This window comes from Vulpes lagopus, chromosome 4 (genome assembly GCF_018345385.1).
Source record: "Vulpes lagopus strain Blue_001 chromosome 4, ASM1834538v1, whole genome shotgun sequence".
Taxonomy (NCBI): domain Eukaryota; kingdom Metazoa; phylum Chordata; class Mammalia; order Carnivora; family Canidae; genus Vulpes; species Vulpes lagopus.
The window spans coordinates 13,286,411-13,539,824 of record NC_054827.1 but is presented as its reverse complement, the minus strand read 5'-3'; the positions used below and the strand labels follow the sequence as shown (position 1 = coordinate 13,539,824).

General features: G+C 42.8%; 1 protein-coding gene, 2 long non-coding RNA genes and 1 pseudogene across 8 annotated transcripts; 3 read left to right on the top strand and 1 right to left on the bottom strand.

Moving 5' to 3' along the window:
- The first annotated feature begins 46,193 nt into the window (after positions 1 to 46,193).
- On the top strand, positions 46,194 to 91,408 carry LOC121490006. Its single transcript, XR_005987480.1, has 5 exons — positions 46,194 to 46,407; positions 86,912 to 86,986; positions 88,927 to 88,996; positions 89,938 to 89,990; positions 90,462 to 91,408. It is a non-coding gene; the product is annotated as an uncharacterized LOC121490006 (long non-coding RNA).
- LOC121490005 lies at positions 73,561 to 74,859 on the top strand (annotated as a pseudogene).
- A 20,162-nt stretch (positions 91,409 to 111,570) lies between the features above and the next one.
- On the top strand, positions 111,571 to 190,919 carry IRF2 (interferon regulatory factor 2). 5 transcript variants are annotated; one of them, XM_041751861.1, is made up of 10 exons: positions 111,571 to 111,773; positions 126,571 to 126,755; positions 149,999 to 150,091; positions 158,655 to 158,754; positions 159,955 to 160,131; positions 160,458 to 160,504; positions 169,793 to 169,910; positions 180,565 to 180,729; positions 188,214 to 188,260; positions 189,574 to 190,919. In XM_041751861.1, exons 3-10 carry the CDS (start codon positions 150,005 to 150,007, stop codon positions 189,880 to 189,882), a joined length of 1,050 nt encoding a protein of 349 aa, XP_041607795.1. In that variant the 5' UTR covers positions 111,571 to 111,773; positions 126,571 to 126,755; positions 149,999 to 150,004; the 3' UTR covers positions 189,883 to 190,919. The 5 variants fall into 5 exon arrangements, with proteins under 5 accessions (XP_041607795.1, XP_041607794.1, XP_041607796.1 ...); XM_041751860.1 differs by lacking the exon at positions 126,571 to 126,755 and having other exon boundaries at positions 111,572 to 111,773; XM_041751862.1 differs by lacking the exons at positions 111,571 to 111,773; positions 126,571 to 126,755 and adding an exon at positions 111,891 to 112,084.
- Positions 190,920 to 215,352: 24,433 nt separating this feature from the next.
- Positions 215,353 to 241,595, bottom strand: LOC121489034. 2 transcript variants are annotated; one of them, XR_005987246.1, is made up of 4 exons: positions 241,525 to 241,595; positions 227,127 to 227,379; positions 226,632 to 226,724; positions 215,353 to 215,658 (listed from the first exon to the last, which is right to left on the bottom strand). It is a non-coding gene; the product is annotated as an uncharacterized LOC121489034 (long non-coding RNA). The 2 variants fall into 2 exon arrangements; XR_005987245.1 differs by lacking the exon at positions 215,353 to 215,658 and having other exon boundaries at positions 226,493 to 226,724.
- Between the last annotated feature and the right edge of the window lie 11,819 nt (positions 241,596 to 253,414).

The following is a 253,414-nucleotide window of genomic DNA, read 5'->3' as shown; positions in this document are numbered from 1 at the left end:
GTTTGTGTACTTGACTTTCTTCCTTGCCTCAACCTCGGTAGGTATTAGTTGAGGAATCGTAACATAATATTAGAACTTGAGCCATAGATAATTCTCAGTACCAGGTTTTTTCATTGAAGGAACAAACTAGAGTATGAGTTTCTTGATTGATTTTCTGCTTGTTCCATCCTTACCCTTTACAATATGATTACAGTTAATTATCACATAGTAAGCAGGCCAACAAATATCCACAAAATAATTTTCATTCCCAGATCTCTACCTTCTACTGCACTGATTTGAAAATACCTAACAGATACCATATGATTTCACTCATATGTGGAATTTAAGAAAAAACAAATGAACAAAGGGGGGGAGAAGACAAACCAAAAAAACAACTCTGAACTACAGAAGACAAACTGGTAGTTACCAGCGGGGAGGTGGGTAGGAGAAATGAGTGAAGGGGATGAGTACACTTATGATTAACACCGAGTAACATATAACATAACACTCTATATTAATTATCTTGGAATTAAGATTTAAAAAAAAAAAAGACCCGAAGAACTGAGATGTTTAGGAACCTTCAGAAAAGGCAAGCATCTCCCTTTCAAGAAAATGTTTTTGCTAAATTTATACTTGGTATAAAAGCTATTAAGGCGCTTGTCTGAGCTGAAAGAGTCCATTGTCTGATCTGCTCCTTATGCTTTTTGTCTTATGTGGAATCTGGGCAGCCCAGGTTGCTCAGCAGTTTAGCGTCACCTTCAGCGCAGGGTGTGATCCTGGAGACCCGGGACTGAGTCCCACATTGGGCTCCCTGCATGGAGCCTGCTTCTCCCTCTGCCTGTCTCTCTGCCTGTCTCTCTCTCTCTCTCTCTCTTGAATAAATAAATAAAATCTTAGAAAAAGAAAAAAAAAAAGAACTCATCACAGTACCTGTGGGCAGTGTAGGCAGTGATCATTCTCACTAGCTAAAAATAACTGGCCAGAGCAGAAGCAACCTGGTAAAGGTGGATGGACAGCAGAAGAAGCCATGGTGGGAGAGGGAAGAGGTGACCTGGGTTTGGAGGCTTAGAAGATGGTGAAGCCAGGGAGGAAATAAAATGTAATACTCTGTAACATATCCATATCTTATTCTAACAACCACCTAAATAAGTAAGTTTATAATATTTCCAGATCCTATTGTTCTTTATAGCATTTATTTCTAGACCTTCAAGTTTTCCAAGACCTTTTCCCTTATTATTTATTTATTTATTATTTATTTATTTTATTTATTTATAAAGTTTTATTTATTTGACAGAGAGAGAGAGATAGAGCACAAGCAAGCAGGTGGAGTGGCAGGCAGAGGGGGAGGGAGAAGCGGATTTCCTACTGAGCAGGGAGCTTGATGCAGGGCTCAATCCCAGGACCCCAAGATCATGACCTGAGCCAAAGGCAGATGCTCAACCAACTGAGCCACCCAGGTGCCCTGTCTTTATCATATTTAATTTTAAAAGCCTGATTCTGCTCAAAACTGTAGTATGTGTGTATCTGTATGTGTGTGTGTTTGTGTATTTGTTGTTGTTTGTTTCCAATTTTTAATCAGAACATGATATAGTCAAGAATACCATGTAGAAGGGCTCCTGGGTGGCTCAGTGGGTTAAGTGTCTGCCTTTGGCTCAGGTCATGATCTCAGGGTCCTGGGATCGAGCCCCATGTCAGGGTCCCTGCTCAGTGGGGAGTCTGCCTCTCCCTCTGCCCCTCACCCTCCTCCTTCCCCTGCTTGTGTTCTCTCTCACTCTCTCTCTCTCTCAAATAAATAAAATCTTTTAAAAAAATGAATACCATGTGGAAATAGTAGCTCCCTGTTTCCAGCCAACGCTGCTCTGTCTCTATTCTGAACATTTGCCTCCAGAACCAATGTTGCCAATGCAAATTCAGATGGAAAGGATTGAAAAATAAACTTTGCAAGCGGTGCCTGTTGAGAGTTTCTACAATTTAAAAATCTGTAAGAATGAATTGGACTGCTGCTGGGGTGAAGAGTAGAGGTAGTCTGTGGACTGAAATCTCCTTCTGCACCTGCACATTCTCACCCTGCCTTCCCCATCGCCTGCTCTCCTTTCCACCCTTCACAGCTCTCTGTCCCCTGCTATGGACTTGAGACTTTGGAGTGAGGAAAAAAAAAAGTCTGATTTGCCTGACGTGTGCATATCAGCTGTGGTTTGATTCAACACTCCTTGACCCAACCCAGACTGATAAAAATTTAATGACTTAAATATAACAAATTTGTTTTTAATGGACAAACTCCATTCTTCTATTTTACTTTCGTTTGGTACTTTCTCCCTACTGATCAACTTGTTAGCCTTCTGAAAATATTTTTTCAAAATCTTTAATGTGAGAAATTGAATATGAACTTTCTAGATATATCTCTCTGATGTTCAAACCAGTCAAATATTACTTATATTTCGTTTGAATTTCTAATACTAGTATATAAGCATACAAGATCAGAATCTGATTTACTCCTGTTCTCCCTCTATCCCATCATACATCCTTTCATTTACCCTCAAGCGTAGAGCAGAATGGAAAGATTAAGATGGTTGAACCCAAACTGGTAAACGTTTATCCAATGAGAACATAAAAAGAAAGGCTAGACTCAGAGCCACAATAAATCATATTCATCAATCATATTCATGCTCTTTACAAATTTAAAGCTCAAATCACTGATGGAAGCTTATTGTAAAAGTTTATCTGTGAGCCATAAGACCATCTACTTTATGTTGAAGTCCTGATGTAAATGTCCAGTCACTGCATTGATGGAGCTACCTTAGTTGGAGAGAGACATAATTTCAAATTGCAGCAATACATTCCAGGAAATGCGGGATCCCTGGGTGGCTCAATGGTTTAGTGCCTGCCTTCAGCCCAAAGCGTGATCCTGGAGTCCCAGGATAGAGTCCCATATCAGGTTCCCTGCATGGAGTCTGCTTCTCCCTCTGCCTGTGTCTCTGACTTTCTGTGTGTGTGTGTGTGTGTGTGTGTGTGTGTGTGTGTGTGTGTCTCATGAATAAATAAATAAAATCTTAAAAAAAAATTCCAGGAAATGTTGGGTTGACATGTGCCCTATCTCTGGTGATATTATGGTTGTTTGGCCACCCATTTTTCAGCATGTGAAACTTATAGCTAAGCTATGACTAAGAAATATTTTTCGCAGAACATAGTCACAGTTCATTTCAGTTCAGAATTCCCCGTCCCCACTCTGCCTCCCACATCTACCCCTCTTCTTTTGGGTTTCATGTAGTCAGGTTCTGTTGAGGTAATAACGAGCTGCATCTTCCCCAGTCTAAACTGCACACTTTGTCCTTCTCTAAATTGGGGGCAATAATATCTTCCTTCCAGGAGGAGTGGCATGAGAATTTATTAAAAGATAATGACAGAGCAGCTCCTGAGTGGCTCAGATGGTTAGAATCTACCATCTGAGACCTACTAAAATATGCACGTTTGACCTGATTTCTACTCAGGTCATGATCTCAGGGTTATGAGATGGAGCTCCATATCAAGCTCCGTGCTGGACATGGAGCCTGCTTGTGATTCTCTCTCTCTCTCTTCCCCTCCCATCTCCCCCCTCACCCACCCTGCTCCCATGCATGCTCTCTCTCTCTCTAAAAAAAAACAAAACAAACCAAAAAAAGATAATGACAGAGAAGTTGTCTGACAAAGCACAATAGAACCATGAATGATAGGCTATTTAGACATCCATGAGTTTGCTGTCATTGGAGATGTCCATATAACTAGGAAAAGTACTTTATTTACTTATCAACACCTATAGCTCTCAACTTTATGCCCCCACTATTCTAAGTGGTTTTAAGTATTAACCCCTGTGCTGCTTTTATTCACCTTACGAGACAGCCCAATTCACAAAGGAGGAAACTGAAATAACTTGATCAAAGGCCCAATGAAGTAAGAATCAGGGCCAGGATTTGAACCCAGGAGTCTAGCTTTAAGGTCTATCTGTTTAACCACCATGCTGAGCTACTTTCAGAGAGGTCGTGCATGACAACAGCTGCCCCACAAGCAGGTTCAGTCCTGAATATGCAGACCATCCCTGGGGAACTTAAAGTTTTTATTCAAAAAGTTTTTATTGAGTATTTATAATTTCCTTGCCAGGCACTGTGTTAGGGACCAGGATGATAAAGATAAAAGACGCATTTCGTGCCCCTGTGGAGTTTGTCAGGTTGGTGAAATAAACAGTGAGCACCTGATAAGAGGCTATTTCCCTTCCTTTCAAGTCAATAAGACAAGCTGAGTCAAAGAAAATTCTGGAATGTGTGAAGTCTAGTCCCTGCCTTCTCTCAGGTAGCCTTTTACTAGCCTCCTAATCTCTATCTGTCAAAAAAGAAAGCAAAAGGAACTTGGATGAGTCAATGGTTTAAAAACTCGAGTTGCTCCTCTCTGATCCTAGGGCAGGTCAACTGCTTGCTCTTGGTATAGCCTCCTTCCCCTAGACCACAGAGAGACAAGCCTATGCTAAGTCAGAATAGGTCAGCTTTTTAGGGACCACTCTTAACACCCATGTGGGACACGTGGCACACTTGTTCTGGGGGGAATGCTCATTTCTCACTGTATTTCACATGGTGAGTGAAACCAGCCATTTGTCTTCATTGCTAACAAACCAGGGCCTCAGAAGGACCGTCTTCATGTTGTGCTTTTAAAGGAAAATAGTAATAAAGGTCAAAGTAATACAGGAAACATTTATTATATATCTACTCTCAGGAAGTATATGGAAAAATAGCAAATGAATAAATGAGGGTTTAGAATGCAGATAGATGTTCAAAAAGACCTACTAAAATATGCACGTTTGACATCTTGTGTGGCATCATGAATCTCCTTCCAATGACATCCAATTAGATCTTGGGTTGTGGATGAGAAAGTCAAGCTGAGGAGTGAGAAGTGTGACTCCAGATCACAACCCTACGTGTGATCCCTCAGGCCTGATGTTAGCCAACTACAGAGGTTTTACCTGCCCTACCTTGTGGGGGAAAATTGACCTCCCCATAGCACACTTCATGCAAAGCCAGTGCACAGCGTCTGTACGCATCGCACTGAGTCTTTGGAGGGATCCTCAGGCCCTCCTTGCTGGCGATGCTTTTACATATATCTGCATTCCTAGCCCTAGCACCTCCATTTGGAGGCCTCCTTATTGGGGGGGCCCATCGTTGAGACATTTTTTCAGGCACCTTCTAGGTGCAGAAACCACCTTCTAGGCTTGCAGGGAAGGGGACCTTGAAAACACTCTCCTTCACTCTGACTTAGTATTTTCACTCTACTCTTCCCCCACCTCCTCTCTTCCACCTCCTCCACAGACCGGCAGGAGCCTTTTGTCTGCAGCTTCCTGTTTGTGCTGTCCCCATTCTAGCAGGGGATGAGTCCCTTTCCCAATTGGCCTCTTCTCCAGTAGGGGATGAGGCCATTCCCTCTTGCTTCTCCAGTAGGGGATGAGGCCATTCCCTCTTGCTTCTCCAGTAGGGAATGAGGCCATTTCCTAGTTGGCTTCTTGCTTCTCCAACCCAGTAAGCATTTAAAGGCTCCACTGTTACTTTCCCTTTGGCTTGTCTTCACTGATCACCTTGATACCGGTCTCCAGCTCAGCTCTTGCCAGACAGGATATTTTCCAGTTATAATCAAAAGATTAAGTATTTGGACTGAGGTGACTCAAATGCCTTGGGCAGCCTATGTAAGCCGACCCAACCTTAGCCTGCAATGCCTCAGGGCAAAGAAATCCAAGCCTACGGAGGATCAAACACAGTCAACTTTTCCAAGTAAGGCAACTGCTCAAGCTAGAGCCAATCAAGTCATTTCCTTGCCTTGCTTCTGTGTCTTTTCTATGAAAATCTTTCCCGCCCTAGGGGGCTCCTAACCACTTCTGGTTTGCTGCTGCCTCATTCAAATCCGTTTCTATTCAAATAAACTCTTAAAAAAATATATTAAGCCTCAGTTTATCTTTCAACAGATGTATCCTAGCAAAAGTAACCAAATAACCTTTAAGGAAAAGCTGACTCAACTGCTGCTTTCTCCATATTATCCTGGTGTCACTGCCACCCTGATAAATTCTTCGGTCACATTAGCTTCAGCTGAACCACATGGTTGCTCATCAACCAGGATGCTCTGTATGATCTTCAACCGAGGAAATTTGCTAGTGAACAAATAGTAGTGATGATCTTTTTCAAAGCACGTGTAAGGAGGGTCAAATTTTAAGCCCCTGAAAGTCAACTGCACCTCAGACCGCAGAGGAAGGTTATTTAGCTATTTCCTGAGTGCTGTTGGGACAAGCAGGGTATCAGTCAGGCTGCTTTTCCTACAGCTACTCTGATGGGGGGTGGGGTACTGTAGAAGCTTCTCTCTCAGGGTTCATGCAGGAAATGGGTAGTAGTCTTAAAAATGACTTTCTCCTACAGCTCAAACTAGCAGCTGATTAGATAGAAAGGCAAATATTCGAGGTGAGAGAGAAAGCTCTACTTTCTAATTCTTAGATAACTTTGACCTAGAATTGTGTATATTAAAAAAGCCAAGCTGCAGGGGTACCTGGGTGGCTCAGCCAGTTGAGCCTCTGACTCTTGGTTTTGGCTCAGGTCATGGTCTCAAGGTTTTGGGATCCAGCCCTGCCTGGGGCTCTGCACTTAGGCAGAGTCTACCTCAGATTTTCTCTCCCTCATCTTCCCTCTCTCTTTCTCTCTCTCAAATAAATAAAATCTTAAAAAAAAAAAAAAAAGCTGCAATAAACATGTGAGTTTGCCTTAAACCATCTTTAACCCCAAGTATAGGAATACTTAGAAAGTATAGGGTGGCAGGGCCCTTGACAAAAGACGAGATCACTCCTAGAGGTGAGCAGAGCAGGGAGAGATGCTATGATGATGATGATGTGTGTATGTGTGTGTGTGTGCCAACGTATGTACACACTTGCTTGGAGATTCAGTTCATTGGGACAGCCTCTATTTTGTGGGTATACAAATTAACTTTAGTACTCTTAATAAATCAAGTTACTTCAACCTCGATTCTACTTGGTAGTGGAAAGCTCATCAGTTTAGGGAAAACTAGATCTATTCAAAGTTAACTCAGCCAACTTAGGGCTCTCTCCTTGCCTGGGAGTTTGTGAAACATCATGCCACTGAGGTAGGAAGAGGTTGAAGGGTGGGAGGTATCCAGTCCTCCACTGTTGCAGGTGCCCAGTGGGTCCTACTTGGTGGTCCTCATCACTTCCGCTCTCTGGCATCCAACCAGATATCTGCATTCCCACTGAACTTCTGCTTTTATGGTTTACTCAGCTATTACTCTATGTCCTCGAATCCCTGAGGCCCCTGTAAGGGAAGAAAGATCATTTTCCCTCTAACCTTCTGAGTTCTTGGCTGAGACTTCTGTAATAAAAGTCAGATTTACAAGAGAAAGAAAGCCAGAAGTTTACTAACACATATATCTCATGTCTAAATGGAAGATACCCAGGGAAAAGTGGGTAATAACTCCCTGAGATGGCTTAAATACCATCTTCAGCTAACGACAAAAGAAAGTGAGATAGGCTGGTTATGGGGGAGGTTATCAGGAAAAACAAAGGTAAACAAGAGTTGGACTGTTATAGAGATTAAAGTCTGTGCCTCCTCCACCGATAAGTCTCTTATGATTAAGAGTCATCCTTCTTTTCTTGTATGCAGAGGGAGACTTCTGTACATATGGAGGTTTCCTTAATAAATGCAAATGTCTCCTGCAAAAGAGTAACTTCCATTCCATTTTCAGAGCCTCTCCTGTGTCTGCAGTTACTCAAAATAACCCTATGTCAAAGAGGCCTATTTTGGGATGGCATGTTTTGCACCCATCAAAGTCAACCGCACCTCAGACCGCAGAAGAAGCTTAGTTGGGTGTTTCCTGAGTGCTGTTGGGACAAGCATGGTGTCGGTGAGACTGCTTTTCCAATAGCTACTCTGATGGGGTGGGTGGTGGTTACTGTGGGAGCTTCTCTCTCAGGGTTCCAAGCAGGAAATGGGCAGGAACCCACACCAGTGAATCCTCCTCCTTTGGCATCCTCCTCCCTAGATCTCCTCCCTTTTCCAGCTTGGAGGACTTTGACCTAGTGGCAGGGGGCAAAGGAGGGAAGAAGTAGATCAGCCATCTCATTCTGTGTCAGCTTCAACTGTTGGATGTCAGAACTTGAGAATATAATGTCCTCTTTCTTCTGCTGTGACAATTCTCCTTGAGGCTGCAAAGATCCCACGTCTAACAGCCAAATGGACAGTGTGGGAATAGGGAGCATAAAAGAATAGGAGCAAGTGGGGATGTAGATGACGGGAATGCATCAGTTAATGTTTCCTAACATCATTTTGCCACATGTGCTTATATTCGTAGTTAGCTCTGTTATGCAGTTTCTCCACACCAGACACGTTACAAACATCACCTCCTGTAATTCTCATACGAATCTTATGAGGTGGGTGTCATTACCCTAATTTGTAACTGAGGAAATGAAAGCTCAGAGGTTGAACAACTTGCCTAAGGTCACACAGCGTGTGATGGTGGCACCTGAACATGAACTAGGTATTTTTTTGACTCTCAGTTCTTTGCTCTTTCTACTACTTACTTCTCCAAAAGACACATCAAGAACACAAGGCAAAGCATGCACTAGAATCTAGCAGAGAGCATCCATCTGTAAAACAGATTGTGAAAACACCTTATCCCTGCTTCTTAGAGCTTTGGCCTTTTCAGATCCTGAAGCAGCATATGTAAGGAGAGTCGGTCAGGCTGACAGAAGCTTAGAAAGGACTGGGCCCTTCCTTGGGAATGGCTGCAGGAAAGAGCAGAACAGATGATCTCAGATCCTTAAAAAGCAGTCTGAACAAATGGCAGAGACTCATTTTCCAGAACCTGCCCTCAAGATGGCCAAGAACTATACTTTATGGCATCATTTAAAGAAACCAAACTGAAGAAGGGTGAACAAGTCCCAGGATGGAGGTGGAGTGCTAAAGAGTTGGGGAGCCAGCTTGGGCTGAAAATTGGCAGATGCTTATTCATAGTTTTCTTTTTTTTACTTTTCTCCCTGATTTTCCCTCTAGCTCTATTCTTCTCTCACCTGTTACCATAAGATCCAGAAAGCAGCTGGTATCACTGGGGGATCTAAGCCAGGAGCATCTGTCCGTGACAGGTGTGTGTGAGTAGCAGCAAACATATATGAGTGAGAGGACCCATGAGGAAAGTTTGGGCTAGAAGGAGTTGCTTCAGGCAAGGAGTAAAACTGCATGAGCATGCCACAGTTGGGCACTTGCGAGGTGAGTGAAAATGTGGGCCTCAGGAGCTCAAAAACAGTTTTTGATGAGATGAGATAAGGAATAGGAAGCAACCCTGTAAAATGGAAAGCTCACTGACTTTGGAGTCATCAAGATCTGGTTAGGAATCCTGATCCCTGTGCTCATCAACTAAAGGACTTTGGGCATTCTTATTCATAAAACGATTCTCTAAAAAATCAAATAAAATAAAAGGATTCTAACAATATCATCCTTGCACAGTGGTTGTGAAGCACACAGCTGAGGACTGCATAGACAATCAGTTCTGTCCTATGTCAGGGCTCATGTACTTCCATCGAAAGGAACCTTTCCATACCAGGTTGGACTCTCTGCCCTGTTATGTCCAGGGCCCTTTGCTAGTGCTGTGAAATCTGGGGGCACAAAGCTGGGGGAGGATTAGTGTTCTCTGGTCCCTGCTCTGTATCTATTTTCTGCTGCTGCAGATCCCCTTACTACAAGCTTAGCATCTTTAAACAGCACACGTTTATTCTTTCATGGTTCCTATGGTCTGGAGTCTAGGCACAGTTTAGCTAGTTCTCTGTTCGGGGTCCTACCAGGCTGAAGTCAACATACCAGCTGGGCCATGTCCTTGTCTGAGTGTCTGACTAGCAAAGAAACCATTTCCAAGCTCGTTAAAGTGATCAGTGGAACTCAGTTCCTTGTACGGAAACTCTGTTTTCCTGCTAGCCATTGACCAGAAACCACAAGCGACCCTGGGGTCCTTGCCACGTGACTCCTTCCACAGGCAGTTTTGAACATGCTCTTTCCTTCTTCAAGGCCAGCAGGAGGATCTCTCTCACTTCAAACATCTCTTCCCTTTGGAGAAAGCCCAGATCCACTTTCGAGATGTGCACCTGCTCAGATCACTCTCACCCAGAATAATCTCCCTTTTGATTAATCCAAAGTCAACTGTTTAGAGGCCTCAACTACATCTGCAGAATCCCTTCATTTTGCCAGGTAACCCGTCCCAATCATAGGATGAAATCCCATTATATCCCAGATCTCATGCACACTCAAGCAGAGAGCATCATGGACACCAGGGGGCAGAAACTGGGAGAACATAGGAGAATCTTCCAGCAATGCCTGATTAGTTGTATCCCACTCCAAGGGAGGACTCAAGGCTCAGCCTTAACACAGGCTGAGTAGCACCTGGTGGACACTCCAGGGAATCTGCAGCCAATTCACTTAAATTCACAAGGTGATTTTTCTCCTTGCTGACAGTCTACAGAATCAGGGCGGACAGTTCAGATACCAGCCCCTAGAAGAATATTGTCCTTCGGGGGAAACGTTTTGCCCTGGGGGAAGCTTCTCTTACTTTCCATTCTGTCTGTCCTGCAGACATCTTAAGGTTATAATGGGCATCCCGAGGAATACAGTCCTGTAGCCTGAGATCTAATTTTAGAAATACTCGTAAACTAAATATGGGGAAACTAAGGCCCAAATAAGACCAAACTCATCTGGCTCCCTGCTCTGGGCCTCTTGCTTTGATGTCCTGATCAAAACGTCTACAGAAAAAAAAAAAAAAAAAAAAAAAAAGTCTACAGATTGGTTTGTGCTGCCTGTCAAAGGAGAGAAGTATCCACCAAGTAGGAAGGTTGTCTAATGAGTAGGTGACAATTAGAGAATTGAAAAAAATACTAGCCCATGATGAGTGGGTTGAGGGATTGTCCAAATAAAATTTAATTTCCTGCATGGTTATTACTGTAAAGAAAAGGAGATTGGTAAAAATTATTTCTGAATTAATTGAAATCGAACTAATGGAATTAATTGGGGGAATATTTCTTTTGCATAAAGTCTTTTTTTCTCATTTTCAATGAAAAAAAAAACAATTCTGTATTATCAGGTTCCATCAGGCAAACCACATTTTGAAAGTAGGTGACTTACAAATCTTCCAAGGTCTATTAGGATTAAAACAGCTACAAAATTATCGTGTTCATTACTTCCTACGAGATTACCAATAGCTGACTGATCTACTGGTCTCCACCACCCTAGACCCTCCAAATGATTTTTTTTTTTTACATCTCTTTCAGGCTAGGCTTCTTAATGACACCAGGCAGTGTTAGTTTTCCCTTCAAGAAGGAACTCCTATGCTGACAAATAGTGGGGTTAGCTTGAGAAAGAATCAAAATCCAGAATTCAAAAGTCAAATGGGGAGAGTGGTTCAGGTGTGTGTATGTGAGGGAAGACCCCAGAGTCTGACCTGACTCAACCCTTCAGTGCAAGGGAATTTAAATAAAGAGCTGGAATGGTGGGAGCATGGGCTAATTATAGTAAGAAATGCCACAGACTGAGACTAGAAGGAAGTGAAGTAATCAAAATTCTCACGTACTGCTGTTGTTAATGCAAAATTGGACAGCCACTTGTGAAATCAGTTTGACAGTTTCTTGTAAAGTTAAATTACTGTATGTTTACTGTGTGAGCCACTTATTCCACTCCCAGATGTTTACTCAAGAGGGATGGAAACTTTTGTCTACCAAAAGACTTGCACATGAATGCTCAAAGCACCTTCATTTATAATGACCTAAAATGGAAAGTACAAACGTCCATCAAGAGGTGAATGGATACACAAGTTGAGGAGTAGTGTACAATGTACCATGGAATAGTCATTATTAATAAAAAGAAACAAATACCAGTATACACAACATGGATAAATCTTAAAATAATCTTGATGAGTAAAAGAAGCTAGACAAAAGAGTACCTATTTATGATTCCATTTTAAAAATTAATATATATACATATACATTTTTTTTAGAGAGGGAAAAGAGGGGAAGGGCAGAGAGAGAATCCTAAGTAGGCCCCACACAGAACACAGAGCATGCTGTGGGGCTCGATCTTATAACCCTGAGATCATTACCTGAGTAGAAATCAAAAGTCAGACATTTAACTGCCTAAGCCACCCAGGTGCCCCTATGATTCCCTTTTTTTAAAAAAATATTTTATTTATTCAGGAGACAAGAGAGAGAGAGAGAGAGAGAGAGAGAGAGAGAGAGAGGCAGAGACACAGGCAAAGGGAGAAGCAGGCTCCATGCAGGGAGCCCGACGTGGGACTCGATCCCCGGTCTCCAGGATCATGCCCTGGGCTGAAGGTGATGCTAAACTGCTGAGCCACCCGGGCTGCCCAGATTCCATTTAAATAAAGGATTATAGCAGGCAGAACTTAAACTGTATTGAGAGAAATCATCTCAATACTTGCTCTAGGCAGGGATTATGGTTCTATCTATTAGGGCAATTTGGGGAGTAATGAGAATACATCTTAATGGTGGTGATGGCTACACAGGTGTATATATATTTGTTAAAATTCACCAAACTGTAGTCTTAAAATGAGTGCAGCCAATTGTATGTAAAACATTCATTATTGTATGAATATTAAACCACATAAAGTTGATTTTTAAACAATGACCCAGGCCCAGGGTTTCCACTGAAGAAAGCTCTGATCTAGATTAGATCACTCTGCATGTCTCGAGAGACATCTGAAATTCATGCTATGTTTCTTAATTCCAGTGGAATTCCTATGTCATTGATACAAAAACACTACAGGGACCAAGATGGAGTAGAAACATTTCTCCCTATTCCTCCTAATAGGTGTAGTCAAAAAGCCTGGACATTATCATGCAAATGTAAGACTTTGAAAGTGGACAGGAAAAGGAAGTCTGGGGAGCAAGCTCAGAACTCAGGAAATGATGTGAGAGTGAATTCCCTGGGTTTTGTTTTTGTCTCATATATCCTAGATCAAACAGTGAAAAAATTAGCTACCCATAAACACCAGGAGGTGCACACCAAAAAAAAAAGAAAAAAGCCTCCAAAGAAGCTTGCTCATTCTAGCCAAAGGACCAGGAAAGCAGATGCCTAGCAAGACAGAAAATGTTTAATTACCACTTTACTCAAGCCAAACCCTATAGAAACAGCCAAGGCCCCACCTCTACCTGGCCAACAGAGGCACCCCCAAGCAGCAGAACCTGATGCTCTTCCTTAAGTCGGTATGTTTTCTTCTAAAAACAATAACAACAACCACTTAGAAAACACAACACCCAAAAAACTGTTAACATTTGCAATGGCGCCGGCTATGCTTGGGGTAATTATGGCTAGTGGTGGTTATGATACCATTTAGGTGCCTCATTTCTGGAGGAGCTAAGATATCCAAATGGTCCTTATATCACTGCCTTATGTGACTATTATATTGCCGGATCTCTAATCCAAAATGCTATTCCTCAATCTCTGGCTGGACCATTGGTTTACAAAACATAACTAGTCTTCTCTGACAACCCTAAATTCAAGGAAGGAGATACTTAGCACACTGTCAGGGTGACTTTGTAACCAAACCATCTTTGGCACTTCCTAGATGGCCACTTGGTATTGTCAAAGTATTTCTTTCTACTCCCCACTAATTCAACTCATGGCCTGGCACACATGAACAAAGAAGGAATTCTAGGAATAATTAGATGTGAGTTACATGCTCCATAATTTTGCCAGTTTAGCTCAATAGTACTATAAGAACTGCCCCATTTTTTAGGCCTACAGTATGAGGAAAACTCTAAAGACAAAGAAGGCAACTCATCCTTTTCCTTGACAGATATTTATAATTATTCAGATAATCTATTCAAATAAAATGCTATCCTTATAAATGTATGCTTTAGTGTTTGTATATTTCCAGGATGGACAGAAGCAACTCATATACAAATATCTGTCAGCAAATGTTATAAAAGACCTTATTTCAATGCCTGAAATGCCTTGTCCATTAAGAGCAAGCGGGCATTTTACAGGATGTTGTAAACAGTTCATAAAGCTTTATAACACCAACATCGTCTCCACTACTCACATCATCCAGATCCAGATCCAACAGGAACAATAAAAATCTGAAAATTGCATATTGAAAAGAAAGTTGCCATAATATATGTTAAAAATGGCCCTGGCCATATGAACATGAAATCTACAGCTTATAAAAGACTAGCATTCTCCTCATATGAAGTATTAATTTGTAGGACTTTGGGTCTTCTCAGCACTTCTGACAGAACATTAACATTATTAGTTAAATGGCGCTATGTTAGATTATAACAATACATATGAGATGCAATGTTTCATTCAGAAGTAGGAGAGGCTCTACCAATTGACCCAGTTGATCATGAAATAACAATATTTTCACATTTGGGTACATCATTTTTAACATTGCTTAAACCTCACTGGAAGGGGTTTTATCGAGCGCCACTAGCTAATATGGCTGTCAAGTACTAAGTTCTTATGTCTTAAACCCCTACCTCCCACAACAAGCAAATGTCAGTCCCCCTCATTTTATAAATTTATGCTACAAATGTCTCTTTTTCTCCCTAGACACAAGGATGAGCAAACTACTCTCTACCATGTACCAAATCAATAGTGGCACCATGATGTGTCCCAAGGATGACCTGAGGCTACAAGGACAAATGACGGACCCACTACTTTAACCCATGCCTGCCAAGAAATAAATTCCAAGCTGTGTTCCTTTGTTGTTTGACAATCTTCCTGAACACTAAGTCCATCCCAATACGGTTGGAAAGACTGAAGAAAATCTCCAAGGAGGCATTTTTCTACCTACCTGTTGTCAACAAGAAGATAGGTCTAGTGCCCATTGCAAGTATCAGCAGCATACGACGGTGATCACACACCATGATGTTTGCTATTTTGCAGCATTGGTCCATCTGAACTTTCTGGTTAGGTCAATGAGTCATGACTAGGAGGTAAGGGGGATTCACTCTCAAAGACCAAGACTAACTCTCTCTGTTACCATGCCTTGACCTAGTTTACTGTCACTGTGGTTTTGTGTTCAGGAGCTAAAAGATACACTAACATTTTGTTTCTTTGTCATATTAATACACAAGCTACTTAAATACTTCTAAATGGTGGCTCTGCTCTTGTGTGCCACAAGGCACTAAGGGAAAATCCCTATAGGAAGAGTGTCTTTCACACGAGATACGAAGTGTGACAGTTAGACAGTAAAAGTTTAAAAAACAAAAACAAAACAAGCTCCCTAAATGTTATGGGTTGCACAACTAGGCAAACTTCACAAAGTTTGTACTTTCTTTTCCAATTCAGTGGAAAAATACAAAGATAGCTAGCAACTAACAGATTAATGTGATAGGCCATTGATGAATCTGTGTTGTTAGAAGCCAGCATTTTATCCTATCCTAGGCTACATTAAAAATCAGCCCAAACACTGGTAGAGTATAATGCCACCTTGTTTCTAGGTGACAGTTAAAATTAGAAAGGAAATAATACTTTACATGAAACATTAATACTTACAACATAGTGCAGAAGCTGAACCCTGAAAAGAATGTATTCTGAACTTTCTCACCTGGAAACTAATAGATAGCAAACACTATGTATTTAAGAGTAGACTTGGAAAAGAAATCTGAAGAACCAAATGTAAGATATTTTACAAAAAATTAAATTTGGGGCGCCTGATTGGATGGGTGGTTGAGTGTCTGCCTTCTGCTTGGGTCAGGATCCCAGGGTCCTGGGGTTGGACCCCATGTTGGGCTCCCTGCTCGGCAGAGACCCTGCTTCTCTCTCTCCCTCTGTTGCTCCCCCTGCTTGTGCTTGCTCTCTCTCTCTCTCTCTCTCTCTCTCTCTGCCAAATGAATAGGTAAAAATCTTTTTAAAAAGTTAAATGTAAAAAAAACATTGCTAAAGAGGCAACAAAGAGATCTGTAGAATAAGAAAATGACAAGAAGCCCTACATTCCATTTAAGATTCTGTTGTTTAAAAAAAAATAGTTTCGGGATCCCTGAGTGGCGCAGCGGTTTGGCGCCTGCCTTTGGCCCAGGGCGCGATCCTGGAAATCCGGGATCGAATCCCACGTCGGGCTCCCGGTGCATGGAGCCTGCTTCTCCCTCTGCCTATGTCTCTGCCTCTCTCTCTCCTCTCTCTGTGTGTGTGACTATCATAAATAAATAAAAATTTAAAAAAAAAGTTTCTGTTGTTTTACTTTTCTTTTTAAAATGATTTCAAGTACACAAAACACATTAATCATAATTCTTGGTTTAGGACATGTTGGTTCATAGTTCATCCTGGACTGTGCTTGGGCCTCTATATAAATATATTTGAATGTACTTGAATAATACAACGATCACCTGACACCCCACCACACAACTTAAGAATTAGAATTCTGACCCTCACATCTATAGGTGACTACTCTTCTCCTGTCTCTTCTCTGCTTTATAACCTCTAGTCCAGGGGTAACCACTATCCCAAATTTATGTTTATGATTCTGTTGCTTAAAAAAATATTTTCTCACATACATATGATTGAATAAATAACATTGTTTTTAAGTGTCTAACTTATTTATCCATTCTCCTGCAACTTTACCCATTCTCCCATCAATGAACATTTGGATTTATTTCTGGATTTTTGCTATTATGAATGGCACTGGGTATTATTATTATTATTGTTATTATTTTTAATGTCTTCTGCTCCACATGGGCAACAGTGTCTTTGTGGCTTATCATAGAGGGATTACTCTGCCATAAAATAAGAGAATGCTCAACTTTATGAGATAATCCAAATTATTTTCCAAAGCAGTGGTTCTAATTTAAACTCTCATCAAATTATAAATAGGTAATCTCTTGGTCCACAATCTCTCCAAATTTGGTATTGTCTGCTTAATAGTTGCCAATAGAATAGATGCAAAATGTCTTGTTCATTTTCCTGATTACTGAGGTTGGGCAAAATTTTATATGTTTATCAACCATATGTTTCCTCTTCTGTGAAATCCCTATTAATGTCTTTTGCCAATTTTCTACTGGGTTATCATTTTTTATCAATTCATAGAAGCTCCTTATACTGAATTGATATGATATTAACCTTTTTGTAAGTTTTATGTACCGCAAATATCTTCTTCCAATTTATAGTCTGTTTGCTTTTTGATGAAAGAAGTTCTTAATTTTACTACAATAAAAAATTCCATTCTCCTTTTATGGTTAAATGTCTTTTTGTATTTCATTCTCCCATATTTTCTACTAAACATTTTAAAGTTTTGCTTCTGACATTTAAGTCCTTGATCCATCTGGAATTAATTTTTGTAGATAAAGATAAAAATATAATTTTCTTTTTCCCTATATCAGTAACCATTTTTTTCTAGTCCTATTTATTGAAAAAGTCCCTCCTTTCCCTGCTGACCTGCCATGCTACCTATATCACATATCAAAGATCAAATAGGTAGAAGTCTGTTTGAAGACTATCTATTTTGCGTTATGAGAGTTTCATTGGTCAATTGGCTTATCTCTATGGCAATACCATGCTCCCTTAAGTGATGTGGCTTCATAGAAGTTCTGATATTTGGCAGGGTAAATTTCCCCTTTCTTCTTTAATAGTGTCTGAAATGTTCTTGGCTCTTTTAATTTTTTCTATTTTAAAATCTAATCTTCTCAAGGCTGCTTTTTCTTGGTGCTGCTTGGAACTAGTGTACTTAGCCTTGAGAATGCTGCTCTAGAACATTAATAATCTGAGGAATATAAAAATAAAATAAAATATTCTCTCTTCTCTTTGTATTGCAGAAAAGCAGGAACTCTCCTGAATCATCTAGTTAGATTTGATAAATTGGTACATTGAAAGCATTCACAGTAGTTTTAATTAATCTTGTATTAATTTCTGCTTAACGATAGAGTCTCTTAACATACCTAGACTTAAAAGGTTATTGCTACATTCTGTGAAACAGAACCTATAACCACTATAATTCTGCAATTCTAGCTCATTGTCTTACTTAAAAATCAGTTGATCAGTTTAGTAATATGCATATTGACATCAATATTAGTGAAGTTTCTTAGTTAATCTAGGAGAAATTTCACCTTTGTTTGCCAATGTGACTTATGCATAAGAGTAATAAATCTTTCAGCTCCTTTTTTTTTTTTCAATACAGTATGCACAGAAAATAATATTCTTAGAGCAGACAGGGGTAAATGGACAACAGTGCTTGTGGCCTGAGGTGAATGGCTCAGGGGCTCCAGGGCCCCAGGCCCCACCAAGCCTTCCTGATGGCTGAAAGCATCAGCCATCTCCATATACCTAGAACACATGGTGCCCCAGAACACAGATCAGGATGCTCTATGTTATTCAAATGAAGAGTTGACTTTATCTCATTTTAATTAAACCAATAAATAAGCATTTATGTATACTTAAAATCTGGTACAGTTCATGCCCCTTTACAAAGCAAGTTGCTTAAACTGAACCACAAGCAAATGCACGGTAAACATAAGTTGAGCACATCTGCTTTCTGTGAGATAGTGTTCCAAAATCTAATTTAAATCTAATTAGAAATGCCAATAAAAAGTTCAAACACTCAACTCATTAATTTCTACATTATTTTACTTTAATGTAGCTATTTCTTTTTGTGATTTTACTGCTTTTAAGACTGTTCATCTTAAAAAAATACAGCAGACTAATATGGCAAAAGACAAAGAAGATGGAAAAAAACCATTCTCAACCCCCTACCCTAGAAATAACCATCATTAAATATAGGAAATATTATAGCACCCACCTCTCTGGGAACATATACAGATAAATAGGAAGATATAAAGATGGGTGATGGAAGGATAGATAGACTAAAATAATTCTAAATAAATGGGATCATTATAATGCTAATTTTGAGTAAAAATTTTATATTTGCCTTTATTTTAATTTTAAAGCACTTTGGTACACACCAAATTGCTTGGTACACACACTATTAATATCTCTATGTTTTCTTGGTGGATTTTAAAACATAATTATATAATATGCTTCTTTATTTCTTTTAATTTTTTCTCTGAAGTCCACTTTATCTGTTATCTGGTGTCAATATTAGAATGTTGTATCTTCTTTCATCCTTTAACTTTCAACCTACATATGTTGTTATGGTTTTTTTTTTTTTTTAAGTTTATTTTTGATAGTCACAGAGAGAGAGAGAGGCAGAGACACAGGCAGAGGGAGAAGCAGGCTCCATGCACTGGGAGCCCGACGTGGGATTCGATCCCGGGTCTCCAGGATCGTGCCCTGGGCCAAAGGCAGGCACCAAACCGCTGTGCCACCCAGGGATCCCATGTTGTTATGTTTGAAGTGAGTTTCTTATGCACAGTTGAATTATGTTGAATAATGTTTTCTTTTCTTATTTTAAAATCTATTTTGCTGGCTAAAACTAAAAAGACAGGAAACAACAAATGTTGGAGAGGATGCAGAGAAAGGGGAATCCTCTTGCACTTTTGGTGGGAATGCAAACTGGTACAGCCAACCTGGAAAACAATGTAAAGGTTCCTCAAGAAGTTAAAAATAGAGCCACCCTATGACCCAGCAACTGCAGTACTGGGTATTTACCTCAAAGATACAGATGTAGTGAAACGACAGGACACGTGCACCCCAATGTTCATAGCAGCAATGTCCACAATAGCCAAACTGTGGAAGACACCGAGATGTCCTTCAACAGATAAATGGATAAAGAAGATGTGGTCTATAGATACAATGCAATATTACTCAGTCATCAGAAAGGACAAATACCGACCATTTACATTGATGTGGATGGAACTGGAGGGTATCATGCTGAGTGAAATAAGTCAGTAAGTTTTCAGTCATTATTTCTTTGTAAGTTTTTCTAGCTCCCTATTCTTTCTTCTTTCATTCTAGGACTTCGATGATATAAAAATAACTTTTGTTATTGTTCCTCAGGACCCTGAGGCCCTATTCCTTTTTTTCCCAATCTATTTTCTGTTGTTCAGGTTGAGTAATTTCTATTCACTGCTTTTAAGTGCCCTGCTTTTATCTTTGGTCATTTCCACTCTACTGTTGAGCCCATCTAGCCAGTTTTTTGTTGTTGTTTTTTTTTTTTTAATTTCAGTAGTTATATTTTCTTGAATTTAACAAAAAAATAGATAACTGAAGTAAATGTGAAATCAATCCTGGCCTTTAAAATAAAGGCATTCCCTCAGTCCCTTTCTCTTCAGTATGGGGCATATTAGCAGGGCCATTTAGAAATTATGGTGGGTTCTGAACCCTCATTTTTGGAGATACTCCTGTTCTTTATCATAGCAAACATATCAGATCACATATTTCACAGTAAAAATTTTCCTATAAAATATTTTTTAAAAATTTTAAAATAACAGCATTGAGATTTTATTTATTTTATTTTATTTTATTTTCATTTTCATTTTGAGACAATGGCAAACATTCTTGGAGATCCTTGTGGTTTTGTGGTCCTGGACTCTGCACCTGCACTGCCCAATGGCCCTAAACTCATTTTGTGGACGAGGGTGGGTCTGACATCTGGCAGAGCCTTGCCAAAGTTTTCTTTCTCTTTCATTAACCAGAATCTCCTTCTGAAGGTTATAGCCTAACATTATACCGTTTAGTTACTCTAGAGGAACTCTGCTGTTCCTCTTTGGGTAGTTTATATCCATTAGGTATTGAGGGAGGTAGAGCCTGTGATCTACTGCATTCAATCATCTTTACCTAAAAGCCTAACATTTTCTTAAAAAGCAGAAATTTCCATTTTGGTCCTTCCTGAGTGATATTTGTCCAAACCAAGAGCCTGTTAGTTTTTGATATTTTAGAACATGTCTGTCATTCCTTGGTTGTCATTTATTTAGGTAACATTTACCCCCAGACTATTAATTAAATGTAATTAAATTCTAATTAAATTAAATTAATCCTAAATTTTGTCCCAATTTAGTTTGTTACTTTCTTTGAAAATAGCTTGAAATTGCTTCTATCCTTTCAGCTAAGGTTGCTCAAATCTAAAACATTATTCCTTTTGTTCATCTAAGGATGAATGTATTTCAGCCTACTTTTTACTGAAATGTGTTAATATTCAGATAAATGCATATTGCCTGTTTTCCACTTTCCATTTTGCATGACAAAGACATCCAAAGCTCAGGTCACTGCATTCATTTTCTTTTCATAATACTGCTTGCTAAAATTTTTGCTGTTTGCTTCATTACCAACCATTTTCTATTTAATTTGTAATTTGGCATATTTTAAAAGTATGCCCTTTCTATTGGTTTATTCCGACAATCCTATAGTTGCCAGGTTATTTTTTCTTCCCTAGTATCTCTGATGTTTGATGCTCTTAATAATTTTATTGGAAAAAGCAAATTTATTGCTATAACAGAGCATGTCACACTGAATATAATGATTTGTTGGTTGTTCATTATGGGGAAAGAACTATGAGTTCCTCTAGCTAAAGCCCCTGTTTTATTCGTCTTTCTATTCCAAGGGCCTAGACAAATGCCTGAACAACACCTGGAATTTTTAGAACATTTTTCTATGGCCTTGTATCTGGAGGTCAAAATTTTGATTTTTCAGTACTTGTACATAAAAGTGTTTACTCGCAATTACAGAGATGATGTTCTCATTTCTGAAGGGAAAGAACAAATCTACAAGGTTATTGCATATTGATTATAAGGATTGGTTACTGTCTCTTCTTAGGTCTGTAAGCGTCTGTTTCCTGGATGCACTAACGCCAATGCTCACGCCTTGGGTGTCCCTTCTTACCTCCACCACTGGGGGTCAGCACAGATAATGAAATCAATCAGTTTACACTACAAGATCCCTCCACATCAGTTTAAAGTCCAAAATAACCCCTTAAAAACATTATTAAATAGCACATGGTGGCAATACGCAACCATTTAAGGTTTTAGAATTAATTTTACCAAAACTGTAGGCAAGCCCAATATATTACTTTAGGCTGTAATCCTATGGCAGAGTCTCACCCGGTAAGAGAAGGGTTATTCCTTTCAGTTCTAAGACTGATGGTTTACCTGGTTGATCCTCTGTCTGCCATCCACGCCATTTTTAGTTTTTAAATTGGAGAGGTAAATAGTAGATGGCCAACTTCACCTTTAGGCCATGAATAGCTCCCTCCCACAGGGGCCAATGTCTGGGCACTATGGTCTCTACTCAGAGCCTGGTAGTAAAAGCTGGTGCAGAACAAGATGGCTCCAGAGGCCAGGAGTAAGCTGGGCTTAGGACAAGAATAGGCTCCGTAAGAAGTGGTGTTTGTTGGTCTTGTCAAAAAGCTCCTTTCCAGGGGCTTCCAGGAACTGGGTACTGTGCCCTCTGTAGGAAGCCAGTCCTAAGGCCCTGGCTCTAGACAAGGCATCCAGGCAACAGAAAGCAGCCCCTAGCCTGGTCATGGCTGTGGATGATCTGTGACCCTATTTTCTGATGCTTAAATCTAGATAACAGTCAGACCAGAGGAATGTGTTTATGAATCTCATGTCAAAAATTTGAAGTGGGGACTGTCCAGAAAATTCTGGTATATGCAATCCTGTATAAAAGGGTTATTTGCACTTTATCTTGTTCGTTGTAATCTTTGATATCAACACTACTAACAGTTTTTTGCTTCTGGTCTACTTCCCTTCCTTATTCATTTTCCATAAGCAGCTGCCTCCATCCCGCCTCCCAACAGGCGATTGTCAATTTGAGAAAAATTTAGCCATGGGAGCAAGGCTTTATAAAAGGATGTTAGACATTCAAGTAAAGACCAAAGGGACCACTCCTCAAAGGAAAAAACCAACAACAAAAAAGTCTTTGAAAGGAGATTAGGTTATGATAAAAATGTGTTGGAGGATACTTTTTACCTTTAGACAAGTTCTTAAATGATTGTTGATGAAGGATTCCAGTGAGCCTGGGTTGATCATGTGGTTGTACTTGGAAGAGGCTGGTTCTTTTATTTCTTAGATGTGTCTCTTTATTCTGTTAAGTACCCAAAAGCTGAGCCTGAGGCATGGACTTAAGTGTGGGGAATTTATCTGGGAAGTGACTCCAGGAAGCTAGAGTGAGACAGCAGGGTGAGTGAGGCAAGGAAGGAGGAAAAGCCAAGATAAGGGTGTGTTTTGAGGCGGGTACTGTGAGCAGTGGGCTTGTTTTTATCAGGATCTCAAAAGAGGCTCAGGGAAAGCTGTCTAGATTTGTCTACCTGAAGAAATGGGAGGCCTGAGCACTTGCCCACCTGCTCATGTCCTGTAGAAGTTGAAGCTTCCTCTGTAACTCAGTGATATATCTCATCTGTGTTTATGCGTAGACTAACTCCTACAATGTTGGAGATGGTGTGGGGCAGAAAGGTGAGCTGGAGCTTGAAGTAGCTCAAGTGTGTGCTAGAAGCATAGGGAAGGTCTGTGCTTCCATGGAACTGTCCACAGTGGCTGAGCCTTAAATGAGAAGTGGGCTGAGATGATGTGACACAGTGTTGGGTTGAGCAGTTGACTTGGGCAAGAAGGCCCCTGCCTGGACCCTGTCGGTTAGGAGGTAGCTCTCTGGTCTTCCTTCCTACCTGGAGCTTGCCCCCTCTCTTTTAGACCACACTCTGGGTAGTCAGGCCCCTGTCCAAATGGCCCTGAGCCTGTGGGGCCCCTTCCCTGGGTCCATCTTCAAAAGACAGAGTGTGCTTGCCCAACAGATGCCCAAGGTACTGCTGTTGAAGGGAGTGGGGATGTGTGGCTGGAGCTTGAATGGGGGAGTCCAGATAGGGGGATGCAAAGCCCCTTATGTGAGGGACAGGACTCGGGTGAAAGGGAAGGGGACTTGCCCAGGGCTGGGGGCCAGCTTTCTCTCTGTATATTTGTTAAGATTCAAGATAGGAGAATAGAATGTGTATCACTTAACAATTTGTTAACTTGATTTATAACTCATAATTATCTAGACATAAGGCAAATGTGGGCTGAGAAATCAAGTTCCATCATGTTCCAATTCTTGTGGTCTTGAACTAAGAAAAAGGAGCCTTGGAAAACAGGCTTTATATGCTTGGATGATTTAATGGATCCCAAGTTCATTAGCTTCTGTAATGACTCATGGTTGTTACTAAAATATACTTTATATTTAAAAACTGGGGATATTATTTAGGTCATCAATTAGAAGGCACTAGACTCTAGACTCAGCATTTCTCTGAACCAAAGGATATGAGTGACTAAGAGCAGGGGAATTATAACCTGAGGGTTGAATCTCAGAGTATTACATGTAAAATTTTTCCTGTTGACTCAGTGCTGGCTGCAGGGGGGTGCAGGACAGCACCAGAACCAATGCATATCTGGGGTAGTAAGGAGTGTGGGAAGCAAAGTGGAGAGAAATGGACAAAGATGAATCTTACAAGAAGAGAAGGAATTTTAAAAGGAAAAAAAAGTGATTGTGTGGTTGAAGTCAAGGGGACTGCATAAACTGAATGACAAAGAAAAAGAACCAATTTAGTGATGCAGAAATCCATATCAGAAATTGGATCCATATGTTACACCATATACAGAAATCAACTCAAAATAGGTAAAACTTAAAACATAAGATCTGAAACTGTAAAACTCCAAGAGAAAACATAGGGAAAATCTTTACGACATTGGTGTTAACAATGATTTTTTGGATATGACAACCCCAAAAGCATGGGCAACAAAAGCAAATATAGACAAATACAACTATATCAAACTAAAAAGTTTCTACACAGCAAGGAAAACAATGACTGAGTAAAAAGGCAACCTACAGAATGGGAGAAAATATTTGCAAACCATACATCAGAGAAGGGGTTAATTTCCAAAATATTAAAGGAACTCGTACCACTCCATAACAACAACAACAACAACAACAACAACAACAACAAAAAAAACCCAAAACAAAAAACCATCCCAAGTAAGCCAATTTTAAATGGGCTAAAGACTTGAATAGACATTTCTCCAAAAATGACCCCCAGTGTATGAAAAGATGCTCAATGTCACTAATCATCAAAGCAAGTCAAAATCACAATGAGATATAATCTTATACCTATTAAGAAGGTGATTATAAGAAAAAAAAGAAGAAAATATAGCAAATGTTATTGGGGATATTGAGAAATTGGACCCCTTGTACATTGTTGATGGGAATGCAAAATGGTGCATCTGCTATGGAAAAGAGCAAGGAGTTTCTTTAAAAAATTAAAAATAGAATCACCATTTGATCCAGTCAATCCCACTCTGGATATTTACCCAAAGAATTAAAATCAGGACCTTAAAGAGATTTTAGCATTTCCATGTTCCTATTCACAATAGCCCAGATGTGGAAATAACCTAAATACTCAAAATAAATAAATGGATAAAGAAAATGTGGTATATCCATATGATTAAATATTATTCCATCTTTAAAAAGAAAGACATCTTGTAATATGTGACACAATGGATAAACCTTGAAAACATTATGCTAAATTTAATAAGCCAGTCACTAAGGGACAAATATTGCATGATACCACTTACATGAGGTTTTTAAAATAGTCAAACTCATAGACACAGAGAGTAGAAAGTAGAATGGTGGTTTCCAGAGGCTAGAAGGAAGGGAAATGAGGACTTGATAATAGGTGTAAAGTTTAAATTATATGAGGTGAACAAATTCCAGAGGTCTGCTATGCAACACTGTGTCTATAGATAAAATACGGTAAAGTACACTTAAAAATCTGTTAGGAAGGGCACCTTGGGGGCTCAGTTGGTTAAGTGTCTGCCTTCAGCTCAGGTCATGATCTGGAATCGAGCCCCTCATCAGGATCCCTGCTTCTCCCTCTTCCTCTGCTGCTTCCCTGCTCATGCCCGCTCTCTCTCTCTCAAATAAATAAATAAAATCTTTTTAAAAAATCTGTTAGGAGGGTAGATCTCAAGTTAAATGTGCTTACAATAATAGAATTTTTTTAAAAAGATTTTATTTTTAGGTAATCTCTACACCCAACGTGGAGCTTGAACTCACAACCTTGAGATCAATATCACATGCTCTTCTGACTGAGCCAGCCTGGTACCCTACAATAGAATTTTTAATAAATCACATCAATGTCATTTCTATTCACATCTCCAATGTCTGGTATTCTATTATATTTTTTTAAGATTTTATTTATTTATTATTTGAGAGAGAGAGTGTGCATGAGCAGGGGAGGAAGGGGCAGAGAAAGGTGGAGAAGCAGACTCCCCATTAAGCAGAGAGCCAAATGTGGGGCTCTGTCCCAGAATGCTGGGATCATGACCTGAGCTGAAGGCAGCCACTTAACTGACTGAGCCACCCAGGCTCCCCTTTCTGGTTCTTTGGAATAGCTGGATATGAAGTAGCAATCTTTGAGTCTATTATTATTATTATTATTATTATTATTATTATTATTGTCATTATTATCATTATTAAATAGTAGATGGTAATTATCAAGTGCTCACTATGTGACAAGCTCTCCTCAAGGGACTTTACATATATTATCTCCAACCATAAGTCTTAGGTATAATAATAATAATAATAGTCTTAGCCCCTTTTATAGATGAAGGAACCGAGGTATAGGGATCTAAGCAGCAATGGTCCAGCAGCAAATAAATGATGGAGCCCAGGTGGTTCTCTAGACTGGCACGTAGGGAAGCAAAATTGGCCACTTCAAAATGTGTCTCTTTGACATGTGGATGATTAAGCTGATTATTTTTTTTAAGTTTTTTTGTTTTGTTTTGTTTTTTAGATTTTACTTATTTATTCATGAGAGACACACACACAGAGAGAGAGAGAGAGGCAGAGACACAGGCAGAGAAAGAAGCAGGCTCCATGCAGGGAGCCCGAAGCAGAACTATCCAGGGACTCCAGGATCAAGCCCTGGGCCAAAGGCGGCGCCAAACTGCTGAGGCACCCAGGGATCCCCTAAGCTGATTATTTTTAAGAACAGAAGGATCAGGAGGAAACTTTGACCTTCCCTCAAACTGCTTAAAATGTTTTAGATAGAGGACCAGCTGGCTCCGGGAAGGAAGTTACCACCATAGATAACTACAGTATAATACAAACAAGGTATAGTAGACAGGGAGGAAACCAGCAAGGCCTATTTGGTTGTTTTATTTTTTGTATATTTTTTATTGGAGTTTGATTGGCCAACATATAGCATAACAGCAAGGCCTATTTGATCAAAGTCCTGTCCATGTCCCATTGTTTCTGGATGGCCTAACAAGCATTGGTTTACTAAACATTTGCTCTTTCCATTCTTTCTGTGAATTGCCTTCCTTCTCTGTAAAGCCTCAGACCCCTATCTACTTCTCCTTAGTCCAGAATGACATATATATACATATGCAATAAGCGACTATGCAGAAAAAATTATGAATTCATCTCTGAATTAGATCGCAGGTCCAGAGGTGGTTGTTATTTTTGAACTCCAGACTTTTGGAAAAGAGACGGCTTGAATTCTCTTTATCCTCTCTGCCCCTCCACCCCCACCCCTACCCCCACCCCCACCCCCATTATGGTTCACTAGGAAATAATGCAAGGTAGTCCATTATAACTTTTGAGATTGCTGGCGGGGAAGAGAAAAGATACTGATGAATGAGTAATGTCACACATAACAAGAGAATATTAACCTCGGGTTCCATACTTAGGTTGTGCAGAAGCACTATTTACCACAAGGATACATTTAGGAATACATTTTGTTCTTTTCCCAAGCTCCATGAACCACAATCTTCAGGAGTTTGACAAATCTTCCTGTGACTAGGACTTTTTGTTGCATTATATAGAAAGAAGCAGAATTGTTACTTCTTTTACAAATGTTAGTGCTTACTACCTTCTTCTACAAACCTCAGTAAAAAAAAAAAAAAAAAAAAAATATATATATATATATATATATATATATATATATAATTTTGCCTGTCTTTGGATATCTCCACAGACGTGGATTCCTCATATATATGTAATCAAATTTGATTTTCTCCTGTTAATCTGTCTCTGTCAATTTTTTTTTTTATTTATTTTATTTATTTATTTTTTTTTATTTATTTATGATAGTCACAGAGAGATAGAGAGAGAGGCAGAGACACAGGCAGAGGGAGAAAAAGGCTCCATGCACCGGGAGCCCGACGTGGGATTCGATCCCGGGTCTCCAGGATCGCGCCCTGGGCCAAAGGCAGGCGCCAAACCGCTGCGCCACCCAGGGATCCCTGTCTCTGTCAATTTAATTCTTAGACCAGTCGGAAGAACCTTGTAGAGTACAGGAAAAATTTTCCTACCCTAATAGGCACTGGAAAAATTTTCCTACCCTAATAGGCACTGGCTTCCAGTCACAATCATACTAGCTACACAGAAGTTTTGCCAGAAGAGAATAAATCTACAAGCCATAGATGTTCTATAACAGACTGATTTTAGTAAATTCCCATCATAAGTCTTCCCTGATATCACTTCAATAGCACAGAGAACACCTTTCATATCAAGGGTCCCAAGTCATCCCCGCTCAAGCTTTCCCACTGCCTCCACTTTTGCCCATGTGGTAGGATCGCTGCTGCCTCATGATCACACAGAGTGTGCCATCCCGCACTGGTGAAGTCAGCTCCTTCCTGGTGTCAGCTTTCTTGAGTGGACACAGGTCTGCTCTGCCAGTGAGCAAGGGGAGTCTGAGCAGAAGTCCCTTGTCGATCAGGCTGGAGACATAACTAGCAAGTAGGTCACATCAGGCTGGTTATCTTGTCCTCAGTGGAAATACTTCTCGTCTGCCTAGGAGACTGCAAAGTAATAAAGCCCTGCGAGATTCAGATCATCTAGAGACCTTCAGAGGCAAGCCATAATCACTTGACTTTCCTGCCACATCCTATCCAGGTGAAGTGGTGTGTTTGTGAAGCAGTAGAAAGTCTATGTACCTTGGGAGTAGCTTTCAATCCTCTGGGGGCAGCACAGGGATGGGGCAGTTTGCTCTTAGCACAAATGACTGGAAGATAAGCAGGGAAGGACCCTAAAAGGAAATAAGTCTTTGATTAAGTATCTTTCCAGAGTTGAAGTCTTGAGGAAGGCAAAGCATATGCCCAGGAGGAAATTCAGCTGATTCAACCCAAAGAGGAGGCCTTGCTCTTAACTGGGACCCTCAGGGGGCAAGACTTCTGTTAAATCTCCTGAGGAGTAGGTAGGAGCTTCGGCCCTAAACTTTCACACCTGGAGCAACTTGCCCTCATCAACAGAGGGTAAATTAACTTGAATGTAAGTTTGAATTTTTAAAAAGATTTTATTTATTTAACAGAGAGAGAGAATGAGAGAGTGTGTGCATGTGAGTGCTTGCACAAGGAGGGGGAGAAGCAGGCAGAGGGAGAGGGAGAAGCAGGCTCTCCACTAAGCAGGGAGCACAACTTGACTCCAGGCTTGATCCCAGGATTCTGGGATCATGACCTGAGCCAAAATCAATAGTCAGACACTTAACAGGCTGAGCCATCCAGCACCCCTAAGTTTGAATTTCTTAGGGGAGTGGGTTGTAAAGGGCAATAGTGATCCAGAGACCAAAGTGTCCTACAGTCTAAAACGAGCCTACAGAATCTTAAAGTTCACATTTTATTTTTATATTTTTAAAATATTTTATTTATTTATGAGAGAGAGAGAGAGAGAGAGACAAAGAGAGAGAGAGAATGAGAGAGAGGAGAAAGAGAGAGAGAGAGGCAGAGACACAGGCAGAGGGAGAAGCAGGCTCCATGCAGGGGGCCCAACCTGGGACCCCATCCCAGGTCTCCAGGATCACACCCTGGGCTGAAGGGGGCTCTAAACCGCTGAGACACCGGGGCTGCCCTAAAGTTCACATTTTAACATAAAATTTCAGGAAGAGGTCAAACCCCTCTCTCTGGGCAGAATAAGTAGGGGGTCTTCCACCAGTGTGCTTACTACCTTGTATCCTGCAGCAGAGTAAAGCTTCCACTTTTTCAGTTTTCTTCTTCTTCTTCTTCTTCTTCTTCTTATTATTATTTTTATTTATTTATTTATTTATGATAGACATAGAGAGAGAGAGAGAGAGAGGAAGAGACACAGGAGGAGGGAGAAGCAGGCTCCATGCCAGGAGCCGGACGCGGGACTTGATCCAGGGACTCCAGGATCGCGCCCTGGGCCAAAGGCAGGTGCTAAACCACTGAGCCACCCAGGGATCCCCCTTTTTCAGTTTTCTAAACAAAAGCCTTACTCATATTATTATCCCATATTATCCTACTTCATCTTACATCAAACTCATCTCCACACCCGTCTATTCGGTCTCAAAGGCTTCTGTGTACTGAACCCCACTCCTGCACTATTTGGGAATTCTAAAACAGACTCCTAGAGCTAATTGGTAAACTGCTGGCATACTGAGCCCTCTCCACTTGCATTTGGAACATTAATAATTACCTTAGTTTTCCATTCCATTTCTGAAATTATAATTGTTCTCCACCTCAAAATGCATTTACCTCTGACCAAATCTTAGCCATTAAAAGGATCTGGCCCAGTGGTACATATGAGGTAGAAGACGGGATATTTTTACAATTAAAAACTAAAAGTTTTCTGACACCCAAAACACAGGCAGCAAAAACAACAACAACAACAAAACAAAACAAAATTCAAAATAAATAAAAAAATAAAAATAAAAATAAATAAAAAAAAAAAACAAAATAAGTAACTTCTGTATATTGGGGTGCCTGGGTGGCTCAGTCAGTTAAGCATCTGACTCTTGATCTTGGCTCAGGTCGTGAATTGAAGCCCCACAATAAGCCCTACTTAAAACAAAAACAAAAACAAAAAACAAAAACAAAACCCCTTCCTATGCATCCTATGCATCAAAGGACATTATCAACAGAGTGAAAAAAGAATTTAGGAATGTGAGAAATTATTTGTAAATCATCTGTCTGATAAGGAATTAATATCTAAAATATATAAAGATCTTGTACAACTCAACAACAATCACCACCACCAAAAAACCAATTAGAAATGAGCAAAGCATTGAATAGCTGTTTTTCCAAAGAAAATATGCAAATGTCCAAGAAGCACATGAAAAGATGCTCAACATCACTAGCTACTAGAGAAATGCAAATTGAAACCATAAGGAAATACAACTTCACACCCATCAGGATAGCTATTATTAAAGAAACAAATAAACAAACAGAATATAACAAGTGTAGGAGGGGATGTGGTGAAATTGGAACTCTTATTACTGCTGGTAGAGATGTGAATTGGTATAGCCACTGTGGAAAATGGTTTGGCAGTCCCTCCAAAAAAACGGACGAATAAATGAATGAATGAGAGAAAGGAAGGAAGGAAGAAAGAGAGAGAGAGAGACATAGAATTATTGTATGAGCCAGCAATTTCACTTCTGAGTATATACTCAAAGGAATTGAAAGCAAAGACTCAAATGGATATTTGTAAAACTGTCTTCATAGCAGCATTATTCCTAATAGCCAAAAGGTGGAAGCACTGAAGTGTCCATTGATAGATGAATCGATTTTTTAAAATGTGGTATATATATACAATAGAATCTTATTTAGCCTTAAAAACAGAAGAAATTTTGATACATGCTACAATATGTATGAAACTTGACATTATGCCAAATGAAAGAAGCAAGACACAATAGGACAAATACTACATGATTCACTTATGTGAGGTTCCTAGAATAGCCAAATTCATAGAAACAGAAAGTAGAGTGATGTCTGGGGCAAAGGGGCTGCATAGGGATGGTAATAGGAGGTGTTTAATGGGTACAGAGTTTCATTTTGGGATAATGAAAAAGTTCTGTAGGTAGATGGTGGTGATAGTTACACTACAGTGTGAATTCACTTAATGGCACTGAAGTGTATACTTAAGAATGTCCCATTTTAATGGGACATGTTATATATATTTCACCACAGTAAAAAAAACTAAAATATTTTTAAAATCTTTAGAAATTTTTTTTTAAATCTTTAGAAATTAATTAAAATAGGGAATCCCTGGGTAGCTCAGCGATTTGGCACTGCTTTCAGCCCAGGGCCTGATCCTGGAGACCCAGGATCGAGTCCCGTGTCGGGCTCCCTGCATGGGGCCTGCTTCTCCCTCTGCCTGTGTCTCTGCCTCTCTCTCTCTCTGTGTCTTTCATGAATAAATAAATAAAATATTTTAAAAATTAATTAAAATAAAATAAAAATTGGGCAGCCCGGGTGGCTCAGCGGTTTAGTGCCACCTTCAGTCCAGGGCCTGGTCCTGGAGACCTGGGATCGAGTCCCACCTTGGGCTCCCTGCATAGAGCCTGGTTCTCCCTCTGTCTGTGTCTCTACCTCTTTCTTTCTCTCTCTCTCTCTCTCTCTCTCTGTGTGTGTGTGTTTCTCATGAATAAATTTAAAAAAATATTAAAAAATAATAAAATAAAAATTAATTAAAACCAAATTAAGTTTAAGAGTAAAATTAATTCCTCAGTCTCCATATCCATGCGCCAAGGATGCTATTTTTGCTACTTTTGATCAGCCTACTGACTGAGTACCCATCTGTGGCCTTTTGGCTTGTTCATCAACATAACTTTGGATGAGCATCATTGCTTCTAATTCTCTTCCTCTAGCCCACCAGCTACCTCCTACATCCTGCAGACAACACCTGCCAGCTATTAATTATTGCTCTGCCCCTCCCCCAATTTCCTCTGGTACCTGTGTTTTCGTACATCACCTTCTGCTGCTCTAGGCTCAGTCTCTGTGCAGTTGGACATGTTGGAATTGGTATCTATTGACCTGGATAAGCAAGAAACACAATTAAATGGATGTTTTCTCTTTGCAGATGATCCTGAATGGGAGAACCTTTGGGTGGCTCATTTATGTCCATTTATTCTTATTAGCATTGCAACAAATGCTTTGTGACTTAGGATTACAAAGAAAGGGAATTTTATCAATTTATTAGCTGAACTAGCATTACAGTAGCTTATGAAGAGTTTGCAATTGTTTGGATTTAAAGCACAGATAACATGACACACTAAATGAGAAAGAATGTTATTCTTAGCATGTGAGAATAGCTTTTTTATGATGACATCCCTAAAAATAAAATCGTTTTTTGCTTAAAAAAGTTCTTCTAGTTGCTGTCTTAAACTTTATGCCAAGAACAGAGATGCTATTCAGTAAAATGCAATTGCAGCTTTCTCAACAATAAGGTTAGCTAATTGTTACATGTTTTCTGGCGATGATTTTTTTTATTTGTAAATTTATAATGACAGCTATAAAAGTGATTGTCGTATTACTATAATTTACTTCTTTTAAAAAATATTTTTATTTATTTATTTAACGGGGGGGGGCAGTGCACAAGTAGGGGGAGTGGCAGGCAGAGGGAGAGGGAGAAGCAGGTTCCTCACTGAGCAGGGAGCCCAATGTGGGGCTCGATCCCAGGACCCTGGGATCACGACCTGAGCTGAAGGCAGATGTTTGACCAGCTGAGCCACCCAGGTGCCCCTATAATTTACTTTCTAACAAAATAATTTTTTATTTCTAAGTGTTAGAGGTATAATATTTCTGATAATATTAGAATTTAGTTTGTGCTCTATAGCGATACCAGTAAACTATATTCTTAGCAATATTTTTCAATGTTTCAGATTATTAACAAAATTACCTTTATTTTAAAACTATGGTATTAAAATATACCCTTAATAATACCATTGTAATGTTCAGGGCTATAAAACTTGGATCATGATGGTATAAACTTCTTTCTTTAAAAAGAAAAATTTTTATTTCTACCAGAACAGAGCCCTTCTTTGATTAGAACTGTGATTCCCAAATTGTGAGCAGAAGCACCTTGGGGTGACTTCAGAGGCAGTGTGGGTTATTAAGTTTTTGAGGGACACACAGCTGGACACCACAGCAGCTACTACTATTAAGTTGTTTAGACCTAACTGCTTAATAAACACAATTGTTAGGTGTTTCTTTTGGCCTCAGGGCAGCAGAAATCAGGGAAATTTGGGTATCTCTCGATTAGAAATATTAGTGGACATAAAATATCAGATAACTGAGAAGTACTTATTTTGTGTAACCCTGTCATTTTATACAAGAGAAAACTGAAATACAGTACAGTTAAAATCTGAAATCTGGTGGATCCTAAACACTCAGCTTCCTGGCTCTCTTGCCAGGGCTGTCAGTCAAAAGATCTGATGAACTGGACGTCAGCTGAGGCTTCCATTCTTCCGCTGCTTTGCTGCCTCGCTGCTTTCTTGCCTGCAGATCCAAGCTATGAAGCCCCAGCTTGGCCATCCACCAGCTGAATAGCTCAAGCCAAGTTCCCCTGAACCTTAGCTTCCTCATTTGCAAAATAAGTGGGATGATGATGATTGCTAATAATAGGTAAAACTGAGTCACTTCCAGAATCAGTAGCAATATCGTAATTGACCATACCTTGTAAACTGCTCACCGCTTAATCAATTGTTGGTTGTCACTCAATAGTATTTAAACGTCTGTGTTACACACAGAGGAGGAAAAAGAAAACCCAGATCACCTCTATGTTTAAGAGGCTTATCTCTCCAGGAGAAATAGAAATGATTATAATAGAAATTGATAAATGTTGTGATGGAGGTAATGAGCAAGTATAAGGCCAAGTAGGGGAGAAGGTCCCCCTGAAGGGAATGGGAAGTCCTAGCATAAGAGGCAGGGCTTCAGGTGTGACCGGAGGGTGAAGAGGCAGTGGGTGGGGCAGCAGAGCAGGTTCCCACCCGGCGCAGCCTGGACCAAGGAAGAGGTGAAGGATGAGACTGCCTTCTGGCTGGCAGAGCATTCCACAGGGCTGGCGGGAGGAGGACGGGGCACGGGAGATGAAATTTTACAGATGGGAGACTAGCTGTGTGCACTGGATCCGGGCCGTTCAGGGCCTGGTATTGCTTCCAAAGCAGGACACAGCACCCTGAAAACTAGCGCAGTGCGCAGCTCCTCCTCCCGACCTCCACCCCAGGAGGAGGCTCTGGAAAGCTCCCCGGTTTTGAAGCCGACAGCAATGCTTTGAGTTGTGGGTGTTTCCTTTTCCTCGAGGCCGTTTCATTCTGTCACACATACTGTCACGAAGTGAATGTCATCTTCCTGTCAAATTCACCAAGACGCTAAGGAAGCTTTGGTGACCGTGCCTGCCTGTCCTCAGCCAGGCCAACCAGGAGGCGCCCTTGCACCCTTCCTCGGGGGCGACGATGGAAAGAGGATCCTATTGTGGAATTCGTGATCCAGGGGACCTCAGCTTTTGTGCCCCTTCCCTCCCAGTGCGTCACACAGGTAGCCCCCTTACCTGTGTGTCTCGGGACCACGGTGGGACAAGCGGTGGCTCCATCACACCCCAGAATGGAGATGGAGACGTTTGGGGGGGCGCTCGCTTTGCTGAACATACCGGAGGCAGCTAAGGTCCTGCTTGCGGGGCACACTGACCTTGGAGGAGTCCGGCTCTTTCCTCCAGAGGCGGAAGGGCTCTGCGGAGGCCCCTGCCTCCTGGAAGCAGGTGCTCCGAGCTGAGGGCCGGTGCGCATGCGTCATTCGCGCACCGCCTCTCCTCCTGCGCCTTGGGTGACCTCCCGTGCCCCCGAGGAGGCCCAGGGCCTCCAACAAGACGTTTTGAGACGTAGAGACACCGGAGTCACATAGTTTTATTACAGCATATTGTTGTAATAGTTGTGTCTTATGATTAGCTGTTGTTAATCTCCAGCTGGGCCTAATGTAGAAGTTAAACTTTATTACAGGAGTGAGTGCACACGAAAAAACAGTGTGTGTGTGAGGCTCAGTACTATTATGCACGGTTTTAGGCATTTCCCTGAGGTCTCAGAATGTGTCGCCGATGGATAAGGGAGGGCGGGGGCGGGGGGGGTGGGGGGTGGGACTTCTGTACTTGTCCCAAGCTGGGCAAAGCCTGGCTTCCAGAGCCTGTCAAGACAGAGGACTCCACTGACTTTTTTCTTTTTTTAAAAAGATTTTATTTATTTATTCATAAGAACCACACAGAGAGAGGCAGAGACACAGGCAGAGGGAGAAGCAGGCTCCCTGTGGGGAACCCAATGTGGGACTCCATCCTGAGACCGCGGGGTCACGCCCTGAACCACAGGCAGATAGATGGTCAAACGCTGAGCCACCTAGGCGTCCCATTCACTGACTTTTTAAAGAGATGTTGTCCAAAAAATTAAAAAATTAATAAAAAAAAAATAAAGAGATGTTGTCTTTTTTCATCTTGATCTTTCACATTTGTTGCTTCCTCTCAACATTGCGCACATTCGCTTTGGTGAGGCGTGACTAAACCGTAGGTGGATTCAGGCCTCAAAATCCCTGCGAGGAGCCAGGGTTCAAACCGATCAGAGGTGGGGGATGTTCCCTAGGTTCAAGGCACCACACAGCGGAGCATGTGGGATACGTAGCACCTTGCTCCCTCCTATGCTGCTGTCCTAGGAGCCTCTGTAGCTGGACTCTGAGAACTGCACTGCTCAGCCCCCTGGATTAAGCACTTCTTGATCAGAGAGTCGCTGCCCTAGTTTAATTATTATTTACTCCCTGTTTATTATTATTATATGCCAGATGTTGCATTAAATATGTTAATCCTCATAATAGACCTTTGCATTAAGTTCTATCATCATTAAAAAAAAAAAGTTCTATCATCACCTTTGAATTAAGTTGTACAATCACCACCATTTTACAGATAAGGAAACTGAGGCTTGTAGAAGCTAGATAGTTTCTCCTCAGTCACGTAGGCTGTAAGCGACGGAGTCAGGATTTGAGCGCAGGCCTCGCTGACTCCAAAGCCTCAGGTCCTCACTGGAGGGATGGGAGCAAGAAGAGAGGTTCTGCAGGAAGATTCCAGTGTCCTGACACTCCTGTGTGTATCCAAGATCACTGTGTGTGTGTTTGTCTCTCTTGATCCAGGATATATTAGTAGTAAATGGTTTTAAACCTCCTGACAGCAACAGTCAGAATGTACATAGGAATTAGTTTCAACCCAGTAACTTGACCTATATTCCCTCATGTCGTCATTGATACTTGAAAGATTATCAGGTACTTTCACATTCATGATTGCACTTGCTTCTCTAGAACTGAAATAGGTTAATGTGCTTCTTGAAATCAACATACAGATTTAGAAAAATTAGGTGCACACAATGTAAGACAATGTCCATTGAGGATACTTCTGCGCTGAAAGTGTTTGGTCAAACCATCAAGTTATGTCCAATTCTTCTCTGATAGAACTCTCTATGACTTAGAGGAGACTATGTCTGCTGTTCAGGAATGTGCTGGAGCTGGCTTATACTGGCTCATGAGAACCAGCAGTGCATAGCCCTTCCAAACTCTGTGTTCAGTGAAGTCATATCAAATGGTCATGAAAGAAGTATAAATACCTGGCTGTTAGTTTCCTAGGGTTGCCTTAGCAAAGTACCACCAGGTACCATAATTGAGAGTTACCAATTACTATGTTAAGTATTAATTATTATGTAGCATTATTTTCTTAACCAATGTAAAGATGTAACTAATTGATATTATCTTTATAATATCAATCATATACATGTACTATATTCTCTCTCTGGAGACCAGAAGTCAAGGTGCCAATAGGGCTATGCTTCGTCTGACATTCTGGGTAGAATCTTCCTTGTGTCTTCTTAGTTTCTAGTAGTGGCCATCAGTCCTTGGCATTCCTTGGTTTGTAGATACAGCTCTTCAATCTCCACCTGTGTGGGCCCTGGCATTCTCCCTGCGTGTCTATCTGCATCTCTTCCCTTCTTCTTATAAGGCCATCAGTAATATCGGATTAAGTGCACACCCTGCTCCAGTATGGAGCATCTATGATGACTCAATTTCCAAATAAGGTCACATTTGGAGGTACTGAGGGTCAGGACTTCAGCATATATTTTGGGAGGACACAATTAAACCCATAACACCATGGAAATCAGAAAATGCTACAAATCTGGGTGGGTTTTTTTTTTTTTTAAGTTGGTTTCCAGCGTAGCAGTGTGTTGGTCTGTCACATGACATCAGGAGAGGGCCACTCAATAATATCACTTTTCCATGGGAATTTTCATTAGAAATCTCTTCATACTCCAAATAGACTATATTACCCTCCCTGGTAGAGTAAGGATTCAAGGTGGAAGCATGCTTGTTGGGATTTATCAGCCATTTCTTAGCCCTTTAAAAATTTCTTGTATGAATTTCTATTGTAAAAAAAATTGAAAAATGTAGAAAAGCAGGAAGAGAAGTTAAAAATAAATCATTCATAGCTTCATCAAGCAAAAAAAAAACTATCATTAATTCTTGATACATTTTCAAAATGTTTTTGGGACATTTTTTGCTATTTGTATTTCTCTTTTTCTGCCTAACCTGTTTGAATGCTTTGTTCTCTCTTCTGCATGCCTTTTATTTGATAAATTTTAAAGATGTATGAGTAATAATACCTGAAGGTGGCATTCCAGTTATAAAAATCACACTGTAATATTAAGCAAAATCTGTCTTGACTGTCACCCCCAATCCCAATCCTCTCTCTGGAGGTAGACACTGTTACAGGTCTTAAGCGAATTCTTCTAGACCTTTTAAAATACATTTTTTATGCATACACTTCTTGTTCATATAAGTGATATAGTTTTTTTTTCACAGACATAAACCATAGCACACTATGTACTTTATCACACAGCTTACTTCTCCCTTTCCTTCCTCCCACTAAATTGTCCTTGAGAATTTTTTGTGTCAGATTTCACTTGTTCTCTTTGATTGCTGCAATATATTTTTACTCTATAGATATGCTATAATTTGGTTTTCTCCTAATGCTGATTTATACGTTGTTTTCAATAGTTCCTTGTACATACCTCTTTGTGTACAAGTGCTACTCTAGGATAGATAATAAGAAGCAAAGTTCTGAGTTGAAGAATATTTAAAATTTTAATTGACAACTTTCCTTGAAAACAATACCAATACACCCTTCCACCAACAGTGTAAAAGAGGATCCATTTCTCCACATTCTAACCTATGTGGGATATTCTATTCTTCTAAAAGTTTGTCTAGGTCACTGGAAACTTGATCACAGCTTCTGCCCAGCTGGAGGAATTCATAGTTTTCAGTGATTTGAACTCAGCCTTTCCCTCCCTTGATACAGATAAGTGAGAGTTAACTACTACTATTTTACATATTTTGTAATTATTTACTATGTTGTATTATTTTCTTTTTTAAAAATATTTCATTTATTCACTTTAGAAAGAGAGAGAGAGAGAGAGCACGCGCGCACAAGTAGGGAGAAGAGCAGAGGGAGAGGGAAGCTGACTTTGTGCTGAGCCCGGAGCCCAATGTGGGGCTCAATCCCACAATCCTGAGATCATGACCTAAGCCAAAATCAAGAGTCGGATGCTTAATCAACTGAGCCATACAGGTGCTCTTTATTAATTATTTTCTTAAACCATATAATAATGTAACTAATTAAAATTATAAAGATAACATCAACACCACTAATGATGAACTATAAATAATTGAAGAAATAAAAATCACAAGTCAGTGGCTCTATGTGGCGCTCTATACTATTTTGTTAATATCTAAATTTCCAAAAATAATCCAACTTTGTCCTTCCTGAACTTCCTAGGTTTTATCCAATTTCTTTGATAACAACTTTATCCTTTAGCTCCAACTGTATATTCTTTGATTATAGGTTCAAATTCCCAAGTGGTCATCTTACCAGAAGCCATTTTTCCCTTTACCCAGGAAGAAGCTTATTAATTAGGTTAAAGCACAGTCCCAATAAGATGAATTTTTGCTGTTTCATTTAAGTAATAAGACTTCTCTCTTGTGATGTCTTTCTATTTAATGTCAAGAAATAAAAGATCTTCATGTCAAAATTTATTAAGATGTTTACGTCTGCACTGTAATCTTCAACCTCCCAACTTAAGAGAATTATCTGGAGATGTGACAAACGTTTTTGTAAGAAACTGTATCAGTTTATGAAATACATGATTAATATTTTTCTCTGAAGGTATAAATGGTGACATCAAATACATTTTCTTTTCTTCTTTGTTTTCAAAAAGTCATAAAACTGAGAACAGCTTTTGTTTTGGGGGATGAGTGTTATGATTAGTTACCTTATTTTTGCAAATGAGTGATGAAACAGTTTTTTTTTTTTTAGATTTTATTTATTTATTTTTGCAAGAGAGAGAGAGCATAGTGGGGGTAGGGAGGTCAGCAGGGGGAGAAGCAGACTCCCTGCTGAGCAGGGAACCCAATGTGGGCCTCCATCCCAGGATCCTGGGATCATGACCTGAGCCAATGGCAGATGCTCAACCAAGTGAACCACCCAGGTGCCCTGAAACAATTTATAATAATGTACATTGGGAGGCTGGCTAGCCCAATATCTGCAGGATAGGCCAGAGCTGGAGACCCAGGGAAGTCTAAAGGTAGTCTGCTGCCAGAATTTCCTCTTTCTTCAGAAAGGTTGGTCTTTTTTCTATTACGGCATTCAACTTATTAGATGAGGCTCACCCATCTAATAAGCAGATGAGGGGTGATCTGCTTTATTCAAAGTCTACTGATTTAAATGTTAATCTGAAAAATACCTTTGCAGAAACATCTAGAATAATCTTTGACCAATATCTGGTTATCATGGCCTAGTTAAATTGGACACATAAAATAAACCATCAGAGATGGCTTCACTGGGGAAAAGTAATGCAAATTCTACACCAAGTTTCTTCACGAAAATAGGAGAAGAGAGAAGATGTCCTAATTCTTTTTATAAGAATAACATTACCCTGATGCCAAAACTAGAACAAGGCTTTACAAAAAAAGAAATCTATAGACCAATATCTCTCATGAACACAAACACAATAATCCTCTACAGAATATTAGCAAGTAAAATCCAGCAATTAATAAAAGGAATAATACATCATGACCAAATAGAGTTTATCCTGGGAATGTAAGGCCAGTCTGATATCTGAAAATCAAGCAATATGATTCACCATAACAAGGAACTGAAGAATAAAAACCACATGATCGTTTCAATAGATACAAAACAGCATTTGACAGAATTCAACACTGATTTATGATAAAAATTCTTAGAAGACAATAAATAGATTGGAAGATCCTTAAGCTGATAAAGGATATCTATAAAAAAAATCCTTAGCTAACATCATATTTAATGATAAAAAACTCAGTGCTTTCCCCTAATGTCATAGGAACAAATCAAGGATGTCCACTCTCATAACTTCTAATGCATAATGTACTGATGGCCCTAGCTATTGCAAAAAGGCAAGAAAAATAAAGCACATATACTGGAAAATAAGAAATAAAACTATTTCTATTGGCAGAGGACATGGTTGTCCGTGTTTAAAAAATCCAAAAGCCTTTAAAAATCTATGGGAAATAATAAATGAGTTAAGCAAAATCATGAGATGCAATGTTAACATATAAAAACCAGTAATATTTTTTTTACCAGTAATATTTTTATATACTAACAACAACAATTGGATATTAAAGTTTTTTAAAGTACCATTTACAATATTGCCAAAAACATGAGATACTTAAGTATGAATCTAACAAAATGTGCAAGATCCATATGCTGAAAACTATAAAATGAATGAAGAAAACCTAAATAAAAGGTGAGATATAAAATTTCAAGGAGAAGGAGAGGGATAAGGAGGGAAAGGAAGAGGAGGGGCGAGGGGGATTACAAAGAATTGGTTTATGCAATTGTGAGGGCTGGCTAAGCAAGTACCAACCCCGTGGGCAGTCAAGATGGAAGGTCACACAGGCTGGGACTAAAAAGATGTGGGTCAAAGCTATTATCCATAGGCAGAATTTCTTCTTTTTATTTTATTAACTTGAAGACTCAATTTTATTAAGAATCAATTTTTCTAAACTTATCTATAGATTCAACACAACCCCAATCAAAATCTCAGCAAATTTTTTTTGTGTGTGTGTAGAAATCAACATTTTCTAACATTTTTATGGAGAGTCAATGAATAAGAATGGTCAAAGCAAATCTGAAAAAGAAGAGAACATTGGAGAATTTACACTGTCTGATTTCAAGATTTATTGTAAAGCTTCACTGATCAATGGAACAAAACGGAATCCATGACGAGACCACACATAAATGGGCAGCTGATTTTCAACAAAGGAGAAACTATAGACTTTTTAACAAATGGTGCTGGAACATGTGAATATCAATATGCAAAAAAACTAAAACAAAAACAAAACCCTGATCCATACTTCATACCACACACAAAAATAATCCTCAAAATTGATCATAGACCTCAATGTAAAACCTTTAAAACTCTAAAACTTTCAGAAGATATGTGAGAAAAGCCTTGTAAATTCAATTAGATTTCTTAGAAATGGCAATCTGTTAAGATTGGTCCATAAAATAAAGATTTTAAAAATAGAACTTTATCAAAATTTTAAAGTTCTGCATTTTGAAAGACACTCTAGAGAAAATGATGAAAAGAGATACACAGGCTATGAGAATATTTGCAAAACATATACGATAAAGGAATTTATAAGGAACTCTCAAAACTCAATAATAAGACAAATAAGTCCGTGATGTGTATATATTTATATATCCATGAAAATGGGCAAAACATTTGAACAGACGCTTCATTTAAGAAGGGTTATGGGGGAACCTGGGTGGCTCAGTCAGTTGAGCATCTGACTCGGTTATGGCTCAGGTCATGGTCTTGGGGTCGTGAGATTGAGCTGTGCATCATGCTCTGTGCTGAGCACAGAATCTGCCTGAGATTTTTCCCCTCCCCTACTCTCTCAAAAAAATAAGTAAATAAAATCTTTAAAGAAAAAAGGAGGGTTACGAATGGCAAATAAACACATGAAAAAAATGTTTATCATCTTTAGTCATTGGGGCAATGCAAATTAAAACGATAATGAGGAATCAGTACATACTTTTAGAGTGGGGGTGGGGGAAGGACACCAGCAGGTGCTATCAAACAGAATGGTGGGAACACAAAATGGGACTGACACTTTGGAAACACTTTGGCAATTTCTTATAAAGCTAAACACTTTTAAATATGACATACCAAACCAATTCCTTTGTATTTACCTAAGAGAGATGAAAGCTAACCTTCACCCAAAAACCTGTATGCAAATGGCAATAGCAGTTTTGTGTATATTTGCCCCAAACTGGAAACAACACAAATCTCCTTCAGCTGATGAAGCCATGAACAAATTGCCATACATCTATGTATTGGTATACTACTTGGCAATAAAAAAAAAAAAAAAAGTCTACTGATATATACAACTATATGGTTGAATCTTTTTTTTTTTTTATAAGTTTTCCTTTTTTTTTTTAAAAGGGTTTTTTTTTTTAATTTTTTATGATAGTCATACAGAGAGAGAGGCAGAGACACAGGCAGAGGGAGAAGCAGGCTCCATGCACCAGGAGCCTGATGTGGGATTCGATCCCGGGTCTCCAGGATCACGCCCTGGGCCAAAGGCAGGCGCCAAACCGCTGCGCCACCCAGGGATCCCCTATATGGTTGAATCTTAAATGCATTTTACTGAGTCTCAAAGGGCTACATAATATACGATTTTATTTATATCACTGCTGTGAACTGAATGTTTTGTGTTTCCCACTCCAAGATTCCTATGTTGAAGGCCTACACCCAAATGCAATGGTATTTGTAGGTGGGGGCTTTGAGAGGAAGTTAGGTTTAAATGAGGTAAAAAAGATGCCCCTGGTTCCCCCAGTATGGGATTAATGTCTTTACAAAAATAGGAAGAGAGACCAGAACACTCTCTTCTCTATGTGAGGACACAGTGAGAAGGTAAACAGCCAGGCCAGGAAGCAGGCTCTCTCACAAGGAACAGAATCTGCTGGCACCTTGATTCTGGACTTCCCAGCCTCCAGAACTATGAGAAATAAATGTCTGTTGTTTAAACCACCCAGGCCATAATAATTTGTTATAGCAACCAGAGCAGACTAATGCAATCACAGTCTCAAAAAAGCGAAACCATAGGGACAGAAAACTGATAAGTGGTTGCCAGGGCTTCAGGTTGGAGCAGTTGTTTACAAAGGAGCATGAGGGAATATTTTGGGCAGGATGGCTCTGTTCTCTATCTTGATTTTGTTGGTGGATATATCACTACATATGCCTGTCAAAACTTATGAACTATACAATAAAAAGGGTGAATTTTATTATGTGTAAATTTTATCTCAATACAACTGATTCCTAAAAATGTTATGTATGACAGCAAGATACAGAGTCGATGCCTGAAAAAAAAAATTAAGAGAAAGAATAAACTGATTTAGATGGAAGTGGGAAGGGCCAAAAGATCTAGGCCAAATAATTAGAAATTCTGGAAGTAAACAGAAGTAGGAAAAGCTGGTTTCTGGTGAGGAGCCGTTTAGGAGAAAAAGGTTGAGGGCTTTCTGTGGCCTATAGGTGCAATATGTACACATACTCTGAGTACAGAGTACACAATACACAACACTGTTTGTTGCCGTAATCGCTAGAAACTTGAGGCAGCCTTAGGCAGATCTCATTAGAAATACAGTGTGGTCTACATTATCAAGGAAGTGTTGTTTAGTCTGTGACATACATAAAGATAGCGAAAAGTCACATAATAAAATTAAAAATAATTAAAATATACAAGCAATATAAAATAGAACATAAAGCTTAGAATATCAGGAGAGCATCAATATATAGACAATATATATTAACAACAATATATAGACATCATTATCAGAATGCAATCTAAAACTAAGAAAAATTATTCTACTATATAAATAATATATGTTTCTTTTAAAGAAGGAGAAAAAAGACCCACTTTCAAAACTTAAAAAATTCTGACAAAGTAAATATAAGTTAAAATAATAGATAACTATTTTAAGTCAATGGAGCTAACAATAATGAGGTTATGGCAACACAGCAAGAATGGGAGTCACAGGGAATTCACAATCAATTTTGACAGAGTGCAAAGAGCTTCAACTACATTGTAAAGCAACTTGGCAGAATCTTGTAAAGCTGAAAAATAGGTGTACTCCCGAGACCCGGCAACTGCAGTCACAGGTAAATGCCTGAGAGAAAGTCATGCACCTGTTTAAGAATGTACATAACAATATTGTTTGCAGGAGCAAAACATTTAAAACAGAGTAAATATCCCTTACCAGATTAGATGATTAAATTGTGTCATTGTCATATAATGGAACGGTACATAGACGTTAAAATGAATTATTTAGAACTACACGGATTGTGTTTGATGAATCTCAAAAACAGGATGCAGGGTAATGAGAAAAGCCAATGACAGAATGATATAAACAGCAAGTATGACACCATTATCTGAAAAACAAATACTAACAAACTTGTACGTTTACACACTGCAGAATGAATGTGCGTAGGTGCATTTGCCTGTGTGTGTACATGTGTGTGTATTTCTCTGCAGAGGAGAAAGGGCTCCATGAAGGGCATCTCTATTTGTAAAGTTTTTTTTTTCTCTCTTAGATGAAGGAAAAGAAAGAGGGGAGAAATAAAGGAATAAAGGAATAAATAAAGGAAGGGGGAAGGAAGGATACTGGATGTCTAAAACTTTGCTCTGTACAGTTTTTTCAAACTTGAAGTACCTTTTACCAGAAAGGAATACTTAGCCCCTGTAAACAACTCAGAAAACACATAAAAGTGTAAAAACAGGTAATTCCAAAGAAAAACAATCCTAACGTTTTGATGCATATCCTTCCAGAACTGTGCCATCCTTGCATTAGCCTGGGTATCAAATACATAATTTTTTTGTATCCTTTTTTACACAATTTCTGGGGGAAAAAAATGTTCTTCTGATTCGGGAAGTGGATACTGAGGTCCGTCCTCTCTCTGAGTGTTTGGTGGCGTCTTCCTCCCCTTGACCCCGCTGCATGTTCTCATCGTTGCACATTCCCATTTGCACGCAGACTGTGGGGCCCGCCCTGCGCCCCATTCTCTCCGCTTGGGGGCTACCATAATCCACGTCAGGTCTACAAGCTGAATGCAGGGCGACCCACACGGGTTCCCAAACCAAGCCCGCGGAGGGCACCTTCGCCGTCTGAAACGAGAAGTCCTCCAAGCGCAAGGTCTGATTTTCGGACGCCCTTCATGAGTGTGATTCATGGGAAAAAAAAAAAAAAAAAAAACTACAATCCCCGTGGGGCTTTGCTCCTGGGTGCCCCCTCCCCGCGCCGCCTCCACCCCTGCGCCTGCGCATCCTGAGCGCGGACTACAACTCCCAGGATGCAACCTGACGCTGCCCGCGCGGCCCTACTTCCTGCCCAGGCATTTCCTGGGTAACAGTCCTCGGCCAGTCAGGGAAGTTTCGGGTGGGCGGGGCCTGCGGGCCGCCTGGAAAAGCTTTGGGAGTAGCTTTTTTTTTTCTTTTTTTTTTTTCCCTCTGTCACAAAAACGCGGCGGGTGTGCAGCGCAGATACGGCTGCTGCCTGCCTTTATGGTGCGCCCAGACTTTGCTTTTCTGAACCGGGAGATGCGCCTTTGCAGCTCCCTTCAGGCAGGACCAGCGCAGGTGGTTGGCGGCCTTGCTGCTGCTCGTCTTCCCGGAAGGTAGTAAGCTCCCCCGGGCGGGGGCTTTGTGGTGTCCCCCGGTGAGGCTCTCGGGGCATCTGAGAGGCCGCACACCCGGTACCCTGGTGGTGGGTACGGCGAGCAGCGTCATCCCCAGGTCTCCCTCCACAGTGTCACCGGGAGCCAGGTGGAAGGACCTCAGATGGGAGGAAAGATGGGAGGAGTTTCCGTTTGCTGTGGACGAGGCGGAGGAGGTCGCTTGGGTGCGCACTGGCTGCACCCACCCTAGTAGCGGTGTGGCTTTGGGCAGGTTCTCTCTGACCTCTCCGCGCCTCAGTTTCCTCATCTGTAAACTGGGAGAATAATATTTACTACGTAGAGTTGTTCCAGTTAGGAAGAGTTGACGTATATAGGGCCTGGCGCGTAGTGAGCATTTTTTTTTAAAGATTTTATTTATTTATTCATGAGAGATACAGAGAGAGAGAGAGAGAGAGGCAGAGACACAGGCGGAGGGAGAAGCAGGCCCCATGCAGGGAGCCCGACGTGGGACTCGATCCCAGGTCTCCAGGATCGCACCCTGGGCTGAAGGTGGCGCTGAACCGCTGAGCCACCCCGGCTGCCCGTGTAGTGAGCATTTATTAAGAGGCAGCTGTTGTCATTCTGGTCATTATTCAGTATCAAAGTGTGGGTGTTAATAAGAATCCTTGAAATAGGGACGCCCAGGTGGCTCAGCGGTTGAGCACCTGCCTTGGGCTCAGGTCATGATCCCGCGGTCCTGGATTCGAATTCTGCAACAGGCTGCCTGCAGGGAGCCTGCTTCTCCCTCTGCCTGTGTCTCTGCCTCTCTCTGTGTGTCTCTCATGGATTAATAAAATCTTTAAAAAAAAAAAAACAATCATTGAAGTAGGGGTGCCCGAGTGGCTCAGTTTCTTAAGCATGTGCCTTGGGCCCAGGTCATGACCCTGGGTCCTGCATCGGGCTCTCTGATCAGCGAGGAGCCTTCTTTTCCCTCTCATCCCCCCCCCCCCCACATGCTCACTCTCTCTCATCCTTGCTCTCCTCTCTCTCTCTCTCTCAAATAAAATCTCAAAAAAAAAAAAAATCATTGAAGTAGACTAAAAGTAAAATGATCAGAATCAAAAAAGTTAAAAGCCTTGTGAGATTGGCATGCAAAAGTCAGAATTGATAGTTAATACACAAGTTTGGGCTCTGCAGGCAGTTTGGTTCAAGGTCTTTTTATTGAGTCGCCAAACAGAATGAAAATCTCTCATCCTCTACGTAGCCCAGAAAACAGATTGACACCAAACCTTTCAGTTTGCCCCCAAGCTGCCATTTTAAGTGCCAGGGCTAGTTGGCTCCAGGTCACAGGCCCCATTCATTTGTGTCCTACGGATACTTGAAAGAAAATGTGCACTCCTTGCTGCCGATGTTCTGCTCACCAGGATTCTTTTGTTTTCTCCTGAGGTTGTTGCTCTGGACAACAAAAGAGATGTTAGGTCCCAACAAAGCTTTATAAATACCCGGACCCAGCTCCACTATAATTATTGCCACATATAGCTAACAGGCATTTAAGAAAATATCCAAAGGAATGTACACTCATGTTGAACCCTGTCCATGTGTTGTGTCTGGCAATAGTGATACAAAACTGCATGTTTAGCTTAGTTTAGTTTTGGCCTCCTCTGATAAAACATCATAATTTTTTTTCCCTCGATATGTGTGCTAAGTGATTTTCAGAAAAAATACTAATTTTGAGAAAGATAGCGTGGACCTGGTCATTCTGTGACATCATGTCTGATTTTAACTTTTTGCAAGGCAACATTTCTAGTCATGAAGCAAAAGTAGATTTCGTGTAGAAGTCAGATGAAGGCCGGATGTTGGAGGTTTTTCTTCTGGCCTTGCCGTTTCCTGTAGTATCTGACTGCAGCTCGTTATGATGTTTCATGTTTATTTAAGGTGTGGGCAGAATGTGAAAAAAAAAAAAAGTTGGCTGCAGCATTTGAGCTATGTTTTTGCTGCTTGATTTCTGCTTTGTTCTGTTGTTATAAGAAATAGATGGAAGAGAAAGCCATGTTTCAGAATGATAGATGCTTTCAGCACTTCTTGTGTTGACCCAAGGCCAGTTATTTCTTCATGTAGATAGGACTGTACAAATTGGAGTAGCATTTTTTGAGTGTCCTCCAATTCAGGATGGCTGGACTTGGTTGAGTCACAGTGGTCACCTTGACCTCACTTCAAGATTACAAGATAACTTCATATCTAAATGCTAGGTGTGGTCATAAAAGGATCGCTGTTCTGTGCTCTGTTTCCCAAGTGGAAAAAAATATACACACCGATTTAAATAGAATTACTCTTTGCTCTCCTGTGTATTTTGTTGTAGGCATCTTGATAACAAAGAATTAAAACAGTACTTTCAGGTTTATTATTTTTTAACGAAGAGTAATTGAGTGTCAATGTAATTCAATGTCAAATGAAGACTAATTGATGTCCTATCCAAGACAATAGACTATCTTAATAAATCCTCCCCTAATAGGAATACTCTAGGATAAAATTGAGTAAGACTCCAGCACTTATTTGACTTTGTTTCGTTTTAATGGTGGGATGTGCACATCTGCATCCTCTCTGATCATCGAAGCATTCAGTGGAGTTGGAAGCCTCACTTCTGCTAGTGACACTGAAAGGCCTCCTGCCTTTCACTGCACAACCCCAGGGGGCACGGTTCACATCAAATCGTGTTTGTGTGTGTGTTTCCAAGAAGACACTTTATTTATTTCTATCATTCTTAAAAGATGGAAAGGAGGACAATGAAGGTTGGATTTATTCACTGTTCTTTCATTCCTGAGATATGACAGTCGTGGTCACTTTTTTATTAAATTGGGGTCAAGTTCCCAAGATTTCTGCCATTTTCCAGGGACACCCTCACCCCCGGCTCTGAGTTCTTGTTTTCACCAAACTTGCTCTTTCTCTCTCAGCCTCCATGGAGAGACTCTGTGCTTTATCTTGCCAGATTCTTACCAGACGTCTTATTCTCCAACTCTTGCCTCCTCCCATGTAGCATGGCTCCTCTTACCTTTCTCACTTATGTGGAGCTCCAGTTTTTATTTCTTGGGCCTCTTTTTCTTCAGGCTCTCCAAGGAAATTACATTTTTTTTTGACTGTGCAGTTCAACTTTTTATTTTAATAAAATCAGAATATGCACAGCACATGCAGTGCTAGTATCTAAACTAATACAATAAGCAATTACTAAAGCTACAGTGACTTGAAGTTCAATCTTTACATTCAGCAAGTTTAAATCCATTCTTATGTGATTTTTTGAAACGTTTATTTAACTGAAAATATTGCTTACTGATAAAACTTGCTTAAATGCTGCCGCTGAATGTACAAGTCACTGAATATGCCAATACAACAAAGATAACCACATGTTTGAGGATTGCAATGTGCCAGACATTCACTGAAAAAAAAATACACACAACTAAACAAAATTCACATAACAAACATCTGAGAATCTGGACACTTCTTATCAGTGTTTTTGAAGTGTATCATTAATATCTTAAGACAAGTGTATCAAAACCTTGGCATGATTTACATTCTTTGTCATATAGATTACATTCTTTGTCATATAGAGCAGTTTAGCCTTACATGCCCATCTCAGCTTTGGACTTTACCTTTGTGTATCCAAAATCATATTAATGTGACCTGCTAACCAAGAGTCTTGAATTAGGTCATCTACCCTTAGCACTGACAAAGGTTTGTTTGTTTTTTTAATTTAGATTCAATCAGCCAACATAAGAGTACATCATTAGTTTCAGGTGAAGAGTTCAGTAATTCATCAGTTGCATATAACACCCAAGTGCTCATCCCATTATGTGCCCTCCTTAATGCCCATCACCCAGTGACCACCCACCACCACTCCAGCAACTCTCAGTCTGTTTCCCAGAGTTAAGAATCTCTCATGGTTTTCCCCCTCTCTGATGACTTCCCATTCAGTTTTCCATCCCTTCCCCTATCGTCCTCTGTGCTGTTTCTTATATTCCACATGAGTGAAACCATATGATACTGGTCTTTCTCTGACTGACTTATTTTGCTCAGCATAATACCCTCCAGTTCCATCCACATGGATGTAAATGATAAGTATTCATCCTTTCTGATGGCTGAGTAATATTCCATTGTGTGTGTGTATATATACACACACACACCTTCTTTATCCGTTCATCTATTGATAGACATCTGGGCTCTTTTCATACTTTGGCTATTGTGGACATCATTGTTACTGTAAACTTTGGGGTGCAGATACATTTGTATCTTTGGGGTAAATACCTAGTAGTGCAACTGCTGGCTCATATAGTAGCTCTATTTTTAGCTTTTTGAGGACCTCCACACCACTTTCCAGCATGGTTGTACCAGCTTATATTCCTATCAAAATGTAAGAGAGTTCCCCTTTCATCACATCCTTGCCCACATTTGTTGTTCCTGTCTTGTTAATTTTAGCCATTCTGACTGGTGTGAGGTGGTATCGATTTGTATTTCCCTAATGCCAAGTAACGTGGAGCATTTTTTCACATAGTTGTTGGCCATTGCAGGTCTTCTTTGGAAAAGTATCTGTTCATGTCTTCTGCCCATTTCTTGACTGGATTGTTTTTTGGGTGTTGAGTTTGATAAGTTCTTTAGAGATCTTGGATGCTAGCCCTTTATCTGATATGTCATTTGCAAATATCTTCTCCTACTCCATAGGTTACCTTTTAGTTTTGTTGATTTGTTTCCTTTGCTGTGCAGAAGCTTTTTGTTTGATGAAGTCCCAATAGCTCATTTTTGCCTTTGTTTCCCTTACCTTTGGAGATATGTCTAGCAAGAAGTTGCTGTGGCTGAGGTCACAGAGGTTGCTGCCTGTGTTCTCCCCTAGGATTTTGATGGATTCCTGTCTCACATTTAGGTCTTTCATCCATTTTGAATTTATTTTTGTGTATGGTGTGAAGAAATGATCCCGTTTCATTCTTCTACATGTGGCTGTCCAATTTTCCCAGAACTGTTTATTGAAGAAACTGTCCTTTTTTCATTAGGTATTCTTTCCTGCTTTGTTGAAGATTAGTTGACCATAGATTTGAGAATCCCTTTCTGGATTCTCTATTCTATTCCATTGATCTATGTGTCTGTTTTTGTGCCAATACCATACTGTCTTGGTGATGATTACAGCATTGTAATCAAGAGCTTCAAGATTCAAGAGCTTGAAGTCCAGAATTGTGATGCCCCCAGCTTTGATTTTGTTTTTCAAAATTCCTTTGGCTATTCAAGCTCTTTTCTGGTTCCAAACAAATTTTAGGATTATTTGTTCCAGCTCTGGGAAGAATGTTGATGGCATTTTGATAAGGATTACTTTGAATGTGTAAATTGCTCTGGGTAGCATAGACATTTTAACAATATTTATTCTTCCAATCCATGATCATGGAATGTTTTTCCATTTCATTGTGTCTTCTTCAATTTCTTTCATTAGTGTTCTGTAGTTATTAGAGATCCAAAGATCCTTTACATCTTTGGTTAGGTTTATTCCTAAGTATCTTATGGTTTTTGATGTCATTGTAAATGGGATCAATTCTTTAATTTCTCCTTCTTCAGCCTCATTGTTAGTGTATAAAAATGCAAGTGATTTCTGTGCATTGATTTTATATCCTACCATGTTGCTATATTCCTGTATGAGTTCTAGCAATTTTGGGGGTACAATCTTTTGGGTTTTCCACATAAAGTATCATGTCATCTGTGAAGAGTGAGAATTTGACTTCTTTGCTGATTTGAATGCCTTTTGTTTCTTTTTGTTGTCTGATTGCTGAGGCTAGGACTTCTAGTACTATGTTAAACAACAGTGGTGAGAGTGGACATCCCTGTTGTAGTCCCAACTTTAGAGGAAAAGCTCTCAGTTTTTGCCCATTGAGAATATTTGCTGTGGACTTTTTGTAGATGGCTTTTATTATTTTAAGATATGCTCCCTCTAGCCCTACACTGTGGACAGTTTTAATCAAGAAAGGATGTGGTGTTTTCTAAATGCTTTTTCTGTATCAGTTGAGAAGATCATATAGTTCTTGTTCTTTCTTTTATTAGTGTAATGTATTATGTTGATCAATTTGTGAATATCGAACCACCCTTGCAGCCCAGGAATAAATCCCACTTGGTTGTGGTGAATAATCCTGTTAATGTACTATTGGCTAGTATCTTGATAAGAATTTTGTCACCCATGTTCATTAGGAATATTGGTTGTAATTCTCTTTTTTGATGGGGCGTTTGTCTGATATTGGGATCAAGGTAATGCTGGCCTCATAAAAAGACTTTGAAAGTTTTCCTTCCATTTCTGTTTTTTTGAAACAGCTTCAGAAGAATAGGTATTAGTTTTTCTTTAAACGTTTCATAGAATTCCCCTGGGAAGCCATCTGGCCCTGGACTCTTGTTCGTTAGGAGATTTTTGATTACTGATTCAATTTCCTTGCTGGTTATGGGTCTGTTCAGGTTTTCTATTCCTCCTGTTTCAGTTTTGGTAGTTTATAAGTTTCTAGGAATGTATCCATTTCTCCCAGCTTGCCTAATTTGTGGGCATATAGTTGCTCGTAATATGTTCTTAACATCTTTTTAATTCCTTGGTGTTGGTCACGATCTCTCCTCTTTCATTCATGATTTTATTAATTTGGGTTCTTTCTCTTTTCTCTTGGCCAAGGGTTTACTGATCTTATTAATTCCTTCAAAGAACCAGCTTGTAGTTTCATTGATGTGTTCTTTTGGTTTCTATCTCATTGATTTCTACTCTAATCCTTATTATTTCCCTTCTCCTGTTTGGTTTAGGCCTTTATTTGCTGTTTTTTCTCCAGTTACTTTAGGTGTAAGGTTATTTGAGACTTTTCTACTTTTTTAAAAAAACATTTACTTATTTGAGAGAGAGAGAGAGAGAGCACACAGAGGCAGAGGGAAAAGACTCTGTTGAGTAGGGAGCCTGATGTGGGGCTTGATCTCATGACCCTGAAATCATAACCTGAGCCAAAGGCAGATGCTTAATGACTGAGCCACCTAGGCACCCTAAGACTTTTCTAATTTTTTAAAAAAGGCTTGCATTGCTATGTACTTCCCTCTTAGGACTGCCTTTGCCATATCCCAAAGTTTTTGAACACTTGTGTTTTCATTTTTGTTTGTTTCCATGAATTTTTAGAATTCTTCTTTAATTTCCTGGTTGACCCATTCATTCTTTAGTAGGATGCTCTTTAACCTCCAAGTGTTTGAGTTCCTTCCAAATTCCTCTTGTGATTGAGTTCAAGTTTCAAAGCATGTGGTCTGAAAATATGCAGGGAATAATCCTAGTCTTTTGGTACTGGTTGAGACCTGATTTGTGACCCAGTATGTGATCTATTCTGGAGAATGATCCATGTACACTGAAGACTGTGTATTGTTGCTTTAGGATAGAATGCTCTGTATTTATCTGTGAAGTTCATCTGGTACAGTGTGTCATTCAAAGCCCTTGTTTCCTTGTTGATCTTCTGCTTAGAGGATCTATCCATTGCTGCGAGTGGGGTGTTGGAGTCCCTACTATTATTGTTTTATTATCAATGTGTTTCTTTAATTTTGTTATTAACTGGTTTATATAATTGGCTGCTCCCAAGTTAGAAGCATAAGTACAATTATTAAGTCTTCTTGTTGGATAAACCCTTTAAGTATGATATAGCGTCCTCTTCATCTCTTACTACAGTATTTGGTTTAAAATCTAATTGTCTGATATGAGGATTGCTACTCTAGCTTTCTTTTGATGTCCATTAGCATAATGAATCGTTCTCCACCCTTTTACTTTCAATCTGGATGTTTCTTTAAGTCCAAAATGAGTCTCTTGTATGCAGCATAAGGATGAGTCTTGCTTTTTTGTCCAATATGATACCCTGTGTGTTTTGAGTGGAACATTTAGCCCATTTACATTTAGGGTAACTATTGAAAGATACAAATTTAGTGCCATTGTAGCACCTGTAAATTCCCTGTTTCTGTGGATTGTCTCTGTTTCTTTCTAGTCTATGTTACTTTGGGCTCTCTCTTCACTTACAAGATCCCCTTTAATATTTCTTGCAGGGCTGGTTTAGTGGTCACAAATTCTTTTAGTTTCTGTTTGTCCTAAAAGCTCTTTATCTCTCCTTCCACTCTGATTGATAGCCTTGGTGGATAAAGTATTCTTGGCTGCATGTTTTCTCATTTAGTACTCTGAATATATCATGCCAGCCTTTTCTGGCCTGCCAGGTTTCTGTGGATAGGTCTGCTGCTAGTCTAATGTTCCTACCCCTATAGGCTAAGGAGTTCTTGTCTTGAGCTGCTTTCAGGATTTTCTCTTTATGCCTGAAATTTGTAAACTTCACTATTATATGTTGAGAAATTCTATTTTTATTGATTTTGAGGAGGATTCTCTCTGCCTCCTGGACTTAAATGCCTGTTTCCTTCCCCAGATTAGGGACATTCTCAGCTATGTTTTGCTCAAATATACCTTCTGCCCCCCCCCCTTTTATTCCCCTGGGACACCAATAGTTCTATATTTTTCACTTTATGGTATTGCTGATTTCTTGAAGTCTCCCCTCATGATCTATTAGTTGTTTTTTTTCTCTTTTCCTCAGCTTCCTTCATTTCCATCATCTTGTCTTCTATGTCACTGACTCTCTTTTCTGCCTTATATAGCCTAGTTGTTAGAGCATCCATTTTAGATTACATCTTGGCTAAAGCATATAAAATTTTTAAAAAGATTTTATTTATTTATTTGAGAGAGAAAAGGTGAGAGAGAAAGAGCATGAGCAGGAGGAGGGGCAGAGGGAAAAGCAGACTCCCTGCTTAGTGCAGAACCCAATGTGGGTCTTGATCCCGGAGCCCTAGAATCATGGCCTGAGCCAAAGGCAGATGGTTAACCAACTGAGCTACCCAGGCACTCCTAAATATTTTTAATTTTAGCCTACTTAGCTTTCATTTCTGCACTAACAGATTCTCTAGTGTCTTTTATGTTTTTTTCCAAGCCCAGCTATTAACTTTATAATTGTTGTCCTGAATTCCATCTCTGACATTTTACTTATATACATATTGATTAGATCTGTGGCAGAGGGTATTACTTCTGGTTCTTTCTTTTGTTGTGAATTTCTCCTTCTAGTCATTTTGCCCTGAAAAGAATGGGTGAACAAGAGAACAAAATAAAAAATACCAGCCATGACCCAAGCAAAATACACACTAGACAAATCTAAAGAGGTCAAAAACCAAAAAAGAAAGAAAAAGAAAAGGGAAAAAAGAGAGGTTATAATTTCCCAGGTGGACAAAACAGGGTGATCCACTTGGTCCTGGGTATATTTTGGACACTAAATCGCAAAATTGTAAAGAAAGAAAAAAAAAAGATATATATATATAATTAAATATAGTGAAAGGCAAAAATGAAGAATATATCTATAAAATGTAAATGTAAAAATGAAAGTTAAAAAAAGACTTAAAAACAAACAGTTGATAAAATAAGAAACTACCTGAAAAGGAAAGAGAAAAAAAGAATGGGAAAATTTAAACAGAAAGATGAAAGAATCATCAAGAATTCTAGATACTATTTTTCCCTAGCGCTGGATTTTTCCAGTCCTGTGTGGTCCGTAAACTTGCTGTTCCCCTGTTCTTCCAGCTGGTCTTCTGGGCGAGGCACTTGCTGCGCTGATTCTCAGGTGTCTTTGCCTGGGTGGAGATGCTCCACCCCTTGCCTAGGGGCTGGGCTTAATGTGAACTGTTTCCCGTTGCACTATGTGGCTTTTGTTCCCTGAAGGCTTTTTGGGATGGTTTAGAGGATGAAAATAAAAATGGTGGTGCCCCAATCTCCAGCCCCAGAGCTGAAGGATGGAGGCCCCCTCTTCATCTTTGGAGGCAGTCTTCACTTTTGTGTGTGCCAAACTCTGCAGACTCCTGTGATGGGCACCCATGCTGATCCTCTCCAGGAAGAGGAAGGGGGGTGTGTGTCCCTGTGGGCCTGCTGCTTACACAGCCCCTGTGCAGAGAGTGGTTATCTCATCATGTCGTGGGCCCTGGTTAATGGCAAACTGTGCTGAGAGCCCACTCCTGGACTTACTGGCTGTAGTCCTTTTACCCGTTCCTGTTTTGCACTCTGGGGTGATATCACTTCCTAGTAGCTGGCTTTTGGAGGCTCCCCCGCCCCACTGTTTATCTTCCAATATATCCCCCTCAGGTGCACTGATTCCCATCTACTACCTTGCAAAAAATGCTCACTTTTCTATTTGTAGAATTCCAGCAATTCTTTTCTTACATCTCAGGTTGAATTCATAGGTGTTCAGAATGATTTGATAGATATCAGGCTAAATTCAAAGGACCAGATAAAATGAGATCCCCTCCTCTTCCACCATCTTCCCTCCCACCCTCCTGACAAAGGTTTTATAGTTTTAAGTCTTTTCTTCCTTTTCTATTTTAAGTGAATGTGAGCCTTGTATTCTAACTAATATGAATTATTCCATGCTCTCACAGAAAGAAGAAGCAGTTAAAGTCATTTTTTATTTAAAATATTTTGTCACCCCGCTATGCACATTATTCTCTTCATTATTTCACTTAATAAGTAATGTGCATCTATTAGGTCCTAGACATGGAAAATAGGTATGAGGATACAACAAAGAACAAGAAGGGATAAGAAAAGTCCCTTCCCTCATGAACTTTACATTCTAGTGAGATACAGACACTAAGCAAGTGGACAAATTCCATAAGGACAGGTGATGATAAGTGCTGGGGAGGCAGATGATCTCAGGTAAAGAGCTAGGAAATGATGGTACCATTAGTTTAGCTAGGATGGCCCGGGAAGGTGTTACAGAGAAAGCGAGTAAGTTCTGGAATAAAGCGAGGAAGGGGGCCATGCTCACTTCTTGCAGAAGAATATTTCAAGCAAAGACATAGTAAGTCCAGGGGAGGAGGGCGGGGGGTGGGGGGGAATGGGTGACGGGCACTGAGGGGGACACTTGACGGGATGAGCACTGGGTGTTATTCTGTATGTTGGTAAATTGAACACCAATAAAAATTAATTTATTAAAAAAAATAAAATAAAATATAAACTGTGACAGGAAAAAAAAAAAAAGACATAGTAAGTCCAAAGTCCCTTAGCTGGATAGGGCCAAAGAGCAGCAGCTTGGGCAGAGCGGCTGGCACACATGAGAGATAGCAAGAATATGTGTGAAGACATTGCAGAGGAGCCCAGAGGCCAGGTCACATAGGGTCTCTCGCTGGGTAAGGACTTTGGATTTTATTTTAAGTGTGATGAAAAGTCATTGGAGAGTTTCATGTGGGTGAGCAACAAGATCTAGCTTTTATATATATATATATAGTTGAGACTATATTTCATATACAGTAAAATTTACTCTTTTAAAGTGTACAACTCGGTGGTTTTCATATATTCAGAGGACTGTGCAACCTTCACTGCTGTGTAATTCCAGAATATTTCGTGATCCCCAAAAGAAACATCTTAGGAGTACTCATTAGCAGCCACTGCCTCTTCTTCTTCCCAGTCCCTTTCAATGCCTAATGTACTTCTGTCTTTCTGGATTTACTGATTTTGAACATTTCAGATAAATGGCATTTTACAACATGTGGTATTTTGTGTGTCTTTCTTATTTACCATATTTTCTGGTTTGTTCATGTTGTAGAATCCATCAATTCTTCTTTCCTTTTTATAGCTGAATAACATTTTATTATATGGACATACCCTGTTTTGTTTGTTCATTTATTTGTTGATGGATACCTGGGTTGTTTCCACTTTTTGACTCTTATGAATAGAGCTGCTATGAGCATTTGTGTACAAATTTTTGTGTGTATATGTGTTTTTGTTTCTCCTAGATATGTAGCTAGGAGTGAAATTGCTGGATATGCAGTAACACCACACTTATCCTTCTGAAGAACTACATGACCATTTCCCCAGCAGTTGTACCAGCAGTATATGAGGGTTCCAATTTCTGTCTTTTGATGATAGCTATTTAGTAGTGTGTGTTAGGGGTATCCCGTTGTGGTGTTGATTTGTATTTCCCTAATAATCAATGAAATTGAGCATCTTTTCATGTGCTTATTAGTCATCTAAATATTTTCTTTGGAGAAATGTCTACTACAATACTTTTTCCATTTCTAAATTGAATTGTGTATTTTTATGTTCAGTTATAAGAGCTCTTTATATTTTCTCAGTACTAGACTTTTATCAGATATGTGATCTGCAGATTTTCCCCCCCATTTGTACTATCCAGGTTGTCTTTTATTATCTTGATGGTATCTACTGAAACACAAGAGTTTTTTATTTTGATTAAGTCCAATTATTTTTTCTTTGACTGTTAGTGCTTTAGGTATCCTATCTAAGGAGACATTGCCTACCCCAAGGACATGAAGATTTATATCTGTTTCCTTTTAATATGAGTTTTATAGTTTTAGCTCTTTACTTAGATCTTTGACCATTTTGAGTTAGTTTTTTTTTTTTTTTGAGTTAGTTTTTGTAAATGATGTGAGGTAGGGTTCAAATGCACTCTTATGTATGTAGATAGCCAGTTGTCCCAGAATAATTTGTTTAAAAGGCTATTTCCCCCATTGAATGATCTTACTATTGTTAAAAATCAGTTGACCATGGATGCATGGGTTTATTTCTGGATTCTTACTGTATATTCTTATTTTTTTTTAATTTTTATTTATTTATGATAGTCACAGAGAGAGAGAGGCAGAGACATAGGCAGAGGGAGAAGCAGGCTCCATGCACCGGGAGCCTCATGTGGGATTCGATCCCGGGTCTCCAGGATCGCGCCCTGGGCCAAAGGCAAGCGCCAAACCACTGCGCCACTCAGGGATCCCCTTACTGTATATTCTACTGAAATATATGTTTATCCTTGTACCAGTACCATACAAGCTTGAAAACTGTAGCATTGTAGTGGGTTTTGAAATTAGGAAATGTGAGTCTTTTCAAGATTTTTTTGGCTATTTAAAGTTTTTTTAAATCCCTATGAATTTTAGAACCAACTCATCAATTTCTGAAAAAAAAAAAAAAAACCTAAGTAGGATGACTTATGTTTTAAAAGTAATACAATGGCTTTACTGTAGAGAATATATTGTAGAGAAACCAGCTAAGAGGCTACTTTAGTAGTCTAGGTGAGGAAAATATTAGCTTGGAACCAGGTATTAGGCATAGAATTGGTAAGAAGTGGTTGAATTTTCAAGATATGATTCCCTGGTTTTGCAGATGAATTGGATATGGAGTGTGAACAAAAGAGAAAAATTAAGAGTGATTAAAGATTTTGACTGAGGTAATTAAGTGGACACTATTAACATTTACTGAGATGGGGACCCCTGAGAAAGAGTGGATTATGGGGCAAAAATTTGTTTTTGGACATGCTAAGTTTTAGATATTTATTAAAAATCTTTATGAAAATGTCTGGGATCCCTGGGTGGCGCAGCGGTTTGGTGCCTGCCTTTGGTCCAGGGTGCGATCCTGGAGACCTGGGATCGAATCCCACATCGGGCTCCCGGTGCATGGAGCCTGCTTCTCCCTCTGCCTGTGTCTCTGCCTCTCTCTCTCTCTCTGACTATCATAAAAAAAAAAATTAAAAAAAAATCTTTATGAAAATGTCAAGTAAAAAAACTATAAGTCTGAAAGAAATCAGAGTTGAAATAAAAGTGAATATATAGATGAAATTCAATGTCCTGGGACTGAATGAAATGAATGAATGAAGGAGTGCGAATAAACAAAGATAAGTCCTAAAGACTGATTGTGGGGTGCTCCAACCTTTAAAGGTGGGAAAATGGAAGAGGAGCCAACAAAAGAGAGGCTAATAGCAGCAAAACCAAAAGAGTATGTGTGTATCTCGAATATGAAAGGGGAATAAACGTGTTTCAAGATGGAGGGAGCAATTAACTGGTTACAAGCTGAGAGAGAGTGAAAGGAGGACAGAGAATCATGCTTTGGAGGTCAATGAAGAGCATGATTTCCACAATGCCTGTGACAAGAGATTGGAGTAGTTTTGAGAAAACCCAGGAAGGAATGAAATGGAAACAGAGAAGACTCTTTCAAGGAGTTTTTCTTTTTTCTTTCCTTTTTTTTTTTCTTAATTTGTTTTATTTATGGACATTTTCATGAACAAAAGTAGCAGGGATAGAGACTTTCACTTCCAGCAGAGATTGAGTAACAGGGACTGTATTTACTTTTCTGCATGAGACAATTTAAAAGTAGACAAAATACATGAAATAGCGGTTTGAAAGACTTTAGGCAACAAAAGACAGTTATCTCTGAGAGAGAAGAAACAAATGAGTGAGCCACATGACTGCTGCAGCTTACTGCCTTGAGAGAGTTTTGGGCCTCAGCACAGGAAGGGGACAGAGCCTGGTGGGGCCCTTGAATTGAGGATGTAGAACTGAGACTCTAGGGGGACTAAGGTGACTAGAGATCACAGAATAAAATACTATAGAGGAGAGAGCCACAGAGAGAGAATTTCAAAGATCTGCAGAAGGTCTTGCTTGATTATTAGCTGAATACTCACCAGCACATGGTCCCTTTAAAAGGATTAGTAGAAATAGTACCTGGTACTCACACAGTGCTGGGAATGATGTCTTTTCCCTCTGGCCAAAGTGGAATGGGAGATTCACATGGCATTTGCTACAGTACTTAGAAGCTTTTGCCTCAGTAATGAGACTTAATAAGCCACAGACAGTGCATTTTTGCCTAACTTATCTTAAAAGCAAGGTCCAATAAAGTCTAATCATTGCTAAGTAACATAAAATCATAAAATAAAACTTAAGAATCATTATAGGAATACAAAAATACCCAGCATCCTTCAAGAAAAAATATATAATGTCTGGTATTCAATAAAAAACAACCAGGCAAGAAAATGCTCCTCATAATAGGGAGATAAATCAGTTGGTCCAAAATCAGCCCAGAACTGACACAGATATTAGAATTAGCAAATACTTGAACATGATTATTCTGTCTCTATTGTATATGTTCAAATTTTAAATAGATATATGGAAGATATAAATATACCCAAATACTTATAATAGAGATGAAAACCACAGTATTACAGATGAAAAATATACAGGTTGGGATCAATAGCATATTAGACATTATAAAAGAAAAGATTAGTGAACTTGAAGACATAACAATAATGAAACACACTAATGAAAGGAAATAATAATAAAAAACAGTATCAGTGAACCGTGGAAGTTTCAAATGGCCTAATATATGTATAATTGGGAGAGAAAGCTGGACAGAAAAAATTTTGAAGAAATAATAAGCAAAATTTTTTTCAAGTTTAATAAAACCTGTAAACTCATAGTTTCAAAACACCCAACAAACCCAATTCAAGAAATATGATGAAAATCATATCAAAGCACATCATGTCCAGACAGCTCAAAACTACTGATAAAGAGATAATCTTAGAAACAGGTGGAGGGGTGGAGTAGAAAAGACATTTTACTTACAGTAGAACAAAGATAAGGATGACAGTAGATTTCTTGCCAGAAATAATGCAGGTGATAAGACAGTGGAGCAACATTTAAAAAATATTTAAAAAATTTTAAAAGACTGCTTCGAATTCTATACCTGGCAAAACTAACTTTGAAAGCTGAAAGGGTGATAAAGATTTTTTTTCAGATATACAAAAGCTGAAGGGATGCAACCAGTAGACTCACACTACAAGAAATAGTAAGGGTAGTCCTACAAAGAGAAGGAAAATGGTAATAGATGGAAAGGTGTATCTAAGCAAAGAAAGGAAGAGCATCAGAGATGGAAACTACATGGATAAAAATATAAGATTTTTAAAAGTATTTAAATCTTATTAAAATGTAATTGTTTAAACAAAAGTAATAACTATGTAATATAGGACTACAACATATGTAAAACTGAACCATGTGATACCAATAGCAAAAAGATTAGGAGGGGAAAAATGGAGGTATGTCATTTTTAGATTCTTATATGTACATACAGTGGTATAATTTCACTAGAAGACAGACTGTGGTTAGTTGTCTAAAGCAACCACAAAAATAACAAAACAAAGTTATAGCTAATAAAGTAACAAAGCAGATCAAATGAAATCATAAAAAATACTCAAACCAAGAGAAGGTAGAAGAAGGAGAGAGAAAACTGATGGGATAAATTGAAAACAAATAGAAAAATGTTAAATATGACCCTAACCACATCAGTAGTCACATTAAATGTTAATGATCTAAATTTAATGTAGAGATTTTGAATGGATAAAGTAGAATTTGCTTTTGGGCATGCTTATTTTGACCCAATTATATGCTACCTACAAGAATCACACTTCACAGGCACCTGGGTGGAGCAGTGGATTAAGCAACTGACTCTTGGTTTCAGCTCAGGTGGCGATCTCAGGGTCATAAGATTGGGCCCCACATTGGGCTCTGCACTCAGTGTGGAGTCTGCTTGAGATTCTCTCTCCCTCTCCCTCTGCACCTCACATTCATGCTTTCTCCCTCTCTCTCGCTCTCTCTCTCTCTCATAAGAAAGAAAGAATAACACTTCAAATGCAGATACAAATAGGTTAACAATAAAATAATGAAAAAATATTTACCATGTTAATACTAATCAGAAGACATAATAGCTTAAAAATTAAAAAAGAGAATGGCTATATTAATATCAGATAAAGTAGATTTCAGAGACCATGGAAAAAATGTCATTCTATAATGATTTATCAATATAAAGACATTCATCAAGACCTGAAAAGCTCTAAGTTTATAAGTAATTTAAACACTATCAATCAAATTAACCTCCTTTACAATCAGAATAGTTTGCCTGCATATGACACAATATACATTCTTCTAAAATGTACATGGAACATATACCAAAATGGACAATATCCTGGCCCATAAAATAACGCCAAATAAATTCGAAAGGATTCAATTCATACAATGTGTGTTCTCTGACAACCATAAAATTAAAGCAGAAATCAATGACAGAAAGATCACTGAAAAATCCTCAGATGTTTATAATCTAAATAACAAATGGTCAAAGAATAAATCACAAGGAAAATGAGAAAGTATTTTTAAAAATGAAAATAAAAAGGCATCATATAAAATGCACAGCATGACACTAGAATAGCACATAGGAAGAAGTTTCTTGAATTGAATGACTGTATTAGAAAGAAAGGTCTTAAGTTATCAACCTCACTTTCCACTTTAAATAACCAGAAAAAGAAGAGCAAGTTAAATTCAAAGTTGAATTAAAAAAAATTTTGGGACAAATCAATACAATAAAAAAACAACAACAGAGGAAGTCATTGGAAACAATACAACCGATATATTTTTAGCTAGAAGGATCAAGAAGAAAAAAGATGACACAAATTAATCAACATCAGGAACAGGGTAGTGGCATCACTACATTTTCTACTGATAAGAATGATAAGGAATATCATGGACAACTTTATGCCAGTAAATCCAACATGTAAGATGAAATGCACAGTTTTTTTGAGAGACACAACAAATTACAAAAGCCCAATCAGGAAGAGATATGCTAATTGCTCTATTTGAATTAAAGAATTTAGCATGTGATTAAAATAATTTTACGAAAAAACTTCAAGTCCAGATGACTTCATCAGTGAATTGTAGCAGACATTTAAGAAGGAAATAATACTAATTTACACAAATGCTTTCAGGATGCTGGAAAAGTAAAATTACTTTTCAGCCATCATTATTACTCTGACGCTGACACCAAAGATATTCTAGAAAAAAAAAATACAGAATAAGATTATTAAGATTTTTTAAACTATGATAATTTTAATAGAAATAGAAAAAAGTATTTGACAAAATCCCACATTCATTCATGATAAAAACTCTCAGCAAACTAGTCATAAAGGGGCCTTTACAAAATATCTATATTGGGACGCCTGGGTGGCTCAGCAGTTGAGCATCTGCCTTCTGCTCAGGGTGTGATCCTGGAATGCCTGGACGGAGTCCTGCATCTGGCTGGGCTCCCTGTATGGAGCCTGCTTCTCCCTCTGCCTGTGTCTCTGTCCCTGTCTCTCTCTCTCTCTCTGTGTCTCTCGTGAATAAATAAATAAAATCTTTTAAAAAAACATAAAAAAAACCAAATATCTATATTAACATCATACTTAATAGTGAAAGACTAAATGCTTTTCCTCTAAGATCAAGAACAAGACAAGGATGTTTGCTTTCATCAATTTTTATTCAGCCTTGTGCTAAAAGTTATAGAAACAAAACTGTGTTTATTTGCAGGTGATACACTTACCTATCTGGTCTTCATTTTAACTAATCCAACTTACCTTTGTAGTGCAAAGGCAGCCATATACAGAATATCACCAATGAGTATTTATGTGCTCCAGAAAAACCATACCTAAAAATCAAGCCATATTTGGCCCCATGGGTCATTGTTTCTTAACCCTTGGTCTATGTAGAAAATACCTTGGACTCTACAAAAATTTTCTAATACTAATGAGGTTAGGTTACAGGACACAAGACCAATACACCAAAAAAATTTTGTTTTTATATAATAACAATGGACAATCAGGGTAATTGCATATATTATTATTCAATTATACATCTGAAATATGTATTATACCCTACTAAAAATTGTGCATTATTAAAAGTACATATGACATAGATACAATTTACTGTTTCAATCATAGCTCAAAAAACATTTTTCGTTAAAAAAATAGCAAAAATAATGTGTAACATAAATCCTCACATCACTCTGCTTCAGTAATTTTCAGCATTCTTCTGTTCTCTTTCAAAGGCTTTTGCTGTCGAGGGGAACAGAGAAATGGGCTGTATCTAGAAGGGATTATGGGATAAAGAGAGGATTTTTGTTTTTTATTATGGTGGGATGTGCTACAGCATGTCTAGATGCAGATGAGAAGAGAGGACACACGGAGGCATAAGGAAGTGGAACCGAGCCCTGAGTGGGCAGGAAGGGCTGGGCTTGTGTCCTGTGCATAAGGGAGGCATGGGCCTCGGAGAAGCACACAGCTCCTCTGTGACAAACAAAGACGGATAGAACTTGCTTATTGTGCCACAGTGGCTCTTTGTTGGTGATAATGATAATATCAACAATTACAACAATGAGAACAGTTGGGAGGCCTTTGTATTCATTAATAAAATGAGTCACACACAAATTCAGCAGTACTTGAATTTCTTTGATGAAGTTTTCAACCAGCATACTGATGAGTGCCTTATAGGTACAGATTTCTAGAGGTCTCCAACTGAGAAAGAATAATTCCTGCAACCCCAATGTTCCCTTGAAGCAATGTTCACTTAGTCTAAATTGGAGTAATCCGTTGATAGGGGTGACGGAAAGTCTTCTGCCTGGGTATTCAGAGTAAAGTTATATTGCCACTCAAAGTTTGCAGTGTTAGTAGTATTTTTCATGAACAAAAACCTCTGTCCCCCACCCCCTGTTCCCTTGTCAATCCCATCACCATCAGTTTCATCACTTACTCATGCAGGAAAAAAATAGCTGTAGTTTCCATTTATTAAGTGGTAGCAGGTGCTGCTACCTCACCCCGTCTTCACAATAGCCCTGTGTAGTAGATAGTATTAGCTCCTGTTAGTCATTGTGGAAAATGAGGCTTATAGGGCTTAGGTCACGGTCTCAAGTCACATTTCAGAAGTATCAGGGCTGGAATTAAAATCCAAGTCCACGTGACTCCAAAGTCTCTACTCTGGATGAGAATTATATGTTATGCCACCTGCCTTTCTGAATGAAAAAGTTTCACTGGCGTAGATATATATGCATATTTCCCTCCAATTCTAATTTATTGTAAGGACCACATTTTGACATAATAGAGGAACTCAGAAGGATAAAAATAATTCACCGTTCCAACATCCTGTTGTAGCAACTGTTTCATTTTCCTCCATTTCCTTTTGATCTTTATCCATATGTACATGTTTTACATAGTTGTAGATAGAATTTTGTATTCTGATGATATGGTTAATATGATACCAGGCGTTTTCCTTGTTGCTATTTGGTCCTTAATGGATGCATAATACTCCGTTTTGCTAAACTGCCATGATTTAGTTAACCATTCCCCACAATGGACAAAGTTGTGTCCAGTTTTTTAGTTGTATAAATTATACTGCAGCAATTTGGTTCCCATCCCACCCCCCATCATTCCTAATTTTTTTTAAAGAATAAATTCCCAGGAGTGAGATTATAAAACAACAATTTGAACATGTTTATGGCTTTGATACTTTAAAAGAGAATCAAATTAGGAAAGTTTGTACCTTGATGATAGAAAACAGATATCCTAAACCGATTAACTACATGAATTATTGTTTAGGGGGACCAAATTGACAAGTGGGGAATGATTGCTCACGGGTACAGTGTTACTTTTTGGAGTGATGAAATGTTCTGGAATTAGATGGTGGTGATGGTTGCACAGCTTTGTGACTATACTACAGACACTGAATTGTAAATATACTTGAAAAAGGTGAATTGCATGTTATGTGAATTATATATCAATAAAGTCGTTATAAAAATTAAAAACAGGGCACCTGGGTAGCTCAGTTGGTTAAGTGTCTGTCTTCTGCTCAGGTCATGATCTCGGGGTCCTGATATCGAGTCTCATGTTGGGCTCCACGCTCAGCAGGGAGTCTGCTTCTTTCTCTCCCTCTCCCCCTCCCCACCCCACTTGTGCTCTTGCTCTCTCTCAAATAAAAAAAAAAAATCTTAAAAAAAATAAAGTGCCAAGAGAAAAAATATTAAAAAATAATTAAAAACAAAGTGTCTGATATTCCAAGTAAGGGTTTCAATGGTTGCTATCACTATTTCATGTTTGTTTTTATATTTGGAAGCAGTGCATCTCAAGAGTATCAGACTCCTGGGGTGACTCATGGCATCACCACTTAGCTGCCATGTGACCCCTGGCCAGTGCTGTATGAGTTGGGTCTTCCAGAAGACCATGCCGAGATGGAGTTTGGGGTACAGGGTATTTATTGAAGATCAGCACTTACCAAAGCAGGGCAGAAGCAGGGCTTGGTGGAAGGGGTAGGAATGACATGCAGGTCTGACAGCCTCAGTGAACTCTGCAGGAAGCTCTGGACTGTCAGTGTCCTCCACTGAGCTGAAATGGCCAGGCCTATACACACCGATCTTGTATGGAACCTGATGCACGTCACCAGGAACAGCAGGATCTCAGGCCAGGCATGCTCTGCATCTCTGACTAGCCCTAAGTGAACACACAGCAGAAGGCTACCCAGGTAAGCCACAGGACCAGGCAACTGGGAGGCCTATATCCATCCACAACACATGGCTCTGACCTCTTGCCTCAATTTCCTTACCTGTAAACTTGAGACAATAATGGTACTTAACTCTTAGGATTGTTAGAGAATTAAATGAGAAAATACACATGAAACACTTAGAACAGAGCTTGTCATATGTTAACTGGTCAGAAAATTCTAGATGTCACTATTTTATTTTTACTCTACTGAATAATAGAGTCAGTTTTGCCCAAACTAGCTGAAGAATTGTGATGCAGCATATATACTGAGAAGGCTCCGAAGGCTTATTTTGTTAAAAATTTATTTATTTGAGAGAGAGAGTGTGTGTGTGTGCATGAGCAGAGGGGAGGGGCAGAGAGAGAGAGAGAGAGAAAGAAAGAGAGAGGGGGAGAAGCAGACTCCCCACTGAGCAGGGAGCCAGACAACCAGGGGCTTGATCATAGGACCCTGGAATGAAGGTAGATTCTTAACCAACTGAGCCACCCAGATGCTCCTGAAGACTTCTTCTTCTTTTTTTTTTTATATATATAGACTCCACTTCTTAGAGCATTTTCATGTTGACAGCAAAATGGAGCAGAAGGTACAGCATTCTCATAGACCTCTGCCCCTCCCCGCTAGGCGGCCTCCCCCACTGTTCTCAAGACTTTTAAGAAAAGGAACATTATCTTTCTGTGGTGGCTTGTTCATATTTTGAGTCCAGAATGAGCAGGGCCTGCAAGGAATGAGCGGAATGAGGTTGTGAAAGCTTCCCTCCCCCAAATCTGTCTGTCTACTCCTGATTGACTTTTCTATCCCATTCGATCATTCTTTGTCATTAATACCTCCATTTTGTGAGCACTGGAAGATGCTTAGTAGATCCTTCCTGCTATGGCAACCAGCTGGGAGCAGAACCTCTTGTCAAGGAAATGACTTCTGATAAATAGATTAGGGTTATCGTTGTAGAATGGTCAGAGCTCCCCAGTGCAGGAACCTCGGGGCAGCGGGCCCAGTTGTTGGCCACAGCAGATCCTGTGCACTTGGGAGGAGGGCAGGATGAGCCCACGGGTGCCCTGCTTGCAGGGTTGCAAGAGAGGATCGGCAGAGAGGCAGATGCTCAGGAAGGGAGGTGGAAAGTAAAAATGAGCCTTTGCTTAGTCACAACTTGACCCTGGGTATGGTTCTCTTAGAGAGGAAAGACAGCCTAGACTTTTTACTTTCTGATTTTTGGGCCAATTTCAGTTTTATCCACATAGGATGGGAGAAATTTTCTAATTGTTAAAACAGCTTTGCTTTTTCCTCTTCTTCATCACAGAGTGAAATGGACTTTTTTGGGGGGAGGAATACATTCTGTGAATTTTAACACAGAGAAATTTAGGTAACCACCAACGCAATCAGGATACTGATTGTACTACCCCACAAACTTTCCTTTGTTATATCTTTGTAGTCACATTAGTCTCTGGCAGCTACTGATTGGTGCTTTATTACTATCATTTGAGACAGTTCTGCCTTTTTTTTTTTTTTTGAAGATTTTATTTATTTATTCATGATAGACACACACAGCAGAGAGAGAGGCAGAGACACAGGCAGAGGGAGAAGCAGGCTCCATGCAGGGAGCCACCCAGGGAGTCAGTCTTGGGACTCCTGCATCATGCCCTGGACCAAAGGCAGGCAGTAAACCGCTGAGCCACCCAGGGATCCCCAATTCTGCCTTTTAATAATCTAGTGTGTTATCTTCATGGAGTTTGCGAAGATTGTGGGCTTTTTTTTTTTTAATTTTTATTTATTTATGATAGTCACAGAGAGAGAGAGAGAGAGGCAGAGACACAGGCAGAGGGAGAAGCAGGCTCCATGCACCGGGAGCCTGATGTGGGATTCGATCCCGGGTCTCCAGGATCGCGCCCTGGGCCAAAGGCAAGCGCCAAACCACTGCGCCACCCAGGGATCCCGATTGTGGGCTTTTGATTAGGAGAGAAACACTACCTCCTCCGTCTTATTCATCTTTGTATCTCCAGTGCTTTGTGATTTGGGGGAGTTAACTTAATGAGGCTTGGAAAGAAAAGGTAACATACTTACAGTCTCCTCTCATCTTCTTCATCTTGGTAACTGAGTCCCACCTGACAGAGTAAAATTAAGAGGAGGGGAGGGTCCAGACTAAATGATATAATAAACATAAAATACTCAGAACAGTGCTTGACCTATGAGAAATGTCCCCTCCAAAATGCTAGCTGTTATTATTCTATTCCTCTACTAACAGTCCATGTTGCGAAGACTACACAAAAAACTGATGCAGCGTGTAAACTGAGAAAGCTCTGAAGACTTAAAAATAGACTTTATTTTATTTTAAGATTTTATTTATTTATTCATGAGAGATACAGAGAGAGAAAGAGAGGCAGAGACACAGGCAGAGGGAGAAGCAGACTCCACACTGTGAGCCCGATGTGGGACTCGATCCCAGGTCTGCAGGATCAGGCCCTGGACTGAAGGCAGCGCTAAACCACTGAGCCACCTGGGCTGCCCTAGACTTTATTTTTTAGAGCTGTTTCAGGTTCATAGCCAAATTGATTTATAGTGGAGAGGGCAGAAAGTTACTTGGGGGAAAGAATGGATTTGGCAGAGGAAATGGGAGAGGCAAAAAGGAAAAATAAAAGCCAGCGCAGGCTGTGTTTGAGCAGAGAGGTTTGTTTGGTTTTCTTTTGGGGTGGGGAGAGGCTGAAACATTGGCAAAGATGGGAGGTAGTTGCATGCTTTGATCAGTAGGGCTTTGGGCAGACTCATGCTAGATGAGAAGCATATTACAGACATTCTATTGTGTGTTATGGATGAAATCTTCTCTGGCCTTTTCAAAAGATGATATAAAGATTTGAGTTGCTTTTAAATTATTTGTGGATAGAATTTATCTTCTATTATTGAGGCAGGCCATGAAGCAACACAACAGTCTTTATTATTATGTTTTAATAATTATGTTATAATTATTGTGATATATATACATTCTATTTTTTAAAATATGATATATAGACACAGGCTTAATATATGTATACATGCACCGTTCAAGTTGCCTTATCAACACTAACTCATCTAACCCTCATCACAACCCAAAGAGATAGATATTATTATTATTCCATTTTACAGAGGAGGAAACGCAGATTTAGAAAGATTGAGTAACACACTTAGAGCTGTTAAGTGGATTTGAATATAGGCCTTTTTAAAAAATATTTACTTTAGACAGAGTGAGTGAGTGGGGGGAGGAGCAGAGAGAGAAGGAGACAAGCAGACTCTCTGCTGAGCAGGGAGATGGGATGCAGGGCTTTATCCCAGGGCCCTGAGTTCAAGATCTGAGCCGAAATAAAGAATTGGACACTTAACCGACTGAGCCATCCAGGCGCCCCTTGAATACAGGCTTTTTAAAGGCAGAAGCTATTCTTCTAACCATGATGCTATATTGCTGCTGCTCTGAGCCTCAAGTTTCTCATCTGTAAGATAGAGAATCATTCCTGACTCATAAAAGCACTCTGAGGATTAAATGAAATCATTATAAGCTACCTAAAGGGATTTATTTTTATTCTTTGATCCCAATTATCTGCTACCCTGCCTTGCACATAGGAGAGATTCAATAAAAGCTCTGCTATTTTATGACTAAGCATATTCCATGCTGACTCTAGGTTTTATGCAAGACAATTTTGAGTTCATAATCACTGTGCTTGCACTGGAGATACAAATATGAACAAAACAATCCTTGCCCTCAGGAGCTCATAATCCTGTGGGTTAAAAGCATACAAAGGCATCATCTCCATCGACACAGAGCACAAGTGCAGATGTGCGGTCTGCCTGAAAGCTGTTTGAAAGGATGATTTGGAGTTGAGAGGACAGGTGAGAAGAAAAGGAGAGGCACAGGAAGGCAAGACACAATTTGGAGAGTGGAAAACCACTGGTATTTGGTGTTTGTTACTGAGGCATAAAATGCTGGGCAATAAGTGGCAAGAAATGAAGTTGGAGAGATAAACACCTTGTGTTGCCACGTGGAAAAACCTGAACTTCACCTTGTTAGCCACTGTTTCCAAAACATCTTTTTTTCCCCACACTTTTCAAACTTTTTGCCTTATCCATGTTGTCTCTGTAATATTATATGTTTGAAATTAAAAGCAGCTCACTTTTTACTTAATTTTGCTGAGCATAATGTCCCTGAAATCTCAGTTTTGTTGCGCTAGTTTTCTTTTTCTAATGTACTTAACAGTAAGCACATTACAGTTAAAAATTTAGAAAACATTTATCCACGGATGACTTAAAGTCATCTCAGATACTACCAAGGGTATGTGTATTACACTTGTTCAAGTATGCAGTGGGGAGTTCTTGAGATTTTATTTTTAGTAGAGGAATGAGATAGTTAGATTTACTTTCTTTACAAAAAGCAGAAACTTAAAATGTTTACTCAGAAGAAAGATGAACAAATAGGTACTTCTCATTATAAAATGTCTTCTTTAAGATTTAGGGTTTAGATTTCCCTCTTTATAATCTGACTCTCAGGCAAAAACTACTTCTTTTAGGAAGGTTTAGTAGAGTATTTGTTTATTTTTATAAGCAAATACAAAACATTGTGGAAAACCATTTTATTAGTCTGTATAATTTTGTGATCATGTTGTCTCTTATTTTAAGAGTTTTCTTTTTCCCTTCATATTCTAATTCAATCTTGTTTTATCATCATGCTTCCATAGTAAAATCTACAAAGTATATTTGAAGAATCTAATTTCTAAAAAAAAAAAAAAATCTAATTTCTACCCTTTAACTCTAAGTAGTTCCCTCAATTCACTCTATAGTGAGCCATTTTGTTTATTAATTTATTAATTTTGTGGCTTATCCTTCCATTTAAAAAATTATAAGTTGTATGGTACCTTGCTTTTATCACACTTTTTTTCTGGGGATCACTACATGGCAATATAGAGAGATATTCTCATGCAGAGGGTAGTTTTGAGAAGAAGGGCATGGAATGCAGAAATTCATACAAGGTAAATTTTCTTATCATATATACTATAAATCAATAACAGAAAAATATCTAGAAAAACTTCAAATATTTGAATATTAATTAACAACCGTCTAAATAACTTATGATGAAGAGTGAATCACGAAGGACATGAGGACATATTATAATTTAATCAATTAAAATTATAACATAATTATAATATAAATGGTCGATATGATTTATATATCTATATATAAAATTTCTAGGCTATAGCTAAAACAGAGCTTACAGGGAAATCTATGGCATTAAAAGCTTATATTGGAAAGAAAATTATCAAATTATTAACCTAAGCTTGCACCTTAAGATAAAACCTATAAAACAAGAATAAACTAAATCCAAAGCAAGCAGAGGAAAATAAATAATAAAAATAAAAGCAGAAATCAATGTACTAGAAAACAGAGGAACAAATAGAGAAAATAAATAAGACAAAAAAACTGTTCCTTTGAAAAGATCAATAAAATTGATAAATCTCTAGCCAGACTGATAAAGAAGAACAACAAACATACAGATGAGCAATATTAGGAATCTTGAAAGAGGGGCATCACTACAAATCCTACAGATATGATAAGGATTTAGAAAAAGTATTGTGGTCAGCTTTATGCCAATAACTTTGATATGTATAATGAACACATTAAAAAAAAAAACATATTAAAGTTCACTCAAGAAGAAACAGCCTAAACAGCCTTCTATGAAAGAAATTGGATTTTTACTTAAAACCTTTCCACAATAAAATTCCACACCAGACAATTTCAGTGATGAATTTTACCAAATATTTAAGAAAGGAAGTGTGGAAGCAAGCCAAAATATGTTAACAAAAAGAAATAAAGCTATGATAAAACTAAAAAAAAAAAAAAAAAAAAAAAAAAATTCTTCCACGCAAATTCTTCCAGAAAATGGGCCAACATTGCACTCATGTCAAAATAAGAAAAAGACATATATAAAAAAAAAACCCTAGAAACTAATATTTTTCATCAACACAGATGCAAAGATCCTTAACAAAATATTAGGAAATATAATTCAGCAATATGTAAAAGGAACAATATATCATGACTAAGTAGGGTTTATCCAAGGAATGCAAGGCTTTTTTAGAAAGTTTATTTATTTTTTAGTAATCGGTACACCCAACATGGGGCTCAAACCCATAACCTCCAAGATCAAGAGTCATGCTCTTCTGATAGAGCTAGCCAGGTACCCCTGCAAGGCTCTTTAGATGGTTGAAAAATCAATCCATATAAATCAATGTGCCAAGAGATGGTAAAAGATAAGCCATATGATCATATGAATAGATGCAGAAAAAACATTCGACAACATTTAGCATCAATTCATAATAAAATAAAAAATAGGAGCTCTGCTGCTGCCGCTGCCACTGTCACTGCTACTGCCACCACCACCTGCGCTGCAACCATGCCACCCTACACCATCATCTACTTCCCTGTTCAAGGGTGCTGGGAGGCCGAGCACATGCTGCTGGCTGACCAGGGCCAGAGCTGGAAGGAGAAGGTGGTAACCATGGAAACCTGGATAAAGGGCTCACTCAAGGCCTCCTGTCTGTATGAGCAGCTCCCCAAGTTCCAGGATGGAGACCTCACCCTGTACCAGTCCAATGCCATCCTGCAACACCTGGGCAGCTCCCTTGGGCTCTACGGGAAGGACCAGCAGGAGTCGGCCTTGTAGTGAACGATGGTGTGGAGGATCTCCGCTGCAAATATGCCCTCCTCATCTACACTAACTATGAGGCAGGAAAGGAGGAGTATGTGAAGGCACTACCAGGTTACCTGAAGCCTTTTGAAACACTGTTGTCCCAGAATGAGGGGGGCCAGGCCTTCATCGTGGGCAACCAGATCTCCTTTGTGGACAACAACCTGCTGGACTTGCTGCTGATTCACCAGGTCCTGGCCCCCAGCTGCCTGGACTCCTTCCCCCTGCTCTCGGCCTATGTGGCGCGCCTCAGCGCCAGACTCAAACTCAAGGCATTCCTGGCATACCCCAAGCACGTGAACCACTCCATCAATGGCAACGGGAAGCAGTGAGAGCTTGTGGAATTCTGGGCGGGAAGCTGGGGGGCTGCCTGACTTCCTTTCTCCCTGACCAATAAAATTTTCAAGTGAGAAAAAATAAATGAATAAAATTAAAAATATTCTCAGGAAACAAGGAATAGATTATAACCTCCTTCATCTGATAAGGGGCACCTAAAGGTAACATTATCCTTAAGGGTCAAAGTCTCAGTGATTTACTCCCCCAAGTGAAGACAAACAATGATGTCAGTTCTCATTACTTCTAATTTTTTTTTTTTATTTTTATTTATTTATGATAGTCACAGAGAGAGAGAGAGAGAGGCAGAGACACAGGCAGAGGGAGAAGCAGGCTCCATGCACCGGGAGCCCGATGTGGGATTCGATCCCGGGTCTCCAGGATCGCGCCCTGGGCCAAAGGCAGGCGCCAAACCGCTGCGCCACCCAGGGATCCCAGTTCTCATTACTTCTGCTCAATATTTTTAGAGTGGGCTAAGTAAAGAAAATGATAGTAAGTGCATACCAGTTTGAAAGGGAGAAGACATAATGTCTTTGTTCACATGTTATAGGATCATTTGCATAGAAAATCCCAAATAATCTACAAAAACTTCTAGAATAAGTAAGTTTATCAGGGTCACAGGCAAGGTTATAAACAACTGGATATTTAAATAGAAAAATCATTTCCCATACTTTTAAATAAATGAAATACTCGGGAATAAATCTAACAAAAAAGTAAGACATACACAGAACACTACAAAATGTTGCTGAGATTAAAGAAGGCTTAAATAATGTTAGTGGGTTAGAAACTCAGTATTGCTAAGATGCCAATTCTGTCCAAATTGATCAATAGATCCAACACAATCCCAATAAAAATCCCAGCAAGCTTTTTGTCAAAATCAATAAGCTGATTTTATATCAGATGCAAAATACCTAGAGTAGCCAAAATGATTTAGTAAAGGAGGAATAGAGGACTTACACTACCTAATCGAGATGTATTATAAGTTACAGTATATAAGACAATGTGGTACTGGCATAATGATAAGATATAGATCAATGGAACAGAGTAAAGAGACCTGAAATAGACCCATATATATATATATGGTTGATTGATTTCAATAAGAATACTAACATAATTTAGTGGGGGAAAGGTAGTCTTTGCAAAGATGGTGTTCAAACTATTGGACATCCATAGGCAAATAAATAAACCTTGCCCCTTACCTTGTATCTTATGCAAGTTAACTCAAAATAGATCAGAGATCTAAATATAAGAACTAAAACTATAAAACATCCAGAAGAAAGCGTAGGAGAAATTTTTTTTTGTGATCCTGGCTTAGGCAAAGATTTCCTAGTAAGAAGGAAAAAGCAAGAATCATAAAAGAAAATAAATCAATAAATTGTACTAATCAGAATTGAGAACTAATCTGAATTAAGTGTTTTTGAAAGACGCTGTGAAGAAAATGAACAGTCCAGCCATAGATTTGGAGAAAATATTTGCAAACATGTATCTAATAAAGAACTTGTATATAAAACATAAAATGCTCAAAACTCCATAATCAAAAGATAAACTACTCAAAAAATGAGTTAAAGGGCAGCCTGGATGGCTCAGCGGTTTAGCACCCCCTTCAGCCCAGGGCATGATCCTGGAGACCCGGAATCGAGTCCCACGTCAGGCTCCCTGCATGGAGCCTGCTTCTCCCTCTGCCTGTGTCTCTGCCTCTGTGTGTGTGTGTCTCTCTTGAATAAATAAAATTTTTAAAAATAAATAAATAAATAAATAAATAAATAAATAGTTAAAGATACTTTACTAAAGAAGACAAATCGATAGCATATAAATACATTAAATAGATTATCAAGATCACTAGTCATTAGGGAAATGCAAATAGAAACCATAATGAGATACCACTATATACATACTAGCATGGCTAAAATTTGGAAGACTGGCAATACTAAGTTCTAATAAGAATGCAGGGCATGGGATCCCTGGGTGGCGCAGCGGTTTGGCGCCTGCCTTTGGCCCAGGGCGCTATCCTGGACACCCGGGATCGAATCCCACGTCGGGCTCCCGGTGCATGGAGCCTGCTTCTCCCTCTGCCTGTGTCTCTGCCTCTCTCTCTTACTGTGTGCCTATCATAAATAAAAAATAATAATAATAATAATAAAGTATATTTAAAAAAAAAAAAAAAAAGAATGCAGGGCATGCAAGATTATATAGCTTCTTCGGAGAACAGTTTTGAGAGATTCTCTTTCTTTTTTGTATATTTTTTATTGAAGTTTGATTTGCCAACATAAAGTATAACACCCAGTGCTCATCCCATCAAGTGCCCCCCTCAGTGCCCATCACCCAGTCACCCTGTCCCTCTGTCCCCCCGCCCACCTCCTCTTCCACTACCCCTGTTCATTTCCCAGAGTTAGGAGTCTAGTTTGAGAGATTCTTATAAAGTCAAACACACACATACATTTTCTATATGACCCACACCCCATTCCTATTATTTAACCAAGAGAAAGGAAGACATGTATTCATACAAACACTTACCTGTAAATATTTCTAGAAGCTTTATTCATAGTAGCCTCAAACTGGAAACAATTCAAATGTTCTTTATCTGGGAAATGGATAAGCCAACAGTGGTGTACCTATGCAAAGGAATATACTCAGCCATAAAAAAGATCAATCTATTCATACCCACAGCAACATGGATGAAATAAAAAGCTTTATGTTAAGTGAAGGTAGCCAGATGCCAAAGGTTATACATTATATTATTCCATTCATGTTACATTCTTTAAAAGGCAAAAAGATAGAGGGAAAAATCAGATTAATAATCGTCAAGGTCCAGAACCAAGGAAAAGGCTTGACTGGTAAAAGGTCCAGAAGAACTTTTTGGGGTGCTGGAATCAGCCATGTAATTTGTCAAGACTCACGAAACTGTACTGCAAAGGGTGAATTTTATTTTTATATGTTATACCTTTATACCTTTGACTTTAAAATAAATGTAAAAAAAAAAAAAAAGCTAACGGGGAAGAAAAGAACAAAGGCAGAGAGACATTAAGAGGACAGAAGAAGGGACAAAGCGTAAGCCAGGGCAGAGACTGTTAAGCTAAAGGCATAGGGTTTATAACCCCCCGGTCTTTGGAATTGGAAACACCTGAGCTTGAATAATGGCTTTGCCATTTATTAGTGTGCGAACTTAGGCAAGTTAGTTAACTTCTGTAGTCCTGTTAATTCATCTGTAAAATGAGGGTGATAATAGTACCCATCAGTGAATGCTTAGGACGATGTCTGCAGAAAAAAATCACGTATTTTTCGAGTAGAGCTTACAACGTTAAAGTGTTGTGATATGATCTTGTGATAGGATCTTGGAAATGAGGGGGTAGAGGGAGATAAGGCCGATGCATGGGTTTGGACTCAGGTGATTGACTGCCACCAGCTGACATACAGATCTGGAGGGCAGACAATGAGTCCAAGTTTAAACGAGATTGCAGAGCCGCTCTGACAGTCCTCTCGGTGAGCCTTCTGCTAAGAGCTGCATATAGGCATCCAGACCGCCGTGTAAAGTGAAAGGCTGTAGTCGGCGATCTTTCGGAGCAAAGAGATTTTTAAAAAAATCACAACATAGAAAATGCATTTTTAATTTGGGTTCGTGTTGAACATGTATCTAGGGGTTCATTTTATTGGGTGAATACCCACACCCACTATTGTTATCATAACTCCTTGTGTCTTTGTGCTGAAACACAGTAGGCACTCAACAAATGTTTGTTGAATGAATCTGTTGATTACTCTGACTACATATAGGCAGCTAAGACCTCTTTAAATTCATGGTGTCACATGGAAGGATGGCAGGAGATGGTGCTTGCTTGCTACTTGGAGACTTTGCATTGAACTGATGGTTTCCTTTTATCATTTCTTCCCCAAATTATCTCTTAAATGCAGCTGCAGTTCTGCTTTATGAACTCATTGCATTTTTTATTGCACTGGCAGTTGGAACCTTGCAGGAAAGACCAGAATCTTCTCTGAATTTAAAAAAAAAAAAAAGTTCCTTTTGTGACTTTGGCAACAGGTCCTGGAAGTGTCACAGGGAGAATAAGTTTGAGGATCACTACTTTATGGCCGAAAACTATTTTAGCTCATTGTTACCAGCTCAGTCTGCCTTGGGCACCAAAGTATTATGTTCCTAATCCTGCAGGAGCCTGCAAATTCAATTAAAATCTGGTGTGACTTCCTGAAAATCACCAGTTAGGATGACTGCATTCCCTTAATTGGGCAGGATAGCGCATGTCCTAAAACTTGCTGCTGTATCTTATTATTAGCTATTTCTTACCACCCACAGTCCAAGAAAAAAGTCCTTGTTCTGTGGTCATCGTTTCTTCTGTGGACCTTTCGCTCACACTGTGTTTTCTCGGTGTCTTGTGCATGGAGCAGGTTGCCTTTGAATGTCATGGTTATTGAGCAAATTTGAAAATAAGTGGGTTTGTAGGAGTCAGAGTGAGAAGTTAACGGACTGTAGGAGGCATGAGTCATAGCTGCTCTGAGCTTCAGAAACAGCTCAGCTTGGCCAGCTGTGGGCATTTGCTTCACCGTTTTAGCAAGTGAATCTATCCGTACTCCCCCAAAAGGGGTAGGACACGAATGGGTTGGGAAGTCCTGAGTAGGAAAGTCCACATTTAAAAACTGTCCCTTAGTATCTCAGTTTCACTCAAGGATAGTCTTTGAGGACTGGTCATGACCCTGAGCTCACCAAAGTGGAGGCAGGTGGAGGCAGGAATACAAAAAGTCTCACTTTTTCTGGTAGGGATGCACCAAAGGATCTGCTGATACTGCATATTCAAAACTAGGACATCCTTAATGCTCCATCCTTTTTCTCAATTCCGACATCAAAAAATTCACATGTACGTTTCTGCACCGTGCCCGCCAATGTGTTAGAAGGAAAAAGTTTGTAATGAAAAGAAGCTGAAAAAAGAGGCATAGCAACGTGGCTAGGTTCCATTTGTACCACAGTGATCGCACTAGAAAGAAGCTCAGACATGCCAGGATGCAGAGAGAAGAAAAGGCAAGCAGCTTCAGATTGGATCAACCACTCAGCATAACAAGGACATCTTTAAGAGGGAGTTGTCCCAAGAGACTCCTGGATCTCATGGCTCCCTGAAGAATGGCGTGGCCGTGATCTTGGTGAGGCTATGAAGTTAGGTAAAGAGCAGGGGAGTAGATGGAGGAATGTTCCTTTTCCCTTGCTCCATTGCCTTCCCTCTTTCCTGTGTCCTCTGTGTAACTTATGAGGATCCCAAATTGTCACCCCATTATGGTTGAAGGACTCTACTGTAAAAGGCCCTTCAGCTCTTGGGCAAATGCAATACGTTAAAGACACTCTACATATGCTTTTGAGTCACAGTTCTGAGTTAAGCTATTTGCTCTTGGGATCCCAGTGTCCAACTCTGGGAAACTCTGAAGGCTCTCACACCACTGTGTCAAAAAGCTGCTTGGCACTAAAGGAACATAGGTAAATACTAGCTAGCACTCATATGAGAAAACCCAGCAAGGTTGGCTTTATCAAGCCTACATCTGGTTTCCTGTGAACATTACAATATGACAAATCCCAAGGTCTCTTGTTCTGAATGAGAGCCTCAGGTTTGGGACAAGGAGAGAAGTCAGCTGTAGCATCTCTGTGCACCAAATCCTCGGGGGAAACCTTACATCCTAGTTCCCAAAGGTCATCTCAGTCAAGGACATCTTGGTTTGGTGAAAAGCAAATATTTTTCTGAAGGTTGCCACTTGCCACCTGGGTCCCATCTGGGAGGAGAAAAATTAAATTGATACCTATGACAACCCAGTGGCAAAAACAAGACCTTGACATTTTGTTTCTATTCTATTTTTATGACAGAAACAAAAGCAAGAAAGCAGGTTTCAATAGATAATAGAAGACTATGACAGTCATACCCGTTAGGTCTTTTTCTAATTCTAGAATCTATAACCATTACTCAAATATTCCTCCAGAACACAACTAAACACCATTATTTTAAACTTAATGTCATTGATATTTGGTGCAAGTATTTGGAATGTAACCAACTCTAGTGTGGTCAATCCTAAACATTTTTATTTCTAAGATTTCTTGTATTTATTTGGCACACGGGGGCAGAGAGAGAGTACAAGCAGGGGGAGGGGAAGAGGGAAAGGGAGAAACAGACTCCCCATGGAGCAGGGAGCCCAACGTGGGCTCCATCCCAGGGTTATTAGCTTAGCAATAATGTGGGGTCTAATGGCAGCTGGAATAGAAATGTGTGGATAGAAAAGGACACAGGATATGAGGTATATCTGCTGGGACCTCTCTCATCCCATGGGTTCCACTAATCTAGCTTGCCCGATCAGGTTGGGTTCAACTAATCTGGCTTGCCAGGAGGATACACCCTTCCCCCATCTGTGGGTGCCCCTCCCAGAATGGTGTTACAACCTTACAATCATGTATTTTTAGAATTTGAAGGAAAAACTTGAACTCAGATGGAAGAAATTTTATAAAGGAAATCCTCCCTAAAGTTATGGTGTTCACTAATTACCTCATTCAACCAACAACTTATTGTCTATCCGCAATGCATACTACTTGTTAGTCAGGCATTCACTTCCAGATGTTGACCATTCGATAACAGCACAGAAAAATCCACAAACTTTTCCCTCTCGTTTCGCCTGGAGGGAATGAGGGCTTTGTACTCTCCCGGCATGCAGGTGTTTCCTTATTCAGAAGGAAGGCTGAAGGCTGCTCCAAACAGAGAGCTTTGTCATCTCAAGAACAGCTTCTTTTAGAGCAACTCTACTAACTCGTTGTCCCTTTTTTCTCACATTCAAAACTGACTCTATAGGTCTGGGGCTTAATTGGAGAAACATTTAAATTCCACTGATAGGTGGCCCTTCACTGGTTCTTGGAAGTGGAAAATATTTTGCTTTGGTTTTGAAGTAGCTCCAGGGACAATGTACAACATTCAACCTCTTGCAGCGAGTGGTCAAGCAGCTGCAGGTTATTACAGGAGTTGGAGAATATTCTGTATTTAAAATGAACTCTCTACACCTTACAGCAGCTGCAAAAGCATCTATGCAGGAGGAGAAAATGGCTCCCATGAACAAGGGCCTTGGAAATGCTACACACCAGGACAAAGCCCTCCTGCTGTCAGGCAGGGTGAAATGTGCCTGCATCCCGCAATCATTCCATGTGAAATCTCTAATTAAATTTACTTATTTGGGTCTCCAAATTTTCTTCTCCAAGCAAGCACAAGGGGTTTGCTTGCCATCCGCCTACTCTTGCTTTTGAAAAAGCCGGTCACGTGATGAACCATAACTATTAATGAAGATACTCATTAGACAAAGTAATATATATTTAGAATATTCATCCCTGCTGAACTTTCCTGCATTAGCATCAAAATGGTTGGAAAGATAAAAAGCCATAAGAATTCCAGATAGGGCTTTAATCCTAAAGCATAGAAAACCCACTTAATTATATTTCCAGGCCACTCGAGGGCATATTTCTCTTGCCCTGCAAAAATATAATCCTGGTCCCTAAGAATCTTACACCTGACATTTCTCTTGATTTAATTAGATACAAGAAAGGAACAAAGCCACATTTAAATGAATGAACATGAATGCCTAATTATTTGTGTTGCAAATGACTGCATGTTTTCCTTACATTTGTGTGGCTTGCCAAGTCTTTCACAGTATTTTTAGCTATATTATCTTATTTGAATTTCACAGCGATCTTGTGAAGAAGACAGGTGACAAAAGGGACTGTCACCATTTTGCAGGTGAGGAAATTGAGGCCCCAAGAAGGCTCGGGGCTGAGGGCTGGCAGTGGAGCTGTGCACCGAAAGCAAGGATTTCATCTTTGCTGCTCTCCAGCAGGAAGTGGGGCAGTTTGTCAGCACAGCTAATGGTGGTGTGTGAGCACCGTGTATAAATATGGAGGGGGAAAGTGGCCAAACGATGAGGAAAGTGGACTAAGGGAGGGGGAGCGGTGAGAATAAGTGAAGACATACTAAAGTGTGTTTCAGAGAGGCAACATCAGCCCCATGTGCCACAGGGCGGGAAAATCCCAAGTGAGCAACTATAATGCATGTTAACCTCATGATTTCCCAAAATATGGTTTGTGAGAATTCTTTGGGTGGCACCCAACCTAGTCACTAGGCGTTGCTTCTAGCAGATTCTGAGGTCAGTGCGGGTGGGGGGGCGGCAACAAGACACAACTTTGAGATCAAGTTAACCTCTGGGACTAAGAGAGGATGTATCAATAGAGAGTGAGTGCAACCAGACTCAGGAAGGTCAGTAAATCATTGACTAAGGAAGTAGAGGTGCCCCACACTAACCAACGTTGCATCAGGACCTACCCCAGACCCAGCGTCCTGAGTGTTACTACCACGGGGGGAATGGGAATCGTTGTGTTTGCTCTCTGTAGGGAGGGACAGCTGTTAATAGGAGAGGCAGGGCTGAAAGACACACTCTCAAGCAAGGAGCCAGGCAGCTGAATTCAGCCGTGGGGCTTGGGGAGGGCAGGAGAAGTAAGAGGCTGTCAGGGATCCCCTCTCATGAGCAGGACTCACTGAGCCCGGGGTGCTGGGATTTCATGCTCCCCAGGTGAACTGGATGTCTGGAAGGGGCTGCTGGAGACAGAGAAGCCTTTGGGAAGACTTATTCCCCTTAATGAAGTAATAAATTGGTGTTCTGGTTTATATTTCAGGTCTTTGGGGATAGCTGGTGTGAGCCTGTCCTCCCCCCATGCAGCCAATTCCGGGGTTTCTGGAGCAGCAAAACAGAACCCTGATCTTTCAACGTGATGAGTGTGCCAAGGCCCTTTGCCCATTCTGAACTTCCTGCCTGGTAGCCAGCCAGTCTTCCTGGACCACAGCCCACTGATTTCCCTTTGTGACAGTGGACATGGTGCTTTTTTTTTTTTCTTTTGTGTTTTAAATGAGTAACTTACTTGTGGCATGCGGGGCAGGAATCTGGTTCAAGGGCAGTGGCTGCCTCATGCCGGCATTGGAAAGAATTCCAATTGTAGTCTTGGTGTTCTCAGTAGCCATGGCTTTGATATTTCCAACTAAGCACCCTCAGCCTAGGTTCCTCATTGATTTAGTGAAGGGATTTCATGAGATGCCTTTTGTAATTTGCCCAAGGTCACTTACTGATGGGTGACAAATGGGCCTTTAGTCCATTACCCTTCCACTACCTGAGTCTACTTCTTTCCATATAAATTGGGGAGTAAAGCCCAGGTTGGAGGAAGGGTTCCAAGAGGATAGTAAGTTGTTGGAAGTGGATTTCCCTTCTTCACTAGGTTGGAATCAGGGTAGATTATGCATACACTTGTTACCTACAAGAAGGCCTTGCCCATAAATGATCAACTCAACTACAACTCTCAACTTTCTCCATCTTGCTGGACACATACAGAAAATAATGATAGAAAATATTTGTAAAAAAAAAAAGAAAAAGAAAATATTTGTATATTGCCTGCTGGGGTAAATGCATGGGGCTGCACATGGCCACCCACAAGGATGAGGGAGTCAATATTTTGGCCCACCTGTACCCCTTCTGCTCAAGTGCACTGGTTGGAATGTTCCATCAAAAGCCATCTCAAACCAGGGTGTTATGAGAAGTAAAGCCAGATTCTGTTATCTTCTCTTAGGGTCTGTCTCAGATCAGTAGGATAATGTTTTCTCATTCAAGGGCTGTTGGTAGGGAAGAACATGCTGCTTTGGTTTGGTGTCTTTCTGTAAAATGGGGCCACACTCTACAGATTGTTAATTTCTACTGTCTTGCTTCTTTAGTTATGGCTTTTCTCTACCTCTGTCTTGGCTCTCGTCTTCTTTCAGCATGATCTATTTAATCGTATGGCATGCTTTGTTCCTTAAAGGATTACCATCCTAACAGAGGTCAGGAAGCCAACTTCTGTCATTCAACGTTCTATCAATGTCGTATGTACCGTTGAAAGCACAATCATCCAGAGAGAAATTTCTTCCTGAAATACGCTCAGAATTTTAGGCCTCGTCTTCAAGGCTCACGGTTTTGCATTATTATTATTAGATATATAACTGACTTGAATATTACAGTTCTGAGAGCAGAGGTGTAAGATCAGTATCCATTAGTCCAGTTAGGACTTTTTTTTTCCCCTCTTGTTCACTTTTTTGATCAAGTATAGATTACATACAGTAAAGTGCGAGCACATTTTTTGTACAACACCTTGGAGCTCCACACACATCTGTAGCCCTTGGCAGGACTTTTCTACTTCCTCACAAGCATTAGGCACTGTCTGTGGTCTACCGTCATTTTCCACTTCTCACCGCCTGAGCTTTATATCTTTCCCTCTATTTTTTGGAAAGCTGTGTCTATTTTTCCTATGTTTTTGTCATTTCCCTTTTATTTCCACTTTTTCTCTTCTTCTGATTTTTCTCTTTTCCCCTTAGGATTTATTCTGCATTTTCTACAACATTTCTTTAGATTTCTGTAGTGTGATAATTACAACAATTATACTTATTATTCTCTCTCACTTTCGCAAGGGGCTGCTAGGCTTCTGACCTCTGTAGGCTTATTATCCCCAAGTCATGACAGGCCCTCCTTCCTGCTCTGCTGGTCCCACACCTGAAGGGTGAGGCTTGAGGGTGGATCTTGCAGGCAATTCTTAATGTCACTGTCTGGGCTACGGGGTTTCCCATTCAATGAGGATCAAGATGAGAAGTGTGAGAATGACAGGGTGACAAGGCTTTGGCAATCAATATGTAGGGCTGGCTGTTCCAAGTGGGAGGTAGGAGAATAGATTTGGGGAAAGTCCAAGAGCTGATGACCAAGAAACTGGAACAGCTGTTTTTATGGTTCCTGTTCTAGTTACTTATTGCCATATAACAAACCACCCCAACTTGTGTGGCATAAAACAATAAAAAATATTTATTATTATATTTTTAAAAATTATTATTATCTTTTATAATTGTAGGGGCTGATTTGGCTTTGGTAGGCGGTTCTGGCTTGGGGTCTTCCATGTGCTTGAAGTCTGGTGGTGGCTGGGACTGGATTCTGAGGTTAACACTGGCTGTCAGCACTGAATTTCAGCTGGGGCAGCCATGAAACACTCATGTGTGGTTTCTGCATGTGCTGTGGACTTCCACACAGCATAGTGGTTGGGCTCCAACAGCACATGTCCACACAGCATGGTGTCTGGGCCCCAAAAGCCCATGTCCACACAGCATGGGAGCTGGGCCCCAACAGCACATGTCCACACAGCATGGTGGCTGGGCTTCAACAGCACATGTCCAAAGAAAGAGCCAGGAGCAAACTGCATTGCCTTTTATGATTGAGCTTTGGAAGTTACATAGCATCATTTCTGCCATACCGTATTAGTTGATGTAGTCACAAAGGTCCACCCAGATTCAAGGGGAAGAGATACAGACTTTACCTCTTAAGGAGAGATGATAAAAGATGTCAAAAGAGCACACAGGATGGGAGATACTCTGATGGTCATCTCTGGGTGATAAGGTCTGCCACAGTCTGCCCTCTGGCCACAATGACTCATACCCCTCCCACAGCAAAGTACACTCACCCCCTCCCCAAGAAGCCTGTCTCAATGCCTCATGGAATCAGGGCTGGTCCGAAGGAAAGAAAAACTGAGGATTTCCCTCATGACTCTCTCTTTCAGGCACAGACTCCCCTTCCTTTTTCTTTTTTAAGAAAGAGAGAGAGAGAGCCTGCCCAAGCAGGGCTAAGGAGCAGAGGGAGAGGGAGAGAGAATCCAAAGCAGACCCTGCTGAGCACAGAGTCCTACATGGGGCTCGATCTCATGACCCTGAGATCATGACCTGGGCCATAATCAAGAGTCAGACCCTCAACAGACTGAGCCATCCAGGTACCCCACCGTCTGTGTTCTTTTGATCAGGAAGAGAAGGTTTCTCTTGCATCTTTTTCTGTTTGTGCAACTTAAACCATTTCAAGTTTCAAGTTGTCATGAGTTTATGCCAAGAGATGTGGAAGGAAAGACACTCCAGACTTCTCACCACCTTATTGGTCTTTCTTGGAGTTTTGATCCCATTCCCCAACCCTCCTGCTATTATTATTATTACCTTTCAGAGTTCTCCTTAGTGCTTTATGTGTTCTATCTAGTGTTTTTAGATGTAACCAGTGGGAGAGACGCAATGGAATTTGCTTACTCCATCTTTACTGGAACCAGATCCAGAAGCCCTTTCTTAATTTTAGATTTGTTTGCCATCTGGAAATGAGAAACCATTTTGTTTTCAAACTCAGCAAGTCCTGTCACCTTTATATTTAACTGTTTGCTCTTGAGCTTATCTTTATAACTCTCTCATTTTATTGTAGGCAGCTGGAAGAGGCCAGGTGGCACTTTCAACACGATGCCTGGAAATTTCCTCGGCCAGATCACACAGTTCATTGGTACATTTTCTATTTTCCAAGTTACCATGGGTGTCAATGTTGCTAAACCTCCCTCAAGCCGCTACATAAAAATGTCTCCTTTCTTTCAGGTTTCTTTTCACGTATTATTTCTTTCAATAATATTTTCCTCGCATTTCTTCAAGTCTTTGCTGACAGACTTTTCAAGGCTGGTCCCCAAAGCCAGTGCACATGTTTTAGGTTTTTATTACAGCAGCAGCCACCCGAGTTCCAAAATCTGTATCAATTAAAGTTTGATTGGAGAAGCAAAACCACTTTGAGTGAAACAAGGAGTTTATTGTAGGGATTAGAATGTACATGATTATGGGAGCTGGTTAAGCAGTCTGTGCAATCTGTTGTCCCTGCCTCAAGACGTGGGTCTGAAGTCAGTAGGCGAGGCTTGCTTCAGGAGGGGAGGATGGATGCCAAGTGGAGCTGTGAGGAGAGGAGACACACGCTGGAACCTGCGCGGATGAGATGGGACCTCTATGTCCCACACTGCTCTGTAATGCCTCCTGTCCTCCTGATGTCCATGACGAAGCAGACCTGCAGGACAGCTGGTGCACTTCATCACGGAGTTATTCACAAACCTAACCAGGATTCAGGGATGCTGGAGAAGCAGAGAGCCCGCAGATGCATGGCGTTGTGTGCGAGCTGCCACAGTGCAGGCCTTCACCGACCTTGGCCCACAACCATGGCCACCACGTCACTTCCGCCTTCCAAAGGTTGCTCCCATTCTTGGGGAAATATAGTTCCAGCTTAGCTATATTGACATGGTACAAAGCCACCACAGTCCTGGTGGCCCTAGCTGGGGATTAAGTGTACAGCCCGAGAATGCACAGTGTTTGTGTGTAATGCCCACTCGAGCATTTGTGTGAATCCGGTGCCAAGAACTCACACAAAGGTAAGGAAAGCTAGTGCTTACAAATCAGTGCTACTAGGTAACCAACACATAAAAAGGACTAAGTGCCTACAATAAATTTTAATAAAATAATATTGAAATGATTATGGATGCTATTCCAGCATATTCCAAACTGATCAAGATATTAATAGGTCTCTGCATTAGTTTGCTAGGGCTACCACAACAAAGTACCACAGACTCAGTGGCTTCAACAACAGAAATGTATTTTCTCACAGCTCTGGAGGCTCGAAGCCTGAGACCAAGGTGTTGGTGAGGTTGGTTTCTTCTGAGGCCTCTCTCCTTGGCTTGTAACCACTTTCTTGCTGTGTGTTCAAATGATCATGTCTCTGGTCCTGCACCTGTTTGGTATCTCTCTCCCTCCGGATGTCCTCTTTTTATAAAGACACGAGTTGTTGTATTAGGGCCTGCTCTGATGACTCACCTTGAACTTAATTACTTCTCTAAAGGCCCTATCTCCAAGTACAGTCACATGTCACATTCTGAGGCACTGGAGGTTCAGGTTTCAACCTATGAATTAGAAAGCCCATAACATTTTCTATTTGTACAATAAAGTTTGATAAACGCTACATGCTAGATTTTCTCGGAAATTCACGAAGTACATTCGTAATGAAAGATTACGCAAAGCCCAATATCTATCTTTTACACACCCCATTGTTTTATACATTATTGGTAATCCTAAATTGTCTTTCATCTTCTATGCATTGACTGGTAGTATTGAGCTTCTACGCGGTGATCTTACCCGCTGGCCAGTGCCGGCAGTAAGGAAGGGAAGGTGGACGTGAGACGAAGGAGAGGACGCGAGGGGCGAGGGGATTGGCCTTTGATGGAACTCACTGCTCTGGAGGCTGGAAATCTGAGATCAGGTGTAGGCAAGGTTCGTTTCTTACATCTGTACCAAGGGGACCTTCCAGATTGCTAGAGGCCTGCAATTGCCTTGCTCACCTTCAGCTGCTAGCCAGGGTGGGCAACCTCTCACCTGGCCCAGCCTTTGCTCCTCACTTTGTTTTCCTGTTCTTTGCAGGTGAGAACCAGAGCAGAGCTGTGGTGTGACAGACAACTGGGCAAGGGTCCATCCAGGAAGGTGTGGGCAGGTGTGTGTGTGGGGTGGGTGATAGGGGTAACACTTCACACATGGAGGAGAGAGCCCCCCCCCCCCCCGCCATACCCTAGCCCTGACATCCCATGTCAACTATCGAAGCGTACCCCCTGCTCGGGCCTCTCCTGGGTGGTGGCCCCCTCTCTGCTTCTTACTCTTACCTCTCCATGCTCAGTTAGGCTTCTCGGGCTCAGGCTTTGGCTTTCCTTCCTGACTACCGTTAGGGTTGCTTCTCTAGGCCAGGGGCCCCACGTCGAACAATTCTTGTGGCACCAGCTTTGTCTGATTATCTCAGTCAGACCACAGATGCTTCAGTCTTCAGTGAAGTGAAGACTGTCACTGGTATGATGGCACCTGAGGAAGCAGATGGTTCTGTCCATTCTCATCCACTCTCTCGTGAGTGATCTCCTAGACCCCAGAGAAGACTTGTCAGCTTCTGGTGCAAGTTGCTTTATGTGCTTATCTCTACCAACAAGAACCCCAAGAGATAGAGCATATTGTCCCCAATTTCACAAATGAGGAAACTGGCTCCCAGAGAGCAGCTTCACATGGCTTAGAAAGCTCCGGAACGTTCACTTGGATCCACATCTCCTGACCCCAGGGACGGGGCCTTCACACAGGCTGTAGCAGATGTACAGGGTGATGCTAAAACCAGCTCATGGCCGGGCACTGTCCCCACTGTCTTTGGATTTATTGCATTTTCCTCTCTATTCCAAATCACACTTTTTCTGGATAGGCTCTGTCAGAATGCTCCGTGTGGGATTCGGTCCACTCAGTTACCCTGAAACACTGCCTGGGGCACGCTCCGTCCACCTCATTGCTTTGAGAAATATATTGTTTTTAAATGAAAACTGCCACATAAATGTGAGAGGAGGTACCACGTGTTTCTCTCCCCACTTGACCTTGATCTGTTATCTCTGTGGCTTTCTTTTTTAGAATCTCCCATCCTCATCTCTCCTTAGACAGGCTGCCCCTGCATCTTACTGAAGGTATGTGCTTTAAGTTGACAACCCCTAAGATCTTACATGTATCTTCTCTTTAACTATTTTCGAAAGTATTTATTTATTAGAGAGAGAGAGAGAGAGAATGAGTAGGAGGAGCAGAGGGAGAGAGAGAGAGAAAGTCTTAAGCAGACTCTGGGCTGAGCGTGGAGCCTGACGCAGGACTCGATCTCATGACCTGAGCCGAAACCAAGAGTTGGATGCTCAACAGACTGCACCACCAAAGCACCCCTTCTTTATCTATTTTAAGAACAAAATAATACATTTAAGAACATACCAATTGAATTAAAAAGTCTTAAAATCCACACAAAATTGTGGGAGTTGTCACAGTGGGATTTATTAAATAGAATATGGTGTTCTTGTTTTACGGTATTAAGAAAGGGCTCACGAAATACTTTCTATTCTTTAAGACTTGGTTTGCAAAGTAGTTTTATAAACATTTTCTCATTTGATCCTTAGGAATCTGAAAGAGGATTAGGCAAGTTGGTATTTACAGAAGAGGAAGCTTGCTCAGAGTGCGCCAGCGACTTGCGTGGTCCTGCAGCTGCTATGGAGAGAGGTCTCCTGATGGAAGATCCGTGCACTTTGACTACACCACAACCTCAGTGCGTTTACCTTTTATCCAGAGGGCTATGTCTTCTGTGCACCAGTGTGCTGTAATGATAGAAATCTCATCCTCCTTTGCATTCCCACATCCATAAATGACACCAAGAACTCTGGCCTGCGCACCTGCATTGTTGGCTATAACGGGACGGAGATGTGACTGAAATGGCTCGAGAAGAGTCTGAAGCCTCCTGTGTTCTGTCAAGTCTGGGGGATGGGACACACAATCTCTCCTCCAGCATCTTAGAACCCCGGGTGGGTCAGGCAAGGGACATCCATTCATGCAACTGCAGAGGGAATCACCAGGTCCGTGGAGTGGAGAGCCCCCCACCCCCCCCCACCTCCAAAAAGCTTCTTGTTCCCTTGCTGCTGCCAGACAGGAAAGGAAGACTCTGAAACCCAATCTCTCTATCCAGGGATCGGAGACTGACCCTTTCATAGGTGAGAGATACAATCTAACAGTACGTGACTTTCTGCTGGTTTTGCCCATGAGACCTTATGAGAACACAGCAGCCACACAGAGAGCTGGAGAACATTCCAGGAGGCGAGCACAGAGAATAGAAAGCCCTGAGGCACAAATGAACAGAGAGAGTCTTAGAAACAGAAAGACCAGTGTGATGCTTTTTGGGTCTCGCAAACTTTTCTTGCCAAGGACCACCTAGTAAATATCTTAAGCCTTTGTGAGCTGCTCAGTCTTCGCTGTAGCTACTTAGCTCTCTGTGGCACAAAAGCCGCCCTGGATAATAATACATACGCGAGTGAGCATGGCTGCGTTCCAATAAAACTTTATTTATGGACCTTGATATTTGAATTGCATATCATTTCCATGTGTCACCAAATCTTGTTCTTTTTCTGATTCTTTCCAACCTTTTAAAAATGTAAACACCACTCTTAGCTCAGGGGCTGCTCAAAAACAGGTGGTCTGCTGTTTGCCTGTGGCCTGCAGCGTGCTGACCCCTGAGCCAAAGCTTCATGAGTGAGTGGGAGAGAGAGTGGTCGTCCCAGAGGAACTGAGAGAGACCGCTAAGTAGGTGTGGGCCAGACTACATGCAGAGGTTTTGTAGGCCATTGAAGGGAGTGTGGATTTTATTCTAATTGCTGTGGGAAATGCCTAAAGGGGCTTAGGCAGGAAAGAGCCACGATCTATTTTAATCACACTCCGGTGCATCTGAGTCCAGAATGGGCTGTCAGGAAACCAATGTAGAAGCAGGGATACTAGTAAGGAGCCTGCTTCAGCAGACCAGGCGGAGATGATAAAATACTGAAGTGGAATTAGAGCCTCAACCTCAAAGGGAATGACCTATCAGGACGATAGGGTGTTTCAGCATCTAGCAGAGCACCTGGGAAGTAATAGCTACTCAGTAAATGTTAGTTCTATACACTTCCTTCCTTCTCTGGTGGCCCAAAACCTGGGAATAGGGGTTTGGTCTAAGTCTTTCGGAAAAATGGGTCATTCTATGAAAAATAGGTCAGATAATATCATTAAAGTGCATGTTTAAGTTTTGTTAAAGTCTGTGATAGGACACGTGTGTGTGTGTGTGTGGGGGGGGTGCTTGAGATGTGTACATCGCTATTTTTGTTGAGCCACATGAAATAGATAAAATGTTTCTACTGATTCAGGTTTATCAGGATCACCAGCCTTATTGTTGTTCTGAAAATGCATTTAATTTATTTAGTTGTCCTCATTAAAAGTATAAATATATCAAAAAGATTTTTTAAAGAATTATCCTTAGTTATATAGACAAAAACAACAACAACAACAACAACAACAAAGCAAAAACTAGTCTTTATGTGCTCTTGATCTTTCTGGCATTGAATGGGAATAGAGGTGTAAAAAACACCAATGTTGGAAATTTGTCCGATAGTGATAATTTATCAGCTTGGGAAGGGGATAAATCACCAGCATCCCGTATGGGACCACATAGGCCCATGAAGTTGAGAAAAGGTATGATAAAATGATATAATAAAGGTATGATAAAAGGTATGATAAAATTCTGACCAACCCAGAACCTGGGTGTTAAGTGAAATAATGTAGACAGTTGGAGGGTTAATGATCTTACATCTATTTGACTTTATGTACTTTGAAAGACAGGGGTAATTAATCAATAATTAGTAACTATATATACAATAGCAAAAGCATAAAAATGACCATTGTTCTTGGCCTCCAAAGGCTCTGGAGGAGAATCTTTCCTTGCCTCTTTTGGTTTCTGACTTGCACTCCTTGGCTTGTAGCACAATCCATGCAATCCCTCATTCTCTCTCTCTCTCTCTCTCTCTCTTCTGATGCTTTCTGCTCTGTGAGTGTGTCTTCTCCTCTTCTCTCTCTCATAAGGACACTTGTCTTTGGATTTAGGCCCACCAGAATAATCTCGAATAATCTTATTTCAGTTTCCTTAACTTTACCATGTCTGCAAAGGCCCAGGTTACAATAAATCATATTCATAGGTTCTGGGTGTCAGGACATGAACATGTCTTTTGGGGGTCAATATTTAACCCATTACAATGGTGGACTCTTGTCTTTTTATTTATTTTTATTTTATTTTTTATTTTTGACTCTGTCTTTTTAAAAAGACTTTAGGGGATCAGCAACATAATTCACCTACATACAATATGCAAGTTGATACATTGCCCTAGGATTATTTCCCAATTGATTCCAGTATGTAAATCTTGTCTTTTTAACTAAATTTTAAGTTTTATGTCCACTGCAGGGCTTTTTATTTCTTAAGCTTTGGATTATGTACACATTTTCATATTAACAAGAATGCTGCAATGAGTATCACAGGCCTTAGCTTATATCTACTAAGATAGCAATGCAGAAATCCAGAAATGCTCAGTTAAAGGGTATAGGAAGTTTACATTAAGATATATATTGTCAAGTTGCCCTCCAAAGAGGTTACACCAATTTTCTGTCCTAAAGCGTGTGTGAGAACATCTGTTTCCTTTGAACTTGCAGAAAACCATTTCTTATCAGGCCTGTTGATCTTTGCCAAAATCACTTATTAAAAATTCTTATTTTAAGGATCATTTATTTAATTATAGCTACAGTCAAATATCTTTAAAAGTGTCTGTTACCCATTTCTTCTATGAAATATCTATTTATGTACTTGCTCATTTTTCTATTGGAGTCTACTTTTTATAAGTAGACTTTGGAAGAAACCTTATTTATTTTCTATTTCATAGAAATTAGGAACTTGTTATATACGTTGCAAATATTTGCTTTCAGTTTGCTGTCTTATTATTTTGTTTATATTTTTTCATGTTGCATTTGAAAATATTTATATGTAGTTAAATTTATTAATCTTTTTCTTTGATGATTTCTAACATTTTGATTTTATTCACTCCAAGATATCTTATTCTTATTGTCTTACATGATTATTACAAAAAAAAAAAAACTTTAGTTTCCAATTTCTGGTTTTTAAAATATCAATTTATTTATTTATTTATTTTTTAATATCAGTGTATTTAAACAAACAAACAAAAAAACAAAGAACAGTTCACCTATGTCTTCCCCCCACCCCCGCCTTGCCTCTGGCAATCAGCAATTTGTTCTCTGTATCTATGAGCTTGTTTTGTTCTGTTTTAGACTCTACATATAAGGGAGAAAGATTATGCAGTATTTTTTCTTCTCTGACTTTGCCCAGGATAATGCCCTTGAGGTCTATCCATATATTTGCAAATGGCAGGATTTCATTCTCTTTTATGGATAAATAGTATTCTATTGTATATATACCATAATTTTCTTGTCTATTCATTCACTGATAGACACTTAGGTTGTTTTCATACCTTGGCTATTATAAATAATGGTGCAATGGACATGGAGGTGCACATTTCTTTTTGAATTAGTGTTTTAAGTTTTTTCAGATAAATTCCCAGAGGGGGGATTTCTGGATCATATGATAGTTCTATTTTTAATTTTTTGAGGAACCTCTATACTGTTTTCCATAGCAGCTGCACCATTTTACATTCCTAACAGTGCACAGGGGTTCCCTTTTCTCCACCTTTGCCAACGCTTGCTATCTCTTGTCTTTTTGATACTAGCAATCCTCATAGGTGTGACATAATATTTCATTGTGGTTTTGATTTGCATTTCTCTGATGATTAAAGATATAGACAGTTTTTTCAAGTGTCTGTTGGCTATCTGTGTATTTTCTTTGGAAAAATGTTTATTCAGATTTTTAGACCATTTTTAATTGGATTGTTTGATTTTATTTTCTTTTGAGTTGTAGGAGTTCTTTTTATATTTTGGATATTAGCTCGTTATGAGTCATGATTTGCAGTTATTTTCTCCCATTTCAATAGGTTGCCTTTTCATTTTGTTGATGGTTTCCTTTACTGTGCAGAAGTTTTTTGGTTGTAGTTCCACTTGTTTAATTATGCTTTTTGCTTTGTGCTGCTTTTAAAATTGAATTCCTCAATCTGATTATTAACTAGTACCATTCCATTGTCTTCTGGGTTTGCAAAATTCTGATGAGAAGTCTGCTGTCTTCTTTATTTTTGTTCTTTATATTTTTTCTTCTCTTGCTGCTTTTAAGATTTTTCCCTTTATCAGGAGTTTTCAAAATTTGATTATAATATGGCTTACTGTGTTGTTGCTTTTTTTTTTTTTTTTTTTCCTTAGGATTCACTGAGTTTCTTGCATTTGAGGGTTTCATCAAAATTTTTGGTCATTATTTCTGGCTTCCTTTCTCCTCATTTTCTGGGGCTTCAGTTATACATGAGTCAAATTTCTTTGCATTTTCCCAAAGATCATTCAGTCTCTGTTTACTTTTTCTTTTAGTCCCCCTTTTTTTTAGAGGGGAAAAAGAGAGAGAGTGCACACATGTGAACAGTGGGGGAGGGAGAGGGGGAGGAGGAGATAGAGAATCTCAAGCATACTCAGCACTGAGTGTGGAGACTGACGTGAGGTTTGATCTCACAATCTTGAGATTGTAACCTGAGCCGAAAGCACAACCTTGAGATTGTAAACTGAGCCATCCAGACATTCCTTTCAGTTCTTTTTTTTTTTTTTCTCATCTCAATGCTTTATTTTGATAGGTTGTACTGCTATGACTTCACATGCCTTGTCTCTTGTATCTAAATTCCTGTATCTAAAAATCTAAATCCAGTGAATTTTTTAAAACTTATTTTAGAGCATTTTTAGTCTCACAGAAAAATTGCAAAGAGAGTACAGAATGTTCCTATATATTTCTCATCCAGTTTCCCTTATTAACTTTTTACATTACTGTGGTACATTTGTTACAAATAATGAATCAACACTGATGCTTGTTAAGCATTAACTAAAGTCCATACTTTATTCACATTTCCTTAGTTTTTAACCAAAGTCCATCTGCCCACCTAGGATTTCATATAACATGTAGTTATTATGTCTCCCTAGTCTCCTCTGGGTTGTGAGTTTTTCAGACTTTCATTGTTTTTGATGATCTTGACAGTTTTGAGAGGGTGTCTTGTGGGATATCTGTCAGTTTGGGTTTGATGTTTTTCTCATGATTAGGCTTAATGTATACGCTTTTTATTGCTGTGGTAACAAATTACTCTGAACTTAGTGGCTTAGATAGCACAAATTTATTTCCTATGATTCTGTATGTCAGAAGTCTGACATGAGTCTCACTGGGCCAAAATTAAGGTATCAGTATGGCTGTGACCCTTTCTGGCAGCTCTGTGGATACTCTATGTCCTTATCTTTTGCACTCAGAGGCCATCTACAATTTCTTAGCTGGTGGTTTCTTCATCTATAAACCAAGCAGCTCTCTGACCCTTGCATCCCTCTGACACTTTTTTTTCACTGTCACATCTTTCTCTCTCTCTCCCTCTACTTACCACAGAGCCAGTAGAGGGTCTCCACTTCAAGGAGTCATACAATTAGATTGGGTCTAGCCAGGTAATCCAGGGTAATCTCTCCATCTCAAAGTCTGTATCCTTAATCTCATCTGCAAAGTCCCTTTTGCCATAGGTAACATATTCACAAGTTCTGGGTTTTGGAAGGTGAACATTTTGGGGGGCATTATTTTGCTTGCTACAATGTGGCAGGCAAAAGAAGGAAGATCACAGGGGTAAAGAGCAATTCTCATCACATCATATATTAAGGATATATGCTAACAACATGACTTATGACCAATGATGATAATTTTGATCACCAAGGAACCCCAATTTCTCCTGTTGGAGAATGGATTTGGATGCCAAGATCTGGGTGTAGGTTCATCTAGTTAAACTTTCTTTTCAGATGGTGTACTTTTTATCTTAGAAATTTCACTATTTGGTTCTTTTGGATATCTTCCATGTACTTCCTCATTAGGTTCATATTTTTGTTTAAGTATATGCTCACAATTATAATAGCTTAAAAAAATCCTTGTCTGCTTAGTTCTGTCATCTGTGGATTTTATTCATGCCTGTTCCTATTGCTCGATTCCTCCCCCGTTCCCACCTTGATTATGGGTCACATTTTCTTACTTCTTGGCATGTTTAGAGATTTTTTATTAGATTTTAGACACTGTGTATTTTATGTCATTGAATGTCTGGACTTTATTTGCTTTTTGTCTTACCTTAATGAGATTTTGGCCTTGAGCAAGTAGTTTTAGTTGAATATCAATTTTATCCCTCTAAGGCCTGTTTTTAAGCCTTGCTAAGACATACAGAAAGTAGCTTTTACTTGAAGGATTGGTCAGCCCTACCTGAGAAGCATAAACTTGTTGGATGATCAGTAAGTCCTCTTCATTCTGCCTGTTGGGGAAAGAATGTTCAATTCCAAGGTCTGTGTGAGCTCTGGGAATATTTAGTTTGCCAGCCATTCTTTGTCTAGCATTTTGTAATACTGGTTTCCGCATGCCTAGTTCAGTACTCAGCGAACACTAAAGGGAACCATACAAATTTCTGGACCCCTTTAACTCTTTTTGAGAGCCCTGCCTCACAAATCCCAACCCCTCAGCCTCTCTGACCTATCATATTTGTTTCCTGACTTCCTTTCCTGGTTCTGTTTGGGTCTGCTCATCACTGCAACCACAGTGTGGAAGTTGCTTCTCAAAGACAGCACAGTGCTGGCTTATTTATTTCATTTCTCTCAAGGATTCTAGTCAATGCCTGAAAACAGCTGTTTCATGTTTTCATCTAGGTTTCTAGTTGCTTACTGCAGGAGGTCAAGTATAGTCCTTGTTACCTTTTCATTGCCAAATTGTCCTTTCAGCTCTTGAAAAAGATTTATTTATTTATTTATTTATTTATTTATTTATTTATTTATTTGAGAGAGAATGAGAGAGAGAGGACAATTAGGGGAGAGGCAGAGGAAAAGGAGAAGCAGGCTCTCTGCTGAGTGGGGAGTCTTATGTGGGCTGGATCCCAGAACCTCAGGATCATGATCTGGGCCAAAGGCAGATGCTTAACTGACTGAGCTACCTTGGTGCCCCCTATTGTGATGATAATCTTGATAGAGATCCTCAGGTATCTTCCTTCACATATTGTGATGGACATTGGGGTGCCTTTCAAATTCGGAAAATCACATTCTTCAAAATGTCCTGAGGGATTTTCTTATGCTTTTGCTAATTTTGCTAATTCTAGATAATTTACCATTATCTAGAATTTCTACTAGATATTGGATATCTTGGATTGAGCATTTATTTTTCATGTTTTTCCTATTTTCCACTTCTCTGTTATTTTATTATACTTCGTGTGAGATTTATTTGACTTTATCTTCCAATTATTCTATAGAATTTTAAACATTCTGTCTTTATTTTTTTTTTAAGTTTATTTTATTTATTTATGATAGGCACACAGTGAGAGAGAGAGAGAGGCAGAGACACAGCCAGAGGGAGAAGCAGGCTCCATGGACCGGGAGCCTGACGTGGGATTCGATCCCGAGTCTCCAGGATCGTGCCCTGGGCCAAAGGCAGGCGCCAAACCGCTGCGCCACCCAGGGATCCCTGTCTTTAATTTCTAGGAACTTTTTCTTGTTCTTCAATGGTTCCCTTTATACCATTTTGTTCCTGTTTTATAGGTGCAATATCTTTTCTCATATCTCCAATGATGTTAATGAAAGTTGTTTAATTTTTTTAGTTTTCTTTTCTGCATCATTTTCGTTGCAGGAATTCTTTATTGTTTGTCTTCATTGTGGCTTTCTTAAGGCATTCACTCTTAAGATTAAGGCACCAAAAAGCCAATCTGACCAGAAGCTCTTTGGACACGAGCTTATTCACTGGTGGTCTTCACTGAGGCAAACTGTGAGGACCCAGTTAGTTTTCTACTGAGACTCTCCAAATATCACTGTTGGCTAGTATCTCCTCTGGGGTAGCATCCTCAGAAAGTAGTCTCCAAACTAAGAATATTTCTCTGGATGTTGGTGTTCTGAGTCTGAGCAGTGGAAGGTGGCTGGAGATTTCACTGTTTGGTATAAAGACTACCTCAATTCACTTACTTTGGAAGGAACTTCACCTCTGCCCATTTCAGTGTTTTGGGGGAAAAGAGAAGTCAATGAACTGCTTGGAACTAGATAAAGGTAGAGAACCAGATGGATCTAACTGTTCCTTAGATAGACTTAATTTAATACTACTGCCCCTGTCTAGTTTTTCCTATTCCTGTGTCCTTTCTGGGTCCTGTGTGGAAAATTAGCCCACTTCTCATAGATATCCCTCCAACTCCCTTTGCAGGTGTTCAGGTTTGACTTTCCTTCTCCTTGCTCAAGGAGCAGTCTTTGCTCCTTGATCTTTGTTATTCCTTTTTCCAACATGTTTCCATATATTGTGGGTACGGATATCACTTACCTTCCCAATGATGGATATACATTTCTGTTACCCGTTCTTCCTGAAATTTCTTGGCGAATTTTGACAGAAGGTGGTTGGGTGGGCACGTGTTTACTCTGCTATTCTGTACTCAAGAATCTCTCACATTTTTCTAGCAGAAAACATGACTCACCATATTCTGGATTCTTAGTATTCCTTTATTTTTGTTTAATTAAAGCCTAAACTTGGAGATAAATTGAATTTTAATCTAATTTGGGCTTTATATTGATTGACAGGAAGAAATAAAATGTAAAGCGAAAGGGTCATATGCACACACCATCAAACATCTGGATAAAATACTTGGTTAGTGCACAGGTGTTTTGCCTACATGATCACAAGCAAAATATCTAGACAATAGGTTTTAGTTTCCACCAGCTGTTTGGTATCATGGAATAGACACAGACCTGTAATCAAAGTCACTTGTGAGAGGAATGCTGCGTCGACAAGTTGAGACTACTCTTTCGCACATCCTGAACATGGCCATGAACAGGTTCACCACCATTATTGTATCAGCTGCCCACTGCTACATGCCCTAAGAGGATCCAAGAAATTCACATCTACAGACACTGATCTGGTGAGTATAACTTTTCTCTTTCATTCCTAAGGAATCAGTTAAAGTACCACAGGGAAATAGTTTTCAATCTATATAGTTTTAGAGGCTAAAGATCTGCCTTAGAGAGCTTAGTAAACACACATATTTCTTCCACATGTTGCATCTAGGAGTCTTTCTCCCCACCCCCATCTCCAATTTTTAATGGAAAAAGCTCGTTCCTGACTCTACCACTACATTTAATGTATAATTCAACAAAATTTCTTTGGCTTAAATACAGAACTACCTTGGACTATAGGACCAGATGAGTTTATTAGATGGGTGTTCTCTGTGGGATGAGAGGACATTTTAAAGTCTGAAAGCTTCTGGCAAGGCTTTTTAAAGCTGGCTATTAATTACACACACACACACACACACACATATTTTTAATTACTCTATTTTTAACCTATTCTTTAAGGTCAGCTCAAATCCTACTACCTCGGAGAAGTCTTCTGAGCTTTTCCTTTGGTAGTCCTGGCTATGCTTTGTTGTTTACTATCTAGAATAGTTCATTTTTGTGCTGCTGATATGTCATGTTGATATAATGAACCTCTATCTTCTGGTGAATAATTCTTCAGAATAAATACAGAGAAAACTAGACTAAGCTACCCACTTTTTCCAAGACCACTGAACTAGTGTCATGGACTTATAAGTAATATTGAGTAGAAATGTGTTTTCTTAAGATGCAGTTAGCAGGCTGGACTCCATTATCTGTTTGCTTCCTTCCTATGAGTATGTCCAGCTTGTCCAGGGGGAATAAGCCATGTTGGTTCTTTAAGATGGTGTTGAAAAACTCATCGGTATAAATCAGAGAACCCTTAATGGGAGTAGGGCTCATGCCGATAGGAGAACAGCATGCTTTATTCCCACATTTTTACACTTTAGGATAAAGTCTTCCTTTCCATTTAGGTAGGAGAGATATACAGAAAGGGCTAAGATGGGCCATTCCCACAGGGATAGGAGGTAGATCTCCAAGGGAACCGAAATGCCTGCCTGCTTAAAGGTGTCTCCATCGTGGATCTATTGGGTGCCTTTGGATTAAAGCATTTTTGCCAGAAGGTCCTTGAAGTAACAAAAACACAGTGAACAGTTGAGAAAAATCTACTTACAATTAATTATCCCAAGTAGCACACACACACACACCACACACACACCCCTAAAAAAATAGAAATCAAAGTGATTTTATTTATTTTTAAAAGATTTTATTTATTTATTCATGAAAGAGAGACAGAAGCAGACACATAGAGGGAGAAGCAGGCTCCTTGAGGGGAGACTGATGCGGGACTCTATCCCAGGACCCCGGGGATCACGTCTTGAGTCAAAGGCAGTTGCTCAACCACTGAGCCACCCAGGCGTCCCTCAGAGTGATTTTAATTTTTCTCTTTAATCTGCTCTGTATTTCCAGATTTTCATTTTAAAATTATATTTTTCTTAATACAAAATTAAATTAAAAAAATTAGTAACCCACTTGTCCTCAATCTGAGCAGTATTAACAACTTTGTATAATATATATATATATATATATATATATATATATATATATCTTTATTCTTTTCAATTCAATTCAAACACTTTTTTGGGAGAAGGGGGTCACTGTTGTCTTTGCAAAAATAAGATCATAATATGAACATTTCTTTGCATCTTCATTTTCATTCTTTGAAATACACCCTGGTCTCCTCTCTAAATCATCCGGAAGTCTTAATGTGTTCTTCTTTATTTGTGCTTAACATCCCATAGAATAGATCAACCACGGTTTGTTCAATCATTTAGTCACCGATAGACATTCAAATGCTTCCCAATTTTGTAACTACTGATATTCTATTATAGTCATCTAATACTTATATTAGAAAATATTATGTAAACCATAAAAAGAGAGATAACTAATATAGAGTCAAGAAATACACTGAGCCTGTTTGCTGAACAAACAGGTAAATAAATATACTAAAATATTACCGGGACTCCTGGATGGCTCAGAGGTTGGGCTGCTGCCTTTGGCTCAGGTCATGATCCTGGGGTTTCCGGATCGAGTCCCGCGTTGGGCTCCCTGCTTGGAGCCTGCTTCTCCCTCTGCCTGTATCTCTGCCTCTCTCTCTCTAGGTCTCTCATAAATAAATAAAATCTTAAAAAAAAAATATTACCTGGGAGTAGAGCCACCAATCACCTCTGTCTTGAAATAATCATTTCATTGTGAGCCCTGTCTCCCAATGTCACCTGCAAATGCCTTGAGGTCAAGAACCAGGCCTCTTTCCTCCTTGTCTCTTCCAAATAGAGGAAAACAGCCCTGCAGAGGGCAGGCAGTCCCAGACCCACACAATCCAATATGCTCTAACGATGTCTTTGGAAAACAGCTGTTAAGATTTCAGAATAAAAATTTCCCATGTGTACGGTGTCGTAAAACTGGATTCCCAGGTTAGCCCACAGATTCTTATTTTAACTCATACCGAAGGTAAACTATACACTTACATTGTTATAGTTTCTTCTATTTCTGTGATAAAATATGTTCTGAATTTCAAATGAGCATCTGCATGCATAGAACCTTCTTCTACTGTGTGTACGTGTATGTGTGTGCGCATGTGTGCACATGAGAGAGAGAGGTAAAGACTCTTTCCTTCACTCTCCTCAAATGAGATGTTTTCTCTCCCCTTCTGCTGATCTGGTTGTATGTGGAAACTGAGCAAGCAAAGTAGGAAATGTGATGACTAAATATGAAAGTGCCAGAAAGACGAAATGCAAAAAGGACAAATTTAACATAGAAGTTTGATATTTTTCTTAGAGTCCTCATTCATGTTTGAGATCTAAGAATTTGAATTTGATTGCTAAGAATATAGTAACTGAAATTTGCATATAAGTGAAATGAAAATTTATAATTAGAAAAGACTCTTTAGTTGTTATTCTTTTTCATTTTTTAAAAAAGATTTTATTTATTTATTCATGACAGACACGGACAGAGAGGGAGAAACATAGGCAGAGGGAGAAGCAGGCTTCCGGTGGGGAGCCTGATGCTAGATGCAATCCCAGGACCCCTGGATCACGACCAGAGCCAAAGGCAGATGCTCAACCACTGAGCCACCCATGTGCCCCAATTCTTATTTTTTCCAATAGCATATTTAAACCATGATGTGAAGTTAAGTGAAAGGTTATCTAAATATTAATGATCATGGGGTGTATCACTTATTAATAGCCATTTATCTGGATACACATTAATTTATAAGTTTGTTCTTGTATGTTCATTTGGAGAGTCAATATTTGAACTGTTAGGATAAAAACACAAATTTGTTTTAAAAGATCAATGTTTTGATGAAATAAAAGATTAGGAGAAACTACATGTCACTTGTAGGAAAAAAAATTATTTTCCATGCAACTTAAAGAGACATAGGTTTAAAAATTCTTAAAGAATATAGTGTAAGATGTAAGATATGTTAATCAATGCTTTCTTTTTTGAAGTTCTATGGAAAAAACTAGCTAAAGCTTACACAAATAGTTTCTATAATCATATATCAAGAAATACTTTTCTGAAATCACCTATAAAATGATTAAAGTTTTACATTAATAAAAGAAAAATCTATTTTCAAAATTGTTAACTTTTCAATAGGAAAAAAATTATCCATAGTTCCATCATCCAAAGACAGCCACTGTTCACGTTTTGATGTGGTTCTGTTTGGTCTCATTTACAAGACATCTTTGGGGGGTGGTCACATCATACATATAAAACTTTATTTTCCTTTCATCCTCAATGTGGTATAAATATTTCCTATCATACTTAACAAGTTAAACATAAGCAAAAATACCAACAAAAGGAAAAATGCGTATGTGGTAAAACATGTATAAGCAATGCAAAAGACAAACGGGTTGGGGGGCATGTTTCTCCAATTTCTCAATGAGGGAAAAAAGTCTGTCCAAACCTTAACTTTTATGTATGGCCTCAACTGCATACGTGAAAACAAGTAGTCATGATTCTTTGGTTCTGCATCACTGAAAAGATGAGAAGTTCCCATCAAGATGGGGTATAAAACAAGGCAAAATGGGAGACAACTGAGCAAGTCAAGTGCAAATGAGCTTATAATGGGGGTACCTCTAAGGTGGCCGGCTCTCTATGGATGATCCCAACTGCGTCCTGTCGCCTGGTGTCCGTATTTCTTTCTCTCCTTCAATCTTCAATGGTTTTCCACTTACAGTTGGTTATGTTTTCTTTTCTCTCTCCAATTATCTGAAAATGAAGTAAAACTAACAGCCAATTTTTGTGGCTGTTAGTTTTTAAATAAAAAAAAACTCTTTGAGGGGCACCTGGGTGGCTCAGTGGTTGAGCATCTGTCTTTGGCTCAGGTTGTGATCCCGGGGTCCTGGAATTGAGTCCCGTATCAGGCTCCCCATTGGGAGCCTGCTTCTCCTTCTGCCTGTGGCTCTTCTTCTTCTTCTCTCTCTGTGGCTCTCATGAATAAATAAATAAAATCTTTAAAAAAATTTTTTTAAGCAACAGCACCGTTTCCCTAAATGAAATTTTACTCAGAACCTCAATACATAACACAGAAAAAAGTCGACCTTTTTTTGGTTGTCAAGAGAGGAGTGATGCAGAAACCAGGATCCACAGCTTGAGGTTGAGAAAATACGTGATGGGCTGTTTAAGCCAATATTTGCTTTCAAATTACAAAACGTTCAGGGCAAACCATGAAGTTTTACTTATGCTGATTGTTCTGCCAACAAAAATTCAGTTTTGGGGAAACGATTTATTACACATGGAGTTTCTGAAAGAAAAAAATTTGAAAATTTTTAGAAATCAAAAAAACTGAAATAATTTGGAGCCACTGAACTTTGGAATGAACAGTGATTTTGTGGTGACACAATCTCTGAAAAGGATCACTGTTCACTCAAAAACAGTCTGAGGAAAATGCCTGGAATCTAGAATTGAGTATTTCTTCTCTTTTTCCTTCTTCTTTAAGGAAAATGTTTTTAGGGCTAAAAAGAATGAAGTAAAACCCGCCTTTCTGGAAGTGAAAATCAGAAAGTTAACAGGAAATAAATATTTTAACTGAGGAATTAAAAAATGAATATTAAAAAGACCAAACTGTTTCAGAATATCATACATGTATTGTATTTCCTCAGCAAATTCAACATGGAACCAACAGAGAGGACAATGAAGGAACAGTTGTAAATTCTCCTAAGAAACCAACAAATTAAGATGTCCTTGCATTGCCTCGTTGAGGTGACCCGTGGGAAATTTATAAGATGACCTTTTAAAACCATGGAACCTGTGGAAATCTTTCCATTGATCCCGTAATAAAACCCAAACTCCTAGATCTGGTGTCTGCTCAATTGGCCTATGCCTGGGTCCTGCTTACCCTCATTTTCAACTCCGAAGTCACATTTTCCCTCAGATTCCAGAATTCACCAGACCCTTTGGCTTCTTGGGGTTCTTGTTCTGACTCTTTCCTCTTCCCCCAGGGCTTTAGCACACAATTGGTACCTGTTATGCGTTGTGTTCCCCGCACCCCCCCAGCCCCCACCCCCCCCAGCCGCAAATTCACACACTGAAGTCCCAACTTTCAGTATCTCCCAATGAGACCTGATGCAGAAACAGTCTTTGCAGATGTCCTTGGTTAAGATGAGAGGATACTGGAGTAGGTGAGCCTCTAATCCACTGACTGGAGAAGTTTGGAGACAGGTGCACTCCACAGAGAACACCAGAAAAAAATGAAGGCAGAGATGAGATCACTGCAAGCCAAAGGATGCCCAAGGTTCCTGGCAAACCACCAGAAGCCAGGAGGCATGGAGCAAATCCCTCCCTCAGCCTCAGAAGGAACCAACCCTGGGACACCTTGATCTAGGACTATCAGCTCCCATAACTGTGGGACAGACAACACATTTCTGTTGGTTCAAGTGGCTGGGGGTTTGGGGCTCGCGGTGCTTTGTTACGTGGCGCTAGGAAACTGACGCAGTATCCTCTTGCTCTTCAAGCCTTGGCTTCCATGTCATTTTCTCCAAGGAACCTTCCTAGACCACCTAGATCAATCCCACCTAGGATTTTCAGTCAAAACTCTTATTTCCTTCAAAACACCAGCTCCAGGGAGGAGGGGGCCTGTCTTACTCTCACTGCCTTCACAGCACCTCTGAGTGTCTAGACCTTAGCAGCGCTCCACACTACAGAGATGCACACTGCTGCCAACTTGCATCAGAGGCAAAGGAGTTGTGTGCAGGAACTGTCACGCACATTTTGGATTTAGTGGAGCTGAAGTTTTTCCAGGAAGTCAGAGACTTAAAAAACGCTCTCAGTCCTTTGTTTCATGACACTCCTCTGTCTTTTTGACGGGCAAATTTCCAAACATTTCCAAACACAAGTGAAGGTGTGTGTCATTCAGAATGCTAGGAGGTTTGGGAAGAAAGAGAACACGCTGAATGTCATCGAGCTTCATATGTGGCAAGTGGGGAGCTTCCAGTGACTGGAAGCTGTAAACGAAAAATTCTTCAACTATCCAGATCCAGGGAATCGTGTGGTTTGCTTAATTTACGTTAAACCTTGAAATTTATTTCCTGTTTAAAATATTTTTTATACTTGAGACTATTAATAGCAATTCTTTCTAAAGAACCTCAAGACAGAACTGTGGATGCCTTTTCCATTTTTTTTTTTCTTTTGACACCTTTTCCTTCCGGCTTTAAAAATAAAAGTACTACTTTATAGTTTATCACCTTGGAGAAAGGATGAATATTTCAAAGCTATTTGGGATGGAACAGAGAAATTTTAGCAAAAAAATAGGAAGTTTTCAAAAATTGTAAACCTTCCTTTTAGACAAGAAAAATCTTTCTTCCCCTTTTCATGTCTCTCTCTCTCTCATACACACATACACAGATATCCTGACAATTTTATTTATTTACTTTAAAACGTTTTAAGTAATTTCCGCATCTAATGTGGGGCTTGAACTTACAACCCTGAGATCAAGTCATATACTCCACTGACTAAGCCAGCCAGGTGCCCCTCATCCTGACAATTTTATTTTATTTAATTAATTTAATTTAATTTTATTATTTATTTATTATTATTTATTTTACTTATTTTATTTGATTATTTTATTATTTTTTCCCACCACCACCCTCCAGCCTGGCAATTTTAAAGAATATTTTTTCCCCTGGGACACCTGGGTGTCTCAGTGGTTGAGCATCTGCCTTTGGCTCAGGTCATGATCCCGCGGTCCTGGATCGAGTCCCACGTCAGGCTCCCTGCATGGAGCCTGCTTCTCCCTCTGCCTGTCTCTGCTTCTCTGTGTGTGTGTGTGTTTCATGAATAAATAAAAAAAAAAAAAAAATCTTTTTTTTAAGTATATTTTTCCCCTTACTTCATTGGAACAGGACAAAATTAATATTTACTACTAAGGACTGGGCAATATACTGCTCAACTTAAATCCATGATTTTCAGAGAGTAACTGCAATAGAACTCATTTTAGAGTTTCTAGTAAAGTGGATGAACCATTACATGAGGAAATAGTCAAGAATTTCTCCAACTTGATAACTCTGATCCTTGATCTTTGAAGGCTTTCTCAATGTCATTACAGTATTACCATCTCAACTAAAATCTAACTTGGCTGTGTATTTATTCAACGTGTAATATTCTTTGGAGTTCAGAACTATAGTCTATGCCTCTGTGTTGGCCAACTGCTCCTCCAAGTGTGGAATACTCATTTTCTATGATTTTATAATCCCTTGAATTACAGCACCATGGAGGAGCGCCTCCGTGGCCAGGATGGAATGGTATCATTGATACAGTGGAGAGGATTGAGACATCAATTGATAGACGGATGAGGGGCTACTGATTTAATCAGAACTGTAAATACTCAACACTTTAGTGAGCGAGCCATCGGATTGCACATTCTTAATTTTAATGTGCATTTCTAAAGGCTGTGATTACAGATGGAGAGGATGGCTGGGAGACCGGGATGATGTCATGGAAATTAACATGCCAACTTATTAGACTGTGAGAAATCGTCTCAGGAGACAGAGATTTCCAATGGTTTTGGATCAGTGCTGTATTCCCGGTATTGACAAAAATTCGTGGGCACTTAATAAATGTTTGCTATTTGAATGTTAATTTTAGGAAATACTCTTGTTAGCAAAATAAACGAGAAGCCCATTTGAAAGGGGTTAACCTTGAACGTATCTTTAAATTTCTTCCTTAGTTGAAATCCTTCATGGAGATTCCGATCACCACATGTCCAACTAATCACTGCTCTTACTCAACTTCCTTGAAAAGAAATTAGTCCTAATGCATGCAGGTAGATCTTTCTTTAGAAGGTCCCATTCTGCAGGTGAAACATTAACATGCCTCACTCAGGAGATCACTCTGGTTTCATGTTATAAGACTGTCTGAACAATGGCAGGTGACCAGGTGTCTGGTCAGATTTCTATGGTATGGCAAAGGTTACTTTTTTCAGACTTTCAAAAAGGTTCTATTTTGCTATATTGATCCATTTCCCACAGAGATTTATGACTGTATATATCTCATTGAAGGGCTAAGAAATATTTCTTGACTGTGTATATGAATACCAGGTGGATTTGGGGGGCGTATTTACCCTTTTGGCCTGTAGTGATACGTCACCCAGGTCATAGGAACAGAGCGAAATTCATTCTGTGCTTTATGTGTTTCGGGGCCTGAAAAATTGGAAACAGTTCGCATGCCTCAGGGAGCTCCAGGGGGTGCTCAGGAAAGGCAGGAGTCAGTGACGTCTGCCAGCCTCCTGGTGGGTCCGCGAGGCGACAAATATACAAGGTTGTTGGGAAAGATGTGATGAGTTTAGTTTTAGACATGCATACTTTGTTGAACACCTAAGAGGTAATGCGTCCAGACCTCAGGAGCTACAGACTTTGGGGCTATCACCAAATAAAGCTAGCTGAAGCTTTGGGCATGAGTGAGAGCACTAAGAAGGCATGTGGAATGAGAAAATGGAAGGGTTTAAGATGGAATGTCTGGAAAACCCATAATTTAGGGGGCTGGCAGCAGGAGAGGAGCCAGCCAAGAAATAGAACAGGACACAGGGGAGTCACACGGACATCCTGGAAAATAGCACCGACGGGCCCTACTACAGGATATGGAAAGATTGCATCGGTGGCCCTGGAGGTGGCCCTTTCGAAAAACTAAAGAAGGAAATAAAAAATATCAACAGTCCAATTCCTGATTGGTGAGATTCCAGGTGGCTGATTTTCCTCTTTCAGCTTTGCTGCATTTTCTGCATTCCACACAATAAATATCGGTCACAATACATTAAACAATAAAAATACTCTGATGAAGTCTAAAATACTTCACGAGAAAAAAATAAGGGCAGGTAATGATTAATGGACAAGTATTTGAGTGCCCGTGTGCGGGGTACCACGCTAAGGGCAACACAACAGACCTCAGGATGGCTGTTTCACAAAATGGAATGGCAGCGTGTTTGACGAGGGAGGATTGTGGGGCCCAGCAGCACGAGATGAGGCTGCTCAAGGGCTTGGTGACAGATCATAATGGATTTTACAGGTTTTGTTAAATGATATGGACTTACTGGGGTGCCTGGGTGGCTCAGTCGGTTAAGTGATGCTTGATTTTGGCTCAGGTCATGATCTCGAGGTTGGGAGATCGAGCCTGCTTAAGATTCTCTCTCTCCCGCTACCCGCCTCCCCTCCAGCCTCCCCTCCACCGTACTCACTCTAGTTCTCTCTCTCTGTAAATAAATAAAGACTTTATTCTGAAGTCTCCGGAGAAGTTTTGGAAGGGAGTTAGGGTTGGAATCGTGCTTTTCTTGTAGTTCATTTTCTACTTAATTAGACATAGTGTGGCTGCTAGCCTGAAGGAACACGGTTGGAGGCAGGCTCAGCTGGTGAAGTGGAGACGGAGAAGGGCCCGGGTCCACACGTATCTGGGAGTGACATCAACAGGTCAGTCGGATGCCACTGATTGGGTGTATGTTGCGGGAAAGAAGACATCAAGGAGGACTACTAGGTTTTTAACTTGGGTCCCCAGGTGGTGGAGGGAGTGCCAACTGCCCTAAAGACTTTGTATATAATGACTCTACCACCTGGAGTGGGCAATGTTCTGTGAAATAAGAAAGCAAGCGGCTGTGTCGGATAGGATCATAGGAGGGGGGACAGAAAGCAATGTGTGCACGTGGGATCTAGTTCTGAGATCGCAGCCACAAAACAGAATCCTAAACGCTCAGCCGTCTCAGCACATACCCGCTCAGATACTTTTCTTCTTCCAATGCACAGAATTTGATACTTCTGTGGCAAAGAGGGATGCTGGGCTATGCTCTTAGAGACGTGTTCACGTGTAAATAGTTGGCCTCCGGAGAAGGGCCTCTCTTGGTTGGATAGATAAGTTTGGGAGGAGGCTGATTTTGCTGCATGTGGGGGGAAGAAACAGGTACAGTTAGAGGAGAACCGGTACCGTTACCTGGCAAAGGACCCCGCAGTGGTAGGTCCCAAATGAATTACATCAGTGTGAGCTAACACACCTCGAGGGCGACAGGCGCTGTACCTGGCCACCCGGGATCTATCATTTATCCCCATTCCACCGCATTAAAAACGGAGGCCTCAGGCCATGGCACTTGCCGGGGCATGCCCAGCTAATCAGTTAAAGAGGCCATATCGGAATCTGGCTGCCCGGGTCCCAGGATGAAGAAGCCTCTCTCCTGGACCAGCCACGATGAAGACGTCGCGAGGCAAAACTAACTCATCCCGCGGGGAGGAGTCACTCCTGTTGCCCCTGCGGCGGTCATGGGCCTGGAGGGTGCGGCCCTGGCTGGCTTGGGCAAGGCCTTCCTCATCCCCCCCCCGCGTCCCCCCTCCACCCACGCGGCGCCAGGTGGGGCCGGGGCCCGCAGCAGCCCTCCAAGGGGGACACCCTCAACTACTGATGAGGGTTCCAATCCGGTTAAGGTCGCAGGGCCTCGGCTGGCCCAGTTCTTGCAGTTGGTGTCTAAGTCACGCTGTCTGGCCGGGGCGCCCGAGCCCTCTCTCCCTCTGGGGCGGGCCCGCGACAAAGTGGGGTTTGTCCCCTCGGACCAGAGCGGTGGGGCCCGCCCCTGCCACCTGCCCCGCCGGCCGGTGGACGGCCAGCGCCCCCGGGCTCCCCGGCCCCCCCCTCCTCCGCCGGCTCCTCCTCCCTCCCAACCTTCAGGTAACCCCGAGGCTGGAGGCTCGGGTACCTGCCTTCCTCGCCCAGCGGCCGCTACAGCGGCGGGGCTGAAAGGAGGCCGGCGCCCCCCGCGCCCCCGCGCCCCCGCGCCCCCGCGCCCCCCGCGCCCCGAGGCTGAGCGCGGCCGGCGGGAGCGTCCCGGCGGCCGACGACAGACTCACGAGCAGCCGCTTGTTGCTCCCGCTGCCGCGACGTGGGGAAGCGAAAATGAAATGGACTTTTCCGAGAAATGATGAAAGCGGCGCCGGGCGCCAATGAGCGGCCGCGGCGAACTTCCGCACCTCCCGGCCCGGCCGCTCGCGCCCTCCCTCCGCCTCCACCTCCCGGTTGCACAAGCTCGAAACAAACACTGGGGAGGAAGGGCGGAGGGAGGAGGGCGGAGGGGGGAGGCGAGGGGGGAGCGCGCAGCGAGGGAGGGAGGGAGGGAGGGAGGCCGGCAGGGAGGAGGGCGGGGGGTGGGGGGATTTCCAGCCTCAGCGCTTCGCAGTTTCCTCTCCTTGTTTTGCTTTCGATCTGGACTGTTCTCAGGCAAGCTGGGGAGTAACTTTTAGTTTTGCTCCTGCGATTATTCAACTGACGGGCTTTCATTTCCATTTCACACTCCCTAGCAACACTTAAACCTTGCGGGATTGTATTGGTAGTGTGAAAAAGCACACTGAGAGGTAACATTTTTCAAATAATAGTTGTGACTGTGCGTGTGTGTTTTTCTCGAGGGCATGTTTGCTGAGCACTGGAGGGGACGCGTGTGTGTGCGTGTGTGTGTGTTGCGCGCGCGCGTGCTGATGGTTTGACACAGTCGCAGCCGGAAAATGCTGGGGGTTCATAAATATTAATACTGATTTTTGGAGGAGCAGTCGGCGCTCTGATGGATCGTCTGATGTTTAGGGGAAGCAGGTTCTGCTGCTGTTGCTGCTGCTGCTGGGGCTGCTGAGGCTGCTGGGGCTGCTGAGGCTGCAAGGAGGAGGAGGAGGAGGTAGAGAGGGAGGAGGAGGAGGAGGAGGAGGTCGGTGGAGGTTTAATTTCACTTTTGGATTTGCAGATGCGGAGAGGTGGCTCCATGGACACAGACCTGCTCTGTGTGATTCTGCGCCCCAGGTGTCGGGTGTGTGGGCGCAGGTCCGCCGGAGTCGGGCCTCCTTTTAAAACAAAATTCTCGTGTGCGTGTGGGTGTGGGTGCGTGTGCGTGTTTACAGACGCCGTCGCCGCCGGATCCGAAGGAGGGGAGCGGGGCTCGCGGTCTCCGGGCGGCCCCGCCGTGCGCCCCGCTGCCTGCGCCCCGCGCCCCGCGCCCCGGGCCCCGGGCCCCGGGCCGCGGCGAGGGGAAACTTGGTGGGGCGCCCCGCGGCGGGCCCGGGGCACGGTGGCGGGCGGCGGGCGGCGGGTGCCAGCGGGGCCTGGCCGGCGCGCCCGGCTGCCCGGGAGCTGGGCCGCCGCCGCCGCCGCCGCCGCCGCCGCGGGGGACGCCGCGCCCTCCTTCCCGCCGGCCGGCGCCCGGCCTGGCCCCGGGGCTTTGTCGCCGCGCTGGTCCCGGCGCGCGGGGGGCTCCGGCGGCGCGTCCCGGGAGGGCGCCGCGCCCAGGGGTCACCGCCCCGGCCGCGGCCTAGCGCCCGGCGCCGCCGGGTCCCCGCGGGCGCCCCCGGGCCGGCCTGGCGCGCTGGGCCCGACCCGCCTCGGCCGCGGCGCGGGCGCGGTGGGGGCGGGGAGCCTCCGGGGAGCGAGCGGCGCCCCGCTGGCAGGCGCGGGGGCGGGCGTCCCCCGGGGGTCCGCGGCGCGGGCGGGGCGGGGTGGGGACGCGAGTGCCCGCCCCGCGCCCTCCGACCCCGCTCTGGGCGCCGAGCGGCATTCGCCCGCCGGCCGAACGTGGTTGGTGCGCGGCCGCCACTTCCTCCCCGCCCCGCCGGCCCGGCCCGGCCACCGAGCGGGGCTCGCGGAGCCTCCGCAAGTTCGGGGGAGGAGGGGGGCTGCGGATGCGACCGGGTCCCCCCGCCAGGACGCGCCGGCCCCGGCCCCAGGTCCCGGTACGTTCGCCGCCCTTGCCCTGTTGCAGCGGGAGCGGGAGCGGGAGCGGGAGCGGGAGCTGCGCCCCCTGGCACGGGCAGGCCGGGGCGCACTCCTCGGCAGCCCCGGAGGACAGTCTCTGCAACTTGGGGACATTTTGCCCGCCCCGTCCCTCCCCCGCCTCCTCCCTCCGGTGCGGGCGGTGGGCAGCGCTCCGCGTGCAGGGTCACGGAATCCCAGGACGCGGAGTGTCTCCAAAGCTGGAAAAGTGCGGGCGCTCCTGCGCCTCCTGCGCCCCCCCCGACCCCCGGCCTCCCCTGTTGCAGTGGCTCGGTCTGCTTTTGATGAATGGCTGGGGAGGGTGGAGGATGGTTACATTTCCTGTTGTGGATTTTCAGGAATCACCGAGGCTGCTGTCGAGCCTGCAGTCACTTATCAGGGTTCAGACCGATGCACACTGCGTGGGGGGCTGGCGGGGGGCTAGGAGCCTGCACTCGGTGCTCTCAGGGCAGGTGCAGCGAGGGGCCGCTGGCCGGCGTGGTTCCAAGGGCGGGTGGGCTTGGATGCGCGCTCGCCTCCCAGCGCCTGGGGCCCATCCCTGCCCCACTTCGGGGCGCCCAGCAGATCCAGGATCCGCCAGTTTCCCCAGCGCCCCGTCCTTCCTTTTTTGGAGGGGGCAGCGGTAGAAGTAGGAACCTAGAACGTCCTGGAAAAACTCGACTTTTCTGAGGAGACTCCAGACATGGAATATTGAGAAATGAAACGGGCATGTCTACGGGGGTAACCTTGGAACATCTATTGATCGATAGACGGCAGAGTCCGCAATTTCGCTGCAATTAGTGAACGATTATAATTTATAACTCGGCCTGTTGTGTAAGAAGCAAGATTTTCGCCTCTTTAGATTCAGGAGTTCTGTGATGACTTGTAATCGCTTCCTAATATTAAACATTTATATACTTCGTCCTCAGGGAGTTGTCTTTTTTTTTTTTTTTTTTCCTTTTGATCTTCGAAAGTAAAAGGTAATTTTGCATATTTCAGACTTGACTTACCTGTAAAAATGTCACCGGCATCAAAAGTGAGAGTTTGTAGTTGAATTGGAAGCAAATTATGGCAAAGTAATGGTTGTCCTTAAGTACTGACAGCTCTATGAACTATGGCCCGGCTTTCCTGTGCCTTCTGGAAGACTTTATTAGGCAGATATTCCATATACCAAAGCCAGTTAATAAGGCTGTTAAGCTTACAACTAGTAGTGGAAGATTCGAGACTCTGGATACTTAAGTTTTGGTGTGCATCCATTGCTTCAGGTTTGCAAGGACCAACTGTACTTTTATTCTTAGGATTATCAGATACGAGCTTGGTTGTTTCTAGAACATTTTCACACAATTTCCTTTTGATAGCAGAACTCTAAATGGGGTATCTGGGACATGGTTCTGTTTTGTGCTATATACCAAAAAGGGTGTAAAGCAGAGGAAGGACTTTATTTATTCATTTAATAAATATTCTTGGGACATTGACTCTGCACCCAAACAGTGCTAGGCGCTGTGGGTTCTACTCGCAACAGGAAAACAACTTCCCTTACCCTCTGGGGAAATTGTATTGTGGTCGGTGAGCTGATAATAGGCAACCGAAAGATAAATAACAGTGATTACCTTCTGGGGTTACTTCTATGGAAGGTGATAATAATACTTAACTGCCTATCTGATAGGGTTGCTTTGGGGAACAGAGGACAGACTGTGTATGGGAGAAGGTTATAGAAGTTACAGCAGTCTACAAATGTGTACGGCATTAACTTTCAGAAATCTGTCATTATTATTAATGCGAAAAAGCCAGGAAATCAGGACTATGGATTGATCACTGACTTTCTCTTACAGAATTTTCAGCAAAAAGGGATTTACTTCTTCTGAGAGTATTATGGATAACGGCAAGGAATTAAATACAGAATAGCTATTTTATGTAAAGCATCAAAGAATTTAACAGTGAAATATAATATTGTCAGTGAATTTTTTCTGTCAGAAGTTGGATGGTATCCATGGAGACCAAATGATATGGAAATAACAGTGATACCAATATACTTTCTGTGTGTGTGTGTGCAAGGATATATATATCTATATATCTGTATATTTATATAAATAAATCTTCTCAGGCTCAGTGTCATTTAGTCTGAATTTTCTTACCATTGCTGCAGACTCTGTAATTCATTATCATTATTACAGATAAGCTCCTAGCTGATGTTAGTATTTTGCCATAGCAGCATTAAGGGGACTCGGTTCACTTTCATTTATTGACTGCTGTGTGTGCAGCACTGTGTATGTGAAAAAAATAGTGTATTTTTATAAAATATAACATTTAAAAGTACGTAAGGTACTATAGGCAAATAATGTAAAGTGCTGTGAAGTGTCAGTTTTATTAATAAAATCCGTTCTTTTTGTCTGTATGGGACACCAGGTTCTTCTCAGGTGGGATAGGAGGTCAGGACTTTCTGCCCTTTTGCCCTAGATCTGCCCTGCTTTTGTCCTGAGTGTGATCAATGTCTGGTGCATAATGTTTGCCCCAGGCAGGGTTAAAGGGTGTTTCTCAAGGAGGTGCCTGGCAGGAAAGGAAGTGAGGAAGGTTGAATGAATCTTGATTTTTTTTTTTCCAACAAAGATTGATAAATTATATATAGGTTCCAGATTTAAATGTGAAGCCAATACTTTGTATATACCAAGGGAAATACACAAGCAGCAAATTCAGCCCTCGGGCACCTGATGCCAAGCCATAGCTTGGGCTGCCTGCAGCAGGCCCCTAGTTGCCAGCATTTTACCTTCAAGCATCCTTTTTAAATGATCCTTCCCCCCACCACACACAAGCTCCATCTTTTTTTTTTTTTTTTTTAAACTCCATCTTTTGAAAGACTGTCCCTGAAATATATTATGTTTAGTTAGGAAGACTTCAATGCCTGTTTTTATTATTAGAATTGCATCAGACTTCTAGTCAGAACTCCTGATTGACCTGGGAGAAATAGCATCCTCAGGTCTGGTTGATCTCATTCCAGCCCAAAGTAGAGACACTTGACGTTTTGGACTCTGAGCAGCCCATTTTGGATAAACTCATAGTCTCCTTAGGCTTTCTGAGTTGGAAACTAGCCCAGGACTCCTGCTGGCCACAGTTAACTTTGGGAGCCAGGAATCCCAGGATATGAACCATTGTAGTCACCCAGGCGGTTATGTTATTGAATGAACACAAACACTGTACCTTTACATCATTAATTTATTAAATACTTGTTGACAACCAGCTATGTTCAAGGGGCATGAACTCAAGTGTCCAGAGGCCTGGAGTTGACTTTCAGCCCTTTCATTTACTCTCCCAATCACTTCTCCTCTTGGTACCTTGCTTTTCACATCTGTAAAATGGGGCTGCATCGTTCTGTTATGTATGGCGTATGGGGCTTATGTGGGTATCAAATCACCCCCCGGGGGGGGGGCCTTTGAGAAGCCATAAGGAACTTTTATATTTAACACTGTCTACAACCTTTCTCTCGATTCTTTGACCCTTTCACACAAAGAACTGCCACCCCCACCCCCATAGCAAGGCTCTGATCCCCACCAGGCATCCTGGATCCCCATTCCCCAGATGTGTGGGCCAGAGCAAAGGTGGAGAACCACTGAATCAAGGATCTCTTCTCAGGGCCAGATCTTTTATTTTTCCGTTGTCCCAGAGGCCATGCTATGCAGACCTGTTTTCCACATTTTAGTTTTCCACGTTTTAGATGGGGCTTTGGATAGGGAATCCTGCGGTCACTCTCAGTTGGCTCTGCTCGTGTTGACCTTGCTTGTCATACAAAACTGGTATTAGTGTTATGATTGTGCTGCTTTGGATTTTCCATTCTGAAGAGGCATGAAGGACTTTGTTTTATGTGTATGTCTCTTGGTCTAGGAAGGCCATAAAGAGTTATGGGTTTGTTTCTATTTCAGCTCCTAGTCCCCTCTATCAGTGTAGTATTCATTTTCAATAAACAAGAGAAAACTGGAGTCTAGCAAGAATGTCTCCTATGCCTCACACTCTATGTGCATGCCTCATTGTCCCTATTTTTATGAGAAACAAGGCTTGTGCGGTTCCTTCTGATGAAGGATTCTGAGCATGTGTATCTCCAGGGCAAGGCCAATGTAGTTCAACAAAATAATTTAGGATTTTGTGTGATAAAGTTCTGTCTAATTTTCATTAAACCAATATTTTGGGGAGTTAAGTACTTGCTGGTAATTTTCATAAATAATTTCTTTTCAGGCAAACTTAGCAATCTGTTGCTATTCTCACACACCCAGTGTGATCGAGGGAAAGACGAGCTTCCAATTTAATTTGTTCCTATTTAGCTTATAAATGTCAGGTTTGTGTGTAGGATCCAAAGAAATGTTTTATAGATAGAGTACACAGTCCTGGCCCCATCATCCTAGACTCCTACTGCCTTTTCCCATTTCTCGAGGTTGACATTTTGAGTGAGAAGGCACTGCATACAAATTGCTTTGTTTCCCAAGCAATATCTAATATGTTATTTTTTGAAGAGAGTTTTTTTTTTTTTTGTTCTCTTTACCCTAGAATTATTGAACAGGACAAGAAGAGTTAGAGTGGTGAGGAGAGTGTCCTAGCACCTGCATAGGGTGTTAGTGGGTGCCCGGATGGCTGGGATAGCAGTGGGAGGGCATTGGAAGGTGACACTTTTGGGGAGGGGTGAGATGATGAAACAAGAATATGGTGTAGGGTGGGATAGTGCCTCCTGAATTTTTGAGTGGGAGAGCGAGAAAAGAGGGAATCAGGCAGGTGGATTTTCTGTGTCATTACAGATATCACTGAAGGAGTTTCGGGGTGGCAAGGAGAAGGTCGGCAGTTAGTGGATAGTAACTCAAAGACAGGTTGAAATACCAGAGGACCCTCCCCATCCGACTTTGAAATTAATAATCCTTTTTATCCTTTGGGGGGTAAAGTCTGATGGGAAGACCGCTAGGCATCAGCCGGCTCTGGGCAAGTGAACAGGCCGTGGTGGGTAGTTACCACTTGGATGTGGTGCTGGAGCTGCGGTTGCAAGAATTCATCCCCCCCTCGAGACCTCAGACTCAGTCCACAGTTGCCTTTGGAGGCAACCATGGGCCCTGAGAGGAAGATCCCTGATGATACAAATTTTTAGAAATATTGGAACTGCCTTCTTAGGCCAAGGCTGGTCTTCCTAGCTGCTGTTTTATTTTTGTCAGACTGTAGGAGGTGACTGGGAACCAGGAAAACAGATTGGGCCCATCCCGTGTTTCCCTAAAGAACAGGTGGCACCAGTTAAGGCTGAACTCTAAATGCTGTTCCTGGGGACTGTAGGTCACTGACGTTGAAACTGAGCACTCGGTGTTGCAGTTGGGATTGTATGTTGAAATAAACCTTCTGGAATTCAATTTGGTGCTATAGACTTAAAGTCTTGAAAATGTTAAACTCTGTTCCAGTAATTCCACTTCTAGGAACGTACCCATATGAAGTAACCAGAGATGGGACAAAGATTTATGTGCGAGGATGTTTATTGAATTAGGTTTTGTAAGAGTGAAAATTTGGAAACAGTTGAAATACCCGCAGTGGGAACACGTTTACGTGAATTCTGGTACAGCCAGACGATGAGGATAGCTAGCTTATAAAATTCATGCTTTTGCATCTAATGATGGAAAAGTGCTTGTGATACATGTTAAGTGGAGAAAAAGAGGTCCTTAATTGTGACCTTATTTTGAAAATGTATGTGTGTTCATATATTTCCATTATTAAAGAAAAAGCTGGCAGAAAATATTTGGATGGTGGGATTGAGGCTGCTTGGCTCCCCCCACCCCGAAACACTTGTATTTTCCAAATTAATATAGCAGTACAGTTGCTTTTATAACCTAAAAATACCCTCAAGATGACTCTGAAGCGTCCCCTCTGACCTCATCTCTGATTAATGTAAGATGAGAACGTTGCTGAGGAGGGTGCTATACCTGGATGTGGCCATTCTTCTTCTTCTTCTTCTTCTTCTTCTTTTTTTTTAGTGGGCTCCACACCCAAGCATGGAGCTCAATGCAGGGCTTGAACTCGCAACCTTGAGATCAAGACCTGAGCTGAAATCAAGAGTCAGATGCTTAATGATTGAGCCACCCAGGCATGCTTGGATGTGGCCATTCTCGAGCTCTTTCCTGCCTTGATGTATGGAGCCAGGCTCTAGAATCTGGGCTTCCCCCCCAGCTGGTGCTAACAGATGCTCTTGTCCCAGTTCAGCTCTTGCCACTTCCTTGGTGATGGTGGGATATGCTGTCTTGTCAAACATTGTGTGGCAGGGTCACAGATGTTACCCCACTTGATCGGTACATCTTTATGTACGGGATTACCGCAGAAACAAGATACTGTGGTAGGAAAGAAGAATTTATCATCCATCATCACGGCCAGGTCAACAGCCTGAGTAATGTGGCGATGGTCACCCATTCCCAGACCCTCAGGAGACACTGTGAAAACAGGTGGAACGTGGGTGTGGGCAATACAATCTGTCGGTGAGGTCAGAGCAACCCAAGGGAGAAACAGAGAAGGAAAAAAATAAAACCCCACCTTTGCTCCTGTGACAGTGGATGGAAAGGATCCAGGGTTCTCATCCAGCCCTTGGGAATGTGAGGCTTTTTCTAGGGGTGTTCCTGAGACCTGGGCCTCATTCTTTTTGAACCGTCCATGTTGGAGACGGGTCTTCCTGGCACCCTGGGAACCAACCCAGGGCCCTGGTCCTGGCTGTAACCAGTTGGCCCTCTTGAGGGGAGAGGAGTAAAATTACCCTCTTGGATCAGAGCAGTTAATTTAGACAAATGGCCACCGATCCAATTCTCCTGGCATGCTGAAGAACAAAATGTTTCTAGGGGAAGTGAATGCTGACGTTCCCTCTCTTTATGTCCTAGACATTCTCTATATTGCATACATTTCTGGGTCTCGGGTGGGTCAGGTGTCTCACGGGAACCCTGAGAAATCTACAGAATTTTTATTTCCTCACACAACAGCCTTTATTGGAGACTGACTTAGTGTGACTCCATCAAGAATGTGGCCTAAGATTTTTCACAACTACAGAAACCTCCAGATACCTGACTTGTAACTGAAAAACAAAAAGTAGAATAGTTTTCATCCCTTTATAGATACTGGAGACATTTTTGGGTTGTTACGAGCTGGTATTGGTTATAACCATTACCAGTTCAGAAGAGGAGCACCAAAGCATGGCTTTAAAAAAAAAGTATTGATTAGGACAATACTGCCCAATAGAAATAGAACATAAGCCACAGGCATAATTTTTAATTTTCTAGTAGCCAACGTTAGGAATGTAAAAAGAAAGCAGGGAAATTAATTTTAATATTTTATTTAGCTCAGTATGTCCAAAATACTATCTTTGAACATGTGATTCATATGAAAGTATTAATGAGGTCATTTACGTTCTTTTTTCATACCGAATCTGCAAGATCTAATGTGTCTCTTATAATAGGACGTCTTATACCTATAGGACATCTGAATCCGCCTGGCCCTATTTCCAGAGTGTAGTGGCCACATGGGGCTGCCATGCAAGGTGTGGTGCAGAATGAGGACATGAAGCAAGGCGTGAAGAGAAGTATGGGGAAAAGTTATAATCCAATGACTAAAGCTAACACGACTGAGGGAAAGTAGATTTGAGCAGTCCTTTTGGTGATGCAATCATTCCGTGATAACTGCATGCACCTCCCTGCCTCCCCAAACAAACCCACTGATCTCTTCAGCCTGAGATAACAAAATGCTTTGAATTTCTTTAAAAGCAACCCCTTGTGTGTGCCATTCCTTTGATAATCAGCCTCAAACATCTTGAATCTTCTCTAGCCCCTTGACCTGTTCAGAAAACTGTTGATTCCTTGGGTTTTTCCATTTGTAACACCTATGTGGCAAGTTATTTGTGAGCAAGGATCCTGTTGTATTTCTTTGCATTCCCCACCAGTACTTGAAACGCAGTAAGAACTAGATAAACATTTGTTGATTTGATTTTTAGCCCCGAAGCAAAGGCTAGCTCAGAAGGCTGAATTCCAGTTTGCAATGGATGGCACAGGTCTGCTTTGTGTTAGAAAGCTAATGGTATAGGTACTGAGCACATTAACATTGAGATTTGTCGCTTTGCATTAGGATTTGTCACTTTGAATTAGGGGTTCAACATCCAGGAGGCGAAAACCCACTTTTTTCTTCTTCTCCTTTGTACGTAGGACTGTAAAACAATCTTACCAGCCCCTTTCTTTAACATTTAAGTTCCAATGAGCATACTGATACTTTGCTGAACATATAAATAAGCTATACTCACCGGTAAACTGAAGATAGGTGCTTGGGATCTGCGACTTTCTTCGTGGGTTAGTTATGACAATCACTTTATTATTAACACGCACTTAGCTATAACGGGTATTCAGTGGAATTCTTTTAAAATCAAGTACAGTATTTTACAGTTGCCTTCATTTGTCCCCTTTGACTATAATTGTTGGGGTGAAGCAACAGACTTCTCCACAGAGCCAAGGCAATTTATTTTTACTGAAGCCTACCTAAGAACTGCTTAGGTAGCTTTTCTCCGCGAGATTAAATACGACCTTCACTGAATCATGTTAGCAGGGCCAGCAGCTAGAAAAATAAAGACTAAACCAAACTTCAGCAAAGAAATTCCCAGCTGCTCAGTGGGTCAGAGCTTTCCTGATTGCTTTCTACCAATGAAAACACTGTAGATTAGTTTTAAGTGAATTCTAGTAGGTTTGGGGATTTGCAACTGACAGAAGAACAGGAAAGTATAATCTCACTTTAAAATAGTAATCCTGAAGGTAAATCTTTATTGACTCTTTTTGGGGAATGGTGGGGATTTTGTTCATATGGGAAAACTTAACTCATGTGCACCGTTTAGCTGACCTTGAAAGTTAAGTTCCCCAGGGTAGAATAGAATGGAGCAGAGAAGTCAGACATGTGGTTCTCACCCAAAGAGGACACTGTGGACTTGTGGGGTGTTCTGGGTACTCCCAGGGACCCACACAGATGGCCCTGCACCCCTTCCTTCTCTCCGTTATAAAATGAAAGTAGAAATGGGGGAGCCTGCAAAGGAGGCCCCCGTAGGGAGTGTGGATAGAAAACTGCAGGTTTCCACTGTTGGGTGTGGTCATGTTGGGTGATTCGAGAAGTCAGGGTGAATTTAAAATACTACAGGGGGGGATCTACCTCTCTGACAGGTGCTTTTCATACATTAAGACTGAAAAAATTTTTGAAAAAATTTCTTTAAGGTCAGGCTGCAGTTTGGGTTGAGATGAGTCATTCAGCTGGAACAGTCGACTATTTTGATCATTCATTCGTTCAGTTACGGATTTTTACAGGTATTTACTCGGTGCTAGCTCTATGTAGAGAGAGGTACAAAAAGGTGAAAAAGTGATAAGCTTGGATTTGAGTTAGCTAGGTAGAGGGTCTCCGCTCCTAGCTACAAGGATAGGACTGTCAGGATGTCACTACTTTTAACAGCTAGATGAAACTGAATCAAGCAGTTGAGCAACTAAGATCCCGCTTCTGGAAGTGCTGTTAGATATGTGTGAATCCCCTCTGCAGGTCTTCATGGGCCCCGTGGCGTTGTCTCAGAGCATAGGCAAAGCTACAGTGCTAATATGACACGTTTTTGGCCTGGGTGTATACATTTTAATTATTAAAAGACAGATTCTTTTCTTTTTCTTAAGACTTATTTATTTATATTTATTTATTTATTTATTTACTTATTTATTCCTGAGACACAGAGAGGCAGAGGGAGAAGCAGGCTCCCTACAGGGAACCTGATGCGGGACTCCATCCCAGGACCCCGGGATCACGCCCTGAGCGGAAGGCAGATGCTCAACCCCTGAGCCACCCTGGGGTCCCCTAAAAGATAAATTCTTAATAAATTATATAATAGGCATAAAACAGCATATTGCTTTGTCCTCACTGTTGTTTTTGTACGATTCTCCCACACTGAGTGTGGTGTGTAGAATTCAACTGTTGTAGCTTTTATCATTCAGGAAAAACCATGTGGGTAAGTCCTGATGGCTATCTCCTCTCTCTCCTTCCCGTTCACTCAAGGTAGGCACTGTGTCCAGCTGTGCTGCTAATAAATTTTACTGCTCTGATCCCTCCCCCCAGGTTGAGGCTCAGAGGATCCAGCCCTTTGCATGTCCGGGAGAGGCCTTCTCCTCACTTGGTTTGAGGTATCATCACCATGAACAGGAAATTGGCCCTTACTTCATTTTGAACATCCTCGTTTCCCCTCTTTTTCTCTCATTCTTTGTGTGTGTGCATGTGTACGTGTGCGTGCATGCATGGGTGTGTACACACGCATGCACACACGCATTTGGCTGGCAAATACTTCAAGTTGCCTGGAATCAAAGAATAACCATCATCCATGACGGGACTAAGGAAACAGTGGAGCAAGCAGTGAATTCATAAATGCCTGTCTCTTTTTTTTTTTTATTCTGGTAAAAGTTACATAACATAAAATTTACCGGGATAAACATCTTTAGGTGTATAATCTGGTGGCGTTGGGCATGTTTACCATGCTGTGCAACCATCACCACCATCCACCCCAGAACTTACTTCTCATCTCAAACGAAACCCTGTACCTAATCAGCTGTAACCCCACTGGCCCAAGCCCTGGCAACATTCTACTTCCTATGAATTTAATTACTCTCACTTCATATAAATGGAATCATACAGTATTTGTATCTTTGTATCTGTTTTTTTTTTCACCTCCCAGAATGCTTTCCATGTTCATCGGTGTTGTAGCAGGTTGCCAGAACTTCTTGTGTTTTAAGACCGAATAATATTCCCACATGTTGTTTGTCCATTCATCTGTTGATAGGTCACTTGGTTTATTATTACCATCCAGCTATTGTGACTAATGCTGCTATGATCGTTGGTGTAAAAAGCCTCAGTTTGAGTTCCTGCCTCCCATTCTTTCAATCCAGTGGGTCACACGGTAATTCCACGTTTTAAAACTACCAAACTTTTCCACAGTGGCTGTACCATGTTGCATCCTTCTAGTAATGCGTGAGGGTTCCAGTTTCTCCACATCCTGGCCACCATGTTTTCTGTTTTTCAGGGGTTTTTTTGTTTTGTTTTTTGATAGTAGGCCTCCTAAAGGCTGTGAAGTAGTATCTCATTGTGCTTTTCTTTTTTAAATGATTTTATTTATTTATTTATTTGAGAGACAGGGAGCTAGGGAGAGAAGGAATAGTGGGGAGGGGCAGAGAGAGAGGGAGAAGCAGGCTCCCTGCTCAGCCCCAGGCCCCTGGGATCATGACCTGAGCCAAAGGCAGACCCTTTACCGATGGCGCCAGGTAGGCGCCCCTCTCATTGTGCTTTTGATTTGCATTTCTATAATACCTGGTGATGGTGAGCATCTTTTCCTGTGCTTCTTGGCCATTTGTATATTGCCTTGGGAGAAATGTCTATTCAAATCTTTTCCCGTTTTTTTTTTTTTTTTTATTTGGTTGTTTGGGTGTTTTTGTTGCTGAGTTGTAGGGTTATGTCATTCTTTTTTGTGAATTCCAAGATGACATCCTAGATGGCCTGAAAAGCTAGCAAGGATCCCCTTCCCCCATTATAGTATGTGTAGCATGTGGCACAAAATCATTTAAAAACTTTTGTGATGTTGTAAAGCTGATAAAGCACACGTTGAGGAATTAAATGACGTTGCGTGAAGTAAATCAGGGTGCATTGGTAAACAGGAATTCAGATAAAAGTATTTAATCTTCTCATAGAATACTAGAATTGGGAGTTTCCTTAGAGATTATACTGCTTCTTCTGTTTTTTAGCTGGAGAAATCAAATGACCTGTCCAGGATCTTGTGACCAGATGAAGTACTCAGTATGCCTTGTTGAACTCTGTAGTAAAGAATTAAGTTTTTTTGTGTGTTGCATTTAGCATTTTAAAATTTCCAGGAAGAAAAAATGCAAAGCAGTCCTTGAATATGGTAATGAATTAATTGCAGTGGCTGCTCCTGTGGTGCTCATGAAAAAGACCCTCAGGTTCATCCCCATTGTGTTAGGATAAAAGTTGAGTAAAAGCAACCTTAAAATAACACTTGGGGCATGAGAATTTAAAGGTCATATATCCAGTCATGGTTTAATACTACTACTTGTGTGGATGAAAACAAATTTATTGCTGTAATAACAGATCTGTAAAGTAAAATGAAAGCATTTGTGTGTTTATTCTGAATTATCGACCAAATGAGGAGGCATTTATTTGTTCTCATGAGAGCAACAGGAGATGAGGAAATTCAGTGAAATATCACAAATGCACAGTAGCAAATTTATCGTTGGTTTGCTTTGATGTTGTGCTCAAATTTTTCACTTCATTCGATACTTTTGCAGAGTGGGTCTTTATTAAATCATACAGCCTGGCAAGATGACATATGGATTCTAACTGGGGATGGGTAGTGAAAAACTGGGAAGGAGATCCATAATGTCTCTGACTTAAGGTGGAGGAGGGAAATTAATGTTCCCTTCAGGTTTGGGGCCCAGGCTTTTTTTAAAAAGCCCTCAAAATTCACCTTAGGTACTATGAAAACAAATAGGATCATGATGAAATTAAGTTGAAGACTCCTTTCTGCAAGCACATAGTTTAAATGAAACTCTCAGGAGAGGGGCACCTGGATGGCTCAGTGGTTGAGCATCTGCCTTCAGCTCAGGTCATGATTCCGGGGTCCTGGGATCGAGTCCCACTTCAGGCTCCCCCCAGGGAGCCTGCTTTTCCCTCTGCCTATGTCTCTGCCCCTCTCTCTGTGTCTCTCAGGAATAAATACATAAAAATCTTTTTAAAAAAGGGGGGGAAGAAACTCTCAGGAGAATTAATGCCTTCAAAAGACATTTTTGAACCCGTGTGTGTGTGTGTGTGTGTGTGTGTGTGTGTGTGTGTGTGAAGCCTGGTGCTGTGGAGATGTAACGTTGACAATTTGATGTTCTCAAAGAGCTTATCATTTACTTAGAGAGACAGGCAGTAGATAACCATCTGTCATAACAAAGAGTGAAATGTGTACTTAATAAAAGCACAGCAAGCAAAAGGACCTGTGTCTTTGCCCAGAGAAATGGGGTGTGCTTCACCACAGATTTCCCACCTGCCAGCGGGAGGATGGTGGTGTCAGCTGGTGGCAAATGGAGGAGCGGGGCGGGGCGTCTGTGGTGGGAAAGTACAGCAAGAGCAAAGGCAGGCCGAGCCGAAGACCCCTTGTGCTCTTGGTGAGTGTAGAGTCGTCTGGTGTGGCAGGAGCAGATGGATCATGGGAGGGACAGGGTCAGCCCGGGTGAGCACAGCTACCTCAAGGCATGTGACCCTGTGTTTCCCAATAAGGAAGGACTTGGTTTTGAGCACAGAGCAAGTTTTCTGGGCGGGGGCGTGGGGTGGTGGTTGAGGAGGGAGCTGATTGAGGCTTTGGAATGTTTTCTCCCTACATCTTAGAAAGTGCTAGATAATAACTGCTGGCCAGCCGGGTCCGGAAGAGCTGTGAGGAGATGTAAGAGCACGTGCATTCGTCGTTCTGACGTGTGATGAGCGTTGCAGAAAGGACCGGATTGTGCTTTTGATGATAACCAGGCCTGCCTTTGAGGTGCTTTCATGTGTTCCTAAGAGCAAGTAATACACAGGTATGAAAACACATTTTTTAAAGATTGTATTTATTCATGAGAGATCCAGAGAGAGAGAGAGAGAGAGAGAGAGAGGCAGAGACACAGGCAGAGGGAGAAGCAGGCTCCATGCAAGGAATCTAATGTGGGATTCGATTCTGGGTCTCCGGGATCATGCCCTGGGCCGAAGGCAGACGCTCAACCGCTGAGCCACCCAGGTGTTCCAGAATATTTATTTGTGCTTTCTCTTGTTTGTTTTGATCTGGTTTATAAAGAGAGTGATGAACAGGTTTACAGTGGATGGTTGTCCTTAATACGGATGCGAGCATAACTTAGAGAACCATGAGAATGGTTGGCAGGGTGCCCCGAAACCATGTGTTAGCACAGCAGAAGTTTTCAGGCCAGGGTGTCCTGTTGGCTTAAAGAGTGATGGGGATCTCGCTCTCCCCTCGGGAGTGACACTGGCCGTTGGGTTAGGAGGCTCCTCCCTGCCCAGGCATGAGGTCAGCTTGCTCACATTCCCTGAGGTATGCCTATGGAAGGCCATGGAAGGGCTGGTTCATGGATCCTTAGGGTCAAGCCTAAGTAGTTTAGGGACTCGGGAAGCGCAGAGGAACCTGGTGAGGTGGGCTGCACCACGTTGAGCCTCCTTCCCATGTGCATTCCCTCAGCATGACTGAAGTCAAAATGGCACCCTCATCAGGGGTGGAGGCCGTGTTGGCCTGGTTGACTGGCTCCCTTGATAGCAGATCATGGGTATTTGCTGGGCTCTCCACTTCATTGTAGGGATAAAGTTTGAAGATCTTATTCAAAGGCCCTAGGTTTTTCTGGGTTTGATGACAATATATCCCATTCCACATCTATTATTAATGGCTGCCTTCTCGACTCCGCTGATACATTTTGGAGTACTGTCATGTGTTTCTCAGGGCTCAGCAAAATGACTTTCCCGTACCCAATACTCGATAAGTCTTGGTTGCGCTAAATTGTAATGATTGACCTAGTTCTCCGTTTGTGATTTCCTGTCCAGACATGGGCCCATCTGTGGTACCTTAGAGCTAATAGGACCCATGTGCTGTGTTGCCCAGTAAGGAATAGGACCAGATGGCAGGTGGAAAGCACATCAGCCATGTTTGCATGTGCCTTGGGGTGTATCGGGGTGTTTCGCCTGGTCAGTCAACAGGGACCTGTTAAGGTGCAACGACCAATGGCTCTCTGTTTATTAGCCAGCCTTGGATGAGCCTTCCAGCTGTTTCTCCGCCTCTTCTACCCTTTCCCTGGGGCACAGCTTCTCCCTCTTACTGATGGTTCAGACATACCTTGCATACCTCCTCTCTCTTGCCCTTTGCCATTCTTTCTTTTGTCTGGAATGTTTTTCCTTGCTTTTCACCTGGGGATCCCTTACCCCTCCACCCCACCCCACCCCCAATTCTTTGCAGTCTTCCAGAGTTAGCTCCTCTGGGCATTTACACAATACAGTAACACCCCCCTCCCCCCCCGAAATACCTTGGCAGCAGTGTTCACCTGTATACGACTCAGGTCACATTATTGTGAGGCTGATGCAGGGGTGTTGGGGGCGGGTGAGTGTGATGTGGAGAATGACCCGCGAACCAGTGGTGCTGAATGCCCCGTTTGGTTATCACGGGCTGGGGCAGATCCTGAAGTGCATCATCTCAGGTTCTCCCATCCTCAGTTGGTTTCTCTATGTTACCTTCAGGACAAGATACCTCATTTTGGAGTTGGTTGCTCATGTGCCTCGGCCCATCACTGCAGCGTCAGCTCTGAGGGTAGAGATCTTGGCCTCCTCTCCTTTGTATCCCGCCCCCTGCCCCAAAGTCTTGTCATTGTGCTTGGCACAGAGGGCTCTTTACAGTACCTGGCTCAGTAAGGCTTTTTTTTTTTTTTTTAATTTTTTTAATTTTTATTTTTTTCAGTAAGGCTTTTTGAATGAAAAGTTAAGTATCAGAAATTCATTAACATCCAAAGCTCAATTCCTCTGGGATTCATCGTGTCATGAAAAGAGTAAAATTGTTCTTTTTCGGGTTGCATGCTTTTTGTAATCATTCCCCCCACTCCTCCAGCTTGTTTATCACTGATTCATAGTAAGTTTTTTTCGTCACGTTCATGTCATCTGTTTTTCCCTCCCTGTCCCCTGCCCCCACTATGGGTTCTGCAGGAGGGATCCATCCACTTTCTTATCACTTGCTTGCAGCCCTCTTGGGAGCTTCCCTGGTATAATCTGAAATTGGCCCCTATACACTCCAGGCAGGCCGCTCCAGGTTGGCGGGTGGCAGTTTTAATAAGCAAAGGGAACTTGCATAGGAGGGTTGTCTTGGAGGCAGCAAGACGATCGGATCTCTGCACCTGCCCATCAAACCTTAGAAGTTTATATATAGAGGCCTTACCTCGGTTCAGTCACATAGACCATGCAGGTGTTCTCAACATCACATCACTATCTCACGGCTGTGTCCTTGGAAGGGCTTCTGGGAGTAGGAAAGGCAAGGAGAACTCCTATTCCAAGGGTAGGGGGACGAGGCAAGGAGCCTCACATTGCTGGGGTCCAGCTCCCAGTTCAGCTGGCGGTTCTTTCTTTTCCATGACCTTCTCCAACACTTATCAATAAATAATTACCACATACTGTTATTTGCAGGGCACTGTGCTTGATGCCTGGGGAGGTTTAAAGATGAATAGGAGGAGATTCCTGCTCACAGGGACTTTATACAGAGATGCCTGTTTTCAAGTACATGTCCAAGTTCATGTAGCTGTGAGCTTTGGGAACGAAGGATCCCATCGGTGGGATATGAAGTCCAGAGGGTGGGACAGGCTGAGTTGTGGCTCAGATTTTGTTCAGGGGGCCTTGCAGAGCTGCTGGAGGACTCTGCACCCGGTGATGTGATGGTTTGGAAGATTAACCCTATACAATGGTTTGGAAGATTAACCTGGCCGCCACCCTGCAGGGCAGAGACCACACTAGTGTTCTAGAAGATGGACCCTGACTACCCTCCTGCTCCTTGTGAGAGAATCTGCCTTTGTCCACTCTGGTATTAGATGGAGGCCTGGCTCCACATTTTAGATCTTCTTTGGGAAAGTCTTAGAGGAGACCGAAGCAGTCTTCCCATGGTCTCCTCCTTACGTAGCTCTTCCTCAGGGGAGTTCGGCCAAGTGCTGTAGTAGAGGATGTGGAGAAGTTACAGGTTGTGAGTGCTGAGGTTTGAATCCAGGTGTGCTTGACCCCCCAACCTGAGCTCTCCAACACGTTCTGCTGCAACAGGGAGAGAGAAGGACACCAGTGTGGCCCTGGAAGGGGTTGGCAGGTGCCTGTGTGGCACACTGACCTGCTCTGTTGTCCACACGTGTCTGACTTGCACCGTCTCCCCTACTTTCCTGGGCCAAGTTAAGGACCAAAGTGTCTTTTCCCGGCCTTCGTTCTGCTGAGTTAGACGGGTGGCTCCAGGGACACCAGCCTATTCAGGGAAGGAGGGACAGTCTTAAGTGAACTCTTCATTAACTCCCCAAAGAAGCCGTGCCTTTCAGCGTGCTTTACTTCTGTACTGCAAAGGCAGTGCTCAGAGGACATGCTGATTAAGGGAAAATTAGGGTCGCTTGTTTTCCTGTTTTCCATATGGAAAGAAGGTTTGAACATGCAGTATGAGCCTGAGTCCATATGCTTTGAAATCTGTCCATGATTCTTGCTTTGCTGAATTGCAGACTCCATGCCATCTAGGTACTGGGGTCTGGGCCCAAGCACACCCAGCAGTCACAGCGTGATTTCTGCGCTTTTAGGTCTTTATTGCCTCCTATGAATTCTTCTAGAAAATACTCGGAAAAGGTGATGGATTTAAAACTGCCCTTAGATTTTCATAATTTAGATGTATCTGGGGAGTCATTTATCCGTGCAGCTGCATACAACATTCTTATCTTTTTTTTTTTTTTGTAAGAAAGAATATTACCTTTGCATCTGTAACAGATTTCACAATGATTGTAGATTATTATTACTTTTTTTTTTTTTTAAGAAAAAAAATTGTTTCACACACAATTGTTTAAGCTGCTTGGGAAGCGTTCCTGGACATGACACAACTGGGTCAAAGGATGCTGTTGAAACTTTCTGGTCCCCGTGGCCACGCTGCTCTCTGGAGAGTTTGTACCTTTTTATACTATATAACCCACGTGAGATAGAAAGAGCTGTTCTAGATGTTTTACGTGTTTCCTCACCTAAGCCTTGCAAAGGCCTGTGAGAACAGATAGGGTGAGTAACCCGCCCAAGGTCACACAGCTCATAAGCAGACAGAGCCAGAGTTTGGAACGAGGCGGATCAACCAGATTCCATATCGCACACGGCTGCCTTTTCCGCTCTGTTAGCTCCGGGCGGCCGGTGGGAGAGAATGAACAGAGTCATCCTGTGATGAGTCCCTACGGTCTGGATATAATGTCCTTGACCCTCGTTCTTGGTGCATCGGATAGAATAGGTGCAGAATGGTTTTCCTGAACCCAGAGCCTTGGTCTGTACATTCCTAATGAAGCTGTGCAATTCCAAAGCAGTCATTTTTTAGGAAAGAAGCACCAGGCTTTTCCCCAGTTCTCCCTTCTGCAGGCTGCAGGCTAAAAAAAAGAAAAAAAAAAAAAGCCAGGGTGGGGGGGGTGTTGGTAGTGGGCAGCATTAAATCTTGTACCCATATGACTCCTCTTCTTGACTCTTTGTCATCACCTGGTTGCCAGCAGCACCTGATGGACAGTGTCAGGTGCGGGGAGGGGGTGGGGGGGGGCGGAAGGAAGGGGCTATAAAGTTTTGCTTAGGGACTTCAGATTTTAAACCCCTGTTTATCTTTGCTGCTGAATCTGGTGCAATAGATCTCTCTCTCTCTCTCTCTCTCTCTCTCTCTCTCTCTCACACACACACACACACACACACACCAACAAAAATGTTTTCAGCAGCGTAGCCCAGGGGTCACTCAGGGTCAAAATACTTCCTCTTTTAGAAAAAGCCCCAGACAGCTCACTTATCTTCTTGTTCCATCCTTGTTTGTGGGTGGTTTGTATCCTTCATTGTACCTCCCTGAGAACAGACACCAAATGAAACAGAAAGTGTCGGGAAATGCTACCATTCTGGCTCTGTGTTTTCTTTCTGACCTGCAACCCTAGGTGACCGGCGCTAAGGCTCCTGTTCCTGAAATGTTTCTGACTCAGGGAGGCGACTGTCAGACCTGGCAGCCTGTTCAAGTAAAGCTTGGGAAACACACCAGCTTTCTAGCATTTATGTTTGAGGACCCAGAGGGCACATGGAGATGAGTACTGACCTCTCCAGGTTGAAAGCCTATTTTTGGACACTTGGTTCTCATGATAACGGAGCTCAGTGGTGGGGAATCTGCTCTGGCAAGGACTAAGCCAGTGCTTCTTCTAGAATAGTGGTGATGACAGCGCCTACCCCCTAGGCTTGCTGTGAGGGTTAATGAGATAATGTATATAAAACATAGAGTTTAATACCAGGTGCATCATGGGTGCTCTTGTAAGTAGTCGTTGCCATCCATCCCTACCACCATCATTATCTAGTGAAGAATCAGATAGCTTTTTTTTTTTCTTGGAGGCAAGTTTTGACTTTTTATTTTATTTTTTTTAAGTGTTGACTTTTAAACTCATATATTTGTAAACAGTTCAAGTCAGTAAATGTCAACTGCTTTGACCCTTATAGTTGGAAGGTCTCTGGGGGCTCTTCACCTTGACCGTCATTAGCCTTAGTGTGTTTTCTTCCTTTACACTTCACATAGGAGAAATTGTGTGCCCCAGGACCTTTGAACTGAATTTCTGCCCATGTCCCACAGGATCTGAACCATGCAGCGTGCATTGCACTTCTCACGTCGCAATGATAGCTGTGCTCTTTCATTCAAAATTATATTAAGTAATTTAAAAAAATGGAACAGGTAAACTTTCCAGACAATTCTTTGAATAAATGTGCATTTGTGCCACTACAAGTATTTAGTCTTTCTGGTTCCCACGATGGTTTTGCCACAGAGCAGTAGGGCTTCTAGGAAATGGGAGGGGGGTTCCTGTACTCATCTCCATAGCTCATGCAGTTCTCACACATACTACACAAACCATAATAAAACCAATAAACTTGTTTTCACTTGATACGCATCAAAGTATTTTCTGTAATAGATTTAATTTTGGAAATGAAATATTTAAAATGTTATACGAGAAGGAACAATGTCACTACAGATGTCATTATAAGGGAAGCCTAGGGAAGATATTTGAAAGACATTTTGCATCTTAAGGTTTTTCTTATTTTATAAATAAATATTTTATATATTAGATAGGTAAAATGAAGATCTATCCATATTGCCAGCTAGATCTAACATAAAGGCAATAATCCTTTTTATTTATATATTTTAAAAAATTTTTAATAATCCTTTTTAAATGGCTACTTATGATTTCAGATTTTATAAAAATATTCAGCAGAAGTATTTCCCTACTTTTTAATGTGCAAAAGAAGTTTGCATTAAACTTTTCCATTTCGGGACTAAAACTGTGCTATTATTATTCACTAACTTAAGCGTAGTATGTGCCAGATTAATTTATAATGAAAGTACAGTTTAAGGAAGAAGATGATTTCCTTGTATAATATGGGAACACTAATATATTCCAAGGGTAGAAATAACTTGAGATTAATTACAGATCCCATATCTCTTATTTGCAATCCAAAAAGCTCTGAAAACTGAAAGTTTTTGTATCATGACTCATTTGGCAGTATGATCTGCCCTGAATTGGCGTGAAGCTCTTCGGAGCTTTTGCTAATCCCAATCAGTGTGAGTGTTCACGTTTTAACTGCAGAAATATTGCTGTGATGCATTAGGGGTCCTGCTCTGGATATTGCTGGGGGCATTCTTGTTCGTATGGTAGGTGCACCATATTGTCTCTCTAATATCCCCCCACTGGCTGCATTTTCAAACATACCTACCTGGTCCAAGGATTTTGAATAAAAGAGCAACTATCTCCCATAACCAGAACACCACCACATCCTGTTTTTTTTTCTTCCCCAGGGACAGTCCCTCTTCACCTCTGTGCACAGGCAAGGGATGACTATTATTAATAAGGCCCCATTCACACTTAGAAGTGTTCCATTTTGGACAATGGATGATTTTGGTCACCGTGCTGACCATCTCTGCGCTCTCGGTAATGGGCAACGTGGTGCTGATGGGCATCTGTATGTTTCTAGTGAGCTGCCCTCTATACAGGTTCCACATTATATCTTGAAACCCTAAGATGACTTAGAGCATTGTTTATAGGAAATGATTTTTTAAATGGTCTGCCCCTGTGCTTCCTTAGATGGGATTCCCCACAGCATTTATATATCCCTTTTTTATTATGGCAAATCATCGCTCCCCTTACTCTAATTCCTTGTGTATCCGCCTTCTTTGACTAGTTCGCAAGCCCATCTCTGTTCCCTCTGACATCATCACTGATGCCTGGCATACGTAGAAAGCCCATGGTTTATTTATTAAGCCTCAGCCCTTGCCATGCTCCAGGACCTGGGGACATAGAGGTGAGCCAGCAGAAATGCTCTTGGGCCTCATGGAGATGGTCTTCAGGGGGGGCAGACAGATGTGAGGGCCTGGCCTGGCCCCCCCCCAGAGACACTAAGGAGGCTCATCGAGGAAGTGGCCTTAGAGCTAGGAGGGGAAGAATGTGAGGTCAGGCAGTGAAAGGGGACAAGGTGCGGGGAGACCTTGGGGCAGACCCGCTGGCTGGAGTTTGGGGAGTGAGGGTAGTAGAGGGAGATGAAGCTGGAGCCAGTGCTTGTGGCACCCAAGGGGCCTGAAAGAGACTATCTGTCCTTTCCCGGGGCTGTTCTGGCTGCAGGGTAGCTACCAGATGGGGGACAGGGGTGCAGAGAGCACAGAAGGGCTGCCGGGCACCGGCCCCACTGAGGGCTGGGATTGCTCCCGACCCATGGGGTCGCACTTCCTATTCCCACCATGTGACAGTCGCTCTCTTGGAAAGGTGGGCTCCGCTCACAACTTAAGGCCACAGTGGTTCCTGAGATGTTCCTCCAGGTTAGAACAAGCAGAGCTGAAGGCTGTCCAGGCTCCCGGAATCCTGCAAGTTAAGGAATCGGCAGTGAGAAATGAGAAGCAAAGCCCTCAGTCCTCAGTCGGGTGGGCCTTTCTTGAGACCAGACCTTAAGACCCTTTTGTCCTTATTCCGGTGTTCAGATTGTCCCAGATTTGGCTAGACGGAGCCCCTTCGTGTGAGCTGCTGGGTCCTCTTGCTGGGTCCCCAGTGTTTTTTGGACACTTCTGTACTTTCTGACCCCCCCTAAAATGGCTCAGGCTTATCTTTGCTTTCCCTGCCCTAGACCTGCCACCAGCCATTTTCCCACAAAGCCCTGATTCCTTTTAGTGGAGAATGGTGTTTAGAAACTAAGATTTGGGATGTTTGGGTGGCTCAGGGGTTGAGTGTCTGCCTTTGGCTCAGGGCGTGATCCTGGGGTCCTGGGATCGAGTCCCACGTCTCCTGCATGGAGCCTGCTTCTCCCTCTGCTTATGTCTGCCTCTCTCTCTGTGTCTTTCATAAATAAATATTTAAAAATAGAAACGATGGAGTTTCAATTGAATATAATTTTATATATTCAATTATATATTTTATATATAATTTTATATATATTGAATAAATATTTAAAAATAGAAACGATGGAGTTTCTATTGAATATAATTTTATATATTCATTATATATTTTATATATAATTTATATATAATTAAATATATATGAAATTTTATATATATGAATTTTATATATAATTGAATATATATGAAATATAATATTTAAAAATCTTTTTAAAAAAACAAAAGGAAACTAAGATTCGGGCATGATGTGTACCCATCATCAGTGGCCTGTTGCTGTCCCCAGACCCTCATAGTGGGCAGGGAATCTGTGCACAGTACACATACATGTATTTTTACATCTGCATGTATTTCTGTATCGAGATAGATGATGAGCTATGAACTCAGTCCTTATTCTGTACCGAGGCCCAGGGTTATTCTAGATTTCTTTCTCTGTTTGAACTTCCTTCTCCAAAAGTGAGGAGCCTGGCTCTCATTATCTTTAATGTATTAATTCATTGACTCAGTTCCTCTATGTCTCCAATCTTCAGCCTCCCCACGGTGGTGAGGTTGCCCTCCCCACCTCATTCTTGGGGCTCCTGCACCCCAGATGGGATGGCTGCCCCTGGACAGGAGCCTAGCCACTCCACTTGTGCCCTGACATCCCACTCTTGGCTCCTGCCTCCCCCAGCATCTATCCTCACTGCCCCACATGGGCTGCAGTCCTCCCCATGCTAATTACCGCTGCTTTCTCCCACCCAAGGAGACACCCTCTTTATGCCGGCACCCCACACTAGCATGCTTCTGCTCTGCTCCCCAAATGTCTGCTATTTGCAGATTGTTAGGGCTGCCATCACAGAGTACCACAAACTGGGTGATCACAGGTCTGGAGGCTGGAAGTCTGAAATCTCAGGGTGTTGGCAGGGTTGGTTTCTTCTGGGGGCTCTAAGGGGGAATCTGCTCCATGCGGCTCTCCTCGTGTTGGCAGTGGCTGTAGTCCTTGGCGTCCCTTGGCTTCTAGATGTCTCCCCCGAATCCCGGTCTCTGTCTTCATATGGGCTTCTCTTATATATGTGTGTGTCCAGATTTCTGTCCTCTTATAAGGATACCACTCATGTTGGATTTAGGGTCCATCCTGACCAAGTATGACCTCATTTTAACTTGATTATATCTGAAAAGACCCTATTTCCAAATAAGGTTATATTCACAAGTTCTGGGTGGACCTGGCTTTTGGGGCAACACTGTGCAACACAGTACATCGGCTCTGTTCTGTTCTACCTAATGGGCTTTTGGACTAAATCCTCCATGAAGGGAGGGAGGGAGGAGGAAGGATAGAAGGAAACTCCATTGTTTCTAGAAGAATGTTCTTTATTGCCATATTATACTTACTCTGTGACCTGAAGTTAGAGCACTCTGCTGCCAGCAGGGCTGTTGGAAACCTCTGGACTTGGTGCGAACGCAGGCTGGCACTTGTTAGGATGTGACTGTACGATTCCTCAGGGGACTGTACCCCTCAAGACACCCTGTGCTATAATGTACAGTGAGCAGCTTTTTACTCACTGTTGAGCAAACCTCTTCACCTGGTCTGGTGCCACTGAGGTTGGGGTCCTCCCCTATCCCCTGGGTGCCCGGTTCCAGGCCAAAGAGCCGTGTGTTGGTGTGCGTTGTCAGTTCCGTGCCAGCCTCTGTGGGGGGCAGCTGGGGTGCGTGTGCAGGGTGAGCTCTGCACCCTGTGCCAGCACCCTGACTCAGCAGCTGTGGGGGCGCTGCCCAGGGCCCAGCGCATCCTAGAGGCCTGTTGCCCTGATAGTTGAAAAAAAATGATCTCCACACCTGGCTTCCCCCCCACACACACTTATTCATTTGTATTATATTCCGAACTGTATTAACTTATATATTACATATATGGAACATACAAAAATACGTAGGCTATATACTTACATATATTAGCTCTATATTAACGTATATTCTGGTCGATTTCCCATATAAATGAGATACTCTTCTAGAATCACAGTTTTTCATTATTTGAGTCAACCGCCTGTTCCTTAACCATCTCCCTCCTGTCTGGTGTTTGGATCAATTTATATTTTTTGCTGTTGTAAATCCTGCTCCATCAAATATCCTTGACCAAAAATTTGTGACTGTGGAAACTATTAATTATTCAAGATCCACTGTTGACCAGATAGTAGATGAGGCACTTTACACATCTGATTAATCCTACCACAGACTCTTAGGAAGTTATCCCCATTTGGCAGATGAGAACAGTGAGGCATAAGGAGCTGGGGTTCTGCTACCCTCTGCATTTGGTACCTGAAGCAGTGCCCTGGGAGTGGCCGGGGTTGCCAAGGGGAAATACTCCTAGACCTGTGTGGAGAAAGTGGAGGAGGCTACTAAGAGATTTTTGAGCTTTTAGGGCAACAGCAGGTTAGAATTCTCAGGGTCACAACTCCCCAGTCCTAGTCTCATATAGGACATGGTGATAAGGATGTGGGTCTAGCTCCTTGGGACACAGGAGCTTCCAAGGCTTTCCCTGGTCTCCACCCTGCTGGTTGGGTGACCATTCTGTCCCTGAGTCATGGAGCCTGTCAGCCCTGCATTGTGGCCACTGTGCTATTCAGTGACAAATAAGGATGGTGCTAGGCCCTGTGAGATCACAATTGCTTATTAGGAAGTTCCGGGTCAACTTAATTAGCTAAGTAAGAGTCAGGTGAGATCAATTAACATCCACCTATTTCTTGGGGCTGTTATATCCATATAAGCAGGATGACTGTTGTGGTCATAGTCACTGCATTAGTCAGGGAAAGCTTTTGGGGAAGGGTAGATTTGAAACTGGCCCTTAGTTGCAAGAGGGAGGTGAGTTGGTGCCGAGGGACGTACAGATGTGTGCAGGTTGGCGTGGCTGTTTGCAGGCTTGAGGTTCGGCACTCATTAGAGGTCCTGCTACTAAAAATGAGGGAGAAGCAAAATGCCCTCATGGCCCGTGCTTGCTCTTCATACACACTGGCGGGATGGAAATCGACAAACACCCCAAATGCTTACCATCTGAGTGTTTTTCAGTACCCTACACAAATGTTCGTGTGAAGTGTACATTGAGGTGATAGAGCAACAGCTGTCTATGGGTCTCATGTGTGCTCCTGAAATAGTTCTTGGGGCTCATCAAGAATCACTCATATGTGAAATTTAAGATCAACATAGGGGAAGGGAAGGAAAAGTAAAATAAGATAAAATCAGAGAGGGAGGCAAACCATCAGAGACTCAAGTCTAGGAAGTAAACTCGGGAGACGGAGGTAGGAGTTGGGGCCTCTGGGTGACAGGCATTAAGGAGGGCACATGATGGAATGAGCCCTGGGTGGAGGGCTGACCTCTACCTATGAAACTACTGATATACTATATGTTAATTAATTGATTTAAATTAAAAAAAAAAAGGAAAAGGGAAAAAAATAGGCTGGGCAGGGCACATTTTCTTCCACCCCCCTGCCCCCCAGGACCCAGATGGCCTGTGCTCTGGGCCAGGTGACCCTGCCTTATGGCAGAAGCAGAAACTAAAATCAAACAACTGTAAAATACCCCCAGTGACAAACAACAAACCTGGTTCTCTCCTGTTGCTTTCTTAAAGTGGAGATGCAGGTGGAGGGGTGAAAAGTAGAAAAATAGTTTTATTTGGGAGTGGGGAAATACTGTTGTCCTGGTACAAATGACAAAAATAAAGCTCTGGCTGGACAGGATATGCAGTATGTCTTGCTGATTCCACCAGCCAGGAAGGTACTGACAGGGGCAGGAAGTATGGAGTAGTGGGGGGTGTGCGGGGTATTGGAGGTTGGGAAGCTGCTTTTTCTTGCTTGCTTGCTTGCTTGCTTGCTTTCTTTCTTTCTATTTTTTTCTTTCTTCTTTCTTTCTTTTTCTTTTCTTTCGATTTTATTTATTTATTCATGAGAGACAAAGAGAGAGAAAGAGAGGCAGAGACACAGGCAGAGGGAGAAGGAGGCTTCATGCAGGGAGCCCGATATGGGACCCGATCCTGGATTCCAGGATCACAACCTGAGCCAAAGGCACCTGCTCAACCACTGAGCCACCCGGGCATCCCCAGGGAAGCTGCTTTCTATGCAGTGTCCTTGGAGCAGTGCTTGCTGGCCACCGGCCTCTCTCTGCCCTGGCTTGGAGCCCCGTCAGCCCAGGCTCCCAGTGTCAGACTGGGAGGTGCTGGGCCTTCCATGCCTCTTTATGTGGACCCCAATTTGACTTTGTGGTCAAAAGACCAAGTAAAGGCCTAAGACCTATTTTATTTATTTATCTATTTATTTATTTATTTATTTATTTATTTAAAGATTTTATTTATTTATTCATGAGAGAAACAGAGAGAGGCAGAGACATAGGCAGAGGGAGAAGCAGGCTCCCCGCAGGACTTGATCCCAGGACCCCGGGATCACTCCCTGAGCCGAAGGCAGATGCTCAACCACTGAGACACCCGGGTGCCCTGCCCCTTCTGTTTAAATGTGAACTCAACCACTCAGTAGCTCTGTGACCTTGGGCAAGTTACCAAGCTTACGTATCTCTGTCTCTTCATCTCTAAAATGGAGATATTTAGTAGCACCTACTTACAGGATTGTGGTAAATCAAGTGAACTAATACTTGAACAAGCTGAGAACTTGCTTGGCACTGTGGAGCATTTAATACTCATCAGCTATTCCTCATATCATTATCATGTAGCATGGGATCCTGGGTGCTCTGTACCCGCCCGCTGGTGGTGTTTTCAAGGGCTTGCAGGTCTGAACAGGGATAAGAATTTCTCACACAGAATCTCCCCTACTTACCAACAGGTTGCCTTCCAAAAGATGACTTGCAAAGCGAGTCTGGCCTTTTAAGACCAGGGTTTTCTCAAAACAAAGCCCCCAAAACAATCAAAAAAACAACTAAACAAGCAAAAAGAAAAAAAATCTAAAAATCACAAAAACAATAAAAAACACTAAAAAACCCAGGCTTTTCTCGAAATAGAATAGTTTCAATGTCAGGTGGCCTTTTCAAAAGCCCCACAAGGGTGTCCTATGCCGATATTTTGTTTCTTTACCAGACATCTGACCACTCACTATGATTTGGAAAAACTAGAACTGGCCTTGAAACTCTGTCCATCTTTGGGGGCAAACGGTTCCTCTTTCACACCAGCCACATTTCAGGTGTTCAGTAGCCACCTCTGGCTGGGGGCTCCGCTGTTGGGCTGTGCAGGTACAAGACGTGTCCAGAATTGCTGGATCGGGCTGGTCTATATTTATTGGGTGCCTCCTGGATGCAAAATGCAAGACCGCACAGATGTACATATTAACATACGTAGCAATGTTAACATAGGTGTGTCTGGCTTGGTGGGAACATAGGATGTATATTGGAGGCAGTATTTTAGGAATTCAAGGGAAGTTTTGAGATGGTCGAGATCGGCTTTGTGGCAGAGATGGCATTTGAACCAGCTGTGAAGGGGTGGCTGTCTGTTTCCAGGCTAGCCCTTTCTCCCCAGTGTAGCCCCCGTGATCTAATTGCCCACCCAACACTGGAGCCTGGAGGAGTTTGAGGAGGGGAAGGAGTCAGCAATTCAGAAAGAAGAGCCTGGCAGTGGCTTCTGCTTCTCTCTCTGAAGTGACAGGCCAGACGCTTTGCTGGGATTGCGCTTTGCTGGGATTGACGAGTGTGGAAGTGAGTTGGGCAGTGTGAGGATGGAAAGATCTGAGATCAGCAGTGGGAGCTGATGAGGGAGATGCAAAAAAAGATGTGCAGAAATTTGAAGGCTCGGGTGAGGTGATACACCAGCAATGTGTCATGGTAGAGTCAGGCCTGGGGGTTAGTGGGCCCAGGCATGGGTTTCCCACGTGAGGCAGCAGGAGGGAGGAAGTGAGACCCATTTGTAGTGGAGAAGGGCTAGAGCAGCTGTGTTGGGCGGAGAAGAGGGCGATGGGGTAGGTAGGCGCTCTGGGGACAGGGGACAGGGGAGCGGGGCTGGTTGGTCAGGGATGGATGGCAGGGCTCTGGGCCCCACGTCTGAAGAGCACATATCTGCCTCGACAGAGCATGTCCAGCATTTTTTCAAGGCCTGCCCTCTGGATGGAGAGAACTCCTGTTCTCTTTAGGCCGCATCGAGAACTGTTTCCTAGAATGACCGTTGGCTCGTCACAGTTATGGAAAACTGGTGATGTATTTTGGTGTCTTTCGAGCACCCATGTGGAGGCCCTAAGTCAGTTTCGGTTGTAGTGATGCAGTGCAAGTCCCTATCAGAGGCTAAATCACACTGTTTCAGGGACCAGAGTTAGTTTGTGGTCAGAGGCAGGGAAATTTTTGTAAAGTAGCTATGGTAATCTCTTCTAAAAGGATATAGAAAACACGTCCAATAAGAAAATTGTGGGTAGAAGGGGGAATATGCAAAACTATAATTTGGATGATTCTCAGTATGGGAAACTTGTTCCGTGGTATTTAAAGGCATTTTAGAATTTTAATTTCATATGTATTTATATTCTATTCATGATGAAATCTATTCGCCATGGGCGTCCTCGTTTTCCTATGACTCATTTGGAGATGTTTATCATACATAGAGGATCTGGAAGGCCATTGAGCTGGTGGTACTTACTGGATGGCAGTGATATCCACAGGTAGCTGCATATCCGAATTGCCCTGGGTTAATAAAAAGAATTCCTGGTTCCTAAGCCCTGGAAATTCTTACTCAGTGAGTCTTGATGGGACCAGGGAGTCTTTTTTTTTTTTTTAATTCCTCGGGTAATAATGTAGCAAGGCAGTTTGGGGGTGCTAGTATAGGTGGATGGAAAAATATAGAAAACTATAATTAGGGGTGGTGATACATGAGGGCAGCCAGTTCTGGCAGTCCTGCCCTCATCACTCAGAATTGAGCTTTTTTTTTTTTTTTTTTTTTTTAAGATTTTATTTATTTATTTGGGGAGGGGGGAGCACAATTGGTGGGGGTGGTGCAGAGGGAGAGGGAGCTGGACACGGGGTCTCGATCCCAGGACCCCAGGATCATGACCTGACCCGAAGGCAGAAGCTTAACTGACTGAGCCACCCAGGTGCCTCAAGGTCGAGCTCTTGAAAAATACACGTAGTAGGAGAATTCATGGTTGAGTTTCTTAAAACCTTGAGAAAAACTGGGCTAGAGACTTAAAATTATTTAATGAGCCTGATGTACATCTTTTCAAAGTTCAATAAAACAGTAAGTGCATGGAATGAGGATTGCATTAGTGATAACAGTGGATGTCACGCGGTTGATTTCCACTGCAAATTAACTCCCCAGAAGTTTAATAAAACTTTTTGAAATTGGTTTCGCATCGGTGCAGGTAACATGTATGCGGACAGGGATGTTTTCTCTGGCACTCATCTCAGTGTTAAAATTTTTTCCTGATTTCACGACTAGTAACCATTGATTTCATCCTCCAGGGCCCCACCAGAGTGTGCAGAGTGACGTGACTACTGTAGGCAGCGAAGTATTAAGTGCAGCCAATGGGGGCGGGTCTCAAACCCCCACCCTCAGACACAGGGCCCTGTTATCTGAGCTCTGAACATGTTGTTTCCATGCCCCACACTTGTTAAACTTCTCTCATGCTTTTCACTTCTGTCTTCCAGGAGTCCTTCCTGTTCTAAGGTTTGCTATATCCTTCTCTGCCAATTCCTACTTTACACCATGACCCCCCCCTCGCCCTGCCACCCACAGGCTCACACACATCTGTGCACACACCTGGGGAATGGTTTGGCTGAGTAAAATGCTTTTTTATACCCTTTTGACCATAGTACCAGGATAATATAATATAAAATTGAAAAAAAAAGCTTAATAAAACAATCTTACTCTCATTTGGGGGACTCCCATCGTTTGTATTCTACGTTCACATACATTAAGATTGAAGCACCGTAAATTGATTTCACGAGCCAGTGTTTTCCCAACACTGGAGGTTTTTGGTGTCCTCTTTGGAATCAGGTGGATCCGGATTTGAATCCCAGCTTTACCACTTAATGGTTCTCCAGCTTGGTAAGCAGCTTCATTTCCTTATCTGTAAAATGGAGATAAGATCCTGTACCTCATGTAGCTGGTTTGAAGATTAAATGAAATAACGCACAAAAAGCCCCTGGCCCAGTGTCTGATTCCTAGGAAGCGCTTGAGCGAGGTGTTGGGGCTGATGATGGCAAGGATTTTCAGTTTGCAACTCCAGCTTCCTCTCAATTCACATAATTTTGAACTGGAATTTTTAACTTTGGCCAAAAGGGTACAGAGGTCAGCGTGAGGAGTGGAGAACGTCATGCAAGCAGAGCTCACACTTGGGGAAAGATGCCCGCGTGTTCAGGAAGAGCCACTGCCTGGACCAGAGCAGTAGCTCATTGGCTCACCTCCTTGCCTGTGTTTGCCCCCGTGTGACTGCTGCCTGTGTCACCATAGTGCCACACAGCCGGTCTCCAGCGCACACCCAGTGGTTTCAGTAACCTCTACACAAGCTGGGCGATTTGGAGGGGTGGGGGGGATCATGAAGCCTTGGTCCCTTCTCTGGGGCCTTGGGGGACTTGGACATGGCTTTTTCTCTTCTTGAAGTCACCTTTTCAAGCTATGCTTTCCCTCCTCTCTAAGATGGGGATGACTATATTTAAGTGACAAGGGCCACAGTGTGGTTTAGCGACAATTTCTGGTAACCAACCAGCCTGCCCACCTGCGTGCGCACCTGCTCCCGTGCTCACCTTCTGCCCTGCTCCTGACTCTCACGAAGCTCCACCCACATAAGTCAGTTGCTCTGCCCACATCAGGAGACCCATCTTCCCAGGTTCCTGGCTCTGCCTTCACCTTTGCCTGGCTTCCTTGCCACCCCCTCTGCACCTGGACTATTCCTGCCCATCCTATAAAGTCTTCTTGTGCCGCTAAGCTTTCTTTTTTTTTTTTTTTTTCAGGGGCACTAAGCTTTCTCTTACGAACCCACCCAATGGTGATTTATGTATTCCTCACCAACTAGTTGATGCACTTGGCAATTAATCGTGTACTGCCTCTGCCGTCCCTGGTGCAGTCTTTTATTATAATTATAGTATTATTAGGTAGCTTTATAGGATTAATGTCTCATACCCCCAGTTCACTTATGAATTCCTTGAGGATAGTGATCCTGTCTCACACATCTCTGAATCCTCCGCATTGAGCAGAGCCCCCTGCAGTAACATGTGTTTATTTTTATTTTTTTTTTTTTAAGATTTTATTTATTTATTCTTGAGAGACCGTGAGAGAGGCAGAGATGTAGGCAGAGGGAGAAGCAGGCTCCATGCAGGGAGCCTGATGTGGGGCTCGATCCTGGGACTCCAGGATCACGCCCTGAGCCAAAGGCAGATGCTCAACCGCTGAGCCACCCAGGTGCCCCATAACATGTGTTTAATAAATATCTGTGGATAACACCGGATGACTGGGTCCTGCAGACAGGACCTGCTCTAGAAGCAGAGGGTCCGCTGGTTAGAGCACGAACAGAGCTACTAGTTGGAGCTAGCTTTTATTAGGAGGGCAGCTTTTCCATCAGTTGGTCAGAGGGGTGGGCATGGCTATGGAGGGAGGGCTACAAGGTGACAAGGCCCCTCGAAGGTTACTGATAAAACTAATAAATGTTGTCTCAGCTGCGGAAGAAATGGGATGGGACGCTGCTGTGGTCAGTGTTGGCGACAGACTCACTCCGAAGCTCTTTCTGCTGTCTTCTGTCTTCCATGGCTTCTGTTGAGTAGCAACTATAAGGCCTCTGGTCTTGTGGTTTTTGTTACTTGTACTTTGAAGGTGATGCCTGTCTTTTTTTCCCTCTAGCCATCTTTAAGATTTTTCGCTATGGTTTTGGTTTTCAGCACATGTACTATAGTGTGGTTTTATTTGTATTTATCTGTTTGGGGTTTGTAGTAAATTATTTAAATATGTGGTCACTGTCTGCAAATACCGCTCTTGCCTCATTCTTTCTCTTTGTGGAACTACAGACTGCCCATATTTTAGATCTTTTTACCTCTAAAATAAAAAATGCTATGGATTTTATGTTCTTTTTAATGTTTCCCACCCTTTTGTCTCTAAGTGCTTCATTCTGTTTATTTCCTTCCGACCTATCTTCTTTCTACTATTTCTTTATCGTGGTGTCTAATCTATTAGTAAACCCACCGTTTGAGTTATTAATTTTAATTATTTGCCCTTTAGCTCTAGAATTTCTTTTTTTACTTTCTAGTTCTCTGCCAACGTTGTCCATCTTGTCTTTTAGTTCCTTGAACATGTGAGGCATACTTGTGTTAAAGGCTGTGTCCAAAAACTTTTGGTATCTCTGTATCCCTTATGTCTGTTTAAGACCCATGTCTGAATCCCTGTGGGTCTGTTTTTGTTGTTCATATTTCATTGATTTTTTTTTTATTTCATTGCCTTTTATCCTTGTGTTCTCAGCTATATTGCTGGTCTATGAAAAACTCCAGAGATAATATAAATCCGAGGATAATGTTATCTTCCTCAAGATATGATTACATTTACTTCTGGGAGTTCCAGGTTATTTTAATTTGATCAGGGATTGAGGTGATTCAAAGCTCGACTTCAGTCTTTGAGGTTAGTCTATTTCCATTTAGTTTTATCCCAAACGAAGCTTGCTTGGGGGTGGTGGCGGGTGAGTGTGTGGACTCCCTATTCCTAGTTTAGGTCCTGATCTTCAATTCTTGTCCTCCTGGTCACCCGAATGTGTCAGAAGCTTTGCTCAGCTTCTGTGCCCTGCAGCCATCTATCCTGGAATTGGCAGATGCCTCCAGGCTAGGATAAGAGTGCTCCAAACATCAGGTTTACCTTCCTGGGTTTCTTTCTTCCCCCAGATCCTGCTCTCCTACTTGTTACTTCCCTGATCCTTTTAAACAGATTTTTTTAAAAATGTTTTGTATAGGTTTTCTTGTTATTCACCTTGGGAGTTAGGTCTGAATTACCTATTGTGTCATTACCAGAAGCGCACCACCCCCCTCATCTCAGCCAAGGATTTTATTATTAAATCCAGCAGGGATGTTTAGAAGTCTCTAGAACAGAACATTAACATGATTTAAGTGGTATTTTAGGAAATTTAATATGTCAGTGGTATGCAAAACAGACAGGAGTTGGGAAAGGCTCAGTAAGTAGAACAGTTAAAAGACCATCATAACTGAGTGCTTTCTAGACTAAGAAAAGAGCAGGTGTTAGGGTTTCTGAAGTTGGGCATTTCAGAGAGATCCGAGTGAGAGTCTTGGCTCTCCTACTTACTAGCAGATTGTCTTTAAGCAATTCCTTTACCTATCCTGTTGTCTATAACATGGAATACTAAAGTCCTTATTTTTTAGGGTTATAAGAATTACATGAAAAACTCAGAAAACTCTGGTTTTAATGGGTTGGCATATAGTATATGCTCAGTAAATGGTAACCATTGCTGTTACTATTCCAGGATCCAAAAATCAGTTATTTAGGTTAAAATTCAAGATTACTGTTACTGGCCGTGAACATGACCATACCATTGTCAACTTAATGGGGGACTGTTGCATACATTTATGCAGCATCACTGGTGCCAGTAATATTCTAAGTACCCTCCATGTACTGAACTGATTTAGAGGCTGATGTTACGGTTTTAAAGATGATCCCAACCTCACATCTCAAAGGTGTAATGATAGGTGATTTTAGAAAGTGCCTTTTGTCAAGCTTGAGGGTAGCTGCTTCATATTTTAGGTTTATAGAATTATAAGATTTTAGCATTTCACTTAAAAAAAAAAAAAAGATTTATTTTGGAGAGAATGTGTGCATACGCGCGAGCGGCAGGAGGGGCAGAGGGAGAGGGAGAGAAAATCTTCATGTAGACTCTCCACCGAATACAGAGCTGGACCGATGGATGGACGGATGGACGGACATGGGGCTCTATCCCTGCAGCCTGAGATCATGACCTGAGCTGAAATCAAGAGTTGGCCACTTAACTTACTGAACCACCCAGGCGCCTCAAGCATTTCACTTTTAAAAACAACCCAGTGTACAAGATCAGAAGCTTACAAAAAAGATAAAGCAGATGACGAGCCTTCCTGTTACAGGAGGATTCCTAGGGTCATAGCTCACTTGAGAAGTTATCTTTTTGAAACCTCTTATTTTCCTAGATGATCAAAGTGCAGACCAGAGGGTTTGAGTGACTAGCCCGAGGACACACACCAGTAATGGCAAGGTCAGGGCTGGAATACAAGTGCCTCGATTTCTGGCAGATTTTGGTTCTCTTGGCAAAAAATAGCACCTCTTTGTCTTTCTAACCATTTCTATGCCTTTCCCACGAGTCTCATGTGGCCCATCAGACCAGGGGTCTATGGGAACCTTGCCTTATAGCAGGAAGACCGATCTGTCCCCGTAAATTTCATCGACAGAGCTAGAAGACGCAGGCCAAGGAAGCATCTTTCCCTACTATCTGGTCTCTAGCCCTCTGTGACTATCCTCCCAGCCTTTTCATCTCTGGAAATCTAATTTATTTTTTGTGTCAAACTAAATGATGAATTTCTGGTGCTAGGGTCAATATAGAATTCCATCTTTGCTTTCTTCCGCAGAAGTCAGGATGTGCGTTCAACTTGTGATAGCCATGGGAAATCTGTGTCAGACGGCACCTGTTCTCTTCTGTGCCGTGTGGGGAGACCACTGGTAATTCATTACCTAGTTAGTGTGTGGGGCGTGCGGCCAGGCTGTAAAATCAAATATAAATAGAGGAAGTATCTTCATGTAAAAGGATTAGTTTTTTCTCTGTGTGACATCGGGGACGTCCTGGGTGTTTAAAATAAAACAAAATGTAGAACCTGGAATAAGAGAAGCCCTTTGTAAATGAGCCTGACCTACTCTGATAAGGCAATACTTGCTGTCTTTGTTTTTCCAAAAAAAAATCTGCTGATGATTAATGACAGTCCTGATTAAAGATTTAGACCATTTTTTACATGTGTGATTGGCTGGGTAAGCGATAGGCTGATGTTCGGTTGAGCTGTATCCTTGTTAGAAAGGCACAGCATGTAAACAAGCGATGGACTGACAGGCGATCTGGAACCTGACCTGCTGAGACTAAGGGAAGGGGTCTGCCTGCTAGGATGACCAGACTTTGCGGGAAGAGCACAGAAGAGGAGGTGGCTCATAATTAAAAATAAAAGGCAATTGAGAGCCTTGCTCCTCAGAGTCTGGTCCAAGGGCCTTGGAGCTTTATTAGAACTGCGGAATCCCAGGGCTCACCTAGACTTACCAAATCAAGATTTGTGTCCCCGTTCAAGTTGGTGAAGCCATGATCTGGATTTTGTAATCAGCCCTTCCCTTTACTGTTGACAAGATTAATCATATCATTCATTTGCATTAATTTCCGGTTCTCCTCCCTTCAGTCTGGGGATGATGACCAGAATCTCAGGCATGGTTTTCCAGGCCCCGCAGGGCCAGCCTGACTCTGTCACCTTGTCTGTTGCCGACTACTTTCTAGTATCATTCGGTACACAGGGCTCTTCATGTGGTGTGGTAATCTCTTCCTTCCTGTGTTCTGTTAGACTGGGAGTTTCTAGGTGCTAGAGGATGTCTCGCCCTTTCCTGGAATATTTTCAATAAGTGATCCTTGAATGAGTGGATGAATGCATGAGGGGATGAGATGAATTCAGAACCACTAAGAGCATCTGTGTTGGGGGCCCCTTTGGGCCTGTCCCTGAGCTTCCTATTACTTACCTCAAAGAATGATGGCCTGAAGCCTCCATGTGAGTGGTCAGGGCCAACCCACAATGGCAGCCTGGCTTGGCTGACCTTTTAGGGCTGGTCTGGATCTTGTTTAAACATCTCCTGGGTGGAAGGCAGCCTTTGGGCTTTGTAGGAATATAAAAAGACCTATGGGAGGTAGATTTCCTACCCTCAAAGAGCCTACTGTTTGGTTAGGAAGAGAGAGAGGTGTACACAGTGGAAAAGTTTATAGATGAGAGTTGGATAAGAATAAAGACAGCATAGAAAAGCTGCTCTAAAGCAATGTTTGATTCTCAAAAGAGCAATGTAAGATCTGTGAGAATTAGAGAAGTCCAGGAGGAAGATTTCTTCAGGCTGGAGTGGTCTGAGAAGGCCTGTGGAGAAGGAGAGAGCAGAAACTGAGTCTTGGAGGATGGGTAGGGATGGGCAAAGCATAGGGAGGGAGGAGCAGAGAGTGCAGTGTGAGCAGGGAGCCCGAGGCGAGACGTCTGCAACAGTGAGTGGATCTGAACTGGGAGAGATGTACCGGTTCTAGAATTGAGTTCTAGAATGGAATTAGACTCCTGAGGCCAAGGCTGTGGTCCCACATGGTTCTTGGACTGATACTTGCACTCTGGCATGAGCTAGGGAGGCACAGAGGAGAGACAAGTCCTCTGCAAGCTGGAAGAGAGAGTGACTGAGACTTTGATCAAGTCAACCCAAATTCATCGCAGTAGAATTTTCAGAGCTCATTTTTGGAGGAGGAAACAAGTAAAAGGAGGAAGATACAGCTAGGGGTTGAAAAGAGGATGATGTCACGCTGCCCATGGGGTTGATAGTGTGGAGGCTTGAATGGGCCTCATCTTTGCTTCTGAATCCCACATTAAATTTAAATTTACATGCAAATAGGATGAAGATAAGTGCTAGAGAGAGGTGTAGCACTTTACAGTTCAGACGGGACAGTCGCTAGCAAAATTGCCTGATACCATGTTTCTCTTCTGCAAAAGGGTACCATGCCGGTGGAAAGGATGCGGATGCGCCCGTGGCTGGAGGAACAGATAAACTCAAATACGATACCAGGGCTAAAGTGGCTTAACAAGGTAAGTGTGTTGGGTGCCTGTGTGTGTGTGTGTGTGTGTGTGTGTGTGAGAGAGAGAGAGAGAGAGAGAGAGAGAGAGAGGGAGGTCCTTACTAAAAGATATGCATGGAAACTGCCGAAAAGGAAACTTGCAGTCTTCGTATACAAAATCTTATGCTTATTAATGACAAAACCAGCCAACCAGAAATGATCTGTGTTATTCTTTAATGATTCTCACCCTCTTCCTTCTCTGAACTCCTCTCTTGCTTCTCCTGGCTTCTAGCATTGGAGGACATGGAAACATGTGGGTTTTGTGTTGGGAATGGAGTATACTGGGTTCCTCTCAGTATTCTTCTGAGTAAAGAAAACTTTTGTTTTGGGACTTAAAAAAAAAAAAGTTTTCTCTTTTTATTGTGAAACACTGTTTGTGTGCCTACAGGTCTTTAAAAAAGGGGATCCCTGGGTGGCGCAACAGTTTGGCGCCTGCCTTTGGCCCAGGGCACGATCCCGGAGACCCGGGATCGAATCCCACGTCGGGCTCCCGGTGCATGGAGCCTGCTTCTCCCTCTGCCTGTGTCTCTGCCTCTCTCTCTCTCTCTGTGACTATCATAAATAAATAAAAATTAAAAATAAAAAAATAAAAAAATGTTAAAAAAGTACGCCGTCCCTTACGACCCCCTGCCCCCCACATATGTACACACACACGTATATAAATCCTTCCTTTATCAGCCTCAGACTCTCGATCAAACTGATCCTACCTGTTAGGAGTGACTCAGGAAGAGAATGGATGTCAAAATAAAGAACACCTGAAAAAATAGATTTATCGCTTAGAAAAGCAGTGGACATACCGACATACCACGCCTTCTTTAAGAGGGCCCAAGGGAGAGGTTGCTCTCCCACTGCCAGGAATATTGCAGCTCTTTTGAGTAAATTTCCTTTTCCTCTTCTGCCTCCCCCTCATTGTAATCTTAAGGGCCTGATGAATAATTCAGCTGGTAGGGCTTTATCTTTGTATGGCGCTCCAGAGCTCAGAGCCTGATTGTGGCCCACTTCTAACAAGCGTGCGGGATACTGCTGCATTGCTCTGCTTGCTAAGATCACTCCCTGGCTCAAGCTTGTCTTTTCAGATATCTCTCAAGCCTTATTTCTTTCTCCCTCACCCACTTATTCTTTTTCCACTTATTTTAAATGTGACCGTATTGTATTTGAGTGCATCGGTTTCAGCGGGCCTTTTCTGAAGCAGGATGGAATAAATAGAAATAAGTAAACGATGTGCTCATTTCAGGTGAGCTGCCCTCTATCTGAAGGTCTTATGGCAAACAATTTCTTTTTCTAGGCTTGCTCTGTCCATAATGTTTCAGATTGGTATCCTGGAGGGGTTTTGTAATTAGCCTGCTCCAAAGAAACAAACAGGAAATCAGGTTGGGTCTTGGCCTGCATGGTTAGCAGAGCCACAGGTGGAGAAGGAAAGGGGGGACTGTCATCAAGGAGAATTGAAGAAACGTAAGGTGCTCAATAATGATAATAATAATAAAAACTAATGCTTGTTAATAATGCCAGGTACTCGTCTAAGCAAGACACATGCATCAACTCACGTAATCCCCACAATGGGGGAGATACTGTTATGTTTTCCATTCTACAGACCTGGAAGCCAAGGTATAGAGACACTAAGTAGGATTATGTTTTAAAGAACAAGATAACATTGCCTTTTATGACATTTAAACAGAAGTTCCTGATTTCTGAAGAGAAGTGATTTTTTTTTCTTCTTAAAAAATATATCCACTAAAAAAAATATATCTCCACTGATTTGGGCTGACTCGATGCAGGGGGTAGACTTACGGTGTTATCGTGTCCCCTGTACGAGTAGGCACTTGATATGGTGCGGTTAACTCTCCTCCTAGTAGGTTGGTTTGTGCTAATGTGCTAACCCCTGGAACCTGTGGATGTGTAATTACTTGGAAAAAAAGGGTCTTCGGAAGAAGTTAAGGATCTCAAGGTTATCCTGGCTTGTCCAGCTGGGCCAGTGGGATGACAAGCATCCGTAGAAGAGAAAGGAGAGCAGAGGCCACATGGAGACAGAGGTAGATTTTGCAGAGACACAGCCAAGGAAGCACCTGGAACCACCAGAGGCTGGACATGTCCAGGAAAGATGGTCTTTACAGCCTCTGAAAGGGAATGTGGCTCTGCGGACATCTAGATTTGAGATTTCTGGCCTGCACAACGGTGGCAGGATGGATTTCCGTGGCTGTAAGCTGCCCGGTTTGTGGCAGCTTGTTCCATAGCTCTGGGAAACTAATGCACCCTCTTAGGGTTGCTTCCTCACCGGGCCCCCCCATTAAGCCTTTTCTTCCCCCCCACTTTGTCCGTGTTTTTCTGACAGAGGACTGGAAAGTGAGCGGATTCCTTGGTGCGCAGCTGAGCACTAGGCCCCCTTGGGTGGCCCTCCCTGCTGAGCTTCGCTGAGCCGGCCCTTGGCCTGCGAGTTCTCTTCCCTGGTGAAGAGGGAGCAGAGACCCCTTTGCCACCCTGACAGGCCACTGTGCTGGCCCTCGGCAAGAGCAGGCCGTGACGCCTCGGCAACAGCAGTCAGGACGACGCTGGCACAGGAGCCCATGGGTGCCCGGGGGGCCGCTGCGGTGGGTGGCCGACTGGCCTGGGCAGGGTGCGCACGTGGCCGTGTTTGTGCGCTCGGGCAGGCCTGCCACGGCCGCTGTACCTACACCTCCTCAGGCCATCTTTCTAGAGGTTTCTGCTAACTTAGGCTTCGGCATTCATCTACTCACAGAAACATTTCACTTGAGACCTTACTTTTATTTCCTTCTTTAAGAAAAAAAAAGATTTTATTTATTTATTTGAAAGAGAGAGAGAGAGAGAGAGCACAGCCAGGGGGAAAGGGAGAAGCAGGCTCCCCGCTAAGCAGGGAGCCCCACACGGGGCTCAATCCCGGGACCCCGGGATCGTGACCTGAGCCGAAGGCAGATGCTCAACCGCTGAGCCAGCGGGCGCCCCCTCTTCTGTTCAGAAGCACTCTGACTGAGAATCCCCGCTGTGTGTTCAGTGGCTTGGGGTCATTGTAAAATCTCTTCTGCTGAGGACTGGTTATAACTCAGAAAACGGCACTGTCTATGGGGCTTTGTTACCCACTTACGCATTAGTTGTTCAGGACCGGTTGGTGGTGGTGGTGAAGGCCTCCGTGCTGGAAGGCCCCGGAGAGCAGGCCAGGGACGTCCTGATTGCTGCTGCTCGCTGGCTCGGTGCTAGGCCTCCTGCCTGACCCGTGGGCGGCTCTAGGTGAGCAATGTGTGTGCCCTCCAAGAGGACCAGTGCTGGGGACTGTGGCTTCCTTCTGTTAAGATAACTGGGCTTAAGCACATCGGGTTGGCGGGTGTCATGTTCCTTTCAAGTGGAGAGTCCATCATATCCGGGACATCTTAGTAAGAGACAAATAGGTGGCTAATGGATGCCTTAAATTTGTTTCCATTTCTTTTGCTTTTTTTAAGATTTTATTTATTTATTCATGAGAGGCAGAGAGAGAGAGAGAGAGAGGCAGAGACACAGGCAGAGGGAGAAGCAGGCTCCCTGCAGGGAGCCCCATGTGGGACTCAGATCCCGGGACTCCAGGATCACGCCCTGAGCCAAAGGCAGATGCTCAACCACTGAGCCACCCAGGCGTCCCTCATTTCTTATTCTTAATGCATCCTGAGGAGGATGGTGATGGCTTGTATCCTCTGAAGGAGCAAGGAGGATGTCTGGCAAAGCAGCATTATCACTAGCTCATGAAAAAGGCCTTGGCTTGGGCCTGTTACTTTTTATTATGAGTATTTGCAAACATACTCGCAGATTTGAATAGTCAAATGACTAGAAAGAATAGTATAGCAAATTCTTTTTTTTTTTTTAAGATTTTATTTATTTATTCATGAGAGACACAGAGAGAGAAAGAGAGAGGCAGAGACACAGGCAGAGGGAGAAGCAGGCTCCATGCCGGGAGCCCAACATGGGACTCGATCCCAGGACCCTGGGACCACACTCTAAGCTGAAGGCAAATGCTAAACCACTGAGTCACCTAGGCATCCTGCAAATTCTAATGTAGTTTTGTTTTTTTACTTTTATTTTTAAACATTTCATTCATTTATTTGAGAGAGACCGAGAGCACCATTGTGGAGAAGGGGTGGAGGGAGAAGCAGACTCCCCACTGAGCAGGGAGCCTGATGTGGGGCTCAGTCCCAGGACCCCGGGATCATGACCTGGGCCAAAAGAAGACACTTAACCGACTAAGCCACCCAGGCGCCCCTCTTGTGTAGTTTTCAAATTCACATCCAGTTTAAAAATTACTAACATTTAAAATATTTCTGTGTGTATATGTGTATGGCAGTTGAAAGCAACTCCCTGATACTACATGTCAGTAAGACTTAAGAGCATTTTCTGTGTATTCACAATAGGATCACCAATTGAATAAACCACTCATCATTAATCATAATTTTTCAATCTCATCCCTGCATCATCCATATTCGGAATGCCTTGTGTATTCCCCAAAAATATGTTTTTACAATTGATTTCTTCAGTCAGAATCCAGAGAACGCTATTCTGACTTGAAGTGTCTCCTGATTGCCTTGATTATGAACAGTGGCCCCTATTTATTTATTTATTTATTTATTTATTTATTTATTTATTTTCCTTCTTGGCATTGACTTGTCCAAGAGACCAGGTCAGTTCTGGACTGGTCCAAATGCTTGCTTGTGATTTCTCTGGGCCATTTCTTGAAGAAGGAAGGAGGCAGCCATGACCAGGTTCATGGTTTCTCTTACAGCTCTGGTTGATTCCCACTCAGTTATTTTTTTTTGAAGATTTATTTATTTATTTATTCATGAGAGATTCACAGAGAGAGAGAGAGAGAGGCAGAGACACAGGCAGAGGGAGAGGCAGGCTCCATGCAGGGAGCCCGAGGTGGGATTCGATCCCGGGTCACTAGATCAGGCCCTGGGCCGAAGGTGGCGCTAAACCGCTGAGCCACCCGGACTGCCCCGCCACTCAGTTATTGACATGCTCATTTCATGTGGGAGACCTGCCTAGACCCTGGAGCTGAGGCCTCTCCCCAAGTGTACGGTGTCACCAGGTAGCTTCATACCTTATCCTTCTGTTCACATTGAAAACAGGCTTGTGCTTGTGGAAATGTCAGGCAGGCTCAGCACAAGGTAAGGAGTCCAAACAAAAATAGAGTACGTTGGAACATCTTACAAGTATTAGGGGAGGGAAGAGGCAGAGGGAGTGAAGAGAACCGGTTTCCCTTTGGGGTCAACATACGTCTGTTCTGCATTACTCAAGATAATCTTAACTTCTCAACTCAAGCAGTGATTCTCTCCTTCCCTCATGTGGGCAGAGTCTTCTCTCTCTATAAACATGAGTAGAGTCTGGAACATGTTGTACTTCCATACACAGTGTGCACAGCCTGTGTGGAGGAGACGCTCAGGGCTTCTAATGGCACATACTGATGTCACAGAGGCTACACAGACCCAGAGCAACGCCGTCACCATCCCATAGGACACAGTGATCTATGACTGGAATGTTTATTGGTGAGAATCTCTTCCAGTTTTAAAATGAGCCTCATTTTCTTTATCTTTAGCATAGTGTTTTTTTAAAAAAAGATAAATGTGATATGTTTGTTAGTATTTTTGCAGTATGAAAAACTAGTTAAAAGTGACATGAGGTTTTTAAAAAATTTACCACTTTAACCATTTTTTAAATGTATAATTCAGCAGCATTGTCTACTCATAATGTTATATGCAAGCCTCACCACTATAATTCCAGAATTTTCATCACCCCAGAAAGAAACACTTGCCCATTAAGCAGTCACTTTGCATTGCAAAGTATTTTAAATCTTTTCGTTGTGCAAGGCATCCACTAATCTGCTCTCTATCTCTGTGGATTTGCCTTTTCTGCTCATTTCACATAAATGGGACCATTCAATATGTGGCCTTTTGTAGAAAGCTTCTTTCACTTAGCATAATGTTCAAGGCTCATTTGTGTTGTCGCACTTGTCAATGCCACATTCCTTTTTGTGGCCGAATAATATTCCATTTTGTGCATGTACAACATTTCCTTTATCCATTCATCGGTTGATGAACATTTGGGCTATTGTGAGTAGTGCTGTTATGAACATTCACATATAAATGTTTGTTTCGACATCTGTTTATAAGTCTTTGAATGAAATTACTGGGTCTTGTGGACACTCTGTGTTTAACTTTTTGAGGAATAGCCAAATGATTTCCACAGCGTCTACACCATTTGACATTCCCGCCAGCAGTGTAGGAAGGTTCCTCTTTCTCCACATCCTGACCACCAACTTATTATTTATTTACTTATATTACTTTATTCTGTCATCCTGGGGGGGTAGGAGATGGTATCTCATTATTGTTTTGAGATGCATTGGCCTGATGATTAGTGATTTGGGGTGTGTTCATGTGCTGCTGGCCATTTATTTATCTTCTTTCAAGAAAGGTCCATTCAGACCTTTTGCCCAGGAAAGAAGATCCATGGATCCATGGTGGATAATTGCTAGGTTTAGTCATTATGTTTGTGGGTTCGTGATTTGGGCATAGTTTCAGTGAGACTAGATTTGGTAGTTGTGTGCATCTGTGTGCACACACATGCAACTCCATGCATGCAGATGCTTAAAAAAATCTATTTATCAGAATCAACTTTGTGTTTAAGATAGATTTCAGATTGCATCACCTCCACAACTCTTTTGACCTACAGAAATGTGCAGCAGCAATTCTATAAAGGATCTGCATCTTTAGGCATAAACATTAGATTCTGGTTGCACTTTCAGGAGAACTTCCTTCACCAAAATACATTTATTTGGTTTTTTTTTTTTTTTTCATTTTCATGTGAACATCAAAAACTGCATTAAAAGACTGGGTTCTCTGATGTTTCATCTACATTAAAAAAATAAAATTAAAATAAAATAAAATAAAAAAATAAAATAAAATAAAATAAAATAAAATAAAATAAAATAAAATAAAATAAAATAAAATAAAATAATAAAATAAAATAAAATTTCACCCAGCCCTTGGCTGATCACTGCTCTTTGGAAATGGCTGACCTGAAACCATGCTATCTCCATGGATGGGGAGGGGTTTATGAGAAGTCTCTCACTTTCAGTTCTTTTTATTAACTGAGTTTTAAATACAACAGAATTTTCCCTTTTGACAGTTTTTGGGGAACTCTCAAATATTCTGAAGTATTTTTAGCTCAGGCTTTTATAGAGGCATTGAGTCCTTTTGGGGGTCAACTGGGACCCTTCCTGTCTTTCATTGTGTGAGACCAAAGTGGTGGAAAATCCCTACTGACATTTTTTTCCTTTCCCGGTGTATTGTGCAAGGATTCCCCATACCTAGAAACTACCAGAACTACCTCTAGGGCTTAAAAACACACAGTTTTTCTGGGCCTGGTTTCCACAGAATCCAAGACAACAGATGTGTTATAGGATGGGAAATCTCCGTCTGACTCCTGGGAGACAGCGTGTGATGTGACTAGGTGATTGAGTGTGGGGTACGTGACCTGGTTTTGAATTTGGACACTTGTTATGATAATTTCCTTAGCTGTATAATTTAATTCTCTTCCTCAGTTTCCTCAGCTGTAAAGCAGGAATTATTACGTATATGTAGCTCAGTAGGTGCTTGCAAAAAAAGGAAACTCAGACCATGTGAACAGGTGGGCAGTCAAATGTGAAGTGCCGTGGGAACTTAGTGACTGCTGGTCCTGTCAGGATTGCTGGTTAAAGAAGTTGCGCAAGTTGTTGCTTGAAGAAGTTGTTTCCAAAACGCTAGTGTCTAATCCCATGTTTGCCAGGGTTGGTATAAACTGAGTTACCTACCTCTCAAGGCTGTGAGAGAGATGGAAAGGGTCTACCGAAACATTTGTACCAAAAACCTTTTCTCTACGAGAAAAGTAGTAATCATGGCCACACATTCCATACATCTTTGTACTTCTTGCTGTTTCATGCAGGTTCTAACCCCTGAGTAGACACATTACACCGAATCTTCTATTTCTGTTGGCTGCACAGTAGTTTGAGGTATTTGATCTCTGGGGCCATGACCTCAGATAACCCCAATTTCCCTTTAGCAGCACAAATGGGTATAATTTTGGAAAGTTGCCTAAATTTTAATTTACCTAAGGCAACTGGAGTTCCTCTATAGCAAATGATGGAAATCAATGATGACAATAAGCGTTAGAAGTTTCGGTCGGTGGCCAGTCATCTGTGGTCCTTAAGGAGAAATGGCACACATAATGGAACACATTGGCATATCCCCAAATCAAGTCCTTGGACCTTGGCATGCATTCCTGTTCTGCCAGACTCCATACGACTCTGAATCTCTCCCCAGTAGGGCTGTCAAGATCTGGGGCCCAGTGAGGAGGCAGGTTTGGTTCCTAGTGGATTTTGCCATAGACACTCTGCACACCCAGTGTCCCTTAGTAGAGAATCTTACTGGCTAGGATGGAAAGACCTTCTGTAAAGATGGCTAAAACCCTATTGCCGCAGTCTCTTTTTTTTAATTCTTCCTTTTTATTTTATTTTATTTTTTTAGGAAAAGAAGATTTTCCAGATCCCTTGGATGCATGCAGCTAGACATGGGTGGGATGTGGAAAAAGATGCACCACTCTTTAGAAACTGGGCGATCCATACAGGTATTAAAACCGCATTGTGTATAGAGGTAGATGCTATTGTTGTTGTTGCTTTCATGCCTTTTTAAAAATACTTTATTTATCTATTTGAGAGAGAGAGAGAGTGCAGGAGTGGGGTGGGAGGGGCAGAGGGAGAAGCAGACTTCCCACTGAGCAGGAAGCCTGACTTTCAGGGCTTGATCCCAAGATCCCGAGATCATGACTTGAGCTGAAGGCAGACGCTTAACCGACTGAGCCACCCTGGTGCCCCAGTGCTTTCTTTTTTTAAAAAATTGAGATATAATGGACAAATAAAATTGTAAGATATTTAGAACATACCACGTGATGATTTGATTTATGCACTATGTAAAGATTCTCCCCATTAATTAACACATCCATTACCTCTCACATTTGACCTTTTATTTTTTATTTTTGGTGAAAACGTTGATGTTCTACTTTCAGCAAATTTCAATTCTACAATACAGTGTTAATAACTATTGTTGGGTTTTTTTTGCCTGCTGCATGTATATGGCTTATGGCCTCATGAAGACAGCTCTGAAAAACCTGTGGCGTGTCCCCAGGCACATCCCATCCAGGACACATGGGCCACAGACTCTATCACTCAGAAGTGATACTTTGCCCATCCTATAGCAACTTAGTCCTTAAATTTCCTGTAAATGTGGGATTCTGATTATGCTCTTCAGGTGTACGCCAGGGGAATATAGAACCTATTTGTTCTGGAGTGGTAAATTTGGTTGGAATTTATCTCTCCAAAAGGTAGTCAAGAATATATTTGTTTATAAGAAAATGTAAGTAGGGAGCTGTTTATAGGAATAGCCTTTTTACTAATATTTGAGAGTCAGATGAAAAAGAGGCACTCTAGTTACCTGGGCTTGTTGGCCTCCCCGACCTGCCAAGCTTTCTCTGTTAACTTACCTCAACTCCTATCTTCTATCATTATTAATTTTTTCTCATGCCAGGGTGACCAGTTTGTCCCAGTTTGCCCAGAGCTGTCAGGTTTTAAGACAAAAGTTCTCACATCCCAGGAATTCAGTCTTGGTCCCAGGCAAATCTGTAGTAGCCTGGAATTAAAAATGGGGTCTCTAAAAAAAAATGATGGGGTCTCTGCAGTACCTGGTCAGCAAGACTATGTTTCCAGAAACTTCTACCCTATATTATTTCCCCTGTTTTTCTTAACCTTCATTCTTTTGGCTATTTTGTTAGGAAAGCATCAACCGGGAGTAGATAAACCTGATCCAAAAACATGGAAGGCGAATTTTCGATGTGCCATGAACTCCTTGCCTGACATTGAGGAAGTCAAGGATAAAAGTATAAAGAAGGGAAACAATGCATTCAGAGTGTACCGGATGTTGCCCTTATCTGAGCGACCTTCTAAGAAAGGTAGATATTTACTGACTAGAATAATGGCCATGTAATATATATCGCCATACCTCCACGATTTCTGTATTTCCACATCTGTGGTAAGTCTGAGGTTAGAACACTTGTTCACACTGTGGATGATCGTCCCACCTCTGCCTGGCTGGGGCAAGTGACCATGAGGTCACCAGAGACGGTCAGAGAACCCTGTGGAATTTTGACCATGTGTAGATTAAAGCATATACGGAGTTCATTGAGAGTTCCAGAAAGAACTGAGGAGGTGGGGGGGAACGTTTCTCTGTACATTCCTCAGGAAGTGACCCCCAACTATTTTTTTGTTGTTGCCACAGGAAAGAAACCAAAGACAGAGAAAGAAGACAGAGTTAAGCACATCAAGGTAATCTTTGGTGGTTCAGATGAAAAAGCCAAAGTTGTGACTGTGTTAGTAATTCCTGTTCTGTCTCATAAAAACAAGTAACATGATCCCTGTGACGTATTTGATCTTTCTTCTTCGGCTGTTGTGTTTTCTGTGCTTTTCATGTCTCCTCTTTGGCCTGTCCCCTCGCGCAGACTCAGTACACCTATCCCCTGCTTAATCCGATCTCACTGAACAATTTATGAATGAAGTCCCCAGTTCACACTGAGCTGGCCTCAAGCCTCCATCTGGTCCCCACGACTGTTGCCAGCGGGGCCTGGAGCTCCAGGCGAGCTCCAATAGCCAGCTATCTGATCATATCGAGTACGTTTCCAGGCTATTCAGTAGATCTTAAGGCCTATTATGTATTATATACTTGTATTAAGACATATCACCTACCTGTTACGTTATCTATTCCATGACATGCCATTAGGCTGGGGGGTACCTTTGAACACCCTATTAGTGTAGTTCCCAGCCGATTTTCTCTGCTCCATTCCAGAACTGACTCTCACGACTCCCAAAGGTTTTCTGTAGGGGTGTGTGTGCACGTGTGCGTGCATGTGCATGTGAGCCTTTCAGGGGGCTGTGTAGTCTGGAATCCCCTGACGTGTGAGCATCTTTGTGCCTGGATTGGAAGGCCTTTGTTAAATAGCCAGAGCATAGCCAAATATCCATGCCAAATTGAGGATGAGCTTTAGTTGCTGAGCAACGAGGAGATACCACACTCCCAGGCCTACAGGCCATCAGAGAGAAGACTGCCTTAGGGTTCAGTGCACTCTGTTTGCAAAATGAAGAAACTGAGGTTCAAGGGAGCTGAGGGACGTGGGCCCAAGGGCTGTGGGACTCATGGCCAAAGTCGCATGGTCGTGTAGAACTGCACTTAAAGGTGACGCCAAGTATTCCGATTCCCAATCCAGAATCACTATCGGAGGGAAGAACCAAACCGTCCAGACAGCACAGTGTTTAAAAGCAAGCCAGTTAATCCAGATAGTCAGAAGAAATACAGAAATACTGACTTCTGATATAAAGTGAGACTTGTGGGGGTAGAGATAGTTTGAAGGGATGCTGAGATCAAGCGTTAAAGTTTCATATTCCTCTTCCCTTCCAAGTGGAAAACAAATATTTTCAGCAGAGTATTTCAGCAGTGATATGTCCAGTTTCACTCAAAATATCTACAGTTTGTGACTTATTTTAAATATAGCAGAGTACTGAGGCCTAACTGTCTCTTAACTTTTTATCATGGAAAATTTTATGCACACAGGATGAGACAACTGAGTAGAATTTGCTCTGTCACCATCACCCCAATTTCCACATTAACCAGCTCCTGGCTATTCTGTTTCAGGAGTAACTCCATCCACGTCCCTCCACCCCATAGGGATGACAGATATTTGGCCATTTTTGATTCACAAAAACCATTTTGTATGGTTCAGCACACTATTTTCAAGCAAATTCCACATCGTATCATTTTTTCCCCATAACTATTTCAGTGTACACCTTAAAATATGGACATTCTTTAAAAATAACACAGTATCACTATAGCATCTGAAGAATTAGTAAATCCTCAATTTTGTCAGATATCCAGTCAGTGTTCAGGTTCCCAAGTGTCATAAGTGATGTCATTTTTATACAGTCCTTTTACTTGAATGAAAATCCATCTAAGGTTCACACACTGTGACTTGGGGGTATGTCTCTTAACATTTTTTAAAAATCTATAAGTCTTTTCATTTATACATTTTTTTAAATCTGTAAGTCTCCCTTAACATCACTTTTTAAAAATTTTATTTTTCCTTGCAACTGAAATAAAAAACGAGTTATTAGTTGTATCAAGTTTCCCAGAGTTTGGATTTTTTTTTTCTGGGGCCTTCATTTTCATTAGTGTTGTTTAGTCAGAAAACTAAACTAACTTCCCCACAAATACGTGACTTGGAAGAATTTGCTACCATCTTAAGTATGACTATGTCATATTTACTACAACTTTCATAGCATCTAGCTCAATGTCTGGTACAGAAAAGATAATACATATTTGATCCACAAATAGATGCATAAATAAATAAAATGTGTGAGGCAGTAGTAGAGGTTTTACATTGCAATGCAGATTTAATGTCATAATGTCAGTTAAGAGACAGGGAAGAATGGAGTGACCGATGTTCACTTTCAGCAAACCTTGCTCAGACACATCTTCCATAGTCCATTGAATATCAGATGCCAGTAAGTATAAGACACACCATTATTTTAGGGAGGTCTAAGCAAGAAAAACTGCTTGCAATGAAACCATGGCCCATAATTGATTACAAGGCACATTCTATTTTAGGGCTGTGGACATTCGAGGAGATGTGCATTTTAGAATTGATGACACGGGTGTTCTCATAAGCAGAGGACATGGTAGTGTCTTCCATATGGCCAATCAGTGCAGCAAGTTGTGGAATGGACAGCCCTGGGTGAGGTTGGGCCATACTGGCCCAGGGAAACAAGTGAGAGTTTTCCTCTTCCAAAGAGCTGCATTGGTCAAGTTCCGTCCCAGCCAAGTGTATATTGTAAGGTCTTCCAGTGATGACAGTTTGGTGAATACCTAAGACCTATCCCTCACAGGGACATTGTTCCTTCAGCAGAAGACAGGCAATTCCATCAGAAATAAGCACAGCCCAACTTTTTTTTTTTTTTTAAGATCGTATTTATTTATTCATGAGAGACAGAGAGAGGCAGAGACATAGGCAGAGGGAGAAGCAGGTTCCCTGCGGGGAGCCCAATGCGGGACTGGATCATGACCTGAGCCAAAGGCAGATGCTCAACCACTGAGCCACCCCAGGTGCCCCTCACAGCCTAACTTTTGAATTGAAATCTGCTTGCATCTGTCCCAGTATAGCAGCAACACATAAATAAGGCCAATAGCCTTCCCAGGTTTTGTGGCTCCTGACAGCTAACACCATGGTGTTCACTGAATGTTGCTATAGAACATTCCCAAGTGAGCTCTACAAGTTGTGTGGAATTGTATAGTTGAAGGACTTTATCCTTAACGAGCTATTAATACATTACTTTTTGTTGTCACTACGTCTAAGCTCTGAGTTAATATGTCCTATGCAGAAGTGCAACAGGATTGATGAGACAGGTTTCTTCCACTGACCGCATTTGTCTTGCGTGTGGTAACTAGGGGTGAAGATTTGCTATTGAGGAAAGCTCCTCCCAGTCTTCATTGAGTTTGAGTTGAAGTTTTAACTAGCAAAGGATGTTTAGCACATGTGGGCTAAGTGTCAGGATTTTCCCTGGGTCACTCAGGCAGTTGTTCCCCTCAGCAAATAGCTTTCCCAAGACTGGGAAACTGAGACCCTACTGGCCACGTGGTAGGTGCAGGAACTCTGCCTCAGTGTTCTTTGATGTTCTTTTTAGGAGTAAATACGCTCTGAACTCACCCATTTATTACTTAAAGTAGGCCTTGCCTGTGTGGAGGTAACTGGCCATCTAAGGAAATAAGACTAAGATAGGCAACAGTGAACCATCCTATGTCGTGCATCATCGGTGCACGTATGTGTTTCCAAAAATGTCCCAGGGCCAAGATCAGTCAGGAGAGAAGGGGATAAACAGAGGGGGGTGGTAGCTGACATTTTTGAGCCTCTACCAAGTTCTGAGCTCTAATTATTATGTCATCTAGCTCTCCCTGGGGTGGCCAGGTCATCTTCTGTTTGCATATGAGGAGCTGGAGGCATGGCCGGGGTGGGAGCGGGGTGAGTAATTTCCCCAAGGTAGCAGTGCTTTACGAAGCTGGGATTTGAATCCAGGTCAATCCAGCTCCCAAACCCACCCTTGTTCACTCTACCTGGTGCCTCTTGGCATTTCAAGAGCTGTGGGACCCGAGCCTGGCTTTGGGGTGTGGGTGAAGCAAGATGGTAGTCAATCCCCAGCACCGGGAGCATCAGATGAAGGCCAGGAAGTTGGAGGTTGCTGTTTGGTCTTCGCTGGATGAGTCAGGAAACCCGCTTCATTAGAGCAGGAGTCTATGTGAGTTAACAGTGTGAAACAAAAGGCCGTGGGTGGGGAGGATTAGAAATTAATACTGCCCGCCTCCCAGGATTGTTTGCAGATGAAACATGAATGCTTTGAAACTATAAAGTGCTTCCAGATCAAAGCCTTGGTGCTGAGATGGGAAATCTATTCGAGGAGGGTCTCTAAAGTCACCTGGTAGAGAGAGAGCAGACCTGGTCTGTGTCAGTTCTGAATGCAGACCGCTGGGGAGAAGTTGCAGAGAAGCAGGTACTGGTTTCTAGCAGAACTTTCTAATCGAGCTGTTGGCTCTGATGGTGACTTGAGCTAGATTAAAAACAACAGGCTCCCTGTCACCGTCCAAAGGCCACCCATCGGGGCTGATACTGGAGGGATCCCTTCATCAGTTGGAAGAGGCCTTCCGTTTTTAAGCCTTAACCAGATAAAAACACAGAGTGGCAACCCACTTCAAAAACAGATAAAATCAGAGCTGGCCCGGATGGAGCAGGAGAGAGGGCTTGCCCTGCCTGCTTGGCACTGGTGCCTCCTTCCGCTCCCGGTGGCTCTTGAGGTTACGCTCAGGGCTCAGTCTGAAGACTGGGTGACAGAGTAACCTCTATGGATGAGGTTGCAAAATAAGGCTTGGTGTTGAACTCCTTGGGTAGGATCGGAGCGTGATGGAGTTGCTATGTAAGGGGGGGAGGTCTTTCTCCTGGCAGTAAGAAGGAATGGAGGGGAAGAAAAGAAGAGCAAGTGGAGGGCAAGTGAAGATGAAGATGGTGGCACGTGGAAAGAGAGGCGATGTTGGAGAGGATACGGAGGATGAAGACAGGAGTAGATCAAAGACGAAGCCCTGGGTCTTCACACCTCCCAGGAGCAAACATTGGGAGTGGAGCATGCTTTGTGGAGAAGTGGGGGGAGTTTAACTTGGAACATGTTGAGTTTGAGAGGACAGAGAGCTCTCTGAAACAAATGTCAGGTAGAGAGTGGGAGCTGATGGGCCCAGAGCTCCGGTAAGTGTGGGGGGCGCAGGTGTGTGGTCACATGCTCAGGAATGATACTGGAGGCCTTGACAGCAGGTGCCTGCTCCAAGGAGAAGCTGTATCAGACACACACAGAGACCCAAGGACAAGGCGAAGAGGAAAGGGAGCCAAGGAGAGAAGTCAAAGGGAGGTCACAATGAGAGTAGGAGGAGAATGGAGGCGGTCTAGTTCCAGGGAAGGAAGGGAGGATGGTGTCGTAGGACCTGGCAGGAGGCATCAACCTTTTTTACTAGCCGCCTCATGGTGTGGAGTGTGCAATCCCTCTGGGCTACTTTTATTTTTTTATTTTTGTTTTTCTAAGTAGGCTCCATGCTGGGCTTGAAGTCACGACACTGAGATCAAGACCTTGAGTTGAGATCTGAAGAGTCGAATGCTCAACCGACGGAGCCACCCAGGCACCCCACCCCTGGGCTACTTTACAAAGGCCAGCTGTCAGCCTGAAATTTTACTTAGTAGAGAGACCTAGAGATGTCCTTACATTTGGCTTCAAGGAGACTGGCTTTGCACAGATGAATTAGGGCACTGCTGGCGGTAGGGGCTGGGTTGCAGATGGAAAAGCTCACGCGGCCATTGCATTTGGCCTTAAGGAAAGTGACATCTAGATAAGGGGCTGTGGCTCAGGGATGAGATGGAATGGACTTGGAGCAGAGGGGGCTGAGTAGTCCTTGCTGTCCTCTGACTTGGGCCCATCCTCACGCCCATGCCGCAAGCGTAGCTTTAGAGACCAAACAAAGATGTGTTACGTTAGAGGTCTATAGAGAGTGGCTCCTGCCCTGGACCTCTTGTACCAGTTTGTGCCTTTGCCCCTAAACCCCTTAAACTGCAGACCAAACTTTAGATCCTATGCTGTGAAAAAAGGTTCTTGGGCATACATACTTGGCAGAGTGAATGCACCACGGAAGCAGAGTTAATGCACCGTACATACGTGGCAAAGTTAATGCACTAAGGCGTAGTCTCGGTTTGGTTTCCTCTGGGAGCAGGTTAGAAACCAAAACTAGTTGACTCATAAGTGAACCTACATCTAAGTAAGAAAGGGGCCAGAGAGAAGGAGGCTGGCCTAGGATTAATGAGGCCAGGCTACAGTAGAGCAAGGCAGGGGACGGGGCAGGGGTGGGCACTGTATGGGACCAGGGGATGCTAGACAGAGACCTCTGTGCACACGTTCCATACAGAACTGTGCACCCCTTCTTTCATTTGAGTTCCTTGCTTAAAGAAAAAGGTATATAGTTAGGTTTGACCGAGTACAGTGAAGATCCTCATCTTGCACCCTGAATAGAGAGAGATCTTTCGGAGAGATGCTGGCTACCTACCACTGCTCAGTTTACTATACTGTTCTTCCAGAGTGATAGGACCAACGAGATGGTTGACACTGAAGACTTCAGAAGCAACAGGGGATGGGAGGAGTGGGACAGGAGGAGTCAGACAGTGTCCGAAAGAGTCCGACTCAGTCTCCGATGGTAGAGAGTGTACCGTTCCGATAGAGAGGTAGCGCAGGACACGAGGTGGGGTTGGGGTGGAGACTACAACGGTGTCAAAAATAGTTCCTTCTGAATCTCCACTGGGATCAGTGCAGGGTTTATTAAGGCAGAAAGCTCCTGGAATAGGATCATGTGGCGTGACCAGAGACTGAGTTCAGTTCTTGCATCTCCTCAAGCTAAAAGTAGAGTGATCTTGGAAAATTAATTTAGTCTCTGAGTCATGTTTTCTCAAGTGTAAAGTGATAGAAGTATCACTTGCCGCTAATTAAACAGTAGATCATGTGAAACACTCTGAGGCCTTCAGTTGAGATCAGAATAATTTAGGTTTTTAAATACGTGCAAGTCTCGACTGCCTCATTACTTTTATAAGAAATCTAGAAGCAGAATGAGTAAGAAATAACTCGACAATGAAAGAAAGCCATACAGATTAGCGGTTCTTTTCATCATTCCTTCTTTTTTTTTTTTTTTTTTTTTTTTAACATTCCTTCTGATGCTCTGTACGTGGTTCCTTTGGGCTAATTGAAGGAAAGGAAGTGGCCAAGTGACATGTGGAGCACGATGAGGTGGAGGGGTGGGGAGACAGAGGAAGACGCCCCTGAGGAAGCAGCGAGAGTGGCAGGTGCCACGAGAAGGTGGAGAATTAGAATAACATGGGACTGTAACATTGGCGAGAGGGGTAATGTCGTCCTTCCTCCCTGTTGGATGTCAGAGTGTGGGGTTGAGCCCCAGTACCTGAGGACAGGTCACAGTATTTGAGAGAACAGTTTTATTGACCTGACTGAGGCTTGGATGATCGGAAGCATTTACTTGATAGTAAGTGCCAGGTCCCTATTAAATCTCACTTAATTATCACATCATCCCTGGGACGTGGGGCCCTCACTGTCCTTGGTTTACTGCTGTCTGTAGTGCCCTGGACAAGGCTGAAGAGGGTAAAATGAGTTCCTGTATCCAGCACAAGGTGACGGAGCCAGGCTCTGACCCCATGTCCTGCATGACTGTGAAGCTGGGCAGATAGCAGGCTGGTCATAGCAGCCCTGCAGGAGCCTGGAGCTGGAGGCCGAGGCTGGAGCTGGAGGCCGAGGCTGGAGCTGGAGGCCAGGGCTGGAGGCTGGGGCTAAGGGCTAGAGCTGGAGGCCGGGGCTGGCGGCTGGAGCTGGAGGCTGGAGCAGGAGGCCAGGGCTGGAGGCGGGGGCTGGAGCTGAAGGCCAAGGCTGGTGTGGTGGCCAGACCAGGCTCTGTCATGGGTGCAGGGGTGCAAGGAGGGGGGGAAGGTGGGAAGGGCAGATCCTTGTCAGAAGTTTGGCTGTAGACGAGGGGAAAGGATGAAGACTCAAGTCACAGGCAAGCGAGTTATCCCCAGGAAGGCCTCATACAAGGAGGTAGTGCAAGGCGCTGCAGGAGGAAGGGGTAAAGACGCTGCCCAGGGGTGGGGTCAGGGGCCTCCCCGTCCTGGGCCCGTCCTCTGCGTCCTATCGTGCCTCTGGTGAGCCATGCGGGGTGGGAGGTTCTCAGGACTGAGCTATGTAGTGAAGGGATGTCTTCCAAGTCACAGTTGTCATGATGGGAGTTTGCCAGGTTGGGATCATGACCTTCCCTAGGTGGCTTTCCCAAGATTTCGAGAGTGGGGCTGGGTGGGGGTGGGGGTTCACCATTGATTTCCAGGTAGCACATAAACCCATCAGAACAGGCATGCCTTAGAGGTGCCCCCCACTCTGGATTTTTCAAAGCACAAGCATCTGTACCTCTGATGATCTTCCACTCCCAGCTTGTTCTTTCTGCCCGCCCCTGCCCCCACTCTTCATTTTGGTTTCCCGAAGGACTTGTCCTGTGTGGCTTTCTTTTTTTTTTTTTTTTTTTTGTCTGATACAATTCCTCTCATAGATGCAAATGCAGTCTTACCCTGAGGAAGAGCTCTCTCATCAAAATGCTGGAAGTCAATATGCAGCTCAGGAATTGGCTCCCCCCAAAGTTGGTTGGCTCCCCCAGAGGTTGGAGGGTTCAGATGCACTTGAATAAGGCAGAAGCAAGAGCTACACTAAGGGGCAAGGAAGTCGTTGCATCGCTTCATCAGTAGGAACAAGTACCCTCCCGGGCTGCCTGGGACCTTCAGGCTCTCGGGAGGCCTCTGTGGGAAGCCATGGGTGTGGGGTTGCCCGGTTGGACTCCACTGGGGGAGGAGGCCTCCTGCACCATCTGGCCTGTGTCATCGGCCACCCACCCAGGGCCTGGTGCTCAAGTGGCCAAGGTGCAGGACAAACCTAATGGGAGAAGTCATTCAGAGAGTCCCCTGGGCTCCTGTTCTTGGCTCGGTGGTTGAGGCAGACATTTCCCTCAGAAATGGTTTCCAAAGAGATGGCATGATTCCTTCCAGAGAAAGCCAGGAGTTGCTCCTTTGGAGCACTCCCTCAGAGAAGAAGGATCTGGAAGAGAGGCTCACTCTACTTCCCACAGACAGTTCTGCAGCCCCACGCAGCCCCCAGACTATCGTCTACAGGTGTAAGCCTTTCATAAAAGCAAACCAGATGGGCTTGAACCATGTCCTTGAAGGAAAATGAAAGTAGGCAAATACCTGGCAGTGTACTCCCTGCAGAAATGCGCTGCTTTAGCTCCAGGCTGATTTAAATTAGTAGGGAATGTATTCAGGGGACGAGCATGACCCTAGCAGTTTAAAAAAAAAAAGAAAAAAGAAGTAGACAGAGGGTAGAATTTAAACTAAAAAAAAGGAGGGAGGGAAAGGAAGTGTTCTCAATTCTTTTTTCTTTTCTTCTTCCTAGCAAGAACCAGTTGAGTCATCTTTGGGGCTTAGTAATGGAGTAAGTGATCTTTCTCCTGAGTATGCCGTCCTGACTTCAGCTATAAAAAATGAAGTGGATAGTACGGTGAACATCATAGGTAAACTGTTTTGACATCTCATTTTTTTATACACACAAGCAGCCCCCTGGGATCTAAAATTTTGTAAAACGTGATTTGAAATAACATAGTCAGTGGGAGGAGGTCTTGGAACCATCTCAGAGGGCAGAGTTCCAGCCCCCAGATTTCAGGGCTGAAAAATAAAGGCCTTTGAGGATCCGATAAAGGAACTTTTGATGGGTCAGCCTCAAGAAAATAAGCCAAGAGTGACTTCCCAGGAGATTCCAGTATATGAAATGGGGTTTTTTTTCCCCCAGTGGCTCATGATTAGTGGTTCTCCATCTTTCAATAACTGGTCACGTGGACAAAAGCATTATTCTTTGAATTTGGGAACAAGGGGAGGGATGACTGTCCTCTTGAGTCCTCGTGGAACCTGCTCCGTGGCATACCTGCCGCAAAGAGTGGCGCTCCTCTTACACACGAAAGAACTGAGGCAGAGACATGTAGCCAGAGGGCACGCTTGGATTCCACAAAGATTCTTGAGCACCTTCTGTATACCAGACTCCGTGCTAGCAATAGGTTGGGGAACAGGACAGGCCCACACCCTAGTTCCCTGGAAGGAGAGACAGTTCACTAAGGCCATGGACAACTATGACACTAGCATTTGTGGAAAATGCTATGAAGAAGAGAACAAGAGAGACTATCTGGGGCCAGATTTAGATTGGAAGCTTCTCGAAGGAGTGGCATTTCCTCTGAGGTGGGTGGGTGAGGAGGGGGCCCCGGAACTGCCAGACGTGGACCCCAACATGGGAACCCACGAGGAAGACTAGGGAAGTCCAGGTGGTGGAGTGGGGTGAGCCTGGGGAGAGGGGGGCACGAGGGTGTGTCAGAGAGGGACGAAGGGCGGGGTCCTGGGGACTTTTCAGGCCATGGGAAGGACATTGGGTTTTATCTCCAAACTGCTGGAGGGGGCGTTTGAAAAAATTTTTTACTTCTTTTAAATTGAAGTTTCAGAGACAGTGACGTGCACAAATGTTTTGCATACATACACACTCGATGTACACACCATCCCTTGGAGGGATTTAGGCAGGAGGGTGACCCGAGTGGCTCTCCTCTCAACCAGATCGCACTGGGCCACAGCTGAGCGGCCGGATGGTGCAGGCCCCGGCGTTTGTAGACAGTCAGGGCTTCTGGTGCTGCTAAGAACCGGCGAGATCATGCAGAACGATGAGAGCAGACCTCCTGTCCAGGTGCCTTCATGTCTGGATCCTCGGCTGAGGACAGGAGGCTGCAGATCCTACGAATGTCAGTATCCCCCCTCCGCCTCTTCCTCTGGGTTTTGGAGTTTGGGAAGCAGCGGGATGTATGCAGGGGCTCCCTTGAACGCAAGTGCAGCATGAGGGAAGGATGGGAGCAGAGCAGGACAGATAACAGGCCCCACCCCCCGGCCACCAGTGCTCAGGTCCCACAGGCCCAGTGTTACCACTTCCCCTGGAGAATGAGGCCTTGCCTGACCAGTACTCCCTTAGCCTGGAGCTGCTTCAACCCCCCCTGGGTTCTCATCTGTCTTCCTCTTCCTAGCAGGCAGCCTCTGGAAAGCCTTGCCCGTGGAGCCCTTTAAAGAAAAAAAAAAAAGAAAGAAAATGTTTGCCAAGACTCCGGGCACTTTTTCTTAAGATTCAGCTATTTCGAGTGAGCTGGTTGGTTTTAAGCTCTCCTTCATTTACGAGGTGAATTCAGCCTCAGATAAAATGGCAAATACAGAGTTTTCTTTACTTTTTTTTTTTTTAAACATTTGGTGGAGTCTTTGGCATGTAAATTCTGTCAGGCTGATTGTTCTTTGCCCTTTGGTATGATTGGTGCTATGGGGGTTGGTGCTCATTTAATGAGTCCTTACTTCCAGGGCAAAGACGGATGCCCCAGTTTGGTTGGAAAACCACCTGCTGGATTAAATGAGTCTCTTCCTTGGCCTAATAATAAACTAATAGTGGATGGCAGTAAAAGGAATTTGAATATCTCTAATTAGTTGGTGGCCCTTACAAAGGTATGTAATAATATACCAAGTAGATCCATGCCAAGTATTTTATTTTTATCTTATTTTTTAAAAGACTTTATTTATTCATAAGAGATGCAGAGAGAGAGGCAGAGACATAGGCAGAGGGAGAAGCAGTCTCCCTATGGGTAGCCTGATAGGGACTCGATCCCAGGACCCCAGGATCACACCCTGAGCCAAAGGCAGACGCTCAACCCCTGAGCCAGGCGCCCCCATGCAAGTATTTTAAAGAACGGGGTCATTTGTGATCACAGTTAACAGTAGCACTGTCTCCAGTTTTAAACCCTTCACAGCACTCAGTCTCCACTCCCACGGTGACCATCCATCCATTAGCCATCCCCAGCCTCTGTGATTCGTGCACAGAGGTGAGAAACGCAGGGATTCCAACTCCAAGGCCACTGTGGAATTTGAGAGCAACTCTCTCAACCTTTTAAAAAATGCCTTATTTAAAAACAACACCATTTCTTGCTTTTAGTTCATTTGGTCCTGAACCCAGAGTTCATGCCAGTTCTGTGTTTGGGCCCAGAAGAAGAAGGCTTCCCGGCGTTTTCTTTCTGCTTTTCTAAGCACATGTTGATAAGATTTAATTTGGGAACTGAAACGAGTGTTTTCGATGATAGCAGTTTTTCACATTGTCTGGTAGGTTCTTAAGCGAGGGAAAGAGATGGAAAATCAATAAGCTAATACAGTGGAGGCCAGCCACCCAGCGCAGTTTTCTTCCAGACGGGGTGGAGGTCACTGTGAGCATAATCCAGTACAAAGCAGGGAACGTACCGTTGCCCTGGCACCGGGACTCTTGCTTGATTGCTGCTATGTTTTGCTTTTATTCTCACCACAAATTACAGCAGGAAGACACACACAGGCTTGCAGGCACACGCACACATGCGCACACTTGTGGCTGTCGGCGGGCCGGGCCCTGGTCTTGCCTTCGTGTCCTTGACAGCAGAAGGCCCTTTCTGATTCAGCCGGCTGTCCATACCCAAAAGGAGCACGGTGTCTCAGTCCTTAAGACTTGTCTCTTTTTCTGTTTTATTTTTTAAAAAATTTATATATATATATATATTTTTAATTATTACTGGGGTTCGATTTGCCAACACACAACACCCAGTGTTCACCCCGTCAAGTGTCTCTTAATGTTCGTCTCTCCTGTCTGATTAAATGCACAGGTTAGCACGCCCAAAGACCTGACCCTGCTTTCCTTTGAAAGGGTAGGGGCAAAAAAGAAACCCTTCAATTCTTATTTTTACTTTTCTTGAGCATTGAATTCTTTTTTGTGTGGGGTGACTTCTGGTTTTAGGAAGCGGAAGACGCCAGCAACATGTTGAATTGTTCTGACAATACCCCGCTGGCATCTTGCCCAGGTTAGCAGTGCTTTTTGCTGAGCTGTATTGAAATCATCTCCAGGCAGCGTAAAAAGTTTGCAGGTGCGGACGTTCTGTGTGACTTGCCTAGGCAGTACTTTATAACCCCATTGTGTTTCTTGATAAAAGGTAACCCCACCCTTCAATAAAGCAAAGATTGCTGTGAAACAGGGGGACTATTCATGACTCCACAGTAAATAAGCAATCCTTAGTGACTAGACGGATGGCAATTAGGAAATAAGGCAATTTGGATTTTGTCTGCCCAAGATGCACCTGATAGGATGTACTTTTGTGAGTAATTGCTTCCAAATTTGACTGTCTTGAAAAGTAAAGCTTGAGTAGCTCCTGTAGACAAGCTTAGGAACTCCGGTATCACCAGGGAGGACTGCAGCCGCAAGAGAAGAGAATCACGATGTAGAGACCACCTTTGGGTCCCCACGAGGGCCTCATGGTTATGACTCAAGGTTGGCAGCCTCTGGCACCAGAATTCATAATGATTTGCGGATGGCCAGAGGTGACGCTAGGCTGTAGAATTGTGTCTTCATCTTTTTTCCAGCCCCTTTGTTCACTGTTCTTTTCTGCTCTTTTTCCTGGTGCTTACAATGTAAGCAATGTTTTTACAAAACAAAACAAAAACTCCCATCTACAAGATCAATAATAGCTTGAGGTGGCTCTTTAGATGGAAGCCCCCCACCCCACCCCGTAAGGGGGGCAGTGAAGGCCTTCTGTGCTCTTTCTAGGTGGGCTGTGTGCCTCTTGCCCCCTTCGGGGAGGGCTGAGCTGTTCGCCCCTCAGGAGACAAAGCCTCCAATTTTACTAGAACTCCTAGAAAACTCTGAGCAATATGAAACTCCATGTGAGATGTAAAACCCAAATGTCACAATATACCCAGACCCAGAACCGATAGTGTACCTTATTTTTCCTTAGCAAACTGGACTTGGGAAAGCCTGGTCACAGAGGTGGAACTGCATGGGACTCTCTCAGTTACCATGTGCCGGCACAGTATCCTGGCAGTAGTTTGGTTATGGTGTTTTCAATCTTGAGAAGTCTTTCTTTGCCCACGAAACCTGCCATCTATTTATGGGGCTCTATATTTATCACCGTCTCCTCTCCCTTGCTACCTACTGTGTTTATAATTAACCATCAGCTCCTCCTGTCTTTCTTCGTATTTCTCAAATCCATCCCCTTCTTTCTTTTTCTGATACTACCCTCAGTCTCCTTCGCTCTTGCCAGGGCTCAGCTTCCATTCTGCCCCTGCCCCATTCATTCTCTATACAGAGAGATTTAAAAAAATGCCAATCTCAGCATTTCACTGTTACCCCCAGGATGAGGACCGGAGTCTCTCTCGGGTCCCCAGAATCCTGGTGACCTGGTCCCTGGTGACTCCTTTTATATTTGCTTTTGAACAAGAATTATTCTGAACATTTTGGCTTCCATGTGCCTATCCAGTGAGAAAGCGAGGTGGGCTATGTGTGTTGTCCTTGTGGAGCGGCTGTTAGGGCTTGTCCACACAGCCCAGAAGACATGGATGTTTGGCAGTTCTGCTGGCAGGTGTAAGCTGCTACCCCAAGAAGTCTCACCCACATCTCTGCTCCCAGACCATTGACCCTTGAGATACATTGATTAACTTGACCGAGATTTTACTGGAACAGGTGATTGGCTTCCCTTTACTTCCCTTTACGGTAGCATGTGGTACTGTTTTCTCTTGAGAGTGAAGAGTGGATACTGCCCCAGTCACACTCTTGCTTTGCCCTGACCTACATCATCAACCTGTTGATGTAGCTGGGGAGGTCTGGCCCGTGCAAGGACAGGAGTCCATTCTCTGAAATTATTAGCCCCATAGTGACCGTCTATCACTGTGGATCTTGGGCCTCTAACCCAAATCATGGCTGCATTTTATTTAAAACACATACACACGGAGTTTAGAAGTTAAAAGACATAGGTTCTAGACCTACCTCTGTGGTTTTTTTACTTACCACATGACCTTGAGCAAATTCCGTAGCCGTCTGAGACTGCGTTTCTTGAAATAGAAAATGGAAATAATAATGCTGATCCTGCCCACCTCACCAGGTTGTTGGGAGCACAAAATGAGTGTAATGGAAAAAAAAAATCACTGGATAGTGAGAAGGTGGTTAAATAGTATTATGATGATATTATCAAAAGTATATTAAAATATATTTGAGTAAGGAAAGTAGCCTCCATCTGTGCCACATTGTTAGCGCTAAGAGTAACAGATTCCATTCTTCAGATGAGATCAAGAAGAAATTTCTCTCCATGCTACCATGCTGATGGCCTGATTTTCTATGCCCACCGATAAGCTCTATGCTCAACCCTACAGCTACTTGGGTGACCTTGGCAGTCTATCTGGCCTCTCTGGGTTTCCACTTTCTTTAGCTGTAAAGTGGTAGGACCAACATGGCCCCCCCACCCCCTCCTCCACCAGAGACCCTTATTTTTGTTTCTAATAGTCTCTGATATTCCGAGCTTTCTGTGAGGCACAGGGGCAACTGCTTTCTCAGGTGAAGCCCTACGTTACGTCAGTAATTGTTAATAAAGTTAGAATGACCTTTTAAGGAACCAAACTGGTCATCAGTAAGCAGCCATGAATAATATTGTTGTAATTCTCAGCAACTAGGTCCAGATAAAATTACATTCCTGTGGGTGACTCTTTTCCTGATGGGCTGACCTGATGTGCTAGAGAAGCTTAGTGGATTCCTAGCTCCTCTAATCATTGGAGAATTTCCTTGGCACCCAAACAGAGCTGCTGAAAAGCAATGTCACTACTGCTGTTGTGAGCCCAGAGTTTCATTAAAGTGAGATTCTTAAGGTTTTATCCCCAGATGGGCTTAGAAAGCCAGGAGCAGCCAGGTGGGTACTTAATGAGCTCTTTTGATTGGAGAGGTGGTTCTGCGGAGAATTTGAGTTGCACCTCCGCATCTGGGAGTGTGGAATTTGACTTCTGGTTCTGTCACTTACTGGCCGTCTGACCTTGAATAAATATTTAACTCTCCGTGATGCCTTTCCTCGTGCCTAGAATGGGGACCATAATCGTACCTTCCTCATGGGGTTGTGGAGGCTTCCAGGTGGGAGGTCAGGGATGAGTGGGAGAGGCAAAGAGAAGTGCTCAGGAAGTGTTTGGTTTTGTTACTATTACTTATCAGTCAGGATACTTGGGCACCTAGCACGGTGCCGCTCCTGACTTGATTCGCCATAGCAGATTGCTAACAGTTTGCTGTGTGTGTGTCTCATGACTGTCAAGAGTCAGTGTTACTGTCTAGGTCGTCCCTTGGGGCAAAGGTTAGTCGTTCAGGGAGAGAGAGAGAACGAGCGACAGATCAATCAGTTGATTAGGGGTAGTGCCTAAAGCACATCCAGAGAGCATCTCAGATGTTGGGACTTCCTTGCTTCTCCTTTGGGCTTGCAGCTTGTGAGTTGGGCTCCCACCGATGTTGAGATGTTAATTGAAATAACAACAAAGTAACCCCTCTTCAGTGTATAGTTCTAGAATTCTGACAGAAGCACTCAGTTGTGTAACCACTGCTATCTTCAAGGCCTAGGACATTTTATCACCCCCTAACATTTCCTCACCTTACCCCCAGCTTCTGGCAACCACAGCCCACTCTGTCTTCATCACTTCCTCTAGGTTCTAAAAAGCCCACTTGCTACGAGTCTTGAAATTTGGTAGGAGACTCTCGTTGCCACATCCGGCATCTGCAAGTGGTCCTGATCTCCTATGGGACCCTGGCTCCAGTCCGTGAGCCTCGGTCTGTTTCATTCATCTGTGTGTTTAGCAGAGGTTCACTGAGCTGTTCTCAGGCGTGAGTCCTGAGCCTGTGCTAAGCCTTGGTACAGAAAGTTTTAATCCCGCTTCTCAACTCTCTCAGGAGCCACAATTTGGTTGGGAAGTGATGCGTACAAATAAAAAGTTAACTTGTGATATGGGGCAGAAAGTCAGGAAAGTGTCACGAGGTTGTGTCACATTGTAATTTTGGACAAGCAGCAGGGGCAAGTGGGTGAGAGGCAATCTGGAAGGAGAGGTCAGTCTGTTCTGGGGGTTGGGGTGAGGGGTGGTCAGGAAAAGGCTCTAGAAAGACAGAGGCCTTCTGAATACTGCCTGTTGCTCAGCCTCCCCTTCCCACCCAACCCACGCGTTACTGCCTCATTGAAGCCTTTGATTCCTCGAATTGGGGGAAAAAATACTCCACTTTCTCAACTCTTTTGGTGTGGACTCTCCCCGGCCCCCCTCCCTTCACAACTGTCCTAAACTTCACCTCCAGAGCATTGTGTGCTGGCCCACAGCCCTACCAGAGTCCTCACAAACCAGGCCCTCTGCCCCCTTAGTACTTGACAACAAGGCCTCCTACAGAGTAGGTGCACAATAAATCTTCTGTGAGTTGAATGAGTGAGTTGGGCATTATGGGGAAAGGCAGGGAGGGAGAGAATCCCAGATCAGAGCAAGGGGCTGTTACGATGGGAAGACACTTGAGCTGCTGCCATTGCATAAACGACCAGCTCGCTTGCTGTCTACTTGGAAGGACGGTGCAACCGAGAATTGAATTTTGGAGTTCTGGAAGTTAAAGTGGTTTTGATGTCAGACCTTGATTGCCCTACTGTGCAGGGTATCGCTCTTGGCCAGCCCCTCCTCAGACACACACGTGCATTCATGCGCGCCCCGTTTGGTTTCCATCTGCCCACTGCTTTTAGGACTTGGGAAAATCTTGTTTTCCTGCCGTTTTATCTTCCGTGGGAGAAGAGGCAGCAGAAACCTGAGAGAGGTCAATGTCGGTGCTCAGTCTGTGTCTGGTGAACTACATAATTGATGCTCTTCATGCTCAAATGGGACGGTCCAAAGGATAAAATAAGAATTTGGGAGTCTGCCTGCCATATATAGCCTGTCGTCCTTTTCTTTAATTTCATCCCCTCCAGGAGAACCTAAACAACATTCCATTTCCCTTCCTCTCTGAATGCCAGGGCTTTGTGGATGGTTATCACATCCCCACATCTCCTTCCCCCAGCCTCGCGGGTGCCTTTCCTCTCTTCGTTCCAGAACTCGAGAATTCTCACTCCCCTCTCAAGCCTTCTCTGAATAGAATCAGGTCATGTTCTCTCCACCTCGTGCTAGTCATTTCATCTCTCTCCAAAAAGCAATTAAAACCGGAACTCATTTATAAACAAAAATCCTGGAGCAATTAAAATACTGAGCAGTTAAAACAAGAACTTGTCCACAATGGCAGATTTCTCAGGAAGATTGGAATGTGGTTAGGCCTTTTTGCCTAACTTGATGGTCAAGAAAATGTGAGGGATGTGGGAGCGCTGCGCGTTATCTGGACTGTGTGCCTTCAGAGAGGTGAATCTACCTCTATGACTGGGCTGCTGCTTCTTCTTCTTCTTCTTCTTCTTCTTCTTCTTGTGACTGGGCTTCTTAATTGATGAAAGGATTAGGATGGCTTGCCTGTCGTTCTCATGGGTGGAAATGTTAGAAATCACTTACACAGGGGTGAGTAAAGCATTGACTATGATCGCCAAGTATTCTGAGGCCCTTGGGAAAACCTTATTACTCCATTGTTGTTTCCATTTGTTTATCAGTGCCAGTTTTTAGGGATATGTCATTTGGCTAATGGCCAACAGAAGTATAAGGTCAGTTCTGTTTGAAAGTAGGGGAGGGCCTCAGGGTCATTGAAATGACCCATGAGATACCACTACACACCTTTCAGAGTGGCCGAAGTAGAAAAATAGTGACCACACCAAAAGCTGGCAAGAATGACCATGAATTAGACCATCCACACATTGCTGGTGGGAATGTCAAACAGTATAGCCACGTCAAGCAACAGTTTGGCAGTTTCTTGTAAAATGGAACATGAAGTTCCCATGTGATCCAGCAGTTGTGCTCTTAGGCATTGATTGGTCCCAGAGAAATGGAAACTTAGGTTCATACAAAGCCTGTATGGCATGTGTGCCATGTCCCTCATGGCAGCCGTATTTGGAATAGCCTAAGACCAGAAACAACCCAGAAGTCCTTCAATGCATGAGTAGTTAAACAGACTGTGGTATATCCACACCATGGAATAGTACTCAGCAGCGGAAAGGAGCTGTGTAGACACAGCAGGTTGAATGAATCTCCAGGGAATTATACTGGGGGTGGGGGGGTGGGGAGCTAATCTCCCACGGTTACCATGTGAGCTCATTTATGAATGAAACATCCTTGAAATGACAAAAATTATAGAAGTGGGGAACAGATGAGTGGATGTCAGGGGTCAGAGATGGTGGGGAGGAGAGTGGGTATATAGGAGATGCTTGTGAGGATGGACCTGTTTTGTATTTTGTGCTGGCAAACACACGAAACTCTGTATGTGATAAAATTGCATAAAACTTAATTGCACATATGTAGACACACACACACGTAGATACACATCTACACACAGAGGAATACAGGTCGGAATGAAGAAATCTGAACAAGCAGTGTAGAGTTATCAGTGTCAATATCCTAATACTGTGCTAGAGTTTTCTGAGATGTAGCCATTAGAGGAGATTGGATAAAAGGCACACGGGACACAGGATCTCTCTATTATTTCTCCCAACTGTATGTGAATCTACAATGACCTCAAACTGAAAAGTTTAATTAAAAGCAAGTCGAGGCAGGATCCAGAACCAGGGTGGTGGGAATTCATCTTGTCAGCGTCCTGGGGAGCTGGTGGGGCTGGTCTGTGTTAGGCCGCTCTGTTCCGTCGTTCTGATATTTCCTCCAGTGGTCATGGTGCCCGGAGGGCAGGGAAGGGCTGGGAGCCCGAACAGAGCACCCTCAGCTGGAAATGATGCAGTGGAGTGGATTTGGGTGGTCCTTTCTCCTTAGTAAGATTTGATTATGTCTCTGTGGACCCAGACCTGGAAAACAGCACGGCAGCTTCCTTCCTTCGGTGGAAGAGCAGAGGACAGAAGTGGGTCAAGTTCAAAGCACTGTCTGTCTGGCCCTGGGGCTAGCTCTGGCTGCAGCCTTTGGTCCTGCAGGCTTGGCTATGACCGGATTGAGTTTGGGACATTGCCACGTGTAAGCACCATTGGCCGGCATGCTGGAAATAGCCCCGGGAGGCAGGATACTGGCAAGATGCTTCTCTGGAGACATAAACCCAAAGCTAAGGCTGTTCTTCAGTTTCACGGCAGATGACATGTGGCTGAGAATCTGATTCCTGATGATTCAACTCTGGGGAAAGCTTGTCTTCCTTGAGAGTGCGTGCTAGAGTCGTGAGTCAGGCATCAGGGCATGATGGCTGTCATCTCTTTGAAGTTGTAGGACAGTCACATCTGGACAGCAACATCGACGATCAAGAGATTGTCACTAATCCTCCGGACATTTGCCAAGTTGTAGAGGTGACCACCGAGAGTGACGAGCAGCCAGTCAGCATGAGTGAGCTCTACCCTCTGCAGATTTCCCCCGTGTCTTCCTACGCAGGTAAGAGGGTTGGAGGGAACCTCTGGAGCTGAGCAAGGATGGGTGTGGGGCAGTCCTTCGGGGGGCGGAGGGCACCTGCTTCACTTCTCCATCCTGGGGATTATTCTTGCTTTGTTTTCTCCACGAACATCTTCTTGGGTACTTTTGTTCTCAGAAGACACGACCACAGCATTTCTTTACTCGGATCACCCATAACTTTTTCGTGCATGACTAACAATATTTCTTGGGAGAAGTAGTTCGTCGAAGTCTATGTTATTGCATAAATTATAAGAAATCCGGAAGGGTGTTTCCAGTGGAATCTGAGTTTGACCAAGCTGGATCAAACCTCGAAGACCATCCCTTTCAGCTCCTACAGAATTTCTGGAAGGGAAGGCATGTGTTCTAGGGAACATAACATGGTCAGTGAGTGTTTGGTCAGGACTTGAACTCAACCTGGAGACCTCGAGCCACATTCCATCCCACCATGTTTACTTTTTCCCCTTCTTTTTCAGTTCAATACAGCTTCTAATCAGGCCAGGTGCCTGAGCCCAGATCTGATTCCCCGGGGGAGGACCCCATAACAACCCAAAAGTTGACTCAGACAATCCTAGGATCAGAACCAGATTCTGTTGTTTCTTCCATCCTTACGCAACAAAGTGGTGGCTCCTTCATCTGCCACCATTACATCGTCTTACACTGTCCCATGATCTCCGTTTCATTTTCTGCAGACTCGATAATTAGGAAATATAAATTCTGAGTCAATGTTATTGCTTGCGAACGTTAAAAATAGAAAGAAAAAAAGAGGCCCTATCAGGAGTCAGTACAGGCAGCTCTAATACACTTCCCAGGATCCTTTATGCGCTGCCAGACAGAGCGTCCTTCACTTAGGATGACGCTCTGGTGACTGGCACACAGTAGTAGAATTAGGTTGATTCAAATGACAGGTTCTTTGTGAATTGTCAGCCACTAACCGACCCTTCTCTTCGCCTGAACACCCGCTTTCTATCTCTTTAGCTTATTTTTTAACCTGTGGTTAAATGGACATAGCACAGAATTTGCCATTTTTGCATTTTTAAGTGCACATTTTGGTGGCAGGAATTGCATTTGCGTTGTGCAACATTCGCCGCCTCCCAGCTCCAGTACTTTCTCATCTTGCAAAACTAAAACTGTCCCCGGTCAACACCAGGTCCCCAGCCCCTGGCAGCCCCCCGCTCCACTTTCTGCCTCTGTGAACTAGGCCACTCTCCAAAACTGAGGAGAGTGGACTCACGCAGCATTTGTCCTTCTGTGATTGGCCGATTTCACATAAGGTCCTCAAGATCCTCACTTTCTTCTATGCCAGGAACGCGAAAGGGATGTGAGAGCAGACCTTGGCTACAGGAAGCTTATAATCTGTCAAACAGGATAAGCTTGTCATTAGTGGTTTACTCATCACGCTTTGAGCTCCTACACGTCAGAGTTCCGTTTCGGCCTTTGCCAGGCTCCAGGGATAAATAACTGCTGTGTGTTGTCTGTTTATTGTGCCCCAGGACCTGTGCTAACTGCTTGGAATCCACTGACTTTGCTTAATTATCAGGAGAAGAACCCTGTCAGCCTGGGTATCATCATTATTACATCTTTAAAAAAAAAAAAATTTAGGAACCTAAGGCCAGTTGTGGGCAAAGCAGTGTGTCCAGGGAAGAACAATTGGCAACACGGATAGACTCTGCCTACAGGTGGCTGGTGCCAAAAGCCTGTTCTTAACCCTCCCACTGTGGTGCTGTCCCGGACGATCCACGGGGCTGGCTCCGTGGTTGGGAACACATCCACGGCCCTGAGATCCACGGCCTACGATGGGGGATGTGGGGGGGTGCGGACAGAGCAGCCTGTTTATGCCTTAATTTTACAGTTGAGATGACACTAGGCTCCTTTGCTTATATTTACATAGCTATGGCTGAAAATGTGTGACTTTGTTCTACATCATGCTGCTGCGGGGCATGATGCCACCCCATGTGGGTTTGGGTGTTTTTTGTTTTGTGTTTTGTTTTTCAAGGGTTGGAGCTTTAGAATAGACTTTTCTGTTTATCTGTTGAAGACTTCCTGAAGCCTTCTCAAGGGTTCTGGAAAGACGTCTTTCTTGCTGGTCTGCCCTCAGTGGCGTTTTGCCTCTGCAGAAGAATCCCAGGAACAGCTGATCCATGCAGAGAGAAATGAAAATTTCATTACCCTTTTCAGGACATTTGCATAGATTTGAAAAGAAGGATCCCAGTTGCCAGGCTGGCAGGCAGCAGGAGCTTTGTTGGAGCCTGGCTGTTCAGTCTGGCCTTTCGTTCTCTCCCTTGTTTTCATTGTCTGAATTCTCCAGAACCTTTTGGAGTGAGGCTCACCGGTTGGAGCCAAGATGTTTCCTCACTGCTGCCTTTCCAGAACTTACAGACCCGAAATTTACCTGTTAGGAAAATTTAACGGAGTGGCTGGTTGAAGTCTTCTGGTCGAGGAATTTGATAACAGTCTGCCTCGAAAGGCAGCTTTTTTTGGTTGTAATTCACCCTTCTTACGTTATGTTCCCCGATAGGAGAGGCTGCTTGTCTGTTTTTTGTGATAAGCTTCCTTTGTTTGGACTGAAATTCAACTGAATTTCAACTTCCTCTCACCATTTCATTCACTTGCTTAGGAAACTGGTATTTGGAGGCTGTTGTTTTGTTATTTTTCTTTTTTCTTTCTTTTTTTTTTTTTTTTTTACCCTTCCTGATCATTGAAATATAATCCAGTAGTATTACAAAACCACATTCCGTTTTGCAAGTCTGTCTTCTCTATGGTTTAAATTTTGTGGTGAGCAAGAAAAGAGGTGGTTTCTTTGAGTGGAAGTACTTGCATTGGGTGTTTTAAGACAATATAAAATTCTCATTGGATTCTTAAAACTTTCATCCTGGAGAGAGATCTCCCGAGCCCAACCTGGGGAAACTCCAGTGGACAGTCATTTTATCTTTAAAAGTCTGCTATATAGTGGGCTCTTGCCTCTTGTAAGTATGGCACCAGGATTTTACTAGGTTATCGATGGTTTAGTAAGAGAAAACCATAGTAGTATTTTGTGGAGGGCTGGACAAGAGGATGGAGAAGAGAGCATAATACAAAGGATTAGGGATCCCTGGGGGGTTCAGTGGTTTGGCGCCTGCCTTCGGCCCAGGGTGTAATCCTGGAGTCCGGGGATCAAGTCTCACGTCGGGCTCCCTGCATGGAGCCTGCTTCTCCCTCTGCCTGTGTCTCTGCCTCTCTCTCTCTCTCTCTCTCTCTCTCTCTGTGTCTCTCGTGAATAAATGAATGAAATCTTGAAAAAAAAATACAAAGGATTAATTGGTTATGACTGAGAGTGGACTGACCAACAATTGGCAGTAAGACTTTGGGCCCTTATGGAAACCATAGCAGGCTTGCATTTTGTTGGGTGAGGCTAAGGTAGAAGTGCTTTGAAATGAAGAGGACTCTGATTTGAACCTTTTGACTGAGCTTTCCTAGTGAGTTGAGGAAAGGATCGAGGGAAAGAAATTCTTGTCAATCTTATTAATAAAACTTGTTGAACAAGAACCTTCCAGAAAATGTGCCCGGATGTCAGAATGCAAAAAGGCTTAATGTTTATTAAACATCCTGTTTCCCTCTCCAGAATGTTCCTGAGGTGGTTTGACAATAAAAACTGGGCTGAAGCGGTGTGTGAACGTAAGACTAGTGTCATCCTAGAACCACAGCTCTGGAAGAAGGATCTCTGAGATCAACCCGCCCAAGGGTTGATCCCCTTCCCTCTCACCAGTCACTTTCAGGGGAACTGGGACCACAGTGTTGAAAGGAGCTACTCACGTACCTGTTACTGCTCTGTAAATACTTTCCACTCAGTCATGCCGCGCTAGTGAAGCGACTCCAATTTTTTCTCATTCCATTGTATTCACAACCAATAAAAAACCCAAATCCAAACTCATCGAAAGGGAAAATGAAATAACAGTACAGGCTGATATGCAGCTGCAGTGAGTTCATTTGTGATATAAGAAGGGAACTTGAGAATGACAACAGTGAAGGAAAACCAAGGGGACAGAGGGACATGGGCCCGTGGACACCCAGCAAAGCACTGTGAACCAGTGACGTCGGGGAAGCCGTGAGAGCCGTGCTTACTCGGGAGAGGAGGGTCTTCGGGTCCTCAGGCCAGAGCTTCGGGCATCTCCTGCTCCTGGGTCACAGGCACACAGGGCCGTTCTTTTAAACAATAAAAACTAGAAATCTCAGCTTGCTAATAATGGAGAGTCTTTAGAGTTACTTCAGAAGCAGGTGATCTTATTTTAGAAGCCCTGCTCTCCACTAAGATTTGTGTTAGCTGAAAATTTCAGATCAGAACACGGATGGCTTTTCTTGTCTCAAACTGTTTCCTGAAGTTTTGAAAACTGGATGCTTTTAAGGGCAATGAACTTTCTTTCTTTTTTTTTTTTTTTTTTTTGTATATTTTTTTATTGGAGTTCGATTTGCCCAACATATAGCCTAACACCCAGTGCTCATCCCATCGGTGCCCCCCTCAGTGCCCATCACCCAGTCCCCCCGTCCCCCCACCTTGTTCATTTCCCAGGGTTGGGGGGTCTCTCATGAGAGCAGTGAATGTTCTGATCACGTTCATGGTCTCTGCAGAGGTCTTAACCAAGCAGTCTGCCCAGGGTCTGCGTCTTCTCGGCCCTCCCGTAGCTGGGGCTGGGGCTGTGCTGGAATCCCAGAACCCTGGTGTCCACTGCTCGTTTCCACATATTTCCAGCTCTCCTCCCCCCAACACATGTCTGTTGGCGTCTGTGTGTTTGTTTCTATTTGAAGGGAGACAGGAACAGAAGATGATGGCGTTTCTGGGAGGTAATTAGGATCAAAGGGGGTCTAGACATGTATGAAAGGAAGAGAAACCCTGGCTTTAGAGCACCGAGAAAGTTGAGCATAAAAATGGAAAGGGGATCTTGAAATTTCAGCCGGAGCAGCAGGAGTGCTCAGGAAGCAGAGCTGCTGTTGTGTTTCGGTGCCCAGAGCCCTGGAATCAGACGTGCAGTTTTGTTTTCTCTCCTCTCTGCTGACTCAGGCCACAACTTTGGCAGGTTTCTCAATATCTCTGTTCCTCATTCTTCTTGGGAGCGGCGATACTGATCCCTGCCTCCTTGGGATACTGAGCTAGCCCGAGGATTATGCGAGCAGGGTTTTTCACTTGTTTTGGGGTGGAAGCATTTCTTAGGCCTCCCGGTACTGTCAGCTTGTCTGGAGGGCTAGGGTCATCATCAGCCCAGGCAAAGCCTTCTCCGGGTGGCTGTTGCTCCAGCTGGGGGTGCTCTGGGGAAGTCTGCTCAGCCTGAGAAGAGGAGAAGCCAGGCCTGTGCTCTAGGGGCTCCTGGACAGTTCTGGGGGAGGATCGCTCATGCCCAGGGGATGTCACTGGAAAACAGTGGCTGACCTTGTGTGGAAAAAGGCTCCAGGGCAGGCCTCGTGTGGTCAGCATTCTCGCTTGCTTTGTTTAAGGGAGGAACCTGTGACTCAGTTTATCCATTTGTTATTTAACCTTTAATTCATAGAGATCCTGCTCTGGGGCTAGTGCTCCGAATGGTCAAAAGGGCTCCATGTGGGCTGGAGCCCTATGGTCCCAGCTTTGCCACTGGCCAGATATGAGACTGGAGGTCAGTCGCTCAGTAGGTTTGGGATGGAAAGAGGTAGAAGGTGCTGGAGCACACATGAGCCCTTCTAAGGGGGGTGATAGGAGCTGCTTCCCAGCTGAGGATCTCTGTGAGGCCTAACCAGACCTGCGTGCAAAGGTGCCGACACGGCCCCGGCCCAAGGCTCTCTCTTTTGTTCACTATCATGTTTTCTCTAGCCCTTGTCTATAAAGGAATGACCCAGACTCAGGGCTCTCTAAGAGGCAGTGTATTTCCCTACCCCTGGTGCTTTCATTTCTCAATGCCATCAACACTGAAGAGCTGCACACCATCAATTTTCTTAAAGAATTAAAAACTTTGTACTTAAAAAATTAGGTTTTTTTAAGTTAAAAAAAAAAAATCCTGCGTTCTATGTACAGGTGATGTGTAATCGCTGGCTATTAACTTTGACTCTGTTAATCTAGTGTGTTGTGCAAATCCAAGGTTGAGCAAGGCTGACGAGCTGAGGACAACGGTGTGCTATCATTTCTCGAGCCGTGGGCCGGGCCCTGTGCTAGGCCTTTTCCCACATATCCTCACACTGATTCATCACTTAACCCTCTTCGGAAGACATTCATGCTCCCATCTTACAGATGAGGAAATTGCACTTTGTGAAGTTAGGCAACCTGCTCCGCGTCTCCCAACGGGCAGACCGAATCAGGATGGTAACCGGATTAGTTGTCTGTTGCTGCGTAACAACAGAACCACAAACTCAGTGGCTTAAGACAACACACATGTATTATCCCAGCCCAGTTTCTGAGGGTCAGGAGTGCAGGCGTGGCTTAGCTGGGCTCTCTGCTCCGCACGTTGCCTGCGCAGCCCTGCTGATGTCCAGGTATGGTCCAGGGCTACTTGCTCATCCGGCATCGGGGTGGAATGGCTGGGAGGAGGTCTGCTTCTAAGCTCACGTGGTTTGGAGTGAAATGTAGTTTGGAGTGGAATGTCGCTCTTTGCAGGTTGTCAGACTGAAAGCCTCAGTTTCTTGCTGGCTGTTGGCTGGAAGCAGCTTTTAGGTTGTTTTTTGTTTGGTTGGCTTTTTGTCATGGAAACCTTCCCAACAGGGCTCCTTGTTTCCTCAAAGCCAACAAGGGAGAAAGTCTCCTCAGGAGACAGGATTCAGGCTTACTTAACATAGTCGCATACATCCATCCGTTGCTCACTGTGTTCTGTTGCTTCAAACCAAGTCGCAGGTCCCCCCCCCCCCTGCATTCCAGAGGAGGGAATCCCAACAAGCCAGGAAACAGCAGGAGAGGAGGATCATGGGAGCTGCCCTAGAATCTGTCCACCACAGCAACCCAGGTGGAGGGTGCAACTTTGTAAACCTAGGATAAAAGTATGAAAGGGATATGGGGTAAAGGAGGGCCCCGGAGTAAGCGGGGGTGCTCCAGGGAGGCTGGGACTGGGACTTAAATGGAACCAACCCGACAGGGATTGGAAGAAAGCACGAGTGGGGCGTGTGGATAGAGCAGCCCTGAGGGAAGGGGGTGAGGTGGACGCAGGAGCGAGCAGAGGTCCTGGGGAGCAGAGGGCAGATTGGCCCCAGTCCTGGGAGGTAGGGGCCATGAGAACACACAGCCTGGCCCTTGGAGAGCGAGCGACCCTCAACCGAAGGGCCAAAATCAGAGAAGGAGAAACCACTCTAGCATCTCCCGAGTACAACTGTCTGTTTGACCTTTTGCACAAAGAGGGTGAAGATCATGAGTTCACTGACCCATTTCTCTTTTGAACAACAACAAAAAAGAAGTGCTGATATATTTTTTTAAACACTGCCTGAGCCACACAACAGTTGGAGCGGCAGGAATGATGGCCCTGTGTTTTTCTCTCTGTGAACAGAAAGCGAAACTACCGATAGTGTGCCCAGTGACGAAGAGAGCGTCGAGGTAAGCATGGCGGCCGCCACCTGGCTCGGACAGGCGCTGCGGGCAAGCATTTTCCCACCAGCACTTCGGTTTCCTTGCTGCTCCTTAAGTTTCTCTACGTTTGATCACGAGTTCTACTGGAGGAGTTTGTGTATGGGTGTGGGGGTTTGTGTGTGTGTGTCGTAAAATATACACAACATGAAAATCACCGTACTTTTGGGTTTTGAATTATAAATTTAATCTCTGGGAACTGAACGGGAGGAAAGAGGAAGAGGTTGCTATTAGAAAAAGAGGCTATGACGGCAGGAAATAGAGACCGGAGTGGAGGCCAGGAATTGGAGGTGCTCACCACTCTCAACATCCTAGTTCACCAGCAGAAACAGCTGGTCCAAGTGGCCAAAAGCAGTGGCCGGAAGTAGGTGGCAGCAAGTGCTGAGCAAAAGCATCTCCATGTTTACCCGGAGTCCCCTTCCTCTGTGATCCGTGCCCAGAGCCTAGGTGTGCGTGCAGTCTGGATTCGCAGTCGCCTGCTCCCCATTCCCCTGCTCTAGGCTGGGCTCACACAATGGCAGGAAATGGCTGTAACCGCCTGCTTTGTGTCTGTGTTTGAGAGAGAGAGAGACTGACTGGCTAATGGGTGTTTCAAGTCGTGATTTTTCAGTGTAGGAAATACTTCAAGTGGAGTCCAGGAACTCTGAAAAGACAGGAAGTGTAGATGCTCACATACATTCCAACCCTGTTTCTTCAAGGTCAGAAATTCCAGCTCCTTCTTTGGAGTGTATCCACCCCTTCCTGCCGAGACCCTCTGTTTGCTTGGCATGCTGGAGCTCTACGCTGTACCCATTTGAACGCGGTGGAAGGGCATTCACCCTCCGAGTTCCTCATTTCCCTCTCTCTCGGAAAGCGCAGATTGACTCAAAAGATTGGATTGGGCCATGAGTGAGGAAGCAAGACTCTGTGACAAACCAGCCATGATGACCTAAGACCTACCTCATGATCAGGCTGGGGGGCCTGCAGGAGAGCGGAACCAGAAACCAAGTTCCTGCCTTGTTTTCCTGCCTTCATAGAACAGTTTTGGCCATTTTTTTCTGGGAGGTAGCGAATGGGAATTGATTTTAAAAAAAGGGAAGAGAAACCATTGCTTGGGATGTGCACAGCCGGGTGTGGGTCTCAGTTGAGGGATGTCAAGTCGCTAAGCTTCTGTTCATTCCATGCCTCCTAAGAACCTCAGTTAACACACTGACACATGGGAATAGTGGTGCATTTTTGTTTTTAAAGAGCCGTTTGATTGAAGGCCAAGAACAAACATGTATCTTGCTTCTTCTCTTTGAAAGGGACGACCCCACTGGAGGAAGAGGAACATTGAAGGCAAACAGTACCTCAGCAACATGGGGACTCGAAGCACCTACCTGCTGCCCAGCATGGCGACCTTCGTTACTTCCAACAAACCTGACCTCCAGGTCACCATCAAAGAGGAGAGCTGTCCGGTGCCTTACAACAGCTCGTGGCCCACTTTACCAGACCTCCCCCTCCCTCCCTCCGTGACCCCAGCGCCCAGCAGCAGTCGGCCAGACCGGGAGACTCGGGCCAGCGTCATCAAGAAAACATCAGATATCACCCAGGCCCGAGTCAAGAGCTGTTAAGCCTTTGACTTCCCCTGGTGGTTGTTGGGATTTCTTGGCTTTGTTTTGTTGTTTGTTTGTATTTTATTTTTCTCTCTGACACCCATTTTAGACAAATCTAAGGGAAAAAGCCTTGACAATAGAACATTGATTGCTGTGTCCAACTCCAGTACTGGAGCTTCTTTTTAACTCAGGACTCCAGCCCATTGGTAGACGTGTATCTCTAGAGCCTGCTGGATCTCCCAGGGCTGCTCCCTCAAGTTCAAGGACGTCATAGGACCAACACCCACACGGGCAGCGAGGTGCTGCATTGCCTGCGGTCAAGGCCAGCATGGTGGAGTGGATGCCTCAGAACGGATGAGAAAATGTGAACTAGCTGGAATTTTTTATTCTTGTGAATATGTACATAGGGCAGTACTAGCGACGTTGCAGTCTGCTTCTGCACCTTATCTTAAAGCACTTACAGATAGACCTTCTTCTTGTGATCTTGCTCTATTTCTCAACACATTCAGCGGCCCCCCTTCTGGACCCTTTGTCCCGCCTCCCGGCCCAGCCCATCCAGTTCATTTCCTCCTTTTCCTCCCCGCAGAGGCTGTGTTCCACATCCCTGAGGAGGAGAAGAAGAAAATGAGCTTCTCCACAGATGTCCCATTTTTTTAAGACTGCTTTAAAAAAAAAAAAAAGAAAGAAAGAAAAAGAAAATCTAATCTGCTGTGCTTGAATGCCACGCGGTACAAAGGAAAACTATCATGGAGATATTATGCAAATTCCCAGATTTGAAGACAAAAATATTCTAATTCTAACCAGAGCAAGCTTTTTTATTTTTTATACAGGGGAATATTTTATTCAAGGTAAAATTCTAAAGAAAATATAATTGTTTTTTATCTTTTCTACAGCAAATTTATAATTTTAAGATTCCTTTTCTTGTTTATCGGCAGTTGTTATTACATCCTTGTGGCACATTTTTTTTTTAATTTTGTAAAGGTGAAAAAGCTTTTATGAGCTCATGTAGCAATCAAATTATCCTGTGGATTGATAATAAATGAATATGATATATAGTTAAATTTTTAATGGGCATGATGCCTGACTTTGTCTGTGTCTATTTGAGAGGACCATCATGGGACACGGCTGGCAAAGGATCATTGCTTCTTGGGGACCCAAACTTACTCCCATTTCAACCATAAGAAACCCTGGAAGGTTCTTACCGTGAGGACAGAATGGCCCCCTCTTTCTAGTGCTCACCTTGAGCCAGGCGCTCGGCTGTGCGTTTTCCGTGAGCTCTCTACTTCACTCACTGAGGCTGTATCCCTGATAGGGACTTAGCTCCATTTCACATGGAAGAAATGGACGTTTCCAGTGAAAATGCCTTTACTCGAGGTCACATGGGTAGTAGGAGTCAAGAGCATGAGTTAAGCCCAAGTCTGGTGTGACTGTGGAGGGAGTCCAAAGCCACCCCACTATCTCCCTCTCTACTATGTGTCCATTCTACCCACTTCTGTGCTTTTCCTCTCCTCACCCATAGGCTCATATGTATGGCTAAAATTTTGTATTTATGTCACATACCAGGCCCACACGCAAGACGTTTTCAGTAATAGGAAATACATATTGGGTTCCTAGTCTACCTCAGTCTTCTTTCTGGGACCTGGGGCCTCCCAGAAGCTGTCCTCAGTACTTAGGGCCTGTCTTTTTGCATTGAAAGAACTCCAGACTCCGTCACCCATTTGTCATTTCAAGGTATATCCCTGACCTTGGAAAAGCCACCGCGCCAACCTTTCATGCATCCATGATGTCTATAAAATCAGAAAACTCAGACTTAACCTGCCTATCTACTTCCTCCAGGCGTTGTGGAAGAGATTGCTAAGTTAATATTTGAAAAAGTTCCTTCGGTGAAAGGACAGAGAGCTATTTTTATGCTTTTCTCCATGTGTGGCCGCAGACATAATTAGTGGTCATAAAATTATCCAGCTCTGAACAGAAATTAACTGAAGCATTTTACTGGTGGATGTGTTGGGTTGAAATGCCACATCTTGATGGTTGACTGCTTCTGTGAGGGGCACTTTGTTGACTGTGTGTTTACTTCAATTTCGTGGGAAAGCCTCACTTTCGTAGTGAAAGGAGTCCTGAAGAGGAAGGAGATGCTCCCAACCCCCTACGCACTATGCTCTCCAGTTAAGACCTACTCATCTTCCGAGTTCTAAACAAATGAGGCCAGTTTTTTGTGACTTCTATCTAAGTAGCCATCCTGTTTTAAATTGAATTGAAAAAATAATAAAAGAAAGTGGCCCTAAGTCACGTGGCCTGGCAGTCAGAGGGTTAAGGGTAGCTCCTGATCCCTGATCCCTTCCCTCTCCTGAAAATAGAGGAGCCAGCTCACACCTCACCCCTCCCCGCAGCTCTGCAGGCCCCAGACGCCATCCCCACTGGCATCTTCCACCCCCGTGGTTGTGAGCAGACTTACTTACAGAACCTTCCCAGGATTTGGAAATGTGCAACTGAGGTACTAAAAATAATCACCCGTTGCCAATAAGGCCCCAGAGGATGGGATCAAGTCTAAATTATTTCTGAGAAATTCTGTATTGGTTCTAAGTGTTACCAGTAGTGTAGGGAAACGAGCTAGTTATACAATGCCAAGGGTTGACGTGAGGAAGAAAGAAGATGAGATGGGGCATCTCAGGGACTCGAGCCTCAGACTTTGTCGGTTAGAGGAAGTACTGGGGACACGTGCTTCATTTGGGCAGCGTCTGTGTGAGCTGATATGCTTTTATGATGGCCTTGGGTGTGTGTATGTGTGTGGTGTGTGTGTGTAAGTAGCAAGTTCAGTGTGATAGCCTTTGGGACAATAATCTCTATTCTCTGCAGCTGGCACTCAGGTCTCTCCCCTGATAGGAGCGTGGTACAGCTGTGAACTGTGACTCCAGTGACAGCAACTTCCTCCCAGCCAGAGGGCTGAGAGAACCCAGCATATCCTTGAACTGCAAAGGGCTTCCAGAACACCGTTTGCAAGTATCTAAATAAATCCATGCTCAACCGTAGCCGATTTTTCAATGTTTTGTTGAAGTAACTGCCAAAGGAGGTGTTTAGTCTATTCAAATGTGTTTATAGAGAAGAAGAAATACACATGGATAAAAAAGACACACAAATCCACTGGACATGGAAAGTTTTAGGAATGGGAAAGATTATTAGTGATTTGGTTTCAGGATTCTGAATTTTAAAACTTGGGCTTTGGGAAATATTTTGCATGTGAATGAAAAAGATGTTAAGCCCCAATGGCCTCCTGCCCTAAGCCAGAGAGATGGAACATTAGACATTCCATTTGCTTGAGGCCATTCTTTGAACGTTGAATTCATTAGGTTTTTAGAGCCCCTGTTATTCTAGCTGTGGACAAACAGACCCAGATAAAAGGTGAAAATAAGAATCCTGCTCTTCTGCCAAATTTCTACTGAAGAAACAAAAAGCATGCTAGGAGGAGGGTTTGCAATGAGGTACCCAAGATGGGTCCCTGGCATGCATGCCGGATATCCAACACCTTGGTATTAGTTTTGGTGTGGAAAGAGAATGGGAGCAGAAGCCGACTTCTACCTGGTGGTGTTCAGCTATCTCATCCTAAAATTCCATCCAATGGCACACTCAGGGCCAGGATGATCAGAGCCATGGGGACCCGACACTGACCAGCCAAAGGAGCCAGAGCCAGCTCTCTCCCATCTGTTCCCAAGCTGCAGGGTACCCTCCTCAAGGGCGTCACAGCCCACAGGACTGTAAGCATCTCAGAGCTGTGTCTCAATCACATGTTTGCATCCCAGCATGTAAAATTGGAAGTACCCCCATCCCCACCCCAGAACTTCCTCCTTCTCCCCTGGGATCCACCATTTCAGTGTCAAAAGAACAGGGCTGGATTCTTGGCTGCACCCCCCGCCCCGGGAACTTGGCCATCCACAGCCCTGAAGAGGAGCCCCAGGGTGTGCCAAGAAGGTGCCGGGTGGAATGTTCCCTCCTCTGAGTCCCAATGGCCCCTCTGGACCCAGACGCTGTCCCCTGCTGCAGCTCAGCATCCCTGGCTGTGCCGTGGGGACAAATGAGGGTTTGTAGAGGTTTCCTTCTGTGGCTGTACTAGCAACAGGTGCAGGGGCTCCGTGTCTGTGCTACTGAAAATAGTGCCAGGAAGGAAGGAAGTGGCCAGGCCTAATAGCTGGTTTTACAGAAATGTTAAGTCTGTCCAAGAACTTGAGTCATGCTGTGGAAGGATCAAGATGTAGGACGTTTCAGAAAGCATTTTCTGGAGTCCTCTGAACAAGGCAAGAAGCTGCAAGTGCACTTCTGTTGCTCAGAGCAAGCTGCTCTTTGCAGGTTTGGTCTGTTTCTCTGTCTCTGGTTTATAAACACCTGGGGATGGAGAATGCGGGCTCTCTGGAAGGTCCTGTGCTGGTACTGTGCAAATGCTGCTCTGTGAACCCCTTACACATGTGGCTGGACAAACACCACCCTCACATGTGGCAGCCTGTGCAGCAAAAGCAGCTGATTTTAGTAACACAACTGTTTTTGCAGGTGCGGAAAATTCCACAGCGATTGCACATCTCGGTTTCAGTTTTGGTTGAGAAGAACATTTAAAAGTCTGAACACCCAAACACCCGTCCACATGAATCATCAGGCAAAGAGAATGCCCAAGGTGTTCCATCTGCTGGGAGCTTGGGTCATAGATCTGAGAATGCTCATATTCTCCAAATTCTTTCTAATGCACCAGTTCCAAGGTGTTGACATTTTCAGTTCACAAGTTATGTTTGAACCTACTGTCCGAAGTTTCAGGATAAAGTTAGCAGCCAAAAGTTAGGGTGAGTTCCTTAGCATGAGGGATGGCTAAGAAACAGAAATGGCCTATTGATAAATATTCTCTAGGGGCGCCTGGGTGGCTCAAACGGTTGAGTGACTCTTGGTTTCGGCTCAGGTCATGATCTCATAGTCCGGAGATGGAGCCCCAAGTGGGGTCCTCACTCATCACAGAGTCTGCTTAAGACTTTTTCTCCCTCTCCCTCTGCCCACCCCTGCCTCCATTCTCTCTCATAAATAAATAAATATTTTTTTAAAAAAGAAAAAATAGATTCATTCATTCAACACTGTATATTATGTCCCTGCTATTTGCTAGGGCTGTTCCAAGTGTTAGAGAAGTGTATAGACATGAACAAAACTAAATCCTTGTTCCAGTGGAGCCTAAATTCTAGTAGAGGTGGACATTCAACGAACAAATCATCTGTGAGTGACAATAAATTCTTTTTTAAAAAAGATTTTATTTTTTTGTTCATGAGAGAGAGAGAGAAAGAGAGGCAGAGACACAAGCAGAATGAGAAGTAGGCTCCCCACAAGGAGCCCGATGTGGGACTCAATCCTGGATCCTGGGATCACACCCTGAGTCAAAGGCAGGTGCTCAACCACTGAGCCACCCAGGTGTCCCTAGTAACAATAAATTCTATGGAGAAAAGTAAAGCTGGATAAGAGAGATAGGGAGTGAATGGGGATATTCAAACTTTCATTTTAGAGCTTAAAGGATCAGTTGAAGTGTTGGCAGTTGCAAAGACCAGCAGTTAGTGGGAAAGAAGGAAAACAGTGTGTATCAGCAGGGTTCACTGCAGGAAACAGAAACCACTCTAGCTATTTTAAGCAGAAAGACATTAAACAGAGAGAAGCAGGTGTTTACAGCATTGTTTGGAAGGCTGGGGGAGCTGACTTTAGGGTTGCTTGCACCTCGGCCACAGCTGTGAAGGGTGGCCATTAGGAGGTTGTCGTTGGAAGTGATGACTGGAAACATACTGCTGTCCTTGAAATATAAGAATCAGGAAGTCCCTGTCGCCCCCATTCTGACTATCTCCTGGCACCCATTAAATTAGTGACCAAAAGCCCCAGTGTCTCCACAATCACATTTGCCAGTGGTTACAGCCACATGGGTGGGAAGGTTGATTTTGCTGCAATTCTTACTCCCAGCCTCATGCAAATGCATATAATTAGTTGAACCTAATTCACAGAAGCCTCAGCCACAAAAAAGACTAGGAAACATGGTTCTAGATTTCCAACCTTTGCATTAGAGAAAGACACAGTAGATGGAATTGGGAATGGGTACTCAGTGCCTACTCAGGACATCCAGGCGCCTCAAGGAAGCCACTCTTTGCCAAGAAATGTTGAAGGAAATGGAAAATCCCAGGTAAGAATGTCCAGAGAATGGGAACTTCATCCTGTAAACCCAGTGAGTATGGGAAAGCATTGTTGTGTAGTGGGAAGAGATTAGGTTTTTGAAATCAGATAAACCTAGGTTCCGTTCTCACTTGTTGACGACTTTGGGCAATTTCTTAATATCTATGAGAAGTGGCTTCTTTTTATATAAAATGGGGTATTAGCTCCTTACTTGGAAGGATGTTGTAAGCATTAAATAAGATAATGCTATAAAAATTTGAGGCATATAGGCATTCCATTTTATTAACCATATAATTTGTATGTAAAATAACTAATATCCATATTTGGGGGTACTGATTCCAAATTACCCACCCTCTTCCAGACTTAGATTAATTCAAGGATCTGCCACTGAGGACCCCAGAGCTCAAACATGTGATGCCAGTTTCTATGTAGCTAAAATTAGTGGGTCTTGTTTTTTGGTTTTGGTTTTGGTTTTTAAGATCCTAGACCATCCTTAATGGAGACAGGCTAATTCTATTATTGAGTGGCTTAGAAGGAGCTAAGAAAACATTCCTTTCTGGTAGAAGTTGAAAAGGCCAGAACCTGCTGGTAGTTACTTTTGTTTTTAACAACAACTAACCAAATTGTTTAAATGCCTTATAAAACCACCAAGTGGAATGAAATAAATTTTTGATTATTGAGGTGGTTCTACTTTGCTTCCTTCTGGGTCAGCAATATAATACCCACCTATTATGGACCAGCTTGCACTATATTTCCCATAAGATTCATGTGATGCATGACATTTGACTCAGCAATTTCAAAACTAGGTATATTTCAACATACTTATAAAACAGACTAATAAACAATTAAGCTTTTGCGCTTTCTTAATATATTTCTACCCTATCCTAGAATGTCATCCCACCTCGTGGATGGGACGAGGGAACTTATATGGCAGATGCTTTGTCAGAGCCCAAACATATACCAGGTGTGAGGGCAGGAGTGCTCCCTTCCAAGGCCTCTGTTTGCCTAAATGGATTAACACTGGGGCTGAGAAGGCTCTGGAAAAAGAGCTAGAAGACTGTGTCAGAGACTAGATCCTGGGATGTGACAAACTGGAGCCAATAAGACTGAAGGTGGAGGGTGAACAAGTGAGCTATTCTCAGTACTTTCAAGACTGTTGCTTGAGCCCATAAGGACACCTGATTACCCTTGAGCGTGTACCCTGAGGGTGTGGAAAGCTGCCACCTGAGGACCTATCCCCCTCCTTATTCCCCTAGCTAGTGGTTTGATGAGCTGTGGTCCAAGATTGAGTTGGCAGATCAAGTAAAATGACAAGAACTACCCTGGAAAGGACAGAGGCAGGTGGCCAGGAGGAGCTCCCAGACATTCTGGAGTAGGATCACATCAGTGGAGCATGTAGCAGCCATAGATAAGAAAGAGAATTTAGCTAAAATTGGGAAGGCAGTGGGGCTGGCATCTGGCCCAGGGAAACTGAAGGTCTAAGTAGTGTATTTAGTGGATTGGTCCACAAAGCAGAGAACCCAAGACACTGGAGCTAGAGGGACCTCAAAAATGGGTGTTAGTAGCAGCACGGGGTTATGCTTCTGAAAGCCTTAGGGTTGCATAGACTGGGCTTTCAACATCAGGACAACTAGTCTATGTGTCATATGGCATCGTTTGTATACAGGCTGAGAAAAATTGGGATATTCAAATTGCAAATGAATACTAAAAACCATAATGTGACCATTATAATGTAAAAGTACATTTCTTTCATTTCTTCAAGAGTCTCAAGATTCCCCCTCTTGTCTCCTTTTTCTTCACTTTCAGAACTGCAAGGACCACCACTGCTTCTCTATGTATCTGATTCTCCTCCAGAAGCAATGCTTCTCCTAGTGCTACCTTTATTCACATTGAAGACCCTACAGGGAATCAATACCACATATACATGCTCTTCTACGGAACTCTCTTCAAGGATGAGCTATTTCCAGCAAGGGATAAGTAGCAAAACTTCAACAAAAGCACTGATCATGAAGATTTAATATATGTAATCGTATAGCTAGGACCCAAACCAGGGTGGGGACGTGATCAAATGATAATATGTTAACATGATGTGTTCTGGCCAAGTGGGGACGAATGCAGCTAATTACAGGTAGAAGAAGGGAGAGAGAAGAGCCAACTATCACATTCATTTTTCCTCCTCTCACATTATCCATTAGGTCAATGGTATTGATAGATTCTGGGTATGAGTACTATCATACCACTTAAAATGGACAGAATAGACAATAAGAAGTTAAGAAAAAGAGAGAACAAAAGTATTACAAAAGGCATAAGTCTAGAAGTAACCAAATAGTCCTACATCAAAACAACTATGGCAAAATATCCTGATCCAATATTATGGCTGCTATGAACTGAATGTTTCTCTCTCTCTCTCTCCAGAATTCATATGATGAAGTCTCTTCCCCCAATAGGATGATGTTAGGAAGTAGGGCCTTGGGAGGTGATTAGGTCATGAGGGTAGAGCCCTCATGAATAGGAATCATGCCCTTTTAAAAGAGGCTCGAGAGAGCTCCCTCCTCCCTTCCATCATGTGAGGACATGGCAAAAAACAGCCATCTGGTGCCTTTATTTTGCACGTCCCGCCTCCAGAACTGTGAGAAATAAATTTCTGTTGTTTACAAGCCACCCAGTCTACGGTATTCTTGGAATAGCAGCCTGAATGGACTAAGACAATGGCTCTGGAAATTACTCAGTTCAGTGATTTGGAGGAGAAGATGAGGAAATATTCACACACCAGAATCTGGGCAGGGGAAAATGTGTGTCTGGAAAGAAAATAGTGCTTTGTCCCATTGCTTTTATTTGCTTTTAGTTGTATGATTTCATCGATTTTGAATTTTATAATCATTTCAATACTGTATGAGATTTTGTGATGATAAAAAGAAAAGGGGTTCAAAAGAGGTTAAGAAACACTAATCTAAGGGAGTTTCCATATTTGGAGGATAAGTGCAGCTACCTGAAATCGAATCTCTTCATACAGACCTTATATTCAAACAGGAGTGAGAGAAAACCGCTACAGTCCATTGAGTTCAGCGTTAGAAAAAGAGAATATTTCAAACTTCAAAACTACCAATTACCTTCAAAAACTTCAAATTACAATGAGTAGACAAATGAGCACCATATCCCAAGACAGTTCCTATCACTGTCACTATAAGCTGGGTATGGAATGTACAAGACAGGAAACTGAAAATCTCCAGGAAAAAGAACAAAGAGACATGGAAAGGAACCAAGGAGAAAACTTATGATCTTGCAGAAATGACACAGAAATAAGGCATGATGGTCCTGCTCCCCTCACTGTTCACTAAAGACATTTCACTTCACTGCTCTGACAGCTGAGGGCTGAGAATAGTCTTGAATTAGGAACTCTGTTACAAAATGCCCAGGAAAAGAAAGAATAATCAACCTAATTCCATAAAGAATTTCTGTTAGAAGAACACAGAAAATGAGAATCACAACTGTTGAACTGATAAAAATTCTCCACCCCAAGCCAATTGCAAAGCCAAAGAAAACTATACAACAGCACTCCAAACAGAAATGATTATGTTCAAACAACTGAGGATGTTTAGGAAAAAAACACCAAAATCATACATTTAAAAAGTAGGGCCATAAATGGGCACAAAATAGGAAGAAATGCAACAAGAATTGATTGACTTAGGAAAATAAAGAAAAATTCAAGTGTTTCAAAAATTAAGAATAAATACAAGGTTTGGATAGATTTGAATGTTGTATGATTTCAGCATTGAAGAAGGGCAGCTAAATAAGAGAATGGAAATAAAATTAAGAGAGGTGTAACCAGGGTTGAAGACAACGTGATTAAGATGAAAAACAGGCAAATGAGGTCCAACATACATACAGTAGCAGCACCTAAAGAAGAAAAACAAAGCAATGAAGTATCCTATAATCCAAGAAAACTCTCTGGAAATAAGAAAAAAAATGTAAACAATATTTGAAAAGACTACTACATATCTAGGAAAATTTATCAAGAAAGAGCAATTTTGAGACATTTTCTAGTGAACTATGAGATTTTAAAGACACACACACACACATACACGCACTCCTCAGGGCCTGTATTAATAATAGTTTACCTCAAACTGGTGGCTTAAAACAACATAAATTTATTTTTGTACAGTTCTCGAGTCCAGAAGTTCAAAATCAGGGTGTTAACCTGGCCATGTTCCCTCTGAAGGCTCTAAGAGAGAATCCTCTCTGCTTTTCTCAGCTTCTGGTGACTCCAGGTGTTTCTTGGCTTGTGGTCACATACTGCACTCTGTCCTCAGTCTTCATGTGGCCTTCTCTTCTTTATCCCTATGCATTTCCCCCACTGCCTGTCTCTAATTTATGTCCTTGTCCTTTTCTCTTATTAGAACATTTGTCCAGGGATCCCTGGGTGGCGCAGCGGTTTGGCGCCTGCCTTTGGCCCAGGGCGCGATCCTGGAGACCCGGGATCGAATCCCACGTCGGGCTCCCGGTGCGTGGAGCCTGCTTCTCCCTCTGCCTGTGTCTCTGCCTCTCTCTCTCTCTGTATGACTATCATAAGTAAATAATAATAATAAAATATATTTAAAAAAAAAAAAAAAAAAGAACATTTGTCCATTAAATTTAGAGACCATCTGGGTAATCAAGGATGATCTAATATCAAAAATTCTTAATTACATCTGCAAAGACTCTTTTTTTTTTTTTTTTTTTTATGATAGTCACAGAGAGAGAGAGAATGAGAGGCAGAGACACAGGCGGAGGGAGAAGCAGGCTCCATGCACCGGGAGCCTGATGTGGGATTCGATCCCGGGTCTCCAGGATCGCGCCCTGGGCCAAAGGCAGGCGCCAAACCGCTGCGCCACCCAGGGATCCCCTGCAAAGACTCTTTTTTTCAAATAAGGTAACATTCACATGTTCCAGGGACTTAGATAAAGACATATCTTTTTAGAGTCACTATTCAATCTACTACAGGGCCTCCTAACTAAAAGGTCAAATTACTTATAAGGGTAAGAATATTAAACTTACATCAGACTTCTCATGAGCAACTGATAAAGCCAGTCAATAAAAGGCAACATTCTTTTTTTTTTTTTTTTTTTTTTTTTTTTTAGGGCAGCATTCTTAAGAGGCTCAAGAACAAAGAGTGTGAGCCAAAGATTTTTTATCCAGCCAAACTGTCCTTCAAATACCAAGGTTAAAGGAAGTGGTTTTAACATGTAGTAACTCAGGGAATACTGTACACACATACTGTAGAATTCTTCTAGGGGATGAGCTTTATCTAGCCAGGAGATAACCAGAAAACCTTAGTAAAAGAATCAGGGGTAAAAACATATTTTATGACATAATTTTATCATATTACTATACAATATTAATTATCACATTATCTATGTCATAATATGTTTGATAGCATAGCTAAGACTAAAATAAGGGTGAGGATATGGACCAAAGAGTTACTACTCTACTATCTCTATAGGTTATGTTTTAGAAAAATAAAAATAAAACCACCAAAGAAACAGAGGGAAGGGAGAGAAACAGGAAGGTAAAATAGCAAAACTGACAGTTGTACAGTCAATAAGTGAAGAAGGATACAAATGGACATACCAGATGGCAAAGTCTCAGTATGAAAAGAAAGGAGATTAAAGGCACCAAAGACAGCCATTGGAACAAACATACAAACCTTCTGAAATGCCAAAAGCAATGGAAAAAATAAATAGCAAAGAAAATAGGCCCAATTCAGAAGGAAATACAGTAATTCTAATACATGCATACTTATAATATAATATGATAACTTTGAGACTAAACACATAAGTCATATCAGTTAATGGAATAGCCTTTGCCACTATCTTCTCTTCTTGCTCTACGGACAAATGAGCCAATTCTCAAAATGGCTCTTAAGGCAAAAGTGGATCCCATATTATATTTAAGGAGACACACCCCAAATACAGTGATTCAAAAATGAAGACATGGCCAAGAGCATACTGGAAATATAAAAACAATAAGAAAACAAGGTAGTGACTCCTATTAGTTAAAGTGAATTCAGGCCAAAAAGCTTTAAATGAGACAAAAAAAAAAAATACGTAGAATTGGGGCTGATAACCACAATTTGCAATGAAGAGAAATTATAAACATCTATGCCCCAAAGAATACAGCAACCACCAACATAAAGCAGAAATCACTTGAGATGAGAATAAAAGAAGATAGAAGATAGAGATTTTAACATGACACACTCAGCATGACAGGTCTAATGGAAGGAAAATAAAGATATAAATGTTTTGAACAACTTAATAAATAATAAGGTAGGACTTATGCATATGTATCTTATACCATTCCCTCAATAACAGAGATTATATCTTCTTTTCAAATGTAATGAACATGGATCATTTTCAACACTTGATCACCTGTGCGTATTTACAGTCACATTAAGTGAACCCGGGTAAGTTTGGTAGAACTCTGCTTTTGTTGTGTAAGATGCAGGTGCAGTGAGGACAGTTCCTACTTGAGCGTATCCCTGACCCTTTCCAGACACAGCACAACTAATATCTCCTTTTTAAGGACAGCATGTGGGATGCTTAAAATACAATATGCTTTCAGACACCTGTGTCTAGGGATCGATGACTCCTCCAAGTCTCCAGACCTCCCGGGACTCATCTCTTGCTGCTGCTCGGGCAGGCCACTTGGTGTGCAGGTCAGTTGCGCTGTGTGGTCTGTGCTGTGGCCTGTGAGGTGTACGGCATCATCAAATTGCCATTTGGCAAGGTCAGTGACAAGCACAGGAAACTGTGAGCTACTCGTACATGTAATATGGGCAGAAAGCAAAAGCTGAACCTGGCTTCCATAGCTCATACACAAAGCATCCTGAACACTCTTGCTCTGTGGATTTGTCATTTATTGTATGGTCTGAATCCACAACTATTTGTTTTGATATTTAGTAATTCCTTTTTTTCCTTTTATAATAAACAATTTGGGGAGCAATATTTTTTTTACAAAGTGAGTGCTTAATGAAAGAAAATATTACTACCTTTCTGACTCTCAAGGAAGTTATGACGAAATGCAATATACACCACAGTTTTGTCGACCTTTACCTGCCAGCCAGTAACTGACCTTGAGAAAACCTGTGGACCAAATCTACTCAAGAACTATCAGCGTCTATTTCAAAAGTTAGTAGTTGTTTTAAGAAGACTGTGCTTAAAGATGGCTATTTAACATAAGTAGATACAAAAGTTGCATATATATATATATATATATATATATATATATATATCACTGTGAGGTAGGGCTGACTTTTAATTTAGATCAAATGTCTGTTCTTCTACATAAATGTTTTCATTTTCAATAGTGGTGCCCCCTGGGAAGGGCCATGGATCCTGGCCGGACCGCACTGCTGCTCATCCTAAGCACTATCAGTGGCCAGAAAAGTCAAGGGCCTCCAAGTGTGTCAGGCAGAGTCAGCTGGTAATGGAAAAGGAGTCTTTTTCTCATAAGAGAAATCAACCCGAATAAGTAAGATATATCTGAAAGCTTGCATTGACTGTGGGGGATTTCATGGCCAGAAATGAGAGGAAAGTGTTTCTAGCCGCCCCAGTAGCCATGTTGCTCTTTCTTGTCTACCAAGAGCTGCTAAGATAGAGGAGCAGAGGCCTGTGGTCCTGTTTGCTTCTCTTCTGTCTGCTGGTTGCCAGATGCAGGGCATTCCTTCTGACGCTGGGGCAGGCTCTCGGGGAGAGCCACAGAGCCCCTGCAGGTGACTCTTCCTTCCACATACCTACATCTTGGCCTGGTTTGGCTTTGCCCTCCTGTGTCTGTTCTTGCCATGTATTTCCAGGCTGAGGGGCTTACTCGTCCTTAGAAAGCTGGGCATTTTTCCAGAAGCAGCAAGCCAAAGCTCTTACTGCTAAAACAGGAAGGGAGAGGCTTTGCTGTATGAGAGCTTGTAGCCATGATTAAAAGGTTTTGGCTTTATAATTTCATTCAAAAAGAAAGAAACAGAATATACCCCAAAGAAAAATAACCATACACGCAAACATGCAAAACTTTTATAGGATTCATTCCTAATTCCTGTATCAGAGGTGAGGTGGTATTTCACAACAGCGAACTCAAGGGAGGTTCCAGGCCCCAGAAAGGGGAGCCTACATGTTTCAGTAGAGCCATGAAAACACATATTTGCCCACGAGCCTTCAGGAAACCAAGTCCGATCTGAAAGAAATGAGTCTCGTGGTAGTCCGGGCAGGATGTTTAAAATAAACGTTAACTATTGTCTTCTTCTTCCTTTTTAGACTGGTTTTCCCTCCAAACTGACCTGAATTCTGTTATCTCTAAGGTTGAAGCTGGCGAAAGAGTTGGGCTTACAGAAAGTGGAGAGATAGGTACAACTTTTTTAGCTGTTAGACGCAGCTCCAGCTCTGTGGGCTAAATAGAATTCTCAAGGCCTTGTGAGTTTTGAAAGCTGCCATATTTCCTCTAGTTTAACTCGCTTTAATTTTTTTTGATGCATTTACATTTATGGAATTGGGATCTGTAATGCACACTCTGTCAAAAAATTTTGCCAGTTGCTGGGCAGAAGAGAGGTGCCCGCATGGTTGGCATTGCCTATGGCCACTCGGACTGAGCCAATGTACAAGTACCTCTTCACTTTGCCACTTCTGTTTCTTTATTTGGTGGCACCACACACTCTTAACTTAGATTTGTATCCCTAATGGTCGCTAGAAATGTCTTCACAAAGATTACACTGCTTTACTGAATTGAAACAAACACATATCATGTGTGCTTAAGATTGCCTAGCACATGCCAAGCATTACAAATTGCCCTGCCACACAGAGCAAGTTAAAAAGTTCTCAGAGCTAGAGGAAATTGTTATGACCACTTCATGCAGCGTTAAAACAAAACAAACCCCCCCCCCACAAAACCCTGTTATTCAGAACCCAAAATCTATAAAAAAAATTTCTAGTGACTTTCAGTAGAAGCTGTTTAATGTTTATCCTCCAAAAAGGAAAAACAAAATTATAAGTTTAACCAAAGAGGAAATGCCAGTAAACCCCTAGGATTCTCCATGATGCCTTCAAATTACATTGTCAATCTTCAGTGTGTTTATAAGGCCAAGCTCTTAAGTGTGTCTGAAAAGCGGCAAGTCCTCACAAGGTTGTGAATAACTATGGGGGTCCAAATTTGATTTGGAAGAAAATTTAGTCTCTGATTATTAAGTAAGCCAGAGTTGAGTTTTGATAATTGTGAACAGTACAAGGGTCTGTGTCTAGAATCTTTTTTTTTTTTTTTTTTTTGCATGTGGACATCCATTGTTCTGGCACCACCGGTTGAAAAGACTATGTCTTTTCCCCATTGTATCACTTTGCTCTTCTGTCAAAGATCAGTTGACTATCTTGATGGGGGTCTGTTTCTGGGTTCTCTATTCTGTTCCACTGAGCTGCTTGTTCTTTCACCAATACCTTCTTCGTTACTATAGCTTTATACTAAGACTTGAAATCAGGTAGGGTCAGTTCTCCAAGTTTGTTTTTCTCCTTCAACACTGGGTTGGCTTTTCTGGATCTTTTGCTTCTCCATATAAACTTTAGAATCAGGTTATTGGTAGCCACAGAATAACATCCTGGGATTTTAGTGAGATTGCCTTGAACTTAGAGATCAAGTTAGGAAGACTGACATCTTGAAAATATTGAGTCTTTCTATCCATGTACATGAAGCATCCCCCCATTTGTTACATATTTAGTTATTCTTTGATATCTTTCATTGGAGTTTTATACTTTTCTGCATATAGATCTGGTACATATTTTGTTAGATTTGTACCTAAGTATTTCATTTTGGGGAGTGCTAATGTAAGTAGTATTATGTTTTTAGTTTCAAACTCCTCTGTCCATTGCTGGTGTATGGGGAAACAATAACAGCATGTAACTGCTGTTAAACAAATGCTAAATTTAAGAGACTATACATTAAATTTAGCCTTCCACTCTCCCTGTTTTTCCCCTCCTTTCTTTCTAACTCCTCTCATTTACTACCTTCTTTTGTTTCTTTCTCTCACTGAAAGGCTTCTATTCAGTGATAGAGCCTCTTACAATCAATAGCATCGAGCTGGGGAAATAACATCTCAGATCGCTTGAGTTAAGCTTTATGGGATGAAAGGCTGGGGATGACTTCAAACAAGTGAGATGACTGGATCTCTCCAGAGAAGATGCTGAAGAAATAAAGTCACCATAGCAGAGTCAAGTGCAGATAAACATAAGCAAAGGCCAGGTTCCTCCAACTTCTTTGGAGTGGATGGAGAAAGGGTGAGTCTTGGTTTTGTAAGCACGGCAAGTGGGTCAGATGGGGAGATTGATTAGCAAGCGGCATTCTCAAAAGAAGAGGAGACAGTAAAGTTCGAGCACTTCAGATCAGGTGTACCTCCCTCAGGGCCTTTGCAACTACTGTTCCCTTTGCCCAGAACATTCTTCCCCTAGATAGCCTTGTGACTTTCTTCCTCATCTCCTACAACTTTTTGCTTCAATTCCATTGCTCATTGAGGTTCTCTTTGAACACCATATTAACAATGACCAAATTCTACTCCCTACATTCCATAATCTTCTCTGCATCTTCTCCCATAGCAAGGCAAAGGACAAAGAAAGAAATTCTGAAAGAACAGGGAGAAGGGGGAGGTGTCTCTTCCCTTATTTTCAATGGGGATGATTAAGCCTTTTACTTTTAATTTGCATTTGCCCTCAGATGCCCCAGCATCTCTAACAATGCATATGGTGGGTACTCACTAAATATTTGTGGGATGAGTAAATGAATGATGGATCCTGGTGTGACTGTGGAGTGCTTAATCTATGATATCAAACCCCAGTTACAAATTGTGTTCCATGTAAACATAGTTCCAAGGGATGTGAATAGGCATTTTATTTTTACTTGTTTGACATTCATTCTGTGTCATTTTTTCCTTTATCCTCATTTAAAAGAAATTATTGTGACATACCTTAAATATGGCAAGAATAACCTTTTAAATGTATCCAATTCTGTGAGTTTTGACAAATGCACAGTTGTGTAGCCATCCCCCTAATCATGATGTAAAATGTTTCCTTCAGTCCCAAAACTTCCCTCTTGTCCCTTTCTGGTCAACCTTTACCCTACTCTCAGACTTTGGCAGCCACTTGCCAGCTTTCTACTCTTCCAAGTGTTGCCTATTCCAGGATGTCATATGAATGCATTATACAATATGTAGCCTTTTGAGTCTGGCTTCTTTCCCTGCATACAATGTACTTGACATTCAACCATATGGTTGGCTGTGTCACTAGTTGATTCTTTTTTGTGGTGGAGCAGTATTCCATTGTATGAATGTATCAGTTTGTTCATCCATCCATCCATTGGCTGTATAGGGGAAGAAAAACACTTTTTCCTCTACCCTTCTAGGTTCAGTGGCTGGAGCCCTGCAAATGAACTGAGAAGAGACAAATTAAGCAGGGCGGGGCGGGGGCTGGGGTGTTATTTCACATGCATAACAAGGGCCTCACAGAAATCAAAACCCTAAAGAGGTAGTCAGACCTCAAAGCTTATCTACCATTTTAGCCAAAGGGCAATAAATTTGTGGAGACATAGCAAGACAAAGCAAAGGGGGTTGAGCTTTTGGGGTGGTAAATTGTGGGAAGGTAAATACATGGGGAAACTAATGGAAGATAAGGATTATTTAGCACAGCTTGTTTGTGTAGGTCCATTTTGGTGCCCAATCTCCATCTTCTTTGTAGCCATAAAACTCCTCAAGGAGAGGGGATTTATGACAGTCCTCATTTCTCAGAAGTTTCTGTTCTTAATCAGATTGGGACAGTTCTGAGAAGGTCTCTTTCCTCTTCTGTTCATTCTAATTGCCTCCAGCTCAAAATAATCCTTATACCAAAGTGGCATGTTTTGGGGTGTCATATTCTGGTCCCCTTCAAAGGGTTTGGGTTGTTACCAGTTGTAAGTGATGATGAATAAAATGTTTTAAGCATTTGTGTCCTAGTTTCATGTGAATATAAGTTTTCATTTCATTAGGTAAATACCTAGGGGTGAGGTTGCTGGGCCTAGTAAGCATCTATTACAGACTGAATGTGAGGACAGAGAGAGGCAACCATCTGTAAGCCGGGAAGACAGTTCTCACCATAAAGCGACCATGCTGGCACCTTGATCTGGGACATGAACACTCCAGAACTGTGAGAAAATCAATATCTGTTGTTTAACCCTCCCCCTCTCCCCGGCCCCAGTATGGTATTTTGTTATGGCAGCCCAAGCTAAGACAGTATGTACTTTATTTTTAAAAACTGCCCAACTGTTTCCCAAAGTTGTGGTACCATTTTGCTCTCTGACCAGCAGTAGTACAAGAGTTCCATCTGTTCTGCATCCTCACTAATACTTAGCATCGCCAGTTTTTTTTTTTTTTTTAGTTATTCTAATAGGGTGTTATGTTTTAAATTTTCACTTTCCTAATTACTAATGATGTTGCACATCTTTTCATGTTCAACAAGGCTTTAAACCAAGTTAAACAGATTTCTTTCTTTACTGCTGAACTACTCTGTCTTTGCTATAATAATGCACACTGTGAATTGCCTAATGGGAAGAGAACTAAGACTGTGATTTTAACTTGACCATGGGACTCTTCTATGGTCTAGAGTATTCCAGTGAGAATATTTTGGCAAATGCTGGCCTGTATATGTGGTCAAGTACATACTCTTCTGTAGAGCATTTAATCTATTCAGTCTTCCTTCCCTTTGGTTTCTATTCCTAACAGAAACACTTTTGGGGTATCAGTTATGCCACCTCCAAACCTTTGCTCATGCTATTCCACCTACTTGAAATGCCTTTCCCCTTCCCTCTTTTCCCTTAACTCCCCCAACTTTGCCCATCTGGCTCATGCCCACAGGGAGCTTTTCCAGCCCACAGTGATCTCTCTCAGACCTCCCCAAGAGGGGAGCCTGTGGCATTTGGCTTTCTGTACCTGTTGGACCCTGGCTCATGGGTGCCAACGTGTCCCGGTGGACGCCCCAGAGACTCAGACCCCAGACAGGCAGATGCAATTAGCAAGAGGGTTTATTGAACGTTTGTGCAAACGGGCTCTCCACCTCCGAGGAGGAAGAGAGCCCCTATTAGCAATTACAGGTATCTTTTAAAGGTAAAAGAAAAAAAACCACTTAAAGACAAAAGAACCGCGGGAGTCGCATAGCATCCAGGTTGATTTCTCAGAAGGTCAACATGAACCTATTCAGGGACATTCCAATCAGGGTGTGGGGGGGAAATGGTTTTCTTATCACAAACAGAATGCTTTTTGTTGCTAAAACTTCAGGAAGGCACCTGGATGGGCTGCCTCTGGATTAGGGCTGATCCTACTTACAGGGAGGGTTTCTTCATACCTTCTCTCCTCTCTCACTGGTTGTCTTACCTGGCTCAGCAAATTGTCTACATCCAGCTCAATAGTCAGAGGACTGGCTAGTCCTGGTAGATGGTGAGTCAAGACTGCTCAGTGCTCAAGTATCCCAGGATGACTGTCAAGAGTGGTACAGCTCTTCTCCTACCTTTTAGCCTTTTCCGAGCACTTTAGCCCTGTGGCAATGTCAGATGGGATGGCACAAACTAGCATACAGCCAGAAATCATTTAGTAGGAACATGATGTGCCCAGTTCTGCAGAGATCACATCCTGTAGTTCTATGTCCTTTATCCTTCCAACAAACATAGATTGAGCATCTATAGCTCACACTACAGGAATTCTTGGGGGATACAGGTATGAATGGAACATGTTCCCTGGCCCAAGGAACTTATCGTCTTGATGGGAGCCAGGTATATAAATAAAACCTTCCAACAGACCCCTGGATATAAGCTATGATTCTTAGGTTATGCCACCGATGGTGATGGGAGTTGGGATATGAGATCCAACTGTCAGTCACAGATTTGTATTGCTCTGACTCTCACCCAAACAAGTCTAGGAGTTTCTAGGGTTTTCTATATGGTTATGAAGGCATCTTGGCTGCCACAGCACAGCACAGGTCTTTCTCTGTCTGCCCATGCTCACTGTGGTCAGCTCCCCTGGACCCTATTCACATGCAGATGTGAATGCCCACCCAAGGCACCCTGCACTGCAGATACTGGCTGAAGGCACTATATATATAAGTTCTCTCTCCATTCTGTGACAGGAGACACACCACCTGCTCTGGCCCACTGCCCAAGCCCTGTAATCATTTATTCTCTGCTCAAACTTGCTTCACGGATCACTTCACTTGAACCTGAGTCCTCTTCATCCCAACTTGTACTTCATTCCGTTTATTATGTTCCAGAGTTTTTACTTTTTAAAGTACACCTCAAACTACAGTGGGATTTGGGCTGCCCTAGTGCATACAACATCTCTTTGAAAATTGGGAACATGCCCTTGCTTCCTCCAGGTAGACTCAGCCCCATGCAAGTGTGCATGCTTTACTAAGTGGAGGATGGGCTGGGTTGCAGCCCTAACTCACCCCCTTGGCTGGTTGTCCTTGGCAGAGCACAACTTAGCCAAGTATGATCCTGATGATATGGCCCCTGGCTGTATTATTGCAACACATGGGGTGTTTTCACAGTTGTTTGCTGGCCATTCATTTGCTGTTTCCCAAAGTTTTGTCTGACTTGAACTCAAAGGTAGGTCTCTCAAGGCCTTCCATCTTGACCTGGTCACACTGCAATTGACCCTCCCAAGGATCACATCTCTACTGGGCACACCAGGCCTTTTCCAGAGAACACCCCTGCTACCAGCCTGAGGGAGAGGATACCACTCTGTTCTGTACTCTATCTACCAATTGCATGGGCCTGGATTTTCATTAATTCCTCACAGCATGGCTGAGACAACACTGCAGCATGTAACAAGGTTTTACTCCAGGGGCTCCTGGGTAGCTCAGTCTGTTAAGTGTCTGACTCTTGATTTCAGCTCAGGTCATGATTTCAGGGTCGTGGTGGGATCAAGTCCCATGTTGAGCCGCATGTCCAGCTCCATGCTGGGCATGGAGCCTGCTTAGGATTCTCTCCCTTTCCCTCTGCTCCTTTCTCTCTCTCTCTTAAAAACAAACAAAACAAAACAAAACAAAACACACAAGGTTTTACTTGAGGTTCAAAGATAAAGGAAGGAACATAAAACCACATACATGTAAATATATGTGTTTCCTCCCCCACCTCCAGAGCTTTAGAGATAGATAGATGATAGAGAAAATGATACAGATATCGATTTCTCAGGAATGAATTTACAAATATTGTGTAAAGTAGTATCTGCCCTGGAGCTTCTTACCAGACCATTATCCTGCTGTCTTCATGGTTTCCTTGCATGTGACAAGGGGCAGCTCATCCCTATTGCCAGAAATACCCGGGGCACTTCCATCCTTTGACTCAGCACCAAACTGAGCCATTGCTTCGGAGACAAAGAAGTTATATTCCTTCATCTCAATCCTAGGCCCTTATTTCTTGCCCCAGAATTTATCTTTTGCCAGGATGATTGTCAGTTGGAATTTTACACCCTTTAGGAGTAAGGGGTGCACCTCCATCTGCAAGAAGGTGGTCTGGCTACAGTAAGATAACCACAAGAGGAAGTGACATCAGTATGTTTTTCAAAGTTTGGTTTAAAAACGTCCAGGGGTATAAGTTCAGCCAGGGCTTTACTCACAGAGACATCAGTGAAACAAGGCTTAAATTACTAATGTGCTGCCACTATAGTCTCTCTTGACAGACGCCAAGAAGACTGAGCTACAAGAGAGTCACTGGGCAAATCTTCAGACAGAGCTAATGTAGCTCCCATAGGTGCTAAATGGGAAATTATGGGCAAAGTCTTAGAGCTCAAAAGAAGTGACTTTTGGCTTGATGAAATTATGTCTTACATCACATAGTGGATGGATGGTAGATTTTGAGGGACTTTGGCAAGTGAACAATGTGGATTAAGAAAGGCCTATGTGTTTTTTAAAAAATAAGCAATCTCTGAATACATAGAAAAATCCTCCCCCCCTTCTTTTTCTACTCTCAATGATTCCCAGGATGCTTCAGTGAAATAGGAACTTCAAAATGATGCCTAGGTCCTATGGTTTTTCAGATGAGTCATTCATTGTACAATCATGCTAGGAAACTCCAAGTCTATTTTTCAGAGAAGTTAAAAGAGCCTGTCCTCGGAAGCGAAGATGTGGGTCTGAATCTGGACTCAGCCGCTTACGACCTCTATGTTCTTGGTGATAAAGGTAATTCTTATATCGGGACCTGCAAAATGAAGGCCTCCCCAGTGGCCTGGCCCAACGTGCAAATCAAAACCTAAGTCAGCCACGCTTTAAGGGAAATGTGTCACATCAAAGAAATCTAGCATACCCCAGTTACAACCCTCCAGCTCGACTTTAGCTTATGTTAGCCTAGAAAATAGGAACTTTTTGCCTTGGAAGGAAGTCCCTGACCTCCTAGCCAATCATGTTCTGTTTCTGAGTTACTTTCTTATGCTCTAAACAATCTGCTCTTGCCCAAATTCCCTCAGGAAGAGTGTTTTACTGCTGGAGAAGTACTGCACTCTCCCAATCCGTGGATTGTTTTCCCTTGAATAATGGACATCAAACTTGTTATTGTTTTATTTTTGTCATTTGATGTTGGGAAAATCATTTAACTTCTCCAGATTTTAGTTTCCTTCTCTGTAGCATGGACATGAGAGTTCTTTTTTTTTCGGGGGGGGGGGGTTCTATTTAATAAAAGGACATGAGAATTCTTTTGTCCACAAACTCACAGGGTATTGTCAACATTAAATAAGATACTATGTGTAGGACCTGACAAATCCTAAATGTTCAATAAGTGGTTACATCTTATGAACTCATTTGTACTATAAGTTCCTAAAGCTTCAGCTACAAATAAAAACATGTATGTACTTTTACATGTAAGAGTTTTCATTTGAAGCAATGAAGCAATTCTTGGGAGTTCATGACCTTGATCTATTTATTTATTGTATATGAAGGGATGCGTGGAAGGGGTCCTTCACATAACTCCATCCCAGGGCTGTCCCCATAAGCCGTTACCAATCTTAAGTGGGGTATTATTGGGGTTCACTATGAAGTGCCAAGATCATTCCATCATACATTTTGAAGTTTCTTTCATCAACAAATGCTGGCTTTGGGATTTTCCTCATAAAGGCTAATTCTAGTCTTCCTTGGAATTCTTAAATAGCTCAGCATACATTTGAGGTCTGGTATAAGCAAGGAAACCATTTACTTAGGAAGAAATAAAGCTCCTTAAGTGCCTACACCTTTGCAAAACTCAGCCATTGCTCTCAGCACTTTTTTCCCCAGCATTTTGGGGGCCAATCCATCTAGTCAAATGCTACACAAAAGACTTTTTTCTGGAAACAACTTCCAGCAGGGGATTAGCACCAGTTCTGAGATTCCATTTGTCTTGTTTACATTCCTTGTGCAATTTCAGAACACTGTGTTCCCTTTCTTGTAATTGCACAACAAAAGCACTGCCACACAGCACTGGAAAGTCTTTCCACTCCACGCCAGGATTTCCTTCTGGCAGGTATTCTTCACAGACAGCTCTGGGACCTCCAGGCGGGCTGGTTCAAGGAAAGGGACAGTCAGATAGACCTGGGACTCGAGTTCACTGCTGTCCTTTGTGATGAACTTACTTAATCTGACTGGGGTTTTTTTCTTCTGTAAGATGGAAATAATAATATTACAGTCTTTGTGGGATCATTGTGAAAATTGAATAGGACAATGTGTGTAAATCATTCAGCACAGTGCCTGGCAATCTTAAGTACTCCAATAAATGAAGTCATTATTTTAATTATGGCGCGAAGGGACTATGCAGTGTTCTTTTCTTTCTTGTGATCCCCAACACCAAAATGCTCTGCCTTTGCTTAAAGTCTCCAAAGAAACACACAAAGTGTTCCACCAGAGAAGGTGCTAAGTGATATGGATTCTTGGCTTCAGTAACTTTTTCTTTTTCCTTTTTTGTAACTATCTTTTAAAGTATTCCATGGCTTGGCAAAAAGGCTGTCTGGGTGACCACTTGGTCGCTCTTTGAATCAGTGCTGCTTTTGTAACATCTCTAGAGACAGAGGAGGGATACCTGTTAATGGTGATGAAGCAGATGAGGAGAAGTGGGCCTTGTAATGATGACATTGAGACTCACACAATGATCCAAAGCAGCTGCTGTGTCTCTGTGGCTCACCCTTTGTGTGGTTGAAAAGGAGTGGATGTGGCCGCAGATCATATGCTATTGTTGTGCAGTTTTGTACAATGAACACTCACTTTGCAATGAATCCAATGTCATCAAACTTCCTGTATACGGGGGTTACTCTATAGGTGAAGGCCCCAGGCTGGCCCCGAGCAGTCTGAGAGGCCTTCTGTGGGTGAGTCTTGCCCAGGAAGGATGAATGGATTGGTGTTTGCCTTGTGTGTGCTAAGCATTTGCTCTTGGAAGAGGGCGATAAGTACCTCATGGTGTGATAGTGGGGAGCTGCTGGTACTCATCGTATAGCGTGGCGGAAGGAGACTGCATTTTAGAGTTCTGAAGTTCTAGACTTGAATTTCAGCTCAGCCACTCATCATTTACTTTGAACAACCTACTTAAGCTTGCTGAGGTATCTCATTTTAAAACAAAACCAATAACGTCACTTTACAGAACAGTTACTAGTATAGATAAAAGGCTGCACTGTACTTCATACAGTGCCTAGTATAATGGGATAATAATACATGGTGGTTTACATTGCCATTACTTAAAAATAATCTAGATCTACATAGGAGGGTGTTGGGCCCACAGAGCAGGCCAATTTCTTATGCAAATGAACAAGTTTTTGCACAGGCCTGTTTGCCCTGGGCATTATATCATTAGTAGCTGCTCACAGAAGAACAAGAGCAGCTAGTATTTATTACTAAGTGAGATCCTGGCCAGAGCCTAGCCCCATAGCAAATCTTGATGCCTGGTGCTGGCTTCCCAAAGTTGGCCTGTAGGCACCAACCATGCCAACGTGTCCGTCTGTCAATGAGGACGGAAGGAACACTCTCCTCTTTCATAAAGTCTTGGCACATATGGGAGAACCCAGAGGAAAGAACACTGGAAACATGAAACACCATTGTGCTAGGATGCAAGCTGGGCCTGCACACAACCTCCTTCATTTGTGCCATGTCATCATGGGAGGGACCATATCCCAGCTCCATAGCACTGCTGCAAACTAAATATAATGCAGACAAAGACAGCAAAGCCTGGATCTGGTGAGACTGGGCTCGATCTGATCTCTATGGCACTATCCCATAGGTCTGGCGATGGAGAGCATCTATAGTGTCAACGAGATGTGTGGCAGAGGGTTGGTTGTCCACCAAAGAACTCTGCTCCCTTCTGTGTTGCTGGGAAGTGGATGCTCAGCCAGGGTAACATTGCTCAGGAACACTTGCATCCAATTTGGGCCATGTGATGAGTTCTGGCCGTTAGAATGTGGGCAAAAGTGATGTAAACACTTTCAGGCTTGGCCTATAAAAATATGTTTCTTTGCTCTCCGTATCCTGCAGGTTGGTTGGATGTCAGTGGCGTAGGCAGCATTGTGAGCCATGTGTTGAGGAGTCTCATGCAATTGCTCTTTCAGCTGGAGTCCCCATAGGACTGTGCCAAGTGGAGGTTTGTGTCAACTTGATGCTACATGAATGAGAAATAAATTTCATAAATAAAATTTTATATTTTATACAAATCAATACTACAATTTTGCCACTGAGTTTTGGAGGGTTACATGTCATAGCAGCCATCACCATCTTAACTAATACAAGATGATTTGTAGGGTGTTTTTTTTAATATTTATTTGAGAGAGAGAGAGAGAGAGAGTGAGCACGGGTGGTGGGGGCAGAAGGAGAGGGAGGGAGGGTCTTAAACAGATTCCACACTGGGCATGGAGCCGGATGCAAGGCTTGATCCCGTGACCCTGAGACCATGACTTGAGCTGAAACCAAGAGTCAGACATTTAACTGACTATGCCACCCAGGTATCCCAATGAGATGATCCATAATTGACTTTTCCCCAGAATGTCAGCACAGGTATGCTGGAGATTTGTCTATTTAGAGATTGGATAATTGAAGGTATTGGGTATGTGATCACACTAGGAAGGACCTATGCACCAACACTCAGTTCATGTGTACACATTTTAGGATAAGAAGAAGGAAGCCAGGGGCAGCCTGGGTGGCTCAGCGGTTTAGCGCTGCCTTCAGCCCAGGGCCTGATCCTGGAGACCTGGGATTGAGTCCCATGTCGGGCTCCTTGCATGGAGCCTGCTTCTCCCTCTGCCTGTGTCTCTGCCTCTCTCTCTGTGTCTCTCATGGATAAATAAATAGAGTCTTTAAAAAGAAAAAGAAATTTCACTTCTATTAAGAAAAAAAAAAAAGGAAGCCTGATATTTAAAATATAAGTGTAGAGCCTTGAATGTTGAGTAGATTTCGAATGTATAATAAACCACAGCTAAAATGGCAGGAAACACCTCCTTACTACAGGTTTCAAAAAGGTCTTCCTTGGAATTTCTTTACCCAAATGAACAGTTTTGGAGTGTCCTGCTCAGTGATTATTGTTTGGTTGATTAATTTAATTGGGGGAATAACATCCAAGAACTTTATATTCTCATCCTGATCTGTGCAAAATTATTCAGCCGTCTTAAGCAAAGAAAAACTAGTAGTCCAAGTAATAATTTCTTGGATTCCTTAATGTCTTAATAATATTGATTGACAACTACTTAACTGTCAAGACAACATTACAAAGCCTACCGAGTTCTTTTCTTCTTTCACTCCTTCCCAGGATAAGGACAGGGTCCCCTGTGAGGACAGCTCACTTTCACTTCAGTGAGTTCTCTGGGGATTCTTCTCCTCTCCTTTATGAGCCTGTCACATAGACTCCTTGGACTGGGAAGTTTGCCCAGGTCCTCACATGTCAGCCACGTAGGGCAAAACTCACTAGAAGTGTGCACTTCCCTTTTCTTCCCAGCAACAATGACTTTGTCCAATCCCCAGGAAGTCCTGTGCACTGTCAGCTGTGCGTGTGTGTGTGTGTGTGTGTGTGTGTGTGTGTGTGTCACCCACAACGTGGCATAAAAAAGACATATAAGAAGCAACCGGAAGGACTTTTCTTAGGACTGCCTGGAAATTCCTAACCTTTCTGAGATGCTTTCTTTGCTGCTTTCCTCCTGCAGGAGCCATCCTGCCTCAGCAGGGTGGTGGTTTTCCCTAGACAAGGGGGCAGTTCACCTCAGGGGAGGAAGCAGGGAGGAGTGGTGCCTGTTTTCACCAGACTTTGGGCACCCAAATTCTGCTCACTTTTCTCCTCTAGAAAAATGATATACTTCCCCCAAATATTTTTTCTTGCTTCAAGTAAAATAAGTGTCTTAGAATTGATCCTCATCATGCTTTCCTCTCATCTTGCACTGGCCTGAGGCTCTGGAGAAGCCGCTGACTGTCTTCCACCCTTTCCTGGGTGTTGGTTTACCTGATAACATAATGGCTATACTAATAACTTCTGACTGAAGAACACTCCCAAACAGTAAATTCAGTGAAAATACATAGACAGCTCATACCTGGTAGCCCAGTTACTGTTGCTACATGAAAAGTTACCCTCAAAGTTTAGTGATTTGAAACAATTTTCTTATTATGGTCATGGATTCTGGGGCTTTGGAATTGAAACAGCAGGAATGACTGTTCTATAAGATCTGGAGCCCAGACAGCTGGGAGTGATGCAAAACTGGGGCATAAAATCATCTAAAGACTCCTCCAGTCGCATGTCTGGTGTCTGATTTGGGAGCATTTAAAGACGAGCACTGTTGACTAAGCATCCATCCAGGAGCTCTCCATGTGGAGTGGTTTACACATAGCATAGTGGCTTCAGGTGACCTAGACGTCTAACCTGGAAGCTCAGGGCTCAAAGTAAAAGTGCTTCAGCAGCAAGACAAAGGCTCAGTGAATGGCCTAGGTGACCTGGAAGTCATGCAGCACCATTTCCACTGCATTCTATTGGTTGCAATCAAGCCACAACCCTGCCCAGATTCAAAGGAAAGAGAATTAGACTCTACATCCTGACAGGTTAGTAACACGGTTCTGGAAGTGCCTGGATAGAAGATGTGATCTTTTCATCTTTGGAAAATTCAACCAGCCACAGTGGATTCTGGTTTTAGAGGTTGTGTGGGGATTTGCATTGCAGAATTGGAAGCCACGTGTGATCGGTGCTCTGTACTTTGTAAACACAGCGCTCTAGGGGTCCAGGAGGGAAGAATCTTTACTCACAGAGATCAGTCTGGTTGCATTCTAGCTAGACCTGGAAAGATAGGGCAGACAAGAGGGGATACCAAGCAGGGGAGACAGCACTTTTAAGTACAGGGAGGTGGGATAAAGAAGATGTGGTATACACGATGGAATATTACTCAGCCATCAAAAAGAGTGAAATCTTGCCATTTGCAATGACACAGATGGAACTAGAGGGTATTATACTAAGTGAAATAAGGCAGAGAAAGACAAATATCATGATTTAACTCATATGTGGAATTTAAGAAACAAAACAGATGAACATAGGGGAAGGGAAGGAAAAATAAAATAAGGTGAAATCAGAGAGGAAGACAAACCATAAGAGACTCTTAAATCTAGGGAACAAACTGAAGGTCACTGGACGGGAGGGTGGTGGGGGCATGAGGTCACGGGGTAATGGACATTAATGGCGCGTAACAAGATGAGCACTGGGTGTTACATACAACTGATGAATCACTACCTCTGAAATGAGTAATACACTATGTGTTAATTAATGATTTTATATAAAAATAAATAAATAAATACTGGGAGGTGGGAAGTACAGAGAAAGGTGACTACATCATGGGACTGTGGTATTAGAGAGCGGTTCTAGGGCAGATGGAGACAAACTTGAAGTGTCGATGGAACCCGGATTCATCTGAGCATTTGACTGACAAAGCAAAAGACCGAGGAAGCAGCTTATCCCAGTTTCTCCTGCCCTGCCTCCCTCCAAGAGTCTCTACATTTTAACCTGTTACTTGTCTTGCTTTAAATAAAGTGTGACTCCTTTGCTCTTTGGATATATGTAGGCATAAACATACTTTTGATATCTTTTGAGTTCTCATTTTTATACCGTCATGTCTTTGCACACTTTACCTTGGCCCCTCCCTACCGCTTTGGTTTTCCCCAAGACCTTAGTCAGCATATGGAGAGAATGGACCTACTTTGACTCTTTCTCCGTGGTCGTCTGTTCCATTGATACCAGCTTTCTCTTTGGTCTGTAAAACTGTGCTTGATCCTGTATCGCATTTATTTCTATGTTTAGTTATACGTGTTATTCATGTTTTCAAAAGCCTGGATACTGACCAATGGTCTCGAATATTTTGCAAGGCAAATTTATTGAAAATGGGGCAATCATTAATTATTTTTGTATCCTATCTAGCAAGAAGGTAAGATACCATGGTTGGCTCAACACAACCCATACCTGGAAGCACACCTGGGTGTTATTCAAATCAAGAGTCAGGAAGGAGGGGCGCCTGGGTGTTAAGTGTCTGCCTTTGGATCAGGTCATGATCCTGAAGTCCTGAGATCAAGCCCCACATCAGGTTCCCTGCTCAGTGGAGAGCCTGCTTCTCTTCCCCCTGCTCCTGTTCTCTAGATATCTCTCTTTCAAATAAATAAATAATCAATAATCAATCAATCTTTAAAAAAAGAGTCAGGAAGGAAAATTAATTTTTAAATATCCTCTTGGGGTGCCTGGGTGTTCAGGGAGTTGAGTGTCTGCTTTTGGCTCAGGTCATGATCCCAGGGTCCTGGGTTGAGCCCTGCATAGGGCTCCCTGCCCAGTGGAGAGTCTGCTTCTCTCTCTCCCTTTGCCCCTCCCCCTGTTTGTGCTTTCTCTGTCAAATAAATAAAGAAATAAAAATCTTTGGGGGGGAAAAAAAAACCTCTGACTCTCTGAATTGGGCAATTGTTGTGGGGAATAAAAAGACAAAGCAGGAGTCCCTCCCTTCAATAAAGCATGAGCACATACAAGGGTAAATAACAGAGTCGTAGTGGAAAATGCCCCCCTAAAATGTCCACACCCTAATCCTTGGGAACTGTGAATGTGTTACTTTACATGACAAAAGGGACTTTACAGATATGATTAAATCAAAGCTCTGTGATGGGAAGTTATCCTGGATTATCCAGCTGGGCCCAATGTAATCACATGGGTCCTTTAAGTGAAAGAGGCAAGAAAGTCAGTTATGCAACATGAGAATGACTTGACTGGCCCATGTTGGCTATGGACCAAGAAATGAAAACAGGCTCCAGAAGCAGGAAAAGGCAGAATGGAACAGAGCTCTACCTAACCTTGATTTTAATTCATTAAGACCCATTTTGGACTTCCCATCTTCAGACCATGAGGTATTTGTGGGACCCCTGGGCGGCTCAGTGGTTGAGCATCTTCTTTGGCCCAGGGCGTGATCTGGGGGGTCCTGGGATCGCATCCCTCATCGGGCTCCCTGCAGGGAGCCTGCTCCTCCCTCTGCCTGTGTCTCTGCCACTCTACCTTTCTCTCTCTCTGTGTCTCTTGGATAATTAAACAAAAGCTTAAAAAAAGATATTTGTGTTGTTTTTGAACCACTAAGCTTGTGGTAATTTGTTACAGCAGCAATAGAAAACTAATACAAACTGCAAAGTTAAATGAAACAAGAATCCAGAAAATGGTGTCATGGGTCAATAGCCCATGACAAACTGTCAAGTGTTGGGAATTCTACTCGAATGCCATATATACATTCTCCCTTCCTCCCAAAAAAAAACCCTTACCCCAGCATGTCAGCCACAGGTACTGCTGGAGCTTTGTCCTATTTAGAGATTGGATAATTGAAGGTATTGGGTATGTGATCACACTAGGAAGGACCCTAACCACCACCACTCAGTTCATGTGTACACATTTTAGGATAAGAAGATGGAAGCCACGGGGCAGCCTGGGTGGCTCAGCGGTTTAGCGCTGCCTTCAGCCCAGGGCCTGATCCTGGAGACCTGGGATTGAGTCCCATGTCGGGCTCCTTGCATGGAGCCTGCTTCTCCCTCTGCCTGTGTCTCTGCCTCTCTCTCTGTGTCTCTCATGGATAAATAAATAGAGTCTTTAAAAAGAAAAAGAAATTTCACTTCTATTAAGAAAAAAAAAAAAGGAAGCCTGATATTTAAAATATAAGTGTAGAGCCTTGAATGTTGAGTAGATTTCGAATGTATAATAAACCACAGCTAAAATGGCAGGAAACACCTCCTTACTACAGGTTTCAAAAAGGTCTTCCTTGGAATTTCTTTACCCAAATGAACAGTTTTGGAGTGTCCTGCTCAGTGATTATTGTTTGGTTGATTAATTTAATTGGGGAATAACATCCAAGAACTTTATATTCTCATCCTGATCTGTGCAAAATTATTCAGCCGTCTTAAGCAAAGAAAAACTAGTAGTCCAAGTAATAATTTCTTGGATTCCTTAATGTCTTAATAATATTGATTGACAACTACTTAACTGTCAAGACAACATTACAAAGCCTACCGAGTTCTTTTCTTCTTTCACTCCTTCCCAGGATAAGGACAGGGTCCCCTGTGAGGACAGCTCACTTTCACTTCAGTGAGTTCTCTGGGGATTCTTCTCCTCTCCTTTATGAGCCTGTCACATAGACTCCTTGGACTGGGAAGTTTGCCCAGGTCCTCACATGTCAGCCACGTAGGGCAAAACTCACTAGAAGTGTGCACTTCCCTTTTCTTCCCAGCAACAATGACTTTGTCCAATCCCCAGGAAGTCCTGTGCACTGTCAGCTGTGCGTGTGTGTGTGTGTGTGTGTGTGTGTGTGTGTGTGTGTCACCCACAACGTGGCATAAAAAAGACATATAAGAAGCAACCGGAAGGACTTTTCTTAGGACTGCCTGGAAATTCCTAACCTTTCTGAGATGCTTTCTTTGCTGCTTTCCTCCTGCAGGAGCCATCCTGCCTCAGCAGGGTGGTGGTTTTCCCTAGACAAGGGGGCAGTTCACCTCAGGGGAGGAAGCAGGGAGGAGTGGTGCCTGTTTTCACCAGACTTTGGGCACCCAAATTCTGCTCACTTTTCTCCTCTAGAAAAATGATATACTTCCCCCAAATATTTTTTCTTGCTTCAAGTAAAATAAGTGTCTTAGAATTGATCCTCATCATGCTTTCCTCTCATCTTGCACTGGCCTGAGGCTCTGGAGAAGCCGCTGACTGTCTTCCACCCTTTCCTGGGTGTTGGTTTACCTGATAACATAATGGCTATACTAATAACTTCTGACTGAAGAACACTCCCAAACAGTAAATTCAGTGAAAATACATAGACAGCTCATACCTGGTAGCCCAGTTACTGTTGCTACATGAAAAGTTACCCTCAAAGTTTAGTGATTTGAAACAATTTTCTTATTATGGTCATGGATTCTGGGGCTTTGGAATTGAAACAGCAGGAATGACTGTTCTATAAGATCTGGAGCCCAGACAGCTGGGAGTGATGCAAAACTGGGGCATAAAATCATCTAAAGACTCCTCCAGTCGCATGTCTGGTGTCTGATTTGGGAGCATTTAAAGACGAGCACTGTTGACTAAGCATCCATCCAGGAGCTCTCCATGTGGAGTGGTTTACACATAGCATAGTGGCTTCAGGTGACCTAGACGTCTAACCTGGAAGCTCAGGGCTCAAAGTAAAAGTGCTTCAGCAGCAAGACAAAGGCTCAGTGAATGGCCTAGGTGACCTGGAAGTCATGCAGCACCATTTCCACTGCATTCTATTGGTTGCAATCAAGCCACAACCCTGCCCAGATTCAAAGGAAAGAGAATTAGACTCTACATCCTGACAGGTTAGTAACACGGTTCTGGAAGTGCCTGGATAGAAGATGTGATCTTTTCATCTTTGGAAAATTCAACCAGCCACAGTGGATTCTGGTTTTAGAGGTTGTGTGGGGATTTGCATTGCAGAATTGGAAGCCACGTGTGATCGGTGCTCTGTACTTTGTAAACACAGCGCTCTAGGGGTCCAGGAGGGAAGAATCTTTACTCACAGAGATCAGTCTGGTTGCATTCTAGCTAGACCTGGAAAGATAGGGCAGACAAGAGGGGATACCAAGCAGGGGAGACAGCACTTTTAAGTACAGGGAGGTGGGATAAAGAAGATGTGGTATACACGATGGAATATTACTCAGCCATCAAAAAGAGTGAAATCTTGCCATTTGCAATGACACAGATGGAACTAGAGGGTATTATACTAAGTGAAATAAGGCAGAGAAAGACAAATATCATGATTTAACTCATATGTGGAATTTAAGAAACAAAACAGATGAACATAGGGGAAGGGAAGGAAAAATAAAATAAGGTGAAATCAGAGAGGAAGACAAACCATAAGAGACTCTTAAATCTAGGGAACAAACTGAAGGTCACTGGACGGGAGGGTGGTGGGGGCATGAGGTCACGGGGTAATGGACATTAATGGCGCGTAACAAGATGAGCACTGGGTGTTACATACAACTGATGAATCACTACCTCTGAAATGAGTAATACACTATGTGTTAATTAATGATTTTATATAAAAATAAATAAATAAATACCGGGAGGTGGGAAGTACAGAGAAAGGTGACTACATCATGGGACTGTGGTATTAGAGAGCGGTTCTAGGGCAGATGGAGACAAACTTGAAGTGTCGATGGAACCCGGATTCATCTGAGCATTTGACTGACAAAGCAAAAGACCGAGGAAGCAGCTTATCCCAGTTTCTCCTGCCCTGCCTCCCTCCAAGAGTCTCTACATTTTAACCTGTTACTTGTCTTGCTTTAAATAAAGTGTGACTCCTTTGCTCTTTGGATATATGTAGGCATAAACATACTTTTGATATCTTTTGAGTTCTCATTTTTATACCGTCATGTCTTTGCACACTTTACCTTGGCCCCTCCCTACCGCTTTGGTTTTCCCCAAGACCTTAGTCAGCATATGGAGAGAATGGACCTACTTTGACTCTTTCTCCGTGGTCGTCTGTTCCATTGATACCAGCTTTCTCTTTGGTCTGTAAAACTGTGCTTGATCCTGTATCGCATTTATTTCTATGTTTAGTTATACGTGTTATTCATGTTTTCAAAAGCCTGGATACTGACCAATGGTCTCGAATATTTTGCAAGGCAAATTTATTGAAAATGGGGCAATCATTAATTATTTTTGTATCCTATCTAGCAAGAAGGTAAGATACCATGGTTGGCTCAACACAACCCATACCTGGAAGCACACCTGGGTGTTATTCAAATCAAGAGTCAGGAAGGAGGGGCGCCTGGGTGTTAAGTGTCTGCCTTTGGATCAGGTCATGATCCTGAAGTCCTGAGATCAAGCCCCACATCAGGTTCCCTGCTCAGTGGAGAGCCTGCTTCTCTTCCCCCTGCTCCTGTTCTCTAGATATCTCTCTTTCAAATAAATAAATAATCAATAATCAATCAATCTTTAAAAAAAGAGTCAGGAAGGAAAATTAATTTTTAAATATCCTCTTGGGGTGCCTGGGTGTTCAGGGAGTTGAGTGTCTGCTTTTGGCTCAGGTCATGATCCCAGGGTCCTGGGTTGAGCCCTGCATAGGGCTCCCTGCCCAGTGGAGAGTCTGCTTCTCTCTCTCCCTTTGCCCCTCCCCCTGTTTGTGCTTTCTCTGTCAAATAAATAAAGAAATAAAAATCTTTGGGGGGGAAAAAAAAACCTCTGACTCTCTGAATTGGGCAATTGTTGTGGGGAATAAAAAGACAAAGCAGGAGTCCCTCCCTTCAATAAAGCATGAGCACATACAAGGGTAAATAACAGAGTCGTAGTGGAAAATGCCCCCCTAAAATGTCCACACCCTAATCCTTGGGAACTGTGAATGTGTTACTTTACATGACAAAAGGGACTTTACAGATATGATTAAATCAAAGCTCTGTGATGGGAAGTTATCCTGGATTATCCAGCTGGGCCCAATGTAATCACATGGGTCCTTTAAGTGAAAGAGGCAAGAAAGTCAGTTATGCAACATGAGAATGACTTGACTGGCCCATGTTGGCTATGGACCAAGAAATGAAAACAGGCTCCAGAAGCAGGAAAAGGCAGAATGGAACAGAGCTCTACCTAACCTTGATTTTAATTCATTAAGACCCATTTTGGACTTCCCATCTTCAGACCATGAGGTATTTGTGGGACCCCTGGGCGGCTCAGTGGTTGAGCATCTTCTTTGGCCCAGGGCGTGATCTGGGGGGTCCTGGGATCGCATCCCTCATCGGGCTCCCTGCAGGGAGCCTGCTCCTCCCTCTGCCTGTGTCTCTGCCACTCTACCTTTCTCTCTCTCTGTGTCTCTTGGATAATTAAACAAAAGCTTAAAAAAAGATATTTGTGTTGTTTTTGAACCACTAAGCTTGTGGTAATTTGTTACAGCAGCAATAGAAAACTAATACAAACTGCAAAGTTAAATGAAACAAGAATCCAGAAAATGGTGTCATGGGTCAATAGCCCATGACAAACTGTCAAGTGTTGGGAATTCTACTCGAATGCCATATATACATTCTCCCTTCCTCCCAAAAAAAACCCTTACATCTGCAAAATCAAGCATGAATAATAACTAGGCTTATGGGAAAAGTATGGCTGGGGAAAATGATTCAAAGCTTACGGGATTTATAACCAGAGCACTAATAAAAACAAGAACAATGCTAATAAAAGTATTAGTAGAGTTCATCTCCACTGGCATGGCATCAGCCAGTCCATCCCAGGTTTGTGCTTTCTTCTTGAGAATGGAATGTCCATAGGGCAGTTTTTTCTGATAGTGACCTGTTTCATTAAAATTAACAGTACAATCTTGAGATAGCCCAGTTGGTTGATCATTTCTTTTTAGGCACCGGGGGAAATGTCTTTGCAAGTCCTTCATCTTCACTTACGACTTCCCCAGCCATACTGGAAAGTCCAATTTCTTGAAGTCATGAAACCAGCTCCTATGTGCACCAATGGGACATACTTCTGCATGATATTCAGATTTTCTTCAAGTTTCCATTTAGGGCTAACACTTTCTATTGAACTCTGAAACCCTTGCTGATCATTGCTTCCAAATATTAGTCTGCTTGGAAAAACCGTGCAAAAGCAGACTGTAGTTGGTAGAAGCAATGAGTGCTAGGAATTCAAATAAGGGTGGCAGTGGTGGAGCCTCGAGAACAAGGAAGAGTGTGGAGGGTACAGATTAACTTCCAGGTGGAGCCAAGAATGATGGCGGCACCATCCAACAAGGTGTCTCCCTGGTGAGCTGTGTTTGGCTCGGCTACTGCTGGCTGGCACAGTCCTGATGGCCAGAGCCAGCAGACCTCCCACACCCACGGCTGCTTCTCACGGAATTGGAGTGCAGGCATCAAGAAGCTCCTCTCAAGGGCAGCCTGGGTGGCTCAGTGGTTTAGTGCTGCCTTTAGCCCAGGGTGTCATTCCAGGGACCCAGGATCGAGTCCCACGTTGGGCTCCTTGCATGGAGCTTGCTTCTCCCTCTGCCTGTGTCTCTGCCTCTCTCTGTCTCCGTCTATGTCTCTCTCTGGGTCTCTCATGAATAAATAAATAAAATATTAAAAAAAAAACTCCTTTCAAGTAGGCAGTGCCACCTCCATGCTCATACTTACATATACTTTGACTTCCTCATGCACCTTTCACGCTGCCTTGCGCTGTAATTCCCCCTTCAAATCAGCCTCCTGTGATTGTGTGGCACTGGAACTCTTGGAGGAAATAAAAATGTAGAAGAGCAGGCTCTAGACACACATGCTTTCCCACCTTTTCAGCCAAGGTCCTTCAAATGACTTCAATGCCTCTGCCTCTTGCAGAATATTGAGAGAAAAAGCCTCACTCACAAAGCAACTGAAGAATAGGGGGGTGGCCTTCAAACGTCTACCCCACTGGCAGCTATTAGGACCTCCTGTATACTAATGAGTTCAATGAATCCATACCCACGTGTGTTCCTTATCGTCCATGACCTGTGGGGTCAGTTCCCAAGCCCTGACCTCCTCCCCCTGCCCACACCCCTCTCAGTGACTCCTTCCTCCCTTTGCCCTTCAAATACATCCTCTAAATTGGAAGCTGATGCTTGAGCTAGGAAAGAGCTAGGAGTGTTCCAGATGTACCTGCAGAGCCCCTGTGTGGCCACCAGGTCCCCTCTCAGGGTACACCCTAGAAGAGACCTTGGTGTTGGGCTGCTGTCCTTGCCAGTTGCTACATGGGTCCTCTTGGCGCTCCTGGACTCAGGGTTGGCCTTGGCCTCTGTTCCCAAAGAGCATGGGTTCATCAGGGCTTTTCCAGAATCTCTCCTGCCTGTTTGCCTGCTGTTGCCCAGAAGTAACTCGGTGATCACTCCATGCCTGGGCTGCAGAATATGCCCTGTCAGAGGAGAAATAAATCCTTAAGAGCATTCAAAGGAGAGCCCCAAGGACAGAGACAGAGGCCACACTACCTGGAAAAGAAGGCAGGGGACTCAGTAAATGCGACTCTTCCACAGGGGCCAGGAGCCCCCTGTCTTCCTGCATGACCAGTAAGCCAGAGTCAGCACTCCCTGAACTTTTGCTGAGAGGGCAGTGCTAAGAGGGAGACATAAAGGAAATGGAAGCTGGCACTCGCTCTGTCGCATCACAAGGTTTAGAAAGAGGCTGGAGGGATGCCGGGAGTGGCTCAGTAGTTGAGTGTCTGCCTTTGGCTCAGGGCATGATCCTAGGGACCCGGGATTGAGTCCCACATCGGTTCCCCGCAGGGAGCCTGCTTCTCCCTCTGCCTGTGTCTCTGCCTCACTCTCTCTGCCTCTCACGAATAAATAAATAAAATCTTAAAAAAAAAAAAGAAAGAAAGAAAGAAGAAAGAAAGAAAGAAAAGAAAGAAAGAAAGAAAGAAAGAAAGAAAGAAAGAAAGAAAGAAAGAAAGAGGCTGGAGACTCCCAACTCTGGGAAACAAAGGGCTACAGAAGGGGAGGAGGATGGGGGAATGGGGTTACCGGGTGACTCACACTAAGGAGGGCACTTGGTGGGATGAGCCCTGGGTGTTATACAATACTTTGGCAAATTGAATAAAATTAAATACAATTTTCAAGAAAAAAAAGAAAGAGACTGGAGAATGAGATATGCTTCTGCATCTTTTTCACTCACTCATTCAAGAAATCATGACGAAACACGAGTTGCACGCAACGGATGGGTAAGGGCCCACAAGGCGCAGATGGAACGCGTGAGGGACCTGGATTGAAATTACATATTAAGGAGCTCTAGCAAGGGCAATTACCTATCAGGCCTTCCTTGGGAGGCTTTAAAAAGAGGATCGGTTAAACTGGGTTTAAGCGGGGACTGGCTGCAAGCAAGAGGAGGAAGAGTTGCCCAGGGAGCTCGCCCTGTGCAGCACCCTCAGCCTCGCCCACTGGAGAAGCAGCACCTGCAGGTGTAAATATTTGCCAGCCAGGGGGTTCAAGTCACTCATTGTCACACCGCCCCCACCTGCTTGCAAGGGAGCCAATGTGAGGCTGGGGTGGTGAGAAGAACACTGGCCTCGGTGTTCCAAACGGGGCACCACCAAGTACAGTGGACCTTGGCCTTCAATTAACATCCATGGGGAAATGATCTCCATAATCCGCTGAACTCCCGTCATCCTACTGGTTTGGCAAAACTCTCAGATTTTTTTTTTTTTTTTAAATCACGTACCATATTCCAGCACAATGCTCTAGAGAGAAGTGTGGGGAGTTGGCACCAGTGCGGTACAGTACGGGGTCCAGAGGGGCGGGGCACCGAAGGAAAAAAGAAAAGGAATTACAGTATGTTTTTGGAAAAGCTGCCAAAAGATAAGGTTGTTTATTCAACTTCTAACACTGATCAGGGGAGGACTGTGCGAAACCAGGAGAGAGAAGAGCTTCAGTCAGCAAATAAATGCACGATTCACATTGGCCTGGCAGAGAGAAGGGTTGCCACGGGGTCTGCGTCTGTGGAGAGTCATAGGGCGATAACTTGCAGGCATATCGGGGCTAGGTGTCTGATTTAATTTCATTTGTATGGGGTGATGATCAGAAGAACAATCCATCTCACGAAGCACCAGGCTACAAACACAGGTCTCTTAATAGACCCAGATGGTCAATGGATTGAAATGATGACTTCCCGGGTCCTGGGTGCCAGATGGCTCTCCCCTTGGCCTCACACTGACCTCTGGGTAACAGAGCCTCACCATCAGGGAGCAGGCTTCGGGGAGGCATTGAGGCCAACTGGGGTATTATAAGAGGAGCCCGTTATCTCTGTGACTCCTGGCTATTACCAGGAAGTGATCTAAAAAATGAAAATAGATATACGCATATCAGAAGTTGGAACAGTTCACTGAAAGGCAGTTTGGAGAACTTCATTGACTTCAAGGTATTAAAACCCACTTCCTCTTGGGGTGGAGACACTGAAATCTCCTCCTGGCTGCTGTGGGCTCTGAGTGTGGACAGATCACGTGTGAGGACCTCCATCAGTGGGCAGGCTCCAGTAAGGGAAGACTCACGTGGGTAATTTTGTAAAAGAGCAGAGACTTTGATGAAAGCCTCTTTGGGTCCATGACAAGCTCTTGCCTCTCTCCTTCGAGAGTCCAGCAGGCAAGTTCCAAAATTCTCCTTGAGGGGACCCAAGGACATGTCCTAAAGCCTGGGGAATTTACCACTAGGCAGGTGGAACTGGAGCAACAGCGGGGAGAATGGATGTGGGCCTCAAAAACCAGCCACGGTCAGAGTTTCCTCAGCAGAAGGCACCTCCACTGGCTTTGCTGGGGCAGCTCTCCCAGGAAGGCCCCAGCTCAGAGGGGATGGTCTGAGGTGTCTGAGGATCCATGTGGCTACCACTGACTTTGGATACAGCTCAGTGTGAGACACCACGAGACTTCAGAGTAACATTTAAATGTTGGCCAAGCAGGGCAGCCCTGGTGGCCCAGTGGTTTAGTGCCACCTTCAGCTCAGGGTGTGATCCTGGGGACCTGGGATCGAGTCCCACATTGGGCTCCTTGCATGGAACCTGCTTCTCCCTCTGCCTGTGTCTCTGCCTCTCTTTCTCTCTCTGTGTCTCTCATGAATAAATAAATAAAATCTTTAAAAAAAAATGTTGGCCGAGTGCTTACATGTCAAATATATTTTTAAGTTGTGACTTCCTTCCTGTATGTTGTGGCCAATGCATAAGCCAGAGGAGGGACAGTTGGTGTCGCTCTACCAGAGACGTTTCCCCAGACTTCTGGGAGGATTCTTGAGTCAACAGAAATCTGACGGTGCTGAGAAGCCATGGAGTCCCTCCAAGCACAGGCTCTTGGGCCCAGAGACAAGTAGCAAGCACATCCATCAATCCATTCCTATTTGGAGCCGAAGACTCCAGAACAGTGGGGAGGTCATTTCTGCAGCAGCAATTTGCTGTTCGACAGCTGAAAGAGGAAGTAAGATTGAAGGCAGGAAAGCAGAATTTTGAAAAGACTGTGACGTTCACCGAGAGTTAACAAAGCCATCTGTCTCTAAAACTTCCTAAGGGATTGTGGCTGGGGATATATATTTTCAGACTCATGGGATGGCCCGCCTTGTAGCTGTCGTGAAATAGAAGGATTGCCCCAGCACCCTTGGCACTCGTCTGGTCACCTGCTGGCAATGCGGTGGGTGTCAGGTACCAAGCACGCCCGAACTCCTTGCCCAGAGGAAATCCCTGGTTCGCTGCCTCCCCGGGATGGCTTTGCATTAAATGGTGTTTCAAACATTTTTGTATAGATGATATTCACCTAGAGAGAGCAGCAGGGCAAAAATAGCTGGTTCTCTGTCCTCAGGTCATCTAGTCTTCTTCCCCTTGCCTCTCTGCTTCTGAGCTCCCTCTGGCTTAACTGTGGAAAGCCTTCAGCCACCGAGATCACACCCAGAACTAGGTTAGGAGGGCAATGTGTCGGGATAGAAGGAATCTCTCACCAGCAATGTCCCAGTCCCAAGATTTCCTCCTTTCTGTCCTTCCTCAGAGGGGAGAAGGGTATGCGGGGTGAGGATGCGCCAGGCTGCCGAGGCAGGAGGTGCTGCTGTCCCATGACACCAAATGTAAAAGGAGAAGATTTTAGAAAATGGAAATGTATTTGGGTTTACTTCTTTCGTTTTGTTCCATGCCACTGACTACTTCTTCATGCTCTGTGGCGGCTCCGAGCGCGGCTGGCAAATCCCAAAGTGAGCCCATGAAATTGCTTTACTGGCTATGCTTTTCCTAAAATGCTGAGGATTTTTTTTAAGGTTAATGTGTTTTTTCAGTTGGTCAGAAGTTATTTAGAGACCGTCCCCTGGGTGCACAGTGATGTAATGGGTCTTTAGGGGTGGCAATTAAAGAGTAGGCCGGGGCCCTGCCCAGCTGGATTTACAACCTTTTGAAAAGGGAGGGATGGTGTGGGACAAAAGGCCTTCTTTACCTCCAGGACTGGGTGATTGGGACGTAGGCCCTGGAAGTTGCGGGGAAGGGGTCCACCCGGGGGCGGGGCAGGGGGCGGCAGATCAGCAGAAACACTCGTCTGGGCCCCCAAAATCAAAGTTATACTGGCTTCTGGGGAAAAAATAAAATAAAACAAGTGGCCTCTGCTAGTCCGCACCTCTGAGAGACACGGGCAGAAAGGGGGGGACGTGAGGAGCCAAGCAATTTTGATGAGTGCACCGTCACCCAGGCCAGGCTCACCCCCTCGTCTCTGTGGCTGCACAATCCTGTCCCATCCAGTCATCCAGCTCCTGTCCTCCCCGGCACAGTGCTCTCTCAAAATGGAGCCACTCTTGTCATGGAAACAATGTGGCTCCGGAGGAAGTCAGGCTTGGGTTCATATCCTCTCTCGGTGCGCAGTTATGATGTTAGACTTTATGTTTCTTCCCTGTAAAATGGGTCCATCGAGGCCTACCATTCGGGGTACCGAGGAAGACCTGCGCAGCGCCTGGCACAGGACTAATAAATGCTCATTGAAGGCTTGTCCCTCAGCCCCCTCGTGTGTGTGGGGGGGTGCTCACAGGGATTTGTTCACACTCATGTGTGAGCAGAATAGACAGGGTATTGATTCTAGCGATGCTGCTTCCCAGATGTGAGGCCCCCAGCTTCTCTCTTCCTAAAGAGGAGATGATGTCATCAAGTCATTGTCAGGACTGAAAAGACAGAGCGATGCAGCTGGCTTCCACCTTTCAGCTTCTCTGACATGTGCCACCCATGCACCCTGAGATGCCCCCGCATGCGGCGGGACCCCGTCATTGCCCTCGGTGGAACCCCCTGGGGTGCCTCAGCCAGGTATGGAAGCTGCCTTCGGGTTTCAGGGGACTGCCACTTCCGAAACAAGCCTGCCATGTTTACAACTGCCTTTGCTGTTGAGCATGACCTGATTTTACCTCAGAAGCCAATTCCAGGGTCGGGATAGAGTTTCCCCGGAGGCCTGACCAAGCCTCAGTTGTCAGAGCGGCTCTGACACTTGTCCCACCCCTCTCTGCTCCAGGACTCGTCTTGCAGACCGCAGCATGATTTGAGCCCATGAAAGAAAAATCAGGCTCAATAAACCTAAGGGAAAAGCTGAGAATAGTCTAAAGAACTCACTGCTCAGGTGTCAAGGGGAAAGGACCTTGTTTCGGAAGGGACAGTTACTGTTAGTCCACTAGCATTATTGTGGATCTAGCGGACTTCATGTGTGTAGGGGAGGAAAATAATTTCCCTCTACCCTTCTGAGTTCCTAGCTGAGACCTCTGTGATCAAAGACAAAAGACAGATCAAAAAGAGAAAAATGGATTTTTATTAACAGGTCTACCTCATGTATATGTGGGAGATACCCAGGGACAAATGGGTAACTCAAAGAAGTGACTTAGAATTCAGATTTAAAACCCATCTTGGGGTGCCTGGGTGGCTCAGTCAGTAAAGCGTCTGCCTTTGGCTCAGGTGGTGATCCTGGGGTCCTGGGATCGAGTCCTATGTCAGGCTCCCAACTCAGCAAGGAGTCTGCTTCTCCCCCTCCCTCTCCCACTGCCTGCCGCTTCCTCTGCTTTTGCTCTATCAAATAAATAAAATATTTTAAAAAATAAAATAAAATAAAAGCCATCTTAACAGAGAGAGGGGAAGGAGAATGTAGGCCTCTTAGGAGGCCTCTGAAATGATTTTTAGGAAAGACAAATGGGCCCCTGAAAGAACAGATGGGAGGTATGAAAGTTTGTGATAAAGTTTGTCTGGGTGTCGAGTTGACTTCTATGCTCCCCTCCTGTGACAAGAGTCCATTCTTCCTGGTCGACGACACTCCTGGGAGGAGACTTATGACAACTGAGCTCCTTTTGGAGCACCTGTCTTTAGGTAAATAAGGGTAGTCCAGAGAAAGCCTCTCCCTGAATTTGCCTACAGCTCAAAATAACCAATATACTGGGATCCCTGGGTGGCGTAGCGGTTTGGCGCCTGCCTTTGGCCCAGGGCGCGATCCTGGAGACCCGGGATCGAATCCCACGTCGGGCTCCCTGTGCATGGAGCCTGCTTCTCCCTCTGCCTGTGTCTCTGCCTCTCTCTCTATCTCTCTGTGACTATCATAAATAAATAAAAATTTAAAAAAAAAAACCAAAATAACCAATATACCAAAGCAGCATATTTGGGGGTGACACAGCCTGAACTCCTACAGTCATACTTTGGGGTGGCACGTTCTGTTATCCTTCGTGTGCAATCACCGATAAAAGATTACAGACAATTTTGAAGAGAAAACCAGGAACACCTTTTGGGCCCATCGAAGGAAAAATAAGGAATCTGCTATCTCTTCACATAAGTTGCCCCGTACGACATACTGTGTCACGTACTTAATGAGGCACTTTGAAGTGGATAAGAGGCAGGAGTCTAGAAAGATTTCACTGGTATTTTGCACAGGAGTGTGAAATTCAAGTTTTTGCCAGCATTTCCATATCCCCGGCCAGAGCCCAAGGAGGAAAGGAGTAAATGGCCATGAGGAAGAGGGGTTTGATTATCAGATGCTTAACTGTGGCAAGACAGCATTCCACTAGAAGTTTTGAAACATTCAACATATGTTCTCTTTGCTTCAAACAGATCCGAATAGAAAACATCTGGAGGTGCACACAGCAGCGCTCCGTGTAACAGCTGTGTCTAAATCATACTCGGTGCTGCTTGCTATTTGCTGGCTCCCAGCTCCATACCCACACTGCCTGTCCTGCCTCCTCTCTAGGGGCTGGAAGCCTGGGAGCTCCACCTCCCAGACTCCCCAGCCAGCTGGCTTCCACTTAGGTTCTACCCACAGGAGACACTGCTGGGAGACTGCAAGGTAGGCAGAAGGAGAGGCCGATTTTTCTTCTACTTCTGCTGAAGGCTTTGGCAGAGGAAGTGGCAGCAGTAGCAGGTGAATGTGGGTTTGCACTCAGGTAGTAGAATTTCAATAGCAGTAGGGGTAGGGGGTGCTCCTGCGGCTCAGCATCCCCCAGCTCTGGCTCTAGCCGTCTGATTGGCCAACTGTGATGGGAGTTCAGGCCGCTGGCTTCCCGAAAGACTTTCCAACAACAGCAGTGGGGTGGTGGGTATACCAGCAGTCTCAGCAACAGAATAGTGGCAGATTCTGGATCACACCATTTTTTCCTATGTTCAGTTGGCTTTAGGATGGTAGTAGCTTCCTGCTGTTACCAATCTCTGAATAATCTCACCTTTCTTTCTTCTATCTAGCCCTTCACATTTTGTTAACCAACTATTTAAAATTCCTACAGTAGTTTCTGTTCCGCTGACTGGACACTGATGAATACATCCATGTATAAACTAAACACAAAAATTGAAGGCAAACTGGGGCTGCTGGGTGGCTCAGCCAGTGAAGCATCTGCCTTCAGCTCAGGTCATGATCTCAGGGTCCTGGGATCCAGCCCCGTGTTGGGCTCCCTGCTCATGGGGGGGTCTGCTTCTCCCTCTCCCTTCCCCTACCCCACCCCCCCACCCCAGCTCGTGCTCTCTCTCCTTCAGATAAATAAGTAAAATCTTAAAGGAAAAAATTGAAGGCAAACCAAAGTACAATTTTGATGTGTTTAATCCCTTACTCCACTTGCATTTTGGAGTTTACACAAAGGAACAGATAAGCAAAATTCTACCCCAAAAATACTCGAACAAAACTCAGTTCCTCCTCAGATGTCCTGCAGCCTCCACCAAGGAAAAGAAGTTAGCACAAGTATTTTAAAACAAGAAACTGGGGCACCTGGGTGGCTCAGTGGTGAGCGTCTGCCTCAGGCTCAGGACGTGATCCTGGAGTCCCGGGATCGAATTCCGCTCCGGGCTCCTGTGAGGAGCCTGCTTCTCCCTCTGCCTGTGTCTCTGCCTCTCTCCCTGTGTCTCTCATGAATAAATAAATAAAATCTTTAAAATAAAAATAAAAATAAAATAAAACAAAGTTTCCTTGAAGGAGTTCTGTCTATCATCTCAGCCTTCAATGACATTAATAATAGGTATGCTTTCACCAAGTATTTTCTATATGTGAGGCCTAGTCAACTATGTTATTTTACTTAATTATCAAAATAACTCTAGAATTTAAGTATTGTTATTCTAATTTCATAATGAGGAAAATAAGATATTTTTAATGGCACTGGTTGATTGTTCAGTGGCTACATAGCCCTCTCTAGGATGCGTACTCTTTGCCATCTGACCTAGCCATCCCTCCCATGCAACAGTATATTATTTCCTCATTCCTCATAATTTATTAAATCTTGTGACCTACTCAGCCTATAGAATGTGCCAGAAGAGACATGAATGTGAATTCCAGAGCCCAGGCTCAAAAGGTCTGGCAGGTTCTGCCTTCGTTCAATTGGACCACTGTCCTGTAATGTCTATAAATGCAGCACATTTGGCCCTATGGGAGGATGCGAGGCCACATGAGGAAGGATCAAGATGCACCAGCTCACAGCCAGTACCCACTTCCTTCATGTGAGTATGGCCATCTTGAATCTTCTGTCAAGTTGCCTTTAACTGAATGGAACTGCCTGGGCAAGCCAGGTGAAACTAGAAGAGGAACCACTAGCTAACCCACAGACTCAGGAGAGATAAGAAATCACTGTTTTCTTAAGCCACTAAAACTATGGGCAGCAATATATATACCTGATCAAGTTCCATGTTATTTTTTGCACCAAGCATCTATCCTACCTTCAAGTGCTGCTAGCATTCCAAATCCCTTCTGTTGTACTTGCCAATAAGATGCTTGTCCCTCCCTTAGTCAAGCGGCAGGCATGTGACTTGGACTTGGATGCTCTATCTCTGAAATTTGATTCATGACCAGAAGGAGGAAAATTCTGGGCAAAACTATTGAGACGTGGTCTCTGCTATAAAGATGCTTTGGAGCTGCTGGTTCTTATCTATTCCAAATTTTAGCCTGAATCAGTTTCTGATGCTTGTGACCAAGTACCCCCAAACTGATATATGGTGACAAATTAAGAAGCTAGCTCTAGGGATGCTGGGATGGCTTAGTTGGTTGAGCCTCTACCTTCAGCTCAGGGCGTGATCCTGGAGTCCCGGGATCAAGTCCCACATCAGGCTTCCTGCATGGAGCCTGCTTCTTCCTCTGCCTGTGTCTCTGCCTCTCATGAATAAATAAAAAAAAATATTTTTAAAAAAAGAAGTTAGCTCTAAGTCGCATGGCCATAAGTAGCGTGAGCACTACAACTTCAACCCTTATCTATTGCAACTACTTTCCACCTATCCTTGCTTCCTCCCCAATTCCTTCCAATCCAGTTTGCTTACTCATTAGAACAGCTTGAAGATGCCTGGCCTTTCTCAACAGGCAGTTAGCTCAGAAAGGGCCATGATCCCTCTGTGAGCTGTAACTTGACATCAATATCGGGTCTCTCACCCAATAACCAGGTTGTAGTAACCACAGAAGGGGCTTTTTAAACTGGAGAAATAGTATGTTGAGCACAAAGTAGTAGATTTTTTTGAGGTTCATTGGAGTATAATTGACGTACAGTAAAATGTACAATATTTGAGTGCACATGCTTAAAGTGTACAGTTTGAGAAGTCTTGTTATACACCCACAAAACCATCACCACAACTGAGATGGTGAACATCCATCACTACCAGGGGTTTCATTTCCTTGTGCCCTATTGTAAATCCTCCCCCATCTCTTTAGCCCACACCAAGTAATCCTTTTTTTTTTTTTTGAAAGAAATTGTTTTATTTTGTTTTGTTTTTCTTTTTAACTTTTTTTTTTAATTGGAGTTAAATTTGCCAACATATAGCATAACACCTGGTGCTCATCCCGCCAAGTGCCCCCTCAGTGCCCATCACCCAGTCACCCCAACCCCCCACCCACCTCCCTTTCCACTACCCCTTGTTCATTTCCCAGAGTTAGGTGTCTCTCATGTTTTGTCACTCTCACTGATATTTTCACTCATTTTCTCTCCTTTCCCTTTATTCCCTTTCACTAATTTTTATATTCCCCAAATGAATGAGACCATATAATGTTTGTCCTTTTCTGATTGACTTATTTCACTCAGCATAATACCCTCCAGGTCCATCCACGTCGAAGCAAATGCCACACCAAGTAATCCTAATCTGCTTTCTGCCACTATAGATTGGCTTGCATTCTCCAGAATTTTATGTAAGTGAAATTACACATTCTGCATCTCTCTCCAGTTTCTTTTACTCAGCATAATTTTGAGATTCATCTGTGCTGATTCTCTATCAATATATTCCTTTATATTGCTGAGTATATTCAGTGCACATATATACCTCAGTGTGTTTATCTGTTCATTCATTGAAGGGCCTGTGGGTCATTTCTTGTTTTGGACTATTGCAAATAAAGCTTCTATGAACATTCACACACAAGTCTTTGTATGGACATTTGCTTCCTTTTCTCTGAGGTAAATACCTAGGAGTGGAATAGCTGGACCATATATTAGGTGCATCTCTAAATTTTTAAGAAACTGCCAAACTATTTTCCAAAATAGTTATACTATTTTACACTCCCACTAGCAATACATGAGGGCTCCAATTCCTCCATATTCCTCCAAAACTTGTGTTCAGTCTTAGATTTCTTAGATTCTGACCATTCTAATAAGGTGGAATGGTATCTCAATGTGGTTTTAATTTACATTACTCTAATGACAATATATGTTGAGCATATTTTCACGTAATTATTTATCCTCTTTGGTGAAGAGTCTGTTAAAATATTTTGCCCATTTAAAAATTGGGTTTATTCTTCTTTATTGAATTTTGAGAATTCTTTATATGTTCTGGATATAAGCCCTTCCTCAGATATGTGCTTTGAAAATATTTTCCTTAGCCTGTGGCTTGTCTGTTTTAACAGCATCTTTTGAAGGCAAGAGGAGTTAAATGTTGATGAAGTTAAATTAATCAATTTATGTTTTTAGTGAATCATGTTTATGGTGGTGTATATAAGAGATCTGACCTAACGCCACAAAGATTTCCTTCAAGAAGTTTTACAGTTTTAGTTTTACATGATGTATGATCCATTTTGAGTTAGCTTTTATGTATTGTGCAAGCTATGGATTGAGATTTTTTTGCATATGGATTACCAATCTCACTGGCATCATTTGTTGAGATGAAACAGTAGAAAAACAGAAAAGACTCATCTTCCATTTATTTGCTTTTTCAGCTTTGTAAAACATTGATTCTCCATTTATATGTGGGCCCCCTCTCTGTCTCAACTTTCTCTTCTGCTCCCTCAATCTACTAGTTTATCTTCATGCCAAAATTGCTGTATCTTGATGACTGTACCTTTATAGTAAGTTTTGCAATCTAGTCATATTAGTCCTCTTCTTTTTAAGCTCAGTACTTTGTTTTAAAACTTGTTTCTACGATTCTAGGCCTTTTGCCTTTCCATAAAAATTTTAGAATCACCTTATTAATTCCTACACCCTTACAAATCTGCTGAGATTTTGACTGGAAATGTACTGGATCTACGGGCCAATTTCAGGGAGACTCATCTTAACAACATTGGATCTTCTTTCCATGAGTGTGGTATATCTCCTTATTTGTTTAGATCTTTAATTTCTTTCAGTAATATTTTGAAGATTTATTCATTTATTTTAGATAAAGAGAGAGAGCGAGCACATGTGAGTGGCGGGAGGAGGGAAAGGAAGAGGGAGAGAGAGAATCTTGGGCTGAGCATGGAGCCCCAAGTGGGGCCCCACTGCAGGACTCTGAGATCGGGGATCCCTGGGTGGCAGCGGTTTGGCGCCTGCCTTTGACCCAGGGTGTGATCCTGGAGACCCTGGATTGAATCCCACGTCGGGCTCCTGGTGCATGGAGCCTGCTTCTGCCTATGTCTCTGCCCCCCTCTCTCTCTCTGTGTATGACTATCATAAATAAATAAAAATTAAAAAAAAAAATAAAAGGACTCTGAGATCATGACCTGAGTTGAAATCAAGAGTTGAACTCTCAGCCAACTGAGCTACCCAGGCCCCCCTCTCTCAGCAATATAAAGTTTTCAGTGGACAGATCTTTTAAAGATTTGTCAGAGTTATTCTAAGTATTTAATATTTCTGATCCTATTTTAAATGTTGTTTTTGTAAATTTCAATTTCAATGGTTTGTTGTATGTAGAAATGCAAAATCCATTCTTAGTAAAACAAAAAACAACCCCCCCCAAACTCTTAGCAAACTAGGAATAGAAATATCCACAGTCTAATAAAAGGCATCTGCAAAAAAAAAAAAAAAAAAAAGCTAAAACTGACATCATATACAATGATAAAAGGCTAAATTTTTCTCCCAAAGATCCAGAACAATAGGCATGTTTGTTCTCATCACTTCTATTCCACATTGTACTGTGTGGTGTACTGTATCAAGATATTGCAATTAAAAAAAAATCATCTAGATTGTAAAGGAAGTAAAACTGTATTTATAGACAACATTCTCAGCATAGTCCAATGGAATTTACACGCAGAAAAACCTAGTAGGAGTAATAGATGAATTTACCAAAATTGAAGTATACAAAATCAATTTCATATATTGGTTTCTGTTTTATTCCACAGCTGTCATATATATATATATAAAGTAATGGATACCAAGCAATTCATTTTTACTGCATCTTTACTTGTACATCTGTTCTTAGGTTGAATTTATAATTTTTATAACCTTAGCCATCTTGTAGATATAATATTACCTAATTTTTTAAAATATTTATTTCTTTATTCAAGAGAGACACAGAGAGAGAGGCAGAGACAGGCAGAGGGAGAACAGGCTCCCCGCAGGGAGTCTGATACAGGACTTGATCCGGGATCCCTGGATCACCCTCTAAGCTGAAGGCAGAGGCTCAACCTCTGAGCCATCCAGGTGTCCCACCATTACCTAATTTGACTAGTAAACCCAAGCAGAACAAAAATATATCATACTCAATGCTGACAGAAGGCATACCTGTTTTTGCTAAACCAGTAATAACAAACTAGTCTTGTTTATCAAAGATCTATTCAAATTGCAAGAACTTGAAAAACATTTGGATTAGTATCTATCTTTCTGGGAGTTTTAGGAATATTTAAATTATAAAAGCACTTTTAAAAAATAAACTTTAAAAATCTGAATAGAGCTCCTTCATAGGATTTTATAAATTAATTTGGTAATACCATCCAGAGGTAGAAAAATACCATGCATACATAGCATATGTACATAGGCATTTGCATGAACAAGTACAAATGGAGAACTTGTAACTTTCATTCTAAAACCTTAGCCCTGGGTCAGGTAAATGCAGTAATTCAAGACTCACTGGTTTATATAAATAGTTGGCTCTCATCTTTGATCTCCTTTATATATATATTTAATCTGAATTATATTTCTGGCAGATGGAAAAAGTTAGTTACCTGTTTAACATAGGGCTAAGGCTTTCCACCAATATTTGCAGAAGAAACTTGTAGGGTTTTCTTTTGCTCTGATCTGTAGTTGCTTTGGGGGGTCCTTAAATTCCTTGAGAGCCCCTGACAGGGGACAGGAGGCCTAAAGTTCAAGTGACTGTGGGCGGGAGTGGGAAAGGAAAAGTCTGGCAGGGTGAACAGAAGGATGGAGGGGGTAGGAGACTAGAGGCCTAGAGGCGGACCTATGAAAGGATTCAAGGGAGCTGAAGGGAAGATCAAAAATGGGAAAAAGAGGAAGGAGGACTGGAAGTGATGGGGAGGGAGAGGTCTTAGATGAGTCAGTCTAGGAAAAGCACTGAAGTTCCAAAATATCCTGAGTAAAATCATGGCAACAAGATGTAAAGGGGACAGAATTAGCATGGTAGTGGTGGGGCATATAGTTGGGAAGGATTTAGGAAAAGGAGGTTCAGCTGATGGAGATACTCCTATAGAAAAAGTAAGATCAAATAGGTCGGAGAGGCTTCACGGAGCTAGGAAAAAAATTTCCTGCCCAAGAATCAGGGAGTGAATCCCCACTAGAAAGAAAGAGCTGGGAAGCACTTCCAGCTCAGCAATTAAGGGAATGAATCTACACTTGAAACAAGGAGCCAAGGAGGAATGTCTAGCCAGAAGGTACCTTTCAAACAAAGAAGCCTGAGACTAACCCAGCCTCAGAGAGTACACTCTGTCTTAGGAATCAAAGTCTGGCCTTACCATGCTTCAGCAGAGTGTTGTCAGGAGTGCTGGCTGAGAAGTTGGACTCACCAATGGGTCCTCGATCAAGGAGTCAGGGCTGAAGACAAAGCCTTCAAAGATAGGCACTTGGGGTCCTGGGTGAGAGGCACAGGGGTCCAATGGGGAATCTGATCCTGAGTCATGGTACCATAATTGTTAAAGAAGAAATTATTCTGATGCTTGTTAAAATGGTAAGGATGATTTATTCAGGACTGTTGTCATAGATGTCAAGACTTACAATGGGGGAGAATGATGGAGCCCAATTTTAAATACACAGCTGGAGATTTGTAGCCAAGGAATTGAATGGGAGTTTGATGGGTTTGTAGATAAAACATTACTAAGAGGAGACAGGAAGGGTAGGGGCAGTTCTTGCTAAACTGACTTAGGATTCTTACTGAAGGCAGTCCAGGGTGGTCAGATATCAAGGGTTCTTGCTATACTTGCTATTATTTGGTCTAGGAAGGCCAAAGATAGAGCCTAACGATGAGGCCCAGTCAGAAAGTGGGCTGAGAGGGGCCTGGCTAAAGTGTGGTCAAGAAGAGCGTCTTTGCCGAAGCCCCCCCTTCAAGTGTGGTATTTATGATGGTATTTTGGCTGGTGTTAACCGAGCTGATATTCTGGAACCTTCCCGGCAAATCAAAAACATCAGATCATATTAAGAGTTATGGAAAGAAAATGTTGGAGTCCAGATAAATTGCTTGGGGCAAAAAAAAAAAAAAATCACTTCTGTGACCTAATTGCACTGATGAGCCTACAAAGGAACCAATCTCTAAGCCTGGTTACTGTCACCTTCTCGATAGGGTTGGTCCAAGGAGCAGGATTGAGAAGACAGGCCTCCTTGTGTATGAGCTGATTCTGCCCAAGACTCTAAACACAGCAACAGGAAAGATGGGCTCTCTTAAATTCAGAGCCCAGGTGTAGCTCCTGTCCCTGCCTGGGCTCTGACTAGAAACAATAAAATGCCCCAATACAATGTTCTAATGTCTGCAATGAGCATGGTATCAGTCTCTCGGTTTTTTTATTGACACTGCAGGTGCAGGGAACGTTGAAGGACTCTACTTGGGGTTGAAGATACACTTCAAGGAATGTTTGTTGGAATTTGAAAGGTTATCAGGAGGCTCTTGCTCTAAAGGCAGCTATAAGAACCAATGGCTTTGTTATTTAGCATAATGGATCTTAGAAGTAATGTTCACTGGCAGGCATTAAAGATGTTCAAAATACGTAAACGGTTGAAAATTCTGTATCAGACACTCCCGACCTCGCTTAAACAGGGTATTGTGCTCTGGAAAGCCTAGCTGATAGTACGTGCCCTTCGGAATGCTGCCTCTGTCTTAGGATTTGAAACAGACCTGTATCCAGGTCTTGTAGGAAGTTTCCAGCACCTGATTGACCAGACGTTGAGCTAAGTCTTGCTGTTAGAATGTTGTCACATCTGCCTTAAGCGAGTCTGTTATGCAAGGAATTTGTCAGAGAGCCAGTGGGACAGAGAACTGTACTTCATTGAGTTTACAGAACTGGTTGTACAACTTTTTTGTGCCTGCTGGCTTCCAAATGTTTATTTTATGGCTGAATTCAGTCTGAGACTTGCTTTCATTGTAACAAAGCACCTGGTAATGAAGTTGAGAGAACTATAGCCCTCACCTACTTCCAGTGCAGGCACATAGGGCCACGTATGAATGTCTGCGTCCCTTATTTTAACAAGTTCCCCGCAGCTCTGGGGCTTGAATAAAACATGCATGTATTGTCCAGGACCTTTGCTGTAGCAGGTGTTCTTATATTTCTATGACCCTGCATAATGGCTCTTCACCATTAAACCCTTTTATAGTAAATCACCTCAGCTCATTTATTAGAAGGACTCATAAAACTAACTAAATGGTATTGAGCTAGGGGTGAATTAAAACATAACACGTTGCCACCTCCAGGAACCATTTTTTTTAAGTGTGAGTGTTCCTGTTTATATGTTAATACGTGTGGATGAATCAGTTTCGGCTTTTTGAATGATCCTAAAGACAAGGCCCATGTCCTGCAGCCAGCAAAAGCCCCCCTACCGCTGCAGCTTGTGGGCTCTGGCCTGAGTCCAGGGTTCTCTTTACATAATTTCCAAAGCCACCGAAAACCTCCCCCATTCCAACTTCTTTCTGCACTGAGTCACTTATTTTATTGTTTTTCCTTTTAATATTTGTAGGTGACACCACCTGGGGAGGGGGTGGGCTTCTCTCTCTGCTCCCCTTCTCATATCTTTGCAGCACGCATATACCAGGGTGCGACTATGTGTCTGTGTCGGTCAACTGTGGTTTTGCTAAGTAAGAAAATGCTTACTTCTTGCCTGTACGGATGCTGTGAAATTCCTTTTGGGACCCCTGCAAATAAAATAAATAAGACCAACAGGAGTCTTTAGACTTATTAAAATTCCAGACTCTCTAAAAACAGCATTTCCTGTCTAATCTTAACGTTAACAAAATGATCAACTGAGAGCCAAGGCATGATTGCAGGATGAGCTCTTTTGGATGTCATCTGCCCGGCGTTCAGAATAGCCAAGTCATTGTGTACATTAACTTGTCAACGTGCACCTCTCACTTTTTCTGATCTGCCCTTATAAATACCACGTAAATCTGTATATGCACACGAAATGTGTAAGCGTACACACACCACAAAACAGCAGAGACAGCTGACAGTTCCGTGTCACTACAAGGAAAAGTCATGCCAGCAATTTAACTTTTTTTCACTCTTGGCCTTGAACTTAGCTTTATGGCCACTCTGAAAACAAACCCAACAGGAATATACAGTCATGCAAAATTCTCCTGCATTGAATGAGTCCACAGAGGTGTTACAGGACAGCAGTTTTCAGAAAGGGCTTTGGCTCTTTGTTAGTGGCAAAAAAAAATAAAAATAAAGAAAATAAATTTCCTTAGGAGGGCAGTTACCTCTTTAAAAGCCAGACGATGGGAACGGGGAAGGGAGAGGGCTGTCTGATGGGAATTTATGCCAATGGAATGCAGACAAGTTGTACTTATAAGGCCTTGGGCTTGTTCAGCTGGGAGCGGCGCTGTTCAGGAAAGCCAAGGAGATTGTGATTTTCTGGACGCAGCAAAATCCAGTGATCATTCTTTCATTAAAACTTGTGATAGTTATCATTTTGGAGGTTGGAGGTAGGACTGGACTTTTGAATCAAAACTCTCGGTGAGAGGACCCTTATCTAGTTCCTCAACTATTCTGAGCCTGGAGCTTTCTTTAGTAAAATGCAGATTAATATCTCTCCCTGGAGCCAGGCCACTTAATCAGAGGTAAATGAAAGTTCCTCTGCTAGTACCTGGAACATAGTAGATCCTCAATAATGTCCCAAAGTGGTCTCAGTCTTGTCTTACAATCAACAATATAAGTGTACTCTATGTATAGCCTTAGTTCATTTTTATGTTTGGCTCCCAGTTGTACAATCTTTGAGGGTAGGGACTTTTTTCCCTGAAGAATCAATAGCAATAAAGAATTGATGTGTATTTAATTTTTGCCAAATGAATTTCACTTCTTCTTCATTAAAATGTTAATACAAGACAATGTCCTCTTACCTCTGGAGGTGGCCTGGAGGTTACCAGTATGACTCAGTGAAGAAAACCCCTCAGCATTGAGGATGGAAGAGCTGAGCTCAAGTTAGGAATTTAGGAAGTAATAGAGATATCCTCTCTCCATATTTAAGTTTGGAGAATCTATTTGTCTATACTCTTAGGACAGAAATCAGAGTGCAAATATTGTTTTGTTCAGCACCAAATCAAAACACAAGCTGCCTCTTTGCTTTCACTTTGAACACACTGGTATCTGGGCAGGAAAAGGTCAGAAAAGGAACACACATTCTTTGGGCTTCCATAAACTCTTCTGTGTTCATCCATGAACTGGAGTTTAGAGAATCCCTATACTATGCACACAGAGGCATGCCCTCAACTGACTCCTCTTTGGCTACTGGCTGGACCAACAAACTCTATGTTACCTACTCTCTGAGGCCTACATGGTTGAGCTCGGGTATGACAAAATATCTTGTCTACGGGGCTCACCCAGAATCATCTTAAGGTCAGGATAGCAAGTAGTAATAGCTCTAGATCACTGACATCAGGAGTATCCATGGTCTTCGACCAACTGGTCACTCTGAGTGTTGTAGAAACTAGACTTATTCTGATTCATAGAGATATAGGTTTTCTATCTTACTCTCTTTACGATAACTTCTTTCACTAAAAATGAGGTTGGGAAAGTATTTTGAAGTTTAAATATTTGAACAGGCCCTCAGAGGCTCCCAATATTTCTGAGATTCTTTCAGTTTTTCCAGAATCCATCTCCTTTCTCCACTTACCCTGTCATTCCATTAAAACATAATTCGCAGGGCACCTGACCGGCTAGGTCAGAAGAGCATACATGCGACTCTTGATTTCGGTCGGAGTCATGGGTTTGAGCCCCATGTTGGGTGTAGGGATTATTTAAATAAAATTTTAAAAACCCCAAACATAATTCTCTATCAACTCCACTGTCTTTGCCTTGGAATCACCTAGCCTAGGGTTTAGTAAACAACTTTTGATTCCGTGATGGTCAACCATTCATCTATCCATTAATCAACGACTCCAGCTTTTCTGTGTTCCTATTGCATACCACTAACTGAATTTTATAGATGAGCAAAACCGAAGCTCAGAGACTATACCAGTCAACAGATCTAATTTCAACATCTAACAAAAATAAACTGGTTATAATCCACCCAAAATTATGGATCATTTTACTCTTAAATACTTTTCCAGCTACTCTATCTAATTAGCTGCCAGTGTTACCCTCCTAAACATCTTTGTCTTTATTTTTCTCTAGGTCACTATGCCATCAATTCAAGAGGAGAATAGGTTTGAGATTGGAGATGGGGAATATGGGTTCAGAGTGGGCCAAGTCTTAATCTCATCATCTCCTATATTATTAACAAAACTGTAGAGAAGATAAACTTTTTTCTCTACTCTTGTACACTCAGTAGCTGGAGGACTCATGAATTAAGTTGGTAAAAGGTTAAGAAGAAGAAAACCCCAGATTTAATTATGTAAGGTTGCACTGGACTTCACAAGGAAAAGTGACCCAAGGAGGGAGTGTTACTATTGGAGATGTATACACCACCTTAGGCTGGACAAAGGAGAAGGGGTGGGGGCTTCTGGTGCTAACCTATGGGAAGTTAAGCGAAGGAAAATAAATAGGGGTGTTTAGTAAGTTTTGTTATGCAGATTAAGAGCCTTTCAGGTGCTAAGAGTTCTCTGGAGCAGTTCTCATCTTGATAGGAAGTGGGACACACCCTATCATAAATGGAAATCTATTTATGGAAATCTATTTAATGGAAATCTATTATCTTGCTTTTAGAGAGAGGAAAGAGCTAGTTGCCTTTAGCTCTAAAAAATCCTTATGCCATGGTGGCATATTTGGGGGTGCTATTTTTGGTTTTCTTCAGATCCAAGAGCCTAAATATGTAGCACTACTTATTTGGTATTGGTACACAACACCTCTATTGTTATTTCTCTCTCCTGCAAGGGTATAAGCTCCTTACGGGGAGGAGAAGTGGTTTCTTTTGTTTCACATTTGTAGTGCTTCCTCTTCAAAGCTACCCTTTGTTTAGCACCTACGACTCATCTTGTGCTTTGTATACATTCTCTCCAGCCCACTTCAAGGGAATATGAAAATCTCCATTTTATAAAAGGAAGAAATCCAGGCTCAGGTTACATGATTTACTGAAATTATTCAGCAAATATTTAGTGGAGGACTCAGGACTTGGTCTTTAGATCTGTGTTATTAGCTAGGATTCTCCAGAGAAGCAGAGCCAAAAGGATGTGTGTGTATAGATAGAAAAAAATTTATCGGAAGGAATTGCCTCACAGGATTACAGAGGCCGGCGAGTCCCAATCTGCAGGGTCAGCCAGGAGGCTGGAGATTTAGGAAGGAACCGCCATTACTATTCAAGTCCCAAAGCAATCTGCTGCAGGACTGCCTCCTGCCTGGGGGAGGTTCAGCCTTTGTTCTAGTCAGGCCTTCAACTTTTTGGATGAGGCCTGCTCAGGGTTATGGAGGGCAATCCACTTTATTCAAAGGCTACTCATTTAAATAGTAATCACATCCAAAAAAACCAAAAAAACAAAAAACACCCAAAAACATGGCCTCATAGAAACCGCCAGAATAACGTTTGACACCCAAAAGTAATTATCACCATCTGTTAACAGCCAATTCCACACTCATTTCTTTCTATCACATGTAGGTTCTTCTCAACATGGGTTAACTGGTGACCCTGAGTCAGGTTCAAGCCATGCGCACTAATCTTGGGTAAAAGCTTCCCTGATCTCATGTGAAATGTATAATCAGTGCTATTTAAAACGTCTTTATTTACAAAGAAAATCTTTAAGGGATTTTCTGCCTCCTGAACTTAAAAAGCAAACCTAATATGAGCGGTTATAGGGAACACAGACATTCTCTAAGCATCCTAGCTACAGAGCCAGTTTGAGGGACCTCCAGGCAAGTTTTAGAAAACCATCTAATACAAGGAAGTAAACAAGATCAGAAGAGAGGCTAGGTTGTTATATTTAAGCAAAGCTGTTTTGTTCTTACTTTCTGAAATAAGAGAAAAGGAGAATAAAAATAGGCTGATTGTGGATGGGCTAGGAATTGATACCATGTGTAGCGAAGTTTCCCTAAAATTGCAGTTATATTTTAGCTTACTTTATTTAATTCTTTTTAAAGATTTATTTATTTGAGAGAAAGACAGAGTGAGCGTGCGTGCACGTGGGGAAGGGCAGAGAGGAGAGAGTCTCAGCCAACTCTTACAGTGATGGGGCTCGATCTTACAACACTGAGATCATGACCTGAGCCAAAACCAAAAGTGTGCCACTCAGGTGCCCCTAGCTTAGTTTAAATAGCAAGTTTGCTTTTAAGATAATTTTAAAATTTTGATTAAAACCGAAAATGGAGGGGCACCTGGGTGGCTCAATGGTTGAGCATCTGCCTTTGCCTCAGGTTATGATCCCGTGATCCTGGAATCAAGTCTTGCTTTGGCCTGCTTCTCCCTCTGCCTGTGTCTCTGCCCCTCTCTCTGTGTCTCTCAGGAATAAATAAATAAAATCTTTAAAAAATAAGTAAATAAATAAAAAATGGAGCCTTGAAACAAACTCATTCTCCAGTCTTTCTGTGATTCTGGAAGCTTTCATTGGTGACTCTGAGAGTAGAAGTTGAGAGTAGAGTCAGCAGGAATGATTGGGGAGAGGATATCCAACTAAAAGAGGAAGTGTGCACATGATCTGTGATAGAAAAGCTTTGGAAACATGGTCTCGTCTTTCTTTCAGCCAAAGGGCCCTGTGTGGAACCTGATGGCCCAAGGCTTCCAACGTTCTATTTATTTGTATTTTTAAATTTTTTTTTATTGTGGTAAAATAGACATAACAAAATTTATCATTGTAACCACTGTTAAGTTTACAACACAATGGCATTAAGTACAGTCACAAGGTTGTACAACCATCATCACTATTTCTAAGACTCCTTTGTCATCACTTCAAACTCTGTACCCATTAAAAGGTAGCTCCTCATTCCTCCTCCCCTCAGCCCCTGGTAATCTCTGATTTACTTTCTGTCTCAGAATTTGCCTACTCCCGATACCCCATGTATGTGGAATTGTACGGTTTTGGCCCTCTGGTGACTGGCTTCTTTCACTTGGTATCAAGTTTTCAAGATGCCTCTATGTTGTCCCATGTGTCAGAACTTCAGTCCTTTTTATGGCTGAATAATATTCCACTGCATGTGTACATGCTGCGTTTTGTTTATGCATCATTTCTCAATCTGACATATTATTTGAGAAAATGTCCACTGAGAACAAAAAGGATGTTTTCTCAAAGGATGATGAAAAGACATTCCTCTCTGTTGAAGAAGATGTAGTAGGCAGGGTTCAATGTGAGGCTGGTAGCTCAAAGAACACAGATAGCATTCCTCTGACTGGTGCAAGAACCAAATAAAAAATCATTCTCACACAAAAAAAATCATTCTCTACACCATTTTTCCAGATTGAGTTAATTTCCCGGGTGACCAGGGCTTCGAATTCTCCCCCAGACCCCAGGGAAAGCACATTCTTTATGTCCTAAATTTTGTGTAGTGAGATAACATTCATCTGATGGAATTTTTACAGCTGATTATATTTTAGGGGCTATGAATTTTTTAAATAAAATTTCTACACAAATGATGAGTTATTCTTTAAAAACCAGGTGAGACTATTTGAAGCTTTAAAACACTTATGCAGAGAATTTATTCTAGAACAAAATGTGTATTCTAGTTCCAAGACACATATTCTTACAGTTCTCTGGAAGCCTGATGACAAGAACTGCCTTCTCCCTCTGATTTTGTTTTATTTTTTTACTATAGCCTCCAGCAACCCACCTCACATTCATTCATTAACAAACATGGCAATTAATTATTAATAAATCAATAATTATAATTATTTTAATAAGCTTAGTGCAAGCAATTATTAAATAATGAGTAATATAATTAGATTAATGAAAAATAATTATCTGTAATAAGTATATTATATGTAATTATTTAGTAGTTCATAATGAAATAGAAATAATTAATTTTTGCCACATTTATCCATGATAAAGGGCCTCCTACCAAATATTACTGATTTGCCAATTGGCCTTATTCTCTTGGCATCCCAGGCAACTAGCCTTTAAACCCTGGAAACATTTATCGTCCTTGAGAATCATGCTGCAGACACATAGAATGAATGTCTCGGAGGATTTATGCCCAACTGGCACATGGGTAATCACTACAAATCCATGCATTCTCAGTGCTAGTTACTAACTTCATAGATGAGTTTCCAATGGAGTTTTTTTTTTTAAGATTTTATTTATTTATTCATGAGAGACAAAGAGAGAGAGAGAGAGAGAGAGAGAGAGGCAGAGACACAGGCAGAGGGAGAAGCTGGCTCCACGCAGGAAGCCTGATGTGGGACTCGATCCCTGGACTCCAGGATCACACCCTGGGCCAAAGAGAGGTGCTAAACCGCTGAGCAACCCAGGGATCCCTCCAGTGGAATTTTTTTGCTTGTATTTGGTCATTTGAGCCTCACATGGGCTGGGGAAAGCAGACAGGTGAGGAAAGTAAGCTGTAGAGAACTGAGTTGCAGAGAAGGAACTGGAACTCCACTCTCCACCCTGTAAATCCTGCCCATTTCCTTCTATCCTGGTAAGTCCACTTACCTTGCACTGGAGAATATGGCTTTGAGAAGGAGGAGGGCGCAGGGCTTTGCCTTGCTTAGCTGAAGTAGCTGATGAAAGGTCTTCAGGGCTGAGATGCCCATAGATGATTCAGCCCTCCGTTCATGTGAAAGCCCCACCCAGGGCAGAATTATATTTCTAGTGGAACCTCGAGGGTCCCACATCATGCACATGAGTGTCTGGGACAAATGGCTGGGCTCTGTCCCAGGAGGTGATTATCTTGTGTTAGTCTGAAAGTTAAAATGGGGATCCCTGGGTGGCGCAGCGGTTTAGCGCCTGTCTTTGGCCCAGGGCGCGATCCTGGAGACCCGGGATCGAATCCCACGTCAGGCTCCCGGTGCATGGAGCCTGCTTCTCCCTCTGCCTGTGTCTCTGCCTCTCTCTCTCTCTCACTGTGTGCCTATCATAAATAAATAAAAATTAAAAAAAAAAAAAAAAAGAAAAAGGAAAAACCCTTTTAAAAAAAAAAAGAAAAAAAGAAAGTTAAAATGGATGTCATGGTCCATCTGGGCACATCTGGTCTTCTTTGACATGGATCGACCATCCTGTTGTGAGTTATTATGAACTAGGCACGTCCTCAAAATTCAGAAAGTGGGCTTCTGGCAGGAAGAGAAAGAATCCTGAGGCTTTTCTGAGCCTCACTTCTTGGGTCTGAAATTTGAGGAACTGAGAAATGCTTTAAAGGGTTCTAGGTGGTAGGAGTTCAATATGACCCCAAGGTCTGGAAGGCAGTTTGCCAATTGTGCACTAAAGATTAGAGTGGTGTATTTTCTAATTCAGGACATTCAGAATTTGCTGTGCATTCACAGAGAGTTTCTATCCCATTCCATTAAGAACATTTCAGTTTAGTGGTTCAATGTTCAATGTTGTGTTAGCTGTGGAGAGTGGGGAGGGAGGGTGGGTGATATAATGCAGGGAGGATACAGACAAAAAGTGTCATTGGCCTAGCCTTGGGCCAGGTTGTTAGGGGAGAAGCACAGTCTCCCTGCCGCCCATGCTTGAGGTCAGTAGACCTCCAGGGAGCAGGAACCTGTGGCCCAGCCTACCTGCCATGGGATTTTCCCAAAGCTGGTACCTTTTCATGGTTCTGTTAATATTTCAAGGTTGAGCAAGAGAGATCCAGTGTACATCTATCTAAACAGAAGTTAAATATTTCTTCTTTCTTCCTGGTCTCTTTCATGCCCAGAGTAGGCCAAATGTTTTAGTATTATGGGAACCATCCCCCTCCCACCACCTTTGATTATCTGGGTCTGAAGCTTCAGTATTTGTTATCACACTCCACCTTGCAGTCTATTCAAACACCAGAATACATGGTGTGATGTTAATAGGGGCTACATCTTAAGTCTTTTTTAAAAAAATAACTTTATGGGAAAGATTCTGGAAAACTGGCCCCTTAAAAATTGCAAGCAGCCATTTCCTAAAAGAGATTAAACTTTAAATTTGCCTTTGGGGCACACTGTGCCCATTAAACTGGGCCCTCACCATTAGCCGGATGGAACTCTGTGTGCTGTGCTAGGGCTCTTGCCGTTGCACCTTTTTGGTGGCAGTGATGGGAGATGGCACGAAGAGGGCAGAAATGATTCCTGGTTCCATATGGACTTAGAGCGAGTTGCACTGACATCTACTGCCTGGATTGAAGTGGCTAGTTCTTCTGGCTGTGAGGTTGTAGTATCCCCTGAGCAGTTGTGCATAAGGGCTGGGAAGCTAAGAGCAGCCTTCTGCAGGAAGGACAAATAGACAGGATTGTCATCCCATGCCAGAGGACTGGGTGTCACCAGAATGGGCTTTGGCCCAGGGCTCCCCAGTTTGGATCTCTGGGGTCCACTGGGTAAGCATGATCCCACAGCTCAAATGCCTGTAGGGGTCAGGCAAGGAATAGAAATAGTTAAAAGAGACCATGTGGGATTCTGGCAACTTGGAGAACATGGCTCCATTGGGAGGGAAGAGCTGCTTCTGAGCTGGAGCTGGTTGCTGACATACAGAAATATGGGCTGAGTGTTGCTTTGCCTTTTTATTCAAGATGAGATGGAAATCTTGACTGTTTTTTAATGTGAAATATCTCAATTGGAATATTGATAGCATTTCAGTTGTGTGTTTTTTTTAGACTGCTTTGCAAGTTTATTACATTGAAGTTGAGAGTTTTTTCTCTCAACATTCTACTGCCATACATTGCTATATATATATATATATTTGTCCCTGACAACAATAATAAAATTGACCTGTAGGGCCCCAGCTCTCTCTCTCTCCCTTCCTTTTTAATCTCCCAGGGCTTAGAATATGTGGCTTGCTGAATTTTCCTGAATGTCCCATGAGGTGGGCAGGGGTGATACTTCAACAGTTTCTGCAGCAAAGCAGACTCCCAGGGCCTGGTGGGGGGGCTGGGTGTGGCACTGCCTATACTCTGCTTGCCTTCACTCCTAAGAGATGCCCCTCTGGGCATGAGACAAAGCCTCGCATTGCTGTAATGCAAGCCATGCCAGAGTGACACAGGACAATGATGTCCGTTGCATCATAATAACGATGTTCAAAGGTCTACAAGAGGAAGTGAAAGGAAAGTCCATCAAAACCCATCTGTAACAGCAGGGAAATTCCATGTAGTTAGGATCTACCCACACACACTG

Excerpts from the sequence above, each read along its gene's own strand:
- IRF2 (XM_041751859.1), top strand. The coding sequence starts at position 113,079 with ATGCGACCGGGTCCCCCCGCCAGGACGCGCCGGCCCCGGCCCCAGGTC. Across the intron at positions 160,132-160,457 it reads TGAGCGACCTTCTAAGAAAG|GAAAGAAACCAAAGACAGAG; the intron begins GTAGATATTTAC and ends TTGTTGCCACAG. Across the intron at positions 180,730-188,213 it reads CCCCGTGTCTTCCTACGCAG|AAAGCGAAACTACCGATAGT; the intron begins GTAAGAGGGTTG and ends CTCTGTGAACAG.